The sequence below is a fragment of the Mesoplodon mirus genome, assembly GCF_964341445.2.
Source record: "Mesoplodon mirus genome assembly, chromosome: 8".
Taxonomy (NCBI): domain Eukaryota; kingdom Metazoa; phylum Chordata; class Mammalia; order Artiodactyla; family Ziphiidae; genus Mesoplodon; species Mesoplodon mirus.
The window spans coordinates 99,243,999-99,459,458 of record NC_138984.1 but is presented as its reverse complement, the minus strand read 5'-3'; the positions used below and the strand labels follow the sequence as shown (position 1 = coordinate 99,459,458).

Below are 215,460 nucleotides of genomic sequence, written 5' to 3'. Positions count from 1 at the left end.
CTAATTGTAGAGTGCATATCCTACTCCTGTTGTTGGAAGCATCTCAAATATCATTTTACTCAACACATCAATTCCTGAACTGAATTTGTATAACTGAAAGAGTTTACACCTAAGGGAATCTATCATTCGAGGAAATCTTGATGGAAAGTATTCTTTGAAAAATGGAATCTGTTTGGAAATGCAATTAATGCTCAAAGTCATCTTACATATTCCGGACTTTCATAGCTGTTCACTAGTCTGAGATTTGCTCCCGGAGAAGCAGGTCTGGGAACACCCCCAGCCCCGCCAAGGCACAGTAACTTTTTGACCAGCACTAATGCTACTCCATTAACTGACCAGCTACAGGGAGGCCCAAGGCCTCTGACCGGTGCCGCCCAGAGAAGCTGTAATTCCACCTGTGTGTCTGTCGATTAGGACCGAGGCCGTAAGTGTGGGGTCCAAGCATGAACGCAAAGCAGAAATCAGTGGCACATCTTTTCCCCTGGGGCCACCCCCAAAGTTGTCTACATGAAGACACTTGGAGCCCAAGGATTCTGCTGGGCAAGAAGGGTGCAGACACCTGGGGAAAAAAGGGGCTGGGCCGGCATCTAATGGTTACTCTGAGGCTTAGAAACACTGTAACAAGTGGACAAACCCATGCTCTGAAGGGCAGTGTGGCATCGTGGTTTGAAGAGTATAGACCACAGAGTCAGGCTACGTGGGTTCAGATACTGTCTCACACTGACTGTGTGATGGACAACTGCTTCCCTGCTCTGAGCCTCAGTCTCCTCATCTGTAAAACAGGGTTAATAACAATAATCCTAATAAAGATTTTGTGGGGATTAAATAAACTCATATATGTAAATGGTTCTCAAAAGTATTGAGGATATTGGGCTTCCCTGGTGGCACAGTGGTTGGGAGTCCACCTGCCGATGCAGGGGACACGGTTTCGTGCCCCGGTCCGGGAAGATCCCACATGCCGTGGAGCAGCTGGGCCCGTGAGCCATGGCCGCTGAGCCTGCGCGTCTGGAGCCTGTGCTCCGCAACGGGAGAGGCCACAACAGTGAGAGGCCCGCGTACCGCAAAAAAAAAAAAAAAAAAAGTAGTGAGGATACCAAAGATAGTTTGGTACAAAGGATATACCAAGGTAGCGCAAGGATACTTTTATTTATGTGGGTTATATCTATCAATATTTACCATATTAGAAATTAAAATGAAAAAATTTTAATTAGTTATCAATTCATTTAAAAGTCAATAAGAATGGGGACTTCCCTGGTGGTCCAGTGGTAGAGAATCCGCCTTCCAATGCAGGGGATGTGAGTTCAATCCCTGGTTGGGGAACTAAGATCCCACATGCCGTGGGGCAACTAAGCCCATACGCCACAACTACTGAGCTCGTGCGCCTCAGTGAGAGAGCCCGTGTGCTGCAAACTACAGATCCCACACACCCTGGAGCTCACGCGCCACATCTAGAGAGAGAAAACCCGCATGCCACAACTAGAGAGAAGCGTGGGTGCTGCAACACAAGGTCCCGTGTGCCTCGATAAAAGATCCTGCATGCTGCAACTAAGACCTGACGCAGATTTAAAAAAAAAAATCAATAAGAACATTAGTACATATTAACATGATACATATTTATGAAAACTAACTATATTTGCCAAGACAAAAAATAATTACTAAGACTTCTATACCCAGCCAAGATGAAGTAGCAGGAACCTAACAAAATATGTAAAACAAGAGACAAAATATATGAAACAATTGTTTTCAAGATACTGAACATCAGGTAACCAAGGATGGTGATCCATAAGAGACAGAACAGACAAGTGAACAGTGATTGCCCCAGCTTACCGCCTCAAGAGCGCTCCCAGGCCCGAGCCTGGAGAAAAGGAACCCAGGCAGAGCTGAGAGAACTCCCTTAAAGAGACGGAGCAGAGAGCCCAGGGAGACAGAGGCAGCTGGACTTCATGGGACTGAATCCTGGGAAGGAGAACGTTGCACAGAGAGAGAACTCCGAAGATCAGAGGGTCCGCCTCAAGTACTCAAGTACTCAGCTGAGTGCTGACAAGCATGTGCATGTGAGAAACTACTCCCTCGGGGAAAGCCACTAGAAATAGTGCGAGGAAACAGTGTCTGGTACCTTCACCGGGCCAAGAATAATGCCTATTTCCACCAGCCAGATTGAAAAATCCCAGGATGGAGGAATGTCAACTACCTAAACTGAACACAGAGGGATAGACTGAAAAAAATGTAGAGAACCCCAGGAACCTGTAACACTATTACAAAATGGTAAAATGTCGACACTAGTGGGCTGTGCATAAGTTATGTATATACGACTTTTTAGAGCAAGTACTAAAAAATCTATACAAAGAGGTACACCAAAAAACACTACAGATAAATCAAAGTGGAATTCTAAAAATATGTTCAAGGGTAACATGGGGAGGCAGAATAAAAACGAATGATACACACACGGCTTGGACATATCTCAAGAGCATTATGCTGAGTGAAAAAAAAAACCCAGTCTTAAAAGATGACATACTATGCAATTCATATAACATCTTTGAAATAACAAAGTTATGTTATAGAGAAGGAAAAGAGTTTAGTGGTTGCCAGGGGTTAGGAATGGTTGGAGAGGGGGTAAGTGTGACTCTAAAGGAGTTTTCTGATCCATTAACATGGGTTGTCTCTCCCTTTATTTAGATTTTATTTAATTTCACTGAACAATGTTTTGTAGTTTCCAGTGTGTGAGCCCTGCCCTACTTTAAATAGTTTATTCCCAAGTATTTTATTCTTTTGGGTGTGATTGTAAATGCACTTGCTTTCTTAATTTTTCAGATATTTCCTTGTTAGTGTACAGAAATACAATTAAAATTTGTACACTGATCTTGTATCCGATAACCCTGCTGAACTTGTTTATTAATTCTAATAGTTTCATAGGGGATTCCTTAAGTTTTTCCACATAACAGATGTCATCTGCAAATATAGTTTAACTTCTTCCCTTCCAAACTTGATGCTTTTTATTTATTTTTCTTGCCTATTTTCCCTGGCTGGAACCTCCAGTACACTGTTGAATAGAAATCTTGTTCTTGCTCTTAGCCTGAAAGTATAGTCCTTCACCATTAAATATATTAGCTGTATTTTGTAGACCTCTTTTATCATGCTGAGGAATTTCCCTGTCTTGCTTGGTTGTTATATATGTTTTATCGTGAAAGGGTGTTAGATTTTGTCAAATGCTTTTCTTGTATCTATTGAAAGGATCATGTCACTTTTGTCCTGTATTCTATTAATGTGGTGTGTTACATTGTTTGATGTTCATATATTATTCCAATCTTGCATTCCTGGGATAAATCCTAGGGTAATGGTGTGTAATCCTCTGTACATGTTGCTAGATTTGGTTTGCTAGTAATCAGCTGAGGATTTTTCTGTATATTCATGAGATGTTGGTCTGTAGTTTTGTTTTGTGATGTCTTTCTCTGGTTTTGATATCAAGTACCTGATCTCACAGTATGAGTTGGGAAGTGTCCCCTCCTCTTCCATTTTTGGAAGAGTTTGGTAGAATCCCTGTAAAACTTCTGGTCCTGGGTTTTCCTTTGTGGGTAGCTTTTAAATTACTAATTCAATCTCTTTATTTGTTATGAGTCTTTGCAGATTTTCTATATTTCCTTGAGTTAGTTTTGGTAGTTTGTGTTTCTATGAACTTGTCCATTTCATCTAGATTATCTAATTTATTGGTATAGAACTGTTCATAGTATTCTTTTTTAAAATATTTATTTATTTGGTTGTGTAGGGTCAGCTGTGGCAGGAGGGCTCCTTAGTTGTGGCATGTGAGCTCCTTAGTTGCAGCTCACCAGCCTCTTACTTGCGGCTCACTGGCTCCTTAGTTGCGGCACACAGGCTTCTTAGTTGTGGCATGCGAACTCTTAGTTGCGGCATGCATGTGAGATCTAGTTCCCTGATCAGCAATCAAACCCGGGCCCCCTGCATTGGGAGCATGGAGTCTTATCCACTGCACCAACAGGGAAGTCCCCCAGAGTATTCTCTCATAACCCTTTTATTTCTGTTAGCTTGATAGTGATTCCTTTCTCTCTCTTTTTTTTTTTTTTTTTTTAGTTGTGGCATGCAGACTCTTAGTTGCAGCATACAGACTTTCTTAGTTGTGGCATGCATGTGGGATCTAGTTCCCTGACCAGGGATCAAACCTAGGCCCCCTGCATTGGGAGCATGGAGTCTTACCCACTGGACCACCAGAGAAGTCTTGTGATTCCTTTGTTTCATTTCTGATTTTAGTCGTGTGTGTGTGTGTGTGTGTGTCAGTTTAGCTAAAGGTTTATCAGTTTTGCTGATCTTTTTAAAAAACAAGCTTTTGGTTTCATTGACTTTTTTTTTCCATTCTCTATTTATTTCCACTTTGCTTTATTTTGTTTCCTTCCTTCTGCTTGCATTCGGTTTAGTTTTCTCATCTGTTTCTAATTTCTTAAGGTGAAAAGATAGGTTACTGATTTCAGGTCTTTCTTCTTTTTTAATATACACTTTAACAGGTACAAATCTCCCTCTGAGCACTGCTTTTCCTTCATCCCGTAAGTTTTTGTATATTTGTCTTCATTTTCACTCATCTCAATGTATTTTCTAATTTCCTTTGTGATCTATTGTTTGACCCTTGTGTTCTTTAGGACTATGTTAATTTCCACATATTTGTAAATTTCCCAAATTTCCTTCTGTTATTGATTTCTAATTTCATTCCATGTTGTCAGAGAACATATTTTGTGTGATATTAGTCATCTTAGATATTTTGAGGTTTGTTTTATTGGCCTAGCATATGATCTATCCTGGAGAATGTTTCATGTGCCCATGAGAAGAACGTATATTTTGCTTTTTTTTTCTTGGCCGCACCATGCAGCATGTGGGATCTTAGTTCCCTGACCAGTGATCAAACCCACATCCCTTGCATTGGAAGTGCAGAGTCTAAACAACTGGACTGCCAGGGTAACCCCTGTATTTTGCTTTTGTTAGGTGGAGTGGTCTGTAGATGTCTCCTTCCCTTCTCTGTGTTATTGTTATACATATGATGTCCATATATACTATAAACCCAACAATAAATTCTTATAATCCTACTTTACATAATCCTATGTCTTTTAAAGATTCTGTGAGAAAAAAGTGGAGTAATTATATATTTATAAAATTATACTAAACTTTTTTTTAGCATTTCTGATTCTATTTTTCTTGTGGATTTGAGTTACCATCTGGTGTCATTACCTTATTCCCAAACAGCTTTGTTCCCACCTCCCTCCTCAGTGCTGTTATTGTCAGATAACATTTTGACAAAATGTTGACACATATTTCTATAAGTGAAAAGCCTAAGAATACAGTTATATACATATATCCTAGGTAATTACGTTTTAAACAAGAGAAGAAGGGAAATATGCAATTATACTGTCTTTTGAAATTATCCATCTTTACTGACACTTTTTCACATGGATTTGAATTACTATCTTGTGTCATTTGTTTTCAGTCTGAAGAACTTATTTTAGTATTTCTTATGTCAGGCTTGCTAGCAATATATTTTTTCAGCTTCCCTTAATTTTGAAATATCTTTGTTTTGAAAGACAGTTTTGCTGGATATAGAATTCTTGGTTGACAGGTTTTTTACTTTAAGCACTTTGGCCTCCATTGTTTCTGATGAGATGCCAGCTGTCAATCTTATATGTGATGAATTGTTTTCCTCTTGCTGTTTTTTAAGATTTTCTCTTTATCTTTGACTTTCAATGTCGTGACTATGATATATCTCAGTCTGGATCTCTTTATGTTTATCCTACCTGAAGTTCATTGTGCTTCTTGGATGTACAGATTAATGTCTATGATCAAATTTGGGAAAATTTCAGCCATGACTCCTAATAATTTTTATGCCCCCTTTTCTCTCTTTTCTCCATTATGCATATGTTGGTGCACTAAATAGTGTATCACATTAGTCTGAGGTTCTGATTATTTTTCTTGTTTTTCAGATTGCATTATCTCTATTGAATCCGTCTTCAAGTTCACCAGTTCGTTCTTCTGCCAACTCAAATCTGTAGAAAGCCCCAGTGAATTTTTCATTTTGGTTATTGTACCAGAATTTTCAGCTCCAGAATTTTTATTTGGTTCTTTTATATAATTTCTCTTTATTGGTATTCTCTATGATGAGACATTGTCATCAAGTCTTCTTTTTTTTTTTTTTTTTTTTTGGCCATGCTGCATGGTTTGTGGGATCTTAGTTCCTGGACCAGGGATTGAACCCAGGCCATGATAGTGAAAGAGCTGAGTCCTAGGGACTTCCCTGGTAGTCCAGTGGGTAAGACTCTGCACTCCGAATGCAGGGGGCCCAGCTTCGATCCCTGATCAGGGAACTAGATCCCACATGCATGCCACAACTAAGAGTTTGCATGCCACAACTAAAGATCCCACATGCCTCAACTAAGGAGACTGCATGCTGCAACTGAGACCCAGCACAGCCTAAATAAATAAATAAATAAAAACCTGAGTCCTAATCACTGGACTGCCATTGAATTCCCAAGTCTTCTTTTAATTCTTTAAGCATGGTTTCCTTTAGTTCTTTGAAAATATTTATAATGGTTGCTTCTTTTCCTATGTATGGGTGACACTTTACTTTTTTGCGTGTGTGTCAAATAGTTTTTGTTGAAAACTGGATGTTTTAGATATTATACTAGCAACTCTAGATACCAATTCTCTCCATCCCCCAGGAATTGATGCTGTTCTTTGCTTGGTCATTTATTTGTTTAGTGACTTGCTGAACTAACTCTGTGAAGTCTATTTTCCCTGCAGTGTGAAGCTTCTGATGTCCCTACTCAGATTTTGTCTTGCTTTTATATTTTAGTCTGGCTTCCCAGGGGTCACCCCTGGGTCAGCATAAGCCACTTATTGGTCAATAGGTGTGCTTAAGCCCCCTTGAACAGTTCTATTTTTTACCCTTTACCATTGGATGTATGTGTGGCTTGGATGCTGCTATCACAGCTTGAGGATCCTTTTTTTTTTTTTTGGCCTATGTTCAGCCAGAGACCAGTAGCTTGGATTGTCCCGCTCTGATCTCTCCTAAGAATGTTCAGCCTTGGCCATGCACACAGGCTTCCAAACTCCTTTAACTTTTATATTAAAGCCTGACTTCCTAGGCATTGCCTCTGCATGAGAGTAGCTTATTGTTCAACCAGTGTTTGGTCAGAAGTTCTGCTTAAGGCCCTTGTGCCAGAGGCTTCCACATTGTGCTTTTTGTGCAGACTGGAAAGTGTTTCCAAGACTGCTCACATCCTGCTGCGATTGCTCCTAAGTGGGTGAAGCCTAATGCTCGTATACAGACTTCCTGACACCTATGGTTGACTGTGATCCCTGGAGAATTTTTCTTGGCTGTCTCTTTCCCTGGTTTTCTCTATCAAACTTCTGGTTGCTCTGCCATTTTGTTTGTTGCTACTAGTATCATGGAGCTATGAGTGCCTTCTTAATCGCTCTCAACCAAAATCTCCCTTGTTTTCAACAACACCCTTAGCATGAAATGTTCCAGCCTCTCCTCCAAATAAAATCAGTCCCCCTCGGACGGAGCTGGGAGCTCTTAGTCCTTATGGTCGGACTCTCCCCTGGAGAGAATCTCTGCACCACCGCACAGGATCTAGGCTTAGGGACAGCAACCCACTTATCCTAAACTGAACACGTCTTCTCTAAAAGTGGGCTCTGGGCTAAAAGTAGCTCCTGGTCTTCTTGGCTTGCCCCTCTTGGTGTGGAACCTCCCCCCATAAGCAATCTGGGGTGGGGATTGCAGTCCCAGGATTCTCAGCCTGTGCACCTGGAGTACAGCCTCTGCTCTACTGGTAGGGTCTGGCGGGAGTCCCTCTTCTTCTTGGCTGCACCAAGTAGGGTGCCTGGAATAGCGTTTCTGTAAGGTGGAGCTGACAGGGGAGGGAGTGGGTTGTAGCCCAGTTGCCAAAGAAATCTTATTATTGAGATTTAGGTTTTCTTGAATGAATGTTTCTCCATTTGCTGTATGCCCTTAGGACAATTTCCAGAGACTTTTAATTATTGTTTTTAATATTTTCTCCAGTTAAATGGTTGTTTTGTTGGGGGAGAGTCCACCATGCCCTTCACTCCAACATTCCAGAAATAGATTCACTTCTGTGATTTTTTACTGTATTTTCATCCAGCAATGTTGAATGCATAGGCTTTATTGGTCTCTCAGCTATTGTGCATATTTCTCTAGTCAAGACTGCCTGATAACTTAACCTGTAAGATGTCCTAGCAGTTTTTTCATATCTAATTTTAAAAGATGGGAGAAATAAATTTGGTCTTTCAAATATTTAAATCATTCAATTCCCTGAAATTCAGAAGTATTGGTCTTAAAGTGATAATGCAACTTAAGTGGCACAGTAGTACTGAAAATGTTCTACTGCATAAGATACAACAAACTAAAGTAAGATTTTAACACTGTGGAAGACAAAATGCACTGGACAATTAAGGAGATGATTCTATTCAGCCTATTGCACTAGGGGAAAGGGTTCAAAGAAGTGGAAGGGGGTCTGGGACTTTATAGAGGCAGATAAAGAAGGGAGTCATGAAAAAGGGTGGAGGCAGGTCCAATCTGCAAGCACAGGGTGGTCCTTCACAATTAGCCATCTCCCAGAACATCAGAGGGTCAATGTGGTTATTCCCCTCAAATTTCAGTTGTTGCTGAACTCAGAGGCAATCATAAACCTCCTGTGTAGGTGAAGAAGGGTCCAAGTGTTTATATCTCAGGCATTCTTGTTGGTGTTTTGTAAAACCATTTGAACCATCTGTTGGAAGGTCGTGGCGAAGGTCAGTTCTTTCAGGGTCCTAGAGATCAGACTTCTTAAAAGAGGGAAACCTAAATGAAAAAGGAATATAAAAGCTGTATGAAAGTAAGAGCCCCAGATTGAACACTGAAAGTACCTAGTCCAGCAGATTCTAAGAGGTCAGTGCAGAAAAATCTTTCAGCTATGCAGTAGCACTGATTATTGGGCCTCTTAAAGCCCCCTTGCTAGATGTCAATGCTTTTGGTGATGCTGTTCACAGTCTTGGTTGCCTCCATACAGGACATGTGTGACCCGAGCCTTCGGCCCACCTGTCCAGGAAAATCCAGCTCATGAAATGTCTGCTGCAGCGATAACTCCTTCCAGGTTTGTAACAAGTCACCAGGCTTCTCCAGATCCTGGGGAAATGGCCAGGTGATCCAGAGACCCAACAGGGATCTACCTGGTCAGGCTTCAGCCTTAGTGATGCCAAGTTGGGTGGGAAGGAGGAAAACTGGAAACATTCATTTGGAGGGTTGTTGACAGATGCTGACACAAACTGTAAACACTGAAAATTTAGTAAGGTTTGACAATTTGGGAAAGGTAGCAGGGTCCAGTTCAATGTGCAAGTAGGTACCAAAACCGATTCTTCCAGTGTCAAGGAAGTCAATTAAATCTCTACCAGATAAGGGCTTCCCTGGTGGCACAGTGATTAAGAATCCACCTGACAATGCAGGGGACAGAGGTTCGAGCCCTGGTCTGGGAAGATCCTACATGCTGTGGAGCAACTAAACCCGTGCGCCACTACTACTGAGCCTGCACTCTAGAGCCCGTGAGCCACAACTACTGAAGCCCACGTGCCTAGAGCCCATGCTCTGCAACGAGAAGCCACCACAACGAGAAGCCTACGCACCTCAACGAAGAGTAGCCCCCGCTCGCGGCAACTAGAGAAAGCCCACGCACAGCAATGAAGACCCAACGCAGCCAAAATAAATAAATAAATGTTTAAAAAAAACATTTGCCAGATAAGACAAAGTTGGCACCTCCATCAGTTACCTACAATTTACAAAGGAAGTGCAAAGTGGCTCAAAGACAATTAACAGGGCTGGAATCTGAATACCTAGAAGAATGCGCAGTGCATAGTTTTCTACTGAAACACAATTTTTGCGCTCAGGTCTCTAATATCAAAGATACACTAATCTTGCCTGCAAAATACGTCTGGTCTCATTAGATCTGGCCTGGTGTTTTCATAGATGCAGCAAGAATGGTAATTTACCTCAGGCCTTCCTAAGTTCGCTTTACTGGAAGTTTTCCTAAGGAATCTCAGAGTGCACTTTTTTTTTTTTTTTGGCTGAGCTGGGTCTTCGTTGCTGTGCACAGGCTTTCTCTAGCTGTGGCGAGCGGGGGTTACTCCTCGTTGCGGTGCGCGGGCTTCTCACTGCAGTGGCGGCTTTTGTTGCGGAGAGCGGGCTTTCGTGGTTGCAGTACGCAGGGGCTCCGTAGTTGCGGTGCAGGGGCCCTAGGGCACGTGGCCTTCAGTAGTTGCAGCACGCGGGCTCAGTACTTGTGGCGCATGGGCTTAGTTGCTCCACGCGGCATGTGGAATCTTCCCAGATCAGGGATTGAACCTGTGTCCCCTGAATTGGCAGGAGGATTCTTAACCTCTGCACCACCAGAGAAGTCCTCAGACTGCACTTTTTTTTGTTTGTTTGTTTTGCGATACGCGGGCCTCTCACTGTTGTGGCTTCTCCCGTTGCAGAGCGCAGGCTCTGGACGCGCAGGCTCAGCGGCAATGGCTCACGGGCCTAGCCGCTCCGCGGCATGTGGGATCTTCCCGGACCTGGGCACAAACCCGTGTCCCCTGCATCTGCAGGTGGACTCTCAACCACTGCGCCACCAGGGAAGCCCCAGACTGCACTTTTAAAAAAGCTTCTTGAGGCTAGGAAACCAAGCAAAGAACTGCCACCAGATCTCACTGCAGTACCTATAGACTTAGGTGAGTTCCCAAGATATCTTAAGGTTCCTGGGCCTGCCAGGAAGTGACCTTCCTTACTCACCTGTAAGGCTAGGAGACCTGTAAGCCAGGAAACAGGCTGGTGTTCCAAAGAAGGTTTTGTAAGCATTGGCTCCATAAAGTCAACCTTAGCTTCTTAAAAGTGTCTGGTCATATCTGGTTAAATGATCATCATGCTCAAATATGATATTCCAGGCAAGGCTTTGGTTCCATAACCAATATTTCCAGCTACATCCATTAACAAGGAAGACAATCTTACTGAATTTATGATAACAACTTATACTGCTATGAAAATAAGAGAACTCAGTAAGAGTTTCTACAGGTAGGAGTTCCTACCTGTACGGGTCAGGTAGGAAAAATAAGATATCATTTTATAAATTGCACATTTCTGTTTATAAAATCATAGGCTACTATATTGTTATGAGTTGCAGATAACTTCAAAGAACAGAGGAAGGAGTTCCTTATATATCCAAATAATTTTCAAAAGTTAAAGACTGGATGAGAGTTCATTACAAGAATAGTGCAATTGACAAGGAAATCTGGATATTTCTGCAGCATGCAAAACAAGATAATTAAGTCAACCCCCCCCCAATTTAGATAAAATAATTATATACATAATTAGCCCTATTTTCAAAGAAGAATAAACAAGAACAAATGCTCTGTGATTTTCCAGGTATCCTCAGGGAAATTCAAAGACAGTTTTAGGTGTAAAAGATATCCTGAAGGAACATCATTCTCAAATATGACATTCCAGGTGAGATTTTGGAATTTTGTTATTTCATTTTATTATACATTTAGGATTCAATATGAGAACATAAAAATCAAAGTTATCAGATTTAAGAGAAGAGGAATCAAATCATGGGTACCTGAGAAACAATATTTGGCTATTCATTTCAAAGTGACAATAAAACATTAAAAAAAATAGACAGTAATATGATTGCAAAGAACCTTAGCCCATTCTTAAATGAGAAACTCTGTTTACTATTGATAAATAATCAAAGACATAATAAATGAATATAAACCAAAGAAGGCTATTCTGGTAAGATACAGAATTTTTGTTGTCTAGATAGATTAAATAACAGAATAAGTGATCCTTGATGTTGTAGGTGAAGGTAATAAACAGTAAACCAAGGAAACAAGCCTATCAAATTAAGCAAACTTTGCCAGGATTTTAACTTTTCAAATTCAGGTATTATAAATCAAGGTGAATAAAATTCATTTCCAAACTTTGTCTTTCACTGCACCCTTTCATATTCCAGGACAAATGGACACTGTACTCTAGACCAGTCTCAAGGTGTCTTAGCTCATTCAGGCTGCTATAACAAAATACCACAGACTACGTGGCTTACAAACAACAAGAATGTGTTTCTCACAGTTCTAGAGGCTGGAAGTCCAACATCAAGCACCAGTGTGGCGTGGCGAGGGCCTTCGTCCGGGTGGCAGATTTCTCCTTATACATGCACCTGACTGAAAGGGGTAGGGAGCTCCCTGGAGCCTCTTTTATAAGAGCACTAATCCCACTCATGAGTTAAGCACCTCTCAAAGGCCCTACCTGCTATCAGCATCATCTCTGGAGGACAGGATTTCAACATAAGAATTTTAGGGGGCATTTTCAGACCCTAGCACTGGGGGTCCACATGGTCAGAACTAATTCTATAATATTACTAAGATATTAACGTGCAATGTTAATTGTTCCTACTGTCAAATGAATCAATGAGTAAGCATTTCAAAGTTTTCTCAGTTTCCGCTTCCAGTATAGTAAATGTCAATAGTTAAACCACAGAGAAAGCTTTTCTCGGTCCTCAATAAGCTTGAAGAGTGCAGAAAGGGGATGGAGACTAAAAAAAAAAGAATCACTTCTTTAGGACAAAACTACTGTTTTCCTTGAAAAATAGATATATGTACTCAGTTGTGTTTCTCCAAAATTCTTTCTACTTAGTCTAAACCACGTATTAATGATACTTTTTACCAAAGTAACTAACTCCCAGTTGAGAGATAACAGGGTGGACAATCGTGCACTGTCTGTCACACGGCAGCTCTTTATCGCAGACTAGCAGCTGTGTGTGGCCTTACACCTTACAAAATGCAAGAAATGAGCGGAAAGGCGCATGTTCATTACAGACCCAAAGATACAGCCCTCTGCAGCAAATAAAAATAAGAAGCAAAAGAATGCAAAATTTAGGGAATTCCCTGGTGGTCCAGTGGTTAGGACTCGGCACTTTCACTGCCAGGGCCTCGGTTTGATCCCTGGTCAGGGAACTAAGGCAAGCTGTGTGGCAAATACATACATAAATTAATTAATTAATCAAGCTTAGTAACAATGTTTCAGCATTCTCTTACTTGGAGATGATCTAGGTATTTTTGCTTAATTAACTCAATACACTGTAAGTACAAGGATTAAGGTACCTAAACATCTTGGCAATTATCTTCAAGAAAAGTAATTATTGTTGAAATAAAGTTTGTCAGAATAATGATTTGATTTGGTCGGATACAAACAGGTGTTTCATAATAGTTAGTGTAAGTAATGCTAGCTTATTTGATCACTAAAGTTGCATAAATTTAAGAAGAATATACCCAAGTAGAATAAAAATGTAAGCACTTAATGGTCAGAGAAGACATAGCTGTTTTTATTAAACTAAAAATATTAAGCTAGTCTCATTTGCCTAAATAATGTGAACTTATTCTTAAAACATTTCTGAGTTAATTTCTGTAAGAATGTATTTTTTCTTTCTGTTCTTTGAAAGTATTAGAAGTTCAGTTTCCTTAACTTCTGGAAATTTTAAGAATATTGCATTTATAAGGTGCTTATTTATCTCTAAGTCAATGAAAATAGAGCTCCTTTAATTTAAGCAATTTAATTATCTGATCTGGCAATACCACCCAGAGGTAGGAAAACATCACACACTCACATAATGAGAAGTAAAGGCCTTTCTGAATGACAGACACAAACCAAGAGCTTATAACTCCGATTCTAAAATTTCAGCCCTGGGCAGCAGTCAACAGAGATGAACAGAATTCACTAGTCCACATCAAAGAGCTGTTCTCTTCCCAGTGGGTACGAATATTTAATTGATGAGCTCAAAGTAGATGAACAGAAAAGAGTAACAAACAAGACTTCCTGTCTCCTTTTACCCAACAGAGACCTGATCTCTATAACCCAACTGGTCAGACCATGAGACCAGGTGAGCGCTCAAAAAGAATCAAAATAAAATGCTTCCTGTGCTACTGATGGCCACAGTCCAGAGTACAGGAGCAGAAGTCAGAAATACCATCGGTCCCAAATCTACAGTCGGGAATGAAGAGGCTCCCCATGAGGGTGGAGGAAGCAGGGATCCAAGCTTTGCTCCTGAACAAGTCACGGCACCAAAACTATCAAAGACAAAATGCACTGACAACTAAGGAGGTGGTTTCACTTGGGCTGCTATGCTGGGGAGACTGTTCATTAACGAGCAATGTGTCAAACAGGAAGGGGTCTAGGGTATTACAGAGGCAAGTGGAGAAGGGGTCATGGGGATGAGGGATGAGAGGGGGCCCTGTCCCAGACATAAAGATTGGATTTGAGACACAGGGATCTCTCAACTGTCACAGCTTCCAGGAGCACAGGGCTCAGACAACACTCAACGTGCAACATCTATAAAGCTGACGAAAAGAGAGCTTTGGTCATATTTTCTTTGCTAATGTATAGTTTTGCCCAGTTCTATGGATTTGACTCCTGTCTTGCAGAGAACAACTCTGCTATACATCAGTTTCCCTTCTCTGGGATTTTTTTCTTTTCTTTTTTTTTTTTTGGCCGTACCATGCAGCATGCAGGATGTCAGCTCCCTGACCAGGGATTGAACCCGGGCCACCGCAGTGAAAGCCCAGAATCCTAACCACTCAAAAAGAAGGGAACTCCCTTTTTCAGCATCTTTAGATGTAGATGGTGCAACTGTAGGTTGAGAAAGCATGCCTCCTATTTTACAGTCAAAAATCCATCTTAAAATACAAAAAATTAGTATAAATACATTTTGTTTACTTGAGCATAAAATGTTAAATTCTAAATTAGTAACAGTTTTAGATAAAATGTAAATGTATAAAGGTTTTTGACACAACTTTTTTCAATAATACTGCAAAATAAGAAAACAATTTGTATGTACTTGTTGTTTTCACTTAGGTTCAAGGAAAAGGTCAGGATTTCACAGGCTATTAACTGGACAATAATGAGATTACAGAGCTTGGGGCTGGTATACCAGAAGAGGCCTAGGAAGAGCACAGTACCAGTACGGAGGCGAACTGAATTACCGGCTCTACAGCCACACATCCACACGCCCGAAGCCCTACCTCAGCAAGTCCTAGAACACACACACACGTGCACTTCCCGAGCGCAGGTGCTGGCCGCGCAGCCCACTGGGTGCTCCTCCGCCCCTGGCCGGGCCGCGCCTCTGGCAGCTCTGCGCCCCGGGGCTGTCCCAGCCGGGCACCGCCAACAACCACACTGTCACGTCTTCTGCTCCTGTGTCCTGTCGGTGGGGGGCTGTGCTCCTGGTCCCCCGGCAACCTGTGCTCTCAGGCCCCCACACAGATCACCCTGCTTCTTCCGTGCCCACCGAGCCTGGGGCACAGGGAGAACTGGGGGCCCCTTCCAGGTGACCAGGTCCCACCTCCACCCTGGGGCTCCGAGTGGGAAATGACCCCCAAGGTCCAGTCTTTGGGATCAGTGGGCAGAGGGACAGGTGGGGAGGGTTAAACCAGCACCCTGACCACCGCCCCTCTGAGCCCTCTGCTGGGCTGCAGTCAGACCAAGCTGCAAGTGGCAAGTAAGACGTCCTGATGAATCCTTTGACAGCAGCAAGAAGTGCGGCGCACCAGGGCAGCTATGGTCACGGCCGGGCCACAGAAAGGGCCCTCACCTCAGCTTGAGTCTCCCCTCAGCCCTCCTTTGGGACTCGGCAGTGCCACCTCGCTGCCCCATGACACCCAACGAGGGCGCTGGTGCCCAGGGTGGCTACCCAAGGAAACAGCACAAGGATGTCTCTCAGGTTAAGCAAGCTGGACACCCAAAGCCCTGCTCAACAGTGAGACACATTGTGTTGGGCCCTCATTACGCACGAGGAACTCCTGTGTAGGACGGCCTGCTTCCCTGGTTTCGCCCAGGGGAGGGCCCCGACTCAAGTAGCCCTGCCGTGGGGCAGGCAGCGAGGTCTGCAGAGCTGAGCTGGGAAAACACTGTGTTCTCAGATCAGACTGCTCTGCCAGAACCCCTGTGGAGGAACAAGCCATCCCAGCTCTGACTTTCATCAAAGCCTGACATTGCAGGCACTGTGGAACAAATGCCTCCGGTGCCCACTGGTCACGGTGATAACCAAAATGCCCATGTTTCCAACATGCTCCAAGCTGTGCTGTCCAATACAGAAGCCACTGGCCACATGTGGCTCTTATCAATTTGATCATATAATGATGCTATGTTATAATAAATTATATGTTATAAATTATGTTGATAATATAAGTTATAGTATAAATATAATTCATTATAAATAATGAATTAATTAAAATTTAAAATGAAGTTCTTCCAACTCACTAGCCACCTTTCAGGTTGCTCAAACTACATGTGGCTAGTGGCTACAGAACTGAACATTCACCAAGAATCTTTCCCCATCAAATTACCTGTGGCATTTTTCACAGAACTAGAACAAAAAATTATACAATTTGTATGGAAACACAAAAGACCCCGAATAGCCAAAGCAATCTTGAGAAAGAAAAACAGAGCTGGAGGAATCAGGCTCCCCAACTTCAGACTACATTACAAAGCTACAGTAATCAAGACAGTATGGTACTGGCACAAAAACAGAAATATACATCAATGGTACAAGACAGAAAGCCCAGAGATAAAACCACACACCTATGGTCACCTAATCTATGACAAAGGAGACAAGAATATACAATGGAGACAAGACATCCTCTTCAATAAATGGTCCTTGGAAAACTGGACAACAACATGTAAATGAATGAAATTAGAACACTACCTAACACCATATACAAAAATAAACTCAAAGTGGATTAAAAACCTAAATGTAAGAGTGGACACTATAAAACTCTTAGAGGAAAACATAGGAAAAACACTCTTTGACATAAATCACAGCAAGATCTTTTATGACCCACCTCCTAGAGTAATGAAAATAAAAACAAAAATAAGCTAATGGGACCTAATGAAACTTAAAAGCTTTTGCACAGCCAAGGAAACCAAAAACAGGATGAAAAAACAACCCACAGAATGGGAGAAATATTTGCAAATGAAGAAAAGGACAAAGAATTAATCTCCAAAATATGCAAACAGCTCATGCAGCTCAATATCAAAAAACAAACAACCCAGTCAAAAAATGGGCGGAAGACCTAAATAGACATTTCAGCAAAGAAGACATACAGATGGCCAAGAGGCACATGAAAAGATGCTCAATATCACTAATTATTAGAGAAATGCAAATCAAAACTACAGTGAGGTTATCACCTCACACAAGTTAGAATGGGCATCATCAGAAAATCTACAAACAATAAATGCTGGAGAGGGTGCAGAGAAAAGGGAACCCTCTTGCACTGGTGGTGGGAATGTAAATTGGTACAGCCACTATGGAGAACAGTAGGGAGGTTCCTTAAAAAACTAAAAATAGAACTACCATATGATCCAGCAATCCCACTACTGGGCATATACCCTGAGAAAACCATAATTTAATAAGACACATGTACCCCAGTGTTCACTGCAGCACTATTTACAATAGCCAGGTCATGGGAGCAACCTAAGTGTCCATCGACAGATGAATGGATAAAGAAGTTGTGGTACATATATACAATGGAATATTACTCAGCCATAAAGAGAAATGAAATTGGGTCATTTGTAGAGATGTGGATGAACCTAGTCTGTCATACAGAGTGAAGTCAGTCAGAAAGAGAAAAACAAATATCGTATATTAACACATATATGTGGAATCTAGAAAAATGGTACAGATGAACCTATTTGCAGGGCAGAAATAGAAAGGCAGATGTAGAGAATGGATGTGTGGACATGGGAGTGGGTAAGGGGAGGGTGGGATGAATTGGGAGATTAGATTTGACATAAAGACACTACCCTGTGTAAAACAGATAGCTAGTGGGAACCTGCTGTATAGCACAGGGAGCTCAGCTCAGTGCTGTGATGACCTTGATGGGTGGGATGGGGGGTGGGAGGGAGGTCCAAGAGGGAGGGGAGATATGTATACATACAGCTGATTCACTTCACTGCACAGCAGAAACTAACACAACACTGTAAAGCAGTTATACTCCAATTAAAAAAAAAATCTCTCCCCATCCTCAAGCCAAACTTACTGCTTGGACTCTGGCTAGACTCCCTGCTCTAGGCACTCCTTGCTCATAAATACAGCCCAGCCCAAACCTCAACGGACTCCTTTGTAGCTGCTACAGTTTGCTTTTCCCGAAATGCAATTCCTCTGCTATTCCCGATTAAGTTCAATTTCTGGTAACTTAAGCTTGCCTCGGTTTACTCCTTTATTTAGGGTGACACACGTGAGATAACAAATTGGAATTTATTTTGAAAAAGCATACTGAAACCAAGCAGAAACCTTCCAGGGAGAGACCTCCCCATGTCTCCACTTCTTGTTTGTAGAAAAGCTTTAGCCTCCTAGGTGTTCCCCGAGTTCCAAAGAGCAAAGTGAGAAAATGAAGAAACAAAGGAAAGCAGTCAAGTCAGAAAAAATAATAATAGTTTAGCCATAAAACAAAGTTGAGGACCTTTAGTTCCTTCTTAAGGGCTGTAGATAACATCCTGAACCATACCCTTGAGCTGTTTTGCAGACACTAAAACCTCCACTAGGTGGAGGAGGTTAACTGCATGCTCACCACCAGCACGTAGACCCCAGACCTGTTGGAACCAGAAGGTTGATGACTGAGATTCCTGAAGCATCATCCTCTTAACCTCACCACCAACCAGAGAACTGTGCACAAGCTGATCATGCACCCTGTGACCCTCGCCCTCCCACTGTCTTTAAAAGCTCTTCCCTGAAAGCCACTGGGGAGTGCAGGTCCTCTTGAGCATGGTGCTGGGCGCCCTGCAATAAACGCTGCGCTTTCCTCCACCACAATCCAGTGTCAGTGGATTGGCTTTGCTCACATCAGGCAAGTGGAACCAAGTTTGGTTCAGGACCAACAGTAACTGCCAAGATCCAACCAGGAAAACAGAAAGTATTAAGGGGAATTTAATGCGGGAACCAGGTTACACAGGTAACAGGAAGACTGAAAAGTCAGAGACGACAACAGCAGAAAGCCACTAATACCAACCTTTTCATAGAGGAGAGAACAAAGGGGTGTTACCAGCCCATCAGCAGGAGTTGCCCAGGGGAAGCCAGTACAGCCAAAAGCGACAGACACGGCGGAAATACCCTGGGTTCACCTTCTGCAGTGCCTCCAAAGCCAGGGATACCGGAAACAGCCTAGAGTGGTCAGCCCTGCCTTCCACTTCCAGTACTTCTGGGGCAAGTAAGCCAAAGCCTTGTACAAGAGTAGACTGCTGTATTACTTAACTGTACTGCACTTTACAGTACAAAAGGACTTCCACGCCATCATGTTCACGTTCACAACAGGCATTTATAAAGTCTAGCAAAATAGGTTTTTCAACCAATGGCTTCTACATCTACAAAAGAAGTATCTACACGGGACTTCCCTGGTGGTGCAGTGGTTAAGACTCCACACTCCCAATGCTGGGGGCCCAGGTTCAACCCCTGGTCGGGGAGCTAGATCCCATACACATGCTGCAATTAAGAGTTCTCACGCCACAACTAAGGGGCCAGCAAGGGAGCCTGCAAACCACAACTAAGGAGCCCGACTGCTGCAACTAAGACTCGGCACAACCAAATAAATAAAAATATTTTTTTTAAAAAAAAGAAGTATCTACAAAGCCTTTCAGGCAGATTTACTGTACACAAATTGACAACTATGTCAATCTGGTCAACATCTGTTTGTGTGCCTTTGCAGCAGCCTTCCAGGCCCCAGGAAAAGGGAGATGGAAGAGAACCTGTCCTCAAGCTGCTGGCACTGCCTTCAACCAATAAACTTTCACAACTGGAATAGATGAGAACTCAGAAAAAGTGCACCTAAGCGGGATAGGAGTAAACAGCAGGCGGTGCAGCTTGAGCCAACGTCCGGGAATGGGAATCAGGTAGAAACCAGAGGGGGATGAAGCCCTGGCAGAGACCCGGAAAGTTGTGACCTACGTGACCACAGGCTGAAGAACTTCAAGGAGGCTCTGAAAAAGAGCAGGGCTATGGGAGCTACCTCAGAACACCCAGAAGTGCGAGGAGCATGGCAAGGCGGGCCAAGGATACGTGATAAGGGGCTTGAAAGACTCAAGAATATTTCCAGGCCTCTGCTGAAACGGGGAAGAGAAAAGAAGCCAACTGGTGGGAGTGGGGGGTTAACTCTTCTTCACCTCTGTAGCTTTCCCAAAGAAACCACCTAAGACCTAAAGTCTGAGCTTCTAAAAACATTAAATTCATTGACATAGATTAGCATGGTTTTAAGAAATATGTAGATCCCGTGTACCCTTTCCCCATTTTCCCCCAATAGCAGCATCTTGAAAAGCTATAACACAGTATCACAACAGGATACTGACATCCATAAGGTCAAGACACGTTAAGTTTCCTTCAAGTTCCTTTATAACCACACCGACTCACACCCCCCAACTAACTTTTAATGCTGCCATGATTTATCCAGGCCCTCACAGCGCCTACACCGGACACAGGACAAGGTCCGGGGCTAGGAGGGTAAACGCACAGGGCCCAGGAGAGCCCCCAGCCCCGGGGCCAGCGGAGGCAGCTGAAGCTGCCGAGCCGCAGGCCCCGCCCCTTCCGCCAAGGCCGACCAACAGCCGACCGAGGGCCGACCGCTTCCAACGGCGACCGAGCAAAACCGGAAGTGGGCGGCAGCCCCCCCCTTCCCGGCGCCCGCCCAAGATGGCGGACCTCCACCGCCAACTGCAGGAGTATCTGGCGCAGGGGAAAGCAGGCGGGCCGGCGGCCGCCGAGCCGCTGCTCGACGCGGGAGAGGCGGAGGAGACCACGGCCGGGGCCGGGCCGGCGGGGGCGTGGCTCGGTCGCGCGGGCCTGCGCTGGACGTGGGCGCGGAGCTCCGCGGAGCCGACGACGGCGGCGGGACCGACGTGCATGCCGAGAGTGACGCGCGCTCAGCGGCTGGCGGCGAGCGGCGTTTGCCTGCTGCTGGCCGCGCTCTGCTTCGGCCTGGCCGCACTCTACGCGCCAGTGTTGCTGCTGCGCGCCCGCAAGTTCGCGCTGCTGTGGTCGCTGGGCTCGGCGCTGGCGCTAGCGGGCGGCACGCTCCTGCGAGGCGGTGCAGCGTGCGGACGCCTGTTGCGCGGCGAGGAGGCGCCGTCGCGGCCCGCGCTGCTCTACGTGGCCGCGCTGGGTGCTACGCTGTACGCGGCGCTGGGTCTGCGCAGCACGTTGCTCACGGCGCTGGGCGCCTGCGCGCAGGTGGCTGCGCTGCTCGCCGTGCTGTTGGGTTTGCTCCCCCGCGGAGCGGGCACCGCGCTGCGCATGGCGCTTGGGCGCTTGGGCCCGGGCGCCACCCTCGCCAAGGCGCTCCCCGTGTGAGAGGCCTGGGGCCCGCGCCATCGGAAAGGACGCAGAGTCTGCCCCCGCGACGCGCCGTCGGGAGGCCACACGCAGCCGGCCCAGGGGCCCAACGCTCGCCATGCCAAGGACTGCGCCCGCTGTTACCAGAGCGCGCGGGGCAAAGGCTGCTCCTTTACAGTGCCAGCGAAATCTGTAAACTGAGCAGCCGTTGTAAAACTGAGATATGAGCTGTTTCGGAAGCTCCTCAAGTTCAGCGTTTTGTGCTATACTCAGCAGCAAGTGCTATGAGAACTAAATTTTGTCCTCGAGTTGGTGATATACTGTGAAGCATTTATGATAAATTGCTTTTGCGTTAACCGTGGTCTTAGTTTACACTCAGTTGAAAAAGAAAAAGAACACTAGCTCTTCCGTTTTAGTTAACTGCCCTTATTACTTTTCTCAGACTTCTGTTCCACATTTTGTCACTTTAAAAAATCCAGTGGTAGACTGTAGTAGCTTAGCTACAGTAAACTTGTTCTCTTCGGCTCTTGGAAATTATTTTTCCGTGTTCTTCAATGTGAGTGGATCCATAAGAGTTATCAAAATAAATACTGACTTTAGCCACCAGAATTTTTTAAAGTACTTTAGTTAAGACGGTTTATCTCAGTTTTTTCTACTTTTAGTGGCGTTGTAAACATGGTGCCTTATAAAATTAAAGGAAAATTGATTCTGTATTAGATGAGGAAAGCGATGGACCAAGAAGCATCCTGTAAGAAGTACCCAGTAAGGTGCATGTAAATGCTGTGCGAGGTCCGTGGGCAGAACTGAGCTAGGGGACTCCTGGGAGACAGATGATTCTACGTGCGGTTTCCCTATTTGATGGAAACCATGGATTTCTACAAGGCCTAATTTTTTTCATTCCTAATTTTATGATCTGCTTTTTAACTATAATTTACACTTTACAGTCTGATCTTCATGCAATGTAAGATGCTTTTCATATCTGATTGCCAAATTTCCTTCATTTTAGGTTTGGCACTTTTGTTTAGGACCTTCTTACTTAATTTATTGCCAGAAAATATGGGCTCAATATTCTGATGAGTCCAGAAAACTACATGTTTTGTCACTAGCTGTATATTAACTAGGAAGTAAACTATTTAAAATGTTTAAATCCTACACCAGTGGTTCTCCGTTCACATGAGAATTACCTCAGATCAACTCAGTCTGTCTCTGCGGCAGTGGGGGTGGGAGCCAGGCATCAGCATTTTTTTCGAGCTCTCCAGATGATTCCTTTTCCATCTCAGGTTGTGAACCACTTTTCTGTATGTTGAAGTGCACGATTTGAAAATAATTGTCTCCTGGGGCTGGATTCCAGTGTTGCCGAAACTGGCTGTCAGGCAGCAGTAGAGCCCTACCCCTTTGTCCAACCTCAAAATTTAGATTTTTATCAGTGTCCTAAGCCCTGCTTCAAGAAGTGGACACTAAAGTGACCAACATCCACACTGTAGACTTACCCCAGCCCCCCATATTCTCTAAGAATGCTTCCTTGTTCCCCTCTCAGTAAATAGGGTTACTTACCTCAAGAGGAACAACCAAGGGGGTGTTTGTAAAAGCAAATCCACTGTTTTGGGGGAGTGACTGGAAAATGTACCATTGGCTGCTCTTTCTACCCCCTTGTTAAATCTGCATTCTAGTTCTAAATTTCTCTACAGTTTGCATGGCTGAAGATTTCACAGTGTTGGCTTTTATGTTCATTATACTGTATTTTTAAAAATTGTTTTCCCATCATTTTTTCAAGAATTCACTGTTTGGAAATCTAAGCTTTAATAAAATTCAAAGCACAACATCTTGTATGTATTTTGACAGTGATACTTTAAAATGCATCACTTAACTAAGTAATGCATTACTAAGTAATTAATATATAATGTTGAGTTTTCAGTTTTCTCTAAATGAATTCATTCTCAAAATGTGATCTGGTTATCTGCTTACTGAGGCACTGTTTTCAAGTTAAAGCCTTGGAATGTTATGATAAAGTTCTTACCACATAAATCTCAGAAAAAAGGAGCCTAAATCTCTGTATGGGTTTGCTCTCTGGATCCCTTTTTAGCTTCTTAGAATTTGATTACAACTTCTTTTTAAGCTATACCAGTGGAGGGCAAATGAATATTCTCAGGGCTTCCCTGGTGGCGCAGTGGTTGAGTCCGCCTGCCGATGCAGGGGACATGGGTCCATGCCCCGGTCCGGGAAGATCCCACATGCCGCGGAGCGGCTGGGCCCGTGAGCCATGGCCGCTGAGCCTGCGTGTCCGGAGCCTGTGCTCCACAACGGGAGAGGCCACAACAGTGAGAGGCCTGCGTACTCCAAAAAAAAAAAAAAAAAAAAAAAAGGAATATCCTCAAACCTAAAGCAATCCTGAGTCTACTAAACATGTGTTTAGAACAAAGTGCTGATCAATAGGATGTTTTTTAAGTTGCAAAGAAAAGAGAAAATCTCTTGTAGTCTCTAGGTTCTAACACCCTAAAAAAGCAGTGTGTGTGGTGTCAACATTTTATCTGCAGAGATAACTTAGCACTTACCATTTTTTAAATTAATGTAGAATCAGGAGTTTTTTATATACTCTCCAACTATGTCAGTATCCCTTTCCTAAGCAACTACTGACACTTTCCAGCACCACTAAATTTGTCAAGGAAACTTTTCTCCTATGCCAAACTGAAGCTGGCAAAGTAATGAGATGTTAGGGTGGCCACAGGACAGTCCTTTGAATAATAAAAGCTTTCTTTTTATAAAAACAAAGTAAGGGGTGAGTATAGAAAGTATGCTGGAGTTATCTCAAACTGAACTTTTGGCTTTCAATTCAAACTGGGCCAAATGTTCCATTTATTTAAAACTAAAGGAATTTGTTGTGGATGAGAACTTCCTGGCTTACTTTAAGTTGGAACAATCCTCTGCCTTAAAAATTGGTGTTTCCACATAGCTAGTGTGGAAGAGGAAGAAATTATTTAAGTTTTGCACAACTGTTCTAAGAGAGATTTTGATCCATTCCTTTTCAACTTAGAACCATTTGTGAAATGATTTACAGTATTCAGGAGGTATGTATAGTTGATTTCTGGTTTATGTCAAGTTCCTCTCATCAGAAAAAGGCAATTCAAGTCTATGGTGTGATTACTAGGAGATGCAGCCTAGTAAGACCCCTACTTGGACATCCAGATTTTTTTTTCTCCAGTGTATAATTTTCCATCTGCCAGAGTAGATCTAACTAATCATAAGGCTTTGAATCTACTTCAAACCTTGTTACAGTTTTGAAGTATTTTTCACTCTACTACAGAAATAAGTGTGACAATGGCTAGATAAGAATTTGTTTAAAAACAAAAAGTTCACAGATGACTTTAGATGACTTAGAGATTCCCATCAAGTATGCTCACAAATATAAGCAATAATTGTACACCCCTCAGCAAACTAGATGCAATGGAAGCTAAGGGTTTCCTTAAGGCAAGCACTTGACGACTAGTTGTTTTCTGTTAATTCTTGCGTAAATCACATTCTGTATTCATACAAAAACAACTTTTTCTCTGACAAACTGTACATATAGAAACAAATTTCCAATTAGACATGAACTTAAATTTGTGGAGGTTCCATGTCTTGTGACACTTTAAAAAAAAAAAAGAAAAAAAAATTCCAGCTCTTATCTTCACAAGCCCACGTGGGATTTAGGGCAGTGTGGGTGGACAGGACAAAACAAGGCCAGCTACTGTGGGTAGCCAGCTACTCTGGGTAGCCAGCTACTCTGGCAGCAGTCTCTTCATCATGAAGACATCAGGGGCTCCTGGGATTCAGCTGCCCCAGAAAGAGTTCAGGGCTACACGGTGCAGGTTTCCTTTTGTTTCTCTTGGAAAGTCCACAGAAGTTCTTAAATACTGTCCAGAGAGGCCGAGGAGTATTGAGCCCCAACTTCTACCGACCCCTTCCACCCCCCCTTGAAGCTCCTCGCCTTGGCGGGCCAGAGTTCATGTTACTCCCTCTACCCCAGTTACTGCCACTCCGGCCCCCTCTAGAAGGGGTACCACTGCCTGGAGGGCCCCCAAAAGGTTCATCTCTGTGGTATCCATCATGGTGATCTCCATCCAAGGAGCTGGAACGTCCGGACTTTGGCACTCTCTGAGAAGGTCCAGGGCCCCCTCGGCCTGAAACGAAACAATGGTTTTACATGTGACTTTTTTTTCCATCAGAGACTGTTAACAACTCCTGGTACAAACTTTTACTCTATGACGACAGACAGTGGAACACTTCTTTTTTTAAAAAAAAAAAACAGAGCTCTGAGGACATAAGCACAGCCCTCAGAGCACTGAAAGCTGTGCCTCTGCTTTTCTGGACCACCATCTCACTCCTGCCCTGGCTTGTGGCTGTGCACCCCTCAGCCTCACCTACACACGTGTTCCCCGAGGCTGTGACGGAACTGACAGGGAGCCAAGAGATAAACACGGAGCACCTCCTGGAGGTCACCGACCATATGGACCATGCCTACAGTCCATGAGATGTGTATCTTCACCCTCCTACGCCACCAGGGGTATTCCAGGGGAAGGTTTGAAAAGCACTGACTTAACATTGGAAGCAACTAAGAAATACAAACTGTTGATGATGTTAATTATTACAATTGCTCTAACCAGGATAAGTGTTTACTATGATTATCCTACAACTATATAGCACTTTTGATTTCCCTTTAAATAACCAGATAAAACATTTCTTGAAAAACAAAAGCACAAAAAGAAAAACACTGGCTTTTAGTGCTTCTCCCAGGGATAGTTTTATTTGTACCAGACTTAGACACACAAACCTCTAGGTATCTTAATGACTTTTAAGATTCTGACCTTTAAGATTTTTTGTCTTGAGATGATCGGATTTGGACACATCTCCCATAATGCATTATCAGAAGACCACTGCCAACTTCGTCTTAAATTTTTGAATGGAATTTGAATCCAGCTAAGACAATGAGGTGAGGAAAGCTAGCCAAAATAGCCAAAGGCATTTTGGCTTCTTTTCTTACAAAGCTCGGCCTAGGTACCTTGGCTGAGCACCACCTGAAGGTACCTTGGCAGAGAATCTGTCAGCTAGGACATCATTTCCACACTAGCCACGTGGCCTCAGCCCTGGACCTACAAAGGTGTCCCCAGTGCCCACCCCAACTGGCAACAAAATGAGCGCCTGGGTGGGGGGATCTACTGGTGACACGAGGTAAATTCTGAGGGCTTTGCACTGAGAAGAACCAAACTATTGAGAACAAAAGGCAGAACTTTGTAAGGAAGGGACTACAACCACGAGGCAGGTGAACTGAGGAGTGGAGCACAGGTCGAGGCACACAGGCAGTCTTTCCAGCAGCCTCCAAAGTACACCATATGTGCAACGGCCCAGCCTAACCTGAGACCACAGCTGTAGTTAGCATTTGGTGGCTACTGCTCTGGGCTAAAAGTCAGTGCTGCCTCTAAAATAAAGATCCAAAGTTTCAAGTAGTAGAAATAATCCACTGCCCGCCTGAAAAGAAAACCCCTTCCAGACCATACTCCCCAAAGTCTTTGTGACTCTGGGCATAAGCCAAATTCCTCCTGGGTTCAGACTTAAAAAAAACCCACAGAACCTGAGAGAGGACAATTCTTCCTGGCACTGGGGACACCCTTCAAGGTATCAGAGCAGCCACTACCAGAGAGCACATTTGCCAATTAGAGCAAGAGTCTCAGAGATCAGCAGAGAAAGTACTGGGGCAAACTGAAAGAGAGCTGGAGTGGAAAATGTGAACAAACCAGAGATTCCTGGAAGCAAGTGGAGAAGAACTGCATAGAGGCTGAGCTTGCAGTCACCCACTGAGAGCTCCAACTGGCTGTACCACAGCTGGGAACATGTGCCTTTGCACAGTCTAAGCCCTGGAGGGTAGAGTGGAGAAAGGACCCCCAGTACCCCAGTCGGGGACAGACAGAACAGGCATACACTGGGATGGGGCTGGCCTGGAGATGAGGCTTCCCGTGACCCCTGCAGCCTTCTTGGCAGGGCTGTGGCATCCGTAGCTCCTGAGCTGAAATCACCAGCCTCACTTACCTTTGCCTCCTCGATCCTCAGAAGGACCCCCTGGGGCTTCCATTTCTCTATGCTCAGAGGTTCCTGGCCCATCATGCCAGGGGCGCTTTCGGGGTGGTAGGGATGCCATGTCCATGCCTTGGAGAGAAGAGGACCGTTCTCTGCTAGCTGGGGAATGACCGTCGTGAGGGGGATGATCAGGGCGGGGAGCATCACGGAAATGTTCATGACCTGGCCCTAATATAGAAAACACAGATCCAGAAGGCTAAGAATCTAACCATCTCATATTAAAGTACAGTGTGACTAAAAGCAGACAGGAATTATACTGTTAAGAATAAATGGCAACTCCATCTACTGAGCCTGTGCGTCTGGAGCCTGTGCTCCGCAACAAGAGAGGCCGTGATAGTGAGAGGCCCGCGCGCCGCGATGAAGAGTGACCCCCGCTCGCCGCAACTAGAGAAAGCCCTCGCACAGAAAGACCCAACACAGCCAAAAATGAATAAATAAATTAATTAATTAAAAAAAAAAAGAAGAAGTGGCAACTCAAAAACCAATATTCACTCATGAAAGAAACATTTCCTGAATACCTAGTCACATCATGAGTACACAAAAAGGGTCAAGATTAGAAATCAACGTACCTCCTAAAATAAGAGGAGGCAGGGAAGGGCCAGAAAAGTGGTTCTCAGACTTTTTAGTTTCAGAGTGTCTTTACACTCTTAAAAATTATTGAGGATCCCAAAGAGAATTCATTTACGAGAGTTCTAACAACATTTGCCATATCAGAAATGAAGACTGAGAAAACTTTAGTTCATTTAACTATACTTTCCAAAAACAAAACAACTTAGTGAAAAGAGTGGTATTTAGACAAATCTCTTTAATATCTGGCTCAGTAGGAGAAAGCTGGGTTCTCCCATCTGCTCTTGCATTCAGTCTACACTGTGGGTTGAAGATGTGGGTTGAAGACAATGAGGCCTACCACGGAGAGGTGAGTCACTAAAGAGAGAACCCAGTGGACCCCTGGGAGAGTCCTCAGACCACACTCTGTGAACTGTGGGACCCTAAGCCACAAGCAGCTCTACTGCCTTACCTGGCTCTCTATTTCCATCCCAGGAGTCTGGTTTCCGACCTCCTTCAAAGCGAGGGAACTCATCAGGAGTGGGAAGTAAACCCTTCCTTCCTCCTACACAACAGAACACAGCAACGCCGCACACTCACAGACTATTTCAGGGGTGTCCACAACAACCTACCTCTCCACCCGTCCTTCCCAGACCCGGGGTTCTCAGCTCACCTCGTGGGGTACCCCGACCTCGACCTCTGAGATCTCTTCCTCGGGCTGTTTCATCAGAACCATCAAAATTCTCCTCTGGTCCAAAGTCTTCGGGACCAGGAAAACCATCCCTTCCTCTGGGGGGAGCACGGCCCTCATGTCTCGGGGGGGCTCCTCGTCTGAAGCTGTTAGGGAAAAACAATAGAATATCCACCTAATGGAATACCTTGTAGTCCTCAGTTCATGTTTCAAAGAAGCATAATGATGTGAGAAAATATGATACAATGTTAAATGGGAGAAAAACAAAATAAAAGTATGTATTTTTTAAAGTACCCATTTTACAATCCCAATATGGCACGTAAAAACAGGCAAGAGGGAAAAGTACCAGAATGTAGGGTTATTTTAATTTTGTTTTAGGCTTTTAGGAATAATAGCAGTGAGCATTTTTTAGGTGCTTATATCATGCCAAGTGCTTTACATGTATTATTTCATTTCATTTTATCCTCATAACCACCTTATGAAACGGACACTATTACTTCCCTGGCAGTCCAGTGGTTAAGACTCTGTGCTTCCATGGCAGGGGGCATGGGTTCGATCCCTGGTCAGGGAACTAAGATCCTGCATGCCATGCAGCACACCAAAAAATAGAAAGGAAAAAGAAAAGAAACTGACACTACTATTCTACCCATGTGTACACTGGGGCTCAGAGAGGTTAAGTCATTTACTTAAGGACACACAGTAAGTGTTGGGATTTGAACTCAGCCAGTCTTGACACCCAGCCCAGGCTCTTTATCATTGCTTCCCAAATACTTTTCATATTACCATTTATGTTTTTATAATGAATACTACTTATATAATCAGAAAAAAGGGGGGCACAGATTCATGCCTGCTAACTGTACCTGACTTGTTTTGGGGCATCTGCTCTGCCATCTGCCCCGGCCCACCTCTACTCAGGGGCAGGCCTGGTGGCCATGAACTTCAGCAATGGCCCCAGCCCACAGCTGACTGGTGTACTGGTAGGGCCTCTGGCTTATGGGTAGCCCACCCGCTGGCAAGCTGGCAACCTGGTGCCTGGGCTGGTGGAGAATTTCACCACCTCTCAGAAATTCTGGAACTGGGAAACTAAGTCAGCCAGGAGTGTTACTAAAGCAGGACCATTAATGAGGGGGTGCCAGAGCTGTAGCAGAAGCCTGTGGGGAAGCAGGAACAGGGGCCTGCCAGCAGGAAAGGTACGTGAACACCCAGGAGAGGCCATGGAAACTGGAGAAAGGAGCAGAAGGGGGAAAGGGCCTGGGCCATCTGCATGAACTGCCTGCTCGTGGCTTCCTCTCAGGCCAGGCCTTCTGCTTTTTCCTGAGTTTCCACTCAGTTATATTTTACTCCAACATTTTATTTCGAAAAATTTCAAACTTACAGTAAAGATGCAAGTATAGAGCAACAAATGCCCATACATCTTTCACTGCGATTAATTAATCAGTTCTTAAGATTCTGCCACATGAGCCTTTGTCTTTTCTCTATCCATCTATTTATAAATTCATTTTCTAAACCATTTCAAAACCAGTTGTGACATGATGCTTCACCCCTAAATCCTTCAGTAAATTTAAGAACAAGGACTTTCTCCTACATAATACCACTACTATCACTCTAAATAACATGTAATATTATTTAATATACAGTCCAACTTGAATTTCTCCAATTGTCCTCAAAACGTCCTTTACAGTTGTCTTTATAGATTTCAGTCATCATCACACACTATTATTTAGTGGTCACGTCCCTTTGGTCTACCTTAATCTAGAACAGTCCCCCCCCACCCTGCGTTTTAACTTTCATGACCTCGACTTTACTTATTTATTTATTTATTTTTAAATTTTTACTGAGATAGGCCCCAACATTTTTGAAGGATCCATCCTTCAAAATGGCTCGTTTTACAGAATGTTCCACAATTTGAATTCATGTGATTGCTTCCTCATGATTAGATTCAGGTAAAACACTTCTGGCAAAACGTCTTATACCTTCACAGTGATGCCAGTCTGTCTCATTGTTTAGGATGCCAAAGTGGTATGGCAACAAAACTCATTGTTGCAAAGGTACATTTTCTCCTTTGCAATTAAGTAATCTGTAGGGTGATATTTTGGCAGCATGGGTGATTCTCCACAATCTTTTTACTCAGTGGCTTTTAGCATCCCCACTGATGATCCTTGCCTGAATCAATTACGACACTGGGTGCTTAAAAGAAGTGATTTTCTAATTCTATCACTCCTCCTCCATTTATAACTTGGTGTTTTACTGTAAAAAGAGCTTTCCTTTTTTCACTCCACCGTTCCAGCTACTAGCTACCTTTTTAATACCCTTCCTGTCCTGAGGTAACTTAATGAGCCATGCTTCTGCAAGCAAAGCGGGTATGACCCAGACGCTGGCTGAAATAACCACCTAAGGTGAGGGTGTAACTGACACGGGGAGGTAAGTGGAGCAGGGAGAGTATCAGCAGAGGGCGCTGCTCCCCTGAGACGGATTCAGGGGAGACTCCCCACACATGGCAGGACTCTTTTCTTGTCCAGGCAGCCATTATACGACTGCCCTAGCTACAAAAGGAAAGGGGGGGGTCTAATGTGCCCTAATTAGAAAACAGTTCCTGTTATGGACTAAATGTTTGCGTCCCCTCCACCAAATTCATGTTGAAGCCCTATCCACCAAGGTGATTTTGGAAATGGGCCTCTGAGAGCTATTTAGGTTAGATGAGGTTCTCAGCATGGGGCCCCACAATGGGCTCAGATAAGAAGAGATACCAGCAAGAGCCTGCTCACTCTCTTTCCACCATGCAAGGACAAAGGGAGACGGTGGCTGTCTGCAAGCCAGGAAGAGAAGTCTCACCAGAAACCCACCCTGCTAGACCTTGATCTGGGACTTCTAGCCTCCAGTACTGTGAGAAAACTGATTTCTGTTGTTTCAGCCCCCCAGTCCGGGTATTTGCTATGGCAGCCCAAGCTGAGTAGCACACCTCCTAGTGAACTGAACCCTGTCAAATACATCTCCCCCTTTAACACATTCATTTATTCAACAGTTACTGAGAACCTACAGGGCGTCACCACTACTGCTCTAGTTTCTGAGGACCTGCCTTCAGGAAGCTACCGTGCTTCTGGGAGTTACAATACAGAAATACGTATACCACTTAATGTCAAGCAGTGCTAAGTGCTATGCAGAAATATAAAGCAGGGTAAAATAAAGGAACAGGAGGAGAGATCTAAGTGGAGTGAGCCACAAACATCTGGGAGACTGTGCTCCAGGCGGAGGAAAAAGCAAGCACTACGTGAACAGGACATGCTTGGCATACCTGAAGAGGAGCACAAGCTGGGAACAGCACAAGAGTCTAGGTGTGGGTCTGTCACTGACAGATGAAATATGACAAACCGAAGCACAGTAAAATCTGAAACTTTGCACAAGATGCAGAGATTCAAGAACTCAATGAAAGTTATGCTGATGCCAAAGCCATTGGAAATGAGCTTCCTGCAGACTTGTGAACACTTGGATGTCATTAAGAGAGCTCTTAAATCTTTTTATTAAAAACTCCCCTCTGATAGCTGCTTCCTTTAACCCCTCTAGTTCACCCTCCTGGCCATTTTATCAGCCACTCTTTTCTAACACACACCGTGAGAACAGAGATTGCCAACCCTTACTTCAATTACCTGCAAGCGACAGTCACGAGAAGTATGATGGGAAAAGACACAGGAGAGAGGACTGAGGCAGGAAAGGCAGGAGTGCTGGACAGCACAGCTTGGGCACTGCAGTCGGACGGCCCAGGCCTGAAGCTGCTCTTACACTTACCACCTATGGGACCTTCCAAAGTCAAGGAACTGCTCTGACTCTCCATGTCATCCCTTATCTGTAAATGCTGGCAGTAACACCTATCTCACAACTCACTCTAACAGTTAAATGAAGTAACATCTGGCACAAGGTAAATACTCAATTATTATACCATTGATTACTCTGAGTCTCACTTGAGATTTCACTAATTCTTGTTTTTTTCTCCCTACTTCTTCTTTTCCTTTTGTTATCCCAAGCAAGTTGAGTGTTCAAGCCTGACCTCAACCTAATTTAATAGCAAGATTATTTTTCAGTTTGATTGGATTTTGTTAAGATCTTTAGGCAATTACACAGAAACTATCTACTCAATAATTCCTTTATTCTCAATCTAGATATCTGTCTCATATTTCATCATTCTAACCAAGAGAACCTGGAGATTTCTATTCAAATCCAAGAAACTTTACAGTACACTGACCCATCTATCTGTTTAAAAGGACCAAGTAATAAGCAAAAAGAAAAAGATTTCTAAATTGTAGAGACAAAAAAGAACCATATAAATGTTAAAGGCATATACATATTTTTAAGTCTAAACACGAAACCTAGAGGGGGGAGGGTACTCTCTCCCCAGGTGACGGAGGAAAGAGACTTTTGTGGAGAGAACAGGTGGAAAGCTCCAGGGAAGAAGAAACGGACCCATGAAGTATCCATCCCACCTTTCTTCTCTGCGCCCTCGAAACCGTGGGTCCTCAGGATCCCGGGGGAAGCGCTCGTCTCCAGGTCTGCGGCCTTCCCAGGCCCCTGGAGGGCCCCGGGCCGCGCCCCGGCCATCCCCCTCACTGAACTCCCTGTGATCAGGAGGAAACGGAGGCCCGGGGCCCCCACGCCTCCACTTCTCTTCTTGCGGTAAAGGTCCTCCTCGGCCCTCAAATTCACGTAACCGGTGGCCAAAGCGCTTGTCAGGGTGGAAGTCATCTGGTCTGCTGAAGTCATCGGGGAAGTCGGGGTGAGGGCCGCGCCTATCAGGGGGACCCCTGCAGTCCTGGCCGCCCCGGAAAGGACCCCTCTCGGGACCGTGCTCGGGCCCGCTGCTCTGCTCGTGCCGTCTCTCTGACATTGGGCCCATGTGATGGTTCGGAGGGCCACGTGAGTCACCTAAAGGAAACAAAACGGATTTTTACCTTGTCTTCCAGGAATCCTGCCAACGTAGGTCTGATTTTCAGCATCTTAAAATTTCAGAATGCATGCTTTTATTAAGAATGTTTTCCCTTTTTGGTTCCCAGCATACTTAGAAGACAAACGTCCCTCAGGCATCATATGATGAAAAGAACAAGGGTTTTGGGGGTGCAGATTTCATCACTCATTAGCTAAGCAACTAGACCTAGGGCGAATTATTAATCCCAAATGAGATGAGCAACTCAGTTGATATGAAGATTCATTTGGAAAACACAAGAGAGCCTCACTGGCCTAAGAACGGGCTTCCCCTCCTACCCCCATTCCTTCAGTGTTTTTGTTGGGCCCACTCCCCATACCCAGGGAGAAGGCAACGGGGGAAATTCATGCCGAAAGTCGGGAAGCCGAAAGTCGGGAAGCCGAGTACAAGGAATTCACCTCTGCGTTTGTAAAAGCCCGCAAGCTCACCACAGGGCCACAGGCCTACCCTGCCATGGTGTCTCTCCTTTCACTCCTAGTTCATTTAAGTTGATTTGTTAACTCATACTTTGATCCTTAACAAAATCCTCTGTAAGGTACATGGAAGCATGGGCCTCTCTAATAACTGCTTGGGGACCAAACAGCCTTGCTGTACTTCAGTTTCAGGGTTTATATAAACACTTTTTCTGTCCCTTTCTATGAATGATATCCCTCGTCTATAATATCATCACCATTCTTCGCAGATAAGAGCTTGGAAACCCACTAAAGATTTTTTAAAAAATATTTTAGTACATGTACTATATTCAGAGTACTGAATAAAAATGCAAAGAGGCCAGTTACACTTAGTTTACTTTGAAGGGATGTGTTTTCCTGGCTACTGAATAATTATTGCAGCCATTGTAAAAGTACACCTATTTTCTGTCAACATACAATTTAAATCAAATATATTTTTTTAAGTAGATAGCAAAGGGACACTCTTGCTTCTAAAACAACTAACTTTAAAAAATGAAATTCCTCCACTTGCCCAGCTCATGCCTTTTACTGCTTTTCCCTGGCAATCAAGACGAACTTCCTTTCCTTACAGCACAGTCGGCCATAATCCTTACCCTTCTAACATCCTTCCTCTCTCATTTTTCACTCATTTCTCTTGGCCACTTCAATTCCTCCTCACCATTCAACATGGTTAAACAACTTGGAAATCTTAGTATAAAACTACACCATTAGAAGGACTCTCTCTCCTTTTAAGCTTTCTCTGTCCCCTCTACCTTCCCTTCTTTCCTTCCATTAAACCAGTCCTCTCCATGCTGAGGAAAGCGCCTTCGAAGCTGCCTTTTTGTTCAAATACCCCAGGCTTCTCTCCTCCTGGTAAACAGCCCCTCACTTCTCAGTGTGATCCTGCAGCTAGTGGCGCCTTCTCTGACCTCATGTTGCTTGGACTTCGTGTGACCTCAGACACAGCAGACCTTTGACCTGAGGAAGCTGAACACATTCCATTCGAACTTACCTATGAATAATAATCCTCCCATTACCTCTACCTGCTTAAAAGTACCCTGGCTCCTCCAAAGAAAGAAACCCACCACTACAAATCAGAAGGGATGTGGCCCCCGGTGACGGGCGGCGGCGCTGCTTAATCCAGTAGGGGACGGCGGGGCCACTTTCTCGGCTCTCCCTTCTCCCTTTGGTCCCTGGGAGGAGAAAGGAGGAAGAGAGAGATGGGGGTGGGGTGGGGCGGGGTGAAGAGAAAAGGGGAAGAAGAGCAAGGAGGAGAGGGAAGTAGGTGGAGACAGACACAAGGTGGGGGAGAGGGAGAGAGGCAGGCTCTCGGTTTGCTGATGGCTGTACCTTGTGGGAAACAGACTTCTTTTCTTAGGGTCCCCAAATCCAGAGATTGGTTCTTGATGCTTTCTCTTTTTCCCTGTTGGCCACCGCTTCCATAGGATGAGACTAAAATAAACATTCTCCTAATTCCTTTATCTCTCCCTTTCCTACCTCTAGTAACTCAGGTAAATTCAGGACTAAGCTTTAAATTCCCAAAGTCCTAGGGCTGAAAATGCTGACCAGGGCTTTTCTTAATCTGATCAAATGGGGGCAAGAAACCTAACATGTACCACAAGGTGCTGTGGGCTTAGCCAGTTAAAAATTAAAAGGGGTCTAGTTCTTTGTAGTGACGCCTCCACAATGCTCAGGATTCTCTGGCTTGCTCCCCGTGAAAAGGCGCACTGAACGTGCAACTCCATCCACCCGCACTCCCTCCCGGTCCCACCCTCTGACTCTCCATCCAGGAGCTGCCCACTCACCACAGCCCCGCTCCAGCTCTTCTTGCACGTGTGAGAGCTGAACACCTCGCAAAGCAGGGACTGTGGCTCCTGCGGGTGCCCCCTTCCAACCCTTAGGGGTAACTCAACTTCCACAGAGCCTCACATCTCAAAACTGACAATTCTCATCTCGGTGCTTTTCATGTTATCAACAACCTGAGGCACAACACACTGGTACATGGCTTTCTTCTTTTCAAAGGGTACAGAACAATGTAACCAGCTAAAGAATTCAACATATGACACAATTTGAGGGGAGGAGGGGGTGATATTAAAAACACCGTCAGGGCTTCCCTGGTGGCGCAGTGGTTGCGAGTCCGCCTGCTGATGCGGGGGACACGGGTTCGTGCCCCGGTCCGGGAAGATCCCACATGCCGCGGAGCGGCTGGGCCCGTGAGCCATGGCCGCTGAGCCTGCGCATCTGGAGCCTGTGCTCCGCAAGGGAAGAGGCCGCAGTAGTGAGAGGCCCGCGTACCGCAAAAAAAAAAAAAAAAAACACCATCAAAATCTCTGAATTCTTTATCCCATCAAAAATTTAAACTGAGACAGTTCAGCTCTCTGGGATGCTAAAAACATACGCTTGCACTCAGTTAGCATAGGAACCACTCCCATTCCCAGGAGATGGACAAGGCCGGCCTGTGGCCCAGGCCCTGCTCTTGGAGGTTGTCCAAGCGGTTTCACCGCCCACTTCTGGTAGTGAGCAGCTGTTTCCTCTGGCGGAATTTGGGCTAACTAAAGCAAATCTACGAAAACAACATAAGACAAAGCTATTACCTGAATTGACTATGCCTTATTTTTCCTAGAGGTTCAAATGACCAGTCTATCAATTACTTACCAGTAAAACTATTGTAAGATTTACCCAAAGGAGATAGAATATAATCTCTTATTCAGCCAAGCAGATATTTACCTTTGTTAGGGCCAGGTCCTTGTCCAGGGTTAAGAGGGGGGATGCGACCTTGTGCTCCCTGCTGCCCTAGGCCTGGTATCAGGGGTGGGGGGCCTGCGTTCTGTCCTTCCTGAAAAGATGTTTTTAAAGCGGGGGTGTGAAATCAAAGGCTTGTGCTTCATGAACAGCAATTGTATCATAATGTGACAAGATAAAAACACTAGGTTGCCCCAAAGCTTCCAGGAGTAAATATATACCTAGTGACATTATAGCAAAATTGTCATTAAATTGGGGGAAAGGAGATACTTCTCTGACCATAATAAAAGGAAACACTTATATTTTAAACCTGCTGATAAGTTTTATTTAAAGCTAGATCTTTACTTGTAATGCCAAGCAAGAACCTCAGTGGAAAGTCAGAAATCATAACATAAAACAACAACACTCTGCACAAAGGCGGAACTTCTAGCAAAAGTAAAGACCTGGAAACCCGCCAGGACAGGTAAACTCTGCTCTCACAACCATGACCCCTTTCCAGCTATAGAAAATATCCATCCTCTCAAGAGGCTATGGCCAGGTTTAAAAGGCGGGGAGGAGGAGAGTAAGAAGGGGTTCCTGATGAGCAAGGTGTTCACTCACTGCTTTCTCCTTTCCCTCCCCAACCTCTACTGTCTAACTCCCCCGTGCTCAGCACCCACTGCGCATTCCCAGCTACGTTACCCGGGACATGGGTTCGTGGGTTCTTGCAGCTTCTGTCTGACGCAAACCTACTGCTCTGATCCTCTTAACCTCCTTTCTCTGCAACCCCAGCATGTCCCCCGTCCTAATATTCTGTATTTTTATCTAGCCACGTCTAAATTCAGATTCCCCACACTTCCCAGTGACCTTGGATCTGGTCTCTTGACAAACAAATAATCAAATATAGATCTAGTCATTCCTTCACAGAAAGAATGCATTTAGTGACTGGACCTACCATGAGAATAGCAGAGTTTCAAAACCATCAATAGCAAAAGTGCTTTCACATTCCAAACTAGCTACAAGAAAGAGCAGCGTTGATAGGACTCATTTATAGCACTGCAGTTAAACTGCCATAGTTAACTCAATACCAGTAATTTCCATATTCCTTTGTTTCTCGTCCCTTTTACTCAAGGGCAGCTCTTATCAACATCTTGCATGCTATTACTGTAACACCTGAAGGCAATTCCATTAAATTTAACCAATTAAAACAACTGGTTTAAATAACTGGCCTGGGGGACTTCCTGGTGGTTCAGTGGTTAAGAATCCGCCTGCCAATGCAGGGGACACGGGTTCGAGCCCTGGTCCGCGAGGATCCCACATGCCGCGGAGCAGCTAAGCCCTCACCACAACTGCTGAGCCTGCACTCTAGAGCCCACGAGCCACAGCTACTAAGCCCACGTGCCACAACTACTGAAGCCCGTGCACCTGGAGCTTATGCTCCACAACAAGAGAAGTCACCTCAATGAGAAGCCTGCACACCGCAACAAGGAGTAGCCCCCGCTCGCTGCAGCTAGAGGAAGCCTGCGCACAGCAACGAAGACCCAACGCAGCCAAAAATAATAAATAAATAAATAGCTGACCTTGTCAAAGTGAAGAAAGTCAGACATCAGTGTAAGAAATATAAGCAAAAAAAAAAAGAAAAAGAAATACAAGCAAAGCTTTTTATCAGACAACTTCTGAGATGTGAAATGCCCTATACTATATTAATCCTCCATTCTCATGCCACCAGTATTTCTATAGGTCAATTAAATTTTTAGAGCCACTTTGCTTTTCATGTATAAAATCTTTTACTATATGATACAATAACTTATTAAATTGTCCCCAACAGACCTGTCCTCTGGAATATGACATGTTTATATAATTTCAGTCACAAGGTGATGGCTAAATTTCATTATGTTTTTATCCTCCAAAATGAGAACTGTTAATTCACTAACATAAGGTTAGGTAGGTAAATATTATAAACACACACAAATATACTCTGTATTAATAAAACATATATTACTTTTAAGTCTTAGGACAGTTCTGGATGGTAAACCTAGATTTATTAAACATCCTAAATTCTGAAAAGTGCCCAATAAGTTCTGGAAATAAACTCAAATGCCATCAGATTCTTCACTGGTATGACATTTTTAAGTTCTGGAAGATGTGCTGAAGAGGAACATATAATCTAGTTATTTTAATTCAGTGAATCCAATGGTCACCTTCCCATTACAGACTCTCCGAGGTGTTGTGTGTTCTACACACAGCATCCACAGCAGGCCCTCTTCCACAGGAATCGAGTGCCTTGCAACACCAGCTCACTCAGTCACTCACTTACTTTTGGTCCACGACTGACTTCAAGGACACAAACCCAGTTGTTCATACCCAAATAATGCTTTCAGACTATGAAATTCAGAAAAATGTAAACACCACAGAGCCAAACAGTGTCCAATCCACTCACGCCCATGCAGTCTTCTGTAATTCAGCCCAAGCAAACTGAACTCTCATCATACCACCTCTCAAGCACAGCTCAGAGAATGGGTAAAAAAAACTTGGCTGACAATAACAGAATCCTCTAAAAAGGACCAAGAAAATTTCTACAGAAACACTCCCTCCTGTAAACACTTTTATATGTGAGCTAAAAAAAACAACTTGAACGGAACTTCATCCAAAGGGTCACCATTTGAAAATGCACAATTCTGGACTCAAGAGATCTCTAAAAGCATTCACTGAAATGAAAACAGTGAGATCACAGTCTACAGTATACTCATGAGTTAAACACCCCACACTATCTTAAAAGCAGAGCCGGCAGGCAGATCGGCAGGCAGATAGGAGGTGGCTCAGCTGTCTGGCAAGCCCATGAAACACCAGCCTATGAAGGCAAGAGCCCAGAAAACAGCGCAGGACAGGATCAGAGCCACCCGTGCTCCCTCCTCACCCTCCTCAGGGCCACAGCTCTTTTGGAGCCCTGGGACAATTATGAACTGTATTCAACAGGGAGTGCATCTTTTCTGGAAGAACCTCTATTAAAAAACATAGGTTGAGAAGTAAAGATTCATACTGCGATGTATTTGGTATCTACTTAGTTACTCTTATTTCTTTCTTCAGCCATGATGCTATTCTCAAGCCACCATCACTACTTGAGAGATATCTATACCAGCTGTGACTGCCTTTCTCAGCATTTGGAAGTGCCACCTCAGTGCAGAGTATATTTTCCCAAAGTGTAATGCCTACAAGTTGGAAAGAAATAATACCTGGTTGAAGGAGGCCCGGGGCCCATCACCTAGCAGAGCTGTTTTCTGCTGCTGGAATGGTATTGGCCCTTGAGATGGATGTGGCCCTCTTGCCGGGTTCTGCTGTCCCTGAGGTCCAGGGGGCCCTTGCATGCCACCCTGGGGTGGAGGTCCCAAAGAGCCCTGGGGCGGCCCCTGCTGACCTTGTGAGCCTGGAGGCCCTCGCAATTCCTGGGGAGGGCCCAGCATTGATCCTTGGGGTGGAGGCCCCTGCATGCCTCGCATCTCCTGAGGACCTCGCATCTCCTGAGGGCCATGTCCCAGCAGTCCACTTGGAGGATGAGGTCCTCTCATCTCTTGAGGCGGGTGGCCCAGCATCATCCCTTGGGGAGCAGGACCCTGGTTCTCTCGGGGGCCTGGAGGACCCTGCATTCCTCTTGGATTCAATCCCATCAGAGGTCCCTGAGACACAGGACCTTGGATCCCTTGAGACCCTGGCCCACCTTGCATCCCATGAGGATGGGGAGGTCCTTGCATTCCTCTGGGACCAGGTGGTCCCTGCATACCTTGAGTACCAGGAGGTCCCTGAGGGCCCAAGTGACCCTGGGGACCAGGTGGGCCTTGGGGGCCTATGTGACTTTGTGGGCCAGGTGGGCCCTGAGGACCCATATGACCTTGAGGACCAGAATTGCCCTGTGGTCCAGGTGGTCCTTGAGGTCCCAAAGGGCCATGAGGTCCAGGATGCCTTTGCATTCCTTGGGGCCCATGCATGTCCTGAGGCCTTGGCAACCCCTGGGGTGGGCCCTGGGGCCCTTGTGGTCCCATGAATCCTTGTGGCCCCCCACCTCCCTGATGCAGTGGAGGACCCTGTGGTCCCATTTGTCCCTGCGGTCCAGGGGGCCTAAACTGTCCCTGTGGACCTGGAGGCCCCATTTGAGCCATGTTCATTGGCATCTGCTGAGATGGATGAGGCTGTTGAAAACCTTGAGGAATCTGAGACATTGGACCTTGTCCTGGAAAGGGCTGGGGTCCCAGGAGAGGGGTGCCAGATGAAGGAGGAGGCTGAATTTGCTCAGCCTGTTTCTGTGCAAGTCTTTCAATTTTAAGTTGCTGGAAAGAAAGAAAGAAAACGCATGCTGATAAAAATGCCAGAGCCCTTAAAGATGACAATACTGCTCTCACTTATTTCGTTAGGGGAGCCTCAAAACAAACATAAGGTATTGATTGACCTCTAGAGTCCATATGATATTCAGATGTTCTGAAGGTACTCAGGCTTCCAGACTCTAGAATGCTTCTTTTTAGGTGCTGGGAAACAGCAGTCAGGACTATTTATATCCATCTTGATCAGGGAAAGCCCAACAATTTACTAGTGTTTTATCATTCTTGGTAGCTGCCAACGGTAGGGAAAATAAGAACAAACCACCTGTTCTAGAGCTGACAGAAAAAATTTTTTAATCCGTGGATAAGTAAGTGAATCCAAATTAAAACTATGTTGGTTTTATCCTGTCTATTAAAAAACGTATATTCAACTTAGGTCTACTTGCTGCTTGACTGATCTGGTTTTAAAAGTCTAAGAAACACGATTCTTTTAGAAACTAGCTTCCTAATGCAGCAATAATAAATGATATTGCTCATCAGACCCATCTGAGAGTCCCTTCCCTTCTCCTTAAGAGCGTATCAATAAAAAAAGTTAATCACTACTTAGATCATCTCGAATCCCCCAAAAGAGCGTCACACACCTCCAGAAGCTGTGGGTTAGTATACTGTAATGTGGCCATCTCTTGTTCAATTTCTGCTTGTGTTTTTTTCTTCTCTTCCAATTTAATGTCTTCTTTTCTGTCATTCAATACCTCGTTTGGGGCAGGAATTGGAACTTTATTTTGCATCCAAGCCTTGGGAAAGAAGAGAATATTAAAGTATACTCTAAGTGTGTAAATTATAATGACAGAATGAGAAAGCCATTCTATAATGTCACTGGCTCATTCCAACCTGGTGAATACAAGTCGGCTCAGCTGGTAAACTATCTTTATTTCTAATACTAGTTCTTAGTGACACAGGAATGGAGTCAGGCAAGCACATCACTAGGTAGAAATCGTTAAGTTGATAAAAGCTGCAAGATCTCACATGTTATTAAGATGCAACACCTGCCTGCCTCTTCAAAAGGACACGTGTACTCTGTGTTGAGGGAACAAAGTGGAAGACAGACAAAATACGTTGAAGAGGGTCAACATACTCTCCCTGCTCCGTGTCTCTTTTTTCCCTCTTCTGAGAGCTTGGAATGATAACAAGGAGGTGAGAATAAAAGAAGACCTAGAGAAGATTCATGACAAACTCAGGACTAACTGCAAAGCAACAGATGGGAACTACGTCTAATAATGCCTGAAATATGTGAAGAATGCTCAAAAAATGTCTGTAGTACAGAAATACCTTCAATAGATGAGACAATCCAAGAGAAACCTATTTCTGCACTTCAGTTAGACTCACCAAGCAGAGCCTCCCACCAAGTGGGCAGGGGCGCACTTCTAGTTACTCACCTGCTGAAACTGAGCAGGAATAGGTTTTGCATAAGGAACTTTCTTCTGAGGTACTTTTTTCTGATCCTTTTGCATCACCTCCTCCATTCCCCAATCTAAACCTGGAATTGTCATTTCAATTTCGTTTGATTCATCTTTCCCTGAAACCATAAAGAGAAGTAGTTAGCCAAGGAAGTAAAAGAAAGTGGTCACTTCATCAATGAACACATTTTTGGAAGAACAGATTCTAAATATCATGCAGTTTACATCACTTTTATCAACATTTCTCAACATACATCATTTTGGCATCTTCAACATAATTTAATATCATGATTATAAGAAATAGGTAAAATTACAGAAAAAGTAAAATTTATAGGTACAACTTCTCTTACCCATCTGTTCTTGTTCCATAGCTAATTTTAGTTGTTCTGGTATTCCCATCCCTGGAATTACTGCCAGGCTATTAGGTTCAAGGTCATCTATACATAGGAATACAGCCATTGTCAATAGAGATTTTATAAATGTATCAGGCCAATAAAATTAACACTTTATAAAAATGAAAATTATTGCTGGCGATTTATAAATCCATAAACTATAAAACTAAAATTCGTTTTGCAAAATCTTCTCAACACCTAACACTTTTATAACAGAATATCAGATTTCAAAGACGGATAAACATGCAAGAACCTCACCGTATTCCACTCCATCTTCAGACATTCCAGGCAACAAGTTTAGATTGTATCGATCTCGCATTTTATCACCTGGTCGGTTTCGGGTCCAAAATTTGCTGTCAAAATAAAAGTATTTGGAGGGGGGAGGAGAGAAGCATGGTTTCAGTGTATTTCTGGGCACTTAACAGTACTTAGCAGTCCTCTGGCAAAAACAACAAAGTTTTACAATGCCTTATTCTAAACATTTTTAATATAGAAATATATTTTTTAAATTAGAAGGCAAAACAAAATTCAAATAACAAAGTCATATTCAATACCCAATCTCCTTGTAATATATGTATTTATAAACCACTACTATCATGTCCTTAAGAGTAAGTTAGAAAACAAATTAATACATTCCTATATGAATAAAATATACATTTATCTCCTGCTGCTCCATAAATACAGTAATTCCTTGTTATTTTTGACATAAAGCTTACCTAGTATGGTCATTTGAGCCTGAGCAGAGGATATGTCCAAGAGGATGCCAAGCCAGACTCCAAATCATTCCTTCATGGGCCATCTCCATCCCACCCACTTCTTTCTCTACCCTGTAATGGCACCACAGAAAGTAGTCTTTTTCACAAAAGTTACCCAACCCCTCCCCCACCAAAAAAGACATTTTCTTTTAGTGCAACACAAAGCTACCAAAGTCTGTTACTTTGAATCTGGTCAACTCCACATGTTTCAGAGGTACTGATTTGTCATCAGTAATATAGTCTTTTATCCAGAGAGTACCTCAGAGGGGAAATGCTTCAGAAATGACCTCACCACAAGAAACAAGGAAGTTGGTCATACTCTCCCTTCATGACTTCCATAGCCAAAAAGAGAGATGCTAAGTTTTCTGTTCCAAACTGGGTTTACAGATACAGGACATATGAACACTCAGAAAAAATACAAAACACTATCATTTTTTTCATGTTCAGGTGCTCTCTTCATAAAATTTATAACTTCTTTACATAGTAAGTGCCACATACCCAACATGCCAGAATAACAAAGAGCCATCAGACCCTCCACTGGCAAAAAGTCCTTCGTGAACAGGATGCCAGGCCACAGCTGTAAACAAAAACACGGAGAAGGACAAAACTATTAGGATCTCAGAACACTACAGGTAATAGTCAAAATGAGAAGCATATCATAGCCGCTGACCTGTAGCTTCTTTCTTATGACCTCGGAAGACTTGAAGCTCTTCTTTCAGGTTTCGGATGTCAAAAAGTTTACAGAGGTGGTCACGTGATGCTGTGAGTAGCCAGTTACCGTTGAGATTTAATTTCACTTCCATTACTGTGTTTTTATGGGCATGACTACAAACAAAGTACCAAGAAAATAATCTGTCAGAATTCAAAACAAGTATAAACCAATATAATGGCCATTTTTCTTGAAAAGCTCATGGCAGTCAAGATGGCAAGAACTTTGGCCTAGAAGTAATAAAGCTGTAACGTTATAGGACCATGGCTAAAAGTGCATGTGAAAGAAATAGGTCAAAGACAGAAGGAAATAATGTCCATTATCTAAGCACAGCTTTCACTAACCAGTTAAAATAAGAGAACTTCAACTGGATAGAAAAGTTTATCTGTGAAGCAGGGGAAGCACTTGAACACATAAATTAATATTCGATAAAGCTCATTCAATTTTAAAAATTCAATGAAGCTTCTCTCATTAAGTCAAAGCATTTTTAAAAAGGACACAAGATAGTTTGAGGGTTAATTTGAACTAAAGACTCTGCAACCGCTGAGGCCTGCACGATGCACATCTCCAAGGAGCACCATTCACAAGGCGTCCTATTTGGTTGTGGCCACTGGAGCTGTGCAACAAGGCAGCCTTGCTCCAGCCAGCTCACTCTGGGTATGGCTCAATTCCCAATAAGAGGGACCAGGATACAGCTGCTTAGTCAAAAAAACGTTAACAACATATTCATAGAACTGTGAATGTTTACAGATAATTCAAAGAGAAAATTTTTTATGATGTGGCTGCATCGTAACTAAATACCTCAGATAAAAAATGAGAACTGATTCAAATATGAAGGGAAAATTTCTCTATAAGTAGATGTAGTGAGATGGAGAAAGCTGGGCTGTGTCTAACAAATGGCACACGTCAGGACTTCCCTGGTCGTACAGTGGTTACGACTCCGCGCTTCCGATGCAGGGGGCGTGGGTTCGATCCCTGGTTGGGGAATACGATCCCACATGCCGCGCGGCCAAAAGTTTAAAAAAAAAAAAAAAATGGCACACACATCAATTCCATACAAAATGTATTATGATGAGGAAACAGTAAAGCTAGAAGAGTAGCAATAACCACCTCCTCCCCACCCCCGTGACGCCCAAATTAAATTTAGATGTATGTGGCAGAACAAAAATCAAGCCTTATTTTATTAGGAATTTAGAGAGAAATCATATTTAATAAATAAGAAGCCTCTAGGTGTAAGTCCATCTGTTGTCTACACTACTTTTTCAGGAATACATGAGAGGAAAAAAAAGCTAAAAGGTAAAGAATACAGGCAGCTTTGCTCCCCTTGGTTTAGGGACCAAGGTGGGGTTCCTATCACTTACAGTGTTGCAAGACTCTGCCCAGTCTTGGGATCCCAGAACTTGATTGGCTGTTGACTATCTTTACTTCCTGAAACAACTAACCCTTTTGTTGGATGCCAGTCTACACACTTCACATCAGCACCGTGCCCTGTCGGAAACAAGTTAAGATAAAAACCTAATCAGCATAGATATTTAAAACAGGACTCCATTCTAATTTAAACCAAAGTAGAGAAACCTATTATATGTTTTGATCCTAGTACTCAGTCATCTTAAACTTTTAAAACAAACTCTCTTTGGTCATTGTGTCTGGAAGACTTTTGGGTACAGCAACCTCTCCTCCTATGCCACAATGCACAGGGACCATTCCTCTTCTCCTGGAACTAAGCTCACCTTCTCACCTACTTGCTGGTAGGCCGGTCAAGATTTTTGGAAGCCCCTGTAAGGCTTTGCAAACTTTCCATGATCTTCTATGTATTGTCCTAATTATTAGAAACAGTGCTTGTCATTCACTTTAGCTTTCCTGCTTTGAAGTAGTCCCTATAGATCAAAAGTCCTAAATTCAGATTCAGACACAACCACTTTCTAGATGTGACAATACGAAAAGTATTCCATCTTTCTGATCCCATTTACTGAAATGCAGAATGGGAAAAATAATCCCTGCTTCACTCACACATATGTCAGGTGAGATGCCAATAAAAGCTAGTCTATCGAGTGCTCACTATATGATAGGCAGTGTATCGAGCACTTATAAGCATCACCTCTTTAAATCCTCTCAAAATCCTGAGAAAAGCTAGTCAACAATAACAGGAGCTGGAATCTGAACCCTGTCTGTAGGAATAGAGAGAGTTCTCTTAACCACTGTGCTAGAGCACGAGGTTGCTTCAAAAATGCAACAGATTAACCGTTACTAAAAATTACAAAAGTGAAAACCAGAATTTACAAAACTGAAAAAAATGAGCATGATTTTTGAAAACTTGTTGCTGTACAAAAAGAGCCTCAAAAGTATTTTATATAGCAAATGCACTAAGAAGCAGGGGAAGAGGGAGGTCAACAGCATTTGAAACAGCTCCTTCTCTAACCAGGCTCAAATCCAGCTTCTGTGGAGTATGAGGTGGGAAGCAGGAAGGATACAGAAGAATAGAAAAATAGGGAAGTAGGGAAGAAGGAAGAGATGGTTCTAGAGGCGCTGGAGAGTGAATGTGCACCATGCAGAAGGGAAATTCACATCTCAAGTAGGCAAGGACTTATCTAAAGCTCATCCCAGGGCTGGCGCTCGGGAGATACCAACTCTCTGGAGAAGCTTGGCAACGTGTATTAAAAGCATGGAAAAAGTACATATCCTGCAACCCGGTAACTCCACGTCTCAGAATTGATCATCAGGATACCATGGGTGTCCAAAAAGATTGGCATATAACGATGTTGACCAATATAGTTTATTTTTAAATGCTCCTGAATAGGAACTATACTACAGAATAAATTTCAGCATGGCATATGTGCTCAATGGAATATGATGCACCTATTATAAATGATTCTATAGATAATTTAATGGCATGATTAAAATGTTCATACTAAGTTTATTAAAAAAAACAAACACCAGTGTGTATAGCATTCCTGATGCCATCACTGTAGAAGGCAAACAAATTAATAACGAGTGACTGTGTGTGCATATCTATATAGAGAAAAAAGGCAGGAAGTCTAGACAGCAAGCTGTTATAATATTAAGCTGGATAGCAATTTTAAGGTGATTCTTCTGTTTTTATATTTCCTACAATAAATATATATTATTTTGTAACTAGGATCTGAAGGTGGGAAAGGGAAAAGAGGTCTCGTTGTTGCCTTAATTTTTTACTAAGAACTGAGGATGGAAAAATTGGACAGAAATAGAATTCAGTCCCCCAGCCCCTGGCTTGCCTTAAGAACTTTTAATGTTATTAACAATTTTATCCTTAAAAGATATGGCCAGGGAATTTTAAGACTTTATGGGCCACTATCACCTGAAATTAAATATTATGTATAGATACGTATATATTTTTACCAAATTTGAGTACAAAGTGCGTGAGAAAGTATTTTTAAAATGTGATGCGCTATGCAAAATTGTTCATATTCTTAGCTGCCACCTCTACCCTCACCTTCTCTGGGACACTTTTATTACATAAAGAAAGCTGAGCTTAGTTTAAAGAAGTATATGCAAAAACAAGAAAACTATCAACCCATAAGAAAGGAACAACACTATGTATTTTAGCTGCTTCACTTTTGTTCTCGGAAGTTTTCTAAAATACTTAAGTAGAATTCAAACAAGTGAAAAATCCCGTCCATCCCTTTCTGTTCAATGAATTTACCCATATCCATATATATCACTAATATACATCAAACTGATAGGAACTGATTCTTGGATGTTATTTTATTGGTCACTGTCCCTAATAATAAAACTACTACTACTAGCAAACACATATACTCCTTATGTATGGTAGTAGTCTAAGCAAAGAATGTATACTGAGTCATCATCTCACATGGTTACAAAGCGCAGATAGGTTAAAAAAGTTGCCCACGATTATACAGATGATATGTGGCAGAGCGGACACCTGAACGCAGGGAACCGGCCCCGAGCCACTGCTCTTAATGCCTATTCTATACTGCCTGAGTACATGTGAGAGGTTACTTTGAGAGTTACAGAAGGAAAACAAAAATATGTACCTTCCTATTTGCTTCTCTATGCGTAAAGACTCACCAAAGGACGGTACATTGCAGACAGGGTACTGAAATAGAAGGGGGACTATTCAAGCCCTTACATTGTTTTACTTTTGAAAAATGTACATGTATTATCTACTTTAAAAAATTAAATACAAATAAAATAATCTAAGAAAATATGTACAAAAAAGTATGTGCAGCTTGCTAACATCTGTGGCTTAAAAAGAGAGAGACACACAAACATACACAGAGCACACACATACATTTGCTTAAAAATGCATAAAATGGGCTTCCCTGGTGGCGCAGTGGTTGAGAGTCCACCTGCCGATGCAGGGGACACGGGTTCGTGCCCCGGTCTGGGAAGATCCCACATGCCATGGAGCAGCTGGGCCCGTGAGCCATGGCCGCTGAGCCTGCGCGTCCGGAGCCTGTGCTCCACAACAGGAGAGGCCACAACAGTGAGAGGCCCGCATACCGCAATACAATAATAATAATAATAAATAAAAATGCATAAAATATGTCTGAAAGAATATGAAAGAATCTGATAATATTGACGGCCACCAAGAAGGGGAACTGGTACCCTTGTACCCTGGGAACAAGGGTAAGGAGAGTTCACTGTATATTATTTGGTAATTTTAAAATATTGAAACACATGAAATGATCTATTGAGAAAAATATTCAATTAAAAGATTTTATTTACTAGATAACAGATTGATTACCTATATGAAATCTTTACAAGCAGCATATGTTATTTTCATAATTTTTCATGAAAAAGAATAAACAGATTAAGCTGGCAATAGAAGCAAATTGATATGCAACTGCTTCCTTCTCCAGGGAAAAAAGTTACTGAATTCCCAATGAAGTGACAAAAACTATTTCAAATGATAAAATTCTACCCTCTCATGTCAATATGATACATTTAGATCCAGAAGAATCAGACTGATAGAAATCAGGATTATCCTAAGAAAATAATTTTCAAGGATTTTAAAAAACTTTTATTTTTAAAAGATGGTATTTGGAACCTTGTTCATAACAGTTTAAAAGTATAAAAAATTTCAGAAGTGGAATGACTAAATGAACTGTGCCACAGTCCCAGAACAGAAGAAACATACAACTACTACAATGAAGATTCTGGGAAGAAAGGAAAACGTGCTCATGAAATAAAGGGAACTTTTACAAGCAAACAACACAGGCACAACCTGTGCATATGCTATGAGAATGACTATAAAAATGTACACATATGTTTGCAAAAATGTAGGTACAAATAAGCAGGAAATGAAAAACATATTGGGATAGTGAGAACAAAGGTAAAATTTTTCTATCCACACTTCCTCTAATGTTATACTGTGGTTTTAACCATAAATAACATGGGTTAGATTTGTGTGTGTGTGTGTGAACTTTTTGATATGTTTTTAAAATGAGAAAAAAATGCAAGTTACTTAGCTAGGTAATGTCTTATCCATCAAATTAGCAAAAATTAATTTTGGTGACACCCAGTGTAAGTAAGTTACACTCTTATGCATAACTGGTTGGAAAGTCAATCAGTACAACTTTGCAGGGAGGCTTTTGGCCCTATCAAAATGTTAAATGCTCACAACCTTTAATTCAGTAATCCCTCTGCTAGGAATTTACCCTGTGTTTGTAGCTGTAAAAGCACACCAAGATTTATATACAAAGGTATTTATTACACTGTGTTTGAATTATAAAACTGGAAACAACCTAAATATAAATAAATGAGGGGATATTTAGAAAAATTAAGATAAATCCATATAATTGAATACCATACGGCTGTTAAAACTGAAGCTGAAACTGAATCTGGAGTGACAGAAGTGTTTTATATCTTGATTATGGTGGTGGTTTCAAAAATGAAGCAGTGAGAAGGAACCTTCTGGAGGGACTGAAATGTTATATATCTTGATTATGGTGTATATATTTGTCAAAATTCATAGAACTGTACACCTAAAAAAAGGTAAATGTTACCGTATGTAACTTACGCCTCAATAAACCTGACTTTTAAATAATATAAGCAGAAAAGCGAGGTGTAATTTAGCCCCATTTGGAAAAAAGAAAACTTAAGCTGTTAATTAGTGAGAAGAAATGGTATGGGAATAAGAAGAAGGCATTTACTCTTCTGTACTGCTTGAAGTTTTTAACATGCGCTTTTATTACTTTACTTAACGTCAACTGGCTTTGGTTTCCCTCTATTCAAAACTCAAGGGACTGACTGACATCAGTTAGCGCCTGTGTTTGTCAATACAGAACTAACCAGTGCCTGTGGTCCCGGGAAGATGTGCTTCAGAACCTCAGTGGGAATGAAAGTTTCCGTTGAAAGCTCTTGGACTCGCTATGGCTGAATGAAGTTTCAAGGATAATATGGGTTTTGTGACCTGGCATGCTATATATAAAAACTTAATCTTATATAAATTATTATCTCATAGAAAAATGACTGAGTCCCAAACACATGGCTTATCAATTTCAACCATTAACCCTAAAGAACGCCTTTACAATAATTTTTATCATTTCAAAGGTCCAGAATTTCAGGATAGAATCATTCAAAGTTCTTTGTAATCCCCAAACATGAAAATTTCAAGACTGCAGTATTTGCAGTGCTGAAGCAATTAATACAGACTTCATGGAAAATTCATTCACGTGACAACTGTTTTTTATTGGCCTACTGACCTAGATATTTTAGTACTAAAAACATCTTGCTAATGGCTCAAGATTTTAGGACTGAAAACTTCTTGCCAATGAAAGACCAAATATTTTTTAAAGTGGCATTTAAACGTTTCAGAATCCAGCCCATAAAAAATACAAAGATAAAACTCTCAACACCACCAAACCTCCTCCAGATACTATAAAGCCTAACACAGGAAAACGTGGAGCCCTGCAGGGGACTGACAGGAGTCTAAAGGTAGATTGTAGTAAACACATTCAATCCTTAGTAGGATGGCAGAGCTTTAAGAAGCCAGCGATGTGGGCACAGAGTTACCAAGTAAAAACTCTAGGATCCCCAGGAAAGGTAACAAGTAGCTGGGCCATACTGCAACTAGAAATGGAGGCTATGCTTAAAGAAAGATTTCAATATTGAGACTTGGAGATACAACTGCCAAATTCTAAAATATCCCAGTTGCAAATTATCAAATAAAAAACAAGACTGTCATGATAAATCTACACGTGACATTCCCTTTGAATGCTTTTAAATATTTAAGAACTTAACCTGCGCTGTTCAATACAGTAGCTATTAGCCACCCGTAGCTATTTAAATGTTTTAATTTAGATTAAAAATTAGGTCACTCAGTCACACTAGCGACATTTCAAGTGCTCAACAGCCACCTGTGACTAACAGCTAGCATACTGGACAGCGTAAACACAGAATATTTCCATCATCTCAAGAAGTCCTATTAGACAACACTGATTTAGACTGTAATTAGACATTTTAAAGAAAGTTTCTCCTTGAATTTCCATAATCATATTATTTTTATTCCCTATCTGTTACACAATGAATAGCAACAACAAAAAAATTACCTTCAATTGATACTTGAGCTAGGGACGACCTACAAAGTGATACAGTCTTGTAATTTTTACAAGAGAAAACTGAGGCCTAAAAGAGTTTTAGGCCAGTGGCCAGAGGTGGCCGGGACTGCCTTCTTTCCATTCCAATCTTCCCTTCACCTCACTAAATATAACGTCCAAATGAAGTAGCAGAAGAGGTCCTTTTGTTTTGTTTCACCTATCAAATTTTGCTTGCTCAAATGTAACTGAGGAGGGTGTGGAAGGCAAACTTCTACACACCTTTCCGTCTCTCAGAACTGTACAAGAACAGAACTTAGGGGTAAAATCTAAAGATAAACACATAAAAAAGATTACTTGTTAACTATCTGAGAAGTAACCAGATTGACTTGGAAGACCAGGGTCCTGTTAAATGTGGCAACCATGACCCAACTCCACCCAAAGAAATTCCAAATTAATCTAACCATACTGGGTTACTCTCAGAGCTTAAACTTTGAGGGCAATGAGTTCTGCATCATTTCTTTGCTAGCTAAACATTCCCTCAGGGTCCGAGCTAAATGAATAGTGACAGAATTAGCATCTCTAAGAGAGTGGTGGCATTGCTCTGCGGATTAACCTGGGTCTGACATGCCAGAATTGTTTAGCTTATTACTTCATAATAATTATTTGCAGAAAGCAACCATTAATTGTGCATTAGAATTTATACCAAATGGGAGGTAAACAGTAATTTTACTTATTCCACTTGATTATACTTTCACACATTCATCTATCTTTCACTTGTTCACTAATTCAAAATAAGTTTGCTCAATAGCAACATTTATTGGGTTCCTATTACGGGTGGCTCTACCTCTAAAAGATGTGATCACCAAATGAAATAGAACTGAACACTGGGGAAGTATCTGTGGAATCACACAGTCCAGGTACAATAACTTTCAAGAAAGTTAATACTTAGAATAAAGAAGTTTTCTGAATATAGACTGAAATTAAGCCAGCAAACAATTAATGCAGGTGTTTTAGAGACCCTCTCCACAAAATGAAAACAGGAAAAAAACCTCTTTTAAAAACAATGTTACATGACTATGCTTGAAATAGGAAGTGCACCTTCCTATTTCCAAAAAAAAGATTTTTCCTAATGACAAAATGCTTAATGTGTTGTTGTTGTTTTTAAAGGAGATCCTAGAAATATTATGCAGAGACTCCTTAATAAACCCTAAAATTCTATGAATAATAGGATAGATGGTTAGGTCCTTAGCTGTTTGGCGAACAGCTCTAGACTTACTTTTGTAGAAAGTGGAGTCTTCCTGTTGATTAATAATTTCCAATCTCAGAATCGTAAAGTGTAGTGCAGTGGACGCTAGCCGCCAACAAGGGAACAAGGTCTGTTTTTGTACTCTTCCCTTACCGGAGGAGATTCCCTGGCCTCTGGGAAACTGTATGTAAACTTTGTGCCCCTGTGCATTTTTCAAGAACCTCATCTCTCCTCCACAGCCTCACCAGATCCTAAGGGACCTATCATCCCACAAAGGTAAACAGCCCTGCCTTAAGACAATGCATATGACCCCAAGGCTCGGTGAAGAGTCTGAAAATCAAGATACAGAGTTTTATTTGAAGGTCAGAAATAGTGTCCATTTTCCCATTTTATTTTTCCTGGATCAGACCATTATATGAACAAATCTTAAGGAAAATTTCTTTTATACATAGCTTACAAAAAGCACCAAGATTTTCTAATACAGGAAGGAAAAAAGCAAACAAAATTTAAGCACCACCTCGTACAACATTAACAGCTGAAGAACTGTTATTCAAGAAAGTGTGTCAAACATTAACAAACTCAAGCTACTTCCAGCCACAAGAACATAAAATGTAACAGATCAGTTCAAGGCAAAGGTATGTGTAGCTATGGTCCATAGCCAAACACTTCAGTAGGTCAGCGGAATCAAGAATTTAAAAAATTAAGGAGCATAAGCAACTTGTATGTTGGTCAATGAATATGCAATTTATTAACATTTTTACCTTCCTTTTTTGCAGAATGATTTTAAACTTGATCCAACACTGAACATCAACTGGAAGTAATTACTATCTTTGTCATTTAAATCTAGAAAGTTACATTAGTAAAAAACTATAAAATTAAATGGAAAATAAATTTTAGGAAGAGTACACCTCTAGGCAGTGTCTACACAAAGCATATTCCAAGCAACAACAGTGCACAGAATCATGGGTGAAGGGCTTCTCCGGTCAAATAGCTGGGCAATGCTGAAGTTTAGAAATTGACAAGTTTCTCTTCACGTCTGAGAGCCTTCGGTGCTGTCAATATGTATTACAAATCTGACCACAAGCCTTTTTTTTCTCAGAATACTTCCCAGTCCCTCAAAAGACCAATCTGTGAAATTTTGAAATGCTAGCTTAGGATGTGGTCTGGCAATGAGGAACCTAAATTCAGGCCAGCAGACACCTCTGGAGCAGGAGAGGAGCAACTAAAGGGACCTTTAACCATACCTGTGATGTGTGTAATGTGTACTTCTTTTGAAAATTCAGAAGTAAGTATGGAGAAATGTAAGGATTTGACAGAGCTGAGTGGTAACACTGTTATAACTCAAGTGTTATAAAAAACAGTTAAACATACGGTGTCAGAAAAGCATCCAATATACAAACAAAAACAAACTCAAATGGCATAGGGGGTAGACACATCATAAATTTGCCCATCTTCTACTTAACTTACATATTTAATTTGCGTATGCAAGTAAAATGGTTTCTATTTATTTGTACCATGTATTTATATGGTACTGACAAAGGCTGACCTAAATGAAATTGTCAAGTAGGTTAAAAATTGAAATTAAACATACATCTCATAAGATTAATGCCATGTAACTACTTCTGGCATAAAGTGAAAAAAATTATGAATATATGACTAAGTATATAATTTCTGAGTCCAATTAAAAATTTAAAGTATTCAAAAAAAGTACAAGGCTATTTTGGAGAATATTTATCAAAGCAGATTAAAGCAAAGGAATGCAACAACCAAATATTCTTTCAGCCTCATTGCTGTTGTACTCCCCCAATTGCTGGATGTTAACAATCAATATATCAAAGCACTTCAGCCATTTGTCTGGGATGGGAGATACTTGGGGTCCCACGCAACACAGAAGCCAGCCACAAAGTCCTTTGTAAGAAAGGGTACACTGGTGTGTGCATGTGTGCGCATGTGTGTGAGCACGTGCATAATTAGTCAAAGTTCTCTAGTAAACATTTCTGCACACATTCATAATTCAATAGTAATATACAGATGACACAATATTCTTTTAAAGGATCAAGAAGAAAAGCATATAGCCATTGCTTGAAAAATTAGAAAGAAAATGTAAAACCAAAAACTCCTTTAAAAGAATGAGCAGGGGGCTTCCCTGGTGGCGCAGTGGTTGTGAGTCCGCCTGCCGATGCAGGGGACACGGGTTCGTGCCCCGGTCCGGGAGGATCCCACATGCCGCGGAGTGGCTGGGCCCGTGAGCCATGGCCGCTGAGCCTGCACGTCCGGAGCCTGTGCTCCGCAACGGGAGAGGCCACAACAGTGAGAGGCCCGCGTACCGCCAAAAAAAAGGAATGAGCAGGACTAGCAGAAAGTGCAGTACCTATGTGACATTAATAATAAAGTTATTAGTGCCAGCAGGTACCTTGGCCAAGAATGAAGAGAAGTCATGATTGAAACTCCTAATAAAGAAAAAGCAAAACCATTTATAATGATACTTTAGGGTACTTCTAGAGTAAGCCTTCCTTCTGAAAACAAGGTAAAAAGTATGGTGCACCCAGTTGGCCATCTTAAGGAGACTGTTTTTTTAAGTTGAAGTTTAGATACATAAAAGCAACACATAATCTTGGTCAAAGCAGAATTAATTAACCCCATGGCAATCATAGCCATGCACAGCATCAACTGTACTTTGAATCTCTGAGTTTTGCCAGACTATTCTTGGGTATATCTGCACACTTTTGGTAAATGTGGTTCCCTGTATAATCCTCTCCATCTACTACTATTCACCTCTTGGAAGAAAGGAAGGTACAATGGCAAGGTTACAGAAATTTACCTGTACCAGAACAAAAGGGTTATGTGAACCCCTAAATACTGCTGGGGGTAAGTATATAGCACATGATTCTAAGCACATTGTGTAATTTCTACCTATAACTAAAACTTTTCCTACAAATATTCATTTGTAGGAATTACACTCCAATTGGATCATTACCCTCCAATTGGATCTTGATAATTATCTTAATTTCTGTTTCAAAGCAGAAATAAGATAACGGAGAAAACCTCAACTGGGAGCTGGTCCTATTATCTAGTTTCCATCACAGTAAAAACATATTCCAATAAAATATTCAATAGCCCATAGTGATATAAATAAATAATAAATAAGAGGGGGAGAAGAGCTGAATTTCTCATACGTGAAAATTCCAAATAACTTAGGTTCACCCTCAAGGATGTGGAGCATAATTCCCAACCCCTTTGGTGTGGGCTGTGCTTCACGACTTCCTTTCAAAGAGAACTGTATGGAGGGGGGAGAAAGAGTAGCCTTACACTGGAGAACTCTGACAAACACTGCTTCAACCTGTTGACCAAAGTCAACATCAAGTCATGTTGATAGTATACACCCTCTTGCTCTGATGTGATAAAAATGGCACTTCACCTCTGTGATCTACCTCCCCAAATCCCATAAAACCAAAACCAATCATGAGAAAAATATCAGCTAAAACCCAACTGAGGGCCATTCCACAACTAGCATAATACTCATCAAAACACTGGCAGCAAGAAGACAGAGGAACAAAATCTTCATAGTGCTAACATGGGGGAGAAACTTTGAATCTAGAATTCTGAATCCAGCCAAAGCCTCATTATAAATGAAATGAAGACGTATAATAAATTTTCAAAATTTTGCCCATAGGTCTCAGAAAGAAAAAAAATTTTTGACCGTTCTAGAAATGTGGAAACCAAGTAATACTGGTTAGGAAATGTGAAAATCCAAAGCAGCTCAAATTAAACTTAACATATTATAAAGAATACCATTATTTCCTCATGGAGGTGTTTTAAAATCTGCCATCTTCTTGTACTTTGTTGAATGAATGAATGAATGAATGTATGATGAAAAGCCCAGAGAAAAAAACCCAAAAAACCAAAATTGTGTTCTTAGGAAAAACCGATCAGTGTTTCATTTTGCCCTCCTCTCTTGAGCAGCGTCGTGAATCACAAAAATTCTCATCCCACCTACAATCTACCATATACTTCCTTCCCTCTGGAAGAAATAACCACAAGATAAAGTGAGCTTTGTCCAACAGGTGCGCAGGTACAGTGTCAGAAGAGTTTTCTTTGGAATCAAGGAAAGGATAATGTTAAATATAGTTTAATTCATGTAGGTACTATGTTTAGTGCTCATGTGCTATACAATGGTTATTAGTAAAAAGATTTGAAGTGAACTTGATCTGTTTAAACCTCAAATGTCATTTACCATCTTATATAAGTTACTTAACCCTTGCTAAGCCTTTATATTTCCATGTGTAAAATGGACTACTCAATCATTGGGTTGTTTCAGGAATTAAATGAAATGTATGAAGCACTTAGCATCATGCCTAGCACACATTTTGAATAGTCAAATTTTAAAAACTCTTGTTTTGATCCAATCTCTGCCCTGAAGAAGCTCACCATAAGGACAGAGATTTCCATGTAGAGCTATTCAGCAAGAGCTGTCACTACCATGAACAGAGTATGGGAAAGCAGAAAATGGCTCGATTTGAAAGTACTTCCCACAAGTGAGACTTAAGACTTCGCTAAATTTCAGTCTTCAACTGACCCAAGAAAAAAAGAACACGGAGTTCTAATTACCAACATCCAACCTAAGTATTAGACTTGACCTAACGCCATTTCTCTCTGAGAACTGGAAAACCTACAATGGGGGCCATCATTGCCTTTATTATATTATTTTGACTGTGTTTTAAGACAGGTAATACTTTTGATGACAGATAATACTGTTAATTCCGCTAGACTAAATGGCAGTCTCCAATCCTGAGATAAAACCAATCACTTTTTTTTAATATTAAGTAAATATTTGAAAATTCTCTCTACATTTTTTTCTATTTTTATTAATATTAACACATTTCTAGGGGAAAAAAAACCTACGGGAAAAATACTAGGTTTAACTCAAGCGTCTTTCATTTATTTTAATTGATCACTTACCTCTAAATTCCCCCAAATGCCATGGATTACCTTAAACTAGAAATAAATGATTAAAAACTTATATGTATAATATTTCTTAAGAAATGGAGAAATGACAGAAGTTGGAAGAATACCAGGAGGGAGGTAAGGGAAACTGTCTCAAGGTCACTAATGTGAAGAAGGAATTGAGTCTTGGAATAAATCATGATTTTACTACTAAGTTAAATTATGTATGCAAGCCCCTTCCTAAATTACTTTGAAAGATTTACAGTGGATGCACTTATTTCCCACGACTGTCACTGACCACAAACGTTATAAAAATTTCAAAAAACTTCAACCTAAATGTGGGCAATTCTCCAAAAATAGATGGGCTCAGTGATGAATAAACCATAGCACAGAAATAAAATACACAAAGGGCTGCTGGGACCTTAAAAAGACTCTAGGCTCCAGGACAGCTCAGTGACGAAGGCTGTGATGCTGTAATGAGGGTAATTACAGAACTCTCCACAGAGCAACTTGTCCAGGCCCCTCCTCCTGCCTTCCCATTTATATAGAAGAGCTGCACTCAGCTAAAGCCAGACATCGGCTTTCTAAAACAAAGCAATATTAAGTCTGGGAAGAAATCCCAGAACAGGACTTAAGGCTGGAGGGAAAAGCAGCACAAAGCTTGTGCCAATGCTATACTATGACCCTGGAGGAAGGAAAGGAGAAGGGAGAGGAGAGAAAGAAGGAAAGAGGAGGGGAGATGAGACAGGAGAGGAGGAAAGGAGAGGGGGAAAGGGGAGAAAGGAAGGTAGTTCCATCCACCCAAGGGTGAAATAAACTGAGCACTGCATCTCAGAATACAACACACTTACTTTCTTACTTTGGCAACCGTGGCAGTAGCCCGTTTACTCCAAGACTGTCCTTCCCCACACAGCTCACTACACACACGCACACACACACACGCGTGTGCACGCACACAGAGTCCACAGTGAGGTCTATTATTGAGCAGAGAGTCCTTTGGGCCAGTGGACTTACTCAACTGCAAAAGAAATGAAAAACAGCTACTTATACTAACCAACACAAATCTTCATTCAAGTATTAGGCCAACCAAGGATCACTGGACATTTGAGAAAAATCAAACAGGAGGAAAGAGAAAGACCAGGAAAAAAAAACAGATTAAGTGATTCTAGGGAAAACAAATAGGAACAGACCCAACCAAACTAAACACGCATATACACTCATACACACACACCTCGATTACTATGCTGAAAGTTTTAAAGGCTATGTGCATTTCAAAAAAACAAACAACAAACCAGGCCACCATGAAAAATGAAAAGACCAGAGAACCACTAGGGGGTCCTGGAAATTAAACACGGCAGTGGATAAAATAAAAGTTTCATCAGAAGGGCTGAATAACAGATTGGGCATGATTGAAGATCACACTCTGGAAGATAAAATAAAAGAATTCTCCCAATACTGGGAGCAAAAGATGGAAACAGAAAATATGAAAGAGGTAATACACAGTAGATAGCTCCAAGAGGTCCAACATTCATATATCAAGTTCCATAATACAAGCAGAGACAGTACGAAATGATAATCAAAGAAGAAAAACCCTTTGACTAGAATAAAGATTTGAGATTGTAGATCAAAGTGAGCCAATGAAGATGAAGTTTAAAATCTTACACCTATACCCACAGTAAAATAATAATAATAATGATAAAATAAGTCCACAGAAAAAAAGAAATCATTTAAAAATCATTCAGAAGGGAAAACTAGGTTACATACAAAATAATGAGAACTGGAATAGCATATGACTTCTCATCAGCAGAACTGACAGAAGATAGTAGAAGCCTTCAAAATCCTGAGGGAAGAGAATTTCAAACCTAGAATCTGAAACCCAAACTATGAGTCAAGTATGATGGCAAATTATAGACCTCTCCAGACATCAGAATTTTGAAATTTACCTCTCAAGCACTGTTTCGGGGGGGGGTGGGGGGGTGGGGGGGTATATTTTTAATTAAATTGAAAAACAAAAACAAAAACAAAACAGAGTGGACTTAACAGGGGAAGGCAAAGAAATCCCAGTATGACTGCAGTCACAGGCACAGAAGACAATCAGTCCAAATTAGAGCAGGAAGTCAGAGAACCAGTTGAAGAATATCTTCAAAAATAAAAATAAAATGCATTTACTATAATTGCAAAATTAAAATTAAAAAACTTGCTACGATAAAGGCTTTTAGTGCCATTAAGAAAGAAGGGAAAGTAATTACAAATTATAAGAAAAACTAAAGCAAACTTAATTATGGCATTACTTTCAACAGTTTATAGGACAATCGATGTAAGAAAACAGAGTCTCACTTGATCTTGGTAATCTTCAAGCAGGTCAACTTTTAACTGCCATAGAGTTTATTATAAACCAGCTTGTACTACTTGTTTCTGAGATCAACAGGCTCATTCATATTCAAAATTCTACTTATTGGTTTCATTTTTTTTTTAGAACTGAAACCTTGGTTAAAAATCCTTGGAGAGATAAAAGGGAGAAAAGTAGAAAAGATACTGAGGGGCATAGATTTCCTTAGGTAACATAATGGTGAGTCAAGGAACATTGCCTAAAGTTGGTGGCCCCCCAAAATAAAGAACTAAGAACATTTAAAGCTATATGGGAAACTATCAAAACAACTACAATTCATAACAAAGCCCAGAAGGTAGAAGGCAAGGCTGGTGGTGTAAGTACTTGAAATTCTTCACCTTTCATGATAGGTAGTAAACAGACACTGTGTCAGGTAGATATACCAAGAAATATTTAAAATTCTGATGGTAACCACAGGAATAAACAAATTAGTTTAAAAGGATTATCCACATTCCATCCCTCTATGGTGCTGGAGAAAAGATTTTACCATATGTGCATTTTATTTATAAATTTTTAAAAATAAGCTTACATTTTTAAATGGTAGAAATTTCCTCAAATGTTAAGCCTACAGTATCTCTAGAATTTCTGGCTGGATCACAACATTCTTAAAGTTTATCATTAACGACTCCAGGATGGTGAGGACAACTCAGAAGTATCTTCCAAAAGTTTGAATGGTCATGCTCTGATCCATCAAGTTTACTGCTAGGATTCTATCCTAAAGGAAAATTTACTTAAGTGGGAACAAATATTAAGGTACAATGAAGCTTAGTGAACAACTTTGTCTTTGTAAAACTTCTTGCAAATCCTAAATGTCTTGTCACTGAGAATGGTAAAATAAGCAAGCTATGGTAGATACACGCTATGTAATGTTATAGAGCAGTTACTTTAAAAAGACTGGAATAGTAATGACACGGAAGAATGATCATGACATACTGTGTTGTGAGAAAAGCAAACAGCAGAAGAATATATGTAGTATAATCCCGTTTCAGTAGGTTTTAAAAAAAATTTTTTTTGTATATGCGTAAGAGTTGTAGAAACATTCACACCAAACTATTAATGGAATAGTGATGACCTCTGAATGTGAGATTGGAAACAGGGAGGGCAAGACACTGACTTGTTACTTCTAAGTGTTTGAACTCTTTATGAATGTTTATTACCCCTGTAAAAGGCAGAAAATTCTCAAGAAAACATCGTCAACATTAATCCTACCCAATTCTTTCCTTACCTTTCCACCCCTCCATTCCCCCAACACTGATGCATAATAGATCTCAGCCTTCCATATGGCACATGGTAGGAATGTGTGAATCCAGACATTACAATTCTCTCCAAATCTCACTTCCACGTGATACAGAGAATATACTTGTTGTCATGCATGACTGATGAAAAAAATGCATCTTAAAATGTTGCATGTGGTCTTCAGCTTGGTTGGTTAGGAAATGGTGCTGCTAATAAAGCCAAGGTTGCAAGTGATATCCACATATAGGTCAGTAATTGTTATGAAGTCAGCCTGCATTTGTACTCATCATCTGTCATCTTTCTGGTGACAGAACAAGATGTGGAAAAATCAACATAAACCCATTTGAACTAGTGAGAACACTTCTTAAAAGATACATACTGATAGTGGGCTTCAGTCTCTTGGTTGTATTCTGAACACATTTGTGTAGACGTATGACCGCAGTTTATACATTTCTTTGCCAGTCAACCACACTAAGTTGTGTCATCAGTGTTTCCCAGAGAGAGAATGCCGGTTAACCAGGTATCTGCAGCAACACTGCCTGTCTGTGCTCTGTGGGACCAATGTGATGTTGGGATGTGTGGGACCACAACGTTCTGTTTCTGGTCTTTAATTCTCATCTTCAGCCGTCATACCAAACACAAAATCAAAGTAATGTGGCAGAGTGAAGGTTTCTCAACCTTAACTGTGCTTGAAGAATGATTTTTCTTTTACTGCTCATTTTTAGAAAATGCAACTATATAAGGAGAAAATCAAAGACTGAAGAAAAACAGAATATATAATATATAAACAGAACTTATAATGTGACTGCATTGCTAGAAATGGAGTATGTGATTTTGATCTAACTTAAAATGTCTATTTAAAATGCTCAAATAACTCACACTGCAGAGATCTATCATTTTTTTGGCCATTATATCCTTTCAAGATATTATAAACCTAGTAAAAAATAGCAATGGGAAGAAAATTCTGCTGCATCTACAGAATAACTTAGTATATCTTATATTCACCAAATATGAATTTACCTAACTAGAACTCAAAAAAAACAGCTAGTGATTCTCAGGAAAGATTCAAATGTATTATCTATTCAAAATCCAAACAAGCAAGCAACCAAAAAAAGGAACAGAACTTTAGGGACAGTGCATGGGGAAAGGTGGGAGTGAATTATTGCCTTAAGGTAATGCTGTGATTGTGAGATGACAGTGGAAATAAAGTATGAGGACTTATATAAATAAAGCTTTAAAAAATAAGTCATAGTTCCATTTCAATGTTATTTATTTAAATGTGGCTTACAATACAATTAATTTTATCAATGACACATCTAAACCTAAGAATCACTACTGAAATAGGATAATCATATGACAACCCATCCCAATTCTTGATCTAGTAATCTCCTCTTAAATAAACCCTTTATAATATCTTTCCTAATCAATTCCAACTTCCTCTTAAACCAAATTAACTTAAATGTGTTACTTTCTTTACACCCTCCATGCTTTTTGCATCTTTCCTAGCACATATATGACCTTAAGCAACATTTACTTCATGCCTACAACATGAGAAGTGCCTTCTTCTGTGTACTTCTGGGACCCTCACAACAACCCTGTGAGGTAGGTACCATTAGCTCCACTTTACAGAGGAGGAAGCGCATACTGAGAGAGACTGACCTGCCCAATAGCAGAGCTGGGATTCAAAGCCAGACCTGCTGCTCTCAGATGAGTAACGTTTAAAGTACCCCAGATGAAAAAACAAGGATTGCCCAAGGAGAAACTATGACTGTAGCCAGAATTTTGGAGCAGCTGGAGAAGAGGTTTCGACAACATTAATGATTTCTTCTTCCTTGTCACTTAAACACTGTAAGCAGCAATTACACTATATTCTCTTATACTTTATTTAAAAAAAAAAATTTTTTTTTTGGCCGTGCCACATGGCATGCGGGATCTTAGTTCCCCGACCAGGGATTGAACCCGTGCCCCCTGCAGTGGAAGCGGAGAGTCCTAACCACTGGACCACCAGGGAATTCCTGTATTCTCCTACATTTTAAAGGTAGCAATACACAAACAGAAATTTTACCCCTCTCTTTTTTATAGAAAAAAAAAAATGACACATTACAAACAGACTTACACTCATCATTGACTATAAAAAGACACAGTAAACTGGCACTATTTCACAACAACCCTTATGGTAAGTGGATAGTTACAAAGAAAACACAGATGCAAATCTACTGGTTATAGTAAATAACATGAAAAGTGAATTTTGTGGGGATCATGAAAATGGGTTGCTGCCCAGATTTAATTTTAAATTACAAAACCTTATCTAGACACTTTAAATCAAGAGAATGTACCACAAACCTTGTGCCTAAATTACATGAAGATGTATTCTGGCATCTACATTTGGCCCAGATCAACCATATTCTAATGCTACTACGGCTCTACTGGAAGCATCAGGAGTCCGGAAGCTGTGCAGTCTAAATCCTTCCTTCAAGGCTTTTGAGATTCTCATCAACATGCAAAGCTATCGTGACGATTTCAACGACAAACTATGATTGCGTTCTTTATTTCTACAGGAAACTTCTAGAGACCAGTGGCAAAACTAGTAGTGCCACATGAGGAGACTGGTTTCCTACAGTGTGTCTGGCTTGTCTAACGGAGCGAGACAGTTTGAATGCTCTAATCATGTGACACCATCCTAATGTGCTCTATACTTTTAATAAGTACCCACAGCCAAGTCTTAATTACAAACCGAACTTTTCTAGTATTAAAACTTACTCAGTTTTTACCAAATGACAAGAAGATTCAGTATTAAAAAGACACCCAGTTTATTATTCAAGGTAAAGATTCAACAGAAGAAGCCTATCTTGCAGTTTCCTAGGAGACAAATGTTGTTCTGAAGACCTTCACATTTAAAAAAAATTATCTCCAGACTTGCAAGAACAGATGCTCCACAAATACATGATTTTTAAAAGCTACCACTTTCAAAATCACAAAAATGGTAAGAACTACCTCATTAATCATAGGGATATTTTTCTATGCACTATAATACAATAAGACAATGCTTACTTTAGTATATGAAATTAAGGTACCATTAAAAGTGATGCTTTTAGGGCTTCCCTGGTGGTGCAGTGGTTGAGAGTCCGCCTGCCGATGCAGGGGACACGGGTTCGTGCCCCGGTCTGGGAAGATCCCACGTGCCGCGGAGCGGCTGGGCCCGTGAGCCATGGCCGCTGAGCCTGCTCGTCCGGAGCCTGTGCTCCGCGACGGGAGAGGCCACAGCAGTGAGAGGCCCGCGTACCGCCAAAAAAAAAAAAAAAAAAGTGATGCTTTTAAACCAAAAATCTCCAGCTATCACTTGTATTGCTCATGAAGACAGGAATAAGTGCTTGACTCCCTCCTCCAAGCCCAGGGCCTGGCACCTAGCTGGGCACACACTGCACAGCAATTACTTAAATAAATGAATAAATATACATTTCTTTTCAGTGATCTTTGATGCACATGAATAAACTACAGGGTGGAGTTTCAAAACATGGTCCTTTTTTTTGCCTTAAGTCAACCTGAGAGTTCATAAAGAATTTTACAATTATTATAATTATTAATTGTAAGGCTTTTTTAAACAGTGTTCATAGTCTTAAAAACCTTTAAAATCCCTTTGGTGTATACTGCTATGTATTATATTAACAAAGACAACAGAGAAAATAAACAGTTGACTCTTCCCAGATCTAAAGAACTCCTAAAGTATGAAAAACTAATTCCTAGACACTAAATTTAGTAAAATAACCCTAAGATCCCCAGAGAGATTAATGCAGCAAAACTGACCCATCTTATTTCTTAAAAAAGGACATGTTTTTACCCACTAAAGGTACCCCGTGCTTTTCGAAAGTTCGCTTTACACCACTTTGCTTTTATGAAGGATCTACATTAGTACAGACATACCTCTAAGATATTGTAGGTTCGGTTCCAGACCACCATAATAAAGCAAATATTGCAATAAAGCAATTCACATGAATTTCTGATTTCCCGGTACTTAAACTTATTTACACATACTGTATCTATTAAGTGTGCAATAACAGTATGTCTTAAAAAAATGTACCTACCTTAATTAAAAACTAATGCTATTGGAAAATGGCACTAATAGGCTTGCTTGAAACAGGATTGCCACAAACCTTCAATTTGTGAAAAATGCACTGTCTGTGAAGTGCAACAAAACGAAGTACAATAAAACAAGGTATGCTTGTACCTGTTTTTGCTAACAGAAAGAAATCCAAAGAGAATTTCTGCTTTTGCAAAAAATGGCAAAAAGCATCTGTTTTGCAGCAAAATCGAGACAGAGGCAGTGGACACCCTGAGCAACAAGAGTGGCGCCACCAAGCTCCTTCCCTAGGAACTACACTCAGCATCTCAGCGGCAAGCCATGGTAGTCTGCGAGCACCTACACTTTGTCTCGATTTATTTTGTGCATCAGTTGGCAAGCTGAGTCCTACTTTAGGATAGTGGGGGAAACCTGTAATTACTTCTAGCCAGCTGAAAACTGGCATGATTCCCAACTGCTCTGCTTTGTAAAAATATACCTGTCAGTATCACCACAGCTTGTTCAAGTGACAGACCTAACAGGTCACTGCTATTAAATCCTGACCTCCCCCAGCTGGTCCCTACATAGTGAGAAGCCAGTTGGACTTAAATGCTATTGGGGGGCTGGGGGTGGGGGAAGCAGTTGCTGATCTCTGAGAACTAACCTGAGGCTCACAGCTAAGCCTCCATGTTATTAAAAACTGATCCGACATTTACAGCTAAACCATTTTGTTCTCCTGTTGGACAATCTCACTAAACATCTGTATCAAATTAAGTCATTCTGAGATCACGATGACGTGAAACAAAAACAAGGTCCTGCACAACCTGCAAAATACCAAACATCTCTCTTATGCTAAAAGAGTGATAGCCCTCACTTCTTTGAACCCTTACGTCAATTACCCAAAGTCCAAATCCTGTAATATAATCTTTATAATATCCTCTCTTACTGGGATACCCTGTGGTTCCCTGTGGTCTGTGTTCTTTGCTTAAGACGAGTAATAAATCCAATTTGTTCAACTAAAGGTATGCTCCTGGTGGTCTCTGACTCCAGGCACTTACACTTGTCAATACTAATGGTAGAATAAAACAGACTAAGTGTTCTGGGGTTACAATATGACTCTAAAACATGCCTTATTAATACACATCTCATCATCCACAGGGAGGTAAGCTTTGGATGATTTTGGCATAAGATTTCTTCCTTTTTGCTTTCAATGTCAAAGCCATGCTAGTATGTGCTGAAGAGTTCAGATAAAACAAAAAGCATTACTGCCCATCATACTGAGAAGGCACAGGAGATGCCTATCTAGCCCAGCTGACCAGGAGAATGAGCAGGAGTTCATCACGTGTCATCTCCACTGGAGGCATGCTCAAGCATCTGGGCTACACCCAGATTCACAAGTATTTTTAAAAAAGGGCTCCAGGAAAATACTCAGCAATAATAAAACCAAAGGTATGTAAGGAAAAGGTGGAAGAAAATAACTCTTTAAAAAAAAAAAGTGCTCACCATAACTACTGGAAAATCTAGATAATAGGTTAGTATGAGAAGAAAATGAAGATTTTCATATGTACTTTTCCACTGAAAGATTTTTTTAGATGTGCAAAAGTTTACAGCTGAACGTTACTTTTGTAAGAATTAATCACATCCAGACAGAGGTTAAAAAAACCAAGAATGCCAACTTAAAACGAACAAGTTTCTATAACACAAACAAATCTACTAGGCACGAAAATCAGCATTTTGTCAAAAGTTTTTTTAAAGCTAATCTATTCACAACTATATGTTTAACACAAAAGTTAAAAACTAGAAGTCTTAAAGAACCTGAGGATAATAATTTTTAAAAAGCCCCTCTCTGGCCCAAAGAAAAAACAGAAAACATCTTTTAACTTATCAACTATAAAATCCGCTTTAAAAGAAAGAAAGAAAAAACAAACTATGAAAAGAAAAATCACCCATTCCTTACCTTCCAGATATAACCAGAAGATTTTCATGTCTAAGGCTGGGGACAGGCGTAAAGGTATGCCTGTTCCCCTAGTGCCTACTGTGTCCTTCCTGGCCACAGAAGATGTGCGTTTGGAGTCTGAGATCCCAAACATGAAAGTCACTGTCTTCACAGGCACATCATCTCCTAGGAACCTGCACTGTGCGGACATTTCGGGTGAGAGAAAACATTCTCACCACCACTGCCCTCTAACACGTAGCACACAAAGTGATGCATACATTACAGTCTGCTTTCCCTTGTCACAGGCACTACCGTTTACTTTCTATGGGTCGTGAAAACCTGGTTATTCAACGAGTAGAAGGAGCAACGATTTAAGCTCATCTTCTGATGCCATCATGCAGTTGAAAACCATGACTTCAATATAGCAATAAAAAATGTTTAGAAGTTTGTTCAAAGACAATATACATTATAGCATGTAATGTCTGTGTAACTTATAGTAGGAAAAGGAAGTTTGTGGTAAATGAGGTAATAAAAGATTTTAGGGGACAACGGGCTAAATATTCATAAGTTACATTTTACAGTAACCTCCTCCGTAAATCTCTGCTAAATTTATTTTTTTCAAGAAATGCAAATTTATTGCCTGCTGGATTTTAGCACATTTAATTCAAATGTGATTGTAAGATAATGATGAAGGAAACACCACAATATTGACTACTCTCTCTTTACAGTCTAGACCTTAATAACAGTGCCAAGCCTTGTCCTTTACAATTATCATGGTCCTTGGTGAGCCTCCTCCAGGACTGAAACTCTCCTCTACCAAACTGAGTCTTTCAAGCACCTATCATCTCACAGGCTTCAATCTCTAATATCCAATTCCCAAATCAGAACTGTGTCAACATCTTATTTTCTCATGGTGGAAGGATAGCAGATTTTCCTTTTTTTAAAAAAAGGTACAAAAGTAATTATATCCCTAAAAAAAAAAAAGGTACAAAATATAAAGGAAAAAACTACATTTAAAACACTTAATTCAAAAAGTTAAAGTATTTTATAGTAACATTTAATGATTTTTCTGCTAGAATTTAATAAACCAAACAAAATGCCTAGTGTACTCTTGAATCTTTGTTTTAATAAAGATTTTATTTTTACCCAGAAGACCCTTGGTGATTTACATTTGCATGGCACATTAAAACATTCAATCTGTAAAACTAAAAATGTCCTCAAAAATTAGACTAAGCCACTTGAAAAAGATGTAAATGGAAGTTTCCATAAATCTCTGAAAACTAAATGATCTGATTTGACCATTACAAAAAATATGTAAAATATTTACAACACCAAACTTCTGAAGTATTTCAAAACATTGAGGGCCTACAGAAAGAACATTAGAAGCGGGCGGTGTACTATATGACCTCAAGAAAGAAGCAGGATTTATGTTCAGAAATCATCAAACTTACAATGAATGCTCTTTAACTTCTAATACCTCCTGTAATATCATCCTGTTTGCTCTTAGAATCACTTTATCAGTTGGGCCCCTATCTGCTACATCCTATGTAAGGATCTAGATCCCACCCTGTAACAAACTCCACCAAAGACTTCTGGGATAGAATAGGCTACACGCCCAGCCAGTCGGCTGCCAGCTGGCAAGTTGGATGGGATGGGGAGAGAGGATGATCAGGAGGCTGAAACAGTTGATACTAGATTTCTATATTTAAGCCCTGTCTATTGTGACAAAAAATATGTGGAATACACTTTCCCCAAAACTTCTAACTTACTGCTTATCACATTCCTCATCAAAGATGACAAACAGAAATGACATTTTACCAGAGCTATCACTAGCTCACCCAACTTTATTATATTGCTAAATGGAGTCTGAAGTTTAAAACTGTGATCAAATTCAGTCAATAGGAAAAAAAACCCTGTTCTTTCCTCAGAGAAAAACAAGTGCTGTCCCAAGGAATCAATCTAGACACCGATTACCCCAATCTGCTGCAGTGTGATAAGCTGTGGAGACTGCTGGATCTCAGTTACTCAGCACTACGTTCCCCAGAGTACCAGGCCAACTTACAAAACATCTGAAGAAATGAAAGAACTAGGGAAATGCTGAAAATGCTGCTTAAGGGACAAGGTCATGCCTTGTAAATGTATCAGCAAAAGAATCAAGCTCAGCGTCTTGACCAGTAGGTAATCATTAAATATTCAATTCATCTAACAATTAAAATAGAATCTTTAAATGTTTCCAAATGAGATCTTAAGATCTAAACTTCCCTTTACTCTTTGCCCAATTCTAAGCGCTGAATTTTTTACACCTGAAAACATTAGAAAATCACGACAACTGTTTAAACAAGTGCTCGTATTTATGGACTACCTGTAAATAAAAACTTGTACTACTGTAAAAACTAATGACAATGGCTGAAAAATATTTAAATGAGAAAAGCAGAATACACTTCTGAAATAACCATTTTAATCCTTAAATAGGCAGAGACAGGGAAACAAGTTCTGAAATTAGCTTTGGAAATGACATAATAGCTGGCATCCACTGAACACTCTTTATGGCACTAGTTAAGTGCTTCTTATGAATTAACCCATTTACTTCTTGCAACTTAGTAGGCTGGTACTATTATTAATCCCCATTATATACATGAGGACACAACCCCAGTAATGTGACTTACATGGCTGCTAACAGCTAAAACTGTGAATCACATTCAGATTGTGATTGTAGTAATACACAATACTATCTTTTTATACACTAACTTCTGTTATGTAGCAGGAAACTAGTAAAAGAAGCTAATCAGAAAAAACAGTACAACAGTATTTTCAAAAGAGTACAGAAGCAAATCAAGGAAAGGAAATTAAGAAAGCTCCACACAAGGGAAAGTGAGATGATAGAAACCACAAAATGACAAAATAAAAAACAGTAGGAAAAAAGGAAAAATAATTTAATGAAAATATCTTTGAAAGTCTAAACTACCTAATAGAAGGCTTAGGTGGAAAAGAGGCAGGAAGGAATCTTTAGAGTGCTGAAAACACTCTGTATCTTGATCTAACAGGTGGTTAGATGAGTGTGTAAATATATAAAAATATATCATACTGTACACCTAGGATTTGTGTACTTTACTGTATATGTATATGTATAATATGATCTAAAAGTATAAATATTTTAAAATATTTTTTATAAGATGAGGTGGCTTTGAGGCTCCATTTACTTCAAGCAACAGGATTAAATGATCTAATGTCTCACCAAAAATATTTTTAGAACAGAAGGTGGCAGTATCTCCTCATGGGATAATATCCCATCCCCTTAACCCTTTGTAATAAATGTATCCACATGCTTGACTTTCAGGCTTTTGGGTCTGCCTTAAAACATGAAACTACAGGGCTTCCCTGGTGGCGCAGTGGTTGAGAGTCCGCCTGCCGATGCAGGGGACGCGGGTTCGTGCCCCAGTCCCCGGTCCGAGAGGATCCCACATGCCGCTGCGCGGCTGGGCCCGTGAGCCATGGCCACTGAGCCTGCGCGTCCGGAGCCTGTGCTCCGCAACGGGGGAGGCCACAACAGTGATAGGCCTGCGTACAGCATAAAAAATAAAACAAAACAAGACATGAAACTACAGTTAACAGACAACCTAATCCAGGTTAATTATTATCAAATAGAACCATCCTCCTGAAAAAGGAGTGCATTCTATAATCTCCGTAACAGTTGGCAAAGCTAAACATAGCACAACTTCAGCAAAGGAAAGCCTAACAGCTCACAGAATAGCCCATTCTCTTTTCAACAAAAAAGTTCCATAATTAAATCCAAATATCATGTCCTATTTTCTCCCCAACCCCTTTATTCTAGACATATATACAATAAATCCAATCCTACTTCCATACAAAAGCCTTTAAATATTCGAAAATGACAAAACTTGTCTTCAATCTCTCTTATCCAAGTTGAATACTAAACTTCCCTTTACTCTTCCTCATGATTTCCAGATGCTTCTGCATTCTAATCATCTCCCATCAATAATTAAGCCCCATCGTTCTGAACATCACTTTTACAAATAGGGGAAGGCATGACACCTCAAGAATTCACACTTATCATCTAAAACCCACGATCGTTTTTATATGAACTCTCATAAACCAGTCTAATAAACTCCAGAATTGAGGGTGAAAACCTAAATACAGAACTTTACATTCATCTCTATTTCAAATTTAACATAATATTTTTCTATTAAGCTTAATATCACACTATCTTCTTGAATCCTGATGAGATTCAAGAGGTTCTCTCTAGATGAGAATTTCTGCTTGTAATTTTGAATTACCTGTAAATTTGCAAAGCAAGCTGTCTTTAATAAACAATGTTAAAGAGGACAGAGGCCAAGCAAAGGATCTTGCAGCGCTCTCTGCGTACTGGCCTCACAGGTAACAAACCACCAATGAAACTGTTTTGGAAATGACCAATCATGCAGCTATAAAGCCATGATCCTCTACCATAACTCACAGATGAATTCACAAGATTGACTACGGTTTGACTACAATCTCCTTCAGCTCCTCCGGTAATTCTAGAAAAACAGGGTTGTTTTAGCAGGACCTCTTCCAAACCACCAGTTTTCAATGGAAGCAGTAATGTCCCTTAATGAGCATTTTGTAAACTTTTCTTCTCAGAGCCTGTATGCATGTGCACTGGTGCCTTTTAAAAAAAGTTTAATGTGTAGCAGTTATTATCAATGAAGTTCATTTCAGAAGAGTAAGAGTTAAAACTATTTATTAGACAAAGCAATTAATAGGCTTTACAGGACCAAAACCAGCTACTCTAACCTTTGATGACTCCTGGTTATCAAAAATTACTTTTGTTTAATAATATATAAAAAGTTTCCGCTCCAGATAAAATATTGAGCTCCCAGGTATGAAGTTTCTTGGACTCACCTTTGTACTTTGGTTCTGCACTCATGTAGATTTCCCTCAGTATTTCCTAATTGTTTTAATGTGGTGGAATACTTATGGTTTCCACCTTTGACAAAACAAACCTGGAAACTGAGTGAGGATTCCCACAAGCTGTCCAAGGGATATGCCAGGTGCAGAAAATGCTGAAGGTTTAACTCTTGAACAGATAATTTAAAAAGGAGAAAAAAATACATAGCCTGAAAACAGCAACAACTTGGCCACTTTTAAAGCCACATATCCTAAACTGGATCTCTACATGATGTCTGCACTTTTGCCCACTCAGAAGTATAGACAAAGGGGCATGCACTAGTCGGGGGAGGGCTCTAATAAAGCAGCACACTGGGCTATGGAGAAGCTCTACCTACCCCTGCTCAAAGGCACCTTGTGGTGGCTGGCCTTCCCTGGGGTTCCCTAGAACCAGTGCAATACTTAAAAACAACAAGTTAAAGCAGATACAGTTCACAGGGCTAATGCAAGTAACATGGTATTCTAAAATCATGCTAAGAAGGTAAACTTCTCTCAAAGAGAACTATATTAGATTATATTCAGCGGAAAAAAACATAAAGAGGCCTCAGCAGATTGATTTTGAGACATAGTAGTGTGTTCTGGACAAATTAAGACTATTTTATGACACAATTTGTAAAAAAGAATAAATGACCAAGAAAATACCATTTCTTCCTTGAAATTCTTCTTCTAGTTTCTTTATAACTAAAGAGATCACAGCATGGTAGGTGCTTCTTAGAAATTCCTGAGATATGATTTAAATCAAATTTTAAGATGGTTTTCAGATATATAATAAAAAAGTGAGTAAAGGGAAAAAAATGACTATGAAAAAAACAATATTTGTTTTGGTACTTAATGTCCCTAATTGGCAAATAACTTATTTGTGGTGATACCATATTTTAATCATATACTTTTATTAAAGGATCTACCCAGTAGAAATGAAGAAGCCAAAAGGGTATTTATCTACTTTTATCAGCTCTTTCAAAAGCTCTGAAATTTAACTTTAAAAACTATCAAAAACTTGATTAGCTGAGGAGCTCTATAAGAGGGTAACTAATTCCTCAGCAAATAGAAATTTAAGCCTCACTGAAGGCAGACTGAAGCAGACAATTACAGAATATTTACTAAATGCAAAGATGAAAACTGACTGCCTAGATTACGAGTCATAGTAATTTGTTGCTGTCAAAAAACTGGAATCTTGGGGCTTCCCTGGTGGCACAGTGGTTGAGAATCCGCCTGCCGATGCAGGGGACACGGGTTCGTGCCCTGGTCCAGGAAGATCCCACATGCCGCGGAGCGGCTGGGCCCGTGAGCCATGGCCGCTGAGCCTGCGCGTCCGGAGCTCGTGCTCCGCAACAGGAGAGGCCACAACAGTGAGAGGCCCGCGTACCGCAAAAAAAAAACAAAAAAACCTGGAATCTTTATACACAAAAGAATGTCTGGAAATAACTCTTGACTCTTAATTATAACAGTCAATAAGACAGTAACAGTGTGTAGCACTGGCATCCCAAGAAAGCTAAGATCTATTTTCAAGAAGTTTTTGCCACATTTGTGCAATATCTTAAGTGTAGAGTTAGAAAGGACAAAGCCCAGCATAAAAATCTAAAACAATTCCTGCAAAACTGTGAATGGACTATATAAAATGAATATTTCAGGACACTACTACACTAATTTCTTCAAATAATTTGCTTTAGAAGTAAATGTTAAGTCTTCTTCCCTCTCATGATATACCCAAATAGTTATTTATCAATACACAGGAGAACCTACCATGATCCAGTCTGTTCAGGAGAGCAGAGGGAAAAGAGCCTTAAATAAACGCTTCCTCAAAATAAGGAATCACAGATAAGAGAAAACAGGTGTCAATCAATATATACATATGGGCCCACATGATTGTTTGGATGATGTGCCTGAAGTACTTTTAATATTAAAACATGCTATGTTAGTGGAAGGAGTTATTCTGCTATAGGCTATTTATTTTAAAGGAAGCTGGGTGTTTGTTTTTTGTCTTGGAGAGAACAGAAAGGATTTTGTGGAATGTTCTGTACAAATACATTAGGTCCATTAATCATAAACTTCATGGTTTGGCAATTTTACTTTAAATAAGTAAAATTATTTCCCATGAAAAGCATCAGAGGGGACTTCCCTGGTGGTCCAGTGGCCTGCACTTCCACTGCAGGGGGCATGGATTCGATCCCTGGTAGGGGAACTAAGATCCCACATGCCGCAGAGCACGGCCAAAAAAAGAAAAAGAAAAAAAAAAAATCAGAGATTTTTTTGAACACTCAGACTTTGTAAACATGTCTTTACACAGTTCAAAAACACACTTTTTGAACCGAAAGATCTTTGCAGAGGAGTTTATCTCATTAAGAACCACAGCCAAATACAATCAGGCATGGATACGCAGGACTTAGTAAAAATGCTAACAGTATTCTTTTTCATAAGCTGTGTACTCGGGTTCATTTCCTCTCCATGAGTGCTATATTTTAAAACTGAAAACAGATCTTACCTCCTGAGTAAGTCTCAGTACAACTCCTTATGTCCATGTTCTATTTATATAACCTAGCTTATAACTCACCTGCAGTTTGAACTATTCATTGTGGTTTTTTGTTGTTGTTGTTAAATATACATTGAAAACCTATAGCCTATATGGACAGCTTTAAAGAAGAATGGTAAAATAAACTTGAGTACCTAAATTCTCTCTACCCACACTTCTCTCCTTTCCCCCCAAAAAACTCTACAATTCTGTCATCACAGCTCAGGAAGACATTATTACATCCATGCTGATGATATTTTTAAAACATAAAAGAGGCAGTTTAACATAATGAATAAGAGCATGAACTCTGGAGTGAAATAACATGGGTTCAAATCTGAGCCTCATCTCTTATAAGTTATATTACCTTGGGGAGGTTTACTTAACTTTCTTGTACCTTGGTTACTGATTCGTAAAATGTGGAATAAACAGTATTTATCTCATAGGGTTACTGGTAAGATTAAATGAAGTACTGGTTACTGGTAAGATTAAATGAAGTATTTAAAATATGCCTGATACATAATAAGTGTAATGTGTCAGCTACTGTTGTTAAAATCAAGAAGGTAAAACAAAACTAAAGCATGCTAAAGCTGATAAACTGGATTCTTTTTAAGTTATATAGAATATACATGTTATATATCATATAATATATAATTATGCTTCTCATTAAAATTTACTCTGCATTCTTACTGATTCTACATTTTCAATCTTTCACATTTTCATTTTAGTCACAAGTGATTTGCTTCTAACTTTACACTGATAAAACTACACTTTTTTTTTAAAACTATACTTCTAATACTCTCATGACTCTTCTCCCCTAATATCCAACAATATTGTTTGTGACAATATCTTACCTTTCCTACTAAACTTTAAGAAGCAGGAGGGTAGGAGGTCATCATACCTTATTTTCTTTTAAATTTCTTCTACCTATGATAGCATGCATATAATATATGCTAATTAAATAAATGGATTTTAATGCCTCTATTTCTCTTGGAGTCAAGTGCATAAACACCTAGAGGCTCATTTAGACTCATGTATTCCTGGTGCTTAAATGTTATTTTAATCCCAGTCCATAATTTGAGTGCTGCAATTCATACTAGAAAAGGATAAATGTGTATAAATTATGCTGATTTACATATGCTTTGGAAATGGGTGGACATATACATGGTACTTCTCAATGTTGCAGTATATTCAATTTCACAAGTGTTTCCTTTTCCCATCTATGGACCAAACATTACAACTTCAAAGTAGCGAATCTGGCAATAGATCGATGCTCATTTTTTGTTAAAAAAACTGATGATTTTCTCTTGTGTAACTTCTTCTTTTTCCAAGAAGCATAAGAACAATCTCAGTAAGGACACTAAAAAGCAACTGTAAATTCTGCACTCACAGGGATCCTGTAAGCTTATAGCTGAAAGACTGCATTAAGAAGACATGAGAGCTGTCTTCAAATACTTAAAGGGCTGCTATGTAGAAGAGTACAGACCTGATTTTTTGTGTTCCAGAAGGGAGGACAAGTTATAAGAAAGTGGGTTTCTGATATAAAGAAAGAACTTTCTGAAAATTAGAGCTACCTAAAATTGAAAAAGAGATTCATGTGTGGTAGTGAATACTGTATCACTAATAATGTTTTGTGAGTAGAAAACTGGTTTTGGGGAATGATGTAGAAAAGTATTAGATAAAGAGTTGGACTACGTGATCACAACATCCTCCTCAATCAAAATGTTCTTGGATTTTCTTAACTTAATCCCAAGTGATGGTCTGATGCACAACACTAACATGCCTTCGGAATATGCCTACCTGCCTGGCGTCACACAGCCTATGTAGGCTACATGAACATCACCCCCTTTCTATAGGGCAACTGACATTTTAGAGGCCACCCTATCTGCTTAACTCTGTGATCCACCTTTCTCTCTATGAACAGAACTAAATTAAGTTCACTTCAAATTTTATTTGAAGAATTTCACATCAATCCTTGAGACAAGTGGAGTTCCATCATCCCCTGATCCCCAAGCCACCAAGTGAAGAATAGAAAAACTATAACAACATTGGTTTCACTATTTTATAATCATCTCTAAAGTTCAGAAAATTTAGAAAAATGAGGAATGACAGAAAATGGATAATTGGAAAAACCTGTCTACTACACCAGATCCACTATCAGAACTACTACTTGGGTGGTATAATTAACTTGGCTTATATATTTATACTTCTCATATACTCACTGAGGTACAAAGAAAAAAATCATGACCATAAAACAAGTAGAATACTGTTTAAAGGAAGTAAAAAACATGAATAAGCTAGAATACAAATCCTAAAAGTACATGCAAGTTCATTATACTCTTGTGCATGTTTGAAATTTTCATAGTGAAAACTTAAAAAGAACACCCACATAAAAAATAAAATTCAACTCTCAGTATAGACATGATATTGGTGTATTTTTTAAGCTATAAGAACAACAGGTAATGATTCAGCATCCACATTATCCCAATCTACCTGGACTCAAATCTGAAAATATTTAACTGCTAACTAATAACTCATGTACACTAAATTTCAGAAGAAAAGTTCTTAAGCACTATTTAGAAACAGTTTCATTACCAAAACTGAATAACACTTCATTGGAACCTGGGATTGAAAATGCTATCTTATAGCAGCTTTTCTTCTTCTTCTTTATTTAATCCAAGATGCAGAGGGGTTTTGTATCAGACTTTACAGTTATTATAGTCCTAGGTCACTGTAAAATTAATGGTTTTGATCCTTTAGAATTACTTTCAATAAATAAAATTATTTGGTTTCCTCTATATTTCTTAGGATTTTCAAAGCCTGGAAAAAGTTGTTTCCCTTATCACTGTTTAGCAGCTAAGACTTCTACTAATAGTGAGGAAAGATGCAACATTAGTGTAGCATTAGGCTAGTTGTCAAGTGACAGGATGCTAGTCCCGGCTCTGAACTACTTTTACCTTGAACATGTCACTTAAGCCTTCTGGGTCATGATGCTCATCCATACAATAACTCAGATAAGATGATTTCAAAGGCTCCACCTAGTTCTGAAGCTGTACAATATTATGACCTCATTGTCAGGACACCCCTTCACTATGACAGGTGAAGGTACTATATCCTTATGCTAGCTATCACAATACATTACTGTGGATAAAACCCACACAAAATGTGCAAAGCCAGGAATGTTTAAAAATTGTGATTTAAAAAAAATACTGGCTTGAAATACGGGTTAAATATCAAGAATACTTAGCTTCTTGTCTAGAAAGCATCAACACTATATGCTGTAAATAAAGCTCTGAAAAAGGTATAAAAAACTTATAAGTCAACCAAGATAGCTCTGCCGACTCTTGAACAAAAAGGGCAATCTCTGAATAGTAACTGCTTGACACCCAATATCTGTGGCACCCATTCTCCCACCCTGCATTTATGTGTCAGAGAAAGATGTTACTTTTATGGTATATTGGAATGAAGAGTATGCAACAGAATGTACGCCTTGTTAAATCAGTACAGGTTCAAATTAAGCACCTGAGAAAACTATCTTCCCAATTAATAATAAGCTAATGAGATTTAGTTAAAAGTGTAAATGTTTTTTGTTTCAATGTTTGTATTGAATATATAAAACACACAGTTAATTTCCTTAACTTACTTTAACAGCACTGAATTCACATAAATGGTGTTGATGTACTGTATTTCAACAGCCCCACCTTAGGAAGTCTAAAACTAAGTTAATCCAAGTGAAAATACGGATTTCTTTTCTAGGATAGAGAAATTTATAGATGTTAGTTTATAATTATGAAATCAATAAAAGTACATAAAAATCCCTCCAAAGCTTAGTAACGAGTGGGCCACATAGTACTGAAAAACCACCTCCTTTCAGAAATACCAATACTGAGAAGGGTAGCTAGTGAGACCTTGGTTAATGCATATTGTAAAAGGCCTGCCAGGAGAATGCGAGCTATATAAATAAAATTATTGTGTCAGTATGTTGGTGAAAGCTATCCTGGGTACAAGGCAGGAAAAGGAATATAGCCCTAATGGATGCATACAGATAAGTAAGTAATTGGGAGGAGAGGGGAGGAGAAGGGGAACATGTGTATTTAATTTATAGCTCAAAGAATTCAAAGATAATATTAGTAGTAAAAATCTACAAAAATGATTGTGAACCACAGAGTTGTTTTCTTTAAAGAGACTGACTGAGAGGGTGTGTATGTAAAACAACTGAATGAAGATGTAAGCTGGTATTGTGGTATTGTGATGATTTAAACCACAAATGCCTTCCCTATTTAAATATTCCAATCAGTACTGTTAGTACACGTACCTCGGAGAATTCTTTCCTCATGGCAACGAAGAAAGTCCCAGATTCTAACAGTGCCGTCATCAGAGCATGTAGCAAATTTATTATCCGTGGGTGAGAAACTGTTACATGAAGACACACAGCAGGGGAAAGAAGTCAGCATTTAACAGATTATCTGTGCTTCTCAGACAGGGAAAAATAAAAACACTGTGCTGCGTTATAAACAGAAGAGGGAAGTATCCACAGTGAAGAAGCCCTTAAGGAGAATGTTGTCAGCTAACAAATGTATCTCATCAAAAGAAGAATTCAACAGAGTAGCTGCTTCTTAGTTTTCAATCATCAATATTCAGAGAACTTTATGAGTGTATTATTAGTACTAATGTTACCCACACTCCCCAGTATAGTATTTCCTATGGTACCAACAGAAAACATGGAGCTGATTTAAATGTAGAAACTAAACAAATTCTATCTTTGCAATATTCCTGTAAAGTCTTTTAAATCACGTAGGAATACTGCTCAAAAAATTAGCATCAGCTTCTGCTTCAAACTTCATAAAAGTTTCAGACAGGCTGTTTAAAGACTGGTTGCTACACATCCCTACCTAGGATGTTTCTGATTTATGTAAAAGGTCTGTGGAAAACGTTCACACCTTCTTCCAGGCAAGCTAACCCATGAACGTTGCACTTTTTGAAGAAAACTAACATGGGGACCTTCTGACTGTTTAAAGCCAAAGAATATGCTTGCAAAGGAGGACTCCATTTTTTTCCTCCCTGTAAAAGACCATCAAGTTTCTCATCTAAGAACTCCCCTGAACTTCTGAACCCTTTGCCTAAGAAAGGACCAACTGCGAAAACTCAATGTATGGTCAGGACAATAAGGCAAAGTCTTTGCAGAAGCGTGTTTATCCAATAACTTTTGTTAAGATTCTGAGAGTAGAAACAAGTGACTGCAGTGGATGATGTTTCTATAAAGATGTCAACCTCCTCCCACACGTGGGTGGCACAACCGTGAAGAATGCTGCTTAGCTTTATTCTGAGGCTCCAGCAATTCTTCAGGCTTGTTTTTGAAGCTTTTTTTTTTCCATTTCTACTATACATATCTCACGGATATGTAAAAATATACAACTCACTGAAAATATTGTAAACTCCCACGTATGATACATTTGCATTACTGATGTTATCAACAGTGAATCAGAAGGAAAGTCTTCTTGACATTGGTCTGCTTACAGTTTCAAAGCTTGAAAGAACCCACTCATTAATCCATTAATGTTTGCCACATCCAGAGTTACTTGTGAGAGTTTTTAGTCCTACTGTACTTTCCTTTTGAAGTCGTGGCATAACCAAGCCAACCAGGGTCTTCACTTAAGCCTTTTTTATCTTGTATTTTGTGTGAACTCTGAAGGTGTTTTCTGTTTTCTTTAGATTTTATTCAGTTGTATAATTAAAGACTGAATTCTTTATTTGGAATGAAATATTCTTGTCTTACATAGTAGGTAATAAAAATGAATAACGTATACACATTATTAACCATAAACGAAAAGAGAAAACCAGTGCAAAATGCGGCAGACAATACATCTCTAACATATTGCAAAGGCTGATACCGGGACAACACTACTTCAGAAAAGTGCCAGCAAAATGGTGAATGTGTGAAAACAAAGAAAAATATTGTGCTTATAGGGTGCAGAAAGTTTCCCAGAATCTGACAGAGCCCATGCATCTCTGCACCCAGAATACACTTAGAGAATAATTTAACCATGACAATAGGGACTACAGAAAATGGTATATTGTGTATAAACCTGGCCTCTCTAATCGCCTCCTTATGTGCCTGGAACATCTTGACGTTGTTCATGTTCGACTGCCAATATTTCACATATCCTCCGTGGTCCGCTGTCAACATCCACATGTCATTATGTGACCAAGTCATGGCTCTCACTGGGCTATCGTGAGCCTGTGAAAACATAAAACATTTGTAAACATTATATAAAAGAATATATGACGGAAGCCTTCACAGGACCATATATTAACTCATAACAATCATCTGTCCAACTGTAAGTTTAAAATGCCAAGAAAGTAACTACATATCAAGTTCTTTAACAGTAATATGGGACGATGCTACCATCTGATGATTACTGTTACCTGTAATATTGTTTCAAAATTGAAAGTGAGTCCATTCCACAAGGTAAACTCTCCACTAGAGGCTCCAGTGACTAACCGTCTTCCTTCTGGAGTCCACTGGGGGGAAAAAAAAGACATTATACAAGGTCACGAATCCTCAACCTTAATTTTTAAAACACTTAGAAAGTCTTTTATTTATAAAATATCCAATAACTGACATTAAGTGGACAATACTGACTTTCACTTAAGACTATAGCTCAGATTTGTAAGTACTTTGTCAGAAAAGAACTTGTATTGACACAGTGCAAGGAAAGCTCTAGCACTTTAGCTCATTAATTAAAAATAATAAGTGCATTTTATTTATTTATTTATTTTTTGGCGGTATGCAGGCCTCTCACTGTTGTGGCCTCTCCCGTTGCGGAGCACAGGCTCCAGATGCGCAGGCTCAGCGGCCATGGCTCACAGGCCTAGCCGCTCTGCAGCATGTGGGATCCTCCTGGACCGGGGCACGAACCCGTGTCCCCTACATCAGCAGGCAGACTCTCAACCACTGCGCCACCAGGGAAGCCCCAATAAGTGCATTTTAAATACCTGTTAAGTTACACACACCTAGGCACTCTAAAGAGCATTTCAAAACAAAATATGCAAAGACCTAATTTTTCTAGAATACATGGCAGACCAACATAAATAAGATGGTCAGCCACCAGAAACTCAAAGACTAAATGTATAAACGATTTGGTTTATTACAGCTGCTAGTGAACCAATTCAGGCAAAAAAGTTACCAGTGTCTTATGAAAAAACAGTATTATATACCAATTTACGGACATCAAGGCAATCAAACTTTTCCTGGAAACTAAACGTACAATATATACTATATACATGTATACATATTTTTTTAAGTTCTTCGTTCACAGCATCAGGCAGTGACAGGTCTTATGCTAATCTAGTCTCCAAAAAAATGTAATACAACAGAGGCATGACTAACAGTACCCCAATATTTCAACGTCACAATTTGCACACTGAAAGGAATCTGTGATATATGCTTATCAACTCAAAATGCAACATATTTTTTCTTACTTTTATTTTCAAGTTTCTATAGATTACATGTTCATTTTCCTTAGATGTAAATACATGAAATATCAATACAACAATCCTATTAGTAAAAAGTGTGACACAGAGTTGAAAACTACAAGTGTGTTTATAGGATGAGATACATGAAATGAAGTCTGTTTGGTAAATTTCACAGATACATGCGACAAGCCAGCCTTTTACTGTTTACCTGCAGATCACGATTTTGATTATTATTAATAAAATCCTCCTACTTTCCTAGTTTCTGTTATCTGCTATGGATCCCAACCCAGTAAATACTACAAGCAATCAAACTGTAGACTCAGGACCCACAGTCTTTATGTCTTTAATACCTTGTAATTTGGACTTGCCTCTACTATGTGCAAATTTCTTAAGACCTTATAGCTTGATTCCCAAATGAGAAATTTACCCATCTAACAAGATACAGGACACAGAATGCTCAGATTTTATTCATTCCAAAAAGGTTTTGTGTTATGCTAACAAGATATTAAAACTAGCTGCCATCATACTCCTTTTGCCAAATTCCCCGGCAAACAAAATTACACTACATACTGGTTGGCTCTCCTAATACAAAAGCCATTCAAATAATGTTTCTTTACTAATGGTTTCTACTGTAATAGGCCTCTGAAGCAAACAGGAGGCCTAAGACTGACTACCACATTTGTATGGAGCTCAAGCAGAGTCTCCTCCAGCAACTCTCAGTTCTCCTGGCTTGTCTATCACAACTCTCTAATAAGAAGACCTGCTTATTTTGCTCATTTGCCACAATGTTTGCCATGACTGTCTTTTCTCTGTCCCATTTTTTTTTTCAATTCTTATTTGCTCCACTTTGACTATTAACTTTCCTACATTTCTGGACTTGATATACTGCTAACCAGCAAGTGCATTCTTGCTAGCAAACCACAAAAAAATGATTATACCATTATCTATGGAAATATTAACAGGATGCCTGGGAGACAGAGATGGGAAGACTTTTTTTATTGCAAACCCCTTCAAATTTTAATAATTTGAACCATGTTATTAATATATATTTTTAAATTATATTTTAAACATTTTAGTGAAGAGTACCTACAATGTACCTTCATGGAGCTGACAATTATGGTCTACCATTGGTCTTCAGCTCTTCTTAGGTGTTTTCCTTCCTAGTAACCCTAAGAGTTTTCGTTCACCTTGAGATGCTGCTCTCTAAACAGTAACAAAACATTCCTATTCAAGAGCAAGTCAGACACCTGCTGCAACACATATATCCATGGCCAGCTCAGAGAGAATTCTATGGAAATTGCAACATGAAGCAATCCAAAAGTACTACCTTACTAAATGTGGATACAGTAGATAAATGATTGGATATTTCAAAATAAAAATACAAGCAATACACTGATTTTTATCCCAGATATATATTTAAAATGTTTAATTTTCTTTGCAAATATATTTGCAGGCTAACTCAGAGTTAATTTTTCCAAAAAATATCAAACAGAATACTTACCCTAACAACAAATACTGGACACTTTACTTTATTTGTTGATGTTCGAACAAACTTTGTTGTTACTGCATTCATAGGATTATTCAACATTCCAATAGGTGGAACCAGCTACAAAAAAAGAAAATTGGGTTTAAAGATCACAAACGGCATAAACCAGGGACATGACAAGGTAATTACTTCAACATTTAAAGACAAATTCAGGACCATATAGGACTTTCAAAACACTATTATAATAGATTACAATTAGTCTATAGCAATTAAATGAAGAAAACGGAGATACAGGAAAGTTAAATGCCCATAATTACTAAATAAACAATAAAAGCAAGTGCCAGATTTCCCCCAATTACTTCTCAAAGTCAACACAATTAAACACATTCATAACAAGCCAAGTTTAAAATTAACTTTCTTGTTACAGAGACTCTGAGGCAGTGCAATCTTTTGCTGGACACTGCTTTAAACCCCAAATCAAAAGTTCATCTGTCATCAGATTAAAAGGAAAATTTAAATTGAGATTAAAAAAAAAAAAAAACCCGGGCTTCCCTGGTGGCGCAGTGGTTAAGAATCCGCCTGCCAGTACAGGAGACATGGGTTTGAGCCCTGGCCCGGGAAGATGCCAAATGCCACGGAGCAGCTAGGCCCGTGAGCCATGGCCGCTGAGCCTGCGTGTCCAGAAACTGTGCTCCACAACGGGAGAGGCCACAACAGTGAGAGGCCTGCATACCGCAAAAAAAAAAAATAATAATAATAATAATAAAATAGGGCTTCCCTGGTGGCGCAGTGGTTGAGAGTCCGCCTGCCGATGCAGGGGACACGGGTTCGTGCCCCGGTCTGGGAAGATCCCACATGCCACGGAGCGGCTGGGCCCGTGAGCCATGGCCGCTGAGCCTGCGCGTCCGGAGCCTGTGCTCCGCAACGGGAGAGGCCATGACAGTGAGAGGCCCGTGTACCGGGGAGGGAGGGAGGGAGGGAAGGAGGAAGGGAGGAAGGAAGGAAGGAAGGTAGGAAAGAAAGGAAGGAAGGAAGGAAGGAAGGAAGGAAGGAAGGAAGGAAGGAAGGAAGAAAGAAAGAAATATATATATATATATATAAAATAACCCATGGTTTACACAGATATGTTATACTATCCCTTTAGGAATGTTTTATTTTAATTATAAAAATGTAATAAGAAAAGTCCATGTTTGAATTAGAGATCCCATAGTTCAAATGTCCAAGCAAAGAGGTTTCTATTAAGCTAGCATGACATATCTTATACTTACATCATTATAATAACCTGCATCAGGCTGAATTGCCCGCATATCTCTCTGGTCTCTTTGCCATATTCTATTCTGTTAAAAATAAATAAATTAATCAATCAATCAATATATTGTCTAATTATACTCAATTTGAAACATAAGTAAATATTTACAAAATGCAAGCTGTCGTTAAATGTGGAAAAAAGAAGACTAAAACTTTTCCATTATGTTCTAAAACATAGATAATAGTGTGTATCTTAAGAGATTTCCCCTCTTAACACACTGACATTGCTGAGAATTTCCCTCCTTTCTTTACTCATATTATGCCCAACCAATCATCCAAGATGCTGCTGACCCCAACACATTCTCACTGACCATACCTTAGAGTAAACGGAAAAAGGACAAGGGGTAGACAGACGTTCCCAATTCCTTCAAAATCCTCAGCACAAAACAATTCCTCTTATCTTGGTGTTGGTTTTCTTAATTCCTCCCAAACTTTCCTAGTCTAGTTTTCCAACTGAAACACCTGAAAAAGCCTATATCTGTCTTTACCTCTGAATGAATATTTTTGCTATGTACCTGCAACATACTAATTATGCCCAATATGCATATAGGTCTTTTAACAACTTGTCTCAGGTAATGAAAAGCAGACAAATCTTCTTCACGGGAGGCCGAGCAGACCAACACCTGATTAACGTGGCGTTAGCAATGAAAACAGCAAATCACAGAGGCTTAAGACAAGAAAGGTTAAGACAAGTAAATAAAAAACTCAAAGGGGAGATGTGTCAAGCTGACACAGGTTTAGGCAGACCCCTACTCTGCCTTTATTTGCCATGTCAGAGTTGGTTTCACCCTATAAGACTGTAGTAGGTGCTCAACCTTCATAAGTAAATAGAGCCCTTTTCCCTGAGGGGCTTGGAGAGTCGTGTTCTGATGCCAGTGTCTTGGACATGCAAGTCACTATTCTGAACACATGTTGTAATACAAATATTCCTATGTTGGTAGTCTCTTAACATTTCATATACACTGTGGGTTTAACAAGTGTTTTAAAGTTGGCCTCGTTGGACAAAAGTACCCTCTTCTGAAATACAGTGTGAACCTTTAGAACAAAACATATTTTTAAGTTGGAGTCTAATAATTTTTGAGATTATTCATGCATGCAAAGAGTAAAAAAAAAGGACTCTTTTTTATTGAGGTGATTGGTTGGCTTCATTTGAAATTCTACTTCATCCTACTAATTTAAAAAACACAGGTATACTCATTACCCTGCATTATAAAAACTTTCTTCTTTTCAAGAAACCAAAGTTCGGTCATCTGAAGTACATTAACTGGACTTACCTCCAAATACTTAATTACAGATGGATTATAGTCTATGGTTTTTCGGTTTACTGCTTTTCTCATTCGTTTTCCATCAAAAGTAAGCTGTTGCATTGCTTGCTGCTGTGCAAAATCAGGTCGCTTATAAAACAGCTGTCGAGGTGCCTGGTGTTGGAACCTTGGCATATGGAAAAAACGAGGAGGAGAACCAATTTCTGTAGCCATGGTGATGTTTTCCTTCTATGACACTAGGGTAAGGAAAAAGCACTGTCACAAATATATCAGCACTGTAACACTGCCTGAAAATATTTTTAAATGAACATTTTTTACACTTCTCTTCCTTTTCCTAATATGCACCATTTTTAGCTTTTAGTCAATCTATTTCCAAAATAAACTATTAAATTTAATGGCAGAGACCAGTTACACATTTGAAAAAGGTCAATTCACAGAATAAATGCTAATGAGTATTTGTTGTAAAATTTAGCCTGACGGAAGGAAAAATCACTGTTTATAACAGCTTGGGGCAATTGTGTTGTGCATGTGTGGGGTGGGTAAATTGTGGAGGGTAAGGAGGGTAAAATCACTGAGAACTGTTCACATTTTAAAAATGAAGTTTTCATTAGATGTTTGATAGTAAAACACATCATTTTAAGTTTATCGTAAGACCCCCATTTTATACAAGAGTCACTAAAAAATTTTAAAACCTGACATTTTGTCCTTTTAAATTTCCTAGGACTAGTGTAAAAAGTGGAATAAACTATCTTGCTTCACATGAATGCTAAAAGTATGTATATCTAATTTCAGGCTCAAAGTAACTACCACAGAAACTTATTTCTCAGTATGTGGATTTACATATTTATAAGGCAATATTAAGCTAACATCTGAAGAAAAAAATATTAAGAGCTTACAGTTTTTCAACTTTAGTGTTCTACAATTAAACTTACATTCCAATAATACAAATATGCATGATTTAAAACCACATTTTCAAGCATATTTTAAAAATCAGACCATGAAAAAACACATAAAGGGTGTTATAACAATTTTGGTATTTTTGTTTGAAAAAGAGGAATGATTAGACTCTCCATTATTTTTCTATATTCTTACATTTGCCTTTCTTCATTCAAGACACTAAATAAAGGACCTGAAAATAAATCTGTGATTTCCTCTGGATGAAAATATTCTTAGTACTAGCTAATTCACCCTTGTCCCTTTAGTATCTCCTGAAACCATTTAATAATGATAACAGAAAGGAAATGGGGCAGGAGGAGGGGTGGGGGTGGGGAGATAAGTCCTGACTCCCAAGACAACAAAAGTAAACAGTGCAATTAAATGTGCATCTAATACATATTACTCCCACTACTCTGGAGCAATCCCAGAAGACCCCTGACAAATGTTCATCTGTAATGAGATGAGACACATTCTCAGGCTATGTGTATATTAAATTAGAATGCATTTGCCTCAATAAGGTTGGTGAAGGAATCTGTTTATTCAGCTATCCCATGAATCCAACTCAGTTTCAGCATGCAGATTTCAATTAACGGCTTTAATTCAGATGTCTACGCCAGTAATTCTAAAAGGATGCAGCTTTGGAAAGTATATTTTAAAATTACTATTTTTTCACTTTATAATCATCAAATTTCTAATTTTATTAGAATAAAATTATCCTAATATTCTAGTTTCCAATATTATTGATATCAAATGAGAATAAAGATTTTTACATGTATCAAAAGAGGCTTAAAAATTATTCAGCCAAAAAAACAAGGGAATGAAGTGCTGACACATGCTACAACATGGATGAATCTCAAAAACACTACCCAAGTGAAAGAAGCCAGACGTAAAAGGTCACATATTGTATGATTTCATTTATACCCAAATCCAAAACAGGCCAATACATAGTGACAGAAAGCATATTAGTGGTTGCCAGGGGCAGGGGAAGGGCAGAATAGGCAATGACCGCTTAATGGGAATGGGGTTTCCTTTGGGGACGATGAAAATGTTTGGAACCAGGCAGAGGTGGTGGCTGCACGACACTGTGAATATACTAAGTGGTGCTGAATTACACACTTTAAAATGGTTAAGACAGTGAATTTCATGTTATATGACTTTTACCTCAGTTAAAGAATGGGGGGTTTAATCTGCTGGAAAAACTTTTATATGGAGAGTAGATGAAACATTATCAGAAAGTTGATGGTATTAAAGCTGGGTGACAGGTACCTGGATGTAAAGCACTAACCAAGAGCCAAACCAAGGATCTACTGTAGAAATATGAGGAAAATGACTGAAGTCAAATACAAAACAACCAATGCGTTGTTACTAACACTCTTGAATAATTCACATGTTAATGCTAGAAAAAATATTACTCCTTCATTTAAGACCTTTCCATTTACAGATTTGTTGAGTAAAACTTGTTCTGTAAAAAAGGCCTTTAACATTTCCTTGAATGGTCAAGTACCACTTGTGTTCTAGAAATAAAGGTCTGGCATGGGGACTTCCCTAGTGGCACAGTGGTTAAGAATCCGCCTGCCAGTGCAGGGGACAAGGGTTCGAGCCCTGGTCCATAAAGATCCCACATGCCGTGGAGCAACTAAGCCCATGCTCCACAACTACTGAGCTTGTGCTCTAGAGCCCGCAAGCCACAACTACTAAGCCTGAGTGCTGCAACTACTGAAGCCAGCACGCCGAGAGCCCGTGCTCCGCAACAAGAGAAGCCACCGCAATGAGAAGCCCGCACACCACAACGAACAGTAGCCCCCGCTCGCCGCAACTAGAGAAAGCCCGCACACAGCAACAAAGACCCAACACAGCCAAAAAAAAAAAAAAAAAAAAATTAAGAAGGTCTGGCATGAAGAAAATGAAAAAAAATATTATATTCTAAATCAAAATCCAGCCCTAAAATAAAACAAGAAAACCTCCTGACAATACAGCAAGCAGTCTTCATAAATGCCTTACACACTCCAGCTTCACTTCTGCAAACCACTGTAATTTGCCCAAAGTCAAAACAGAGCCTCTTAGTGGCTGTTATGAGCTGAACTGTGTCCCCCCACAAATTCGTATGTTGAAGTCCTAACTTCCAGTACCTCAGAATGTGACTGCACTTGGAGATAAACCCCTAACCCTTGTGACTGGTATCCCAATAAGAGAAGGATAGTAGGACGCAGGCATGCACAGAAGGAAGGCCATGTGAAAACATGGGAAGACGAAAGCCATCCACTAGCCAAGAAGAGAGGTCTCAGAAGAAACCAACCCCCTGCTCACACCTTAATCTCAGATTTCTACCTTCCAAAACTGTGAGAAAATTAATTTCTGTTGTTTCAGCCACCCAGTCTGTGGCGCTTTGTCATGGCAGCCCTAGCAGACTAACACAGAGGCACAGGCAGAGCGAAACACCTGGACCTCCCGACTCTCCTTCAACTCTTCTTCCTTCGGGGTTGCCAAAAGACGTCAGCAATAATGATCTCACAGCTTTCGATGGCTGAAACGGCAGGTTGAAAAATGAATGACCCAGATAGAAAAACCATCCATCAAATCATTAAAACTATCCTTTTCAGGCTTCACTCAGGACTGTACTTCAAGGAACTATATATATAACCAAATATAGAAAAAGAAACAAAAGCTTTATCTTTCATAAAAATAATTACTGTAATTTCGACTCACTGAAGTACTCACACCTGAGCTACACTAACAGAAGACAACAATTTAAACCAGAAGGCAGGGTTATCCCCAAAGCATATTCATCTCATATCTGGGGTAGAGCGGGAGGGAGGAAGATGGAGGGGATGGGGTGGGGAGAAGAGGGCTGTAGGCAAGACAGAAACTGAGGCAGAATGAGCATAAGTAATTTGCGTATGATTATTAAATACATACTAACAATAGACCAAATTGCTAAGGAAAAAAATCACCTGACACATTGAATTCATCATGTCTTTCTCATACACATAAACCTTCAATGTTTAAAGAAATCAGCACAATTTTATCAAGTGCCTACTTTTTATTACACCTAGCATAGGGTACAACATATTATCGTGATTCACTGAATATCACTTCTAAGTTCATAGATTTCATACTTTGTGTTTTTTGGTCCCCATCTCTATTTTCGGCAAATACAAAGACTCCTGAAGTCACAAAAGTCTGCAGCATATTCTTAGCCTTCAAGCTGGCAACTACTCTCCAAAATTAGGCAGGTCATGCCACTTCTCTGGATCTGTTTTCTCAACCTGGACAAGTCTAATGTAGATAACTTCAAAGATCCTTTTTGCTCAAAGATATTATTTTGCATGAAATATATTATTCTTTTAGCCAATGTACTGACTAGTCTGTTGAACAAACTGGAATACCCAGACGCGTTTGTGTATGCAAATCCATACAAGCATTATAATTCTGCTTCTTGTCCCAACTATTACAAAATAACCTTTTATAATCTTAGTCATGTGATACTACCAAGGTTATAAATGAAGACAGGGAAAAAACCACAAATGCTTTTTTTTTTTTTAACAGCTTTATTGGGATGTAATTTACACACCATAATTTCAACGCTTTAATGTATACAATTCAGTGGTTCTTAGTGTAACCACTAAAAGACTTGTGTAACCATCACAACATCCAATTTTAGATTTCTGTCCCCCCACAAAAAAACCCATTACACATTTACAATGTTTTTTCATTCTCCTCAACCCTCTCAGTCCTAGGCAATCACCAATCTACTTTCTGCATCTACAGATTTGCTCTTCTGGGCATTTCATATAAATGGGACCGTATAATATGTGATCTTTTGTGAGTGGCTGCTTTTACTTTACATAATGCTTTCATGGCTCATCCATGTTGTAACATGGATCAATACTTCATCCCTTTTTATAGCTGAATGCTATTCTATTGTACGGATATTCCACATTTTGTTTATTCATCTGTCAGATTGACATTTGAATTTTTTCCACCTTTTGTTTGTATAAACATGCTTCTGTGAACATTCACGTACAAGCTTTTGTACAGACATAAGTTTTTATTTCTGTTAGGTATATATTTAGTAGTGGAACTGCTGGGTCATAGGGTCACTCCATGTTTAACATTTGGAGGAACTGTCAAGCTGTTTTGCAAAATGGCCACCCATTTTACATTCCCACCAGCAATGTATGTGGGCTCCCATCTCTTGTCTTTTAGCCTAGCATGTCATCTATGCTGGAAAACGTTTCACGTGTAGTTGAGAAGGATGAGTATTTTACTGTTCAGTTGAGTGTTCTGTAGACATTTATTAGGTCTTGATAATTCATAGTGTTGTCCAAGTCTTCTATATCCTTGTTGATCTTCTGCCTAATTGTTCTATGCATTATTGACCATGGAGTACTGAAGCCTCTACCTAATGTTGTGGAATTATCTATTTCTTCCTTCAATTCTTCGTGTATTTTGCTATTTTCTTCTTCATGTATTCTGGTTTTATCTTATTCAGGACACATGTTAATAATTTTTGAATCTTCCCTTTTTTTATCATAAAATGTCCCTTTTCATATCTAGTAATTTTGTTTGTTTTAAAGTCTATTTTTTCTGGTATTAGTATAGCCACTTCAGCATGCTACGGTTGCTATTTGCATGATGTATATTTTTTCATCCTTTTACTTTGTATACATTAGACCTTTGAATCCAAGGAGCGTCTCCTATAGAAAACATTTTTTTAAACCCTGGTAAACTTCTTTTTAAAGTTTGACAATATATGACTTTTGATTGTACTGTTTAATTCATTACACTTAGTTTTTATTATTGATATGGTAGGATTTATTTATGTTTAACACTTTACCTTTGGTTTTGTACGTCTCATGTTTTTGTTTTTTGTTATTGTTGTTCCTCCATTTTCCTTTTTTTTACATATTAATTTTATGATTAATAACATGATTGTCATGTTCTACCAAATAAACAGACAACTTTTATATATGAATTGTTACTACAGCAAATCTCTAGATCACTTTGGGAAGAATTGATACATTTAAAATATTGATAGTCATTATTTACAAAGATACCTTTTTTTCAACATCTTTTTTTTTTTTTTTTTTTTTTTCTTTTTGCGGTTTTTCAACATCTTTATTGGAGTATAGTTGCTTTACAATGGTGTGCTAGTTTCTGCTTTATAACAAAGTGAATCAGTTATATATATACATATGTTCCCATCTCCCTTCCCTCTTGCGTCTCCCTCCCTCCCACCCTCCCTATCCCACCCCTCTAGGTGGTCACAAAGCACTGAGCTGATCTCCCTGTGCTATGTGGCTGCTTCCCACTAGCTATCTATTTTACATTTGGTAGTGTATATATGTCCATGCCACTCTCTCACTTTGTCACAGCTTACCCTCCCCCCTCCCCATATCCTCAAGTCCATTCTCTAGTAGGTCTGTGTCTTTATTCCTGTCCTGTCCCTAGGTTCTTCATGACCTTTTTTTTTTTCTTAGATTCCATATATATGTGTTAGCATACGGTATTTGTTTTTCTCCTTCTGACTTACTTCACTCTGTATGACAGACTCTAGGTCCATCCACCTCACTACATATAACTCAGTTTCGTTTCTTTTATGGCTGAGTAGTATTCCATTGTATATATGTGCCACATCTTCTTTATCCATTCATCCAATGATGGACACTTAGGTTGCTTCCATGTCCTGGCTATTGTAAATAGAGCTGCAATCAACATTTTGGTACATGACTCTTTCTGAATTACGGTTTTCTCAGGGTATATGCCCAGTAGTGGGATTGCTGGGCCGTATGGTAGTTCTATTTTTTATTTTTTAAGGAACCTCCATACTGTTCTCCATAGTGGCTGTATCAGTTTACCTTCCCACCAACAGTGCAAGAGGGTTCCCTTTTCTCCACACCCTCTCCAGCATTTGTTGTTTGTAAATTTTTTGATGATGGCCATTCTGACTGGTGAACCACAAATGTTTTTCTTAAAGAAAAGTCATTACAAGTTTCACATTGTAGAATTGTGCTAAACAATAACTCATTTTATTGAACCTAACTTCTAATTAAAGTAATAAAAACTCTACACTAGTAGTAACACAAGCTCAAAAATTAGAGCAACGATAGCAAAATGAACCGAAGAGATTTATGAGAGACGTAAGACTTAAACTGAAAATTATACAGCACAAGTTATTAATAATGAGCAGGCACCACCAAATTCACTGAGGCAGTTGCTAGTTACTAGCTATGAATACATAGACTTAGGAACTGTTGAAAAAACCCTGTGCCATGGGGAAGCGTAACAAGAAATGTAATTCATTTCAAGAAGTCATCAGTGAGCACTAACTACTTGACAGGCTAAAGACAGAGACACACATAAAGTCTGTCCTCAAGACTGACAGTTCATCAAAACAGAAGAGCTCATAAAGAAAGCAATGTTAGAATACTACTACATTGAGCATCTACTATGCTTGTTTACCAGAACTATTCATAGGCAATAGGGATATAACACAGGATGCTTACTGCACAATTCAGCCTCAAGAAGCTTAAATTCAGGGTGGGGTGGGGGAAGGTTGGAGGAAAAGACAGAGGAAATAAACAAAAATAAGTAACATTCATTCATTCAGCACACCACATCCCGAATAATCTTTTCCCCAACCAAACGTAATCCAAAATAATCTTCCCCAAGCAAACATTTCTGACTCCATGAGAAAAATTTTACCATCACAGCCAATCTCCAACTAAAACACAGGGGGAAAGGTGTACAGTTGACTCTTGAACAATGCGGGGTTAACCTGAGTATAACTTATAGTCAGCCCTCCATATCCACGGTTCTTTGCAACTTCAGATTCAACCAACAAATGGACCATGCAGTACTGTAGTATTTACTATTGAAAATTATCTGTGTCTAAGTGGACCTGCACAGATCAAACCCACACTGGTCAAGGGTCAAATGCATTTTTTATTGGAAAATAACATTGCTAAACCTTAACTAATTCGACAAATTCAATCCAAAACGAATTTGCTAAATGCTTCACACAACTGAATAAAAATATCTTTACGACTCAGGAGTGTAGGACTGAAAAGAAACCTCCATGGCCTGAAAGTTCATCAATTGCTCTGAAGTAGGGTTTTTCCTTTAAACCAGAAGTCATATCCTATTGGTGGTTCCTGAAATCAATATGGCTGACAACTAGCATTACTTTAATAATTTAAAAAATAGAACAGACAAGATTGAACCACACATTTTAAAGAAAAGAACTGCTTCTGTAAAACTCGTTTTGGTTGTACATGTGTGTACACTAGGTCACAATGTAAAAAAGTATTTCCTTCCTGTTAATTTCTCAAAAGTGAAAGCAAATGGTTTAATGTTAACAAACCGTTCAGTGAAAACCAGAGCTTCTTATTTATGCTATCTTCTGCTTATGATGACTTAATTTCTGCTGCCACTGAGAATCCATAGCCAAAGAAGTTCAAATACAGCATCTGTCTAGTGTGGGTACAGTGCCTGGCTACAGTAGCTATGGCAACAGAATCTGGTCGAATTATGAAATATAACAATTCTTACCGTGTCAACCACTAATCAGAGCTTTCTGATCAGCACATGAAAGCTTGTTTTCCCAAACTGAGAGGAAAGAATTCTAACCGAAAGCAAACTACTGATGCATTAAATAGCTAGGATAGCAAGTATAATTACTGAAGGGCTTTTAAAAATAACAAAAGATTTTAAGATCACCACGCTCATTAACACAAACCTGGTCCCCTAGGTGAGAACCTCAGCCTAGGAACCTCTACTGAAGATTATCACCAGACCATTAGGTCCTGAAATGGATAATCTACCCTAAAAGAGATCTGATACCTAATCTGCCATAGAACTTTGAGGGGATCTACACTAGTGGTAAAAAAAAAAAAAGGCCAATAACAAAGTGATCAATGTTCTCTCTTCAATGTCCAATCATTGATAAATATGAATCCTGAACAAATCAGGAGACATTATGTTGAGACCATTCCATCTTTTAAAGAATAAACAAGAAGGCAACTGTTTAAATAAGTAGTTTTTAAAAGTTCACAATTCTGTATCTTGTTGATGACTAAATCTGACATTAAAGATCAACTTTACTTAACTCTCAGTGTAGGAGCTTTCCAACTTTTATTGCTTTCAGCCTCAGATTTACCTGCATAATTCTTTGTAACTTGGGGTAAGCAGCTTTGGTTGTATACTTAGGTACAAGGGTACTGAAACATTTTAGTGGATACTGCACTCGACCAGTTTAATATACATGTTACCTGATACTGTATTTGGGCTTTTACATTCAGTTTTCTGTGCCATTTCAAAAGCTAACTTTAATATTTAATGCACGTATGACCACAAATCTGACTGTCTACTCAACTGGAAAGTAACAACTCAATATTTCAAAAGTGTGATTCTGGGATAAGGAACCTGTACCATCAACGGTTTTCAATGGAGATAAAGTCAGTGGTTATTGGATATGTTTATTTCCACTTGTCATTAGCATACAAAGAGGGTTTTCCATTCTTACACTTTTCAAACTGCACAAACTGCATTGTAATTTATCAACTGTCTAAACCAATAAAAACTGGACAAACCAATTGTCACTAGATTAGTGAACTGCCTTTGTAAAAGTAAACAAAAACCATGCCCCATTTTCTAGATAAGGTAAGTAATCATAAACTGACCTCCTAAATTAAAGATAAGGAATTCAAAGATTCAAGTGTGAGTTGAAGTCAGCAGTTCGTAAGGCCAAACTTTAAGGGTCTCATCTTCGTTCTGATTTAACAGTATGGGATATGAACTGGGCAGCAGAGAGTTTTAAAAGCTCCCAGGTGATACCTTAATGTGGCAAAATTTGTGAACCACTGGACAAAGCAACTTGGATAGCTTACTTCTGAAACAGTTTCTTTTTTTTTTTTAGCTGCACCCTCGGCTTGTGGGAATCTTAGTTCCCCGACCAGGGATCAAACCCTGGCCACATCAGTGAAAGCGCCAAGTCCTAACCACTGGACCACCAGGGAACTCAATGAAACTGTTTCTTTAAAGCAGCAAATTCTTAAACTTTTTATTTCAGGACACCTTTACTCTTAAAAATTGAGGATTTCCCCCCAATTTTTGTTAATTGTTATATTTATATCCATAGATACTTGCCATATTAGAAATTAAAACAGGAAAATCCAAAGTATTTATTAATTTAATTTAGAATAATGATAAACCTATTATAATAACTATTTTCCCTTCACCAGAAACAACTAGTGAGAGACTGGCATTGTTTTTTACATTTTTGCAAATCTCCTTAATGTCTAGCTTAACTGAAAACAGCTGGATTCTCATGTCTGCTTCTGCATTCAATCTGCTGCAATATGTTATTATTTAGGTTAGAGTACATGAAAAATATCTGGACCCACAGAGATATACATTTGGAAAAAGGAAGATTATTTTAATAGCCTTCTCAGAAAATTATGGGTATTCTTTGATATTCCAACAAAGCTTGACAAGTGATAGTTTATTAAATATTAATTGTAATGCAGCCTCTGAAATCGCATCAATAAGCTTTCTGTACTCTATTATATTAAAATACACTGGTTTATTTTGTACTTTGGAACTTTAAACCATGTATGATTTTTCAACACCATACACTGATCACTTGGAAACCACTGGTTCCACAAAATCAGGCATTTCATCTAACTGTCACACTTCTTATAAAACATGTAATAATCATTTTTATTAAAATCAGCATTGATCTCATCATAAAAACTATTAATTATTGGGAAACTCAACCTCACAGACACAAGTTTTCCAAAACTCTAATTCTTGCTTGAAAACTAAATTTTTATCACTGGCAACAAATACTAACAGTTGCTTTCCTTGAAGCAACAGTCTACTTACATTCATCTTGAAGAAAAATATTTAACATATACTCAAGAAGTCTGAATGCCATAGCTTGTCATTCTTTTCATTTAAATTTATTTAATATTTTTACATACTTTTAAAAATTACAGTTGATTTACAATATTGTGTTAACTTCTGCTGTACAGCAAAGTGATTCAGTTATACATATGTATACATTTTTTGTATATTCTTTTCCATAATGGTTTATCACAAGATATTGAATCTAGTTCTCTGTGCTATACTGTAGGACCTTGTTGTTTACCAATTCTACATGTAATGGTTTGCATCTACTAACCCCAAACTCCCACTCCATCTCTCCCCCTCCCCTCCTCTCCCTCTGGAAACCACAGGTCTTCTCTATGTCTGTGAATCTGTTTCTGTTTCATAGATAAGTTCATTTGTGTCATATTTTAGATTCCACATATGATAACATATGGTATTTGTCTTTCTCCTTCTGATTTACTTCACTTAATATGATAATCTCTAGGTCCATCCATATTGCTGCAAATGGCATTACTTCATTTTTTTATGGCTGAGTAGCATTCCATTGTATTTATGTACCACATCATCTTTATCCATTCACCTGTCGGTGGACATTTAGGTTGCTTCCATGTCTTGGCTATTGTGAACAGTGCTGCTATGAACATAAGGGTGCATGTACCTTTTGAATTATAATTTTAACTGGATATATGCCAAGGAGTGGGACTGCTGGATCATATGGCAACTCTATTTTTAGTTTTTTGAGGAACCGCCATACCATTTTCGATAGTGGCTGCACCAATTTACATTCCCACCAATGGTGTAGGAAGGTTCCCTTTTCTCCACACTCTCCAGCATTTGTTATTTGTAGACTTTTTAATGATGGCCATTCTGACCGGTGTGAGGTGATACCTCATTGTAGTTTTGATTTGCATTTCTCTAATAATTAGTGATGTTGAGCATCTTTTCATGTGCCTGTTGGCCGTCTGTATGTCTTCTTTGGAGAAATGTCTATTTAAGTTTTCTGCTCATTTTTCGATTGGGTTTTTGTTGTTGAGTTGCATGAGCTGTTTGTATATTTTGGAAATTAATCCCTTGTCGGTCACATAGTTTACAAATATTTTCTCCCATTCCACAAGTTGTCTTTTTGTTTTGTTTATTGTTTCCTTTGCTGTGCAAAAGCTTGTAAGTTTGATTAGGTCACATTTTTTTATTTTGCTTTTATTTCTATTGCCTTGGGTGACTGACCTAAGAGAACACTGATACAATTTATGTCGAAGAATGTTTTGCCTATGTTCTCTTTTAGGAGTTTACGGTGCCATGTCTTATACTTAAGGCTTTAAGCCATTTTGAATTTATTTTTGTGTATGGTGTGAGGGTGTGTTCTAACTTTACTGATTTACATGCAGCTGTCTGACTTTCCCAACACCACTTGCTGTAGAGACTGTCTTTCTCCCATTGTACGTACTTGCCTCCTCTGATGAAAATTGACCTTAGTTGTGTGGGTTTGTTTCTGAGTGGTCTTTTCTGTTTCATTGATCCAGATATCTGTTTTTGTGCCAATAACATGCTGTTTTGATTGCTGTAGCTTTGTAGTAGTCTCTGAAGTCTGGGAGGGTTATCCCTCCTGCTTTGTTCTTTTTCCTCAGGATTGCTTTGGCAATTCTGGGCTTTTATGGTTCCATATAAACTTTAGGATTATTTGTTCTAGTTCTGTGAAAATGTAATGGGTAATTTGATAGGGATCACATTGAATCTGTAGACTGCCTTGGGCAGTGTGGCCATTTTAACAATATTAATTCTTCCAATCCAAGAGCATGGGATATCTTTCCATTTCTTTGAATCATCTTTAATTTCCTTTATTAGTTTTACAGTTCTCAGCATATAAGTCGTTCACCTCCTTGGGCAGGTTTATTCCTATACACTTTTATCTTTTAAAGCAGTCCTAGGTCCACAGCAAAAGTGAGCCTAAGGCACAGAGTTCCTGCACACAGTCCCTCTCCCTCACAACATTCAGCATCAGACTGAAAGTTAAAATCAGTGTACCAATATTAACACATCACTATGACCCAAAGCCCAAAGTTTATATAAGGGTTCACTCTCGGTGTTATACATCCTATGGGTTTTGAAAAATGTATTCAGATTGACTTCTTTCACACAGCAGCATGTATTTAAAGTCCCTCCAGGTCTTTTCCACAATAGCTTAGCTCATTTCTTTTTAGCACTGACTAACATTCCATTGTCTGGATGTACCACTCTTTGTTTATCCACTCACCTATAAAGTATATCTTGGTTACCTAAGTTTTGGCAATTAGTAATAAAGTTACTATAAACATTCACATGCAGGTTTTTACTATGAATTTACTTTCAACTAATTTGGTTAAACACCAAGAAGTGCGATTACTGGATCCTCTGGTAAGAGTATACTTCATTTTGGGACTTCCCTGGTGGTCCAGTGGTTAAGACTCCACACTTACAGTAGGGGACCTGGGTTCGATCCCTGGTCAGGGAACTAGATCCCACATGCCGCAATTAAGACCCAGCACAGCCAAAGAAATAAATAAATATTTTTTAAAAGAGTATACTTCATTTTGTAAAAAAACTAACGAACTGTCCAAAGTGGTTGCACCATTTTGCATTTCCACCAGCAATGAATGAGACTTTGTGTTGCTCCATAGCCTCACCAGCATTTGGTGATGTCCGTGTTTTGGATTTTAGACATTCTAACAGGTATGCAGTGGTATCTCATTGTTTTAATTTGCAATTCCCTAATGATGTATGATGCTAGGCATCTTTCCATATTCTTATTTGTCACCTGTATATCTTCTTTGGAGAGGTGTCTGTTCAGATCTTTTGCCCGTTTTTTTAAACTGAGTTCTACATTTTCTTATTGTTAAGTTTTAAGAGTTCTCTAAATATCTTGGGTAACAGTCTTTTATCAGATATGTCTTCTGCAAATATCTCCTCTCAGTCTGTGGCTTATCTTCTCATACTCTTGATTAATTTATTTTTAAAGTTACATGCAAGGGACTTCCCTGGTGGTTCAATGGTCAAGAATCCGCCTGCCGGGCTTTCCTGGTGGCGCAGTGGTTGAGAGTCCGCCTGCCGATGCAGGGGACACGGGTTCGTGCCCCAGTCTGGAAAGATCCCAAATGCCGCAGAGCGGCTGGGCCCGTGGGCCATGGCCGCTGAGCCTGCGCGTCTGGAGCCTGTGCTCCGCAATGGGAGAGGCCACGACAGTGAGAGGCCCGCGTGCCGCAAAAAAAAAAAAAAAAAAGAATCCGCCTGCCAATGCAGGGGACACAGGTTCGAGCCCTGCTCCGGGAAGACCCCACATGCCATGGAGCAACTAAGCCTGTGTGCCACAACTACTGGCAAGCCAGCATGCCAAACTACTGAAGGCTGAGCGCCTAGAGCCCATGCTCCACGACAAGAGAAACCACCGAAGTGAGAAGCCCACGCACCACAACAAAGAATAGCCCCCGCTCCCCGCAACTAGAGAAAGCCCGTGCACGGCAACGAAGACCCAACGCAGCCAAAAATATTTATTTAAAAAATAAAATAAAATAAAAATTTTTTAAAAGCTACATGCAGCAAAATTCACTTTTTGGTATATGTTTCTAAGTTTTAACAAACGCATAGAACAATGGAACAATCAAGATGTAGAACAGTTCCACCACCCCCATATATTCCTTCAAACTGACCCGCTGTTATAGATCTCCTACCACTACTCGTAGCCCCCGGCAACCATTGATCTGTTTCCTATCCGTGTAATTGTGTGTTTTGGGGGTTTTTTTTGGGCCACTAGGTGCGGCATGCAGGATCTAACCCGTGACCCCTGCAATGGAAGCATGTAGTCTTAACCACTGGACCACCAGGGAAGTCCCCTCATCACTGTAGTTTCTGTCTTTTACAGAATGTCATATAAATAGAATCATACATTCTATATAGACTTTTAAGTCTGGCATTTTCTATTCAGCATAATACTTTTGAGATTCGCCAACGCTATTGCAAATTCCTTTTTTTACTGTTGAATTCTATGGACACACCACAACTGTTTATCCATTTACCAATTCAGGAACATTTGGATTTTTTGCAGTGCTTGGCAATTTGAACAAAATTGCTATAAACATTCACACGTAGCTTTTCTGTGACCTAAGTTTTCATTTTTCATGGGTAAATATCTAGGATTGAAACTGCTGGGTCATGTTAAGTTTATGTTTAACTTTATGGAAAGCAGCCAAACTGTCTCCCAAAGTGGCTGTACCATAAAAGTTCCAGTTACCCTACATCCTCACTTATACTTGGTATAGTCTACTAGGGGGAGGCCATGGTTGTTTGTTTTGCTTTTTAGTCATTCTAATAGTAGAGAAGTAGTATCTTGTTGAGGTTTAATTTGCATTTCCCTAGTGACTAATGATGTAGAAGTCTTTTCAGATATTTGTCACACATGTATCTTTGCCAGCAAAGCTTCTTTTCAAATCTTTTGCCTATTTTTAAATTGGATTTTCGTTTTTGGGGCCACGCCACACGGCTTGCGGGATCTTAGTTCCCTGACCAGGGATTGAACCGAAGCCCTTGGCACTGAGAGCGTGGAGCCCTAATCACTGGACTGCCAGGGAATTCCCTCTGGTTATTTTCTTACTGTTGAGTTCTGAGAGTTCTTCCATAATCTACATACAAAATCTTTATCAGATATGTGATCTGCGAATATTTTCTCTCAGTCTGTCACTTCTTTTCATTCTCTTCACCATTTCTTTCAGAGTAGAAGTTTTTCATCTTAATGCAATCAAACTTATCAACTGATTTCGTGCTTTCAATTATATCTAAGAAGTCTCTATCTAAGCCAAGGCTACAAAGATTTTCTCCTGTCTTCTCCTCTGTCAATTTTACTGTTTTACATTTTCCAATTGTACTGTAAACAATTATAAAAAAGACCCATCTTTTTTCTACTGAATTGTCTTTCACATATTGTGGGGGGTCTACCTCAATATCTTGATTACCATAACTGTAAAGAATATCTTGAGCGGCTTCCCTGGTGGTGCAGTGGTTGAGAGTCTGCCTGCGGATGCAGGGGACACAGGTTCATGCCCCGGTCAGGGAAGATCCCACATGCCATGGAGCGGCTGGGCCCATGAGCCATGGCCGCTGAGCCTGCGCGTCCGGAGCCTGTGCTCTGCAACGGGAGAGGCCGCAACAGTGAGAGGCCTGCTTACCGCAAAAAAAAAAAAAAAAAAAAAGAATATCTTGAAATCAGTCAGATCTCATATCAGATTCTCCAACTATGTTGTTCTTTATCAAGTGTTTTAGCGATCTGTGCTCCTTTGCCATTCTGTGATTTTTAAAAGCAGCTTATCATTGATTACCTACAAAAAATGTTTCTGGGATTCTGATCTGGTGGATCAATTTGAGGAAAAATTACACCTTAATGTTGAGTCTTCAAAACCACAAAAAGGTAAATTCTCTACAATGCCTTGGGCCTTCCTTAATTTCTTTAATCAGTTTTGTAGTTTTCGGCTCACAGATCCTGTACACATTTTGCTAGACTTATATCTATTTTTTGGTGCTTTTTAAATGGTACCATTTTTTATATATTTCCATTGCTGTAATTCCAATTAATTGTATTTCCATACTGAAATACAATTAATTGTATACACTGTCTATATAACCTGAAATCTTGCTAAACTCACTTATTAGTTCTAGAAGCTTTCCTGTAGATTTCTTGCGGTTTTCTGCACAATCAAGTCATCTGCAAATAGGGGCAATTTTATTTCTTCCTTTCTGTTCTAAAAGCCCTTTGTATTTCTTTTTCTTGCCTTACTGCACTGTTCTTAATTTTAGGGGGGAAAGCATTATCTTTCACTATTAAGTATTCACTATTAAATATGACATTAGCTATAGACTTTTATAGATGTCCTTCATGAGTGAAAGAAAATCCCTTCCATTCCTAGTTTGTAAGAATTTTTAGCATGAAAGTATGAAGAATTGTATCAAATGCTTATTCTCTATCTACAAAGACTAGTATATTAATATGGTAAATTACCCCAACTGATTTTCAAATGTTGAACAGCCTTTCATTTCCAAAATAAACCGCATTTATTGTGACGTATTATATCCATTTTATAATTAGCTGTATTTGATACAGTCACTAATATTTTGTAACTCTTCCATCCATGTTCGTGAGGAGTATTGGTATAGTTTTATTTTCTTGTATATCTTTATCTGGTTTTGTATCAAGCCTCACATAGTGAGTTGAGAAGTGTTTCTTCTAATATCTCCTGGAAGAGACTATATAGAACTTGCATTATTTCCTCTTTTTTTTTTTTTTTTGGCTGCGCAGCATGTAGGATCTTACTTCCCTGACCAGGGATCTAACCCATGCCCACTGCAGTGGAAGCACGGAAGTCTTAACCACTGGACCGCCAGGGAACTCTCATGTATTATTTCCTCCTTACATGTTTGGTAAACGTCACCTGTGAAACCATCTGAACATCAAGTTTCTTTTTTTGAAAGGATTTTAACTATCAGTTAAACTATCAGTTTCTTTAAAAGATACAGGACTGGAACTTCCCTGGCAGTCCAGTGGTTAAGACTCTGTGCTTCCAACACAGGGGGCGCAGGTTCAATCCCTGGTCGGGGAACTAGGATCCCACATGCCACGGAGCCAAAAAAAAAAAAAAAAGAGAGAGAGAGAGAGGGACTTCCCTAGTGGTCCAGTGGTAAAGAATCCACCTTCCAATGCAGGGGACAAGGGTTCAATCCCTGGTTGGGATCTAAGATCCCACATGCTGTGGGGGCAATTAAGCCTGTGCACCACAATGAACAGCCCTCGCCTCAACTAAGACCCGACACAGCCAAAAAAAAAAGAGCAAGAGAGAGACAGGACTATTCAGGTTATCTATTTCTTCTTGAGTGACTTTTAGTAGTTTGTGTTGTTACAGGAATTGTTCATTTTCACTCAAGTTATTAAATTTTAGGGCATAGAATTTTCATATTATTCCATTATCATTTTAAAGTCTGTAAACTCTGTAGTGATAGCCCTTCTTTCATTCCTGATGGTTAATTTGGGCACTTCCTTCTCTATACTCTCCCCACCTCTCTCTGAACAGTTTGTCATTCTTTTAAGTAAAAAAATGGGTTCCATAAAAAAAAGTGAGTATTATCATTACATAATTGTCTCTCAAGAGAAATGACATACTTTTGTAAGTGAGAAAAAGCACTTTATCTACACTTCCCATTTCATCACACAGTACGTATTTGTCTCCTCGGGCTGCCATAACAAACTACCACAGACTGAAACACTGATTAAACAACAGAAATTTATTTTCTTACAGTTCTAGAAGCTGAAAATCTGAAATCACGGTACCAGCATAGTCAAGTTCTGGTGAGAGCTCTCTTCCTGGCTTGCCAATGGCCACCTTCTTGCTGTGTCCTCATAGGGCAGAGAGAAAGAAACAGCAAGTTCTCTGGTGTCTCTTCTTATAAAGACACTAATCCCATCATGAAGGCCCTACCTTCATGATTTCACCTAAACCTAATTATCTCCCAAAGGCCCCATCTCCAAATCCCATCACTGGGAGTTAGTGTTCCAACATACGATTCTCACAGGGACACAGTTCTGTCCACAGTACACTACACTGTATTTTAAAACACACATTCAAGGTTTAACATTTACATAAATTATTTTTACTGCTTGTCAATGACATTCTTAAGTAAAATGCTTTTTTCATTTTAACTACCAGTGTGAGGTGACAGCAAACGTACAGTGACTACTAACACAGTTGGTACCACTGCCTTGAATCATGTTCAGGAGCCAGCATTTTTATCCATTATTGCTTTTATACCATAAGTGTAAATGTCAACATGGTAAAAAAAAGCCTAATAATATCTTAGCATTATTATAAAAATAGTTCTGGCCTCACCTTGAGAATTCACCACTGCCTTACAAAGTTAAGTTCAAATAACTACCACAGAAAAAATTTTAACAAACTGCAGTATTTATTAGGAATTTAAGATATTCACATAGTATTCACGATACAACTAATATTAAAAACTTGATCCATTCCTAAATTTTCCAAATTCACTGATGAAAATGATCAAGCTATGCTTTCATTTGATGAATGTAAACCTTAGAAGGAAATATAAAGTTCTATAGGATCTAAAAAAGAAGAAACTACCTTGGTTGGCTATCTTGGTTGTGATAAAACAAATAAACAAAAAAATAAACAAAGCAGGCCATTTTTAAGCTAGAAGCATACTCATGTTTTTATAGGATTGTATCAATTACAGACAGATACACCAGAAATATTACCAGTGATGACCTCAGGAAGGGAATTAGATGACTTAGGACAAGAAATTTAGTTTATGTTCTCTTCCAGTTTTATAGGGTCATGTCTTACATTTAGATCTTTAAGCCATTTTGAGTTTGTGTATATGATATGATAGAATGTTCTAATTTCATTGTTTCACACATAGCTGTCCAGCTTTCCCAACACCACTTGAAGAGACTGTCTTTTCTCCATTGTATAGTCTAGCCTCCTTTGTCGTAGATTAATTGACCAGGTGCATGTGTTTATTTCTCAGCTCTATTCTGTTCCATTGATCTATGTATGTGTTTTTGTGCCAATACCATGCTGTTTTGATTACTGTAGCTTTGTAACATAGTCTTAAGTCTGGAAAAGTTATACCTCTAGCTTTGTTCTTTTTTCTCAGGATGACTTTGGCAATTCTGGGTCTTTTGTGGTCCCATATAATAATCCCATCTAGGATTATTTGTTCTAGTCCTGTGGAAAATGTCACTGATATTCTGATAGGGATTACACTAAATCTGTAGATTGCTTTGGGTAGTATGGCCATTTTAACAATATTAATTCTTCCAATCCAAGAGCAAAGAATATCTTTCCATTTCTTTGAATCACCTTCAATTTCCTTCAACAGTGTTTTATAGTTTTTGGCATATAGGTCTTTCACCTCCTTCATTAAATCTATTCCTAGGTGCTTAAGTTTTTTGACACAATTTTAAACAGGATTGGGTTTTTTTTTTTCTCTTTCTGACATTCCATTATTAGTGTACAGAAATGCAACAGACTTCTGCATATTAGTCTTACATCCCATTACCTTGATGAAATCACTTATTAGCTCTAATAGTTTTTGTGTGGAGACCTTAGAATTCTCTATATAGAGCATCATGTCATCTGCAAATATTGACAGTTTTGCTTCTTCCCTTCCAATTTGGATACCTTTTGTTTCTTTTTCTTGTCTGATTGCTGTGGCTAGGACTTCCAACACTACGTTAAATAGAAGTGATAAGAGTGGGCATCCTTGTCCTGAATTTAGCAGGAAGACTAAACTCCTAGAAAAAAACATAGGCAAAACATTCTTTGACACAAATCGTAGCAATATTTTCTTCGATCAGTCTCCCACAGCAAAAGAAATAAAAGCAAAAATAAACAAATGGGACCTAATCAAACTTACAAACTTTTGCTCAGCAAAGGAAACCATCAACAAAGCAAAAAGACAACCTAGGAATGGGAGAAAATATTTACAGCCCATGCGACCAACAAGGGATTAATTTCCAAAATATACAAACAGGTCATACAACTCAATATCGAAAACAAACAACCCCATCAAAAAAAAATGGGCAGAAGATCTAAATAAACATTTCTCCAAAGAAGACATAGATGGCCAACAGGCACATGAAAAGATGCTCAACACTGCTAATTATTAGAAAAATGCAAATCAAAACCACAATGAGGGGCTTCCCTGGTGGCACAGTGGTTAAGAATCTGCCTACCAATGCAGGGAACACAAGTTTGAGCCCTGGTCCAGGAAGATCCCACATGCCGCGGAACAACTAAGCCCGTGTGCCACAACTACTGAGCCTGTGCTCTAGAGCCCACAAGCCACAACTACTGAGCCCATGAGCCACAACCGCTGAAGCCCACATGCCTAGAGCCTGTGCTCCGCAACAAGAGAAGCCACTGCAATGAGAAGCCCGCACATTGCAACAAAGAGTAGCCCCCGCTCACCACAACTAGAGAAAGCCCGTGTGCAGCAATGAAGACCCAATGCAGCCAAAAATAAATTAAATAAATAAATTTATTTTTTTAAAAAACCCACAATCAGGCATCACCTCACACCAATCAGAATGGCCATCATCAAAAAGTCTACAAGTAAAAAAATCCTGGAAAGGATCTGGAGAAAAGGGATCCCTCCTACACTGTTGGTGGGAATGTAAATTGGTGCAGTCACTATAGAAAACAGTATGGAGGTCCCTTTAAAAACTAAAAACAGAGCTACCATATGATCCAGCAATTCCACTCTTGGTTATACATCTGGAAAAAATGAAAAGTCTAATTCGAAAAGATACATGCCCCACAATGTTCACAGCAGCACTATTCACAATAGCCAAAACGTGGGTGCAACCCAAGTGCCCATCAACAGACAACTGGCTTAAGATGTGAAAGAGTACTCAATCATAAAAAAAAGAATGAAATATTGCCACTTGTAGTAACATGGATGGACCTAGAGAATATTATGCTTAGTAAAATAAGTCAGAGAAAGACAAATTCTGTACGATACAATTATATGTGGAATCTAAAAAGTAATACAAATGAATCTAGATACTAAACAGAAATAGACTCAGATACAGAAAACCAATTTATGATTACCAAATTTATGGTTACCAAAGGGAGAGGGGAAGGGACAAATTAGGAGTATGGGATTAACAGATAAAAACTACTGTACATAAAATAGGTAAGCAATAAGGATTACTGTGTAGCATAGGGAATTATACTCAATATCTTGTAATAACCTATAATGGAATATTATCTGTGAAAAAAAATTGAATCATTATGCTGTACACCTGAAACTAACACAATATTGTAAATCAGTTAAAAAAAAAAGAAATTTAGTTAACACCTTGTGAATTTTAGACTATCTATATGTATTGCCCCAAAAGTAAATGAAATTTGTTTCACAGTTAATATATAATGATTTCGTACATTAGAAACTCAATTTAAAACACTGTAAAATTTCACCCCCTCACTCAACTTGGGAAATAGAAGCCAGAATTCAGTTTTGTTTTTAAGAAAATATTTTTCTATTCCATAAATGGTATGTGTATAATTTTTCTAAAGCAACAGGGGTCTGACTGGATCTCCTTTAATTACTGGATAGTATCAATTTATAAGTGACAAAAATATAAATTCAGTTGCTTATTCTATGTTGGATTAAGTTTTCAATCAAAAACCTGAGATAGTTCTCAGCTGGAAGGTCTGTTAAGACTGAAGACAAAGTTCTCAGCTGGAAGGTCTGTTAAGACTGAAAGACAACATACATGTCATATATGTGATTAGTCCCTCCAAATGGAGAATTCATTCCAGTATATTTCTGGAGAACAGACAATCAGCTTCATCATAACATTATATTAAACGAATGAATAAGACACAAACCTAATATCTAGAGTCTATCTTAAACACTTTTTTTTTTTAATATATAAATTTATTTATTTATTTTTGGCTGTGTTGGGTCTTCATTTCTGTGCGAGGGCTTTCTCTAGTTGCAGCGAGCGGGGGCCGTTCTTTATCGCAGTGCGTGGGCCTCTCACTATCACAGTCTCTCTTGTTGTGGAGCACAGGCTCCAGACCCGCAGGCTCAGTAGTTGTGGCTCACGGGCCCAGTTGCTCCGCGGCATGTGGGATCTTCCCAGACCAGGGCTCGAACCTGTGTCCCCTGCGTTAGCAGGTGGATTCTTAGCCACTGCGCCACCAGGGAAGCCCTATCTTAAACACTTTTAATCAAAATTAACTTAAAACAGGAAATACAACTTTCAAAACAACAGCTGTCCTTTCACATGTGCTTAAGCAATACTTTCTATTCCCAAACTGCAAGCCACTAATAATTTAAAAGCCTCTGGAGATTGATGGCTATCAGTACAAGGAGAGTAAGCTATAAAACAGTGTGGAGGTTTCCACCAAAATTAAAAACAGAACTACCATACGATCCAGCAATTCCACTTCTAGGTATTTATCCAAAGAAAACAAAAATACTAACTCAAAAATATATATGCACCCCATGTTCACTGCAACATTATTTATAACAACCAAGATACAGAAACAACGTGTCTATATATATGTGCGTATACATTATAGACACATATATATGTATCACAAAATTATTCTCAGCCATCAAAAAGAATGAAATCTTGCCATGTGTGACAACATGGATGAACCTTGAGGGCATCACGCTAAGTGAAATAAGTCAAAGACAAATATGTATGATCTCACTTACATGTGGAATCTAAAATACAAACAAAAAACAAAACTCATGCAGAAAACAGACTGGTGGTTGCCAGAGGAGGGGGGTGTGCAGTAGGTGAAATGAGTGAAACGGGTCAAAAGGTACAAACTTCCGGGCTTCCCTGGTGGCGCAGTGGTTGAGAGTCCGCCTGCTGATGCAGGGGACACGGGTTTGTGCCCCGGTCCGGGAAGATCCCACATGCCGCGGAGCCGCTGGGCCCGTGAGCCATGGCCGCTGAGCCTCCGCGTCCGGAGCCTGTGCTCCGCAACGGGAGAGGCCGCAACAGTGAGAGGCCCGCGTACCACACAAAAAAAAAAAAAAAGGTACAAACTTCCAGTTATAAATGTCATGGGAATGTAATGAGTAACATGGTGACTACAGTTAATAATACTATATTGCATACTTGAAAGTTGCTAAGAGAGTAGACCTTAAAAGTTCTCATCATAAGAACAGTAATTTGTAACTATGTAAGGTGACAGACATTAACTAGACTTATCGGATAATTCTACAATGTATACATAAATCAAATCATTATGTTGTACACCTGAAACTAATAAAATGCTATAAGTCAATGATACCTCAACTTTTTCAGAGTTCAGAAAAAAAAAAACTGAATGAATAAGTGAAAACCATGCTGTACACAGTTTAACCTCTCCCTAATGACTATTAGAAGGCACTTGAAGATCCTGTTCCACCTCAGTGTCACATTAATAGGACACTAATGATATTATATATACTGTGAGCCAAATCTGTATTACCTAACCATAACTTGCATTTTTTAAGCCTTGGTCCACTGTGAAAACAATACATGGTAATGACAGATATCTGTGAAAAGAGGAGAAAGTAAAGAGAAGAGGGAGCAAGTAAATATAGTCAGGGCCTCCCCGGTGGCGCAGTGGTTGAGAGTCCGCCTGCCGATGCAGGGGACACAGGTTCCTGCCCCGGTCCAGGAGGATCCCACATGCCGCGGAGCGACTGGGCCCGTGAGCCATGGCCGCTGAGCCTGCGCGTCCGGAGCCTGTGCCCCGCAACGGGAGAGGCCACAACAGTGAGAGGCCTGCGTACCGCAAAAAAAAAAACAAAAACATATATATATATATATATATATATATATATATATATAGTCAGCCCTCCATATCCACAGGTTCTACATCTGCAGATTCAACCAACTGTGGATGGGAATAAACCTTTTTTAATTCCAGAAAGTTTCAAAAAACCTGAATTTGCCACACACCAATAACTATTTGCATAGCATTTTTCTTGCATTTACAACTATTCACATTGTATTAGTTATAAGTAATCTAGAGATGATTTAAAATATAGGAGAGGGTATGTGTAGGTTATATGCAAATACTATAATGCCTTTTTATATTAGGGACCCCCACCTCCTCCAGGGGTCCTGGAACCAATCCCCCATAGTGAGGAACAACTATACGGCACCATTGTTACTTGTTAACTGTACGTGAAATCATGGATTATACCTGAATTTTTACTCTTTTTCCCCCCTTAATAATTACAGCTTAAGAGTTTTGCATGTTACAAAACTATCTGCAAGTGTTTTTAACAACTTCCTAAATGTTCCATTAAATATAACATGACTGGGCTTCCCTGGTGGCGCAGTGGTTGGGAGTCCGCCTGCCGATGCAGGGTACACGGGTTCGTGCCCAGGTCTGGGAGGATCCCACATGCCGCGGCGCAGCTGGGCCCATGAGCAATGGCCGCTGAGCCTGTGCATCCGGAGCCTGTGCTCCTCAACGGGAGGGGCCGCAACGGTGAGAGGCCCACGTACCGCAAAAAAAAAAAAAAAATATATATATATATATATACATACATATATATATATATATATACATATATATATATATATATATATATATATAACATGATTTACTTAAGATAGTAAAAATGTAGAAAGACCAAGCTGGTTTCTTGGGTACCAGTTTCTTAAGCAGTCCAAATCTAAGCTTAGAAGAAAAGTTTAGCATTAAGCACCTTTACCTTCATGGATAAGTTCCAGCTTGCTCTTGCCAAGAGAAATTTAGTTAACACCTTTTAGTTAACTAAAAGTTAGCTAAACTTTAACTTTAGTTAACTAAAACTTTAACCAAACTTGAGTTACAGAAGGCATAATTAGTTTGAAGAATTCAGCCTTACATATCAAAATAGATTTTGATATATAAATGAGTTTTGTGAGGTGACGGCTGCCTCTCTATTCCTGTAACCATTTCACCTGGACTGTCTAATCAGTCCTATGAATATATAACTAAACGTGGTTTTTTTGAAAACCAAATAGCTGCCTCAGGACAATTAAGCACATGTTATTTATGGAGGAAAAAATATTAAATTTTGAATAGAGCATGTAGGCTCTCTAGTCAATGACTTTAACTTAAATTGTATGTTTGTAAAGCGTTCATTGTCCTACATCAGACTTATATTAAATAATTCCATCCGCTTATGGAGGAGAGGATGTAGAAGAGGTAGAAGCTGGGCACTAGTTCATGTGCCGATGAGTCAGTCAGTAAAGATGGAAATAATGTCCAAGGTGGAGTGAGTTATTTCTAAATATGATAAAAATTATCACTGAGGTAAAAATTCTATTAACTGGAAGATCACAGGATATAGCCATCATATTTTTCAGGACAGGTAGTTTTTCATGTGAGGCAAAAAGTAAAAATTATACTGTATGGTAATTGCAACAAGGTTCTAAAGAAAGAAAAAACTGCAGAGAAATCTATGCAATATATAATTTGTCCAGATTGGTTTTCATTTGGGCAAAGAAGTTCTGAAAAATCTGCAAACAGTTTACTCATCAATTGAAAGTCCTCCAAAAACAGAACTATTGGGAAACCATGGTATGTGGGGATGGAAAAGAAAAGCTCCCTTAGTTTTTTGGAGAGAATAACTTTAAAAATACTTAAACAGCCAAGTTTACTCGGTTCAGTTAAGATTAAAACTTGTTGATTTTAACACTGCTGTTACATCTGAAACAAACTTATGTAATATTCTGGGCAGAAAAAAATTTTATATATATATATATATACAATATAATATATATAATATAAACATGATTTACTTAAATGTCCCACTGTTGGACATTTGAATTGTTTTTAAGATATATCCTACTAAAATACGATACAAATGAACCTATCTACGAAACAGAAACAGACTCAAAGACACAGAAAACAGACTTGTGGTTGCCAGCAGGGAGGAGGTGGGGGAGGGAAAGATTGGGAGTTTGGGATTAGCAGATGCAAACTAGTATGTGTAGGACGGATAAACAACAACGCCCTATTGTATAACACTGGGAACTATATTCAATATCCTGTAATAAACCATAACGGAAGAGAATATATATACACATATGCATGTATAACTGAGTCACTTTGCTGTACAGAAGAAATTAACACAACACTGTAAATCAACTATACTTCAATAAAATTAAAAAATAAAATAAAATACATCCTACTAAAATTCAAATCACACTGATCATCTTTGTACATAAAGCTTTTTCTGTAGAACCACTTATTTCCATCATAAGCAAGAGGAACTACTGAAGTCACTTTTTTTGATACTTTAGGTTTTAAAAAGAAAAATCACTTTTTCTTGGTTGTTTTTTAGTTTTCCTGATTAATAAGTGGCATACTTTTCCAGTTTTCAATTTTATTAACCAGTTTTACTCCCACCAGTGTAAAACTCCCAGTTTTAAAACCAGTGTAAAACTCCCAGTTTTTAAAACCAGTGTAGAACTCCCAGTTTTACACTGTCCTTTCATGTCTTTCGAATACCGTTTTGGGGAATCTACATTTAGGTCTTTGTCGTTTGTCTCCTACGTGATTAGGTTCAGGGAAAAAACTTTCAGTACGCATTTTAGTTGTTTGGATTCTGAACTTAAAAGGCATACTTTTTATACCTCTGGAATTTTTATTGTTTCCCTGTGCTCAAACTAGAGTGGATTCTCATTATTCAAAGATTCAGCATTTGCAAATTTGCCTAATAGTTAACTTTTTCTGTAGCCCCAAAATCAACATTTGTAGTCTTTGGCGGTCATTTGTACGTCATATGCAGAGTTGAATCACCCAGAACTCAAGTTCCCAACTGAGGTATACCCTCCCCGTCCCCAAGTGTTGTGCTCCAGTGCTGTCTAGTGTGCCTGAGTGCAAGAAAGCTGTGATGTGCCTATGGATTAAATGCAGTAAGATACTAAAGCTGTAAACAACCAATGCTGTTCACCATGAGAACAATGTTAATGGATCAGCAATATACATTAACTAAGGCATCTTTAAACAGAAACACAAGGCTTCTTCCCTGGTGGCTCAGCGGTTAAGAATCCGCCTGCCTATGCAGGGGAATGGGTTCGAGCCCTGCTCTGGGAAGATCCCACATGCTGCGGAGCAACTAGGCCTGTGCGCCACAACTACTAAAGCCTACGCACCTAGAGCCCGTGCTCTGCAACAAGAGAAGCCACCGCAATGAGAAGCCTGTGCACTGCAAGGAAGAGTAGCTCCCGCTCGCCACAACTTCAGAAAGCCTAGGCGCAGCAATGAAGACCCAACATAGCCAAAAATAAATTAATCTTAAAAAAAAAGGTAACTATCCTTAAAAAAAATAAAATAAACGCATAAAATAAGGTTATGTTTTGGCTGACTGACTCAAATACTGTCACAGAGGCTCACAGGAACCTAAATTTCCTACGAGCAACGGTTCAGTATTTGCTAGTTCAGTGTTTGTGGCAACTTTATAGAGCATAACTACCATGAATAACAAGAATCAACTGGAGTTGGCAGCACTTACTATGTGCCAGCCACGCAGGATCTTAGTTTCCCAACCAGGAACTGAACCCAGGCCCTCAGCAGTGAAAGCACAGCAGGGAATTCCCTCTCATTCTCTCCTTTTAAGTCTCCTTCAACTGAAGAACTCCTTCTTCAAGCTACATCTTAAAAGTAAGTTCGGGCTTCCCTGGTGGCACAGTGGTTGAGAGTCCGCCTGCCGATGCAGGGGACACGGGTTCGTGCCCCAGTCCGGGAAGATCCCGCATGCCGTGGAGTGGCTGGGCCCCTGAGCCATGGCCACTGAGCCTGCGCGTCCAGAGCCTGTGCTCCGCAACGGGAGAGGCCACAACAGTGAGAGGCCCTCGTACCCCCCCAAAAAAGAAAAAAAAAAGTAAGTTCAAGATAGACTGCAAAGTTGCACCACTCTAATACTATTCACAACTCCTCCACAGAACCCCTAAGCCTTGGGGGAAGGGGATACTGAATCATTAGAGTGCAAAGAACAACAAACTATGGAAGCTAGGACTCTATTTAAGGCTCTTCTATCCTGGAGAAATTTTTGACAACTCCGGGTCTTTGTTTCCTAGATCTCTAAAATGAAGGAACTGGATTAAGAACCATTAATAGCACTCAATACTTAAAATGTGTAAAGCACAGAGTGATTATGACTTATAATCTTATATTTGATATTCAAGGAAACTTCTGCAATTTTTAAACCATGTTACAACTAGCTGTGATTTCCAGAAATACCTTTATATGTTTATAAATTTCAGAGAACCATTCTATGATTTAATAGAGATCTACGTGGGCAAATAAGAAATCCTGTCTTGCAACAAAGTCTTTCAGTTCAGTTCACAAGCGTAACTGGCAACCAGAGAGGAATGACTAAATTACTTCTGTGTATCTGTATCACGAAATTTTATATAATTAAAAATGTTTGAAATATTTATAACAAATTGCACATGATCTAATACTAAGTGGAAAAATCAGATTATGAAACAATTACAATTATTTTAAAAGAACTATACACGTTTGCTCAAAAACCAGAAAATGGGAAGGAACACATAACGAAGGTAATAAGAGCATGGACTTATGGTAATATTTTGTTGACTTTTTTTTTTAATTGATTTTATTTATTTATTTTTGGCTGCGTTGGGTCTTAGTTGCTGCGCGTGGGCTTTCTCTAGTTGCAGTGAGCAAGGGCTATGCTTCGTTGCGGTGCACGGGCTTCTCATTGCAGTGGCTTCTCTTGTTGCGGAGCACTGGCTCTAGGCACACAGGCTTCAGTAGTTGTGGCACAAGGGCTCAGTAGTTGTGGCTCGCAGGCTCTAGAGCACAAGGCTCAGCAGTTGTGGCGCACGGGCTCAGCTGCTCCGCGGCATGTGGGGTCTTCCCGGACCAGGGATTGAACCCGTGTCCCCTGCACTAGCAGGCGAATTCTTAACCACTGTGCCACCACAGAAGTCCCTTGTTGTCTTCTTTACACCGTGGGTTTTTCCAAGTTGTCCACAAGAGACAAGACGGTCTGTATAAGGAGCTAGGAGTAGTGTTTTTCTGTTTTTTGTTTTAAATGCTATTCTGAAATCTCTAAGTTTGCCAAACACTCTCACAACCTTTGTTGCCATAATCCTAATACCAGTGTTCTTAATTACTTTTGTAAATTTATGCTTATTTATTATACTCAATTTATTCAGCAGTCTGCACTTCTAAAGTATATTATGCATAATCATGGAAAAGCATGTATCATACTGGTAAAAACCATGTAACTGCCTTTCTGTCTAAACTATAAATTTCTTGTAGGCAAGGACTGAATGTTTTTAATCTCTATATTCTCAGTGCCTTGCATACAGCCTAGCACACATGAAAATGGTAATAAATATATGTTAAAATATATGCTAACAGAAAATCATCATTGGAACCCCCATTAATAGTTGCTACAGACAGGGTCTAGCAATGGATGCTAAAAATTTGAGAACGAACAGTATATTTACACAGTTTCCAAGATACTTATTAACTACAAAAGAAAAAATATTAACTATACAGTGGAGAAGTACAGCAAACATAGTATTTGCTCATAGAACAATTTTTGTGTTTCTGTATTACAGGTAATAAGCTAAGAGAATTTTCATGAAATTAAAAGGGTCTGTTTAAAATGATCTAATTTAAAATACAGAATGTGGGGCTTCCCTGGTGGCGCAGTGGTTGAGAGTCCGCCTGCCGATGCAGGGGACACAAGTTCGTGCCCTGGTCCGGGAAGATCCCACATGCCGCGGAGCGGCTGGGCCAGTGAGCCGTGGCCGCTGAGCCTGCGCGTCCGGAGCCTGTGCTCTGCAACGGGAGAGGCCACAACAGTGAGAGGCCCGCGTACCGCAAAAAAAAAAAAAAAAAAAAATACAGAATGTGTAGCATACACAAAATAACATACAAAGATAAAGTCCATTCTCCAGAACAACTATAACAGAGAACATGTAACAGCCCTCTTAACTGTCCATCAAGAGACATGCCTTCTGTATTAGGACTCTTGGACAGAGAAAGCAAATGGTGGTTTCAACTAGTCTTTTTTTTTCTTTTTTTTTTTTTTTTTGCATTATGCGGGCTTCTCACTGTTGTGGCCTCTCCCGTTGCGGAGCACAGGCTCTGGACGCGCAGGCCCAGCGGCCATGGCTCACGGGCCCAGCCGCTCCGCGGCATGTGGGATCCTCCCGGACAGGGGCACGAACCCGCGTCCCCTGCATCGGCAGGCGGACTCCCAACCACTGCGCCACCAGGGAGGCCCCTCAACTAGTCTTAATCAGGTTGGCAGAGCACAGAGGCTTGATCTGCAACCGCGACACTGTAAGTCTTAAAAAAAAAAAAAAAAAGTATATATATAAAAAGTAAAAGAGCAAAAAGACTGCTCCAGTTAAACATGTCCAAGGAGACAACCAAATGATTGTCTGGTTTGGGGAAAAAAACAGCTATTAAAGACTATTTGAATGTGGACCATATATTACATAGTATTAGGAAATTATGGCTAATTTTCTTAGATGTGTTACTGCATGTTGATACTGCATGCTTAAGCGTCTTTTGTCATGTGTGCAATTACTCTCAAATGGTTAAAAGGTATGTATGTCTGTATGTATATAGAGACAGATTGTTACTGGTTGAATTACATCCCCTCAAAATTCACATGGTAAAGTCTTCACAACCACCACCACCCAGTACCTTACTGGGAAACAGGGTTGTTGCAGATATCATTAGTTAAGATGAAGTCATACTGGAGTAGGGTGGGCCAGTAATTCAATGTGATTGGTGTCTTTATAAAAAGGGGAAATTTGGACACATGTAAAGATTGGAGTTATGCTGGCACAGGCCAAGGAACTACCAAAAACCAGGTAAGGTCTGGAACAGATCTGTCCCTAGCACCTTGAGAGGGACCATGGCCCTGCTGACACCTTGATCTCAGACACCTAACCTCTAGAACTGTAAGACAATAAATAAATGTCTATTGTTTAAGCCACTCAGTCTGTGGTATTTTGATATATCAGCCCTAGCAAGAAAATACAGCAAAACTATAACAAATATTGAATTTAGGAGGCAAATAAATGGTATTAACTTCTTTCTTCAACTTTGTATATATCTAAAATGCTTAATACTGTAGGGTAATACCTTAGAACTGTGTGAATATTCTGTTCTCTAGTAACCATTCATTTAACAGGCACTGATGAAACTTATCTGACTAAAAGGAGCTTTGTTTGTTTATCAACATCCACAAAATAACTTGCTGGGATTCTGATTGGGAGCATGTTGAATCTATAGATCAAGCTGGGAAGACCTGACATCTTGACAATATTGAATCTTCCTATATCCACGTACTTTACATATTTTGCTGTGAGAGAGAATGCCATGGGAAGAAACAAGAACTAGTGGGGGAGCACTGACGTGAAACAAAAGTGTCAGATTAACTAGCTTATAAGGGTCATAAGAGAAAGTCTACACCAAGTGGCGAAGGGGAAGAGGAGCAATTCCAGGCAGAGAAAGCAGTAAGTGAGGTAACAGAGAACGACTTTGGGGGTTTTTGTCTTGAGACATAATTGACAGATTGGGTTGGCCAAAAAGTTCGTTCAGGGTTTTCCGTAACATCTTATGGGAAAACCTGAACGAACTTTTTTGGCCAACCCCACAACATTTCATTAGTTTTATTAGGTGTACTCAAGCTTTTAAAAAATGGTTCAAGGACCGGGTAGTGGGGAGAGGGAGTAGCAGAGGAAGAAGCTGAAAACCTGAGTTCATATAGTGGGACTAGATTCTGAAATGTCCGTTATGCTCATCTAGACACAAGAGTTTATATGTAACAAATAAAGCAGGAAGCCTTAACTGGGGTCTATGGATACATAAATGGGCAAAAGGATTTAAATTACCTCTCCACCTCACAGTTCCATGCCGAAGTCTAATATGGATATTCACATTTTTTATAATGGGAAGTATAAAACTTTCATAAGATTCCTATGGGGTCCAAAAAGGACAGAAACCACTATTATAGGCAATGGTGAATCATCCCAGGAATATATATCACATGAAAATTATCAAAAAGGGACAAATTAGTGATTTTAAATTCTCGTTGCTACTCATGCTACAGAATGACTCATCATTTACTGAGAAGCAACGAAACTCAAGAAGGCAAAAACTATGATAAGGCTTCCCTGGTGGCACAGTGGTCAGGAATCCTCCTGCCAATGCAGGGGATGCAGGTTCAAGCCCTGGAGAATCCCACATGCCGCGGAGCAGCTAGGCCCATGTGCTGCAGCTGCTGAGCCTGTGCTCTAGAGCCAGCGAGGCACGGCTGCTGAGCCCGCATGCCACAACTACTGAGCCCACGTGCCACAGCTGCTGAAGTTCGCGTGCCTGGAGCTCATGCTCTTCAATAGTAAAGGCCACCGCAATGAGAGGCCCATGCACCACGGCGAGGAGTGGCCCCTGGTCACCGCGGCTGGAGAGGGCCCGCGATCAGCAGTGAAGACCCAGTACAACCAAAAATAAATAAATTTATAAAAAACCAAAAAAAAACCTATGATAATGCAAGTGGTGGTTTGGTGTGAGAGAAACCACCATATTCACACACTGATACTGAACCTACTTTGACCAAGCAATCCCACTTCCATGAATTTACCCCTACACATGTGCTCACACATGCACAAACACATATGCATAAGATTATTCAATGGAGCACTGTTTTTACTAACAGAAGACTGGAAACCACCCATGTCTATTAAGTAGAGGACTAGTTAATCATGGAATACCCATACTATATATATAAACTTTTAAACAGTTTGGCAGTTTCTTTTTTTTTTTTTTTCTTTTTTTTTTTTTGTGACAGTGGTACTAATCTTAACATGGTGATCATTCTGAAGTGTAGAGAAATATTGAATCACTATGTTGTATACCAGGAACTAACACAGTATTGTCGGTCAATTACATTTCAAAAACAAACAAACCCATAGAAAAAGAGATCAGATTTATGTTTAACAGAGGCAGAGGCCTGGGAGGAGAGGGGGGAGGAAGATGACCAAAAGGTACAAACATCCAGTTATATGATAAATAAGTACCAGGATGTGATGTACCACATGATTAATATAATGAACACTGCTGTATGTTATGTATGCAAGTTGTGAAGAGACTAAAGCCTAAGGGTTCTCATCACAAGGAAGAACATTTTTTTTCTATTTCTTTACCTTTATTTGAAATCGTGGATGTTCACTAAACTTACTGTGGTCATCATTTCATGCTGTATGTAAGGTAAATCATTATGCTGTACACCTTAAACTCATATAGTGCTGTATGTCAGTAAAACTGGAAGGGGAGAAAAAAGCAAACAAAAACAAAACAAACAAAAAGCATCATTGCTTTAATTAGTCATAAACACTGACAGGATTATGTCAATGCCACAAGCATAGGCATTAAGAACTTCTGATAACTGTGTAACCCCATTTACAAATGAGATTAAGTAATGCACCCGATGTTACACAATTAAAATTGACAGAGATAGGAAAGACCTCATTCTGAATAATCTAACCCCTAAACGAATATGATTGCTACTACATTGATGATACTTATGCCCAGGAGAATAGTAGACATAGTGATCAATCTGTTAGAGAGTGATCAAAATTCCATCTATTTCTTCCCTCTTTCTTCTTCAGTGGCTGGGCAGAGAGAGAATTTTCTTTGTATTGTATAGCTAGCTATTGGGATTCCAAAGAGGTTGATGGGATGCAAGAACTTTTGATGTCAATGAATCTTAAAAATTGTGTATTCCTCTCCCTCCCATAATACTTAGGTCCTTATAAGTAAAAGCAGAAACCTGTAGGTACAGGTATACGCAAATATAGTAAATGATTCCACATGGCACAGTGGTAGAAATGTACTAATTTTCAGATAGATGTGGTAATCTGAGAAGGATAAGAAGCATTTCCTCAAGATGTGTTTTAGTCAGTGGAGCTATATTTTAAATTCAAGTTGTAGGTACAAGAGATAATAGAGCAGAACAAACCACTTGCTGGGTGATTAGGCAAACAGGCCTGATATTACTCACTAGATTTAATGAAAAATGTGTTAATCAGAAAGGGAATGGTGATTTGAATCTTTAAAAAACTTTGTAGTGGCAAACTCTAGTGGTAATATCCACAAGAGGAGGCTTTAATTGATGTAGTTCTCAACTGCCAGTCCCCTAAGCCAGAAGAATCCTCCTTGGAAAATGGACATATCAGACTGTCATAGACCAAAGACTTTAACGGTTGCTTCTTCCAGCTCTCCTTATTGTAATTCAAGGACCACTCATCAGCCTTCAGTTTATGATTTGGTTTCCTGTATACATCTATCTACAGGGAAAGAATGCCTCTTTTTTTTTTTAATGTTGCGTATTTTATTTATTTTTTATTTATTTGTTTTGGCTGCACTAGGTCTTCGTTGCTGCGCGGGGGCTTTCTCTAGTTGTGGTGAGCGGGGGCACTCTTCCTTGCGGTGTGCGGGCTTCTCATTACGCTGGCTTCTCTCATTGCAGAGCATGGGCTCTAGGCACATGGGCTTCAGTAACTGTGGCACTCGGGCTCAGTAGTTGTGACTCGCAGGCTCTACAGCACAGGCTCAGCAGTTGTGGTGCATGGGCTTAGGTGCTCCGCGGCATGTGGGATCTTCCCAGACCAGGGATCAAACCCGTGTCCCCTGCATTGGCAGGCGGATTCCTAACCACTGCGCCACCAGGGAAGTCCCCCCATACAATATATATTATGCAACTACTGATATTATCAAGAAGGTAGTTCTATTTAGGATCTCCAAGATATACCGTTAAGTGAAAAAAAGTACAAAACAGTGTATAGACTACAACTGTGTAAGTGAAAAGCAACAAAAAAGGGACACATACACATCTGTAGTAAATACATTTGCTATATAGAACCCAAAACATCTCTGGAAGAATTTACAACGAACTGATAACTACAGCTACCAGATAGATGAAAAAGGATTAGAGAATAGCCATAGGGAAGAGATAGATCACTGTATATCCCCTTGTACTTTGTACTTTTTTTTTCTTTTTTGGTAATTCGTTTATAAATGAATGAATAAATGCATAAAAATAAAATAACTTATATAAGTAATGCTACTAAGTAGTGCTATGAACACAGGCACAGAAATAGAAATGACTACTCTGGGCACAAAACTGCTGTAAGAAACATAACTGAAAATAAGCATCGTGGGTAGAAAATGCGGGTGAAAAAAACCTCCCTCATACTATCAACTATAATTTGAGTACATAAAACACATGAGAGAGGCACCTTGCTACACGCTTGGGATATGGTGTGTGTGGATAAAATCTACCAAGAGGGAATTCCCTGGTGATCCAGTGGTTAGGACTCCACACTTCCCCTGCAGGGGGGCAGGGATTCGATCCCTGGTCAGGGAACTAAGATCTCACAAGCCTTGCGGCGCGACCTAATTGACTAATTTCTTAAAAATCTACCAAGAAATATTCTGCCAAATCCTATGATTATCTGGCAGAGTTAAAGGCTGAAATCATTAGGTTACTAAAATAGAAACATACCAAAGTCCCAGTTTGATAGTCAATTTTGAACAAAGCTAGATATGTCAAGTTCAGGACCACAGAATAATGTCACCACTTACTAACTGATGGAAGATTTTCCTATTTCAGACTTTTCTGGCTATGTAAACTTATAATTTTAGCTCTCTCCCAAAGACGATGAACCAAAAAAACTCTCCCAAGTTACACTACGAAATGTTCAGGGGTTTGTTTTTTGTTTGGTGTTTTTGTAAAGGTGGAGAAAAGAACACTAAACTGGTACTCAGGTGACCTGGATTCTTCCACTAACTGTGTGATTACGAACAAATTTAATCTCCTCAATCCTGTTTCTTTAAGGGTCTAGATCTGATGACTTACAGAAGTAAAATAATTCTAAAATTTCAAGATTACACAGGGAGTAAGCAACGATTTTCCAGTTTCTTTCAGCTCATTTTTAAACTTGGCTTAACAACTAAATTGTATGTAAAAGCATTTAACAAAATACATAATCATTACCAAAGGAAGAACTCTAAAGAGATAGTCTTGAATATTTCAAATTTGTCAACAGCAAGATGAAACTGACAAACTTAAGGCTCTGAGTGCCTCTTGATTTCGGAACAGTGGTTCTCAGTTTCTGGTTTTATTGCCCACACTGGCCTAAAAGCCTAACTAGTTCCTCAGTCTTTGGCATTTGTGTCTTTACCCTATGACACATACTGTCTTAGTTTGGTATTTCCCTCCAAACAAGTCAGTCTGGATTTCAAAAGTACAGTGATTACTAAAGATATAATCAGTGAGACTTAACCAAATACCTAAAAGTGAAGTTAAAAAAATTTAACCAATGAAACATATATCTATTATTTTTTTTTAAACAAAGGATTTTTTTTACATTTTTAAAATTTATTTATTTTATTTTTTGGCTGCGCCATGTGTTAGTTGTGGCACGCAAGACCTTTGTTGAGGCATGCGTGATCTTTCGTTGCTGCGTGCAGGCTTTCTCTACTTGTGGCGAGTGGGGGTTACTCTTTGTTGTGGTGCGTGGGCTTCTCATTGCAGTGGCTTCTCTTGTTGCAGAGCACGGGCTCTAGGCGCGTGGGCTTCAGGAGTTGTGGCGCACGAGCTCAGTTGCTCCGCCGCATGTGGGATCTTCCCAGACCAAGGATTGAACCCATGTCCCCTACACTGGCAGGCGGATTCTTAACCACTGTGCCACCAGGGAAGTCCCCTGGAATGATTTCTTGGATATACTGTTACGAAAAAACAAGGGTCCCACACACATAAATGGGACTGTATCAATCTTAAAAACTTTCGTGCAGTAAAGGACACAATCAAAAGAGTGAAAAGGCAACCTACAGAATGGGAGAAAATATTTGCAAATCTGATAAGGATTTATCAGATTTATCAGATTTTATCAGACTATATAAAGAACTCCTACAACTCAGCAACAAAAAAAAAAATCCAGTAACTCACTTAAAATCTGGGCAAAGGGCTTGAAGAGACATTTCTCCAAAGACGATATACAAATGGCCAACAAGCATATGAAAAAGATGTTCAACATCATTAATCATCAGAGAAATGCAAATTGAAACCACAATAAAGTACTGTAACTTTTGAACACAGTTCTCTGTTCATTTTTAGAATACGTTCTAAGGAAAAAAAGGACGGAAAAGAAATCAACTGCACTCAGCAGGATGTAAACTGAATCTACTTTCTTTGTAGCAAATCCCAATAATAACGTTATAATATAAACTGATGATTTTTGAAAACGTTTCCTAGCTCTGTCCACTGAAAGGAGCCTAGAAGCAAAGACACTCTACTAACAGCACATATACTACCTAGCACTCAAATTTTAATTTATAAATATCATTTTCCATCAAAAGAAAGCGGGGCTTTCTGGAGAAATAGAAAAATATAAAAAACAAGAAGAAAGGGAAAAAAAAGAAAGACCTGGGTTATTGTTTTGCAAAAACCAAGAAAGCCCTCAGAGATTAATCAGGCTCAGTCAAAAAGGACATAAGAGGGAATTCCCTGGCGGTCCAACGTTTAGGACTCTGCACTTCTACTGCAGGGGCCATGGGTTTGTTCCACGGTAAGGGAACTAAGATCCTTGGAAGCCGCATGGCACAGCCAAAAGAAAAAAAAAAAAAGTGACACAGAACCAGCTCGAAGAGGGACTCACACTGGCCAAATCTGGAACAACTTAAGCATCAAAAACAATAAGAGGGGCTTCCCCCGTGGCCCAGTGATTAAGAATCCGCCAGCCAACGCAGGGGACACGGGTTCCAGCCCTGGTCCGGGAAAATCCCACATGCCGCGGAGCAACTGAGCCCATGTGCCACAACTACGGAGCCTGAACTCTAGAGCCCAAGAGCCACAACTACTGAGCCCACGTGCCACAACTACCGAAGCCCGGGCACCTAGAACCCGTGCTCCGCAACAAGAGAAGTCCCCACAATGAGAAGCCCGTGCACTGCAACGAAGAGTAGCCCTGGCTCGCCACAACCAGAGAAAGCCCGTGCAGCAACGAAGACCCAACACAGACAAAATTAAATAAATAAAATAATTTTTTTAATACAGTAACAACAACAACATACCAAAAAACTGTATTAGTAATTCTCCAAAAACGAAAACAAAACTAATAGACTATACTCTAAAAAAAAGTCATTAAAGAAAAAAAGACCACAGAACTGGTCTTCATTAAAAACTAAAGAAATATGGGCTTCCCTGGTGGCACAGTGGTTGGGAGTCTGCCTGCTGATGCAGGGGGCGCGGGTTTGTGCCCCGGTCCGGGAGGATCCCACATGCCGCGGAGCGGCTGGGCCCGTGAGCCATGGCCACTGGGCCTGGGCGTCCGGAGCCTGTGCTCTGCAATGGGAGAGGCCACAGCAGTAAGAGGCCGGCGTACCGCAAAAAAAAAAAAAAAAAAAACTAAAGAAATATGACAATCAAACACAATGTTCAATTTTAGGTTGGACCCTAAATGACAGGGGGGGAAAAACTCTGTAAGGGATGTTATTGAGACAACTAGAGAAACTGGAATATGAAATTTGAATATCAAATATTGTATCAATGTTAAATGTGTAGAATTTGTTAATACTGTGGGTATTTAAGAGAATGGTGTTGTTAGGGGAAAGATGCATGGTGTCTGTGAAGGACTCCAGATGGTTCGAAAAAATACATGGGCTGGCGGGAATTCCCAGGGAGCCCAGTGGTTAGGGAGCCCAGTGGTTAGGACTAGGTGCTTTCACTGCCGTGGCCTGGGTTCAATCCCTGGTTAGGGAACTAAGATCCCGCAAGCTGCTCAGCACGGCCAAAAAAACCCAAAAACATGGGATGGGGAGAAAGAAGGGATGGAGGGAAGGAGGGATAAAGCAAATGTGACAAAAAGTTAACAACTGGTGAACAGGGATGAAAAAGTATATGAGAGTTCTTTGTACTAGTATTCCAACTCTTCTATAAGTTCGTATTTATTTCAAAATTTAAAAGTTTAAGCAGAGGGACTTCCCTGGTGGCGCAGTGGATACGACTCCGCGCTCCCAATGCAGGGGGCCCGGGTTCAATCCCTGGTCAGGGAACTAGATCCCACATGCATGCCACAACTAAGAGTTCGCGTGCGGCTACTAAGGAGCCCACGTGCTGCAATTAAGGAGTTGGTGAGCGGCAACTAAGATGCCCTCCTGCCGCAACTAAGACCCAGTGCAACCAAATAAATAATAAAAATTTTTTTGTAAGTTTAAAACATGAAAGAGGGGGAAGCTCTTTTTTTTAAAGAAAACAGCTAATAAATGTAAAGAAATAAGAGCCATGAGGAGAATTTTTGGAGAAAGTTCACTCATTTAATTTTTATAACCCCCAATTAAATAAATGACTAGGCCAACAATCATCAACCACCAGATGACGGGAAAAATGTACCTTTTCAACGAAGAAACCTGATGGACACCACACTAACCAAGTAAACTTAGCATAGTAAACAATGGGGCAAACTAACATCTGGTAATCCTCACCACCTTATTGATCACTAGAAACAGGAGAACCAGACATTCTGTCCTTCCTGATGTAATACAATGTAAATTACGTATCACCATCTATGAAGTATTTTTGCCAAAAATATCTGACCCAAATTTAATCAAACCTCTCTAGATCTAACGTCCAAGTTATAGGAAATTTTAAAAATAGAGAAATAAGTTAAATGCCATTTTAATCATTTAATCAGAAAATCCCAAATGTGGAACATTCTTTAAAAAGTCCATGCCAGAGACTTAATGCTAACTGTCTTAAGCATAATAATGGTTACTGTTTTTATACAGTCTTAGCGGGAGGCTAGTTTGCAATAAAAATACATAAAGTGTAGAAAAATGGCATTATTTTAAAGAGATCCATCCTGAGGTATTCAGGGGACAAACAGCATGATATCTACGTTTAATTTCAATTGGTTGTTGAGGGGAGAGGTATACTGAGAACTAAAGCAAAATGATTAAATGTTAGTAACAGATAAACTAAATGAAAGGCAACAGATGTTCACTGTGTTACTCTTTCAACTTTTCTGGATGTTTTCAGTTTCTCCTAACATAAAAAGATAGGAAAAACGTTACCAGATTATCCCACATACTAATAAAGGGAAATTGCTCCTTAAAAGTATCTTACTAAGTGGGACAGTAAACAGAGCAAGTGCCTATAACAAAGTCAGCCTTCAAGCACAGTTAGGCATTTGTCAACCCACCCAAGAATCTGTTCAAAACCGTTAAGGCATAGTGCCCGGTAGTATGAAGGCAGTCACACAGACCTTAGATTAACCGGAAAGACAGCTGTAAATAAATAAATACTCACTGAAGAAAGACCTCATTAATGGGAAGAGATTTAGTTGGATGTTGAGGAATGGACAAGATATGCATAGTCTGAAAGAGGTCACCAGTAAGGGCCAAGGAGCAGAATAATAAACAAGGTCTGTGTGAAATATGGATCCCAGCAGAGTCATGAAGAGAATTTTTGTAGAAAAATCAATCATTCCTCCATTTTTATAATGCTTAGGCTTTATGAATACAAAAAATATATATAAGGCTCTGAAGCATTTGCCTTCAAAGAGCTGACAAAGTAATGGAAAAGATACTGCTTCAATCAAAATACATTAAATAGAGATATACACAAAAATCTTTAATAACACAGGGAAAGGAGTAATCAGTTTACCAGAGGAATGAGATTATCAGTAAGTTTTCAATAAAGATATTTGAGTTCGTTTTTACACAGTGAAAATGGGGAAGGTAGGAATGGGCAAGATGGATGAAGGGGGGCCAAAAGGTGCAAACTTCCAATTCTAAAATAAGTAAGCTATAAGGATGTAACATATGACATCGTGACTACAGTTAATAACACTATACTGCATATTTAAAAGTTTCTGAGTAGATCTTAAAAGTTCTCATCACAAGAAAACAAAATTGTAACTAGGTATGGTGATGGACTTATTGTGATGATCATTTTGCAATATACACTAATAGCGAATCATTATGTTGTACACCTGAAACTAATACCTCAATTTAAAAAAAAGTGACCTCATCAGTTAAAGTCACAGAAAGAAAAATGCCAAAAATTACTGAATGCTTACTATGTACTAGACACTTTCTTTTACCTTTGAAATAAGTACTATAATTAACATTTTTATATATAAGAAAACTGAAGTTCAGAGAGTGTAAATGACCAAATGGAGAAAAGCTAGTTAGTGGTGAGCCTGGCATCCAAATCTAGGTCTGTCCACTGCTAAAACCCATGGCCTTTACAATACTACCCAGCTCTGGGAATTTACAAGCACTCAAGTTATGAACATAAGGTACAATACAAACGTTATAAAGTCAGTCACTACCAGAAAATACTAAAATGTTCTAGGGCCAGAAAGGATGAGAGTAATGTAAAGATTTTCCAATACTATACATACTTAAGAGTCTCAGAAAAACTTCCACTATTCCAGAAGAAAAAGTTTCAGCACAAGAAACAGTTTCAACACAAATAAAATCCTGGAATAATGTTTGGCAGAAAACTAGGACAATCTGGAATCTTATACAACAAATCTGGAATGCTTAAACAACTGGTAAGTTTATGACATTTAATTAAACATACTTTGACAATGAAGATTTCTAATCTGCAGGCTCTAGCTAATTAATACTACTTTATCTAAAAGTGCTTTTTTTTTTGCTAAGCAACCTCAAAAGGATTACATAAATAGATTCCTAAGTGAAAAGCTTTCACTGATATCTTTGTCAATATATTTATTACAGTTACAAAGCTTTACTTTACCTTACCTTCTTCTTTCTTATTCTGAAATATGAAACAGTTCGAACTTCAGCAATAATCAAATAGCACGTTTTTCCCAAAGTAGTGTGAAAAATATACGGACTTATTACTTAGCAAAGAGAGCTTTGAATAAGCACCTTAAGTGGTTACTAAAAGTATAATTAAAGCCTTAGGTCGGGGTAAAATTGTGATGGCAAAATCTGTCGTTTTAGTATTTTTCACCAACCTAAGAATGCAGGTTAAGCCATCAACTTCAGGGATAAGGATTTATTTTTTCCTAAAGCACTGTAATGTAAGGCCAACTTTCTATGAAAATTCTTCCCCCATATACACAAAGATAAAATTTTTCCCTAAACTTCAAGAAAAAAGGCCAAATACGGAACTAGACGCCTCAACACAAACTCAAACCGATACAGTATTTTGCCACCTTCTAGGCAAGGAGACCAATTAAAAAGTGCAAAAGTATCTTATGGTTATAAAAGATAGGCGTCAAAAGCAATTAAGATGAGGAACAGAAAATTGCCATCAGGGGAAGAATGAACATGTTTCCTTTTAACTAACAGTCTCTAGAAGTTTTGTTTAACTTAAACAGATCTACCACTGCATCACGTTCACAGGCAAAAAATGCTGCGTACACTGAATCTCCAGAGTGTACTTGAAAGTCAGCTCAGTGCTAACAAGAGGTATTCCTTTTAACATAGGCTTTTTGTTCACACTCGTCTTCAAAAGCTCCCGAACAGTCAACTTCATGTCATCTGTGTGGAAATTACTTCAAAACATTCTTGACAGGCTTTCTACAAATAATCCGTGCTTTTCTGACTTGATTTAAACAGGTCCAATTACGGAATTCCCTATCGACCCGCCTCCTTCTCCTTTCTCCGGAAGGACCACCAACCACTAGGGTTTACAACCAAGTAACCAGTTTTTTCCTTTCCGTAAAAAAAAAAAGAGAATGCCTTCTAAGAACCTAAATATCTAGTTGCCAGAAGTCTTAAAATCGGAAACGTGCAGGAGGTTCTTAAGGGACACTTGCAGGGACCATGATCTAAACCAAACAAAATACTAATGTAGCTATTCCAAAGGAGCAGGGGATTTTTGCCTGTCAAGCTGTGGACTTACCCCTGTTAAAATACCGACTTCCAGCCACGATAATAACGAGACTAAACCTTCCGCCGTTTTACAGGTTTCCCATTAACTAACTTCCCGTGACCCCTTCACCCAACCACTCAAAACCACACTCCATTCCACTCTCGGCCCAACCCCTTCCACTCCCGCCCCAGTTTTAACGCGCTTCCCTCCTCCAAACTTCCCAGTTTTTTCCGTGGCCTACCCTACCTATGTCTTCTCGTCGCCACCGGTCCCCAGTCAGGGCCTTAGTCCTACCATGCCCGCCTTTCCCGGTCTGCCTCAAGCCTCTAGCCCCGTCCCCTAAGGCCCGAACCCGCCTCAAAGAGCCCTCGGGAGATCGATCCTCCCAGCTCTTCCAACCCATCCCCAGGCACCCCCCCAGGCCCCCAAAGCACGCAACGGCCGAGCTTGAAAATGGCGGAGAGTGCCGCCGCCTGCTGCAGGCGAGCGGTCCCATGCCGCCGCCGCACTCACCCTGTGGCGCTGAGCAGAGCTCCTAATGACTAGCGAGCGAAATGTTCGTCTTCACAGTCAGGAATGTCTCTCCTGTCTGGCCTCCTCCCTCCCCTCTCAATCCCACTCCTCCAAAAGAGCAGCCGCCATCTTCCCCTATGAGCCACCGAGCGCACGCCCGTGCGTCAGCACGCACCGGCGTACGCTGCTACGTCACAAGCGCCGGAGCCGCCGGGCTCCCTAGGGCTCAATCTGCGCCTGTGCATAGGTGAGAGGCGGGGCCTGACCGGAACCCCACGCGGCTTAGCTGAGTGACTCCTTTGTTCCAACTGAGACGAGGTCGGCGCCGTCGCCCGAGGAGGGAGCGGGTGAGGGTGGTGCTGCCGTACTTTTTTCGCATTGTGAGCTAACCTTGATGCTCTCAGAAGTACCCTGTTTTCGAAAATTTGAATGAGAAATTTGTTCGGGGGCGGTGCTGCATTTGCTAAGTCTGTTTATTCATCCGTGGAATTGGGGGTCCGGCCTGACAATAGCTTAAGAATTTGAAGGAAAGCGCCGAGCTGAGTCAAGCACACAGAGTTCGCGCGTTCCCGGTGCCTCTGAGTTATCGCCTTCCCTCACTGAGTGGAAACCAAGTTATAAAAACTGAGCCCCAGGGTACGACCACTTTGGTAAACTGTTTCCAGTACTAAAACTAAGCATACCCTCCCCTTGAGACTCAGCAGTTCCCCTCCAAGAGGACTGAGTGCATGCGTCCACCAGAGGCTTGCACGGGAATGTTCATAGCAGCTTTTTTTTGTAATAACCAGACACTGGTAACCCCAATGTCCATCAGCAGTTGTAAATAAATTGTGGTGTGGTCATGCAGTGGGCTACTATGTAGCGACAGGAAATTCAGGCATACCTCGGAGGTACTGCGTTTTCAGTTCCAGACCACCGTAATAAAGCCAATATTGCAGTAAAGTGAGTCACACGATTTTTTTTGATTTCTCAGTGTATATAAGTTTATGTTTGCACTGTACTTAGTCTATTAAGTGTGCAATAGCACTAAGTCTAAAAGAAATACATACCTTAATTTCAAAATGCTTTATTGCTAAAATATGCTAACCATCATCTGACAATGCAGGCTTGCCACGAACCTTCAATTTGTAGGAAAAAAATGCAATATCTGTGAAGCGCAATAAAACAAGGTATGCCTGTAATTACCGATAAATGCAACAAACTGGATGAATATCACAGATACTGTTAAATCAGGCACAAAAGAGGACATGGATGATTCCACTTATATGAAGTTCAGAACACGACTTCAAAACAGACAAGTTGTCTTCTAACTTTAGGAAAGTAATTTGGCAGTATGAATCAGGAATTTTAAAAATATTTATTACTGGGCTTCCCTGGTGGCGCAGTGGTTGAGAGTCCGCCTGCCCATGCGGGGGACACGGGTTCATGCCCCGGTCTAGGAAGATCCCATATGTCGCGGAGCGGCTGGGCCCATGAGCCATGGCCGCTGAGCCTCCGCGTCCGGAGCCTGTGCTCCGCAACGGGAGAGGCCACAACAGTGAGAGGCCTGCGTACCGAAAAAAAAAAAAAAAAAAAAAATTAAAACTTAAATAAAATTGAAGGTTCATGGGACTTCCCTGGTGGTCCGATGGTTAAGACTCCCAGTGCAGGGGGCTTGGGTTCGATTCCTGGTCAGGGAACTAGATCCCGCAAGCTGCAGCGAAGAGTCCACATGCTGCAACTAAGACCCGGCGAAGCATGCATGCATGCATGTATAAAAGCTGCTTGCAAAGAAGGCTCAAGCACAGCCAGTTCTGTAAATGCCTCTATCCCAATTGAGACAGCTAGAAAGTTGACTGAATGGAAACTAGCCTATGTGACCAAATCTTTCTGTGTTGCTGTCTACTGAAGTTCAGTTCCTCAGTCCAGTGACACTAGCCTCAAGTGCTCCAGGGCTACCTGTGGCAGGCAGCCACCACACTGGACAGTGCAGATACGGAATATTCCTACCTTGCAGAAAGTTCTGTTGGGCAGCTTTGCCTCGTCTTCCAAAATGCCCAGGTGTCTTCTGGGCTGCTTCCCCACCTACCCCCGTCTCTCTCCTCCAACTGTATTATTTCAGGTACATTCTCAGTTCTCCCTGCACTCCAAGTCAACCTTCGGCAGACGGGGGCAGTGTATTTACTCAATACTCACTACTTAGCACCCCCTGGGAGCCACGCACAGGGAGCGAGGCGCACAGAACCCAAGTCTGAACGTGATTCCAGTAGACAGACCTGCCTTCACCCTGCCGTCGCCACTCACACTTTCTGTTTAGTCCCAAACTGCCCTCCTGCTGCTGCTGAAGGAACAGGCACGGAGAGCCAGCCACAGGCAGACACATTACCAATCACTGTTTAGGGCCTGAACTCTGTCTAGGCCCACTTGCCACCCAGGGGTTGCAAAGGGGTATTTTCGTCCAACAACTTGAGGGCAGTAGCCACATGTATTTCTTCAATATTTCTCATAAGTGTCAGTTTAGATCCTTAATGACGATTGATTTTATATACTAAAATATACCAACACTGGGACTGACTACTGGCCCAGAACCCTCCTCAGGAGAAGTTTGAACTGAATATTAAGTTATCAGGAAATTCTTGTCAATATTCCTAAGTGCAACAGTTGTACTTAACAGAGGAAAGTGTATTTTTAAAATGCATGCTTAAATTTTCAATGAAGTGCCATGCTTTCACACGCTTCCTAGAAAAATATAATAAAGCAAATATGACAAATATTATCTGTTAAGTGCAGGTGAAAAACATAGGTATGATCAATGCTCTAATCTTTCGGCTTTTCTGTGCTTAAAATTTTTCACAATAAAAAACTATAATTCAAAAAGAGTCATGTACCAAAATGTTCATAGCAGCCCTATTTACAATAGCCCGGAGATGGAAACAACCTAAGTGTCCATCATCGGATGAATGGACAAAGAAGATGTGGCACATATATACAATGGAATATTACTCAGCCATAAAAAGAAACGAAATTGAGCTATTTGTAATGAGGTGGATGGACCTAGAGTCTGCCATACAGAGTGAAGTAAGTCAGAAAGAGAAAGACAAATACTGTATGCTGACACATATATATGGAATTTAAGAAAAAAAATGTCATGAAGAACATAGGGGTAAGACAGGAATAAAGACAGACCTACTAGAGAATGGACTTGAGGATATGGGGAGGGGGAAGGGTAAGCTGTGACAAAGCGAAAGAGCGGCATGGACATATACACACTACCAAACGTAAGGTAGATAGCTAGTGGGAAGCAGCTGCATAGCACAGGGAGATCAGCTCCGTGCTTTGTGACCGCCTAGAGGGGTGGGATAGGGAGGGTGGGAGGGAGGGAGACGCAAGAGGGAAGAGATATGGGAACATATGTATATGTATAACTGATTAAATTTGTTAATAAAGCAGAAAAATAAAATAAAATAAATCCAAAAAAAAAAACCTGAAAAAATGTCACCCCACTGGCATATCCTGTGGGCTTCAATGCTTTGGGTTTTTGTTTTTTTAGTTCATTCCTTTTTATTGCTAAAAAGTATTCCACCGTATGGCTGTATCAGACTTTGCTGATCAAATCACTAACTGGTGGACATGGGAATTGTTTCCAGTTTTCGGCTATTATGAATAATGCTGCAATGATTATTCACACAGAAGTCTGTGTAGGCTTCAATGGTTTTAGTAATAAGCTTAAAACAATCATTTTTAATAAGAATGGCTTGTGCTCAAGCCCCATCCAGTAATGCTTTTTCAAGACTCAAGTTTAATACATTTTTATAAAACCAAGATGACGAGAGCTTTCAGAAAAGCTTTTCTGGTTAATGTAGGTTTCTGGTGAAGTGAGGCTTTGACAACATGACATCTTTGTTTTGAATTCTGCTTTTGCAAACAGTACAGTGAGTCTAACTATGTTTCACAGATAATGAAAAGATTTTGCAGGGCCTCCTGTTCACTGGACAGTGAGCTGCTGTCCAGGACTAGACAGAACCCTGACCAGCAGAAAGCACAGACCGGGCTTTGAGTCTGTAACATGGCATGAGGCTGCTTTTACCTGTAATCCCCGGTATGAGTTGTTGTTGTTGTGTTAAATTGCTTCTAGTTGCCTTACTACCTGCCATTTATTAGTTCCTAACTATATGCCAGCCACTTTGCAAGGCTTAATACTCCCAGGTGGCTCACAGGCGGGCACCCCGTGGAGATGGTAGCACCGCCCTGCTCCTGCCACCGAGCGCACGCGGCCTGGATTACAGCTCGGGTCTGCCATCCAGGCCTGTTCTTTTTGTTTCATTGCCTGGTGCCAACCATGGAACTGACTCTCTCTTTTTTTTTTTCTTTTTCTTTTTTTTGCGGTACGCGGGCCTCTCACTGTTGTGGCCTCTCCCGTTGCGGAGCACAGGCTCTGGACGCGCAGGGTCAGCAGCCATGGCTCACGGGCCCAGCCGCTCCGCGGCATGTGGGATCTTCCCGGACCGGGGCACGAACCCACGTCCCCTGCATCGGCAGGCGGACTCCCAACCAGTGCGCCACCAGGGAAGCCCAGAACTGACTCTCTTAAAAGATAATTCTGCAGACTTTGAGTAGGCAGTTGGGTTTGTTTTCATAGTCTGATACCAGTACCAGTGGGTATGCTACCAATTCCTTGCACTAATTTCTTTTTTCTTTTCTTTTTTTTGGGGGGGGCTGTGCCACATGGCTTGTGGGATCTTAGTTCCTTGACCAGGAATCGAACCAGGGCCCTCGGCAGTGAAGGCGCAGCGTCCTAACTACTGGACGGCCAGGGAAGTCCCCCGTGCACTAATTTCTACAAAGCAAGCTGACTAATAACAGCCAACATTTACTGGGGTATAGTGTATGTCAGACACCAATAGGCTCTTTTTCATAATTTTCTCATTCAATCTTTAAAAACATCTGTGGCACAGAAACTATTATCCACATTTTACAATTGAGAACACTGAGTCTCAAAGAAGTAATGTTGCCCAAGGATGAAAAGATTATTTCCTCAAATGCTTCTCTAATTGAGGTATGAATGACATTTCCTTCAAATAATCATCAAGAATATTGGTGACTCACATGCCGCGGAGCGGCTGGGCCCGTGAGCCATGGCTGCTGAGCCTGCGCATCCGGAGCCTGTGCCCCGCAATGGGAGAGGCCACAACAGTGAGAGGCCCGTGTACCATAAAACAAAACAAACAAACAAGAATATTGGTGACTCAGAAACCATGTCATTTCAGAAACTGAAAGACTTTATTAAAGAAATTTTATTTTTGCCTTAGTCAGCAGTTGACATAAAACAACCTTGACTTTTAAAGCCAGCTTTGGTCTTTCCCCAGCCTTTTCTCTGGACCATGAATTCACTTGGAGCCAACAAGTGCCTCAAAGAAAAATCCCCAAACTGTGAAGAAAACAGGCATATTTCCCTTCAGAAAATTCAGAGCCGCAGTGTTTAGTAATTAAAAGTGTTTTCTCCTCAACTTGCCTCAGATGGAGTGACGCCACCGTAGTGGCTCGGGAAGTGGCAGGTGCCCTCCTCCCACGTCTCCTCCATCACAGAACACCTGCTGCTAAGCAGGAGGCCAGAGGTTTGGACCCGATGCCCCATATGAGGACACTATGAAGTGCTCACTCCTTCACATCCGGCCCAGGAAGGAAAAATCTGAATTTGGGAGTGACAAAGTAAGTGCTTAAAGACCACTTACTCCAAATCTATGCTGTGCAGCAATCCAAGAAGAAAGGCACAGTACTTGTCCATCTCAAGGCTATGTGCCCCATAGCGCTCAGCAGTTACCCTCAGGTGTAACTACTCTTCCCTGTCTCCTGGGGTAAGCACAATGACACCAAGGCGCTATCATCCTCTCTTTAAGAATTTCAAACAACGATACAGGTCTCGTTTAATTGCTCCTTTTGCATTTAGGTGAGACTGTTTCCCATACCAGTTTTACATGTTCTAGTATAGCTTCAAAAACTATGAACACACTGAAATTAAAACATGAAATATTAGGAATCAAAAATAACACAAGGGCCAAAGACCGTGATATGAGGCGTCAGCAGTGTGGCTTAGATGCACGTCACCCCACCTCACCCTTCCCAGAGGCAAGCTCAGGCAGCCACTGCAAGGCCTCTCCAAGGTTACTCTGGCCATCAGGGTCCAACAGTCGAGCCTGAAACAGCAACCTAAAGCAAGACCAAGCGCTGGGTTGTTCTATCCAAAGGAAGCCCAAGTGTCTTCTGCAATAGATTTTCTGTGCAAGTCAGCCCTGGATCCTGGGCCAGTGGTGCTGTGCTGGGGATGTGATGTGGTTCCCCCAGCAGCAGTGATATCTGGAGATCAATACTGAAAGCTGCGCTTGGTCTGGATGTCATCAAGAATCTGCTGTAGCTCCTCATCTTCAAACCGCCCCTCCAGGCTACAAGAAGAAAACCAAAAGAAGTGAGTGTTGCAGCGACTGACACTGTTCCCCACCCTCTTCTTTCGTGCGTGCTAATCTTTGAACACCACTGGCCCACCTCTCCGCTTACCCCTAAACGCTGACACCTTTATATTTCAACTCTTATTTCTTTCCTTTAAAAAACATTATGAAGTATTTCAAACATATAAAAGGTATAGAAAATAAGCTAATTTTAAAAGTTATCCCCACTTGATTCCCTTTTTTTTTTTCCACACTGTGTGGCCTGCAAGATCTTAGTTCCCCGAGCAGGGATTGAACCCGGACCCCCTGGAGTGGAAGCTCAGAGTCCTAACCACTGACCGCCAGGGAATTCCCTCCCGCCTTGATTATTAATAAACATGACAGACACAAATCGATGGCTCTGTGTGTGCTCCCCTATTCCAATTCCTTTTCTTCCTTCCCCAGAAGTAACCATTATACTAAATTTGGTATTCATCATCCCTACATGTACTTTTTTTTTCGGTACACGGGCCTCACTGTTGTGGCCTCTCCCGTTGCGGAGCACAGGCTCCGGACGCGCAGGCTCAGCGACCATGGCTCACGGGCCCAGCCGCTCCGCGGCATGTGGGATCCTCCCGGACCGGGGCACAAACCCACGTCCCCTCCATCGGCAGGCGGACTCTCAACCACTGCGCCACCAGGGAAGCCCTACATGTACTTTTATACTAATATTTACTATAGTATATGTAAATGTATCTACCAGCAATATGCAGTACTGGTTTTAAACTATAAGCAATGGCATTGTACCGTATGTATCCTTCTGCAATTTTTTCACTCAAAATTCAATTTGGCATTTGTTGACATTATTCCACGTTGTCCTAGTTCACTAGTTTTTTCACTGCTATATAATAAACATTGTATGATCATACAATGATTTCTCCAGTCTTGATTGTTGTCCAGTTTTTGCTATCACTAACAATGCAGCAATAAACATTGGAATGCATGTCTTCTTTTAAACTACGTATGCGTTGCTTTTAGGACACGTACCCAGGAATGAATTTTGGGGTCATGGGGTATATTCATCTTTAGCTTTACTGGATGTAGCCAAACTGCTCTCCAAAGTGACCGTACTAATTTGCACTCCTATCATCAGTGTACCAGAGTTTCAGCTGTTACACATTTTTGCCAACAATCGGTGTGCTATAAAACCATCAATCTCATTACAAAGGCACTCATTCAACGTTGGTGTTATCTATCTAGATTTTAAATGCACACAGCTTTTAGACACAGTAATTCTACTTGTAAGAATTTATCCAATACACATAGAGCTTTTCACAGCCAGTCCTAACCTTGGGATCAGAGCCTTGGACTCCTCAGCAGTCTCTGGACAAAGGTTGGCTAAACAGGCCAACTCAAACTTATGAAGCTTCTTCTGGAGCAGCAAGCTGATCACAGGGAAGAAAATCAAGACAAACAAACAAAATCAAACAATGATGAATAGGAAAAAGGGCATCAAATGTAGCTAGCAAGGAAGAGAAAAAATAAAGCACTTGCAATCTTCCCATTATGGTTAGGTTTGCTGCAAAATCCCACTTTCAAATCACTTCCTGTTCCTCTTCCTGGAGAACAGGAAGCTACAACGAAATCATGCAGAGACAGTGAAAACAAGGCGAGCACACCAAGGCAGAGAATGCTTGCGATGATAACTTCTGAGAAACTGCTATCTACCTCGAGGACTATACAAGCTTTCCCCCAAGAATGTATCCTGTTGTTCTTTGCTCTTCCTACCACTGTTCTTTGCTTCCTTTGTTATTAATTGTATGTCAAACACATGATGTCAGATGTCCCCAATCTACCAGGCATTTTGACTTGGAGAAAATTCTCTTTTAAGTGTATCTAAAAAATAAATACAGGCATATCTTACTTTGTACAAATCTATGTATAAACTGCATCTTATTTTAAATGTACTTCTAGTTCAAACTGTAAAAAAGAACATCAATACAAATCATATCCTGGATTCTCACACATCGACTTCTTAAAACAGAGGTCGTCCATGGTAAATCTGGCTTCAGAGAGGACCTTAATTATCTGTTCAGAAACAAACATTTCCTGTCCTTACCACTCGATTACAAGCCTATTAGTTATTGTTCAAAATTGAGAAAATAGGGGCTTTCCTGGTGACACAGTGGTTGGGGGTCCGCCTGCCGGCGCAGGGGACGCGGGTTCGTGCCGTGGTCCGGGGGAATCCCATGTGCTACGGAGCGGCTGGGCCTGTGAGCTGTGGCCGCTGGGCCTGTGCATCCGGAGCCTGTGCTCCGCAGCAGGAGAGGCCGCGGCGGTGAGAGGCCCACGTACAAAAAAAAAAAAAAAAAAAAATTTTGAGAAAATAAAGACAGAAAACTGAAAGTCACTACCTAAACAAAATCAATGTTACCATCTTAGTATGCCATTCCAAACGTCTTCCTATGTTTTAGAATACAAACTCACTCATTCTGTTTTGTAACTTTTCGTCACCTAATAAAGCTATTTTCATTTTGTAAAGAAAATACTGTAAACTTAGTTACACAGGCAGAGGTTCATAATGTAGTGTATGTATCATATGGAGGCATTTGTTGTAAAATGAACACATGCTCATTTATAAAAAAATACCACCCCCCCCAAACCCCAACATGGGAAAATAACCTGAAATTCTACCCAGAAATAACCACTGTTAACATTTTCGTGGAGAGTCCACCCCCTTTTACATAATTAAAAACAAAAAAACAAACAAAACAAAACCCCAAAAGGAATTATAACAAATGTTATTCTGTAACTGGCCTTTTTTTCACTCAACAATACAGAAGCTGTTTTCCTTATTAGTACACACATAACTTTACCTTGAATATGGCATTGCACTGAAAAGTTGTGCCATAAATTTATATATCATATTTCCTGCTGTTGAACATTTCTGTTGTTTCCAATTATTCATCATTTAAAATAATGCATTCTAGGGCTTCCCTGGTGGCGCAGTGGTTGAAAGTCCGCCTGCCGATGCAGGGGACACGGGTTCGTGCCCCAGTCCGGGAGGATCCCACATGCCACGGAGCGGCTGGGCCTGTGAGCCATGGCCGCTGAGCCTGCACGTCCGGAGCCTGTGCTCCGCAACGGGAGAGGCCACAACAGTGAGAGGCCCGCGTATGGCAAAAAAAAATAAAAATAAAAAATAATGCATTCTAGACATCATTGTAAATGTATACTTCTTTGTGCACTTGATTGATTACTGTGTGCTTTAAAGAGAAATTCCTGGAAGCAGAATTATTCAGTCACAGGATATGATATGATATAACTGGGTGGCTTCTTTCTGAGCGGCAGTGCCCTAAAAGGGCTTTACCAATATACACTACACTTCCACCAGCAATAAAAGATGGTGCCTGTTGCCTCTACTTCTTACACTAGGTTTCCCATTCTTTTTTTTTTTTTGGCTGTGTCAGGTCTTCGTTGCAGCACGCAGGATCTTCGTGGCAGCGTCTTTCGTTGTGGCACGTGGGCTCTTCGTTGCAGCATGTGGGCTTCTCTCTAGCTGTGGCATGCTGGTTTTTCTCTCTCTAGTTGTGGCGCGCAGGCTCCAGGGCACATGGACTCTGTAGTTTGCAGCACGCGGGCTTCTCTCTAGTTGAGGCACATGGGCTCAGTAGTTGCGGCGTGCGGACTCAGTAGTTGTGCTGCACGGGCTTAGCTGCCCTGTGGCATGTGGGATCTTAGTTCCCCGACCAGGGGTCGAACCCGCGTCCCCTGCATTGGGAGGCGGACTCTTTAACACTGGACCACCAGGGAAGTCCCAGGTTTCCCATTCTTTTTTTTTTTTTTTTAGTTTCTGCTTTATAACGAAGTGAATCAGTCATACATACACATCTGTTCCCACATGCCTTCCCTCTTGCATCTCCCTCCCTCCCACCCTCCCCATCCCACCCCTCCAGGTGGTCACAAAGCACTGAGCTGATTCCCATTCTTTTTAAACCTACTTAGCTATTTTAGCATTTCTTTGATTTCCTAGAGGATGAACATTTCATTTGAATTAGATAGTCATTTGAAGTTCTGATATAAATCAAGTCATTAGAGACTAATAAATCCATTTTTATAAACTGGGTGTCATCTCTTAATTATTTGTTAGAGCTCTTAACATTAAGGATATCAATCCTTTTCCCAGTTTATTCACACTTAGATTTTACTTATGGCACTTTATTTAAAGATATTTATGTAAATTCATTTACTTACTCAACTAAAAATTATTTAGTGCCTACAATAATGAATATAATCAAGTCCTCGCCTTTGCAAAGCTTACAGCCAGCTATAGTCCATCAAGTTTCCCCTCATTTAAAGTCCTGCTAACCAGAGCCAAAACTGTATATTCACTCAAGTTATCACATAGCATTTTTTTTTTTTTGGCGGTACACGGCCTCTCACTGTTGTGGCCTCTCCCGTTGCGGAGCACAGGGTCCGGATGTGCAGGCTCAGCGGCCATGGCTCACTGGCCCAGCAGCTCCACAGGATGCGGGATCCTCCCGGACTGGGGCACAAACCCGCGTCCCCTGCATCGGCAGGCAGACTCTCAACCACTGTGCCACCAGGGAAGCCCCCACACATAGCACTTTTATGCATGATAGTATACATTTAAATCTTTAATTCCTTCAGAAATTATTTTGGTATAAAGTATACAGAGTTACAACTTCATTTAAAAATATTTTCCCAGTAACATACAGTACCATCTTTGCCATACACTGGACTCATATAAAACATAATAGATTTGGATTTGTATCTGTTCCTGAATTTCTATTCTGCTCCAATCATCTATCTATTCTCAGGCCAAAGTGTCACTATTTTCATTACTGTCACTTTTTAATGTATTTTAACAGCTTATAGGGCAAACTCCCCTTCCTTTTCCTTTTTAAAAGTTTTTCTGGGGCTTCCCTGGTAGCGCAGTGGTTAAGAATCTGCCTGCCAATGCAGGGGACATGGGTTCAAGCCCTGGTCCAGGAGGATCCCACATGCCACGGAGCAACTACGCCCGTGAGCCATAACTACTGAGCCTGTGTGCCTAGAGCCCAAGAGCCACAGCTACTGAGCCCACGCGCCTAGAGCCCACACGCGGCAACAAGAGAAGCCACCGCAATGAGAAGCCCGCGCACCACAACGAAGGGTAGCCCTTGCTCACCACAACTAGAGAAAAGCCCACGCACAGCAACAAAGACCCAACACAGTCAAAAATGAATAAATAAATAAATATATTTATTTTTAAAAAAAGTTTTTCTGACCATTCTTACAAATTTTAGATCTTTGGTGGGGGGGGCATTCGTTAATTAACTTATTATTATTTATTTTTCACAGCGGAAGATATATTTTTCTTGGCGCCACTTAGGTAGCCTGTGCTGCCCACTGGTAGGATTCAGGTGATTGGCGCCTTGCCTCAGCCACTGTATGTTTATTTATAATGATCTATTACCACCTCATCTTAATTGCATTATATGGCAAATTATGCTTTATCAGTGGAATAACAGTAACAGCCACAAAACAAATTACAGATGTTCAAGATGGTATAACAATGAATGCACTGTCATCCAAAACCCTACTTACAAAGTTCCGAGCATATCTGAGAATATATATCAATTACCTTGAGGATTTAGGATGGCACTAAATGTATACATTAATTTGAGGAGAAATGACATTTTTACAGTATTAAGATCTCTTATTCGTGAATGTTTAAGTCCACCTTCATTTATTCAAGTCATCTTTTTGGTTCAACACTGCAGTTCTGTATGTAATCTTTTCCCCATGCATATACCCACACTTTTCAGAACAGGCTATACTTCATATACAGCTTTATCACTTCATTTTCTGCACACCTAAATTATGTGAACATCCTTCAATTTCATTTTCTATCATAATTTTCAATGACAATATAGTAGTCCATCAAACGGATTTACCACAATTTATTTAATTACTATTGAATATTTAGTTTCTTTTTAAACTGTGACTATTATTAATAGCTCTCTGACGAATATTTGCATATATACATCTTTTTGTCCACTTGCTTTTCCTTAGGACAGTACTTCTCAAACATTCCACCAGAGTAGAGCGAACAAGTACCCACAGCCAACTCAGGGGCATAGGCACGAATGACTTTCTGCAACTGCAAGGATTTAAGTCTCATGATTTATTTCAATAATTCAGGGACTTCCCTGGTGGTCCAATGGTTAAGACTCCGAGCTCCCAATGCAGAGGGCACGGGTTGGATCGATCCCTGGTCGGGAAACTAATATCTCGCGTGCCGCGTGGTACAGCCAAAATAAATAATAATAAAAATAAATAAATACAACTAAAGTATTAGAAAAAAGAGTTCATATATATCATTTGTTTTACTTCACAATATACTGGTATCCGTTTGCTTTAATGCAGAAATGTTTTAAACCATACCACCAAGTAACACTGATGACACCCAGTTTATAAAAGTGGACTTCTCTAGTGGCTCAAATTATATCAGAACTTCAAATGACTAATTCACATGAGACAATGTTCAGCTTCGAAGAAATCAAAGAAATGCTAAAACAGCTCTTGTTTTCCCTGGGGCCTCCTATATACCCCAGCACCTCACTGTTTCCCAGAGCACATCCAACCAATTTGAGAAGCAATGCCTTAGGAAAAAATGCTAAAAGCCGGTCACCTTTTGAATGGTGAAGCAAAGATCCAGAAAGAATGCTCCTGATTTATACTTATTAACATAGCAAGATCTCTAGGACACATCAGGGAAATAATAAATAAGCTCACTTTATTAAAAAAAGAAAAAAAGCAAAATAAAACAATGCTGTGTGTTTATGGTGTGTATGCCAATGTATGGAACAAGCTCTGCAGGGCTAACAACAAACTTCTGACAGCAGTCATTCTGCATGGAGGTAACTGGGATTTGGGGTACAGCAAAAGGTGGCCAAGGAGGATTCTGACCATATAAGCTATTTCAAAATTTTGACGAAGACATTATTTTACTTACATTAATCGTACAGATGATGCCCACGGGGTGGTGGGGAGGAGCGGGGGAGGCGGCGACAGCATTCTACGTGCAGATGTCTAACAGTCTGGATTAATAAAACTTTCTGTCAGCACTCACCTACGTACACTGGCAATGGTCTCTCTGTTTTTGAAACGACTGAAACGGGCTGTGTAGTTTAAAGTTTTCATGAAGACCTCAGAAAGTTCCTGTTCATCCTCTGCACTCTCATTTTGTTGCTTTCGATGCTCCAGAAGCATATGAACTTCTGAATTTAGAAGTGTCTCAGCTGTTTCAAACTCTATTTGTGAGAAGCATAAATGTCAGCTGAAAATATTCCTCCAAAAGTCAGCTTCTAAACGTTCCTTTTGCCTTTGAGACTATTGGCAAGTCTCTGTCCCTACAGAAATCCAGAGGCTTCATATCCCACAACTGTACAGTATTTTTCAGGTTTTTTGTTTTTGTTTTTGTTTTTGCCATGCCACGTGGCTTGTGGGATCTTAGTTCCCCGACCAGGGATTGAACTCGGGGCCCCCCGGCAGTGAGAGCACCGAGTCCTAACCACTGGACTGCCAGGGAATTTCTAACTGTACAGCATTTAAAAAACAAACAAACAAACAAAAACCTGAATAAAAAGTACCTAGACAAAACCTAAATACGAAAAACAGGTTTAATTTATCATGAAATTAAGAAAACCATCTCCTTCTTAGTTATTACACCATAAAAAAGAAAAGAAACATATATTTCCATTATGCCCAAAACTTCCAAGAAGCTATCCTATGGAAGGAAGTATTTCACCTAGAGTCTATAAAATACAATACTAGAAGCAACCTATATGTCTATAAACAGATAAATAGTATTATGGTACAACCATTAAGTACTACCTAGCCCTTTGAAAGAATAAACAGCTCTACACAATATATCATGAAATTTTTAAAAAGCTGTATGATTTCTATAGCATGATTCTATTTTTGCAAAGAATAAAGTGTATATGTATAAGTATATATTTATAAATGAGCACAGTTTGGAAGCATAAGCACTAAACTATTTACAGTCGTTTCCTCTGGGTGAAAAGGTGTGAAATTTCATGTTTTACTGTGGATATAGTAATTTTTTTTAAAAGGAGGATACTGTCAAGGCTTCCTGCGCTTACTTTGTGTTTTCCAGTACCTGTAAGATGTGATACTTTAAAATCTTAAGCTTTCTACTTATTTTTAAATTATTATTATTATTATTATTTTGCGGTACGCGGGCTTCTCGCTGCCGTGGCCTCTCCCGTTGCGGAGCACAGGCTCCGGACGCGCCGGCTCAGCGGCCATGGCTCACGGGCCCAGCCGCTCCGCGGAATGCGGGATCCTCCCGGACCGGGGCACGAACCCGTGTCCCCTGCATCGGCAGGCGGACTCTCAACCACTGTGCCACCAGGGGAGCCCTTAGTTTGGGTTTTTTAATTACAAATTAAGCACATCACACTGCAAAGAGTAAGTTCTCTGATAGCAAAATGTGCTTTACTCCCAGCCATCTGACAAAGATTCTCTCCCTGACCAAACTCCAGGCTCCTCTCCTGTGCGCCCTCTTCTCCCTTTGGTCCACAGAAACTTGATGAGGGCTTCCCTGGTGGCTCAGTGGTTAAGAATCCGCCTGCCAATGCAGGGGACACGGGTTCGATCCCTGGTCTGGGAAGATCCCACATGCCGCGGAGTAACTAAGCCCGTGTGCCACAGCTCTTGAGCCCGCGCGCCTAGAGCCCGTGCTCCGCAACAAGAGAAGCCAACGCAATGAGAAGCCCGCGCACCGCAGCGAAGAGCAGCCCCCGCTCGTCACAGCTAGAGAAAGCCCACATGCAGCAACGAAGACCCAATGCAGCCCAAAACAAATAAAAATAAAATAAATGCATTTCAAACACTAACAAGATTTCTAATAGCTCCAGGCCGCATCCCTGGGATGACTCTAGCTCTTTACAGTGGCTGTTTATGAAAACTGAAGGCTGCCAAAATAACTTACTCTTTGTTCCAGCCAACACCTTAAGGCAGGGCCCCTGTCTCCCAGCTCAGAGCGAGGGGTGTGGGAGGGTTGGAGTTAACCGCCAGTTAACAAATGCAAAGGGGTTTCAAATGGACCCACACCCCGCTTCCCGCTTTTCGTAATTTTTCACTTCCCCGACCCTACTGAGGCCCCGCTCACTCCTCTCCTTATTCCTTCATTCTCCCTTTAAAATGCCCAGTCACCTCTACAGATCGAAGTTTAGATGAGTCCACGCTTGACTCTCTGTCCTACTGCAATAGTATATTACTGATTAAAATCTGTCCTTTCCCCTTTAGTGCCAGCTTTATCTTTGACACATCCCTCCAGCACTTCGCAGCTCATCGGATAAAACAAACTACTTAAACAGGAGCAAGAGGCCGCCCAGGGGCGGTGTGGAGTTGGGCGCCGACGGCTCCAGGGCTGCAGGCGTGGACTCCGGCTGGCCCGCTCCCGCGGCACCTTACCCTGCCGGCCCGCATCCCCCTCCTCCCTGCCCTTCGCCACGCCTGCCCAGGCCTGCGGCGACCACGCAGGACCACGGGGGCAGTCCGGCAGCCCCAGGCCGCACCTTTGGGAAAGATGAGCTGTGAGGCGTCCTCCTCTACGTCGCCAGCCCGCGGATCACTGCCACCGGCCGCCATCGTCTCGCCGCGCACCGCAGCCCACACCGCCGGAAGCGGAAGCGCCGAGCCGCGGCCACGGAGGGGGCGTGGTCTTGGAGACGGGGCGGGGCTCCATTGGGGATGGGCGGGACCCCGACGAGGCGGGCGGGGCCTAGGGACTTGCTGCGGCCTTGAGCTTCCCTTAAGGAAGCGGAGACAGGCCAGAGCCGCGGGGTCGCGGGGGTTCCCGGAGGGCCGAGGGGCGTCTTGCGCTGGCCGCTTCCGGAGAAACCGTCCTTCTCTTCTCCAGTACGCCCTTCGCCGCGCGTCGTGGGGACTGGTCACTTGGCCTTTCTGAGCCTCAGCTGACTCAACGGTGAAGTGTGGATGAGGACACCTGCTTCCCAGAGCGTAGGGAAGGATTAGATGAGATGCAGGAACGCGCTGACCGACCCAAGGAACTGTCGTTGATGGGAAGCTGGGTAGGTGACTCCGAAAACATATAGTGTAATTTCTTACAATGCCTTAAGCATTTAAAATGTTTGATTTGTAGTGGAATTTTTCCAATACTTCTCAACATGTGGATAGTGATATTGAGAGGCCTGTTGGAACATTTGGATGATACTTAGAAAAGTAAGCAGGGGCTTTCCTGGTGGCGCAGTGGTTAAGAATCCGCCTGACAATACAGGGGACACGGGTTCAATCCCTGGGATCCCTGGTCCAGGAAGATCCCACATGCCGCGGAGCAACTAAGCCAGTGCGCCACAACTACTGAGCCTGCACTCGAGAGGCCATGAGCCACAACTACTGAGCCCGCATGCCACAACTACTGAAGCCCGCGTGCCTAGAGCCCATGCTCCACAAGAAGAGAAGCCACCACAGCCAGAAGCCTGCACACCCGCAATGAAGAGTAGCCCCTGCTCGCTGCAACTAGAGAAAGTCCGCCGGCAGCAACGAAGACCCAATGCAGCCAAAAATAAATAAATTAATTAATTAATTTTAAAAATGATAAGCAAATGAAAAAGTTTCCAACTTGAGAGAAAACAGATGGCTGTACAATGAAGGAAATAATCACAGTGCACTACTTGGCTCAGGCGTGAACCACGTTTAGGTATCATGTGAACTCTGTTAACAGAAAATGAATGAGGATATTACCAGACGAGAATATGTACCTGTATTCTTTTGATTTATAAATATAATTTTCACAAAGTTAATTTACCTTGTATCTGTATTTCCAGAAGAAATGTATCCGGTGAATTAATGGCAGGTTATATAGTATGTTAGAGCTTATTACCGCCTTGAAGGGCTTTCCTACACAGTTCATTACAGCTGTGGACCGATGTCCCGAGGAGTCTGGGGACATGCAGCAGCTGGGTGTGGGAAATGGTCCTGAACTCAGCATAGGCCCCTTTCTCTCATCTATCCATCCAACAGGGCTTTACAGAGCAACTACCAGTTACTGGACTTAACCATGGGCTGCCCCCAGGGCTAGCCGGATACCCAGCACACACAGCAGGAGAGAAGTCAACAGGTGAAGAGAGAAGAAAGGAGAATAACAAATAATACATAGTGATGTTTCATAGGTTGGTTTGTCCACATTTTCATTCAGGAAAACCATCATAAATATTTAAGTGCAAAACCCTGAGGTTAAAAAGATGAATCAGTCCTAGAGCTGTCCCCAAAAGGAGCTCACTAAGAGTGACTGATGCAAGATCTGAACTTATTTTCCATCATAAAAGAAAGTGGCAAGGGGTATGAGAGATATGGAAGGATACAGAGAAAGAGGTCATTATGCTCCTCAAGAGCTACTATGGTTCTTTGTGCTGTATTGGCTCAGGGTCAAGTTCTTCAACCAGCCCAGCGAGTGCCTTTCAAAGGCAGATAATCAAGCCAAGGTCACAGACCCTAGATTGATCTGGAAGCAGCTTTAGAGCACTTCCTCCACCCTCAGTCTCACAAGAACCACCGATCTCTGACCACATGGCTTAGTTCACGTTTCAGACAACAGAATGAGTTTAAAATGGCAAATTTTGTGTTATATATATTTTACCACCACCAAAAACAAACAAAAAACCAATATGGAATTGCATGCTGTTTAACTGCAAATATGGAATACTAATCTCTAGAACTATAATTTCTCTTGAAGGAACAGAATTCCTCTCACGCACCCCAGAGTTATTACCAAAGTCTGTGTTTAACCAGTTGTTGTGATCTATTTCCAAAATTATCATCTAACCCTGACAGCATATACCTGTGGCCAAGTTGTAAGGGCTTCAGAACTGGGTATGTTAAAAAAATTTTTTTACATCCTTGCAAATAAAAATTTAAACCAAAGACTAATAATATCAGCATATGAATGTTTGTAAGGTTTGAAAAATTATTCTTGCCATTTTCTCCAAACACACCTCATCCTTTCTGGGCCATTCAAAAGCAAGAAACATTTTCCTTTAGGTCAGACCACACCAATGTCCCAGGGTCTTTGTTTGGGTTAATTAACCTCACCAAATAACATCTTAAATTTGAGCATCCCCCCCCCCACCCCCGAGTTCAGGTTGTAGCTTTCTGGGCAAGGTCAGTTTCACTGGAGGACCGAATGAAAACTATGAACCTTCTTTCTAGAAAAATCCAAATTTTAAAGGGTTCACAAACCTTAGTTCAGAAAAGTTAGCTCTAATAAACCAATGGCATTACTACCAACCACAAAGAAAAAATAAATAAAAGTGCAAGGTTATTGGATATCATGAACACCACACAAAAACATGCAGGCTGAAAAAATATGATCTGGTTGGCTGTCTTTAAAAATAAAATGACTGGGGGCTTCCCTGGTGGTGCAGTGGTTGGGAGTCTGCCTGCCAGTGCAGGGGACACGGGTTCCAGCCCTGGTCCGGGGGGATCCCACGTGCCGCAGAGCAACTAAGCCCGTGCGCCACAACTACTGAGCCTGCGCTCTGGAGCCCACGTGCCACAAGTGCTGAGACCCACGCTCCTGGAGCCTGTGCTCCACAACGGGAGAAGCCACCACAATGAGAAGCCCGCGTGCTGCAACTAGAGAAAAGCCCTCGCGCAGCGATGAAGACCCAACGCAGCCAAAATAAATAAATAAATAAAATAAAATAAAAATGACTAAAATAATAATAATGACTATTACTACTATTCAAAAAAAGAAGCAAGACAAAGAACAATTTTTACCCATTATTATTTATTCTCTACAATAATTTGTTAAAGAGTTCAATGATTTGCACTCAGAAGTTATATAGCCAAGAGGCAACCAAGTGTAATACAAAGAATTGGTCTAAAGTCTTTGCACTGAAGGCCATACAAAGTCTCTTGCTTCAGGGAAATAAGAATGAAAATAAACAAAAAGAACAAATAGCTCCCTAGGCTCCAGAATCTCAATAGAAAATAACATCAACAGTTAGTGAAATTTTAGGTGTTAACATATCATGGAAAACAGATCTTGTGCAAATATTAAAATTAACACCCAGGACTTTTGTACAGATGGTATTTATTATAAACAATAAAATATATGTAATGTCTCAACTACAAACCTTTCATGTTGAAAGGGTCTCTAACATGAGTTGCTTTAATATCATGAAGCGAAAAAGTTTAAGAACCTCACAGTGGAAACAATCCAACACCGACGAACTCTAGTGATCAGACATTCTCTTTTAATTAATGGAGAACAAGGACAATTCGAAATTACAGAGAGAATGTCCTAGCTGTGGGTATTATGAGACAAGCCAACCTTCCAGACCAAAAGGCACTCACAGCTAGGGATGAAACGAACTCCGAACCAAACCAGCCAAGGTGGGGCTGGTTCCTTGCAAACAGTGGTTACTGTTCAGCTTCAGCAGCCCATGGACAAAGGAAACACCGAGCAGAAAAACCTTCCCTTCTCCTTAAACCCACCACTCCCCCTGTGGACTGGCCGCCCTCATCACTGCTGTGGTCACGCACGTGGAAGGCAGGTCAGTTCCAGTTCGGAGCTGTCATCTCCCTACGCAAAGCTGCCACGTGGATGATCCAGACTTAGTATTTTTCCTGAGAGCCACCTGCCATACATCTTCAGGAGGCAACCTTGACCGTATACTTCCAGACCACTTCCTGACTAGGCTCCATTCGGGACACTGACAGTGCCATTCCTCACGGGGCCAAACAGTTTTCCTCGGTCGACTCCTGAGTCCCCTCGCCAAGGCAAGAGGACCTAGAGCATCTCCACTGCTGGGCTTGGATGGGGGCGTGAGGGAATGTGCAGGGAGTCAGGCTTCTTCACTCCAGAAAGTGAAGAGAGCCCGCGGAGCCCTCGTCAGTGTGGTGCGGGGCTTCAGGAGCCCGATTCTTGTGCACTGATTTCCCCCCCTCCTCCATTTCCTGGGTTTTTAAATCTTCTGTTCATTTTCTTAAATGGCAGGTATCCTACCCCGCCCTCAATAAAATAAAAAACAAACTACACGTTGGGGAAGACAAGTAGGGCAACATTTCTACGAGAAGAAATAGGCTTGAAAGAGCATGGCACTGAAAATGCTTGCATGACCAGTCTCACTGAGCGTGCTCAGGGGTGAAAGTTTAGCACCATTTTTTTTGCTTTTTTTAAACTTTAGAAATTAAACACAACTTTCAACATAGAAGACTTGAACAGGAATGAGTGTAGCCCTATGTATCAATACTGTTGTACAAATTGGCGGTGGGCGGTTTAGTCCAGAGCTGCTGACCACCCTGACATCGATCCATGGCACCTAAGAGTAACTGCCGTCACATTTATTTGCAACAAGACATTTATTATTCTCAGCAGCAGGAAATCACGAAACAAACCCTTCCTCTTTGGAAGCCTGTTTTCATGAACACCGCGAGGGAAAGGCGGCGGCGTGCAGGAGCCCAGCCCGCGCATCCAGACGTCAGCCGGCGCTTCCCTTGCCCATCCCACACCCTCGCCAACAGCAGAGGACGGCGCCGAGCTCACCTGCTCACCCTTACCCATCTCTTCAAGAAACGAGACGACGACGCCTAGAACAGCACGTGTGTCGTTCCTCAGATTGTGCCCCTGCTCCCCCTCCCCCGTTCCTGGCAGAAGCAAACTCCAAAGACCCTTTGACTTGAGCATCTGCCCATTTCAGAAAGCCACACCACTACCACATAAACATTAAAAATAAATTAAAACATTGTGTTCACTGGGTTGACACCCAATCCGCGTCAAGAGTTCTCTAAACACGTTGTTGAAAGCCAGTGTATCACCCGTAGGGTCCTTTCTTCCAAGTGGCCACCTCTTCCTGTGAATCATTTCAGCAGTGCCTCTGTGACCATGTTTTCAAAGCGTCTTCCAAGTCCCCAGCTTCTATGAACTTTGCCACCGTATGAGTGAAGAATAGGCAAGAGGGAGGAGAAACTTGCTGACAGGTATTTGGAATCAGCAACAACGAGAAAGGGAAATATGCCACATGAAAGTATGAATGACCTAGAATAAAATGAGCTATTTGGAACTCTGCCATGGTGGGGTGAAGATTCCCGGCATGTTAGACAAGATAAAGATTCACCTTGTTTAATGACACAGCTTTGTTCTAAAGTCCTGTAAGGACTGTAACAGCAACAGTTTTCCCACTTCTACAGGCAAACTAGAAAAGGAACTCCTCTGCTTAAAGGTCTCTCAGGATGTTTGCCTGAACAGAAAAACAGCTTAGAGACCCTGGGTTCTCTCCTATGCCGATGTGCCCTTCTAGAGCCCAACCTAAGTGCTTGTCTGAACACCTCTGCCCTCTGAGAACCTAGATCCAGCTATAGGCACTGCCACCAGTAGAGGAGTGAGGTAGCCGGGTGGTAAGGAAGAGGTCTCTCCCCCGACACTGCACGCAGCGATGCCATCAGGACCTCCCGCGGGCATCCCAGTCCATTCCTCAGCAGGCTACACCACAGCGCTCTGTTCAATACCAGGAGACTCGATGCAGGAAGAGTGCCAGAAAATCCAACCGATAGTGGGATGAGAATTAAAACCTTTGAGGCTAACTGAGCAGTGAGATCTGCAACGCCATCCAGAGGGCTTCCGATCTCGAGGTGGGTCTCTGTCCAGGAGCCGCAAACGACTCAGGGTGCCCACGTTCGACCCTAACATGGCGTCCACGTATGAAGCATGGAGGTTGAGATCAACCCGTGGTATGCAATACACTGGAAGTTTAAAAAAAGGAATTTAAAATAACCTAAAAACGTTTCTTGTTGGTCTCCGTTGCCCAGACTGCCAGGGGAATACACCTACTCGATCTGGGGAGGCTGCAGGGGTGTGTGTGGGCTAAGCCTTCATGGACCATCAATTCCAGCTTCCATTGAGTGGCCAACACACAGGCAGCAGATCAGCAGCGGCACCTGCAGCCGAGGTCTTCTGAACCCACACGGAATTCTCCCTCGTCATGGAGGAGCCCCAATCCAACGGAACCCCATACTGAGGAAAGGCTGAGATAAGGCTTGGGCCCCTCAAGTTCTGTTTCATTCGATGTAACCCCGCCCCCCTCAGTCGGCTGGAGGCAGACTTGGCAACGGAAGCTAGCATCATAAAATGGTGCAGTAATAAAAGTAACTGGACCAGGAAGAGGAGGCATCTGCTCCAATGATGTCATAGCCATTGGTGGCCACGGGGGGGTGGGACTGGTCATGCAGCCGTGTGTCAGGAGTAATGATTGTAGAGGGGCGGGGCATGAAGAGTGCCATTCTGGAAACAGTGCTGTCGAGAAGCGATATACTCTGCGTAACTGATTGTCACCTTCTCACTTCGGTACCTGTGCAAGGAGACAGGAGAGGGTATTAGGAACCCCAAACACTGCATTCTGTAGTCACGCGGCAGAGAAAACCAAACGCTTATTCCACATTTTGAAAGAATAAAATGGAAGACCAAGAGCAATCTTACTTACAGAGAATGAGAGACGACGGCACAAGAGAACAGTGTTGTTATTACAAATGGACGAGATGGAAAAGCACACTCACAATTCACCCCTGAGAATCTGTTTTCTGCACATCCCACCTTTAAACACTTCATAGGCTTATCACCAGGCTGCTCTTAAGCAATCTGCTACTAGGGTCTGGATGAAGAATTTCAAGGTCAAATTACATGGGTAGCAGACTGGAAGATGGCTGCACCAATGCCCAGTGTAAAATGTATATCTACTTTCAGATTAAAATGTGATAAATTTGACAGAAATGCAACCTCAACTTGCAGAAAAGCAACAAACAAGTTATTTATAAACTAAAAGGGGCACAGATACCTAATTCTGGGTCAAATTCTGACGAAGCAGGTTAAAAGATCCTGGGACTATAGAGGATGGGTCTCACTTTCCAGATGAATATGCCATATCATATCACAGGGTCATCAGAACAGAATTCATAGCACTTTGGCCTTGCTCTGGAAAGAGCCATGAGTCAGGATGCGAAGCATGGGGTGTTACAAACCTATGGAGCCTACTACAGACCACAGGAGCTGGGTGTGACAATCCTTACCCAGAGCCATCTCTTTCCCACTGTAATCACTCCTCCACTGCAAGGTGATTATTCCTGAATTTTGACAGGGAAATGGCTGTTCAAATAAATTATAATAATAATGATAATAATAATGCTTTGTATTTGAAGATTTTTCTTTTTTTGGAATCCAAAGCATTTCAAAAACACGGGGTTATCTTCCAAATAGACCTGTGAGGTTACGATATTGATTATACAGCATTTTACAGATGAACAGGCCAACAGAGGTCCACAGAAACCCCACAGAAGCTAAACCTTTCAGTGTTTCCGATTTCAGTAGGGATGGGAAGAGGACTGACATCTACTGACCACCTACAATGTTGCCTGGCCCTGGACTAGAACTTCTTCATACGTTACCTTACCACACCCTGAAACAACCCCAAGGCATTATCATTCACCTCTTACAGGCAGGAAATTTTTTTTTTCTGCTCAGAGAGGTGGAAAAACTGGCCCAGGTCACACAGCTAGGAAGTGGTGGAGCTGGGACTCAGAGTCCAGTCCATGCATGTTTTCCTACACTAGGCAGCCTCCCCATAGACATATTAGCCGCAAACAGGCAGAGGCGTTTCCTTGGAACCATTCCACCAACAGGCCACCTGACTACATGTGATGACTTCAACTGACCCTGGACTTCTGTACTGAGAGCCTTTTCTCCTGCCTCCAGCCTTCCCACTCAGCCTCCCAGCAAGTGGGTCTGACAAAGACACCCACGACCTGCTCAGCGGCTACTCTGCTCCCACTGTACTCGCAGCTCAGCCGTGGACACGCCCAGGATGCTGGGGAGTCTCTGCCTTTGCTGCCACTGCTTCCTCAGAGCTTCAACCTCACCCATGCTTCTTTGGTTTAGAGACGTTAACAGAGAAAATTTTTCTCTTCCCCTGTCTGTCCAAAGTATCCTCCGTCCAACCCCAACTGAATTAAAATGACAAGGAGAATAAGACAGTGGCTTACCTGGTGAGTTTGATGGTTTTTCTGAATTCACTGGTAATCGGAGCCTTAAAGCCACCTTTCCTGAGCAAGGAGTCTATCGTCTGGATCTGATCCCAGTCTGAGGAGAAGGCAGGCACACTGAGGTCAGCGCACAGCGACCCAAGAATGGGCCGTGCTCTAACACCACAGTGACAGAAGCAGCCAGGTCTGCTGCGGGCAGAGCAAGCCTGGGCACCGTCCCACGTCCCTGGAGCCCCGTCTGCCTCACTGGCAGTCCAAGGAGAATCCGAGATGTGAGATGACGCCCAACACACGTCACTATCGGCTGTCCCCAGGCCCCCTGCTTCTGAGTCTTTCCTGTCAGATATGATCCCAGTATAACTATCTAGGAGCAAACATGGTCCCAGCGTAGACCAGCTTGTTGGCCTAGTACTGTAACCAGGGCTGTTCTGCGAGAAGAGAGAATTCATACTCTGCGCTTGTACTCCTTCATGTGACCTTCCTTCGTTTCGATGATTTCTAGGAGTCGTTTTCTACTACAGAGACTTGACAGCAGGAAGGAAACTATTCCTTTAGGAAGGATGGGAAGGTGCTCACACATCTACTGCTGTGTTGTTCTTGAAACATTTTCAACAGATATAACCAAATATATCAAATTGAAGACCAAAGAGAACCCCCTAAATTACTGCGGTAGGTGCCTTGATTTTTTAATTTTTTAATTCTCCCAACCAGTTTCAAATGGCAAAAGTGCTTGAGTATTTACCTATATCATCACCACATTTCACTCTTAGGAAGTAACTCCTGGTGTGCCTCCTTGGACAGAAATGCCAGATTTATGATCTCAATGAAGTGGTTAGAAGGCTTCCTCCTTTTTATGCCATATCCTCACTGCTTTTGAAAAAGTTTAAACACAACCACGATGGGAACCAACAAGGCAAGCCCTCTCCACATTATTACTTCACTGATAGACTGAACCGGATATTTTTCTCTATTCCAGGTTCACACCTAACACATACATATTATTTTCAAAAAACAGACCAGTTCCAAGAAAGAAAGAAAACTGGGTCGTACACCAGACTGCACGAGCAGCATTTTAAGGTATTCTTCTAACTATGCTTTGAAAGAGAAAACCTGCCCGACCCATTTCCTACCTTTCATGTCCCACTGTAAGAACTAAGTACCTACTGAGTTCTTTCAAAAAAACAGGAGAGATTATGTTCTACATTCTTCTAATTGTAAGACTGTGTAGTAACTCACGACCCAAAGGACAAAACCCACTAATACGGGCAACCTCCCTTTACAATGAACTCCAGAATATGACCAACTTGATTGCTGGAATTTTCCTACAATTAACCACTGCAGTTTTGGGGGCCAAGAAATACTACTACTCACTGCAAGTACGTGAAACGAGCAGCTGGGCACGGGAAGTCTTTACCCCTCTTCTCTTCCCAGCTCCTATATCTTTTGGGGAGTTTCTCGTTCTTTAAGAACTTGGTAGATATGGGGAGAGGAAGAAAGGCACTCATTCGTAGTTACAGTCAGGCTGAAGGCAACACACTCCACTCTCCTGCCCTTTACTTGGCAGCAGTGTGAACAGTATAATTCACAGAGATTCCATTTGTCCAACTCACCTTGTTCCTTTGCGACCTCAGGTAAGTATGTGGCTGTACGTTTGACGCCTTTTTCATTGATGAATTCAATTCGAATCCCATGGACCCCAACCTACAAAAACACACAACCAGTAAATGGCATTTACTCACTCTAGTGGAACTTCAATTATCCTCATATAAATCGACACTGTCCCCTGACCAGCTTGACCCAGGGCTGAGAAAAGGGGAGGCTCTTGCCTTTCATGGCTTACTCTCTCTCTCAGGCATGAAACTGCTGCTTTAGGGAAAGTGAGAGTCTACGTGCATCCACCTCTCTGAGAGTACGGAGGCTATAGAAATAAATGCTCTCAGCAGTTCATCCAAAGATCCTGAATATTCCACCTTTAATCTGCTCCATTAAAAGAACATGCCACAGGGTTTTGATCTGGGTTCCTGACTCTGCACACATGGCTCCTGATAAGGGCTTACCACAAAGCATCAGGAATGTTCTCCTTTATCCCCATTCCTATTTCTTATTAGACAGGGGAAAAGGATGTGGAACAGAGTAGACTGGGAAGAATGGGAGAAGAAAGCCTTCCCATTTCTTCCTCCTCCTAATACCGTAGCACCTTTTCTGTCACCCAAGTTGCCTGCAATTCCTTCCAGACTCAGCTTTCACATTCTCAGACCCTCACTCAACGAAGGAGATACATTACCATGTACTAACCCGAACCCAAATGCAACGAGAGATGCAGAGTTCCAAATGCGGCTGTTCTCACCTCCCAGTCCAGGTGATCACTGGCATCCTCAAAGTTAGTAAGGAGGGAAACAGAGCAGAAAAGCTTAGGCAGCTCCTCTCGGGTCAGGGGGGGGAAGCGGCTGTCCTTAAGTGCACTGGAGGGGACAGAAAACAGAAGTGAGGCTGCTCCGGAGCTGGGAGCTAACATCCTGTGCCGACTGTTTACGGCTCTTGAGCTCTGCAGAAAACATCCACTATCCATCAGCCCGGACATGCTGGAAACAACCTGATGCCACTAACTGCCTGTACTTGGACTGGTCAGTGACTCACCAGACTAACTGCCCTACATTTCCTGATGATCCCAAAGAGAACGCTCGGATGTCACCACTCAGAAGAGACAGGCAGTTTGTCTCCATTTTTGCCAATAATCTACCAGTCTTACGTGCGGTTGCCGTTACCTGGTTAGCGTGTATTCCCTGAGTCCTGAATGAAGATTCATGGCTGAGAAGGTCCCAATGCAGCCACGAAGCCGCTTGTCCCGCCCTGTCTTCCACGTCACAAAGAGCGGACTGAAAGAGCAAGCACACATCAATCAGGGCAGGAGACAACCCCGGCTCTATCCCTGTTCCTCTGTTCTTCCCCTCAAGGATGGTGTTCTGATGCGGGCTGTCTGAAAGGCTCTGCCCTCCCTGCCCTCTCGGAGCCGCGCAGCCCCAGGGTGTAAGTGGAGAGGACATCGCCACGAGGCACGAGAAGAAAGGCCCCTGCTCACGGCCTCACTCCACTCTACCACCACGCGGACGTGCCGTTTTCTTCTTCCTCTGCCCAGGACTCAACTCTTTCCTTCTTCTTCTAGTTCTCCATGTCTTTCTCCTCTTGTTTACTCTCTTTTCATGTGTCTATGCTCCCAGTTCCACCTTCATGAAGACACACGGGGCCTGCACACCTCCTCCGCTCAACCCCACATCGTGCCCGTCATTATTTCTGCCTCTCCTGCTCATAAATTCCAGAAAAAAAGAAAACGTCTCCTCAAGAAGGCTTATTCTTGGGGAACTCCCCGGCAGTCCAGGGGTCAGGACTCTGCGCGTTCACTGCCGAGGGCTCGGGTCCAATCCCTGGTGGGGACACGAGGATCCCGCAGGCCACGTGGCGCAGCTAAGATAAAATAAAAAGCTTATTCTTAGCAGAAGTTAACCACTTTCTAGGCCCAAGTCATGCTGCATTAGGCTACATCCGATCGACGCTGACAGATGTTTTAGGCAGAGGTTACAGGGCTGTCCCCTCCTCCTGAAATTCCTCCGTACTCCTATGCCCTTACCTCTTTGATTCCTGAGTTAACACTTCTCAAAAGCAACTTACATTGTTTAAGCTATCTAACGGTGATCATTCTTACGAAGCAGGCTCTCCCACCTACCCATCTTTCCCTTCCAGTAAAACACCTGAACACCACCAGCCAAAGTTAATGTTCCAAAACCTGCTCCAAAACCCTTCAAGAATTCCGCTGTCTCCACACCCTACACGGCTGCGGCCACCACCTGCTCTCCAAGCCCATGTCCCTCTCCTGCAAGGGACACACCTGATCCCACTCAGATCAAGGCTTAGACTCTCCACCGACTCAGTCAGGGTTCTTCTGGTCACGGTAACGCACGGCCATACTTCCCTACAGAGTGAGCACATTTTTCTCTGCATTTCTTCTCCTCTGACACAATCACAGGAGTAACTTCCTCTCCACCTCTGCCCAGACGGTGTGTGAACACTAGTTAGCTTCTGTGTGTGATCTGCCAACTCAAGTCTTCCGAGAGCAAGGACTTTTTCTTCATACTCCTCCATTCCCTGCCCAGTGGGGCTATGCACCGCCTCAGTACGGCATTAACAGTCGTGGGATGATGATCAGTCAGTGAATGCTCTAAGAGCATCTCCTAAAAAAATAAAAATAAAAAAGCAGCAGTGCTCTTTAAAGCCACCTCAAAGCTGCTTCCAATTGAGAAAGAAAGCATTGGCATGAGCATCTTCACTTGACTTTACCCTTTACACATATTCCTTATTAAGGTCATTGACACCTCAAGGGGACTTGGGACACATAACAGAGTCTTGAACTAAAAACAGTAAAGCAAATTCTGACATTGCTGGTGGGGTGCCGGCAGCCCCATGGGGCTGACAAGGAACCAAGTGAGGGGACCCTTGTTAAGAGCGTCTCAGCTCCACTAAATGAGCTCCTAGTCTCCCACCTGGCACCCAGACCCTGGCAGGTCACTTGGGCTTCAACGGTGCTCGGGTCCACAATGGTGTGATGGTATGACTTCTCCACGTGAGAGGTTAAATGACCTACCCACTGCCATCTGAACCAACAGAAGACCAAGAACGAAACCCTCCTGATTCCCGGACCATTACTTTGACAAGCCAACCACTCCTGCAAACACAGCCTAGTACCCTTCCATTACTGAGCCCAGTGAGAGTTCTAGACATTGGCTGCACATTTCTCATCATCCTATTCCCAACAACCTTTGCCCGAATCATGTTAAGCTTTTTGTAAGTAGCAGACTCTCTCAAGAGAACGCCCCCGACAGAGGCGTCATGCCTTGCTCAGCACCCCCAACACGTGACCGCTTTACTCACTAGGGGTCATTGGTGAATCTAGGAAGGCGTGGCTGTGGGAAGCCGTAGAGGTGACAGTAGAGGACGTCGAAGCAGTAGCAGCACATCTCTGCGGTCACCACCAGATTCTTGGTGGTGCCGGCAGTTCCGTTGGGCCTGGGGAGAGGGCTCAGCGCTCCCGATGCGGGGTTCATCCGTGTGATGGGAGGGTTTCCAGGTCCCAGGGTTAAGTCCGACACGTTCTCGCGACCACCGCCGCTGTCCACATGCTGGTGGTTCTGAAGAGGCCCCGCACTGGAGCCGGGGACGGCGGTGGACTGGCTCCCGTGACCGTGCGTCCCACCTGCAGACAGCTTAGGCTTCTTAACCCCACAACAGCCTGCTGCCAGCTTGGGCTCCAGTGGGGGGACGCAGCGTCTTTTTCCCATCCTGAACCAGTGCTTGAGGTCTGGAATGCTGCGGAACCCTAACCCAGAAGAGAACACGCAAGCGTTAACTCAAATGGTTAGCCGCAAGGGGAACACAAAATTCAAAGAGAAAGGGTCTCCATGGAGAGGGCAGGAGCCATCAACTTCTCTCTTGCCCAGGTCACACTGGTTGCAAAGGGCGGCAGACCAGTGGGCTAGAAGACACCCTGAGTTCCAGACCGAAGGCGCCCAACCTCTTCCTCAGGGGCAGCTATTTTCCATTTTCCATAAAGGTTATCATCGCCACGGACGGAGGCAGGCCACAGGCAGCTCCCTCTTGCCCAGGACTCCCTGGGCAGGAAGAAGGGCGGGGTGGCAGCCAGCGTGCAGCTGAATGGGGATGTTTCAAGACCGACCGGGAGACTGCACTTGACCTGTCGGGCTCCTCATCAGGACGCTTTCTCTACCTTTTTAGAGGCTCCAGACTGAACCACCCTATTTTTAAAGGACCCCAGAGGAACTTGCATGCTTTCCTTGTTAACCACATCCTCTCCGCATTTGCCTCATCACCAACCTCAACTTATCTGTGTAATATGAGCCCCGGACCTCTGTGGAGACGAAAGGCAGCAGCTGTTCTGACGAGACGCCGGGCTCCCCTCCCACCTTTCCGTCCTCACAGCTGTCCTGCGCAGCCTTACTCATTTTCTTTGGTTCTCCTCTGAACTCACTCCAAGTTCTACACCTCTGTCCTTTCCAGACCCCATTCAGAAAAAGCTACAACCTAGCAGAAACCTTTATTCACACAAATGACCCAAGCTTCACAGCCTTTTTGTGAGGTAGCCATTTCTGCCCTGTCATAGTAAGGCAGACAGATGCAAAGCCATCAGCTTACCAAAATGTGGCATCAGATGGCCCAGGAAACCGGAGAGCCCCAACTGATTAAGGGGAGGAAGGAATCTTTTCCCACTAAATTCTTTTTCTCAAAAACCCTAAGGTAAAGATATATAGCTCTAACGTGACCAAGATCCTTTCTGTTGTCTGTGTCTGTAATCAGCAGGCTCAGGAAAAGAGATCCTAGTTATTTCAATGTCGATGATACCAAAGTTTGTAAAATTCTGCGGACTTGAGAAAAGTACACTTTGTTTCTCCTCAAGTCATTACCTGTTAGTTGTAGCCCTCCCACTCAAAAAACATATATAATCCCTACCTAAAATTTTCCCTGTGGTTTGAACACGTAGCACACTATTGCCTTTTAGGCACTGCTCTACTGTATAGCATTTTGATTGTAAATTCTACAACCTTTTACATCAAATTAGATGCACGTACCCGTTTGCAATGCTGTAATTTCTACAAAAAACAACCTGCCGCTTTAGGTTGAATGAGATACAAACATTTCACAAATATTGCTTATGCTCTTGATATATGCTGACCCCTAACAAACACATTTTTGTATCTAAGGCAGTTCTTCGGAAGATGAAAGTTGTCTCTAGCAGAGGAATAACAGCTTGCATGCTTCAATGTCTGGCCTGAAACAGGGGCTTCTTTTTGAGAAAGCCTCATGCACCTGATGCCGTAAAACCTCCAATGACTAGATCGTTCCTGAGCACGGATATCACTGCCTTGTTCGGACTAAGAGAGGGAGAAGATCTCGGTTAAAAATGCTGCCTCCAGGGCTTCCCTGGTGGCACAGTGGTTGAGAGTCCGCCTGCCGATGCAGGGGACATGGGTTCGTGCCCGGGTTCAGGAGGATCCCGCGTGCCGCGGAGCGACTGGGCCCGTGAGCCGTGGCCGCTGAGCCTGCGCGTCCGGAGCCTGTGCTCCGCAATGGGAGAGGCCACAGCAGTGAGAGGCCCGCGTACCACACACACGCAAAAAAAAAAAAAAAAAAAACAAAAAAAAAAAACCTGCTGCCTCCAGAGCCAAATGGCCTGGGTTCAAATCCTGGTTCCTCCAGGATTAACCTCTATGCCTCAGTTCCCGCAAACTGGGAATAACAGGAGCACATGCCTCATGGGGCTGTTAGGAGAACTGAGTTTAATATGTGTCAGTGGCTTCCATACAGCGTCTGGCATAAAGTCAGCTGCTCTTATCATCTATCTGCTCCCACCAGGATGGAAACTCCCGGAAGGCCAGGACTTCGCTGGGCACTCAGGGCTTAGAGCATCGAACAGGTGCTCTTTAAACAGGATTTCAGTGAATCCTCAAAACCACTCAGCAAGGAGGACCACGTTACCATCATGTTACAAAGGAGGAAACTCAGGTTTAATGAGCAAGATAATCTGCCCAAAGCCAGACTGCCGCTAAGTGGCAGAGTCAGGATCTGGACCACAATCCATCTGTAAGACTCCAAAGCCTGGGTCTTCCCACCAAACCACAAAGAAGAATGAGGCCTGCCAATAATATCCATTGGATTCAGTCCCTTTCCTAAGGGCATGATTAAAAAAAAAAAAAAAGCAAGGGTATACTAAAAACTAAAAGAATAGTTTGCAAAATCTTGCCAACAAAAATGGAGCAGGGGGGGCTTCCCTGGTGGCGCAGTGGTTGAGAGTCCGCCTGCCGATGCAGGGGACGCGGGTTCGTGCCCCAGTCTGGGAAGATCCCACATGCCACGGAGCGGCTGGGTCCGTGAGCCATGGCCGCTGAGCCTGCGTGTCCGGAGCCTGTGCTCCGCAACGGGAGAGGCCACAACAGTGAGAGGCCTGCTGTACCACAAAAAAAAAAAAGGAGCAGGGAAAAAAAAAAACCAAAACCTAGGCCCAAAGCCAGTATCTCCGCCATCCCCCTGACAATCATCAGTACCCCTGCCATTGCCCCTTGACTCCACAAGGGATGGCACTGCCCTCTGAGCTCTTACCTGACTTTCCACCTTGTGCATAACTGTGTGCAGGGGGTTTAGGACCCGTGTTGAATGAAGCTGAGGGCCTATCTCTCGAGAGCTAGAGTTTTAACAGCACCAACAGGGCCCCGAGGCTCTGCCACTAGAGAGTCCCAAAATTCAAAGAGGCAAAGAGGAGGGATAAAATAGGTTAAAAAAAGGAATCTTTCCTTATTCTCCTTACACCAAAGCACACCTGAAGGAAGGGTGAAATGTCATGAGATAGTGGCAACTCAAGGGTTTCTCTGCAGGTGCTATCAGCTACCTGACTGTGAAACATCCTACAACAGAGCAATAGAAGGGATTTTCAAACCGTGCCAAGGCAGGTGAGCTCAAGCCTAGGAAGGTTCTGCCTACACATCACGTACTATCACTGACCTGCAGTGGGGCATGATCACAACCGACACCAAGAGAATATATTTAACAATTCCCCCTCCCCAACTATGATTTGTAATCAGTAGACCACACCCAAATCTTGTGGTTCCTTAGGCCCGAGCTTTCTCTGGAGGCCACTAAGCAAACAATTCAATCGATAGCCTCAGTTAGTGACCAAAGGCAGAGTTAGAGACCTTCTGCCTCAAAAATATATTAGAAGGCATTTCCTTAAAAATTTGTTCCATAGGGCTTCCCTGGTGGCACAGTGGTTGAGAGTCCGCCTGCCGATGCAGGGGATGCGGGTTTGTGCCCCGGTCCGGGAGGATCCCACATGCCGCGGGGCGGCTGGGCCTGTGAGCCATGGCCGCTGAGCCTGCACGTCCGGAGCCTGTGCTCCGCAATGGGACAGGCAACAACAGTGAGAGGCCTGTGTACCGCAAAGAAAAAAAAAAAAAACCCTTGCTTTGTAAACACATATATCACTAAGACCCTTCGGAGCCTTCCGTTGGTTACTCTTCCAAAGCTAAACTCAAGGGCCACTTTAAGGGCCAACGGTAGTGATGTCATTTTCCTACTGTCTGTCCACTTTAGAACGAACAATGAAAAAGAACTAGTTAAAACTGGATTTCCACCAGATGGAGACAATACCCATACTTCCACAAAAAGCTGGAGGAAATAACAGGAATCACTGTTTTACCTCTTAAGACCGCCTAACCTAGCAAGTGTCAAATGAAGTAAAGTTGCTCTCACTGTTGAAAAAGTCACCACTCTTTACCTGACGCAATATTCAAGGGGTCCTGGCCTTCATGAGGGTGCACAACAAAGGCACCTCTCCGGTCCCCTCTGTGGGAAAGCTGAGCAGTGCGTTGTTGATCTGGGCCGAGTGGCCTACAAAGCCACTTAAATTCCAGCCAGCAATGAACTCACCAACACCTTTAGTCTCAGAGGCCGAGTTGCATTTGTCTTTTTTCTTTCGCTACACCTAACACAGTGCCTTGCACATGGTACACACACCAACAATCTTATCTACAGATCTCCCAGCAATTCCATTTAAGTTAGCCTTTCTAATAAAAAGAATATTTATGGCACAACCTGACCTTCAGATACTCTTGTTTCACTGTGAGGTGCTGACTGTTGAGTGTGTCAGAAGCTGAAAGTGACCAAAATACAAGTATCTATTATTATCAACAATGTCAACTCAGGGAATTCCCTGGCGGTCCAGTGGTTAGGACTTGACACTATCACTGCTGGGGCCTGGGTTCGATCCCTGGCTGGGGACCTAAGATCCCACAAGCCTCGCGGTGCGGCCAAAAAAACCAAAAACAAAAACAAAGCAAAACACAACGTCAGCTCTACTCAGCCCAAACCAAGGAATGGTTTAATTCATAGCAAGGTGGAGAGCCAACATGGGACAATTCATTCTAAAAAACACGTCAGGGCTTCCCTGGTGGCGCAGTGGTTGAGAGTCCTCCTGCCGATGCAGGGGACGCGGGTTCGTGCCCCGGTCCGGGAAGATCCCACATGCCGCGGGGTGGCTGGGCCCATAAGCCATGGCCACTGAGCCTGCGTGTCTGGAGCCTGTGCTCCGCAACGGGAGAAGCCACAACAGTGAGAGGCCTGCGTACCGCAGAAAAAATAAATAAATAAAAAGAAATAAAAAACACGTCAAATATCCCCTACATTAACTTCTTGGTTTGGTTTATGGTGGTAGCTGTCTTCTCAGCTAAAACACAGTAACTGGTCAGTCCTAGACTTGGGCGCGGGTGCTGTTTTTTGGGGGGGTTTTTTGCGGGTGCTGTTTAACTATAGGTTGCTCAAGGCTTTCCTTCCAAAGGACATACCTAGTTTCTAAACAGCATTTGAAAAGAATTTTCTTTTCTTTTTCAAAGATGGGGTGCTTTAAGAGCTACCCAAGGGAGCATTATTTGTCTGGAGGGCAATTTACGATTTCAGGGGTTAATACACAACTATACTCCAATAAAAATTTTTTAAAAAGGAGTTAATACAAATGATGTCTCATAAATTGCTGACGTTATAAACATAAACAAGGTGTGGAGACCAGTTCTGAGGGGAGGATGTGAGGACACCCTGACAGATGTGGCTGGCTGGGCAGGAGGGCCTTCCTCCCTTGCTGGGGGTCCCTTCCAAGGCTCCTAAGTCCACTAAAAACAACAAGCTGGTGCCTTCCCAGAGCAGCTCCCATCTTCGGAGGACACAGCCCAGGCTTTGGGGTTACCGTCTAGGCTCAAATACCAAATCTGACTTACCCGGTACCAACTCAGGCAGGCTGTCACACCTCTGTGGACCTGGCCTCCTGCTACCACAGAGGGCTTAGTTGTGAGCAATTCACTAAGACATGAAAGGCATCTAGCAGTTCTCTGGCACAGAACTACTATTTATTAAAGCATCTGCTATTACTGATACTAGGACTACCTTTACCGATAAAAGTAGGGTTAGTTATATAAATAACATAGCTCTGAGTTCTTACAATTTCTAGAGGGATAAATGTCCTCATAATAAAATTCTATTAAGAACTACCATGTAGGCTCAAAGATATTATTTTTAAAAAAATTTTATTGGAGTATAGTTGATTTACAATGTCATGTTAGTTTCAGATGTAGAGCAAAGTGAATCAGTTATACATATACATATATCCCCCCCACTTTTGTTTAAGATTCTTTTCCCATATAGGTCATTACAGAGTATTGAGTAGACTTCCCTGTGCTAGACAGTAGGTTCTTACTAGTTATCTGTTTTACATACAGTAGTGGGTGTATGTCCACCCCAATCTCCCAATTTATCCCTCCCCCGCTTCTCCCCTGGTAACCATAAGTTTGTGTTCTACAACCGTGACTCTACTTCTGTTTTGTAAATACATTAAAAGATCATATTATTAACATGGGGTTATTACTCTAATGACCTTGATGCTTTTCCTCTTTGGAGACACATGCTTCTAATAAGTCATCCGCTGTTTTTTTCATTGTGAGATGCCAGAAAATACAAGGAATGTTGGGCTGAGAGTTGTGCACAGTTCTGTTCTACAAGGGTCCTCTTTTAAGCTTGCAGCCATACACTAAAAAGAAACTACATTTGCTAAATACGTTGTTATTACAGAAATCTTGATATATATTGAGTACTAACAGAACTACTGAGTTAAAGTAGTTAGATTTCCAACAATAACCAGATTAAAACACCTAGAAAAGTCTGGAGGTGGAAAAAAAAAATAGAGAGAGTCACCTTTTGAAGCCTCAAAACAGCCTATGCAGGGGCATGACCTTATAACATAGAAAATGGATTTGGAAGGTAGGCAAAAAGCAAAGAAAAAAGGGGTCTCTGCATTTTCTTCTGTTATTATTTACTGTCCGGATGTCTATTCAAACCAAGATTTACGCAGAAGGGAATAGGCTGCTGTTTCCTTTGTGACACAGAGTTGAAGTGAAATTCAATTTAATAATTATTTGAGCAGTGAAACGGCACCTGAGCTATAACTCTGGCCTACTTATTATGGAACTATTCCAAGAAACAGATGAAAGACCCACACACATTCTGGTCATCATTTCAAATAATCATTTCTACACGAAAGCCCATCATACACACGTAAACATCCAAAACATTTGCTGTGTGAAAATCTCCCCTGCGAAAAAGAGACCTACCTATACGATTGCTTTTAAAATTTACAGATTTGGAAAAATACGCAGTACTATACACTTTCATGTCAACTTAGCTTAAGGAAAAATATGGCCACAAGGAGTCAAATGCTCTGTTTTCTTTTTAGATCCCCTCCCTTTACTATGTGAGCTGTGGCAGGGTGCCAGATCCTTCTGGGCCTTGGTTCTTTCATTTGTAAAATGAAAATATTTGTCCTCTACCTTCCTCACTGAGTGGCTGTGAGACTCCAGTAAGATGCGAAGCAATCTGGAAAACTCTCTTACAAGTGTTTGCATACCATAATTAACAAACTTGAGGGGAACGCAGCAGTAATAAAAATTTTTCCAGAACTTGGTTTATATGTAGACTTTTAATTATTTTTAAGAAAACAGTATCACCCTAGCAGATTCGGGGCAAAATGTTCCAAAAATCTCTGAAGATTATACCCATGTGGAAGACACCCAATAATTGACCTTGACAGGAACTGCATTCACCTACAAGTTATGATCTTTGTCTTTAAAAAATGCATAATTTGGGAAGGGGTGGGAGGCGGACCTTATGTACACGAAGGGTAAGTGTAATACTACACCACCATCTAGGTCACTCTAATGGGATTATGGAAAATAAACTTGTCTTTACATATAAAGAGAGCAAGTGGAAGGATTCATCAGCTTTAGGACACCCTCATGGAAGCAGAATAACAGAAGCGAACAAAGTAAACCTACATCCTGAAGTCCTAGCAGAGGCCTAAAACGAAAAAAGAGAGCAAAAGCAACAAAATTCTAGTCTAAGTATGTCCAAGGTAATACTCACTGAAAGCAGAAAGTTTGTATTGCCAGGGGAACAGCTATAACAGAGGAGGGGAGCTATTTTGTCTCTGAAATGAATTTTCTTCCTTCCGATTCCATTCCTTCTTCCTGTACCTAAGATGGAAATGCAGGTGCAGTGAATGAACAAAGTCAAGGCAGTGCTGAGGTAAGAGATGGTTTCTGAAAAACTACAACTCAACAGAGCAACTTCTAGAAAGAAAGAAAAAAAAAAAGCTAAGGAACAGGCTTTCTTTAATTCAAAACATTTCAAAATCTAAACATAAGGCAGCAAGGGCAGCCCCATGCACAAGATCATCTCCTCCCTGGTGCCGTCACCAAGAAGGGAGGACAGGGGGGATCAAAGGTTTTATTGAACCTGAACATAAAACACACATTAAAACTTCCTCCACCACTAATTTAGATCAAAACTTGTTCTCAGGCCAAGATACACCATTTCAAGGTTCTCCACTGGTTTCAGAATACAAACAGATTCCCAAATCCTCTGCAAAGATGGTGCTGAAAGATTACTGGACAGCATGCCAGGGTCCTGAGGCCAGGCCATCTTGTTATCCCAGGTGGAGATGATAACTGCAGGTGAGAGTCACCCATCCCACTCTTCGGCTGGCATAAATCTCTTCGTAATCTCTTCACCAACTCTCCCCACCCCCCAGAAGTACAGATGTGAGTTATTCCCAAAGATGTAAACAGGAGACTCCAGGCCCCACCCACTCTATCCTAGGAGAGGGCAGTGAAAGAGGATAGGCCCAGAGGGATAAGGGTGAGGGAGTGTGGCAAAGTGAAGAGTTCAGATCAGGACGGGGGATGGAGGAGGGCGAGGAATGAAGGGCAAAGCTCACAGCCTGGGAAGGAGGGAGGCATAAAACCCACAAGAGTGTCAGGTGGAGGGATGATGGAAACGGGGGCTCTGCGTGGATAAGGAAGGACAGAATGAGGGTGGAGTTGGGAAGAAAGAGAAGAAGAAGAGGCGAAAGCGTGCGTGTGACAGAGAGTTCAGCAAGGAAAGGGCGAGATCCAGTGGGGAGAGGAGAGGCCAGAGCGGGGAGGGACCAAACAGGCAGAAAGAAAGGTGAATGGTAGGAAAAGGGGGTGGAAGGAGAGCGCGGGGCGCCGAGAGTAGTGGTGGGACGACCCAGCGACTGGTAGGGCAGCGAGGGCCGAGCCGCGGGGGTGGAATCCAGACGTCGGGCGGGGGAGGGGGCGGTGGGACTGGGGGCGAGGGCCGCCAGGCGGCGCCGGAGACCACCAAACTTTACACGACCCGAGACTGCTTCCTGGAGGGAGTGCAGAAAGGAGCTGGAGCCTCGCCCGGGCTCGCCTCGCGGCCCGGGGGCAGGGGCGTCCTCCCACCCCCCCCTCCCCAGCACGCCTCCTGACCCCCCTGCTCCCGGCGGGCACACGCGGCCCGCAGGCCCCGCCTGCCGCCTCCTTTCACCGCCGCCCGGGAGCTCCCCCCAACGCTGTCCCGGGACCCTCTTCCCGAACCCGGGGGGACCCGCTCCCCGGCCCCTCCGGTCGCCCCGGGGTGAGGAGGCCCGGCGCGCACGGCGGCATCTGGAGGGAGGCCGGCCCGGCGGGCACGGGGAAGGAGGGAGCGGCGCGGACCGAGTTTCCCACCTTTCCTCCTGGCCCAGACGCAGCCGGGGCAGACGGAACCTCTCGCGCTCTGCCTCCTCCTCCTGCTTCATGGAGCCATGCACCTGGGTGGGGGCTCCCGAGAGAAGCGGGCCGCGGGCGGGCCAGACGCGCGGCGCGGACGGGGCGGAGCCAAGAAGGCCGGCGTGGGGCGGGCGGAGGAGGAAGCGGCGGGGCGGCGGTAGCGGTAGGAAAGAACTGCTAAAGGTATTCCCCGGGGCAGCTGGAGGACTGAGCCGAGCCGGGACCCGAGTCTTCCGGTATCCCAGCAGCCACCGGAGGCAGTGAGGTAATGGAGGAAGAATGTAGGGAGTCCTCCAGTGGTCCACACGCCCTCTAGCGAGTCGCCAAAACCATAGAGATTTGGGAGTCACCGGAGCACCACCCCGCTACTGTCACGTGGACTGACTCCGTGCACATTATTGGCTGGCGTCGACTCTACGGGATTGTATTTAGGAGGCTGCTTCCCACTCTTCGGGCCGAGTCCCCGGCAGTTGGAATAAAGAGGGCCGGGCGGTGAGGCACCGAGAGGAGGCCGGCCGGCTGGTTTCTCCCCCGAACCCAGGTCGCTGAGCGGGCCGAGCGGAGCGCCCGGCTGTCAGGCCGGCCGGCGCAGTGCACGCCGGGCCTCCCTGGCTTCTGCGAGCGAGCGCAGAGCGCGCCGGGAGTTGTAGTGTGGGCGGCAGGGCGGCATTGTCCGCGACGCGGCCCAGATGCCGGCTGGGGACGCCTGCCGGGGTGTCCCAGCCTCGCTGCTCCGCCCTCTCCTGCGTTAGGACCCAACACTCACCTGCCCACGGCTTTTCTACCCGAGCGCCCACGCTCGCGTCGTTTCCCCCGACCGGGCCGCAGCCTTCGAAAGCAGCTAGGAAGGCGCAGCTCAGACCAGCTTTAAATGCAGCTGACCCACTGGCTCCGGCCAGGCCCGCGGGGTGGTGTTCTAGGCTCGGCCTCCAGGCCAGCCTCCTCGTGGACGGGAAGGGGCAAACCACACCCGGGTGGTGCCAGGAGCCCACCTGTCCGACTTGACCCTGTGCGTCCCCAGCCTGGAGACGACTCAGGTGGAATTACCCACAGTACAGGCTTAATTCAATAGGTCGACTAAACACATTCCTCAGCACTATAGCAGGGCAAGAGCCTCAAACAGAGCCCTACAAAAAAACCCAGTTTTTAAAAATTAGGAGTAAATCATTTTACTTTCAAATGCTTGCTATCTGATTTGACGACTTAGCGTTTTTATTTTAATTACAGATGGATTTGCCCTAAAAATCTTTTATTTCTTCCCTGCTCCCTCACCCTAGCCACTCCAAACAAACCGTTTAGGCCCTGCAGTAAAGGCATGCCCTATTTTAAAGTATTGCCAGTCTTGTTAAGAACACACACTCAACCCCACAGGTTTGTTTATGCACAAAGGAATCCTTAACGTGTTCGCCTTCAAGGAGCAAAGAAAAGTACCTAGTAAAAAATGCAAATCATATCTAACAGTGAAGCTTTCCAGCAAAAACCTTCTGCTCTGGAATGCATAATGTACTAAAGCATAATAAGATCTACTACTACAAGACTTTTAGCATAATTACCTGTAGGCAGCAAACACCGAGAGTGATTGGTGCCTCTCGGACCTGGGACTCACAGAGAACCTGGCAAAGCACAGCAGTGGAAGAAAGAGACAATGATGCCTTGCAGAACGGGAGGTCGGTTTTTTTTAAGCCATCTATAGCAGTCTTCATAATTCCTGTCACAGTCTTGATGAGCTTATCTGCTGTTGAGGCCCACATTGGCCAGTTTCTAACCTCTGTCGGCCTGAAAAACTACAAATTAGATGATCACATGGCCTAGAGCCAGAAATGCAGGAGGCAGCAAGCCAGAGTTCATTTGTTTGTTTCTGAATTAGAAGACCAAATCCTGCCTTTAAATAATCAGAATAAATTTCACGTAATGAAGATCTTTCCAGCTGAAAGTCTTAAAACATGGCATCTGGAAAAGGGCCTTAGGCTATTGCTCCCAGGGTGGTACTATGTTGTCATTAAACAGCCCACAGATAAGGGAGTTATTGCTCCCTGGTTATCAGGCCGCCAGGAGGTAAATGATGGAACCAAGTTGGATTTGAAACACTCTCAAAACAAAAACAAACCTTGCCTTGAGCTGTCAGTGGCATTTTACTGAGAAGTAGGATCCAGACACTGCTGGTGTTGTTTACTGATGCCAAAAGGCAAAGGGTCAGGACTTTAAAAAGTCACTTTGGGGTCACCTCACATCAGCAAGCAACAGTGAACTGGTGCAAAAGATAAACAGAGTGAACTTAGGAACAAGAGAAAGAAATGAGGGCAATTTATGCCATAAATATGGAAGGGGCTGGGTCTTATTTTCTCATTTTCTGCACATAATACAGAAGCCTGGTACATAGTAGACATACAGTAATTATGTGTAGCCTGAATGATTAAGTGAAGAAGAAAGACAGCAAGCAGTGGGAAAATAATACAGTTGGGAAAGGGGAACTGCAGGAAAGCTAAGTGGCTCAAGCGCTCTGCATGGTCCTGAAATGTCACCCCAATCTGCTGAGATATAGCTGTGCCACTCTATCAAGATACCCCAAAACAAATCATCTGCCTCCCTGAAGCATAGCTTTCCATCATTTCTTACCTTGAATGCTTAAGAATATATGGTAATGGAAGGGCTTCCCTGGTGGCGCAGTGGTTAAGAATCCGCTTGCCAATGCAGGGGACACGGATTCGAGCCCTGGTCCAGGAAGAGCCCACATGCCGTGGAGCAACTAAGCCCATGTGCCACAACTACTGAAGCCTGCGTGCCTAGAGCCTGAGCTCCGCAACAAGAGAAGCCACTGCAATGAGAAGCCCATGCACCACAACGAAGAGTAGCCCCCGCTCGCCGCAACTACAGAAAGCCCACGTGCAGCAACGAAGACCCAATGCAGCCATAAGTAAATAAATAAATAAACTTATAAAATACAAAGAGAGAGAATGGAATCAGACTGCATGGTTTCAAATTCCAGCCCTGCCATGAATACCTGTGACCCGAGGGCAAGTTCGTATGTCAGTAAAATGGAGATTGTAGCAGTCCCTAACTCAGAGTTGTTATGAGGTTTAAATAAGTTTATACATATAAAGCTATGATAAGGTTAGCATGTCAAAAAATGCTGCATAACTGTGAGCCTCATTAGTAGGGTGTTGAATAAGCATGAAATTAGCCTGCACACCAAACATATATATTCTTTTGGATGTGCACCTTGGATGGGCAATGCATTCATGCACCAAAGGCATTTACCAGCCTGTGGCAATGAAATAAGATTTCACAGGATATATTGGTAGGTGTTATAGATTTCATTTGTCCCATTTTCCAGACTGACATGAGTCTGGTCTTGGTAGGAGATACAAAGTCTGCCTCTGTGCTCTGGCCTCCACAAAAGTGCTTGTCTCCTGTGTATCCTCCACAGGATAAGTCCGTTTGGACACTTAAAAGAGATGATGAATACTTACCTGATTAAAATAAATCTTTATCTGTATATACAAATGTCTATGTGAGTATTTCAGAAATGTGTAGTTTAAATAAACTGATAAGACTCACAATATTTTGTTTGTGGTAGAGTTAAACCATATTACTCTGAGAAGATGTGTTTTTAGACTTTGTATGTCACTTGGGTACACAATTCATCAAAAAGTTTCTAAGCTTCTACTAGCATTATTGGTGGAATAAATGAAACCAAGTTGGAAAGCTCAAGTCACACATCCATTTATCTTATAAATACTTTTTTTTTTTTTGCTGTATGAGGGCCTCTCACTGTTGTGGCCTCTCTCATTGCGGAGCACAAGCTCCAGATGCGCAGGCTCAGCGGCCATGGCTCACGGGCCCAACTGCTCCGCAGCACGTGGGATCTTCCCGGACCGGGGCACGAACCCGTGTCCCCTGCATCGGCAGGCGGACTCTCAACCACTGCGCCATCAGGGAAGCCCCATAAATACTTTTAATGTCTAGTCTGTACTGAGAATTTTGTACTGGTTTTTATTGAGAGATACGCATGTAGAATGCGCGACTCTTAAGTGTACAGCTCGGCGAATTCTTCCATTAGTGTACCTATGTGTAACCGCCATACAAATTAAGACGTAGAAATTTCCAGCAGCCCAGAATGCTTCCATGAGCCTCCACCCAGGTATTAATCTCTCTTCAAAAGATAACCATTATTCTGACTGCTACCATTATGGAATAGTTTTCCTTGCTCATGAATGTCAGAGAAATGGCCTCGTACAGTATGGATTCTTTTGTGTCTAGTTTCTTTTGCTCAACATTATGTGTTAGGAATTCATCACTTTGGTTCTATGCAACTATGGTTCACTCTTTGCTGCATAGACTACTATGCCATTCAATACATATTGAATGAATATGCCACAATTTGTCTCTCCAGCATTATTTTAAAACAATCTTGTCCCCTTCTCCAAGTCTAGCGATTTAAGATATTTTACAAAATCTCCTGGGTTTTTTTTTTTTTTTGGCAACCTCAGTGTAGTTCATCTGCAAATGGCAAATCCTAAAAATGGCTATTGTATCCATCAGGACCCAGTCGGGAAGGAGGTAAGTCAGCAATACATCTTCACTTGTCTAGCCTCGGGGTTATGTCACCTCTCCTTCTCACTGTCCACTGTCGTCATCATGCCAGCAGAGAACTTAATCTTCCTGACATTCCACAGAACATCACACAGATCCATTACATTCATGACATCTTGCTGCACAGACTGAGGAGCGGGAAGTGGCAAGTACCTCAGATGCATTAGAAACTCACATGTGCTCCAGGAGGTAGGAAGTGACCCTTAATCCTGGTAATGAGTATCCTATCAATTAAGATCCAGGAAATAGAAACTTTCCTTTGAAATGCTATAGGCCTTTCAAACCAAAGGGATGGGCCACCACCAGCTGGTGCTGGATTGAGAGACTGTTGCAGCTGGTGCTCGGGCCTTTGACAGTAGCTTAAGATGAGAAGGGATGCTCATCTCCCCTGCCACCTTCCAGTCTCCCACCAGCGCCTCCCATTGGCAGAACCTGAAAAGAAATCAGATGGCAAGGGCGTCTGGGAAATGTAGTTTATAGACTCCAGTCCTATCATCGCAGAACAGAATAGAGAAAGGCAGCCTTGGCCTGAGCAATAATAGGTAAATAATGGTACAGCCATTGCTTCAAGTTTCCACCAAAATAAGACTGCCCTCTGGTTTTTCTGAGAATATGCCAGTAGCAGTTCCTTCAGGTTTGTGTGGAAACCTTAGACATTTGGGGCCTTAGCCCAATAATGCTGAAGGCTGGAACCGTCCCGAACTGTCTAGCACCTTAGGGCTTGCTGACTTTCCTGAGCTTCTAGCTCCTAAAGCTGCAGTGCTTAGGTACACAGGAGGGGAAGGAAAGGGCCAGAGGTCAGATACACTTTCCCTTCTTCTCCCTGAGGTCAGTGGGACACATTCCAAAAGTCAATGCCTTACAGATGTTACAAGGAGTCTCTTAATATAATTACTTTGTGTTTCTCAGAGATGGAAACAAATGAGAACAACTGAAGACTACCATCTTTTTCTCCTTCACTGTTCTGTTAGGAGATCTTTACGTGCAGACATGATGGGGGAGAATGACACTGAATAAACAGTTAACATCTAACCAATACAAAAGTAAAGGTAGGAGACGGGGACCCAGAAGGAAGGAGCTGGTGAGAAGCCACAAGCCCAGAGACTGATTCGTGCTCAGGAAGATTGCAGTTAGCTTGGGGTTTGCTCAGGGAAAACAGAAGTAACCACGTTGAACGGAAATCACTGAACAGACACAGAGGGATAGAAAGCATTCAGTCACTGAGGGTGCACACCACGGCAGAGTAAAAGCAGCTCAGTATGCCTGAAAGCATCACGAATCCTTGCTCACTGACCCCTGTCCCTCGCTGCCCAGCAGAATTCATGCAGCCTTTCCAGCTGAAGCCATGCAGCTGGTGCGTTGAACATGTCAAAGCGTGAAGTATCACATCGCTACAGCACTGGGCACAAATGTGTCCGTCCAAAAGAGTGGATACATGAGTGAATTTCAAAGGTCATAAATATTTTCTTACTTCTCAGGGCAGGGATCTTAACTGATGAAGAAACAGTTCCTAAGCTTTAGAGCCTCAGGACCCTGGCACACGTTTCTCCAGAGAAAGAGAGAGCCCAGACATCTCAATGCGTGATTATTTTTCTTCCAAATTACACAAAGCTGTAGGAAGGAGGATGCAGGGAGAACAGCAAAGGAGGCCAAGGACGGGGAGGCGAACAGAGCCTCTCTGCTCAGGGAGGCAGGAGTGGACAGACGTGTGCACAAGTGGGCACAGCCCGGACCCACCTACTCCCCGTGTTAGTTGGGAGTGAATACGGTATTTCCAACCTCTAAACACAGACGTATTTTTGACTCCGCACCTTGACAGGACAGCAATAGCGCAGCTTCTGCCAGCAGCCCGATTTAGATGCAAGATCTCCTCTACATGTTCCTATCTCTTGCCTACTCAGAGAGAGGGCTTCAAGACCCCCTATCAGAACTGAGTTTTCCCCTACATGTGCACTCTAAAAACAAACAAAAAAGCTCATAGAGAAATAGAGCGGACTTGTGATTACCAGAGGCAGGAGTGTGGGAGGAGGGGGAATTGGAAGAATGGGGTGAAAAAGCACAAACTTCCAGCTATAAGATACATAGTATGGGGGATATAATGTACAACATGATGACTATAGTTAACACTATATGTATGTATGATATAAAGGAACATTGTTAAGAGTAAGTCCTGAAAGGCTTCCCTGGTGACGCAGTGGTTGAGAGTCTGCCTGCCGATGCAGGGGACGCGGGTTCGTGCCCCGGTCCGGGAAGATCCCACATGCCGCGGAGCGGCTGGGCCCGTGAGCCATGGCCTCTGAGCCTGCGCGTCCGAAGCCTGTGCTCCGCAGCGGGAGAGGCCACAACAGTGAGAGGCCCACGTACCGCAAAAAAAAAAAAAAAAGTAGTGCTTATACAAAATGCTGGTGAGGATGCAGAGACACTCAGCTCCCCATACAGTGTCGATGGCAATGTCAAATGGTACAACCACTTTGGAAATAGTTCGGCAGTTTCTTAAAAGCTAAACATATACTTACCATATGATCTGACAGTTGCAGCAGTAGACGTTTATCCTAGAGATGTAAGAAGTTATGTCCTCACAAAAACCCTTATTCTATTGTCATAGCAGCTTTATTTGTACTAGCCTAAATTTAGAATACTGCTCAGTCATAAAAATGAACAAACTCTGGCTGACCAGCCCTGCCCAGAGGGAGCTTGAGGCTCAGCTTGGGGGCCGTGGGCTCTGAGACCTCAAGGAGCACACCTTTACCATGCTTCAGCCCAGCCTTCAGGTCGGCTCAGCTTTCAGCTTCCCGGCAAGGTCAGGATGCAACTAGGCCTGGCATCTCATCCTCCTCGTCCCAGTGAGTGGTCAGGCCTGACCCCATGATCTAATTCAGGCCAAAGACAGTTGCTGAGCAAGAGTGGCGGCTTGCCTTTCTCCTGGCACTGCCGGCTGGGGTCTTGCCGCCTTGTAGCTTACGACCTGGAGGAGCTGGGAAGAAACCAGGCTGATTGTATCATCTGAGCCTTGGAAACAGTCCATGCCTGGAGGTAAAGCTGCCCCCAGGCTCATCACTTATGTGCGCCAATAAATGATGTCTTCTATTAAAAGAATAGGCAGAGCTTCCCTGGTGGCGCAGTGGTTGAGAGTCCGCCTGCTGATGCAGGGGACACGGGTTCGTGCCCCGGTCCAGGAAGATCCCACATGCCGCGGAGCAGCTGGGCCTCTGAGCCATGGTCACTGAGCCTGCGCGTCCGGAGCCTGTGCTCCGCAATGGGAGAGGCCACAACAGTGAGAGGCCCGTGTACCGCAAAAAAAAAAAAAAAAAAAGAATAGGCAAAATATAAAGGGTCCCTGGAACAGGTCACATGGCATGAGACAACAAAAATGCCTCTGCCTGAATGTGAGAGTAGCTGAAATCCTCAAGTCTACAGGAAAGAGGAGTATGTTAGGGAAGAATTATTGTGCGTCCTCTGAGCTTCATCTTCCATCCTCACAAAAAAGGAAGATCCTAAAGAAATCAGAAGATTTTTGCAGGAGCTGTCACCCAGTTTTCTGACCCTGTTTTGTATCAGTCTCATTAAGGAATAAATTTCCAGTTCCATCAGTGGAGCCAGGATTGGCTCTAAAGAGTAAAGACTCAAAAGACAGGTAACAAACAGGCAAGGTGTAATGCCTCCTCCGTCCCCAAGAGCCGGGACTGGGGTGTGTATGTGGGGTGTTGCTGACCCAGGAGAGGCCACAGTTTCTCACACTCCAGACTTTACTGGAGAAGCGACATGAATGTGGTCTTAGCAGCTTCAAGGAAACTGGCCCTTCTTTGTTAGCCTTCACTTCTCTCAGCCGGTGCCAAGGAAACAGCAGGCTCCAGAGGCCTGGTTATTGTTTCTGTCTATCCGAGGGGCTGGCCATTGCACCCTCCCTGGGACAGGTCCATGGGAGGGTACAACGGCCCCCTGATTTTTTTGTTTTTAATTTTCAATTGTATTTGTTTATTTTTTGGATGTGCTGAGAGGCTTGCGGGATGTTAATTCCCAGACCAGGGATCGAACCCGCGCCCTTGGCAGTGAAAACGCAGAGTCCTAACTTCTGGACCGCCAGGGAATTCCTGAGATGATCCTGATTTTTAGCAAGAAGAGTGAGTCATTGAGGAGATGGGGCCCAGGTAAGGCACAAGTAACCCACCAATCCTCTGAGCTCAAAATCAATACACCTGCCCTACGGGAAACTTCATACTGGTCCCAAATTTCACACTACGGTATTATAACAAGCTGTATTAGCCAACTTTATCATTAGGACCCAGAGACTTCAACAATTTTGGCAGAAAATTACTCCCAAATTCTCATCACAAAGTGACACTTTTTGTGAGATATTTCAGGAACCTTGGCAGGAAGCAGGAACTGCCTCAAGATATCTGAACTAAACACCTTTCCAAATAATTGTGAAGAAAGTGATGTTTAAAAATAAATTACAATACAAGAGGTGCCATCGACTGAATGTGTGTGTCCCTCCAAAATCTGTTCGTGGAAGCTCCGCATCCCTTCTCCCATGCCTTGCCCTCTGCAACTCTTCCATTTGACTGTTCCTGAGATATATCCTTTATAATAAGCCAGTAAACCTGAGTAAAGTGTTTTCCTGATTTCTGTGAGTCATTCTAGTGAGTATTGAAACTGAGGAGGGGCTGGGGGAACCCCTGATCTGTAGCTGGTCTGGCAGAGGTAGGGGTGGCCCCCCAGGACCTGCAATTGGCATCTGAAGCGGGGGCTGGGTTAGGTCTTGTGGAACTGACTTCTTAAACCAGCGGGGTCTGCCGCTCACCTGGGTAGTTAGGGTCAGAACTGGATTGACTTGAATTGTTGGACATCTAGTTGGTGTCAGAGAGTGTCTGACGGTTGGTTTCAGAACCACAGGTACAGGTGGCCTTTTCTCTGGCTCCAAAAGGAGACATCTGTGGGGAAGGAGCCTGGGAGGGCAGGCCTACTGGTGTTATCCAGTACATATCAGATTCTTGGTACCTGTAGAAGAAATGTTGATTTAAAATAAGTATTGCTGAAATGCCTTGCAATGTGGAACATTCAGGGTATTCTAGTAAAAGTTGTAGGGGACTTCCCTGGTGGTCCAGTGGTTGAGAATCCACCTGCCAATGCGGGAGATGCGGGTTTGCTCCCTGGTCGGGGAACTGGGATCCCACGTGCCTCAGGACAACTAGGCCTGAGTACCGCAACTACTGAGCCTGCGCACTCTAGAGCCCGTGCGCCATAACTAGGGAGCCCACGTGTCACAACGAAAGATCCTGTGTGCCTCAACTAAGACCCCACGCAGCCAAATACATTAACTAATTTATTTTAAAAAGTTGTAGGACATTTACCAAAGGTTCTGATTTGAAATTATGATCTGTGTCTTTCACTTTGAACTTAGTCCCATGTGACAGGCGAGGCCTGGCTTATCAATTTCATTCTGAGTTTATAGAATATAAAACCTGTATTTGAAAAAAATGCTGTTTCATTAATTATTTGCAACCTTCTCCAAATCAGACACAAAAATCTTCATGTGAGGGAATTCCCTGGAGGTCCAGTGGTTAGGGCTCTGAGCTTCCGCTGCTGGGCACCCAGGTTCAGTCCCTGGTTGGAAACTAAGATCCCGCAAGCTGCACAGCACGGCCAGAGAAAACAAAAAGCCATCAGGCTTCCCTGGTGGCGCAGTGGTTAAGAATCCAACTGCCAATGCAGGGGACATGGGTTCGAGCCCTGGTCCGGGAAGATCCCACATGCCGTGAAGCAACTAAGCCCACATGTCACAACAACTGAGCCTGCGCTCTAGAGCCCGCGAGCCACAACTACCGAGCCTGTGTGCCACAACTGCTGGGGCCTGCACGCCTAGAGCCTGTGCTCCGCAACAAGAGAAACCACCACAATGAGAAGCCCATGCAGCACACGAAGAGTAGCCCCCCGCTCGCCACAACTAGAGGAAACCCACGTGCAGCAACGAAGACCCAATGCAGTGAAAAATGAATAAATAAATAAATTTATTTTTAAAAAATCCTCATGAGAGCTGCATAGAGATACATGTGTTAACCAGAGAGAGGGTGGATGGGCAGGAGGGAGGAAGAGAAGACACACTGTTTTGTTTCTTGATCAGCTGTGATCACACAGGTGTGTTCATTTTGTGAAAGTCCACTAGGCTGTATACTTAGGATGTATGTATTTTTCTGTATGGACTTGCTACTTAAAAAATAAATGAGAGACTTCCCTGGTGGCACAGTGGTTAAGAATCTGCCTGCCCAGGCAGGGGACACGGGTTCAAGCCCTGGTCTGGGAAGATCCCGCAAGCCACGGATCAACTAAGCCGGTGCGCCACAACTACTGAGCCTGCACTCTAGAGCCCGCGTGCCGCAACTACTGAGCCCACGTGCCGCAACTACTGAAGCCTGCGTGCCTAGACCCCAAGCTCCACAACAGGAGAAGCCACCACAATGAGAAGCACAAACACCGCAATGAAGAGTAGTCCCCTCTCGCTGCAACTAGAGGGAGCCCGCGTGCAGCAATGAAGACCCAACGCAGCCAAAATAAATAAATAAAATAAATAAATTTATTTTAAAAATACACTTTAAAAACAAATGACAGGGACTTCCCTGGTGGTCCAGTGGGTAAGACTCTGCACTCCCAATGCAGGGGGCCCAGGTTCGAGCCCTGGTCAGGGAACTAAATCCTGCATGCATGCCACAACTAAGAAGTCCACATGCCCCAACTAAAGATCCCCCATGCCGCAACAAAGGTCCCATGTGCCACAACTAAGACCTGGTGCAGCCAAAATAAATAAATAAATTAATTAAAAAAGTTGACACTATTCAAATAAAAAGTTCAAAACCTCTTAGAACTGTGAGGATTAAGAGATCACATATGTAAGGCACCTGACAGTTTTTAGCACACAGGACATACTCATTAGAGTTTAGGTGCTGTGTTTAGGTGCTCATTAGATGAAAGGCCAGGTGAATATGCAAATGACCAAAGTGGGTAAGGAATGGATCACCAGTCCATGACAAAGAGTAAGATGTTCACAGAGCAAAGTGCACAGATTTGTGGTTTGCATTTAGCTCCTCCATCTACCAAGCAGGTCACTTTACCTCTCTGAGCCTTAGCTTTCTCACCTGATTAATAACTGCCCAACAGGTGAGTTGCCGTGGTTAAATGACATCATAAAGGCCCTGTCCTGGCACTCTACCTGTACACACACAGTTGCGCTCAGTAAGCAGTAAGCATGATGGTGATTTTTATCAAGTCCAAGCTCATACTGCTTGCCATACAACAGGAAAATAAATCGAGATTGAAGTCATCAGGGCAAGGAATGAGGACTTTATTTGGAAAACCAGCAGACCAAGAAGATGATGGACTCGTGTCCCAAAGAACCATCTCGACTAAGTTAGAATTCAGGCTTGTTTTATACTAAAAGGGGAGGGAGTAAAGTCAAACATTTCCTGGTTCTGGTCAGTCTCCAGAGGGGATGTGTTTCTTCTTTCCTGCAGTCATTCACAGGTGGACCTGGTTGGGATGTTTCCTGTGAGCTAAATAAAGATATTTTAGATTAACGCTCATTACCTGGGAGGCAAGGTTCCCAGAGATGGGCCATTATATGTAATTTAAGCTCATAGGCCACACCCCTTTGGTGATTAACTTGTGATAGAATACAATGATTCTTTTTTTTAAAAAATAGACTTATTTATTTATTTATTTATTTATTTAATCTTTGGCTATGTTGGGTCTTTGTTGCTGTGCACAGGCTTTCTCTAGTTGCAGCGAGCGGGGGCTACTCTTTGTTGCGGTGTACGTGCTTCTCCTTGCGGTGGCTTCTCTTGTTGCAGAACATGGTCTCTAGGCACACGGGCTTCAGTAGTTGTAGCATGCAGGCTCAGTAGTTGCGGCTTGCCGGCTCTAGAGCGCAGGCTCAGTAGTTGTGGCGCACGGGCTTAGTTGCTCCACGGCATGTGGGATCTTCCTGGACCAGGGCTTGGACTCATGTCCCCTGCACTGGCAGGCGGATTCTTAACCACTGTGCCACCAGGGAAGCCCCTGATTCTTCCCTATTACATGATGACTGGGAAATCTTGCATGCAAAGCCCTCACACTACTGCAGTCTGCACCATGGATGTGCAGGCAGCTTGAGATACAGATTCTCCAGTGGCCATGAACCCCTAAGCCTTTTTTGGCTGAAGCTTTCAACGTTGCTCTAGAAAGTGAAGCTTTCCAGGAAACACTGTTCACAATCTACCTTCAAGGAAATCATCTGCAGGTGCAGCTGCTCCGTCCACGCATTAAGCTCATTGCTGGTAATGGCTGTGACAAGACCATCGTGCCAAACACAGTGACCTTAGAAAATGTAAGCTAATGGCAGTTTTATGTTTTATGGAAGCTTTTCCTGTCTATTCACTGCCAACAAGAGCCAATCCTGGCCTCTCTGGCCTGCATCTCAGCCTGGACATTTTAGGAAACTCAGCAGGAAATTACATCAGGGCAGATTAAAATGGCTCTTGGGTATCCTGTGAAACTTAGGAGGTAAAGTCATCCAACGAAAGCCTGTGGAAATATGATATGTATTAACATGCACAAGGACTTCCCTGACGGTCCAGTGATTAGGACTCCCCTGGTGGTCCAGCAGTTAGGACTCCGTGCTTCCACTGCAGGGGCACGGGTTCAATCCCTGGTCAGGGAACTAAGATCCCACATGACACATGCTGCGGCCAAAAAATAAATAAACATTTGGAAAAAAGAAAAACATGCACAGTGTCAATTGCCACCACTTACTCAGGCCCCGCTATGCAACACATGATGGTAGACATGTCCACATATCACTCCCGTTACAGCAATTTCCAGGATTTACTTAACCACCAAGGTGAGGAGGAGTCTCATCTCCTACAGCCCCTATGCTCTCTCCCACTTTGGCCCTGCAATGACTAAAAGGCCATACATCATCGTGTTCTAGGTATACGAGGTCCACATTATACTCTCATAGTATCTGTACATCAAAGATCAAGAATGAGTAGATGGGATGGGCTTCTCTGGTGGCGCAGTGGTTGAGAATCCACCTGCCAATGCAGGGGACATGGGTTCGAGCCCTGGTCCGGGAAGATCCCATATGCTGCGGAGCAACTAAGTCCGTGCGCCACAACTACTGAGTCTTGTGCTCTATTGCTCACAAACCACAACTACTGAGCCCGTGTGCTGCAACTACTGAAGCCCGTGCTCTGCAACAAGAGAAGCCACCGCAATAAGAAGCCTGCACACCTCAACGAAGAGTAGCCCCCGGCTCACCACAAGTAAAGCCCACGCGCAGCAACGAAGACCCAACGCAGCCATAAGTAAGTAAGTAAATAAATAAATTTATTTATTTAAAAAAAAAAAAGAAAAGAATGAGTAGATGGGGCTTCCCTGGTGGCGCAGTGGTTAAGAATCCACCTGCCAATGCAGGGGACATGGGTTTGATCCCTGGCCCAGGAAGATCCCACAAACCAGGGAGCAACTAAGCCCATGCACCACAACTGAGCCTGTACTCTAGAGCCCAAGATCCACAACTACTGAAGCCCGCGTGTCTAGAGCCCGTGCTCGCAACAAGAGAAGCCACCACAATGAGTAGGCCCCAGTCACCATGACTAGAGAAGGCCCACATGTAGCAACAAAGACTCAACATAGCCAAAAATTTTAAAAAATCTATTAAAAACAAAAAAAGAATGAGTAGATGTGTCTAAGGCTAAGAACAAGACAATTGTGCTGCGGAGGGAGTGTCATCTGAGTGTTGTCCATGGGCGCCTGCATTCTGTCTTTGCAGACCTGCTCTTTCAAAGGAGTGGGGCCTGTGGGGCTTCCCTGGTGGCGCAGTGGTTGAGAGTCCGCCTGTCGATGCAGGGGACGCGGGTTCGTGCCCCGGTCCGGGAAGATCCCACATGCCGCAGAGCGGCTGGGCCCATGAGCCATGGCCGCTGAGCCTGCACGTCCGGAGCCTGTGCTCTGCAACGGGAGAGGCCACAGCAGTGAGAGGCCCGCGTACCGCAAAAAAAAAAAAAAGTAGTGGGGCCTGTGGACTGGTGACCTGAGCAGAAAGGGGGAAAGAAAGGTGCTCAGAAGGCGTGTCATCTTGCTGCTGTGCAAATGGGAAATTCAGAAAAAATGTTCCTGAATGTTCTGGGGGAAAACACTTGTTTGGTTAACTTCAAGGCCCATGTTAACTTGCGTGAATGTTTCATACCCAGTCATAAGAGGACTTAGTGTAAAAAGAGAGGGCAAATGAGGAGCTTAGCTTTTGATTGTTTTATTTTTTCTTGAAATGAGATGGTAACATCAAGACACAATTATAGACTAATCACAAATCAATAAGAAAAATATACACACACACATACAACCCCCCCCAAAATTGGCCATAATATGAATAGGCAATGAATAACATAAACAGTGCAAATGGCTAATAAACATAAGTAAAAATGATTGATCCTCCTGGCAGTTAGGAAAATGTAAATTCGCATATTTTCCCACCATCGACTGTAATACTACTGACACTTGCCAGTGTAAGGGAGTGTGGACAAGTGGGGAGTGGTGATGCAGCCCCGTGGGAAAGTGACTTCGTGGTGATCTCGGCGGGGGGCTGGGGGCAGGTGGGAGGAGGGCCTCGGTCCTTGCCTTCTTTGAGGAAAGAATTCGGCAGAGAGACAGAGATTGTGAAGCAGATCATAATCCGAGTACGTGTGGAAGAGCGCAATGGCGAACTCAGGAGTGAGTTGCACCCAGTAGGGGTGCTTAGATCTCTTACATGGGGGCAGTTTTCCTGGTTGTGTCTGGCCAATCATCTTGCGTGTGCCCGTATTTGGCCTGACTCAGGGTCCTTCCTGGCAGGTGCACGCATCTCTCAGCCACGATGGATTCCAGCACGAAGGTTTCTAGGGGTTGGCAGGACATATTATGGGCTGGTGGCTCCTCCCTCCTTTGGTCCCTCCCTAGACTTGAGGACTTTCTCTGTGCATGTGTCGGGCTGGGAAATCCCCTTGACCAGGAGAGAATGAGGAAAATGTGGTTGCTTTGTCTTCCACTCAGTCAGGGCCCAAGGTTCCTGCTAGTATCTTATCTTGAAGCATCAGCAGGAGACTGGTTGCAGTCGCTCAGCCTGGGGCCCATCGATCTCCTACCTCAGCAGCACCTACCAAAATCCAACCTTAGTCCTGTTTTCATTAGGCTACAGACACTGTGATATATTTCTATACATACATGTATTTCTCTGTATGCATGCCACAGATTGGGAAAAAAAGACTAGAAGGATGTATGGCAACTGTTAGCAGTTTCCTCTGGAGAACTACGTTTTATCACCCCTCCATTTCTAGGTATCACGCACATGTGCACAAAAACGTGAATACAAGGTGGTGCAGCATTGTTTACGACGCAAAAAAAGAATTTTTTACCACCTAATTTCATCACTAGAGAAACTGAGTCCAGAGTGCACTATGGTGCATTCATATAAGGAAAACCACGTGGTTGAGAAAAAGAGCCTGGTGGAACTCCACACCAGCAAAGATTACTCTCTAAGAAACTGTGAAGGGAAAAAGCCAGCGACCTCCTTGGTCCCATTTCATCACTGTCAAATCGCTGTGATGTGTCTCTGTACATGTTTATCTATCTGCGTGTGACTCTATGGAAAAAAAGACAGGAGGCATAGACACAACTGTCAACAGTGGCTCCCCTGGAGAGGAAAGGCAGATGTGGAAGGGCAAGGGGAGGAGTGAACGGGCTCTTGTTTTCTTTCCTTTCTGTGACTCTGCCCGAAAGCAGAGGGGACAAACGAACCAACGTGGATTTCTCACACCAGTGGGGGGGCGGGGCCCACTCTCACCAGACCTGCTAGCCAATGCTGCATTGAAAGTTTTTACCCCCTTAACAAGGATAAAGTATTACTACTATAAATTAACACATCAAAGTTTAATAAAATGTCTGGAATTGATGTTAATTTTTACTAAAATAAGGAAATAGAAATATTTCTAAAAGGAGAGAAGGAAATGCAAAGTTTGAATATCAGTCTTGTTATCTGTAACCACACATATCTGTATCTGTTATAGAAAGGAAATGTAACCCAAGGGTTAGAAATGATCGAGTCCAAATATTTCATTTTACAGATAAGGAAATTGAGGCCCCAAAGAGTAGAGTGACATGCCCCTGCCACAACTGAGTCGCCAGCCCCATCAGAGCACCATCAAAGTCTCCAAAGCACCAGGCCAGCGCTATTCCAAGGTATGAGAAGCTGTCTTTCTGTGATTTGTTACATTGCAGGGGCCTTGGTGCATGCTGAGATTAGACCCTCCAGCAAGAGGCCCGGGGGGTGGGGAGGAAGGAGCCCTGGAGGGCGCGCGCCCCTCCCACCGTGTCCAGAACCTTTAGGTCCCTGGCGCCAGTGGACAGGGCGTTTGAGATCATTCCTATCCCCAAACCCTGGACACGACCATAGGTCAACATGCTTAGGCCTTTGGAAAATGCTTCTGTGAGGAGGAGAGACCTAGGGGGAAGGGAGTGAAGCACTGAATAAATTTAATAGGATTTAGGCCCTAATCTGTTACTCCCCAAGGCAAAATTTAACCACCTCTTAATGGCAAGAGGCTGATCTCTTTTCTTCCTACGCAATCACTTTCAAAAGCTGAAAATGAGAATAACAAACTTGTTTGAACCTTAAAAACTATCTGAGCAAAATAGCTGTTTTATGTGTACTTTTTTAAAATGACAGTTTTATTGCTTTTTTTTTTTTTTCTTTTTTCGGTACGCGGGCCTCTCACTGTTGCGGCCTCTCCTGTTGCAGAGCACAGGCTCAGGGGCCATGGCTCACGGGCCCAGCCGCTCTGCGGCATGTGGGATCTTCCCGGACCGGGGCACGAACCCGTGTCCCCTGCATCGGCAGGCGGACTCTCAACCACTGCGCCACCAGGGAAGCCCCCAAACTGACTTTTTTACAGGGTACAATTCCATGCTTATTAGTATATTCAGAATTGTACAACCATCACAATTTACTTTAGGATATTTTCATCACCCGAATGAAACCCCACCCCACACCCTTTACAGCCACTTCCCATCGTTCCTCTCCCCAGGCCCTGGTAACCACTGAGTGCCTTTCTTTCTCTATGGATTTGCCTCTTCTGGACAGGACCATTCAAATGAATGGAATTATACAATCTGTGGTCTTTGTGATCAGCTTCTTTCACTTCACCTAATGTTTTCAAGGTCTCTCCATGTGTCAGTACTTCATTTCTTCTATGGCTGAATAATAATCCATTATATGGATATACTGCATTCTGTTTATCCACTCATGAGTTGAGGGACATTTGAATAATTTCCACTCCTCCCCCCTTTATTTTTAAAGGTAGAGATATTTTTAAAAATTAATTAATTAATTATATTTATTTTTGGCTGCATTGGGTCTTCGTTGCTGCGTGTGTGCTTTCTCTAGTTGCGGTGAGGGGGGCTGCTCTTCCTTGTGGTGCGCGGGCTTCTCATTGCGGTGGCTTCTCTTGCGGAGCACGGGCTCTAGGTGCACGGGCTTCAGTAGTTGTGGCTCACGGGCTCTGTAGTTGTGGCTCTTGGGCTCTAGAGCGCAGGCTCAGTAGTTGTGGCGCACGGGCTTAGTTGCTCCACGGCATGTGGGATCTTCTCGGACCAGGGCTCGAACCCATGTCCCCTGCATTGGCAGGTGGATTCTTAACCACTGCACCACCAGGGAAGCCCTAATTTCCCCTTTTGGGCTATTATGAATAATGCTGCTGTGAACGTTTGTGTACATGTATCTTTGTGGGCATGTGTTTTCATCCCACTTCACCTAGAGTGGAATTGCTGTTTCATATGGTAACTCTAGGTTTAGAATTTTGAGGAACTGCCAGACTGTTTTCCAGAATGGCTGCATCATTTTACATTCTCACCAACAATCTATGAGCCCTCAATTACTCCGTATCCTCAACAATACTTGTTACTGTCCGTCTTTTTATTTATTTTTTAAACAGATATTTTTAATTTTATTTTTTAAATTAAAAAAATTTTTGGCTGTGTAGGGTCTTTGTTGCTGCGTGCAGGCTTTCTATAGTTGTGGCGAGCGGGGGCTACTCTTTGTTAAGGTGCGCGGGCTTCCCACTGTAGTGGCTTCTCTTGTTGCGGAGCATGGGCTCTAGGCACACGGGCTTTAGTAGTTGCAGTGCGTGGATTCAGTAGTTGTGGTGCATGGGCTTAGTTGCTCCATGGCACGTGGGGGTCTTCCCAGACCAGGGCTCGAACCCGTGTTCCCTGCACTGGCAGGCAGATTCTTAACCACTGCGCCACCAGGGAAGTCCCTATTGTCCGTCTTTTTATTTTTATTTTTTTTATTTTTTTTATTTTTTTTTTTTTTGCTGTACGCGGGCCTCTCACTGCTGTGGCCTCTCCCGCTGCGGAGCACAGGCTCCGGACACACAGGCTCCGCGGCCACGGCTCGCGGGCCCAGCCGCTCCGCGGCACGCGGGATCCTCCGGGATCGGGGCACGAACCCGTGTCCCCTGCATCGGCAGGCGGACTCCCAACCACTGCGCCACCAGGGAAGCCCTGTCCGTCTTTTTAAATGAGAGCCATCCTACTGGGCATGAAGTGGTATCTCATTGTGGTTTTGACGTGCATTCCCCTAATATCTTTTAATGTATATATATTTTGATTTGCAGATCTTTTTTTGGAGAAATATCTGTACAAATCCTTTGCCCATGTTTTAATTGGGTTTTCTTTTTATTGAATTATAAGTGTTCTTTATATACTCTGGAAACAAGTCGGATAAGTGATTTGCAAATATCCTCTCCCAGTCTGTGGGTTGTAGATGCTCTGTTTGTAGCTGGAAATGGCATGGCACCTCACTTTTCTTCACAAACTCATTTGGCAGTTAGCTGCAGTTTAGTACTTGAGAAATTATTCCTCTCAGATTGAAGTGCTGGGAGATCTACAGGTAGTGTTCAATGATTGATGGAAGAAACGCCGGAAGTCCTCAGTTTTGAGAAAGAAATGGGACATGTGTGGAAGTGCCCTTGCATATTTGAAAGAATGCATTATTGCTTTTCTTCTTGTCCTTAAAGGAAATATAGGTCTTGGAAAAGCGAAACTATCAAGGGTAATCCTGGTAGGAGCCCCGTTTGGGGACTAGGGGTAAAATCTTTTATGCCCAGCCCACAAAGTTGGCTTTTCTATCATGAGACTTATTCATTCAGCACAGAACAAGTTAATGAGAAATGGGCATTTTCCCAGCCATCTAACTGCCGTCTACATAACAGTACCCTGCCAGTAAGGGTTCTCTATCTCAAATGACAAAAATCCACCCAGGCTGCTTTGAGAAGGCGAAGAATTTGTGGAAAGACATGGACATCTTTGGAAAGAATCAACTGGGTTCCAAGGCTGTGCCAGGAGAACCACAGTCAAGACTATCTTCCCACGGGACCTGCGAGGACAGTAAGGCTGACGCTGACCGGTACGAGATCCCAAAGCTCACCCAGGGACAGGGCTGTGGGCACTGGCGGCCCAGGAAAGGGGAAGCCTTTCAAAACCACTAGAGGTGGGCTTCCCTGGTGGCGCAGTGGTTGAGAGTCCGCTTGCCGATGCAGGGGACACGGGTTCGTGCCCCGGTCTGGGAAGATCCCACGTGCTGCGGAGCGGCTGCGCCCGTGAGCCGTGGCCACTGAGCCTGCGCGTCCGGAGCCTGTGCTCCGCAACGGGAGAGGCTGCAACAGTGAGAGGCCCGCGTACCGCAAAAAAAAAACAACAAAAAAAAACCACTAGAGGTGAGGAATCTCTGCTACTCCTGACCCTTTGTATCTTAGTGATGTATTCAAGGCCATGGATGACACTTCTAGAGCTTGCCTGTATCCAGTCTTTCCCTCTCTGCCAGGGACAGCAGAAGTTATGCTCTCCTGTTCCCTTGCAGTTAAGACAGGGCAATGGGCTGGGAGTCAAAGTGACATGTGTCACTTCTGTTTTTGTTTGTTTGTGTTTTTCTTTTCTCTTTTTTGGCCGTGCAGCGTGGCATGGGGGATCTTAGTTCCCTGACCAGGGATTGAACCCACACCCCGTGCAGTGGAAGCGAAGCATCCTAATCACTGGACCGCCAGGGAATTCCCAGCTTCTGGGCTAAAGCATTTTATTGCCTGTGTGAACCCCGCTCAGCAGGTTATTCCCTGGGGTGTTGACAGTGAGGGCCAGGTGTTCCCAGCCTTGCAGCTACAGGACAGTGACCCTCTGTTGATCCGGGTCTCCAGGTGACAGTGTGGAGTGGAGCCCCGGACAACCAGTGTTGGGTGTGGAACGTAGGCACAGAACACCTGCACCGTTGAGCCACTGAGATGACACAGTTGTTTGTTCCTGTGGCACAAAAAGCAGTCGAACCTCTGCTCACCACCTGAAAAATACATACAAACAACAAAGTCAAAAGGCAGAGGGAGGGGAACAGGAAGGAAGTTTAACATTTTTCTCCTCATCTCTAAAAGACAGGAGTCAATGATCCTCCTTTGTTTATAATATTTATGAGACAGGCTTGGACCTGGGACTCTTTGCTGCAGTGCTTGCACCTGAACAGAAGGTCTCCTGGAGCAAGAAAATACGAAGGAACTGTAAGGGACTAAAAGTAACTACGTGCATTCATGTGCAGTTGCGGCAAATTCTGGACAAGATACAAACAGACCAGAAATCCCAACTGCCACTTCTGAGGATCCGGGAGCAAAAGCAGGGGGTCAGGAGCAAAAGCCGGGTACCACGCATGCCCGCTGCACACAGCACCACCTAAGGGGTGGGCAAACCACCTAAGCCACCCCTCCCGCCGACCCCTGGACCCACCCCTACCCTCACCCCATATAAGGAACAAGCTCGCCCCTGCTGAGTGAGCGAGCAAGGGAACCTGTTGTTTCTTCTCGCTCCCAAGGCCTTGCCTGAATTTCTTGTCTGGCCTCTGATCAACTTCTGTTGATTAATTAAGGAGGCCAAGAACCCTGGTCAGTAACATTTACATTTTATTTCAAATCATATTTCCCCCACTGTTTAATCATGGTTCTAATTTTAACTTGATTCCATTTTCACCTTCAGTCCTTTTACCTTGATTCCTCTGTTGTTGAATTCTTTCATTTGAATCTTTCTTATTTAGCTAGATTTCATTTTGGGTAGCTTTTTCAGCAGTCCGTCTGTTCCTCTTGTATTTAAAGAGATATCTTCATGGTGTCTAAAATTCTTAGGTCAATCTTTCCCTTAGAATTTTGTAGGCATTGCTCTATAGTTTTCTGTTATTGCATTTGGCATGGAGAAGTCTAATGTTTGACCCCTTGAAGAAACTTGCTTTAAAAAAAAAAACAGCTTTATTGAGATATAAATACATACCATAAAATTCATCTGTTTAAAGTGTACAATTTGATGGATTTTAGTATATGTACAGTTTTGCAACAATCATCCTAGACTAATTTTGGAAAATTCTCATTGCTCAAAGAGAAACCTCCTCTCCTGTAGCAGTCACCCATTCCCTCCTCTCTCCGGCCCCTGGCATCCATTGCTCTGTGATGGATTTGCCTAATCTGGACATTTCATATGTATATGGACTCATGCAATATTTGGTCATTTGTGTCTGGCTTCTTTCACTTAGCATAATGTGTTCGGTCAAATAATATTCCACTGTATGGATGATGGATGGACATATCACATTTTGTTTATCCAGTCATCAGTTGATGGATATGTGGGTTGTTTCTACTTTTAGGCTATTATGAACATTCATATACAAGTTTTTGTGTGGACATATGTTTCAATTCTTTTGAGTGTGTACCGAGAAGTGGAATGGCTGGATCACATGATAATACTATGTTTAACATTTTGATAAATTGCCAGAACATTTTCCATAATGGCTGCACCATTTTACATTCCAACCTGCAATATCTGAGGGTTCCAATTTCTCCACATTGTGGACAAAACTCGTTACTGTCATCTTATTTATTATAGTAATCCTAAAGGGTGTGCATTTGTATCTTAATCTGGTGTTGGTTTGCAAAACTAATGATGTTAGGTAATTTTTCATGTGCTTACTGGCCATTTATGTATCTTCTTTGAATAAATGTTTATTTAAATCCTTTGCCCATTTAAAAACTTGTGTTATTTATCTTATTATTGAGTTGTAAGAGTTCTTTAAATACTCTAGATACAAGTCCCGTAGCAGAGACAAGATTTACAAACATATTCTCCCATTCTGAGGATTTTCTTTTCACTTCCTTGATGGTGTCATTTGAAGCACAAAAGTTTTAAATTTTGATAAAGTTCAAATAATTTTTTTTTCATTTATCACTTGTGCATTTGGTATTGTTTCTAAGAAGTTATTGCCTAGCTCAGTGTGTTGCGGGAAGGGGGACCCCTCCAGGGCCTGAGAGTGGGCTCTTGTCTAACACTCGGAAATGAATTGTCCGAGGAGACACACGTGCTGACAAAGCAAGAGACTTTACTTGGAAGAAGGGCCCAGGTGGAGAGCAGGAGGGTAAGGGACCCCAGGAGAGCTGCTGTGCCACATGGCTCACAGTCTCAGGTTTTATGGTGATGGGGTTAGTTTCCGGGTTGTCTCTGGCTGAGCATCTTGCTTGGTCCATATTTGGTCTGACTCAGGGTCCTTTCTGGTGGCACACACATCCCTCAGCCAAGGTGGATGCCAGTGAGGGGAGTCTGGGAGGTTGTAGGCTGGGGTCTCCTCTCTCTTTTGACCTTTCCAGAATTCTTCCAGTTGGTGGTATCTTGTGAGTTCCACGTTCCTTACCAGGACCTCCTGTTGTAAGAGAACTCTTGCAGGGGGTTAATATCCGGCCTGGCCAGGATGGGCGGTTTTGGTTAATGGTTCCCCTAACAACTGTACTATGTTTTCTTCTCAGACAAAGCAAGAGACTTTACTGGGAAGGGGCGCCTGGGCAGGGAGCAGCAGGGTAAGGGAGCCCAGGAGAACTGCTCTGGCACGTGCTCTATACCTTAAGTTCTTACATATAGGTTTTTGAAGCATTTTGATCCAATGTTTGCATATAGTATGAGGTGAGGATCCCAAATCATTTTCTTGAATGTAGATATCCAGTTGGCCTAGTATCATTTGTGGACAAGTCTATTCTTTCCCCATTGAATTGTCTTCAGTGGAGGCTTCCTCTTTATGTCTGGATGTCTGAAGAATTGTTTATCCTTAAAGTTCAGAAACTTAACCAGGAAGGGTTTTTATGGCAATTGCTCTGTATCACTTTTTCCTTATGCCTGTTCCTTTGATATGCAATAGATGTAGGTTCATTTCAGGGAAAACTATATTGTATACTGGGAGAGGGAAATTTAAAAAAAGAATTAACATCTCGTACTAAAATTCAGTAAGTTTTTTTGGTCTTTTTTTAAAAAATAAATTTATTCATTTTATTTATTTTTGGCTGCGTTGGGTCTTTGATGCTGCGTGCGGGCTTTTCTCTAGTTGTGGCGAGCGGAGGCTACTATTCATTGCTGTGCGCGGGCTCCTCATTGCGGTGGCCTCTCCTGTTGCACGGGCTCTAGTCACGCGGGCTTCAGTAGCTGCGGCGCACAGGCCCAGTTGCTCCGCGGCATGTGGGATCCTCCCAGTCCAGGGCTCAAACCTGCGTCCCCTGCATCGGGGACGTTCATCATTTGATTTCATCATATGGCAAAACTGAAGGGATTTTGCTGATGTGATTAAGGTCCCTAATCAATCAACTTTAGGTTAATTAAAAGGGAGATCATCCTGGGTCTCCTGACTTAATCAGGGAGCCCTTTAAGAGAGGCTTAAGACACTCCTTTGGGCTTGAAGAAGCAAGCCACCAGGAGTTCCACAGGAATGGATTCTGCCAAAAAGCATGTGAGCCTGGAAGAGGACTCAGCTGAGATCCCAGCCCTGGATGATACCATAATTGTTGCCTTTCAGACCCTGATCAGGCTCCTGATTATGTGTCCTGAGCTCCTGAATCATGGAAACTGAATGTATCAGGGTTCTCCAGAGAAACAGAACCAATAGGATATATAGAGAGATATACATTAGAGGAAATTTATTACAGCAATTTGCTCACATGGTTATGGAGGCTAAGTTTCCCACAATCTCCTGTGTGCAAACTGGAGAAACAAGAAAGCTGGTGGTATAATTCAGGTTGGTATGATAAGGAGGATATACTCACGACAATTAGAGTCCTCATTTCTGTATGGGGTTGTGTGGTTGTAGATGGTATTTATACCTGCCTTCTTCTACTATCCATTCTGTATTCACTTTGCCTTCAGCAAGCACCTCAGCTGGTCATGGTTCTTTACCTGGTAGGGTGACTCACACCTTCATTCTTTTTTTTTTTTTTTTGCTGTACGCGGGCCTCTCCCTGTTGTGGCCTCTCCCGTTGCGGAGCACAGGCTCCGGACGCGCAGGCTCAGCGGCCATGGCTCACAGGCCCAGCCGCTCCGAGGCATGTGGGATCTTCCCGGACCGGGGCACGAACCCGTGTCCCCTGCATCGGCAGGCGGACTCTCAACCACTGCACCACCAGGGAAGCCCACACCTTCATTCTTGAAGGGTCTGGGCCATAAGCAGTCCTGCCTGTATTGAGTTGTTGTGGTTTTCCATTGGCCTTAATCCCAGGGCATGGAAAGACTAAGAGATGCCCTAAGGTATCTTCTGTATTCCAGATATACTCTTCTTTACCTCCATCGTGGGGTAGTAGTCCAATTTCCCCATGGTCATCAAGATCAATCACCAGAGAAACTCCCTACCTTTCCTGTTGGTTCAGAGGCAGGAGGAATGCAAAGTGGCCTGGTGGCAGTCTTCACTTTCAGTTCAGTGGAATCATTGTTGTGTCTCCTGGTGGAAGCATGCCTCCTGTTGGAAGCAAGACCTCTAAGCCAGCAGAACAAAGTCACAGGAATTGGAGGCAAAAATTTTGTTAGGGGGTCACTAAGGGTAACAGTGAGTGGTACCACTACCATTTCTACCTCTTGATTCCTAGACCTGTGAGTCCTGGCTATCAGAGCAACAGCACCATATATTGGACACTGATTCAGAGAATATATATAGTCTTCTGGAGAACCTGGACCCAGCCCTGAAAGGTATTGCCACCTAGCTGGTGCTATAATTGAGTCTTCAAAAGGCCATTCCAGATACAAGTAGAGATTATCATACTAAGCGAAATGTCAGAAAGAGAAAGACAAATACCACATTATATGTGGAATCTAAAATATGACACAAATGAACCTATCTATGAAACAGAAACAGAATCACAGACATAGAGAACAGACTTGTGGTTGCCAAGGTGGAGGGGTTTGGGGGAGGAATAAAGTGGGAGGTTGGGGTTGGCAGGTGTAAGCTTCTATAAGTAGAATGGATAAAAAACAGGGTCCTATTGTATAGCACAGGGAACTATATTCAATGTCCTATGATAAACCATAATGGAAAAGAATATTAAATAAAAGATGTATATATATGTATAACTGACTCACTTTGCTGTACAGCAGTAATTAACACAACATTGTAAATCAACTATACTTCAGTTAAAAAATAAGAAGAAGAAGAAAAGAAAAGAAAAAAAGGCCATTCCACCATTCTATCAAGTCAGCTGCTTCAGGCTAGTGGAAGATATGGTAAGACCAGTGACTTCTGTGAACATGGGCCCATTGCCACACTTATTTTGCCGTGAAGTGCATTCCTCGATCTGAAGCAATACTGCATAGAATACGATAACAGCGGATAAGGCATTCTGTAAGTCCATGGATGGTAGTTTTGGCAGAAGCATTGCATGTAGGGAAGGCAAATCCATAGCCAGAGTGTCTATTACAGTAAGAACAAAATGTTGCCCCTCCCATGATGGAAGCAGTCCAATGTAATCAACCTGCCACCAGGTGGCTGGCAGATCACCCCAGGGGATGGTGTCACATGGGGGCTCAGTGTTGATCCCTGCTGCTGGTAGCAGAGCGAGGCTGGCCTTCATGAGTGGAAGCCCATGCATAACCTCCATCCCTGCCACCATGGCCACTTTGTTCATGAGCTCGTTGGGAGATGATAGAGGTGGCTGGGGAGAAAGGCTGACTGGTATCCATAGGACAGGTTATCCTATCCCCTTGATTATTAAAATCCTCCTCTGCTGAGGTCATCTTTTGGTGAACATTCACAGAGGACACAAATATAGTCTTATCCAGAGAGGTCTATTCACATACATCTTCCCCAAATTTCTTTGTCACCAGAGAAATTCATATTCCTTCCAAGTCCCTGACCATCCAACCAAATCATTGGCCACAGCCATGAATGGGTATATAATCACATCTGGCCATTTCTCCTGCCAAGAAAGTGAACAGCCAGGGGCACTGTCTGAAGTTCTGCTCGCTGGGAAGATTTAACATCACCACTGTCCTTCAGGGATGTCCCAGAAAGGGACTGTTGTGCAGCTGTCCACTTTTGGGTGGTGTTTGCATATCATGTAGAACCATTTGTAAACCAGACCTGAGTCTTTTTTCCTCTGTCAACTGATTGTAGGGATCTCCTCATGAGGCCAAGAGTACAGGCTGGGAGAGAGAAGGCAATGTAAGAGGAATGGGGACCATTGGCATTTGGGCCATTTCTTCATGTAACTTACCTGTGCCCTCAGGGCCTGCCCAGACCCAGTCACATATATATACCACCATCATGTGACGATGGAGCATTGCTGTGCACACCCAACTTTATGGCTCGGTGGGTCAGATAACACTCAGTTCATGATGCGTAGCTCAGGTCATATGGCAATTTGGTGGCCCACGGTCAAGCATGCAGTCTCTACTAAGGCCCAGTAGCAGGCCAAGAGCTATTTCTCAAAAGGAGAGTAGTTATCCATGGAAGATGGCAGGGTCTTGCTCCAAAATCCTACAGGCCTGTGACGCAATTCACATACAGGAGCCTCTGCCAAAGGCTCCAGACAGCATCCTTGTCCACCACTGACACTCGAGCACCACTGGATGTGATGGATCATAGGGCCCAAGTAGCAGAGTAGCTTGCACAGCAGCTGGACCTGTGGTAGAACCTTCTCTTGTTCTGGGTCCCAATCGAAACCAGCAGCTTTGGGGTCACTCAGCAAATGGGCTGAAGTAACACACTCCAATGAGGACTATGTTGCCTCCAATATACAGAGGCTCACTAGGCATTGCCTCTTTCTCAGTTATAGGAGAGGCCTTATCCTTCAACACAGAAGGTATATCTTGACATGTTGCACACAACTGTGTGCAATGTCACTGAGGTAGGAGGCCCCTGAATTTTACTTGGCTTTCCTTCTCATCCTCTGACACGTGTCTTACCAATAAGTCTAAAGTAGTGCCTACTTCTTGCTTACAAGGTCTAATCAGCATAGTGTCACCAACGTGATGGACCAATGTGACATCCTGTGAAAGGGAAAGGTGATCAAGATCCCTGTGGACTAAACTGTAACATAGCGTGGAGAGTTGATATACCCCTCCGGTAGGGCAGTGAAGGCTGAAAGCAAGCTGCCCTGGGGAGCTTTATGGACATGTGAGGAGGAAAAGGCCAGGTCAATAGCTGCATACCAGGGACCAGGGGATGTGTAAATTTGCTCAAGCCATGCAACCATATCCACTACAGCAGCTTCAGTTGGAGTCACCACTTAGTTGTTCATGAGAAGCCACTCTCATTCTCCAAGATCCATCAGTCTTCTGCACAGGCCACGTAGGAGAGTTGAATGGGGATGTGATGGGAATCACAACCCCTTCAACTTTCAAGTCCTTGATAGTGGTGCTAATCTCTGCAATCCCTGCAGGAATGGGGTATTGCTTTGACTTATTATTTTCCTAGGAAGAGGCAGTTTTAATGACTTCCATTTGGCCTTTCCCACTACAATAGCCCTCACTTTGAAGGTCAGGGAACCAATGTGGGGATTCTGCCAGCTGCTAAGTATGTCTATTGCAATTCTGCATTCTGGAACTGGGGAAATAACCACAGGATGGGCTTGGGGACCTACTGGGCCCACTGTGAGATGGACCTGAGCTAAAACTCCGTTGATGACCAGAACCCCATAAGCTCCTACTCTGACTGGAGGGCACATGACATTTTTGGGTCTCTTGAAATCATTGCCTAGTCACAGCCAGTGTCCCTGAAAGGTCTGGTTATTCCCTGTTCCTCAGTGCATAGATATTCTGGTAAAAGTGATAAAAGGCTGTAGGTCCCTTTGGGGAAGGTTGGGAGAAAGATTAATAGTATACATTTTTGGTAATGTACTGGGGTCCTTCCTCAAGGGGACCCAGACTCCCCTTCATTCAAAAGGTTCTGGATCTGTCAACTGGCTCAAGTTTGGGAATTGATTGAGGGGGTGTGACTCTCTAGTTTTATAATTTGAGCTAGACTTTTGTTCACTTGACCTAGAACTTTTCTGCTTATACAGATTAAGAATCTAGTAGGCTTCCTATTTATTTCATGTCTAGTAACCCCGTGATTAACTAGCCAACACCACAGGTCTGAGTCCTAGGGCGAGTCAAAATATTCAGATTGCTGCTTTGACTCTGCTGTCCACTGCGGTAACTATGCCTGCCTGGCCTCTGGTGCTATGAAGCCAGAAAAGCACTCCTTTGGGCCTTGAAGAGGCGAGCTGTCATGTGTTCAATAGGAAATTAATTATGCTGAAAAACCACGTGAGACTGGAAGAGGACTCAGATGATATCCCAGCCCTGGTGGATACCATGATTGCAGCCTCGTGAAACTCTGCCCAGGGCTGCAGCTATGCTTTGCTGGGTTCCTGAAGCATGGACACTGAAATAATAAATGTTGTTTTGTATTTGTGATAACTTATTACACAGCATGGAAAACTACGAGAATATGGATAACTGTAATGAGAAGAAAAAGCAGGGATGATTCACACCCTGAATGCAATAATTGTAGCAACCTGATAGCCACAAATCCCTGAGAGTGCTTTAAAAATACCAATCATGGGAATTCTCTGGCGGTGCAGTGGTTAGGACTCTGCACTTTCACTGCTGAGCGTGCAGGTTCAGACCCTGCTCGGGGAACTAAGATCCCACAAGCTTCACGGCCAAAAAAAAAAAAAAAAAAAAGGTAAATAAAGTAAAATAAAATAAATAAAATACCAATCACATGCTATTAAAATGGTAGAAGTTAACTTATAAGTGAGCCTTTTAAAACACTGGTATGCTAGTTTGAATGAAAAGATTATATACACTTTCTTTGTAAAGTTTCCACTTCCTCTTTGTAAAACAAAAAGCTAAACTATATGTGAATCAAGAATTTTATTAAAGTCAAACTGACATTCAATTATAAAAGGTGTTGACAATTACTGATACACCAGAACTGAAGGAATATTGTACCTCTGAGGCCTTCTTGAGGAACTCACTGGAGAACAAGTTTCAAACAACAAAATGGAGACTTTGACATAAGGACTGGTGGTAAGCACTAAATATATAGTTATTTCTAGAACTAATACTAATTGAAGATTACAAGGGAGAGCAGTATGCTCCCTACTGTCAATGTGCTCTGATATTGTAGGTGTAGTATAACTATTTAAAAAATGAGGGAGGGACTTCCCTGGTGGTCCAGTGGTTAAGACTCCGTGCTTCCAACACAGGGGGTGTGGGTTCGATCTCTGGTTGGGGAACTAAGATCCCACATGCCGCATGGCCAAAAAAATAAATTTTAAAAATAAAAAATAAGGGGAGGGCTTCCCTGGTGGCACAGTGGTTAAGAATCCATTTGCCAATGCAGGGGACACGGGTTCGAGCCCTGGCCCAGGAAGATCCCACACGCCGCGGAGCGACTAAGCCCATGTGCCACAGCTCTTGAGCCTGTGCTCTAGAGCCCGTGAGCCACAACTACTGAAGCCCGCATGCCACAACTACTGAAGCCTGTGTGCCTAGAGCCCATGCTCCACAACAAGAGAAGCCACTGCAGTGAGAAGCCTGCGTATTGCAATGAAGAGTAGCCCCCGCTCGCCACAACTAGAGAAACCCCACGCTCAGCAATGAAGACTCAATGCAGCCAAAAGTAAATAAATAAGTAAAATAAAATAAAATAAAATAATGAGGGGAGAGTCTTCAAGGAGGTGGAGCTTAATTTTTCATCGCTTGAATGTGGGCTATACTTAGTGATTTGCTTCCAGAGTAGTTTATGGAAAGGAGGTGGGGGGTAACTTTACAATTAATCACTACACTTAAATATGCATTTGTATATCTGTCTATTAAAAAGTCCTAGAAACAATTACATACCCAATAGCAATAATCATGCCCCACTGCCTAGATTGTGATGTTTATACACCACTTCCTAGTAATTGAAACTAGAGATTCTTAGAGAAATGACTAATTTGTGAAGCAGGAAATATACAAGATGTGTTTAGAACATCTTGCCACACCAGAGAGCAAGATCATAACAAAAAGAATCAGGAGTCAACCTGAAGATGCTCCTACTGGCTGCTAACATTATAAAAAGAGATAATTAGGCAGTAAGTAACTTCTGTTGAAAGAATACAGCATCACACATAGTCCTACCAAAATAAAAAATCAAAAATGAACAGATCAAGACTCTGGATCCAGAGGACAGAGAATCACATTTAACTATACTATTAACTACAATTGGCAAAAATCAGACTGTGGGGAAAGGACTGAGTTCCTTAACAAACAAATTCTAAGAAAAAAAGAACAAGAAGGCCACCTTTGATTAAAGATTTAAAAGGCATATCAACAATGGAATATTACTCAGCCATAAAAAGCTATGGAGTTATTTGTAGTGAGGTGTATGGACCTAGAATCTGTCACAGAGTGAAGTAAGTCAGAAAGAGAAAACAAATACCATATGCTAACACATATATAAGGAATCTAAAAAAAAAAAGGTTTTGATAACCTAGGGGCAGGACAGGAAAAAAGACGCAGATGTAGATAATGGCCTTGAGGACAGGGGGAGGGGGAAGGGTAAGCTGGGACGAAGTGAGAGAGTGGCATGGACATATATACACTACCAAATGTAAAATAGATAGGTAGTGGGAAGCAGCTGCATAGCACAGGGAGATCAGCTCGGTGCTTTGTGTCCACCTAGAGGGGTGGGATAGGGAGGGTGGGAGGGAGATGCAAGAGGGAGGGGATATGGGGATATATGTGTACATATTGCTGATTCACTTTGCTATACAGCAGAGACTAACACACCATTGTAAAGCAATTATACTCCAATAAAGGTGTTAAAAATAAATAAAAGGCATATCAAAGACAATAAGAAAACAGGCAAGATGAACTGTAATGTTTAGATAGACATAATTGGTTATTAAAATCATAGAGAAATGCAAAACTATGATTACAATAAATGTCAAGATAGAGGAGTCCATTAATGCCAGAGTTGATTTACTAAGATAAATCACATTTTGGGCCATAAAACATGTGTTAGCAAATTTAATAGAACAGAAATCATACAACGAATGTTTTCAGACCACAGTGAAATTAAACTAGAAACCAGTAACAGGAAGATAACTGGAAAATTCCAAAATATTTGGAAATTAAACAATATACTTCTAAATAACACATGGGTCAAAGGAGTATCAAGAGAAATTAAATATTTTTTGAACTAAATGAAATTGAAAATACAAATTTTCAAAATTTGTGGGATGAAGTGAAAGCAGTGTTTTTGTTGTTCGTTTTGATGTGGACCATTAAAAAAATATATACAATGTTTATTTATTTTTGGCTGTGCCAGGTCTTAGCTGCAGCACACAGGATCTTCATTGGTTGGGGAACTAGATCCCACATGCTGCAACTGGGAGTATGCATGCTGCAACTAAGAAAACAGTGTTTAGAAGTAACTTCATGGTCCTAAATACATAAAGTAAAAAACGAAGCAAGATTGAAGATCAATAACCTAAGCTTCGGGCTTCCCTGGTGGCGCAGTGGTTGAGAGTCCACCTGCTGATGCAGGGGACACGGGTTCGTGCCCTGGTCCGGGAAGATCCCACATGCCTCGGAGCGGCTGGGCCCGTGAGCCATGGCCGCTGAGCCTGTGCGTCTGGAGCCTGTGCTCCGCAACAGGAGAGGCCACAACAGTGAGAGGCCCCCATATTGCAAAAAAACAAACAAACAAACAAACAAAAAAAACACTAAGCTTCCACTTTAGGGAACCAGAGAAAGAATGGCTATTTAAACCTAAAACAAGCATAGAAATTATAAAAATCACAACAGAAATCAATGAAATTGAAAACAGGAAATCAACAGACAAAATCAACAAAAACCAAAAGTTGGTTCTTTAAAAATATTGACAAAACTCTAGCTAGACTAACCAAGGAAAAACAGAAGTCACAAATTACTACTATCAGACATGGAAGAGGGAACTTTACTATTGACATTACAGGAATAAAAATAAGCATAGGAGAATATTAGAAACAACTGTATGCCAACAAATTAGATAACTTAGATGAAATGAACAAATTCTTAGAAAGACACAAACTACCAAAACTGACTCATGAAGAAACAGAAAATCCAAATAGATCTATAAGAAATAAACAAATTGAATTAGCAATAAAAAAACTTCCCACAAAGAAAATCCCAGGACCAAGTGACTTCACTGGTGAATTCTAAAAAACGTTAAGGAAGAATTAATACAAACCCTTCACAAATTCTTCCAAAAGAAAGGACAGCAGGGAACACTTCCCATCTCATTCTGAGGCCTATATAACTCTAATACAAAAATAGACAAAGACATCACACACACAAAAAAATGCACAGAATATCTTTAATTAATATATACCAAAAACCTTTTAAAAATTAGCAAATCAAGTCCATTAATAAAAAGGATTATACATCATGACCAAATGGGATATATCCAAAGAAACAGAAAGTTGATTTAATATCTGAAAATCAATTAATGTAATAAACTACACAGCAATAGGATAAAGGACAAAAACCACATGACCATCTCAATAGATGTGGAAAAAGAATTTGACAAAATGCAACACCATTTCATGATTAAAAAACACTCAACAAAGTAGGAATAGAAGGGAACTTAATCTCATAAAGGGCATCTATGAAAAACTCATATTTAACACCATACTTAATGGTGAAAGACTAAATGCTTTTCCCCTAAGATCAGGAACAAGACAAGGATGTTCTCTCTCACCACATATGTTCAATATTTACTGAAAGAGGGAAGGAAGGGAGGGAGGGAGAGAGGAAGGAAGGAAGGAAGGAAGGAAGGAAGGAATAAAAGGTGTGGAAGGAAGGAATAAAAGATGTCCAGACTGGAAAGAAAGAAGGAAAACTTTCTCTCTTTGCCTATGACAGGATCTTGATCTTGTATATATAAAATTCTAAGGAATACAGTAAAAAACTGTCAGAAGAAATAAACAAGTTTAGCAAGTTTGTGGGAACACACAAAATCCAAACTGCATATCGATAACTTCAAATTGTATTGTAGTGACATCAGGAAAGATGGCAGAGTAGAAAGCTCCTGGGGGCTTCCCTGGTGGCGCAGTGGTTGCGAGTCTGCCTGCCGATGCAGGGGACACGGGTTCGTGCCTCGGTCTGGGAAGGTCCCACATGCTGCAGAGCGGCTGGGCCTGTGAGCCATGGCCACTGAGCCTGTGCGTCCGGAGCCTGTGCTCCACAACGGGAGAGGCCACAACAGTGAGAGGCCCGTGTACAGCAAAAAATAATAAAAATAATTAAAAAAAAAAAAAAAAAAAAAGAAAGCTCCAGGAATCTATCCCTCCACTGACCCAACCATCAGATTGCCAGGAACTGTCTGAAGTAACTACATGGTTCAGCCAGTAGAGTAGAATACTTGCACCATCCAAGAGACAATTGGATGAAGAGGCTGGTAAACTTTTGTCTGTTTCAGCTTCAGTGAGATGGTGGCTGCTATTCCTCAGTCTTAAGCCCTGGAGCAGGCAGCTATGGAAACAGCAGCCTACACACACTCCTGGTGTGGCTTGCTGGACCCAGAGTGGGTCATAAGGACTTTGTCCTCCAAAAGATGGGGTTGTGGGTTCTGATTTGATAAATGAGCAGCAGTCATGGAGGTGGGCCATTGTTTCAACCCATGGGCTGATGGGCCTCCCAGACATGAGTTTAAAGAGATTGGTTTTTTTCTCTCTTTTGGGAGCCATTTAAGGAAATCTTTATCAGTACACTGGCTGACTGTAGAGACAACAGAAGAGAAACTTCAGTGAACATACACAACAAAGAATATATACTTTGCAAAAAATAGTATGGAAAAGCTACAGAAGGATGGCTCCAGCCATCAACAAACAAAACTCAGCAATCCCTGATGAGTAGAAGTATTAGATTTCCAGAGAGTTACCACAACATTATGCTCAAAGAGTATCCACTTCTCAACAAAAAATACAAAATATAAAAAGAAATAGAGAAGTATGGTCCAGTCACAGAAAGTAAAGAGTCTGCAGAAACTATCCCTGGGGAAGCCCAGATATTAGAATTATTAGTCAAAGGTGTTACAGCGACTATTTTAAATGTTAATAAGCTAAAGGAAACCATGAACAAACAACTAAAGGAAATTAGTAAGGTGACATCTGAACAAAATGAGAATATCAATAAAGAGATGGAAAGTATAAAGGGCAATGAAAAAGAAATTCTGGAGCTGAAAAGTACAATAACTGAAATGAAAAACAGAGGGATTCAAAAGTAGATCAGAACAAGTAGAAGAATCAATGAATTTGAAGATTAGATATCAAGAAATTAACCAATCTGAGGATAAAAATAATGAGGAAAAAATAATGAAGAAAAGTGAAAAGAGTCTAAGGGACTTGTGGGATACCATCAAGCAGAACAACATATACATTATAGGAATCCCAGAAAGAGAAGACAGAAAGGGGCAGAAGAAATACTTGAAGAAATAATGGCCCAAACTGCCCAAATCTGATGAAATATATGAATACACACCTCCAAGAAGCTCAACAAACCCCAAACAGGGTAAAGTTAAGGAGATCTACATCTTTTTAAGGAATACATTATAGTCAAATTGCTAAAACTCAAAGACAAAGAGAGAATCTTGAAAGCAGCAAGACAGAAGTGACTCCTCATGTACAAAGGATCTTCAGTAGGGTTAACAGCAGATTTCTCATCTGAAGGCATGAAGATCAAAAGGCAATGGGATGACATTCTTAAAATACTGAAATAAAAAAACTGTCACCTAAGAATTCTATATCTGGCAAAACTTATCTTTCAAGAATGAAGAAGAAATTAAGACATTTCCAGATAAACAAAAGCTGAGGACGCTCATTACCACTATATTTGCCTTACGAGAAATCCTAAAATGGGGACTTCCCTGGTGGTCCAGTGGTTAAGACTCCACTATCCCAGTGCAGGGGGCCCAGGTTTGATCCTTGGGGGGCCCAGGTTTGATCCTTGGTGAGGGAACTAGATCCCACATGCTGCAATGAAAAGACCCTGTGCAGCCAAATAAATAAATAAATATTAAAAAAAAAAGAAATCCTAAAATGGGTTATTCAGACTGAAATGAAAGAACACTAGACAGTAACTCAAAGATGTAAGAAAATATTAAAAAACAGTAGTGAAGGTAACTTCATAGGTAAATGAAAAGCCAGTATTACTGTACTTTGGGTTTAGTTTATATATATAATATCTCCCTTTTCTTTTACACACATACATATATATATTTGTGTGTATATATATATGTGTGTGTGTGTGTGTGGCTGTGTTGGGTCTTCGTTGCTGCGTGCAGACTTTCTCTAGTTACGGCGAGCAGGGGCTACTATTCATTGTGGTGTGTGGACTTCTCCCTGAGGCGGCTCCTCTTATTGCGATGCGCAGGCTTCAGTAGTTGTGGCAAGTGGGCTCAGTACTTGTGGCTCACAGGTTCTAGAGGGCAGGCTCAGTAGTTGGGGTTCAGAGGCTCAGTTGCTCCTTGGCATGTGGGATCTTCCTGGACCAGGGATCAAACCCATGTCCCCTGCACTGGCAGGCAGATTCTTAACCACTGCGCCACCAGGGAAGTCCCAATGTCTCCCTTTTCATATATGATTTAAAAGAAACATGCATAAAATAATTATAAATCTATGATAATGGGTATATAATGTATAAAGATGTAATCTGTGACAATAATAACATAAAGAGGGAGAGGAGGAGATATACAGGAGCAAAGCCTTTGTATACTATTAGAACTATTATTCAAAGCATATTATCATAATTTTATGTTAATTGTAATCCCCGTGGTAACTCCCAAGAAAATAACTTTTAAAATATACAGAAAAAGAAAGAAGGGAATCAAAATGGTACACTGCAAAACTAACTTACTACAAAAATGGCAGTAATGGAGGAAATGAGGAATAAAAAACATGGAAGATACACAGAAAACAAATAGCTAAATGACAGAAGTAAACCCTTCTTTATCAGTAATCACATTAAATGTAAGTGCTTTGGACTGGACATTTGTGTCCTTCCAAAGTTCATCTGTTGAAATCCTAACCTCTAATGTATTAGGAGGTGGGGCTTTTGGGAGGTAATTAGGTCATGCGGTGGAACCCTCATGAATGGGATTAGTGTCCTTATAAGATGAGACACGAGAGAGCTTGCTTCCTCTCTGCTCTCCCCCATGTGAGAATACAACAAGAAGACAGTCACTGCAAATCAGGAAGAGTGGTCTCACCAGTCATCAGGTATGCCGGCACCCTGATCTTGGACTTCCCAGCCTCCAGAACTGTGAGAAATAAGTTTGTTGTTTAAGCCACCCAGTCTATGGTATTCTGAATTAAGCAGCCTGAATTAAGATAACATGTAAGTGGTAAGGAGATTGAATTAGTAATGAAAAACCTCACAACAAAGAAAATCCCAGAACCAGATGGCTTCACTGGTGAATTATACCAAACGTTTAAAAAAGAATCAATACCAATTATTCACAAATTCTTCCAACAAACTGAAGAAGAGGAAAACACTTTCTAACTCACTCTATGATGTCAGAATTACTTGGATACCAAAACTATACAAAGGCACTACAAGAAAAGAAACAACAGATGAAAATTTTTATGAATATAGATGCAAACACCCAACAGAATACTAGCAAGCCAAATTCAGCAGCATATGAAAAGGACCATCCCATGACCAAGTGGGATTTATTCCTGGAACACAAGTATGGTTTGACATATTAAAATTAACCAATGTAAGTAAATCACATTATTAATAAGAAGGAATAAAACCACATGATCATTCCAATTGTTGCAGGAAAAGCATTTAATAAAACTCAATATAAAAACACTCAGTAAACCAGGAATAGCAGGGGAAATTCCTGAACACGATAAAAGTCGTATGTGGAAAACCCACAGCTAACATCATACTCAATTGTGAAAGACTGAGAGCTTTTCCTCTAAGATCAGGAACAAGGCAACGGTGCCAATATAGTTCTGGAATTTCAAACCAGAGCAATTAGGCAAGAAAAACAAATAAAAGGCATCCAAATTGGAAAGGAAGAAGTAAAGTTATCTCTGTATGCATATGTTATGATTTGACATGTAAAAAAACCTAATGATTCCACAAAAAACTGTTAGAGCTAATAAATTCAGCAAACCTGAAGGATACATACAAAATCAACACACGAAAATCAGTTGTATTTCTATATACTTGCAATAAACAAGACAAAAGCAATTCAATTTACAATAGCATCAAAAAGAATAACGTACTTCGCAATGTAAAATGATGCAGCCACTATGGAAAGTAGTTTGGTGGTTCCTCAGAAAGCTAAACACAGAATTATCATATGATTCAGAAATTCCACTCCTAGATACATATCCAGAGGAACTGAAACCAGGCACTTGAACAGAGACTTATATGCCAATTTTCGTTATAGCATTATTTATAATAGGCAAAATTTATAAACAATCCAAGTGTTCACCAGTAGATAAATGGATAGAATAAAATGTGCTATGTACATATAACAGAATATTATTCAGACATAAAAAGAAGTTCTGATGCCTGCTACAACCTGGATGAACCTTGAAAAGCTCATGTTGAGCAAAATAATGCAGACACAAAAGGACAAATATTGTATGATTCCATTTACATGAGGTACCTAAAAATAGGCAAATCCACAGGGACAGAAAATAGTTTCAAGATTACCAGTGGTTGGGGAAGGGGGAATGAGGAGTTACTGCTTAATGGTTACAAAGAGGTAATGAAAACATTTTGGAAATAGTCGTGGTAAAGTTTGCATAATATTGTGAATGTAATTAATGCCACTGAACTGTATAGTTAAAATGGCAAATTTTACGTTATGTATTTACTACAATTAAAAAATTAATAACGTAATATATCAAAAACCAATGAATTATGCACTTTAAATGGGTGAGCTGTATGGTATGTGAATTATATTTGTCAAGCTGTTTCAAAATAAATAAATAATAAGTACAATATTTAAAAAATCAATTGTATCTATACAGTAGCAATAAGCAAACAAAAAATGAAACCAAGAAAGCTGTTCCAACTACTCAGCCATAAAAAAGAATAAAATTTTGCTATTTGCAATCACATGGATGGACTTGTAAAGTATTGTGCTTAGTGAAATAAGCCAGACAAAGACAAATCTGTATGATATCACTTACATGTGAAGTCTAAAAAATAAAACGAACTAGTGAATATAGCAGAAAACGAAAACAGACTCACAGACATAGAGAACAAACTAATGGTTACCAGTGGGGAGAGGGAAGAGTGGGGCAAGATAGGAGTAGGGGGTTAAGAGATAGAAACTATTATGTATAAAATAAATAAGCTACAAGGATATATTGTACAACACAGGGAATATAGCCAATATTTTATAAGTGTATGAAGAATAGCCTTTAAAAATTATAAACCATTATGCTGTACACCTGAATACTGTAAATCAATTATACCTCAATAAAACACTATAAAATAAAAAAATAAAGCTAATCAAAGGGGCCTGCCACAAATATTTCTGCTACATAGACCATACCGCAACATTTTTCCTACACTTACTAATGCCAGCAATTATGCATCAATGGCAGGAAGCTGTAATGACATGAAGAATCTACTACAATAAGGATTATGTCTTATTAAAATTTGTAATAACCAAGGGGCACAGGGGCAGAAAAGAAACTGTCTTCCTCTGGGCCTGACTGTATTTCTGCTTGAATGTGTTAAGTGAGTTGTATAATAAATTAACAATAGTTAATATTAAAAAAATAAAGCTATTCCATTTACAGTAGCATGAAAATAATAAAAGTTAGGAGTGAGTTTGACAAATGCAAAACTTTTACTCTGAATACTATAGAACAATTGAAAGAATTTAAATTAGAAGTAAATAAATTCTAAAATCAGTCCAGGTACACAGATCAGAAGACTTCATATTAAGGAGGGCAAATTTTTCCAAATTTATCTATAGATTCAACACAATACCTATAAAAATCCCAGATGACTTCTTTGCAGAAATTGACAGGCTGTTCATAAACTCACCTGGAAATTCAAGGGGCCCAGGACAGCCAGAACAATATGGAAAAAGAGTTCCAAAATGTAGAACTCACACTTTCAAAACTTATGGAAAAGTTTTAGTAAACAAGACAGTGTGGTAGTGGCCTAAGGCTAGACCAAGGAATAAAATCGAGAATCCAGAAATAAGCCTTCACAAATACAACTCACTCATCTTTGACAGATTGCCAGGACAATTCAATGGTGAAAGAATAGTCTTTTCAACAAATGGTGGTGGGAACACTGGCTAGGCATGTGCAAAAGAATCAAGTTGGATAAAATCCTAGAAGAGAACATAGGCAAAACATTCTCTGACATAAATCATAGCAATGTTTTCTTAGGTCAGTCTCCCAAGGCAATAGAAATAAAAGTAAAAATAAACAAATGAGACCTTACAAATCAAACTTACAAGCCTTTGTACAGCAAAGGAAACCATAAACAAAACAAAAAGACAACCTATGGACTAGGAGAAAATATTTGCAAACAATGTGACCGACAAGGGCTTAATTTCCAAAACATACAAACAGCTAATACAATTCAATAACAAAAAAACAAATAACTCCATCAAAAAATGGGCAGAAGACCTAAACAGGCATTTCTCCAAAGAAGACATACAGATGGCCAACAGGCACATGAAAAGATGCTCAACATTGCTAATTATTAGATAAATGTATATCAAAACTATAATGAGGTACCAACTCACACTGGTAGGAATGGTCATCATTAAAAAGTCTACAAATAACAAATGCTGGACAGGGTGTGGAGGGTGTGGGTGTATACACTGTCGGTGGGAATGTAAATTAGTGCAGCCGCTATGGAAAACTGTATGGAAGTTCCTCAAAAAACTAAAAATAGAATTGCCATATGATCCTGCAATCCCACTGCTGGGTATATACCTGGAGAAAACTATAATTCAGAAAGATACATGCATCCCAATGTTTACAGCAACACTATTTACAATAGCCAAGACATGGAAACAACCTAAATGTCCATCAGCAGATGAATGGATAAGAAAATGTGGTATATACCATAATTCCACAATGGAATATTACTCAGCCATTAAAAAAGAATGAAATAATGCCATTTGCAGCAACATGGATGGACCTAGAGATTTTCATACTAAGTGAAGTCAGACAGAGAAAGACAAATACCATACGGTATCACTTTTATGTGGAATCTAAAATATGACACAAATGAACTTATCTACAAAAGAGAAACAAACTCAGACAAAGAGAACACACTTGTGATTGTGAAGGGGGAGGGATGGATTGGGAGTTTGGGATTAGCAGATGCAAACTATTATATATAGAATGGATAAACAACAAGGTCCTACTGTATAGCACAGGGAATGATATTCAATATCCTATGGTAAACCATAATGGAAAAAAATCTGAAAAAGAATACATGTATGTATAATTGAATCTCTTTGCTCTACAGTAGAAATTAACATAACATTGTAAATCAACTATACTTCATTTAAAAAAAAAGAATGAAGTTGGACACCCTACGTCACATCAGATGCAAAAATTAACTCAAAACAGATTAAACTCCTAAACAGGAGTAATGGTTATAGGGCACAGGGCTTGTTTTGGGGGCAATGAAAATACTCTAAAATTGACTGTGGTGATGGATGCACAACTCTGTGAATATAGTAAAAGTCACTGAATTTCACACTTCAAGTAGGTGAATTGTATGTTATGTGAGTTATATCTCAATAAATATTTTAAAAAATGAAATGAAAGATTATCACTACTGTACCTACAGACATGGAAAGAATAATAAAGGAATACTAGGAACAACTCCATGCCCACAAATAACTTAGACAAAATGTTCCAATTCCTTGAAAGACAGAAACTACCAACACTGACACAAGGAGAGAGACAATCTGAATAGGCCTATGTCTATTTAAAGAATTGGATGAATAATTAATCATTTCCCAAAAAAGAAAAGTACCAGGTCCAGATGTTTTTACTGCTGAATTTGACCAAACATTTGAGGGAGAAATTGTACCAATTCTCTACAATCCCCTCCCGAAAAGAGAACAGAGGGAACATTCCCTAACTCATTCTATTATCAAGACACTGAAACCAGACTTAAGGCATGTACGAAAAAGAAAGCACAGACCAGTATCTCTCATGAACACAGATGCAACTAAGTGTTGGCAAACTGAATCTAACTATGTGTAAAAAGAATTATACATCATAACCAAGTGGGATTTATTTCAAGTGTGCTGGTTTGACTGGCTGGTTCAATAGTAAAAAATTAATTAATGTGATCTAACATACCAACATGCTAAAGAAGAAAACTCATATGATCATATTAGTGATGCAGAAGAGCATATGACAAAATCCACCATTCATTCTGATTGAAAACTCTCAGCAAACTAGGAAGAGGGGAGAACTTCAACTTGATAACGAACATCTACAAAAAAACCCTGCCGCTAATGTCATACTTAATGATGAGAAACTGAACACTTTACCCTTATGACTGGGAACAAGGCAAGGATATTCCCTTTTACCACTCCTACTCAACACCTTACTGGAAGGCCTACCTAGTGCAATAGATAGGAAAAGGAAATAAAACCTAAACAGATTGAGAAAGAAGAAATAAAACTGTATTTGTTCACAGATGGAATTACTGTTTACATAGAAAGTCCTGAAGAATCAACAAAAAAACTTTTGTGAATACAACAACATCACAGCACACAAGGTTAACAGTATATAAATGTGGACTGCTTTCCCATATAACACCAGAAAACAATCAGAATTTGAAATAGGGAATTCCTTGGCGGTCCAGTGGTTAGGACTCCATGCTTTTACTGCTGAGGGCCCAGGTTCAATCCCTGAGGTTGGGGAACTAACGTGCCGCAAGCAATGCAGTGTGGCAAAAAAAAAAAAAAAAAAAGAAAAAGTACCATTTTCAATAGCACACACACAAAAACGAAATAATTAGGTATACATCTAATGAAATATGTACAGGCTCTACATGAGGAAAACTACAAGACTGATGAAAGAAATCAAAGGTCTAAATAAATGAGGAAACAGTCCATGTTCACAGACTAGAACACTCAACATTAAGATGTCAATTCCTTCCCAACTTTATCTTAGATTCATGTAATCCTAGTCAAAATTCCAGCAAGCTGTTTTATAGATATTAACAGATTCTAAGACTTATATGAAAAGACAAAAGACCTAGAATAGCCAACACAATACTCAAGAACAAAGCTGGAGAACTCATACTCTCAACTTCAAAACTTACTGTAAAGCTACAGTCAAAACAGAGTGGTACTGGCAAAAGAACAGACAAGTAGATCAATGGGACAGAATACAGAGCCCAGAAATAGACTTCCACAAATACAGTCAACTGATCTCTGGCAAAGGAGCAAAGGCAATTTAATTAAGAATAGTCTTTTCGGGCTTCCCTGGTGGCACAGTGGTTGAGAGTCCGCCTGCCAATGCAGGGGACATGGGTTCGTGCCCCAGTCCGGGAAGATCCCACATGCCGTGGAGCGGCTGGGCCCGTGAGCCATGGCCGCTGAGCCTGCGCGTCCGGAGCCTGTGCTCCGCAATGGGAGAGGCCACAACAGTGAGAGGCCCGCTTAAAAAAAAAAAAAGAAAAAGAAAAAAAAGAATAGTCTTTTCAACAAGTGATTATGGAACAATTGGACATCCATGTTCAAAAAAACCCTGAAAACCAAAACCCAAAAAACTTTACACAGACCATACAACTTTCAAAATAATTATCTCAGAATTGATAATTATAGCCTAAATGTAAAACACAAAACTATAAAACCACTATGACAAAACACAGGAGAAAACCTAGGTGACCTTGGGTTTGGTGATGAGTCTTTAGCTATTATCCAAAAGCACAATTCATGAAAGAAAAAACTGATGTTGTACTTTATTAAAATTAAAAACTGCTCTTCAAAAGGTACCATTTATTAAGTAAATGGCAACATAAGCTACAGACAGGGAGAAAATATTTGCAAAACACACATCTGAAAGAGGACTGGTATCAAAAATATATAAAGAACTCTTAAAACTCAATCAGAAAACAAACAAGCTAATTAAAATATGGGTAAAGATCTGAATACTTCATCAAAAATGATATGAAGATGGCAAATGAGCATTTGAAAAAATGCTCAACACCATATCGTTAGGGAACTGCAAATGAAAATAATGAGAAACCACTACACACCTGTTCGAATGGCTAAAATCTAAACACTGACAACACTAAATATTGACGAGGATGTGAAGCAACAGGAACTCTCACTCATTGCTGGTGGGACTGTAAAATGGTACAGCTGCTTTGGAATATAGTTTGGAAGTTTCTTACAAAACTAAACATGGTTTTACCTTATGACTCAGCAATCACACTCCTAGGTTTTTACTCAACTGATTTAAACCTGAGATTCCACACGAGAAGCTGCATTCAAATGTTCACAGCAGCTTTACTCGTAATAGTCAAGAGCTGGAAGCACCAAGATGCCCTTCCGTGGGGAAATGGGTAAACAGACTGTGGCACAGTCACACAGCAGTAAAAAGAAACAACTTAGGATACATTTAACAGATGGAAGAATCTCAAATTATGTTGAGCAAAAGAGCCAGACACAAATAAGTACCTACTGTGTGATTCTATTCACGCAGAAATTCAAGGACAGACAAAACTAATGGGTGTGGGTGGGAGGACACAGGTGTACTTGACTACAAAGGAGCTCCTTCTGAGGTTACAGTCATGTCATGTATCTTTATCTAGATGTTAGCCATGGTTGTATATGTGTGTCAAAATGCACAAAACTGTAAATTTAAGATTTGGGTATTTTACTCTCTGTAATTACATCACAATAAAACTGATTATTTGGGAGGGAAAAGTCAAGATAGTGGTTATTTTAGGGAGAGGTAGAGTGTGTGATTGGGATAGAGCATTTTGTGGCTAGCAAAGTTCTACTTCTTACTCTGGGGGACCATTTCAAAGTTGTTCTTCTTTCAAGAACTTATAAAGCTATACATTTGTTTCATGTACTTTTCTTTACCTGTGCTGTATTTTACTATAAAAAAGTACAAAAACTTAACAACCTTTCAAAGGTGTCCATTTCATCACAGGTTGGGCTGGACTATATAACCTCTAAATAACCTCTAAACTCTAAAACTGTGTGATTCTATATTATTACTATGATGAAAATCAATGAAAATATTCTAAAGCATTTTCTATTTAATGATCTTTTGAAATACCTAGGTTTAAGAAAATAATATGAAAGATATTCTAGACCAAGCAGATGGATTAAAACTTTTTCCCCAGGGACTTCCCTGGTGGTCCAGTGGCTAAGACTCCCTGCTCCCAATGCAGGGGGCCTGGGTTCAATCCCTGGTCAGGGAACTAGATCCCCACGCCGCAACTAAAAGTTTGCGTGTCGCAACTCAAACATCCTGCGTGCCTCAACTAAGACATGACTCAGCCAAATAAATAAATAAATATTAAAAAAAAAAAAACAGAAAAACTTTTCCCCCCAGATTTATGTTTTTCTACTGTAAAGAACAGAAACCATATCGACGTCCTACCTCAAATATATTTCTAATTCTTTCTCATCTTTAAGTATGTGAATGATAGTTTTCTGGACCAAGAGCCACCGGGTGTCTGG

General features: G+C 41.8%; 4 protein-coding genes across 11 annotated transcripts; 1 reads left to right on the top strand and 3 right to left on the bottom strand.

Annotated features, from left to right (window-relative positions):
• The first annotated feature begins 20,740 nt into the window (after positions 1-20,740).
• SFT2D3 (SFT2 domain containing 3) lies at positions 20,741-23,215 on the top strand. The gene has a single exon (XM_082630774.1). The coding sequence runs from the start codon at positions 20,748-20,750 to the stop codon at positions 21,402-21,404; it is 657 nt and encodes a 218-aa protein (XP_082486900.1). The 5' UTR covers positions 20,741-20,747; the 3' UTR covers positions 21,405-23,215.
• Positions 23,216-24,990: 1,775 nt separating this feature from the next.
• Positions 24,991-130,790, bottom strand: WDR33 (WD repeat domain 33). Of its 5 annotated transcripts, XM_082630769.1 has the most exons (24): positions 130,616-130,790; positions 86,822-87,048; positions 85,508-85,576; positions 84,255-84,359; positions 81,704-81,799; positions 81,364-81,515; positions 79,593-79,690; positions 45,840-45,966; positions 44,440-44,594; positions 44,268-44,346; positions 43,731-43,841; positions 43,273-43,367; positions 42,973-43,059; positions 42,602-42,741; positions 41,807-41,959; positions 40,089-41,177; positions 36,862-36,970; positions 35,485-35,586; positions 35,220-35,327; positions 33,207-33,645; positions 28,714-28,877; positions 28,513-28,605; positions 27,447-27,662; positions 24,991-25,543 (listed from the first exon to the last, which is right to left on the bottom strand). In XM_082630769.1, exons 2-24 carry the CDS (start codon positions 87,023-87,025, stop codon positions 25,314-25,316), a joined length of 4,221 nt encoding a protein of 1,406 aa, XP_082486895.1. In that variant the 5' UTR covers positions 87,026-87,048; positions 130,616-130,790; the 3' UTR covers positions 24,991-25,313. The 5 variants fall into 5 exon arrangements, with proteins under 5 accessions (XP_082486895.1, XP_082486897.1, XP_082486896.1 ...); XM_082630771.1 differs by lacking the exon at positions 35,220-35,327 and having other exon boundaries at positions 130,616-130,789; XM_082630770.1 differs by lacking the exon at positions 35,485-35,586 and having other exon boundaries at positions 130,616-130,789.
• A 5,062-nt stretch (positions 130,791-135,852) lies between these two features.
• Positions 135,853-146,725, bottom strand: POLR2D (RNA polymerase II subunit D). Of its 2 annotated transcripts, XM_082630385.1 has the most exons (4): positions 146,628-146,725; positions 144,155-144,335; positions 138,366-138,461; positions 135,853-137,034 (listed from the first exon to the last, which is right to left on the bottom strand). In XM_082630385.1, exons 1-4 carry the CDS (start codon positions 146,698-146,700, stop codon positions 136,956-136,958), a joined length of 429 nt encoding a protein of 142 aa, XP_082486511.1. In that variant the 5' UTR covers positions 146,701-146,725; the 3' UTR covers positions 135,853-136,955. The 2 variants fall into 2 exon arrangements, with proteins under 2 accessions (XP_082486511.1, XP_082486512.1); XM_082630386.1 differs by lacking the exon at positions 138,366-138,461.
• A 3,116-nt stretch (positions 146,726-149,841) lies between these two features.
• On the bottom strand, positions 149,842-170,064 carry AMMECR1L (AMMECR1 like). 3 transcript variants are annotated; one of them, XM_082631491.1, is made up of 8 exons: positions 169,758-170,064; positions 168,127-168,236; positions 160,030-160,474; positions 157,872-157,982; positions 157,454-157,568; positions 156,717-156,807; positions 155,107-155,203; positions 149,842-153,422 (listed from the first exon to the last, which is right to left on the bottom strand). In XM_082631491.1, exons 3-8 carry the CDS (start codon positions 160,434-160,436, stop codon positions 153,311-153,313), a joined length of 933 nt encoding a protein of 310 aa, XP_082487617.1. In that variant the 5' UTR covers positions 160,437-160,474; positions 168,127-168,236; positions 169,758-170,064; the 3' UTR covers positions 149,842-153,310. The 3 variants fall into 3 exon arrangements, with proteins under 3 accessions (XP_082487617.1, XP_082487618.1, XP_082487619.1); XM_082631492.1 differs by lacking the exon at positions 168,127-168,236; XM_082631493.1 differs by lacking the exons at positions 160,030-160,474; positions 168,127-168,236; positions 169,758-170,064 and adding an exon at positions 158,990-159,328.
• Between the last annotated feature and the right edge of the window lie 45,396 nt (positions 170,065-215,460).

What these genes read in the sequence shown, in the direction of transcription:
- SFT2D3 (XM_082630774.1), top strand. Translation starts at nt 20,748, where the DNA reads ATGGCGGACCTCCACCGCCAACTGCAGGAGTATCTGGCGCAGGGGAAA.
- WDR33 (XM_082630769.1), bottom strand. Translation starts at nt 87,025, where the DNA reads ATGGCTACAGAAATTGGTTCTCCTCCTCGTTTTTTCCATATGCCAAGG. An exon ending in AGAAGTCTGTTTCCCACAAG is followed by an intron (nt 35,328 to 35,484) that starts GTACAGCCATCA and finishes TTCTCCTCCCAG; the next exon opens with GGACCAAAGGGAGAAGGGAG. An exon ending in GGATGGAAATAGAGAGCCAG is followed by an intron (nt 27,663 to 28,512) that starts GTAAGGCAGTAG and finishes TTTCTATATTAG; the next exon opens with GGCCAGGTCATGAACATTTC.
- POLR2D (XM_082630385.1), bottom strand. Translation starts at nt 146,700, where the DNA reads ATGGCGGCCGGTGGCAGTGATCCGCGGGCTGGCGACGTAGAGGAGGAC. An exon ending in ACAGCTCATCTTTCCCAAAG is followed by an intron (nt 144,336 to 146,627) that starts GTGCGGCCTGGG and finishes TCTCACAAATAG; the next exon opens with AGTTTGAAACAGCTGAGACA. An exon ending in TCCAAGGCTCTGATCCCAAG is followed by an intron (nt 137,035 to 138,365) that starts GTTAGGACTGGC and finishes TTCTTCTTGTAG; the next exon opens with CCTGGAGGGGCGGTTTGAAG.
- AMMECR1L (XM_082631491.1), bottom strand. Translation starts at nt 160,436, where the DNA reads ATGGGAAAAAGACGCTGCGTCCCCCCACTGGAGCCCAAGCTGGCAGCA. An exon ending in AGATTCACCAATGACCCCTA is followed by an intron (nt 157,983 to 160,029) that starts GTGAGTAAAGCG and finishes TTGCTCTTTCAG; the next exon opens with TCCGCTCTTTGTGACGTGGA. An exon ending in AAAACCATCAAACTCACCAG is followed by an intron (nt 153,423 to 155,106) that starts GTAAGCCACTGT and finishes CTCCTTGCACAG; the next exon opens with GTACCGAAGTGAGAAGGTGA.